Source organism: Xenopus tropicalis, chromosome 4, assembly GCF_000004195.4.
Source record: "Xenopus tropicalis strain Nigerian chromosome 4, UCB_Xtro_10.0, whole genome shotgun sequence".
Taxonomy (NCBI): Eukaryota; Metazoa; Chordata; class Amphibia; order Anura; family Pipidae; genus Xenopus; species Xenopus tropicalis.
The window spans coordinates 20,539,546-20,827,903 of record NC_030680.2 but is presented as its reverse complement, the minus strand read 5'-3'; the positions used below and the strand labels follow the sequence as shown (position 1 = coordinate 20,827,903).

The 288,358-nt window shown below is 40.9% G+C and overlaps 2 protein-coding genes across 5 annotated transcripts; one reads left to right on the top strand and one right to left on the bottom strand.

Moving 5' to 3' along the window:
* Positions 1–62,370: 62,370 nt before the first annotated feature.
* On the bottom strand, positions 62,371–130,823 carry kif18a (kinesin family member 18A). 4 transcript variants are annotated; one of them, XM_018093041.2, is made up of 19 exons: positions 130,802–130,823; positions 126,769–126,868; positions 118,466–118,827; positions 117,149–117,306; positions 114,972–115,076; positions 113,842–113,952; positions 113,253–113,450; positions 98,048–98,224; positions 96,460–96,534; positions 96,171–96,286; positions 85,892–86,054; positions 82,244–82,408; positions 79,571–79,692; positions 78,290–78,528; positions 77,684–77,779; positions 71,152–71,563; positions 70,256–70,363; positions 66,810–66,922; positions 62,371–64,714 (listed from the first exon to the last, which is right to left on the bottom strand). In XM_018093041.2, exons 3-19 carry the CDS (start codon positions 118,788–118,790, stop codon positions 64,554–64,556), a joined length of 2,844 nt encoding a protein of 947 aa, XP_017948530.2. In that variant the 5' UTR covers positions 118,791–118,827; positions 126,769–126,868; positions 130,802–130,823; the 3' UTR covers positions 62,371–64,553.
* On the top strand, positions 129,428–243,653 carry mettl15 (methyltransferase like 15). Its single transcript, NM_001126742.1, is given in 6 exon segments — positions 129,428–129,486; positions 138,802–138,997; positions 178,712–178,848; positions 223,802–223,993; positions 227,329–227,507; positions 243,127–243,653. Coding segments are annotated over 5 exon segments (1,128 nt in total). The 5' UTR covers positions 129,428–129,486; positions 138,802–138,808; the 3' UTR covers positions 243,558–243,653.
* The last annotated feature ends 44,705 nt before the right edge of the window (positions 243,654–288,358 follow it).

The window sequence follows — 288,358 nt, the reverse complement described above, 5'->3', positions numbered from 1 at the left end:
GCGCTACACATTAGAACTGCTTTCAGCTAACCTATTGTTTCTCCTACTCCCATGTAACTGGAGGAGTCCCAAGCCGGACTTGGATTTCTTACTATTGAGTGCTATTCTGATACCTACTGGGAGCTGCTACCTTGTTGCCTTCCCACAATTTGCAACTCATCAGTGTGACTGAAGTTTATCAGAGCACAGGTCACATGGCTGTGGCACCCTGGGAAATGAAGAATATGACTAAATTGTTCTAGTGGATTGTTCACATGTTCATAGTTTTCAAATAGGAATATTCTGTATCCGTAAGAGCCACGCCCACAGACACATACGCAACCATGCGCTAATGATAAGCGGGAGGAGATGAGAATTTAACAAGTAATTATTTTCCTGAATTAGTGAAGATCTAAAACCGCGAGCCCAAAATAACAGCCTGTTTCCTATTTGCACTGAAGTGGAACCAGACATGTAACACCTTTTAGTGCTATATTTTCTCTACCGCTGGTGAAACACAAAGCTCTTTAATATGAAAATGAGTTGTATAAATAGAATTCCGTAAACCATTTCAAAGTATCTAGAGTGTGAGAGTTTCCATGTTCAGTGTTTAGAATTTAAGAAGAGATTTGCAGGTATCAGGGCTCATACATCACACAGAGCAGATATTAATGTGTTTTGGCACAATACACAGGGGCAATAGCACACATGTACCTAGCTGTGAATAACATACATCTGAGAACAATATTCACCCACCATCAGGGTCTGAACATGGACACCTACATGTATGCCCCTTAGCTGCACGGTATTCAGTAGGAGCTAAGACTTATGGGTGGAGATGCTAAGATGCATCCTGCCCATGCAATTTACATCCTAGGGGGCTGATTTACTAATCCACAAATCCGAATCCCAAATGGAAAAAAATCGGATTGGAAACGCACATTTTGCAACTTTTTCGTATTTTTTGCGATTATTTCGTCACCGTCGCAACTTTTTCATAGCCGTTATGACTTTCGTGAATTGTCGCGACTTTTGCATAGCCATTATGACTTTCGTGAATTGTCGCGACTTTTTCGTAGCCGTTATGACTTTTGTGAATTGTCGCGACTTTTGCATAGCCATTACGACTTTCGCGACTTTTTCGTATTGAGCGCTCGAAAAATTAGCGACAATTCGCGAAAAAGTCGCAAAATACCAATCATTACGAAAAAAACGCATTCGGACACTTTTTGGCCTTCTGTGGATTAGTAAATGTGCCCCTAAATCTTTCTACATGGGGTGACTGGTATTAGGTCTGCTGCTTCCTAAGGCATCATCGTTCCTGCAAAAGGCTATTGCCCATATGTAATAAAAGGCGCAAAGTTTTCATGATCAGGCAACCACTTGCTTTTAAACAGTTGACCGGTTAAAGCTTTCTGCTGATTGGTTGCTACGGGTTACTGCTCCTGGGCAAACGAAGAGTCTTTTATTACACAACCCCTTATGTGGCAACTGTGATAAACTTTTGAGCAAAGTTTCTCTGAGGAGTAGTGGTTATACATCTTAACAGGAAATACAATTTATTTGTAGAACCTGTAGGTTCCCCTTTCACCTTTAATTATCAGGATTCCCACTACATTTTTCTGCTGGATAAAGTATACTGATGACCAGTCACACTCTATAGTAATTCCATCGTGTTGCACTTACTTTATAAGGTGATCTACCCATACAGTCAGCACATGATATATCCCCTTTAACCATCAAGACTACTGTAGTTTTCTGCTTGCTAAAGTATGTTTATGACCAGTTGCACTCTATAGTAAGTCCAACGCGTTTTGCTTACTTCACATGGTGATCTACACATACAGTCAGCACATAATATATCCCCTTTAACCATCAAGATTACCACTGTAGTTTTCCGCTGGATAAAGTATGTTTGTGACCTCTCACACTTACTAGTAAGTCCAACGCGTTTTGCTTACTTCACACGTGATCTATGCACTCAATTAGCACATGATTGAGTGAAGAATATAGTTATATAATCTAGATGTTAATATAGTTATTTTAGATATAGTTATAGTTATTATACAGTATTCTGTTTAGTATGTTTAGGATCTGTCACACTATATAGTAAGTTCAGCGCGTTTCACTTACTTCATATGGTGATCTGTGCACGTAATTAGCGCATGATATATCCCTTTTAACCATCAAGATTATATTTATATAATCTGGATGTTATTATAATTATTTCAGATATAGTTATACAGTTTTTTGCTGGATAAAGTATGTTTAGGATCTTTCACATTATATAGTAAGTCCAGCGCGTTTCGCTTACTTCATATGGTGATTCACCTCAACTAATTTACTGCATGTCCCGGGCTGAGTGCAGATTTCCGACTGCTTATTACATGTTTGAGTTGGCATCAATATATATATATTGTTTTCTGCTATTTTTGTATTAGGCATTAAAAGAAGAAACACAGCCGTGTATATTGGATAGGAATCCATCTTATATTATAACACCGAGTGTCTATCAAGGGCTGAGCCTTGTGCTCATTGCAGAATTACTGTAACCTTCATATCAGGGTTATTGCACCTGAAGGAGATTACCAATCATTATTGTTTCTGAATGATTCTATTTATATAATGTTTCAGAAGCAATTATTTATAAATTCATGTGTTGCTTCCCTTGAGAGAGTTAGAAATCAACTCCTTTTCTAATTATATCACTTCTTAGTGCGTCACACATATTGTATAAATTCCAAGGACATGTACAGTTTCTCACAGCCTAATAATTGCTATACTCATAAACAGGGGCTACGGGTGTTTTTTTTTTTTCTGCTCGGCAAAATCATTTTGCATTTTGCAAATCGAAAAGTATATTGGAAACTCTTGACCCAAAAAATAAGCATTTGTTACATTCATTGGCAGAAATGCTCAGATAATTAGTCTGAATCAGTTTTAGGCAATAATGGAGAACTTCCCCAAGAGCTGATTATAGGGTAGAAAGAGATCCCTGAAGTTCTACTGTAGAACAAGCCCAGTATATTCAAAAGTATATTGGAAACTCTTGACCCAAAAAATAAGCATATGTTACATTCATTGGCAGAAATGCTCAGGTAATTAGTCTGAATCTGTTTTAGGCAATAATGGAGAACTTCCCCAAGAGCTGATTATAGGATTAGAAAGAGATCCCTGAAGTTCTACTGTAGAACCAGCCCAGTATATTGAAAAGTATATTGGAAACTCATTCATTGACAGAAATTATCAGGTAATTAGTCTGAATCTGTTTTAGGCAATAATGGAGAACTTCCCCAAGAGCTGATTATAGGGTTAGAAAGAGATCCCTGAAGTTCTACTATAGAACGAGCCCAGTATATTCAAATGTATATTGGAAACTCTTGACCCAAAAAATAAGCATATGTTACAATCATTGGCAGAAATGCTCAGTTTTAGGCAATAAAGGAGAACTTCCCCAAGAGCTGATTATAGGGTTAGAAAGAGATCCCTGAAGTTCTACTGTAGAACGAGGCCAATATATTGAAAAGTATATTGGAAACTCATTCATTGGCAGAAATGCTCAGGTAATTAGTCTGTATCTGTCTTAGGCAATAATGGAGAACTTCCCCAAGAGCTGATTATAGGGTTAGAAAGAGATCACTGAAGTCCTACTATAGAACGAGCCCAGTATATTGAAAAGTATATTGGAAACTCTTGACCCAAAAAATAAGCATATGTTACATTCATTGACAGAAATGCTCAAGTAATTAGTCTGAATCTGTTATAGGCAATAATGGAGAACTTCCCCAAGATCTGATTATAGGGTTAAGAAGAGATCCCTGAAGTTTTACTGTAGAACAAGCCCAGTATATTGAAATTATATCAGAAACTCATTCATTGACAGAAATGATCAGGTAATTAGTCTGAACCTGTTTTAGGTAATAATGGAGAACTTCCCCAAGAGCTGATTATAGGGTTAGAAAGAGATCCCTGAAGTTCTATTGTAGAAAAAGCCCAGTATATTGAAATTATATCGGAAACTCATTCATTGGTAGAAATGCTCAGGTAATTAGTCTGAATTTGTTTTAGGCAATAATGGAGAACTTCCCTAAGAGCTGATTATAGGGTTAGAAAGAGATCCCTGAAGTTCTACTGTAGAACAAGCCCAGTATATTGAAAAGTATATTGGAAACTCTTGACCCAAAAAATAAGCATATGTTACATTCATTGACAGAAATGCTCAGGTAATTAGTCTGAATCTGTTTTAGCCAATAATGGAGAACTTCCCCAAGAGCTGATCATAGGGTTAGAAAGAGATCCCTGAAGTTCTACTGTAGAACAAGCCCAGTATATTGAAAAGTATATCGGAAATTCTTGACCCAAAAAATAAGCATTTGTTACATTCATTGACAGAAATGCTCAGGTAATTAGTCTGAATCTGTTTTAGCCAATAATGGAGAACTTCCCCAAGAGCTGATCATAGGGTTAGAAAGAGATCCCTGAAGTTCTACTGTAGAACAAGCCCAGTATATTGAAATTATATCGGAAACTCATTCATTGACAGAAATGATCAGGTAATTAGTCTGAATCTGTTTTAGGCAATAATGGAGAACTTCCCTAAGAGCTGATTATAGGGTTAGAAAGAGATCCCTGAAGTTCTACTGTAGAACAAGCCCAGTATATTGAAAAGTATATTGGAAACTCTTGACCCAAAAAATAAGCATATGTTACATTCATTGACAGAAATGCTCAGGTAATTAGTCTGAATCTGTTTTAGGCAATAATGGAGATCTTCCCCAAGAGCTGATTATAGGGTTAGAAAGAGATCCCTGAAGTTCTACTGTAGAACAAGCCCAGTATATTGAAAAGTATATCGGAAACTCTTGACCCAAAAAATAAGCATTTGTTACATTCATTGACAGAAATGCTCAGGTAATTAGTCTGAATCTGTTTTAGCCAATAATGGAGAACTTCCCCAAGAGCTGATCATAGGGTTAGAAAGAGATCCCTGAAGTTCTACTGTAGAACAAGCCCAGTATATTGAAATTATATCGGAAACTCATTCATTGGTAGAAATGCTCAGGTAATTAGTCTGAATTTGTTTTAGGCAATAATGGAGAACTTCCCCAAGAGCTGATTATAGGGTTAAAAAGAGATCCTGAAGTTCTACTGTAGAACAAGCCCAGTATATTGAAAAGTATATTGGAAACGCTTGACCCAAAAAATAAGCATATCTTACATTCATTGGCAGAAATGCTCAGGTAATTAGTCTGAATCTGTTTTAGGCAATAATGGAGATCTTCCCCAAGAGCTGATTATAGGGTTAGAAAGAGATCCCTGAAGTTCTACTGTAGAACGAGCCCAGTATATTGAAAAGTATATCGGAAACTCTTGACCCAAAAAATAAGCATTTGTTACATTCATTGACAGAAATGCTCAGGTAATTAGTCTGAATCTGTTTTAGCCAATAATGGAGAACTTCCCCAAGAGCTGATCATAGGGTTAGAAAGAGATCCCTGAAGTTCTACTGTAGAACAAGCCCAGTATATTGAAAAGTATATCGGAAATTCTTGACCCAAAAAATAAGCATTTGTTACATTCATTGACAGAAATGCTCAGGTAATTAGTCTGAATCTGTTTTAGCCAATAATGGAGAACTTCCCCAAGAGCTGATCATAGGGTTAGAAAGAGATCCCTGAAGTTCTACTGTAGAACAAGCCCAGTATATTGAAATTATATCGGAAACTCATTCATTGACAGAAATGATCAGGTAATTAGTCTGAATCTGTTTTAGGCAATAATGGAGAACTTCCCTAAGAGCTGATTATAGGGTTAGAAAGAGATCCCTGAAGTTCTACTGTAGAACAAGCCCAGTATATTGAAAAGTATATTGGAAACTCTTGACCCAAAAAATAAGCATATGTTACATTCATTGACAGAAATGCTCAGGTAATTAGTCTGAATCTGTTTTAGGCAATAATGGAGATCTTCCCCAAGAGCTGATCATAGGGTTAGAAAGAGATCCCTGAAGTTCTACTGTAGAACAAGCCCAGTATATTGAAATTATATCGGAAACTCATTCATTGGTAGAAATGCTCAGGTAATTAGTCTGAATTTGTTTTAGGCAATAATGGAGAACTTCCCCAAGAGCTGATTATAGGGTTAAAAAGAGATCCCTGAAGTTCTACTGTAGAACAAGCCCAGTATATTGAAAAGTATATTGGAAACGCTTGACCCAAAAAATAAGCATATCTTACATTCATTGGCAGAAATGCTCAGGTAATTAGTCTGAATCTGTTTAGGCAATAATGGAGATCTTCCCCAAGAGCTGATTATAGGGTTAGAAAGAGATCCCTGAAGTTCTACTGTAGAACGAGCCCAGTATATTGAAAAGTATATCGGAAACTCTTGACCCAAAAAATAAGCATTTGTTACATTCATTGACAGAAATGCTCAGGTAATTAGTCTGAATCTGTTTTAGCCAATAATGGAGAACTTCCCCAAGAGCTGATCATAGGGTTAGAAAGAGATCCCTGAAGTTCTACTGTAGAACAAGCCCAGTATATTGAAAAGTATATCGGAAATTCTTGACCCAAAAAATAAGCATTTGTTACATTCATTGACAGAAATGCTCAGGTAATTAGTCTGAATCTGTTTTAGCCAATAATGGAGAACTTCCCCAAGAGCTGATCATAGGGTTAGAAAGAGATCCCTGAAGTTCTACTGTAGAACAAGCCCAGTATATTGAAATTATATCAGAAACTCATTCATTGACAGAAATGATCAGGTAATTAGTCTGAATCTGTTTTAGGCAATAATGGAGAACTTCCCTAAGAGCTGATTATAGGGTTAGAAAGAGATCCCTGAAGTTCTACTGTAGAACAAGCCCAGTATATTGAAAAGTATATTGGAAACTCTTGACCCAAAAAATAAGCATATGTTACATTCATTGACAGAAATGCTCAGGTAATTAGTCTGAATCTGTTTTAGGCAATAATGGAGATCTTCCCCAAGAGCTGATCATAGGGTTAGAAAGAGATCCCTGAAGTTCTACTGTAGAACAAGCCCAGTATATTGAAATTATATCGGAAACTCATTCATTGGTTAGAAATGCTCAGGTAATTAGTCTGAATTTGTTTTAGGCAATAATGGAGAACTTCCCTAAGAGCTTATTATAGGGTTAGAAAGAGATCCCTGAAGATCTACTGTAGAACAAGCCCAGTATATTGAAAAGTATATTGGAAACTCTTGACCCAAAAAATAAGCATATGTTACATTCATTGACAGAAATGCTCAGGTAATTAGTCTGAATCTGTTATAGGCAATAATGGAAAACTACCCTAAGAGCTGATTATATGGTTAGAAAGAGATCCCTGAAGTTCTACTGTAGAACAAGCCCAGTATATTGAAATTATATCGGAAACTCATTCATTGACAGAAATGCTCAAGTAATTAGTCTGAATCAGTTTTAGGCAATAATGGAAAACTACCCTAAGAGCCGATTATAGGGTTAGAAAGAGATCCCTGAAGTTCTACTGCAGAACAAGCCCTTGGCTGGAACATACATCATACACTGCGTATATCCTCCACACAAGTGATTATGTATAACACAATGTACCTATTCTTCTATCTCCAAAGTAACATATGAGGAACACAAGGCAGAAAGCACAAAGACAAACTTATTTTTCCCAGTCCAACCTTGAATGTTCTCTTCCTCTTTAGCCCCGAATCATCACTATCTTCTTGCACTAATTTCATTTTTCATGTTCTTCGGGCATACGGTTTTTCTTATGATCATTGTTGAGAGTAATTGCGTTCTAGTCAGTCATTGTGGAACATAATACAGATAGTAACATCTTTTTTTTTCTTTGAAGATTCTATTTTTGAGAGCTTTTTTTATGTGAAGCTCATCTCTCCTTAGTGCTTACTCAGGTAGGTGATTGACTTGTTTGAAGTCCTCTTCTGTAACCTCCTATTTCTATAGAAAGATAAAAAATTTTTTGTACATGGCACGTCATGTCCCATGTCCACCATGGTGTGCTTTGTAGCCCTACCAGTTGCAGTCTATAGTAAGCCCAACGCGTTTTGCTTACTTCACATGGTGAACTACACATACAGTCAGCACATTTAGCTTTCTTTATCTAGACAGCCATGACTGACATTTGACCTCCATGTCTCTCCACTCTTACTGGACAGGGCACAATTCTAGTAATATTGGGAGCTTTCGAAATGGCTTATTACTTATTTGCTTCAAAGTTTGAGACTCTGGAGAAGCCATATGCGCCTCTGGCACTTGTGTGGATGCAATTGGTAGGTATCGCCACAGAGGCGGGGCAGGCAATATATGATTGACAGCCCAGATTTTTAATTACAATTACTTTGACTTTATATTCAGCACTTCCTAGATGGCAAATGCATTAGATTTTGGGGTAATACAAAGCTTGCCTTAATAACAGTGTACTCAAAATGGCTTCTTAGGTTGACAGGTCCCCTTCAAGCTTTTTGATAAGCAACTTTGCAATATACATCAATTAAAATTATGCAGCCTTTTCGTGACTTTTAAGCCTAAGCCCCGCCCCCTGTTCACCTGCTGATCTGGCTGACTCATTTGAGACTCAGATAAAATGCAACAGTAGTCGCCTGTCCCCAGCCTGCCTTCAGCCTGCATCCTCACAATCCCACAATTCCCTGCACACATGATGTCAATAAGGAAAGGAACATCACACTGCAATGCATTGTGGGTTATGTAGTTCCTGCATGCTGTCTGTAAGCTGTGGAGAAGTTGTTACAATTTGTAACATCAGTGTTTTGGTCCCTCCTCCCCTGCCAGAATTTCAAATAATGAAGAAAGAGAAGAACTGTTTTGCAGCTGGATTTCAGCATATAAAATGGTATTTTTTCATACCTTTTGAATGAACAGATTACATTTATAGGTATATTAGGGGTTTCTGTGTTACGTGGGGAACAAGTTTTGGTTTGAAAGCCAAAGTTCCCCATTAAGTGCAGAATGTTAAAGGTTGGGGCAATAAAATTTGAACTACAAAAAATGGAACCTGTATTTGTTGTGCCAGGATTAACCACAGATATCACAGTGGCAGGCAATATTTAAGTCCTTGAGAGGTCAGGACTGGTGACAGTCAATACCAAGTCTGTGGAGAAGGTCAGCGGTCAGAACAAAGAGATAAGCAGATGCCAAATCAGGATGGAACAGTAGCACATTCAGGAAGGAGCCCATACAAAGGAGGTGCAATAGCCAGTAATAGCATGGACACAATGGGGTGTGTGTATTGATGTTATTCATTATTGGTATTTGGGTCTGAACCTGACTATTGCACAAAGCTATCCCCACTCCGAGTGGAACCTGCCCCCATTCCAGGCACTATTGCTTTATTTCACTTGGTTTTTCATCATTTCATAATCATCATTTCCAACATCTTATGCTTATTGTCCTTGATGGTTATTGTACATTTTGCTTACTTGCTTAGATAAGTACCACATATTTTTTTTTGTGCTTTTCAAACAAAGAACCCAATAAAAAGTTATGAAAAAATACTAGTCAGAGATTTCCTCAGCTATGTTCGATGTCAGAACTTTGTGGGGCCTTCAGTGTGTAAGCTGGTGAATGGTGGACCTCTGGGATGTTTGTAAAATATAATACACAGAGCAGAGGGTCTAATTTATTTTAGGTACCCCCCTCCAGTGACCAAAATCCATAACTTTCTACCTTGGGTAATATCTCGCCTGTTTACTTTACTGCAGAGCAGTGTCCCTTATGGTGGCTTACTAGTAAAGAGGTCCAACCTCTAGACAGAGGCTGACAGTTTTGATCACTGGGGGGAACCTAAAAACTATCCTGTCTCCCCCCCCCCAGTATTTGTTTACTACCCTTATCTTTAAACATGGTGCATTTGCAACAACAAGTGATAAGGACATTTCAGTATCACTGCAAAGAATATTCATAATGTATTTGCACCAGATGATGACAATTTACTATATTATGTATTATAAATATTGTACATTTGTGTAATTAAATTGCAGATGTTAAGGTTTTTTTTTTGTAAAATCATCACAGTGGATGCTTCAATTATGGAAAGGAAAAAGAATAAGCCTTACGGGAAATAAACGCAGCCGAAATACGTTACACAACCAAAAATGTTACACTTTAAGTAAGGAGCCGTCCTAATGTGGAATGCACGTCATTAAAAATGAACTACCAAAGTTAAATATTAAAGTTTTATATGAAATATTAATAAGAATAAACAAAGTCGGTTTAAAAGGGGACAAAATTAGGGCTCTTGCGAAACCAACGCTCCCAGCCGCAAAAGACTATTTTCAAAGCCAAAAATTGCCCCCTGTTTCCCAGCAAGGAGAGCCGAAAATATCCGAGCAAAGAGCACGACTGCTATAGGTCAGATTCCCCCGTCCCGATGGTGTCGGATACATCTAAGAGCTGCCCACAAATGATGATGGATATTAAGTCTCAGAGAAATCTATAGAACAGACTTCACTCCGGCACGGGGAAAAAATCCTTCCGCTGACAGAGACTCATGCAAATTCATTAGGCATCTGACTCTAATTTATTAAGCTATTATTAGCGATGGCAGAATAATTAGAATTATTTATGTAATTTATAATAATAAAAATGTAAAAAAATCAGCCTTTTCTAGTTTTCTATAAAGAGGAACAGCTCTCGGCGGTACCGATTGCCTGACGTTCTTTCAGTCTCAGAGTGTCACGGTTGGCCCCTAAACCAGAACAGATGCCAAGTTCCCTGGTCTCAGCTCGGCTTCACCATTATTGTGACCGCCTTTGGCTTCGGGAGGAGCCCTCAGCTACTCAGATGCCACCTGGACTTAACGAGGGGAACAAGGCGAGGAGTTCTGGCAAGCAAAGGGGCACGACTGTAGATTAAGTCAGTTAGGCCGAAGATCACGGTACAAATAGGATTGGGCAAGTTCGTCGTCAGGCAGGCCGGGTCGAGGCAGGCAGAAATCAGGGATCGTCAGACAGGCAAGGGTCAACCAGATAATCAAATAGCGGAATAAGGCAAATTCGGAGTCAAACGTACAAGCCGAGGTCAGGATATGGATATCAGAATAGTCAGGGACAGTCCGGGTCAAAACACAGGAAAGCACCAACAGGATACAGGAATACAAGTACAAGGCTCAGAAAAGGCACCAGGAAACAATCCTATCACGGGCAATGAAAAAGTGGCAAAAGTCCCTTTAATACTTTTGAATTTCGCGCCATTGCGCGCTGACTTCATCACGCCAGCGCGCATGCGCCTTAACTTGCGGAAGTGCGCGCGCGCACTTAGGAGGAAGCCGGCACTGAGGAAGGACGGCGCGGCGGGCGTCCCCGCCGAGCCGGTAAGGCTCTATTTGTTACACAGAGTTTCTGGACTCAAAGGATTTTTAGGAGTTGACCACCTCTATGGAATGTTCATTATTATTATTAACATTTATTTATAAAGCGCCAATATATTCCGCAGCGCTGTACAATAAGTGGGTTACATACATTGGACATACAGAGTAACATATAAAGCAATCAATAACCGATACAAGAGGTGGAGAGAGCCCTGCCCAAAAGAGCTTACAATCTACAAGGAGTAACATATAAAGCAATCAATAACCGATACAAGAGGTGAAGAGAGCCCTGCCCAAAAGAGCTTACAATCTACAAATTGGATAATATCATTAAAAAATGTAGTTTGTAGGTGTCTAGTAACCCATAGCCATCAATAAGCTGTGTTCTTTTAAACAGGTAATGAGTAAATTACCAGTAAGTCCCTGAGTTACTTTCTGTCAAAAAACCTGTACCGATGTCAAAACCCAAATATGGATTCCTGCTAAAAGGACCAAGCTACATGCTATCTGACAATCAACCATACAAAATATATAATGAAGGAGCTTGCAGGCCTGGCTATAAGGGTGAAGACACACAGAGCTACTTAGTAGCAGCTACTTTTTCATGGCTACTAAATGCCAGAAAATCCCCTGCCATAGACAATACTGAGAATTGCTTCTGCTAAATAACACGTAGAGACAATTATCAGTAAATGATCAGCATTGTCTATTTTAGTAGCCGTGACAAGTAGCTGCTACTAGTAGCTCCGTGTGTCTTCACCCTTACATGCTAAAAGCTAATTTACTGGTGAACCTCTCCTTTAACGTCATCATTCTATTATGTTGTTACCAGGAGTCAGCAAAATTAACATATCAGCAAACCTCTGTACTGTACATGGTGCTGGTATGTGGGCATTAATCCTCAGGATCCCCATATCAAGTTCCTTTCTAAATGATCCAGCTCAGTGATCCCCAACCAGTGGCTCTGGGGCAACATGTTGCTCCCCAACCCCTTGGATGTTGCTCTCAGTGCCCCCAAACCAGTGCTTATTTTCGAATTCCTGACTTGGGGGCACATTTTTGTTGCATGAAAAACTGGTGTATTGACACGCAGAACCTCCTGTAGGCTGCCAGTCCATACAGTTAACCAAATAGCCAATCACAGCCCTTATTTGGCAGCCCAATGAACTTTTTCATGCTTGTCTTGCTCCTCATACATTTGAATGTGGCTCATGGGTAAAAAGGTTTGGGGATCTGAATTCTAACCCAAACCCCTATTGGTTCAGATTTTTATGGGATAGTGTAGTGTATTGAAATAGAAAGTTGGGGCAGATGGGGCATAAAAGGGTGTGGCTGAGTTGTCCTGAAATAAGGTATGTTAATGGAACCCTACCTTCCTGCCAGTGGTCTCCCATGTAATATTATTTTGTGCATCCAGGGTTCTGATGGTTTTACAACTGCCCATTCATGACACTACATTTCTTTGACAGGGCCGCAAAATTTTGCTCTTTCATGAAAAAATGCGATGATGATGATGAAATGCAGAATTTCGCTGCGAATCCATATCTGGTGAAAAAATGAACTCATCACTATCTATATGTGCAAAAGTTTAGGCACTGCCATGTTCAGCAGTATTAGCGCTACCATGTACAGCCATTTCAGGATTCTATTGACAAAACATTCTGGAATTGCATCTAAATAGGTTTTCGGATTTTATGTCAGGATTCTATTGACAAAACATTCTGGAATTGCATCTAAACAGGTTTTCAGATTTTTATGTTTCTGTATTTACGTCGGCAGTAGTTTAAGCACTACCATGTTTAGCAGTTTTAGAACTACCATGTACAGCCATTTCAGGATTTCATGTACAAAATTTTCTGAAATTGCAAGTACAGGTTCCAGCAGCATCAGATTCTGCAATTCTATGTACGATTGTTTCTGGATTTACATGTGCAGTAGTTTAAGCGCTACCATGTTTAGCAGTTTTAGTGCTACCATGTACAGCCATTTCAGGATTCTATTTACAAAACATTCTGGAATTGCATATAAATAGGTATTCAGATTTAATGTACAGTTCCATATACAACTGTTTCTGGATTTACGTGTGCAGAAGTTTAAGCACTACCTTGTTTGCAGTTTTAGCACTACCATGTACAGGTATCAGACCCCTTATCCGGAAGTTCCGAATTACGGAAAGGCCATCTCTCATAGACTCCATTTTAATGAAATAATTCTCATTTTTAAAAATGGTTTCCTTTTTCTCTGTAATGATAAAATAGTACCTTGTAACTGATCCCAACTAAGATACAATTAATCCTTACTGGAACCAAAACAATACTATTGGATTGAATTACTGTTTAAATAATTTTTTTTCGTAGACTTACGGTAGGAGATCCGAATTACGGAAAGACCCCTTATCCGGAAAACCCCAGGTCCCGAGCAATCTGGATAACGGGTCCCATACCTGTACAGCCATTTCAGGATTTCATGTACAAAATTTTCTGAAATTGCAAGGACAGGTTGCAGCAGCATCAGTTTCTGCAATTCTATGTACAACTGTTTCTGGATTTATATGTGCAGTAGTTTAAGCACTACCATGTTCAGCAGTTTTAGCACTACCATGTACAGCCATTTCAGGATTCTATTTACAAAACATTCTGGAATTGCATATAAATAGGTTTTCAGATTTTATGTACAATTCCATATACAACTGTTTCTGGATTTATATGTGCAGTAGTTTAAGCACTACCATGTTCAGCAGTTTTAGCACTACCATGTACAGACATTTCAGTATTCTATTTACAAAACATTCTGGAATTGCATATAAATAGGTTTTCAGATTTTATGTACAGTTCCATATACAACTGTTTCTGGATTTACGTGTGCAGTAGTTTAAGCACTACCCTGTTTGCAGTTTTAGCACTACCATGTACAGCCATTTCAGGATTTAATGTACAAAATCTTCTGAAATTGCAAGCACAGGTTCCAGCAGCATCAGTTTCTGCTATTCCATGTACAACTGTTTCTGAATTTACATGTGCAGTAGTTTAAGCACTACCATGTTTAGCACTACCATGTACAGCCATTTCAGGATTCTATTTACAAAACATTCTGGAATTGCATATACAGAGGTTTTTTAGATTTTATGTACAACAATTTCTGCAATTCCATTTACAACTGTTTCTGGCTTTACATGGGCAGTAGTTTAAGCACTACCATGTTTAGCAGTTTTAGCACTACCATGTACAGCCATTTCAGGATTTCATGTACACAATTTTCTGAAATTATAAGTGCAGATTCCAGCAGCATCAGTTTCTGCAATTCTGTGTAGGAAAATTGCTGGATTTACGTATGCAGCCGTTTCTGGAGTTTAAGAACTACCATGTACAGCCACTACAGGATTCTGTGTAGAAAAGTTTCTAGAGTTCCATGTACAACGGTTTCTGGATTCCATGTACAGTAGTTACTGGAATGCCATGTTAGGCAATCTCACAATCTACAGCTGTTTTCTGATAACAGAACTAAAAATAAAATGTCGGCTAGGTTTCAGTTTTGAAAGGACATCAAATTCCTCTCCTAAATTTGGTTACGCTGCTGTAACAGTTATACAATGAAATAATTGTCTCCATTTTATCCAATTAATGTGAATCTACACTCATTCTGGCCCTGAAATAAACCCATCTGAGGATTCTATTTACAAGAGCATGTTACAGGAAATTTTCTTAGGATGCTTTAAAGGAATTACTCTGAGCTCACTTTGGTTTACCACCATGTTCACGGCTTAGTTTATTATTCAACAAGGAAGTATGATAATGCTTTTCAGCCACTCATTCTACAGCTCTTGGGAATATTAGCCCCGTCAACAACCAATAAAAGCTTGTAGTGAGAAAGCGCTATTTACTGTAAACTGGTTGCCGGATGGTAATGGTGTTTCCCTTAGTCTGTGTTAGTATTCATACAAAAGGCTTCAACTGAGACAAAGGCAAATCCCACTCTGGCATCTTAAATGGGCTCACAAAGGAATTTATAGCTTAAATAAAGGCTGCTGTTTCTGTACTTAACTGTATTCTATTCAAATGATATAGATATTCCAAAATGTAAAACTTTTTGTCTATGCTCTTTGCGAAGCACCTTGTTCAGGTTATTTTCTGCAGGAAAGAAACTTGACCCTGTATAAATGTCTCTGTTGGACACTTTTGGGGGATCCAAAGGCAGGTTCCAACATGGTTGCCCAGAACCCATAGTTCCAAGAAAGACCAAGTGCTGGGTGCAGGGCTTGGATGAGGGAGAGGTGTAGGGTAGGTGTGCATCAGGTTGCATTCGGCGCATACATGTGTCTGTGTTCAAACAGCCCCATAAGAAAGAATGGGATGTGTTTCGTCCTGTGCTTCCCTGTGGTGGAATGTAGGAGAATTTCCTTGTAGGCCAGTGATCCCCAACCAGTGGCTCAGGGGCAACATGTTGCTCACCAACCCCTTGGGTGTTGCTCTCAGTGCCCCCAAACCAGGGAGTTATTTTTGAATTCCTGACTTGGGGGCAAGTTTTGGTTGAATAAAAACAAGATTTCCTACCAAATAAAGCTCCCTGTAAGCTGATAGTGTGCATAGAGGCTGCCTAATAGCCAATCGTAGCCCTTATTTGGCTCCTCCATGAACTTTTATGGTGCTTGTGTTGCTCTCCAAGACTTTTTACATTTGATTGTGGCTCACGAGTAAGAAAGGTTGGGAACCCCTGCCGTAAGGGAATACAAGACGAAATGCTCCTCTGTACGAACCCTACAACTGCAGTCTCAAAACTGTATCAATTTATTCTATAACAAAAATACAGAGAGACTGTAAGACCCTTGACTAGTCAAAATCTAATTGGAGCTAGATGTGCTCCATTCCCTCCCCGGGAAGTCTTACCTTCCGTCTTATTTATGTAATGCCAAGGCTAGGGATGAGGGATGTTTTTCCTGATACAAAAAAAAAACATGTTTTCTCATGGGAAAAATGTGAGAAAATTCCCATTGGCTCAAATGCTTTTGGAATGGTAAAAAACTCCCTTTTCCAGTGCATTTGCTGCTTGACTCCAATGCATTTGGCATGAGAAAACTGCAATGATAATATGCCTTTTGGCTCCAATGGCAGAATTTAGTCATTTTTTCTGAATAATTTGCAGTTTAGAAAAATTTTTGGTTGAAATGGGGGTCAGTTAGCCAGTGTCGGACTGGCCCATCAGGATACCAGGAAAACTCCCGGTGGGCCCAGGGGTCAGTGGGCCCTCCTGCTCCTGACCATTTGGCCTGCTTCATGGTCATTCCCTATTTCTGAATGGGAACAAAGGAGAAATAGATGGAAGGATAGATACTAACATATAAATAAAAGAGACTGGGAGAATAAAGAGGTTGGGTGAGGAAAGGAGGAAAAATAGTTTGGAGAGTGGGCCTATGGTCTAGCGTTTTTGTGGTGGGCCCCTGGGGTCTCAGTCCGACACTGCATTTAGCTCATCACTAGCCATGGCACGTAGGGGATATTGGCTCTGAGACTTGATACCCAATTTTTGTGGTTGAGGAACCCAAAAATACACTGGAGGTCATATTTTAACACTGGGCAAATTTGCCTGTGGGCAGTAACCCTTGGCAACCGATCACATTGTTGCATTGATTTTTTTTATCTGCAGCTTTCTGAAAAAAGCCAACTGCTGATTTATTGCTATGGGTTACTGCCCATGGGCAAATTTGCCCAGTGTTGATAAATGAGCCCCACTGAGTTTTAATGACACTATTGGCTGAAGGGATACAGAGGGAACCATTGCAGCCTTTAGTCTTAATGCAATGAGTTGTGGCACGGGTGCAACTGTCTCCATCTCGCTTGAACTGTGATGTCGTCTCCGTGGGAAATGTGGTCATTCACTTAGAAAATAAGGCCCAATATATGATAATCAGGCTTTTGATAAATCGCATATATTTTTCAAGTTGTTTTCCTTTCACCCTTGATAAATACCGGCCGCGTACAATTGCATTGCTCATCTCAGCTAATATTTGTTTCCCACACAGAAGTTGCTGCTTGAACTCCATTTCATTATTAATACTGATTTCCCCTGAGCAGATATTGCCGGAGTCGCTTTCAGACTGAACCAAGAACCGAAGATTAGATATTTTTTTTTCACTTTTTGTACAAATCTGATCTGATGAGAGAATGATGATTTGAGTCATTGGAGAAACAGGGTCAGATCTTACGCTAAGGGAAAGATTCGCTAAAGCGCAATTCTTTTTCCCTGTACAAATTCGAAAGAAATTGAAATGTTTTCTTTCAAAATTTTCTTTACCACCATTTTTCCAAATTTCCTCAGAAACGGTATTTTCCCACCTATTTTCTAAAGCACTTTGACTATCCCTCTGGGTTTCTCTCTAAAATTGTTTGCCGCCTCCATGTTCCCTAGAGACTAATATTCTACTACTATACAGTAGGTGACATTTACTTATAAAGTAGGTTGTACAGAAAAATAATACCCAGTATAAAACAGTTCCCAATTTATAGTAAAAATGGTGAACAAGAAAAGTAATTTTTTCTCCAGCAAAAAACGCTAAAGAGACACTGTTGTGACATAGCAGATAATTCACTCTACCATATAAAATGTTATTTTTGAACCAACAAATGTATTTGTAGCTGTAATATTGGTGTGTAGGCGCCATCTCAGTGCATTGTGCCTGAGTCTGAGCTTTCAGAAGGAGCCAGCGCTACACATTAGAACTGCTTTCAGCTAACCTATTGTTTCTCCTACTCCCATGTAACTGGAGGAGTCCCAAGCCGGACTTGGATTTCTTACTATTGAGTGCTATTCTGATACCTACTGGGAGCTGCTATCTTGCTCCCTTCCCATTGTTCTGCTGATCGGCTGCTGGGAGGGGGGGGGGGTATCACTCCAAGTTGCAGCTCAGCAGTAAAATGTGACTAAAGTTTATCAGAGCACAGGTCACATGACTGTGGCACCCTGGGAAATGAAGAATAAGGCTAGCCCCATGTGATTTTTGAAAAACAGATTACAATGCAGGATTCTGCTGGAGAAGCTCTATTAACTGATGGGTTTTGAAAAAAATGTTTTCACATGACAGTATTCTTTTAAAAAGATTTTTACACTCAACTCAAGTTTCCTAAATTTCTACCTTTTAATTAATTTGAAAAATCAGGGAATTTTTTCCCAAAAATATTTTCTTGTAAATATATATATTTTTTTGCAAAAAAGTTCCAAATTTATAGTAAAATTTCATGAAAGGGATATTTAAGCCTAGGAAATGGTAAATAAATAATGGTAAATGGGTAAATAAGGTTAGAAAGAATTTTTTGTAAGAAAAATGTGACCAAAAATTAATGATTATTTTCCCCAGTGTTAGCTAATCAGTCTTTATGTTTTTGAAACCACGAAAAAAACCTCACTGTTTTCTAAAACCACAAATGCCAAGTGAGTTATTAAAACAGCCTTCTAAAAAAAGCACAAACAAAAAAAAGTGAAAAAAAAACTTGAATTTTTCGTTTGGCTCACAAATAAAATAATTGAAAAACTCTGAAAACCTCTAAGACCACGAAGCAAAGAAGAACGTTCAGTTTTGCCTGGGAGAGCTCCCATTGACTACATGACAGCTTTTAGATGACGAATTTCAGATTTGTTGCAGTTTTTACACATAATAAATGGGGAAAATGCATTTTTTTTATTAAAAAAATTGTATTTTTGTGCAAAAAAATACAAATCGTGAAAAAAAATATGAGCATTGGTAAATACCCCACTTAGGTTCAAACTATCCCTCTCATAGTCACTTGGTGGGTTATTTGTTCCAGTGCCATTTCAGCAACTAAATATAACTATTGGCCGGTTGCTATGGGTTGCTACCCTGGAGTAGATTGGTACCTATACTAGTAAATAAGCCCCAACAGTGGCAGGAAAACTACCATATGCCATAGGTCTAATATTGCCCCAAACTGGTGCCAATTGTATGTAATGACTGTAAAAGAGCCAATAGGTCCCTCTTGCCTGTACAGCTCAGATATTCCTGTTTGTGGGGGGGCCTGTAAGAACATAAAGGCTCTTTTGAGTAAAATTCTGAAAATCTCCATCTTTGCCATAGGAACGCTCTGTAGCAAAACATGTTTATTGTGTCTGAAATAAATCAGCCTGTACAATTCATTTCTTTATGTTCCTCCGGCCTTTGGTCAGTACAGAAGGATGATGGAGGGATCATAGCGACACCCTATTGTCTGTGCCTGATCTCTCTCGTACTGTCAGCTTTCCCTTAAATTCCACTCCATTTACGTTACAAGGTCCCTCAGTCATTTTCACTAAGATGTGCCATTCACCTAACCACCCCCTCCCTGCACTTCTACACAATCTGTAGGCTCAGCAAAGCCTCTATACTGTCAACCCTGCTCTATAGCTCAGCAAACATTTGTATTATTGCTCAGTACCTCTGCACACATTAAGGTTCTGCTGTATTAATACATTCCCTTACCCATCCCTTCATACAAACCAGTTTTTGTAGGAAAGCCCACTACTGAATTATTAATCCACCCTTACAATTTCCACTGGGGATTAACAATTCAGCGAGGTGTTAGAGCTCCGTGCCATTTCTACATTCTAACAACCCCCCATAGATCAGAATGGTGTTCCGTTGCTCAAAACAGTCAAATACCTGAAGATCTGACACATTCATCTTCTTTGATAAATGTTCTTAATCTGTAAACAAACTAAAAAAATCTTAATAACTCAGAAGAGGTGAAAATGTTCGGACAATTATTTGGGTGTAACTGCGCTGTGGCCAGGGCTGTAACACGGTGTTAGAGAGGAGGCACATACCTAGTTTTGTAGTTCCTCACCACCCCAGCTGGTCACTGCTCTGTCCTGTTCCCCTCCAACCTGCTTCTACCCCCTCAACCCCTTGATCAACCCGGAACTTGTGTAATGTGGGTATCAGGGCAGCAGGGGAAATTGGGAACATTTATTGCGGAGGGGCAGGAATGGGAGGAAGTGTTGATGAGCAGCAGGTCCTGCCTAGGGCACAGAAGCCATTGGCCCAGAACTGTCTGTGACAAATGATGCTGTGGAAAGAGTGGAGCTCCCCCTTGGTTTGGGGGTGTTGGTAGATCCAATGTTCCCAAAGTGGCCTGCAGCAGTAGGCACAACTATGATAAATACTGAAAAATAGGTAGGAGGAAGGTAGCGAAGCCAAGCACAATTATACCCAACTGCAAGTACATTTAATGAATGAAACCATAAGAAATGATGCCTGATATTATTTACCCACAATGCACCATTTTCTCATAACGCCAGTATAATTACAGCTGTGAAGGGAGAGGCACTTCGTGCGCATCTGATACAACTAGACTGAAAGTGGGGGTGTCACTACTTTCTGCACTAGGCAGGAAAATTAAATTTGTGCCCAATTATTAGGAAATGGATGGAGCGGTGCTGAGCATTTTGCGGGAGCAGCTTTGGACACAAGTAGCTTTAATGACTGGTGCCAATTCGCACAACCACGTTGCGCTTCTTTATGTGGCCACAGTAATGGTTTGTAAATGAACCCTAATGAATCTGTATGGCAAGACACCATAGGAAAGCCGAGCTACTAGGGCAAACCCAGCATAGGAATACAGGTGTACAGGATCACACAAGAATGAAAAGCAAATCTGTAACGTGAGCACTGGGGCCATTGGTAGAGCCAATACAGCCGTATCCCAGTTACAATGCTAATGTTTTGCAGACTGAGCTTGACCACATTCCTTCACACCATCTCCATTAGCTGCCGGCTACTCTTATTACTGCAGGACCCCTATCTATTTAGGTCATTGCTTCTCCTTTGAACGTTCACACTTCAATTAAAAATGCCATCCTTAGAACCTTCTCTTGGGACGACGTTAAACTCACTTTCGCACCTAAAACCAATCCATGTTCATCTCTCCCCTTCCATTCCATAAAAATGCCTCAAACGGTCTCACTGCAATTTTACCTTTGATGACTGAGACAACTTAAACTCAACACATCAAAGCCTGAGATGGCCATTCATCATGTGGATATCATTCCCATAGTCTGTGACAGTCAACAACTTAATCATTTAGCTTGTCCAACATGTCCAGGGTTTGTCTCCCTTATTGGCCGCTGTAGATTACATTACATTGGCTGCCCTGCTACTCACATCTCCAAGCTGCACTTCACCTTGATTGTTGCTGCAGCTCCTTTGCCTGCATTCATCTTAATAAAGCCTTTCTTCCGAATTTATTTTAAATTCCACATATAAATATCTTGCTCTGTCATTCAAAGCCCTTCCATCATTTAAACTCAACAACACTAAACACTAAACCACCCCCTACCCTCCCACGCAGTCAGAGAACTCAGCAACTTGGCCTCCTCTTCCTTCAACACAGCAATATCAAGTAAGCAACACTTGCTTCATAGCTCACCCTGTCTCTGGAACCCCAATCCATCACTATATGTCAACACCCTGTCTCCACACTCTCAAATTAGTAATAAAACAGGGATGACTCAGAGAATCTTTTAATCCTTGGGAACATGCATCCTAATCAATGTCTAAATTGCTTCTCAACTAGTATTGATTTTAATTGATGCCACAATATATTCTCGCGCCTTTCTTGTATACCCAAATAAAATATAAGCTCTTTAATGTAGGGATATACTCACTAGGATTTATTATAAGTGTTCTTGTATTTTATTCAATTTATATGTAAGGGGGTAGGGATTTATCCTTCATTTACTGGTATGTATATCTGTCGCTGTGGGCTGGCTTTGTAAGGGGTTTGGGTGGCAGATCTCAGTATAGAGTTTGGCATGTTCTTTGGGACATTTTCCTATTGGCCCAGGGGTGTCAGGTGGGTTCCCCTAGAGCAGGGGTCCCCAACCTTTTTTTACTTGTGAGCAACTAAATATAAAAAAAAAAAGTTGGGGAGCAACGCAAGCATGAAAACATTTCTAGGGAGTGCCAATAAGGTCTAGGATAGCCCAGTTTGGACTGGCAGACTACAGGAGGTTCTGTTTGGTAGTACACCTTGTTTTTAAGCAACCACAATTTGCCTCCATACCAGGAATAAAAAAATAAGCACCTGCTTTGAGGCCCCTGGGAGCAACATCCACGGGGTTGGGGAGCAACATGTTGCCCCTGAGCCACTGGTTGGGAATCACTGGGCTATAAAGCTAGAAGTACACTTTAAAAAAAAACACTTGTTTGTTGAGGATGTTGTTGGCCCCTGGCAGGGGTCCAAATTGGGATCAGATTGTTTGTACCCCATGCCAATGATCTGATCATAACAGGTGCCTATTCAGATTCATCCTGAAGGGAATTCATTGTAACACCCCAATGTGGTCCTCTCCCAACAGGATTTTAAAATCTGCTTGATAGATATCTGGGCAGATAGTCTGCCAATTTGGTTTGGTGTCAGCAGTTAATGTCAGTCCTTGTACCACCACCTTAAACGGTAGTAGGGCAGCCATTTTAGGTCTCTTTGAACTCCACTTATGGAGGTGTAAAAAGAGGCAAAGAGGGAGCTTGGCGTAAGAGATACATCTCAATGAAAGTTGAGGATAAGGGACCCCATTAACAAGGACTTGCTAGTGTGAGGGCTAACTTCTATGTATGTGTTTCTTACTGTTGTAGCATGACATAGAATAGGGTAAGCATAGTAGAGCAGTCAAAGGTTTTTCCAAAGATAGCCTTTCCTCTTTCAGGGAACTTGGGTGACACATACTAAAAGTTTATACAATCAAGGTTGACAGTAGCCAAAGCCTGGGACCTTAGAAATCGATAGTGACAAGAACAACTTTCACAATTATTGTATATTAGCTCTATCCACACCTACCTCCATATCTCTATGCCTTCCTTTCCCACCCTGTGTGCCATTGTTCATGCCTTTGTGGAATAAATGAGTGGAACATTAGAAACCTTTCTGGCCCTACATAAGGCAAATCTACTCTGGAATCTACTGTAGATTGTACTGATGGCCAGGAGTCTTGAATGTCTTGAGTATCTGATAATTATATATTAAAGAAATTCAAGACCAACTGTCATTTGTAGATTGTAAGCTCTTTTGGGCAGGGCTCTCTTCACCTCTTGTATCGGTTATTGATTGCTTTATATGTTACTCCTTGTAGATTGTAAGCTCTTTTGGGCAGGGCTCTCTTCACCTCTTGTATCGGTTACTGATTGCTTTATATGTTACTCCTTGTAGATTGTAAGCTCTTTTGGGCAGGGCTCTCTTCACCTCTTGTATCGGTTATTGGTTGCTTTATATGTTACTCCTTGTAGATTGTAAGCTCTTTTGGGCAGGGCTCTCTTCCCCTCTTGTATCGGTTATTGGTTGCTTTATATGTTACTCCTTGTAGATTGTAAGCTCTTTTGGGCAGGGCTCTCTTCACCTCTTGTATCGGTTATTGGTTGCTTTATATGTTACTCCTTGTAGATTGTAAGCTCTTTTGGGCAGGGCCCTCTTCACCTCTTGTATCGGTTATTGATTGCTTTATATGTTACTCTGTATGTCCAATGTATGAAACCCACTTATTGTACAGCGCTGCGGGATATGTTGGCGCTTTATAAATAAATGTTAATAATAATAATGTGTGTTTTAAACGAGCCAGGTAGGGACTCAGACAGGGCCTTGGACCCTCCCACTCCTGAGCAGGCCAGTCAGTATTTTGGCCCCAGTGTTGCATTGGAAGGGAGAGGCAGCCATTTAATTGTATAGGCCCTGAGATTTCTATTGACAGATACGCAGCATTAAATGAACATTATCCTCCGACACAATTTAATGGCCACCAGTACAAGACCGTTCTCATATCTATGATTGGCACCATAAATAAACTGTATCTATATGAGCAAGATTTTGTAGCAACGGTGCATCTTTAAGACTGCAATTAGGCAAATCAGAATAATCCCATCCAAGCTGCTAAGGGCATCAGTATTCCTAGCTGTGTGCCTTAAATTGCTGAAGTCGTCATGCATGGTAAATAGCCGGTGCTATAGAGCTTTATGAATGGAGGTGTCAGCCAGTCAATTAGCTGCAGAAATAACATTCGCTCCCTCAGGGAGGATTCTCTCCTTCTCATTGATACCAGCTGAAATGTCAGACATGCTGTAAATGTCCTGAGAAAGGGGAGATTACAACTGGCAGCTCTTTGCTTTCTTTGCTTTTTAAAAAAAGGTGAAGGGAAAATAATGGAACTGTTTGGGGGTTTCCCGTACGCTACGGTTTCCTATACAGGTAACAAAAAATAGAGATGTGTTGAATATAAGATAACCTGGCACAAGTGTAGGCAGTGTTGGTGGAGCTGCTCCAGCAGGAAGTGTTGGGATTGGGATTCTCGGTGCCGGATCCTTTTGAATTGTTAGCAGTCTGCCAATGGCCTTGGAGAGCTGAAGGGAAAGGTCCATTGAACAGTGTTGCTTTAAGAAAACAACCCACGGTGCTCATTTTCAGCTTCAAGCATGTTTTTGCCCCTGATATAATGGTAATGTGTGCTGAGATATGTTGTCTGGCAATAACTGAGAAGATTGTGGTTTAGCAGCACAACTAAATCTGATGTCCCTACACATGGACCCAAATGCTATACACATAGCACAGGGTCAGTTTAATCAGAAGCCAACATATTAACATGGTTGTGCTCAGAGGGGTGGAAACCAGAGATCCTGGAGTATACAGTTCCCACCTACATACAGTATAATGCTGCAGAGCGCAGGTAGAGCTGTATAGATTGTAAGCTCTTTTGGGCAGGGCTCTCTCCACCTCTTGTATCGGTTATTGATTGCTTTATATGTTACTCTGTTTGTATGAAACCCACTTATTGTACAGCGCTGCGGAATATGTTTATAAATAAATGTTAATAATAATAATAAATGAGCAGATCTCTGTGGTAATTCCGGGAAGTACAGATCAGGATGCAAGTTGCTAAAAACATGGCGGCCTGACCAACTATTGGACAGGAAAGGGATGTATATAAAGTTCTGAATAATCTCATTAATGATTGAAATAGGCTGTATTAGTTGCTATTATAACAAGTATCAAACACTTTATAAAATATCAGTCCTATATATCCCTTTATAAAAATATTTTCTTTAACCGTTGTATGATTATTCCGGTGTATTTGAACCTTTAACACCCAATGTGTATCCCAAGCGACAAACAACTGTTAAAAATCGAAATTCTAAAAAGGATGTGCTGGGTTTGTACTTAAATCCCTTGCTGTCATTTAGCCTGATAAAGTCAATGTAAAGGTTACGTTATTGACCTGTTTTGTCAGTGTCACCATACAATATAATTCAGGGGCACTAAATGCCACCTATATAGGCTGTTCCCCCTGCTTAGCCGGCACTCAGGTTCTACATGCTTTAGTTTACTGATAAATATCCTGAATCCCTTGTATTCAGCTTGCACCTTTATACATGTCTTTATATTCATATATATATATATATATATATATATAAGTACTAATGCAGCGAGAGGCTGTATATATCAGATCTTTGCTTTTGTTTTGCTTTTATAGGTTACCGTTCAAATCTACTTGCTGATTGGTTGCTATGGGCAACATCCCCAGCGATGTTTGTCTCCAATGTTAATAAATACACAGTAGTTTTTTTTACACATCCAAAAAATGGCAACTTTGTTGTTAGATTTTTGCAGAGGCGTTTTGTTCACTGGAGAAAGAAACGCAGGCGCCTTCCTATTGCAATTTTGTGAATTTCCTCCACTGAAACAAGTAAAACAGAAATATTTTGGATTTTAAACAAGTTTTTCACAGTTGAGTTAACTTTTAGTTGGATGTAGAGAGTATTATTCTGAGACAGATTGCAGTTGGTCTTCATTTTTTATTATTTGGGTTTTTTGGTTTTTTTTTAATTTATTTTAATTTTTGTTCAGCAGCTCTCCAGGTTAGAGTTGCAGCAGGTATTTGGTTGCTAGGGTCCAAATTATCTTAGCAACCAGGGAGTAGTTTGAATGAGAGAGTGATATATGACTAGGAGAGGCCTAAGATAAATAATAAAAAGTAACAGTAACAATAAAATTGTAGCCTCACAGAGCAAAAGTTTTTGGTTGCCGGGGTCAGTGACCCCCATTTGAAAGCTGCAAAGAGAAGAAAAAGGCACATAATTTAAAAACTATAACAAATAAATAATGGAGACCAGTTGCTTAGAATTGGCCATTTATCCCCATGGCGAGTGTGACAAATTGAAGTGCCAGTTTGTCTGAATTTGTCACTGGGCTGTTAGTGCTCAGTGCAGCTCAGTATCATTTCTGAGCACTAACACCCGTCTGATTTGTTCATCCCCAGGGCAAAGAACATCAGGAGAATAACAATCTTGACAATAAACTGTTAAATGTAAAATTTTCTATTGTTACTGCTTGGAAAAAAATGGTTGATATTGATAAATTGGCCTTTGTGTTGTACAGGTATGGGACCCATTATCCAGAATGCTCAGAAACTGGGGTATTCTGCATAAGTCTTTCTGTAATTTGGATCTCCATACCTTAAGTCTGCTAAAAAATAACTTAAAGGCCCCAATAAGGGGTAATTATATCTTAGTTGGGATCAAGTACAGGTACTGTTTTATTATTACAGAGAAAAGGGAATCATTTAACCATTAAATAAACCCAATAGGGCTGTTCTGCCCCAATAAGGGGTAATTATATCTTAGTTGGGATCAAGTACAGGTACTGTTTTATTATTACAGAGAAAAGGGAATCATTTAACCATTAAATAAACCCCATAGGGCTGTTCTGCCCCCAATAAGGGGTAATTATATCTTAGTTGGGATCAAGTACAGGTACTGTTTTATTATTACAGAGAAAAGGGAATCATTTAACCATGAAATAAACCCAATAGGGCTGTTCTGCCCCAATAAGGGGTAATTATATCTTAGTTGGGATCAAGTACAGGTACTGTTTTATTATTACAGAGAAAAGGGAATCATTTAACCATGAAATAAACCCAATAGGGCTGTTCTGCCCCCAATAAGGGGTAATTATATCTTAGTTGGGATCAAGTACAGGTACTGTTTTATTATTACAGAGAAAAGGGAATCATTTAACCATTAAATAAACCCAATAGGGCTGTTCTGCCCCCAATAAGGGGTAATTATATCTTAGTTGGGATCAAGTACAGGTACTGTTTTATTATTACAGAGAAAAGGGAATCATTTAACCATGAAATAAACCCAATAGGGCTGTTCTGCCCCCAATAAGGGGTAATTATATCTTAGTTGGGATCAAGTACAGGTACTGTTTTATTATTACAGAGATAAAGTGAATGATTTTTTTAAAATCTGAATTATTTGATTAAAATGGAGTCTATGGGAGATGGTCTTTCCGTAATTCGGATGCTTTCTGGATAATGGTTTCCGGATAACGGATCCAATACCTGTATTGTTAAATTTTCCCGAAATACACTAACACAGTAGTACATAGAAAGTATGAGTACTTTTTGTACTGACAGCTCTGCCTATGAACCATTACTGCAGTGTCAGGTTGGGGCTAGCATGGGGGCTGGAATCTGTGGGGGGGGATTCACTTATATGAAATATTTACCTTTTTTTACTTTGAAAAATCAACAGCACTTTTGCCATTTCTTGTTTGTTTTTATGTAAAAGCATGTATAGTCCCCATGTAATCCCCCGCTGCACGGCTTAGTAACTCTGGCAAAGGATTGCTGATTCACCTGAAATTCGCAATTTCTGTCCAGACATGAAAAGAAAGGATGTGCTTGTTTTCTTTATGGGGAGGGGGCTGGAATTTGTCCTTTAGATACTGTACTTCGAGCTTTTATAGAGGTAAAGAAGAAGGAATATAACATGTTCCTCGTCTAATTCTCATCTTTCACACGATCAGTTGTTTCCTTTGTAATTCCTCTGCTGATTAACCCTGTTAAAGGAAAAGTAAACCTCAACAGTGGTTTTTACAATGCCGTTTTAAATAACCGCTCCACCTGCTGTTCATTTTGCTCGTCAGGACATAGTCTGTAGTCAGTAGAAAATTAAGTTTGTGAAGAAAGGAAAATCTTTTAATGTTGCTCTGCTTAGAAAATGAAGCTTGTGGGCAGAGAAGAGTCATCTAACATTTCTCTGGCAGTTCTAAAGGTGGCCATTCACAGGCTGATAAAAGCTTCTGACGGTCTGAGTCGGCAGCTTATCTGCCCCTGTATAGGGGTTTTAAGACAGGCCTGTCCGACTAATATCTGGTGGAAAATCGGACAGTTGTCAGTTAGTCAGACTTAAAATCCCATTGGGGTGAAGAGTGCATTGGCTCGTTGATGTATAACTCGCCCCAACAGCCTGCATCCCGTCCCCTCAAGGAGGGCATATTGGAGAAAGATCTACTCGTTTGGGGACCTTGCCAATGAGCGGATCTATCAGTGTATGGCTAGCTTAAGACTTTCCCTATTGCCACTAACTTAATTTTCTACCAACTGTGTCCAATCATACAAACACACCTCCCAACACAAGCACCAAAGTGACTATAACTTTTTCAAAATGTAAATAAATAATTTGTTTTGAAATCAAATTGATTCTTCTAAAAAAACAGGCCAATCACAACAAGCTATCATCACACAAGGGCTAAGGTAGTATGGCTGCCATTCTCATCGCTAATCCCCATTAACAAAATAACTCCTTGCTTGCTGCTGAGGCAGATAACACACTGGAACACACTTCATGACTCCTACAGAAGTGTCATATTAATAGCGCACCTCCTGTTTAGCCAAGAGGAACCCTGACCTTCCCAACTCTTCTGATTTAAGTTGGTGAGACACCAGACTTTCTGTCTTGCATTGATCATTTCCAGAGAGGGCCACATGAGGGACCTATTCTTCCCTCTACACTCTTGTGCACCCAACAGGTGGGTCTGCTTTACCTTTTGTTACACCCCTCCAGAAAATGGATGAGAGGCAATACATTTCTATAAGCCTAACAGTACCCAAAGAAGTAAAACGTGGCCTACACCTTACATCAAGAAGAGCCACTGGAGGTAGGTTGTCAAAAGCCACGAGATCTGGTGAGAAGAACATGAATTGAGGTTCCAGAATCTGCATTCGTTTCTAGATGTTTGATCAAGAAAAATAAGAGATATGGACCAGCATGTAAACTGAGCTGTCATTATTTTCACCATAAGTGGAAGTATGCCCATGGTGATACAAAGAATGCCATGCTTTGGGATAGACATCTCTTTTCCACACGTGGACATAGCCTTGCAGTAGGCAAGCATGGAGCATGATAGAACTGTGTTTGTTGCCCAGCGACAGTAAGCAAATAAACTCTTTTTATAGTTGTTTCCTTCTCAAGAGGAGACATGTTGAGACCCAAGCTAGACAATAGCAAGGGAATGCTATTGACCCTAATCTGAATGCAAGAAACAGGTCAGGGCAGGCATCAGGGAATATAAAATTGGGTCAGATCCAAAGGTTACACGTGCCGATTCTAGATGCTGATATCAGTCCCTTAGACCGAAATTGGCCAGATCTCTTAAAAATCTAGTCGGATCGGGGACCGCAACAGCTCGCTGATGCGCCCCCCAGACCGACTTTGCCTATACCCGCCGTAATAATTTGATCGTTTGGCCCCAGGGTGACATCGCCAAGCGAGCTGATTTTAAGGTGTATGGCCACCTTTAGGGAAAGATGCACAGATTTATAAATTGTGGCAGCAAAGACTGCACGGTGTCTAATTAAAGAATAGGCATCTTTCATGAAAAGCAGGATGTCTTGGCAGAACAGCTTTGCTAATGGTTTTGAAGATCTAATTCATGATAATGTGGCTATACATAGGCTGACTTATACAGTACTTTGACCGATCGAGCAATGGGCCATACACGTACATGGCCACCTTTGTACTGTTTTGTTCATTAGGGCTGACCTGCTGTAGCTCACTTCCTTTTGGCCAACCTCATAACATCCAGGGGTGGGCCAAGCTGACCGGGCGCCCTAGGCAACCCGGTCAGCCACCGCCCCCCCAACGGCGCATGCGTGCCAAAGCACAAGCGAGGGGGGGGGTGAGGCATGATCTGAACGGTCATTGTCTCCACCGCTAATGACAAGTGGTGGGGGCAATGACAGAGGAGGAGGACTAGGGGGCACATTTACTAACCCACGAATCCGAATCCGAATTGGAAAAATTCCGATTGGAAAACGAACATTTTGCGACTTTTTCGTATTTATTGCGATTTTTTTCGGCGCCTTTACGACTTTTCGGAAATTGTCGCGTCTTTTTCGTTACCAATACGATTTGCGCAAAAAACGCAAGTTTTTCGTAGCCATTCCGAAAGTTCGTAGCATTAAAACTTGCGCGAAAAGTCGCGCTTTTTTCGTAGCGTTAAAACTTGCGCGAAAAGTCGCGCCTTTTTCGTAGCGTTAAAAAATGCGATGTTTCACGCAAGTTTTAACGCTACGTAAAAACGCGACTTTTCGCGCAAGTTTTAACGCTACGAAAAAATCGGCAGATTTTGCGCAACTTTCGGAATGGCTACGAAAAACTCTGCGTTTTTTGGCGCAAATCGTATTGGTAACGAAAAAGTCGCAACAATTTTCCGAAAAAAAACACAAAATACCGATCATTACGAAAAAAACGCAATCATACGCATTCGGCCCATTCGTGGGTTAGTAAATGTGCCCCTAGGGGTAGGCAGGAGAGGCTCGTTGTGCCCTAGGCAGCTGCCTCTTCTGCCTCCCCCTAGTTCCGGACCTGATTACATCTGTCAGAGTGGCCCACCAATTGGCCATACATGTCCAGATGATCATGCAGTATAGTTGAAATTCACTAAACAGCCTGAGCAAATCTAGTTGTATGGCCAGATATAGTCTTAATGTGTCTGGTAGCTTTTAGTAGAAAACATTGGACACAGATATCTCTCTTACTACTCACTTTGATATGCCAAAGATAATGTGGTCATTTTTGATTACTGTGGATCTCCGTAAGAGGATTATGGCAATCGAAGTGCCTTATGAGCCTTTAGCGTAACCATAAAACCTTGTAAGGCTATAGTGATCACTGTGAAGTTCCGTCAACAAAATGGCACCACTGTAGTAACCCAAAGCCTAATATAATGGGGAGGGAACTTCATTTATTTGACTGGAAACCCCACTGCTGGAGGAAATACTACAAACAAACATGGCACCTTCTCTCCTTGTAAGGGAGAAGAAAGCAATCAGCCAGAGTGTTATGAGTTAAATTATAAAATACACAGTGTTATGTAGAACATATGGTTTCCTATTAGACTCATGTAAGCAAATGGTTATTCTAATAAAGTTAACTATTCCTTTAATATTAATCTACACATTTCCTCGTTAGTCTCAATTTAATTCTGTATTTGAGAAATTAGCCTTTGCTTCCATGTATCACTGTAAACTACCTGCTTAATATTTTATTCATGGCACGGTAATCACATTGCGCACTAATGCTATTGCATATCATAAGGTCAGTATTTCATTATATGAACCCGTAAATAATTGGCCTGGAATCACAGAGAACAGGAAAGGGAATTGTTAGAAGATACACATTTAGTCCCTGTACCTCCCGTCTCCATGCTAATGTGTTTCATTGTGTATTTATCATTAAATTATAAAGGCAAGACTTTTTTTTAAATAAAATTCAGTAAATTGTTGAACTTAATTGAAGACCTACAGGCCTGGACTGGCAATCTGTGGGTTCTGGCAAATGCCAGAGGGGCTGCTGTAAGATGCCATAGACACTATTTATTGGGCTGGTGGGGGCTGTTTGGGCCTCTGTGTACTTGAAATGCCAGGGCCTATTTAAAATCCCAGTACAGGCCTGGACTGAATGGGTCCTTACCTCCTGTGCAGATTTTTTTCCTACTTGGACCTGCAAACAAAACTTGACCCACCACCCAACTGGGTGGCTTCTTTTGGTGGAGAGGAAAGTAAGAAGGGAACAGTTGATTTTAGAGAAGCACAGCAAGCTCTTGTTCTACGTAACTCATGCCACACCAAATTACCACCTACCTGCCAAACACCCACACTGCCTTATGGGTACCCACGGATTTTCCCTAAGGCTAAAAAGAATCACATGTTCTTCTTGTGGTAGAACTGGCCACTCAAGTTCAGGCTGTCCTGTTACTGATGAGGTTATGACTCAGTAAGCCAAGTGCTAAATAAAGGGTCATTTGGCCAATAGTCTTACGACTTACGACGAGGTCTCAAGTAGGAAAGAGCTACTATAGGCTTTTGGGAAGTAAGAGGGACAACCCAATGGGGATGAAGTTATGTGTCAATAAAAGAGCTCTGAGAAAAATCCTTCCAGAGTGAATTTGGTCACCTGGCATCCAACAGATAAAAAAGATTAGACCTTGAAAATCACAGGACTCCAAGAAGACCTAGAAGTGAGTTGGCAGATAGTTGTAGAGACAGTCGTAGAGGAAGTAGAGATAATTGCTAAACTGGCCATAAATATTGAAGAGGGCGATAAGCAAGAATGTTACAAAATAAGATTGTGTAAGCTGGCAGTAGGTATTTACCTCCCCTCTCTGTGAAACAGGCCTTTGGCTGTTCTCTGAGCTGTCTACTCCCAGTCTATACTCTGCTAACATGGGATGTCATCGGTAAAATAAGCTGGAAACATAGTATTATAATTGGCCATTAGTAGGACAAAAGCTGGAGGCATGCAAAACACTTTTGGGAAGAGAACTGGATAACCCAAAGTGAAACTAGATAGTGTAGAGGGCCCCCAATGGCTCTCATGTAGAGAGGATATCCTAGGAGGCTGGTGGTCCTGCCGACCTCAGCCCTAAAGTGGCACCTAAAGCTCCAATGCCACATGGAGGGATGGATTGAGCCAAGCTGCAATATTGCCAGTAGGTGATCAATTCTACTGATAAGAATGCCAGTACATTGGAAGAGTCCCTTAGGTACTAATCTAGCAAGGACTGGCCACGTGGAAGAGGCTACTTTTCCTCAAGAAAAAGTACTTTGCAATATTTTTATTTCAAGACAAGTACAAGGTTTCCCTGACTTTTCCACGAATACTTCAGAAGGGTCCATGGTTTGCCTGACTGCCAGCAAGTAAGTGCCTGAGTAACTGCAGTATAATAGAGGCAGGAAAGAGTTACCTAGAATAATGAACGCAAACATCTGGCTTGTTGCTATGGGTTACTTTGGTACAGTATATATTATATCTGTGTTTTAAGCCACCGTACCATGTCAGACAACCCCAAAGGATGGTCCTTCCTTCTTGGTGGCATTTTTATGGGAAAGTGTCATCTGACCCAAATGAAAGCTGGAAAATACCAGCCTGTGAGACCAATGCTTTAGTCAAGAGACACTGTTGCCAAGAAATACAACCAAGCAGGGAGGTAAAGTATTGATACAGTATGTATTAAACAAATCTGCTTTTGTTTATCCATCTAAAGCTGTAGTATACCTAAACACAGTGCGTAGGGACACCTTGTATGTCTTCTAGTCTTGTTGGGCTATGTGAAAAACCCATACTCTTGTATAAGTATCAGCTTTCACTCAACTTTTCACTTTAAACATGGCCCCTTTATTGGAGCTCCCTATTGATCCACTATGGTACCTGTCTGCATTTAAAATGAGGGGTGGGCGTGTCCTAACTGTTCCTGCTAGAGGTACAGTAGGAAGAGAATAGCCAATCACAGCTCTGCATTCATTCAAGAAAAGACAGGCTACAGCTCCCTAACAGGTCCCTGACAGGTGTTGTGTGCTGTCTTCCCCCCTGCACAGCCTGGGAAAGTGCGCAACAGGAATATGTCCCATTTTTTCTATTTTTTACAAGTGGAAGTATGCCTTCTACCAACCCTAAGAGACACATTGTCTGGGTAGGCCATCTGTTCCCTCGGGTAGCCTATGACTTCTCAGTATTTAGTAATTACTGGATGTTCCCAGATTGCTGACATTTGGCTTTTGGCTTCTGGGCCCTTCTCAAATGTTTCCATTCCCCTGGAGTAGTTTTCAGTTGGTGTATACATTTAAATTGAATTAGCCTATCTTTAGTCCAGATTAGAATGTTATATAACCAATTGGTTGGATGGAATCCTGTCTGGCCATTTCTGTTGGGCCTTGTCACACAGGCCAGGTAAGGGCTGATTAGTGAGTTATAGAGCCAGAGAGGCCAGCTCTCCTCTCCCCAAGTCCCAGAGGGCCTCCTTAAGTCTCTCAGTGTCATATTGTATCTAATGAGGAGAATTGTGCTTTATATTTGAGATGCTCGAGAGCGAGGAATTTTCTTTCCTATGGGATGTCCTTCAGGAACCTTATTCCAAACTGAGGCCACTAAAAGAGATCTTGACAAACCCATAAGTGCGGGTAAGTGCACTTCTGTTATTTTTCACTAAAGTTATGTCTTGGAACAGTTCAACAACTCCCTTTGTAGTTTTGTTATCAGTTCTCTATAAAAGTGATTGATAAATTCGAATGTACCTTTTAGTAAATTAGCCATCAGAATATACATCCTACAGAATAACAACTCCTGTCATTTTATCCTTATCCTTATTATTATTTATGTGCTGAACAGAAAATTATGGCCCAAGAATAAATACTGGAATATATCAGTAAATATTGCCCTTGCACATCTTTTCCCTTAAGCCGCCATTTTGTGATTGGCTGTGTGCTCCCTCAGAGATCAGCTGACAGGAAGTGATGCAGTTCTAACTGTAACAGGAAGTAGCATGGAAGTAAAAGGCAGAACTCTGTCCATTAATTGGCTGATGGGGCCTAGCATGTATGTGTGCCTTGGATTGTTTGTGTGCACTGTGAGTCATATGATCCCAGGGGGCGGCCCTTAATTAAAATGGCAGTTTTCTATTTAGCATCACCCAATGGCACATATTACTTAAAAAGTATATTTTTATGAAAATGGTTTATTGAGATGAAACAGGGTTTTACATATGAGCTGTTTATACAATATATTTTTATAGAGACCTACATTGTTTGGGGGTATAGGTTTTCTATAAGAGGAGCAAAAAAAGTCAACTTTGTTCCATTCCAGCAGCTGGTAACCCATCAGTCACACTGCAATCAAAGGCTTCAAAGGCAGAAGAATTGGGAAAACCATTGATTATCAGAATTATTACATTTATAGCTTTTATTTAAATAGACCTTTATTTATCTTGTCTGGTGGCAAATATTACCTGACAAGCTCCTCTGAGAAAGTGAAATTGTTATTGCTTTGTGTTGTTGCACTAGACTGAAAATATTTTGCTACCACAAGATCAATTACATTGTCAACTGTCCACCCACACCTTTTCCTTCTTCAGTGAAGTTAGAAACTGCAAGAAATGGCTTTTTTTCCCCTAGTTTACTTCAGTGATAATACCAAAGATATCTCCCCTGCTCCTGCGGTGCCGGTGTATAAATGCCTACATGCACAGCCTGTGTTTATAGCAGCCAAACAGCGGAGGCTTGAATATTTGTTTGATAATCCTGTTTCATGTTTGCGTAGAATTTGTTTTTGTCAACAGAAGGAGATATTGTCAGGGGTAGGAATGTGATTATATGGGGGATACAGGCTTAATGGCAGGAGAATGGTTGAAGGTGAATCGGCAGATGAGATGTTTGAGAAGTGGAGTTGGAGTGAATCCGGCACAGTGAGTGAGGGTTCTATAGGTATAAAAGAGACAGCCTTTGTGTGGCAAGGTGTTATAATAATGGAATCCAATTCGTTGCTTGCTTGGTATCCAGGTATAGAGGCCTGCTGGTTTCAACTGATACACAGTTTCAGTGGAGGTTCTACTCATACTCACCCTGGAGGTAGGTAGAGGGAAAATAGTGTTAGAAGTCAGTGGTACAGACGTTGCTTCAGACTTGTCGGTTTATTACACATCAACAAACATGCAGCAATGAAAATCTTCATAGCTACTAATGCCAAGACTGTTGGGTTACTTTTGAACCAATGTATGGACTACACTACATTACCCCAACCCTTAACTCTCAACACCCTAGTCTGATAACTAGTGATGGGTGAAATGTTTCGGCAGGCATGGATTCGCAGCGAATTTCCGAATTTAGGCATTGGCGGATTGTTTGAAAAAATTTGCTGCACGTCCAAAAATTGTCGCAAAAATAGTCGCGGGCATCAAAAGAATAGTTGCACGTCCAAAAATTGTCTCAAGAATTAGTCGCGGGCGTCAAAAGAATAGTCAAGCGTCCAAAAATGGTTGCAAGAATAGTCACGGGTGAATAGTCGCGGACGACAATTTTTTTTTCCGCGCGACATTTTCACCGTCACAACTGATAACCATAAAGACTAAGGGGCTGATTTACTTACCCACGAACGGGTCGAATGGAGTCCGATTGCGTTTTTTTCGTAATGATCGGTACTTGCAGCTCCAACCGCCCAAGCGAAGTTCCCATAGGCTTCTGCAGCTCCAACCTGTTCCCATAGGCTCAATGCACTCTGCAGCTCCAACTGGCCAAGGAAAGATTTTTTCACTCGGATTCTTTAGCTCCCTAGGGCTAATGGCACTCTGCAGCTTCGATCCAATACGATTTTTGCGTAAAGTCTCCCATAGGGCTCTGGCGAGTTTTCCTATCCACTCTGCAGCTCCAACCGCAAGAAAGCTCCATAGGTCATGGACTCTGCAGCTCAACCGGCCAGAATCCCCATAGGGCGTAAAAAGTTGCGCACTCTGCAGCTCCAACCCGGCCAAGGAAAGTCTCCCGCTCAATGCACTCTGTTAAAACTTACGCGAACAAGTTGCGCATTTTCGTAGCGAAAGTTTTAACGCTACGAAATAATGCGAACTTTCGCAGTAAGTTTTAACGCTACGAAAATGAATCGCAACTTTTTACGACTTTCGTAATGATACGAAAAACTCGCGACGCCAAAATCGTATTTGGTAACGAAAAATTCGTACAGAATCCGAAAAATTCGCAAAACATACGAAAAAGTCGCAAAATGTTCGTTTTCAAGTCGGAACTTTTCCAATTCGGGTCGGATTCGTGGGTTAGTAAATCAGCCCCTAAGTGTCACCATAACTTTTTGTTGGGCCTTATGGCTGCCTAGATCCCTGTATCTTGCGTTACAATAACGCCTGCAATGAAACTCAACCCTGTATCTTACTTTTACTCATAGGTTTGTCTTCTCAGCTGATTTTCTAAATTCTAGACTGTATTTCCAAATCAGCCCTCCATGCCCTGGGAGAACCAGAGTTATCATCTACCTGCCTTTTGAGACCACATTACAGGATACAGGAACCAAACTAACCTCTCTATCTTATCCTACAATAGAACATGCAATGGAACTCCATCCTATATCTTACTTCCACTCATGGGGTTGCCTCCTTAGTTGATTTTCTACATGCCAGACTGTTTGGCCAAATAATCCCTCCATGCCCAGAAACAAACACAGTTATCTCCTTCCCACTCTTTGATACCACTGAGGCTCTCCTGATTTCAGGTAATGAGTTAACTTCACTTTTCCTACATGGCCAGTCCCAGATACCTGGTGACCCTATCTTAAGACCTCCTACCACATGATCCTAGCTAATATTTAAACCTCTCTGATAGAGTTGTTGTCTTCTTTCTCTGGTTTGGGTGGCCCAAAAAAGAAACTCTACGCAGGTCCCAGGAATTTCTAATTAAGAAATTATTTCTGTAACATGATTTTGATCCAAACTGTCATTTACTGGAACAGAATATGGGTTGGATTGAACTGCAAAGAATCAGCTGGGCACCTGCAAGTTCAGGGAATTAGGCAGACAGGACCCAGAGGGAGCATTTGACATAGACCCTCAAAACCACAAGAGCTATAGTTAAAAGTACCAAGAACGTATTATATTCTGTTATATTGTTAGCTATCACTTTAGGTATGTCCTACCTCTATCTCAAGCTCAGTTTACTGTAGGTATGTCCAACCTCTATCTCCAGCTCAGTTTACTGTAGGTATGTACAAACTCTATCTCCAGCTCAGTTTAGTGTAGGTATGTCCAAACTCTATCTCCAGCTCAGTTTTCTGTAGGTATGTCCAACCTCTATCTCCAGCTCAGTTTACTGTAGGTATGTCCAAACTCTATCTCCAGCACAGTTTATTGTAGGTATGTCCAACCTCTATCTCCAGCACAGTTTATTGTAGGTATGTCCAACCTCTATCTCCAGCTCAGTTTACTGTAGGTACGTCCAAACTCTATCTCCAGCTCAGTTTACTGTAGGTATGTCCAAACTCTATCTCCAGCACAGTTTATTGGAGGTATGTCCAACCTCTATCTCCAGCTCAGTTTACTGTAGGTATATCCAAACTCTGTCTCCAGCTCAGTTTACTGTAGGTATGTCCAACCTCTATCTCCAGCTCAGTTTACTGTAGGTATGTTCAAACTTTATATCCGGAAGCTCAGAAAAATTCACAGCTGAAAGACTTCTACATAATGTAGTGAAGCTCTAAAAATTCAAGTTTTAAAATTCTGTTATGCATTTAAGATTTAGGGGCAATTATAAGTCACAACGATAATACGATTCTGAAGGCCTTCATTTCTTAAAAGGCATGCAAGGAATTTCATTTGTTTTTTTTGCAGCTTGTGAATATGAAGAAAGTGCTGTTCATTAAATTATGAGTCATCTTCAAAATCTCATAGCTATGAATCAGATGACCTGTTTCTGGCAGAAAAACTATGTTTAGAAAAACTTCAAGAAACCAGCAACAACAATAGACCCCTATCTACCTTTATTAGCTGATGTTTTGTACTAACGGCTGACGTATGGACACAGCTGTGCCAATCAAACATTTTGGGGTCTAAAGCCAAATTAAAAAAATGGAAGATACGAGTACTTTTTCTAATCCTACAACACTAGAATGCCTTCACACAGCATCACGCTGTAGTACTGCTTTCATTAGCAGGATCTAGGCATCTTCTTGAAACAGAAGGAAGAACAGCACAATACAGAGGAAAATATGGCTTGAGAACCTGCTATCTTTGAGCAGGACAGTTATCCTAAGTGAATGGCCAATTAAAACTCAAGGGCTAAATGGTGTCCTACAGTGGTCCAGCCAAAGACCTGAGGGCTCATTTACCCAAGGTGCAAAGTAAAAAATGGGCTCAGTCTGTGTTTTCTGCACTTTGCACCTGGGCTTCCAGCCTAAATGAATTTCCGCAGGTCTCGGCACTCCATCTGGGAGACCTTCGGCCACAACTTGCCAGCATTCCCCCTTTTATTTATATGTCATTCAGAGGTGCAAGTTAGGGATTGGTGACAGATGCAGACAGCAACAGGATCTTGTAAAGCCTGCCCAGTAGTACTATGCGCTGAGGGTTGCCACCTTCTTAATAGTGATAAGCAAATTTTTTCGGCAGGCATGGACTCGCAGCGAATTTCCACATTTTGTGATTGGCGAATTGTTTCATGAAACGTCAGCAAAAATTTGCTGTGGAAAAATTTGTTGTGCATCAAAAAAAGTTGCAGTCTCATCAAATTGGGCATTTCACGGATTTTTTACTGTTTCACAAATTTTCCTGTTATTTCGCGAATTTTTCGGCAAAGCGAAATGGGACAGATTCGCTCATCACTACTTTCCAATACAATGGGTCTGGGCAGGGGGGCGGGACAGTGATGTTTCTGGGGTCATGGTGAGATCAGAGGGTGGTGGGGTGACATGTCAAAGGTGGGGTGGTGACGTCAGGGGGCAGGCTATAACAAAGCAATTGGTGATTAGCTGATTGCCACATCATTTACTGCTGGATTTCCTAATGGAAATCTGAACAGGCAGTTTTCACCCAAAAACCGGGCTGTGTAAAAACCACACAGGTGGTGCAAACAGATTCCAGATATATTCTACACTTCTGCCCAGGGTCTTAGTAAATGGACCCTCTGGTCTTAGTCAATTCTTCAGGATATGGAGGACAAATTAGAACATTAAAAAGCTAGAAAAAAGACAATCCACTGTGCTCCAGAAAGGTAAAGGGCCAACCCTGAGCAGGGCCCACTGGGGAATGTTCTGTTACCCCTGCGGCCCAATCAGACCCCAATTTCCTGAATGCATTGTGTATAACAGCCAAACTTTGGGTTAAGCCCGACTTATACTCTGTGATGGTAAATAGACATGAGGGAAATGTTTATCTTAGAATTGGCATAAACATAACAACCTCAATTAGCAGGTGTCTCTTACATTTTTTTTCGCTGAAAACCCTTCCCCCGACAGAAACTAATATTGAAAGAATGAATCAAATGCTGAAGCCAACCCCACAAAAGCCCTTGTTTACTACTTGAGATCAGTGGATCCCTCTCCTAAAATATATTGATTTTTTTCCAAGGAATATGTCGGTTTCCTGCACACAAGCCCCAGTGCGTGACCAGGCACTCCCCGGTTCCTTCTTTAAGTGCAGAGAGTTCAGTGGAACAAAGCTTTCCTCTGTAAATAAATGTGTATTTGTATCCACCTTTTTCAAATTAAAAACAAACAGACTATCAGAGAAAAAGCAGAAATGTTAGACTGCTTTAATATGGTTCAAATTAAATGTAATTTATCAAGACAAAAGTAAATACAAGTGTTACAAATGAAGCTTACATCCTATATTGCTTCTTTTTGAACTGTGTCCACCATGTTTGCTCAAAAACTTGAAAGTCTTGTTTCACATGTGTTTGACTCCAATTTCCAAAAGCAAGCTATGGACTCAAAAAAGAGTAAAACATGGAATCCTACTGTCATCTGTGGTTTTCATTAATAACCAGTTTAAAGGGGAACTAAAGCCTAAAATGCAATAATGCCTAGAAATGTTGTGTTTTATATATTGAGCTTACTTTACCAGCTTAGAGTTTCAGCAGCCCTCTAGCATCTTCCAGGCCTTTTTTTTTAATTCTTTCTAGATCATTACCATGTTCTATTGTGTTTTGCCTTTTGGTTGGTGCAGAGCTACCAATCCACAGATTCCTTGAAAGCCAAGTTTCACAAGAACCAGTGGTTAGATTTAACCATTATAAATATGGAATTTCAACCAATACTTTCTTACTCTCGGTCTTTATGAACGTGGGGTTCTACTGTAGAGTCATCATCAAGAGAAAGAATGTGAAGTCTGGAGACTCTCAATATTGGGCAGTAATACTAATAATGAACCCTAGTGCTATTTAGTATGTTACAGGGAAATCCCAATGATGTTCTTGCAAAAACTGCTCAGATTAAGCCAGTAAACCTGGCTCAGCAGCCCACCACCAGTGGTGTGTGATATGTTTCTCCCTACAGCACAGGTTTACTCATAAACCTTTCCCATCCACTTTCCAAAGTGTTAAAAAGAAGTAGTTGGTTTACCTAAGGATAGCTTGAGACCAGTTAGTTGACCTAAGGAAGGTTTGAGATCAGTTGGATGAACTAACATAGGCTTGAGACCAGTTGGTTGACCTAAGGAAAGTTTGAGAAAAGTTGGTTGACCAAAGGAAAGTACAAGACAAGTTGGTTGACCAAAGGAAGGCTTGAGACCAGTTGGTTGACCTAAGGAAAGCTTTAGACTAGTTGGTTGACCTAAAGAAAGCTTGAGACCTGTTGGTTGACCTAAGGAAGGCTTGAGACCAGGTGGTTGACCTAAGGAAAGTTTGAGACAAGTTGGTTGACCTAAGGAAAGTTTGAGACAAGTTGGTTGACCAAAGGAAGGCTTGAGACCAGTTCCTTGAGACTAGTTGGTTGACCTAAGGAAGGCTTGAGATCAGTAAGTCAACCTAAGGAATGCTTGAGACCAGTTGGTTGACCTAAGGAAAGTTTGAGACAAGTTGGCTGACCAAAGGAAGGCTTGAGACTATCTGCCAGCTGATAACACTATTAAAGTGATGCTCTAGGGACCTGCATTAAGTTTAACCAGGGTGCTAAGGCTATAGTTTCATCTACAGGTGAATAACATATTGGTAATGTTGGCCCCCTAAGAAACAAACCCTTATGCATGTGTGGCTGTGTGAAAATAATTCGATTGTAAGCTCCTCTTGACCAGCAGATCATGCATATAACGGAACCTACTCTGAAAAGCACTGTGGAAACGTCAGCACTCTATAAATAGTAGATTACAATAGATGGTCTTTCACACACACACACACACACACACACACACACACACACACACACACACACACACACACACACACGTGTTTTCTGCTGGTAGTAGAAGAAACATAAAACAAAATTTTCCCTGGTGATTTAATGTTTTAGTTCACTTGACTTTGAATTACTCCTTTCCCTTTAAAAAATGAAACTATTTAAAGGTTGTGCTCACAGACTGCAGGCATTAAAACAAGAGCATTTTGACATTTTGCAGTGTAACCTACTTTATGAAAATTACACATTTTAGTCAAAGATCTGTATGTGGTTTTTAGAGCTTCTCAGAACATTATTGGAGATAAGAAGCTTTATTCAGCCAGCTGTAGTTAAGAATGTAAGAGACAAAATCTGATTGGTTGCCACCATGGATTACTGCCCTAGTGCAAATCTGCCCAGAACCTAGAACACTGATCTTAAGCTCTTCTACTCTAAAGGTCTGCTTGGTTGGTGAAGTTGACAAAAGAATGGACCTTTGCCCCATTTGGTCAACCAGGAGGCAGGCAATACTGTGTTCATCTGCCAGTTTGGTCCCTGTGCCATCTGTTGGATCATAAGGGGACTGCATCAACACTCAAATGTGGTCCTCACCCAAATGGGCAGATATCAGTTGGTCAGATCAATCAACAGGCACCCTACATGGGCCAATAAGGAAGCTTTTTTATCAGCCAGTATATGGCCGGTTTCAGGCTAATGGCTGAGACACCATTGAGAGCCCAGTGATGCCCCTACATCCTGGCAGTTTGCTTCGACAGTCAGTTTTTCAATTTTACAAAATTTATTTTAGGCTTTAATTTAATTTGGGCCACAGATGGCTCTGTTTGACTGGAGTCTTTGGCTGAGGTGTATTATTTAACGCAACTATGGCCGCCCCCGTTCATGTCAACGTGCAAAACTATCCAATGAACCTTTATGCAATGTAGATCCTACGATCAAATAGACTATTATTTTCTTTTTAAAATGTTTGCCATGTGGTACACATAATCTGAAGAATTCCATTCATAGCTTTCCAAATAGAGGAATGTTAAATAAAGCCCGAAGTTATGTGTTTTTTTTTTTTTTTAGGAGAGAGCAAATATTTACAGCTAATATGTATTAATATCAAAGATGCAATGCTTTTAAATGGCTTAAGGGAAAGAAAAAAACTCCTTACGGTGATTAAAAAATGTTCTCAAGTTCCTACAAGCCATCTCCGCTTAGCAGTACAAACATTTAGAAGATATATAACTGGTTATTCTTGGACAATGGAACATGGGCATATACTGTGCCAATGGAGAAGCCCCTTAGCCTTACTGTGCACCCTGTCATTTACTTAAATGGAATCTGTCACTGCTAGAATCAGGAACATTCTGTTCAAGTATACGACCTGTTGCACGGCCCCATTTGGGTGCTGCTCCCCCAGTGGAGAATACACTCCATGGGGCCGATTCACTAAAGGTCGATAACGCTTATCGCATGCTTTTTTGCGTTAAAAAGCATGCGATAATTAAGTCCTGATTCAGGGGTTAAGATGCATATCGTATGCACAAAAAAATGCACAATGCGTTATTTACCTCGAATTGTGTTAAGTCTCGCATAGAAATAATACTAACGCATGATTCACAAACACATATGAAGCGTTAAATGCGCTAAATATCACATTAGTCTGTGCGAATATTAACACCTACTTGGGGCAGGCGGTACTTAAAGAAAATTGTGGTTCGTGAGCTTTTGGCAACACAATATGGACTTTGCAGTGGGATTTTTTCAAGTCTGTGTTGGCCCTAGAGCAGGGGTGTCGAACTCAATCACAGAAGGGGCCAAAATCTAAAATCCAGCCTAAATCGCGGGCCAAATGGTTTACTGAACCCCCATACAAAGTACCCCCAATTGCCCCCATAAACAGTGCCCCCAAAAATAAGTACCCCCAATTGCCTCATCATACACAGTACCCCCCATAGACAGTAGCCAGCCCGCACACACAGAGCCCCCACAGAAAGTACCCCCAACAGACCAGTGATGTCGGCGGCTCCTTCTCTCTTATGCCGCGGCAACAGGCACTACTATAAGGTTGCGCCTCGTTGCTGACGTGTGACGTCATACGCACGGGTGCAACCTTATAAAAGGGCCTGTTGCCGCGGTATAAGAGAGAAGGAGCCGCTGGCGCTGACGAAGTATGTTGGTATGCTTTTGCGCAGAGTGCGTGCAGTTATGACAGCGCGGTGCGGGCCACATTGCAAGGCCTGGTGGGCTGGATTTGGCCCGTGGGCCTTGTGTTTGACATGTATGCCCTAGAGTGATGCAGCCGCCAGTTTTCAGGGAAATGGTCATTTTCAGAACAGTAGTTTTCAGAAAGTAATGGTTACGTGCATAATAGTGAGTGCTAATATCATCGCGAGTTAAATAACGCAAAGAACATCGTGTCTAAATAATGATGCCTGTCCTTTTAGTGAATTGAGCGTTAAGTCGCAAAAAATAAGAATCGATAACATTTTTCACGCATGCTATAAATAGCGCTTGTTTTATCGACCTTTAGTGAATCAACCCCCATGTGCCATAGGTTCATGATAACTAAAATATATTTAGATGCTTCCATGTTGTTTGTTGTTCCCACAGTGGGGGGCTGCCCATCTACTAAAAGGAATGTATGGGACAAGCCATTTTGTGCAAGATTCAAGGTGAACATTTATTTTTGGCCACTGGTCTTGAGAAGTGTGACTCTTAGCTCCACCCTTGATAATATGATGTAGCATGTGAGCATCTGGGCCTAGTTTAGGCAGGGCTCAGGTGGAATATTGACTAGACTTACTGCAGTCGGAGGGAGGGATCACTTACTTCATAATTCTTGGCTTCTCGCTCATCACTGCTGCTAATATTAGGCACGGGCAATTTTGAGAGTCCTTACACTCAACTGATGCTCTTATAGAAGCAGTTTTAGGTCTCCTGGTTTATTTTTGGAACTATTAGTTTACGCTAGTGCTTACAGGGCACCCTAGAGTTTAATTAAATGATTCAAATTAAAGACAGAATATGGCCCGTTCAACTTGGTCACCACTTGCACCATTGCACTGAAGATACAGTATACCTCAACTCTGGTGTTGGAAGTGGAACAGTAGTACTGGTTGGACGTTGAGGCAAAAACTCCATTCCCCAAAAGCACTTTGGGTGAGGCAAGCACTTTGTCTTGGTGAGACTTATCTGCAATTGTGTCAAAATAAGTTCCAAATACAAATTGTCTCCGTTTGGCTCAGTTTGAGATGACTTTTGCTCAGAACATGAACATACATCATCAAGACAATTTAAACTTCACCGTCTAAGACAATCTGAAGGGTGAATATATCCATCTTCAACGTTCTACTTTCAGACGTGAAACTGTAAATAATAATTCAAATACAAGAAAATCAGTGGTTCCCCTCATCAGATGCATTTTGCTTAATGGTGGATTTCATTCCCAATGCCTGGTGTTGTTTATATGTTTAAAATATAACAGACCTCTCACGCTGCTACCTGTCCACCCACACAAATGCTGCAAGGGAAATTTATTGACTAACAAATACAGAGGGAGAGTAATCCGTTCTTCAAATTACATGAGTTGCCACTTAAATGCTAACGCAAGCTGAGTGTTAATTTACAGTCGCCTTTACACGGTTCCCTTGGAATTAGATTTAAAAAAATAGGGGAATGTCAAATTGAGCCAAAAAGGAGCATTTTGAATTTTGAATGTACACAAAGGGCTGGAAGACCAGGAAGGTTTGGCTGGGGAGAGGAAGACCTGTCTAGTGGGAGAGGAGACTTGCCTGCAGGGGGGAGAGAGTTGTATAAATTAGACATGTCAAAGTTGCTGCCCCCAAGTGGTTAAAATAAAAAACCCAGCATCCTATTAAACACCTTTAGACCCCATTATTATTTCATTTAAGATAGAACCACTTATATTACCATTACCCTAACAAGCTTTCCAAACATGCATACAGATATCCTGCTTCCTTGTGAAAGCACACTGGAGTCCTTAGGGGTCAATAACCATCATGCCTACATCCCATACCCCAGCTTTCTAACCCACTTCCATGCCTTAAAGATCATAGGTTATATTCAGATACACCAGATAAACCCATTTACAGGTTAGTGTTTGTTAACTTGGAAAGGCTGAACATGCATGAACAAGGCCCTGTGACCAACCAATTGCAGTAAGCCTAGTGGCTCATGTGACTGTTATATAAATTTATAAATTATATAAAATTATGTATTACATATATAAATTTGGCAGCAAGGTAATACTGGGGCACAACCAAAATTGTACTGATTGATTTGTACTGAAGTTATAAGGTGATTTCTGATAGAACAGTTGGGCATCTTTCCTTCTATTATAGTATGTTGTAATTAGATATGTTGGTACAAGTGGAAACATGAGTGCCCAATGAGTACAGGGACTGGCCTGCCAAGGTACCATAAATCTACCCAGTAGTGATGAGCGAATCTGTCCCGTTTTGCCAAAAAATTTGCGTATCTCTCAAAAGATTCGCGAAATGGTGAAAATGTTGCGCACAAAAATCTTTTTTGACGCGTGACTATCGTTTTGACGCCGCAATTAATTATTTTGACACCGTGACTATTCTTTGACGCCCACAACAATTTATTTTGACGCGCGACTATTTATCTTGACGCCGCGACTATTCTTTAACGCCCACGGCTATTCTTTTGACGTGCGACTATTTCTTTTGATGCTGACAATTTTTGGACGCGCAGCAAATTTTTTCATCCATTTCGCGAAACATTTTGCCCATCACTACTACCCAGTAGGTCAGGGTCGTACTGGGGGCTCTAGAGCAGTGACATTTCCATAAACCCTTCCTTATTCTCACCATAGGCCTACATAACACCTATATAATCCAGCACTTACTACACTGAGTATTTGTAAGAGTTGTCCCTTGATATCCAATTCTTTGGTGGACCCTAGGGTGCCAAGCCCTGCACTCTGTGAGCCTTTCCTTTCTTTATTATAAACTACAGGTGCCAGGAGTCACACCCCCAATGCAACACTAAAGGTGGAGAATGGCACTTTTCCTTATAAATATGGCAGATCATTGAACATGGGACAAAGAAAGACACAGCACTTTCACGGCAAAGCGTCTCTAGAAATTACAGGTTAAAATGTATATACTAAACACTGTTCCTAAAGCACAGTAACAAGGAGGGAAACTAGATAGCCTCACTGTGTCTAAAATAGGTCCTATCGAATGTTAAGGTGTAGTACCTGATAACTAACACTGTAACTTGATGACTGTGTAATGGAATCCATGGGCCTAAATCTGATAAAAAAAAAGCTCTTTAATAACAAGACTGAGAGAGAAAGTACTTTTTTTATGAGAAACAGTCTTCTGTTTAGAAATGTACCAATCAAAAGAAGAATGAAATGGACATGCTGCAACTGGACAGATGGAATAATGCAGTCATGGTCATTCCTCTGGTCCCAGTGGGTTCAACATTCAGAATGGTTATCAGTTTATTATTGGGGACTTCAGAGATGTCAACTAACCCCCTGCCAATAGGTCCATAATCATCCAATGTTAAGACATTATGTCATGTTTCCATTTAATGACTTTTTAAATCCAGAACTGGATAATTATCGCAGACCCGGTTTATTTAGCATCTGTATGAGGAGCTCCTCATATGCCTTCACTGACCCTGCTATATCACATGGCATTAAAACATCATCGGGGTAATTCTATGAAAGCTCCTGCAAGTGTGGGAGCTCCAAAATGGATGCAATGGAGAACGTATATTGACCCAATTCTTAAATGTATGTGTCCAAATATGCTGTAGGACTTCCATTTTTGGCAGTACATTGATTCTATCTCTATTGATATATGGTGCCCAACTGTGACTACTGATACTGGGGAACCCTGGAGCTACCTAGACCCTGGACCTGGCAGTTGCTCTAGGGTTCCTATGTTGGGTTGCTCCAGAAATACATAGCTTGCATCCAATTTGTGTTAAAACTCAAAAGCAATGCCATCAGTTTTGAAGCTTTGGGACTCCATTGCGATGGGCTCAATTCAGGGTGTGGCCCAAATTACATAATAATGAAAGAAAAAACTGTATTATTGGCATAGGAACGTGGCTGATTTGTGTACTAAATTTCACTTTGCATACTGCAAATATGTTTGTGCATGACCCCCTCATGAAGTAGGTTGGCCTGTTACTAAGAATCTTCATGAGAAATTATTCTGCAGTCGGTGGAGTAAAATGGTGCATAATCTCATTTTATTTTATCTAGAAGGATGAAGTAAGAACTTTGAGAGGGCTAGATTTGACGTCTGTAACATTTGCAACAATGTAGTTCAGCAAGGAATGTAGTAGAACATTTTCCCTACTGTTAGTTTTCCAGCTGATGCTCCACCCAGAGGCAGAATCTGTCAATGAATATTTCATAGGTTGTTTTAAAGGAGAAGGAAAGTCATTTTGGCATTTTACTGCCAATAGATTTCCTACATTAGCACAATACTAGAACAATATATTTATTCTGCAGAAACCATTACCATACCTGAGTAAACAGCCTTAGAAGCTCTCTCCCTTTGCTTAAGATAGCAGCTGCCATTTTAAGCAGCTTCCTTCCTGCAGTCTCTGGCTGTTATAGCTGAGATCACACATTCCTAAGGGAGGGAGTTCTTAACATTCTGGTGGGGGGGGGGGGGGGAGCAGGAGAGAGGAGAGAACTGGGCAGACTCTGGCCCCGGGAATTAAGGTTGTTTCTGAGAGAGGAAGGCAGACACTGGAACATCATGTTTACAAAAAAAGAGACAAGATAGAGGACTCAGCATTACTGTGAGTGCTTATGGCTGTATTTACATTTATATGGCTGTATTTACTTAGTTTTTACCTTTCCTTCTCCTTTAAAAATATATAAATGTATCAAATAAGCTTCAGTAACTTTTGTCTCAAGGTTGCCAGGGCCTGCTTGGTTCCTGTCAGGGTTGTAGTCAGGGCCAAGGAGGAAGCTTGAGTACCAACAAATACTTCCAAAACACGGTATCAGAAGGGTTAAGTCGATTTCCAGGCACAGGTGGGTTCAGGCAGCAAACAGAGAAGTTAGAATCAGGCAAAAAGTCAAAACCCAGTACAGGTATGGGACCTGTTATCCAGAATGATCGGGACCTGGGGTTTTCCGGATAAGTGTATTTCTGTAATTTGGATCTCCATAACTTAAGTCTGCTAAACATCATTTAAATATTGAATAAACCCAACAGGATTGTTTTCCCTCCAATAAGGATTAATTATATCTTAGTTGGGATCAAGTACAGGTACTGTTTTATTATTACAGAGAAAAGGAAATCATTTAACCATTAAATAAACCCAATAGGGCTGTTCTGCCCCAATAAGGGGTAATTATATCTTAGTTGGGATCAAGTACAGGTACTGTTTTATTATTACAGAGAAAAGGGAATCATTTAACCATTAAATAAACCCAATAGGGCTGTTCTGCCCCAATAAGGGGTAATTATATCTTAGTTGGGATCAAGTACAGGTACTGTTTTATTATTACAGAGAAAAAGGAAATCATTTTTAAAAATTAGAATTATTTGCTTATAATGGAGGCTATGGGAGATGGACTTTCCATAATTCAGAACTTTCTGGATAATGGGTTTCCGGATAAGGGATCCCATACCTGTATAACAGTCCAGGAAAGTCATTTAGAGTGCACCCAGGATGTTGCAAGCAAAGTCCTATAGTTGGGCATTGAACCCAGGTCCCCGGCATCTATTTATTCTGATGTTTCATGGCAGATGTGATGATGTCACTGAGCCGGACCAATGGCACCCATGGACATGCATGTCTCTTGAGGTTGGAGTTTGGCCGTGGAAACCAGCCGGTCTTGCCATTTTCATATCTCTACTTGATTTTATTAGACTCCCGAGCTTTCCAGCGAGGCTGATATACAATGTTATTTGAATTTCATTTGACTTAATGACAGTCTGTGTTTTGGCTGCCACCTGAATTCTTACACCAGGACACATGTAGCTCATCACTCGGCTTGTGCGAATGTTACAGTTGTTGTGGGAAAGGCTTCAGAATGGGATATTATGCGTGTGTATCACATATGCAAACAATTATATTTTGGAATAATTGAAAATTTTTAAGTAAACATTAGAATACATGAAATCTGCCTTTGCTTAAAGAATAAAACCTTATGTTGTTGATAAGGAGTTTGATGGAATCCATAAAAAGGAAAGTTATATTCCTCGGAAAATGTAGGCTTCATCTCAATAAACCATTTTCATAAAAATATAGTTTTTAGCAGTATGTGCCATTGGGTAATCCTAAATAGGAAACTGCCATTTTAAGTACTAAGGGCCGCCCCCTGGGATCATAGGATTCACAGTGCACACAAACAAGCCAAGGCACACATACATGCTAGGGCCCCATCAGCCAATTAATAGACAGAGTTCTGTCTTTTACTCCCACACTACTTCCTGTTACAGTTAGAGCTGCATTACTTCCTGTCAGCTGATCTCTGAGGGAGCACACAGCCCATCACTAAATGGCGGCTCAAGGGAAATATGCAAAAGGTCAATATTTACAGATATATATTCCAGTTTGATAAGATTCTATAATAGGCCACTTAATATGATATAAACTGTTGGTTAAGTATTCATTCTGGGGGTATAGTTTTCCTTTTAGTAGGAATTCTGTTAAATAAAATCCCCAGTATACCTGTGGGTCGGGCAGGTTTGGGCTGCAGCTTTTACCTCCAGATCGGGTTCAGAATGGTCATTACCAGCTGCAGTGCACAACTGGTTTCACATCCCCCATGCCAGTTTGATGGAGATACAGTGAATGCTGAGCCTGCCCTTCCATCTGATATCACCATAGGGGGCAGTTAGGTGCAGGTATAACAGGTCCCTCTCAAGCTTTGGGGCTGGTTAGAATCTTTTTTTTTTTTTTAATTTTTAAAATATTTATTGGGTTTTATGTACGAACCAATCTTGCAGTAGGAATAATCAAACATTAGTTCAATAGTAGTAGGGAGCGGCATATTGAATACAATACAAGAGAGATTGATAATGCTTTCTATTATAAACAACGCTTAAAACATAGAAATGTAAAAGAGAAAGGCTGTCCGTTGTCGTGATTGCTTAAGGTGGACACACACGTGGCGATCTGAGATCTTTCGTGCAACCATCGGTCGCACAAAAGATCGTCAGACCCGCCACTAACGTTCAGGGCTGAAACGGCAGATAAGGAGGTAGAAACAATAGGATTTCTACCTCCTTCTGCCTCCGCCTTCTATGGCGCCCGAATAATATCTTTTGACCTGGCTGATCGGCGAGTCGACCTATATCAGCAGCTTCCTGCGATACCGGTCGACTCGCCGACTTGCCATACATGCACCAAATATCGCACGAAACGAGGTTTCTTACGATATTATCGGTGCGTGTATGGCCAGCTTTATAGCTGTTGGATTGAGTTAAGATAACCGGGAAAGGGAGGGGGGAGAAGGGTACCAGACAGGAGAGACGTCAGATGTTAAGTAGGGGAGTATTAGTCATGGGTCCACATCTTATACCGGCTTCCATTGCAAGGGCCTATAGCATGAATGATAGCATGGTAGTTGATGGAAGCCCAGTCTTTATAGTTAGCTGTCAGGGAGATGCCTAAGTAGGTCATTTTGTTTGCAGTCCATGGGAAAAGGAACTTGTCCTTTAAGGCGGCTACCATTGGATAGGGAAGGCTAATGTTGAGTGCGCTAGATTTTTTATAATTTATTTTAAAGTTGCTTAGTAAGCTATAACCGTCAATTTCTTGTATAAGATTAGGTAAAGTAGTAGTGGGTTGAGTGAGGGTGAATAACAGATCATCAGCGTAAGCGCAGATTTTGTGATGGGAAGTTCCTACCTTAACGCCCTGGATGTTAGGGTTATTTCGGATAGTGGAAAGTAGGGGTTCTAATGTAAGCACAAATAAGAGAGGGGAAAGAGGGCATCCCTGTCTCGTCCCATTCTGTAAGGTAATGGGTTCTGAAAGAGTGCCGTTTATTTTAAGTTTAGCGGTGGGATTTGGAAAAAGTGATTGGATCCACTTTAAAGTATTCTGGCCTATTCCTATATGTCTTAGGCAATGGAACATAAAGTTCCAGCTCACTCGTATCAAAAGCCTTCTCCGCATTGGTGGAGAGGAGGAAAAGGGGGGTATTGTTGCGTTCTCCTGATAGTAGAATATTGATTATCTTGTTAAGATTATCCCTAGTTTCCCTGCGAGGGAGAAAGGGCTGGTTAGAATCTTGGCTGTTTTTGGTTGGGAATGTTCTGACCTATGCATCACTAGACCCTTGCATTTAATGCCTGATTAAGGTAGGCACTAAGTACTGGGTTCCTCTCGTGAGCTATAGTCTATGCCCTGGGTTGGATGGGTACAGAAAAAAGTGCTCAGTGTATGGACCCTAAGGCAGGGCTCCCCAACCTTTCTTACTCGTGAGCCACAGTCAAATGTAAAAAGACTTGGAGAGCAACACAAGCACCATAAAAGTTCATGGAGGAGCCAAATAAGGGCTGTGATTGGCTATTAGGCAGCCTCTATGCACACTGTCAGCTTACAGGGGGCTTTATTTGGTAGGAAATCTTGTTTTTATGCAACCAAAACTTGCCCCCAAGTCAGGAATTCAAAAATAACTCCCTGGTTTGGGGGCACTGAGAGCAACATCCAAGGGGTTGGGGAGCAACATGTTGCCCTGAGTCACTGGTTGGGGATCCCTGGGGGGGTGCAGTTTTGGCACATGAGCCCACTGTCATTTAACAACAGGAACCTGTATTCTTAATCATTATGTGGACAAGCAAATGTTCACATTCAAAAGGGACCAAAGGTACAATAGACACTATTAGGTTTTGCCAGAAGAAATTAGTGGAATATTCCATTCCATGTCTAAATTAATAAAAAACACAGCAACTGACTCTGGCACCAGGATTCCGACACCTAAATAATGAATATATTTAAATGACCTGGTAAAACCAAACTACAGAACAAATAGCTTTGTACTAAAGAGCCTCTAGTAATATTATGAAACAAATAAACAGTTAGTGTCTTCCTTAGTCTTACTCTGGGAAGCTCATAAGTCAGGCAGGGGATTTATATAAATGGGCTCCAGATGGGCAAAACATAGACAGGAAGTAGTAGGGGCATTTACGCAAGATCTAAAGAGCCCTCCCTATAGCACAACATGCTTATTCCTACTTCTACGTGAGAGTGAAGAGCCTCGGGGCCCTACGTTATTCCGAGACTTGGTCAGTGCTACCTGGGCTCCCCATCATGAAATAATAAGAAGACACAGATGAGTAGGAGAGCACAGAAGCAGTGAAACTGTAGAGAATAGTAAAATAGCAGTAGGCGCAGAGACACAAGAAATTGAAGGATATTTCAGATTCCCACCTAGTTACAGTTAGCAAAGCTGCCTGACATTAAGAATGCTGGGAACTCCTTACAAACCATTTCTACCCATCCCCAGAACACTTGAGAACTTGTGGTGTAAACTCTGCTAAGATGACACATTAAGATGTCAGGATAACGGCTGTGATTGGCTATTTGGTAGCCCCTATGTGGCCTACAGGAGGCTCTTTTTGGCAGCTGGTTTTTATGCAACCAAAACTTGCCTCCAAGCCAGGAAAATAAAAAATAAGCAACTGCTTTGAGGCCATTGGGAGCAACATTCAAGGGGTTGGTGAGCTTTGGTTTTTTTAGATTTTGCTTGAGAATATCTGGGCTGACAGATATTGCTGCCGATATTGCTCCCTTAGACTGATTCGGCAGCTAATCGGCCCGTGTATGGGCACCAACGACGGGCTTGCCCGACGTAAAAAATCTAGTCGGATCGGGGGCCGCATCGGCTCGTTGATGCGGTCCCCGGACCGACTTTGCCTATGCCCGTCGTTGTAATTCAATCATTTGGCCCCAGGGCCAAAAGACCAAATTAGCCTGAATTTACCCAATATCGCCCACCCGTAGGTGGGGATATCAGGAGAAGATCCGCTCACTTGGCGACATCACCAAGCGAGCGGATCTGGAGGTGTATGGCCACCTTTAGGCCGATTTAGTATAAAGATTCCTACTTGCAGCCCTTTTGACTTTCCTAATGCTTATGCACACTTACACTCCTTGGCCCCTTAATCACTGAATGTGGGTGGGCTTTAGTACACGAGGGACAAATTGTAGGGCTGTGCAAAGTATTTGGATACATGGCACTGCAAAAAAAAGCCTTTGAGCAGCACAACAATGCTTCTGTGCATCTTCCCTATCCTTTCAGCCATAACTATACCAGTATATGTCTTGATACCTGAATTACTGATTTTACTTCTCAATCCAAAGCCTTATGGCCATGGCAGCATCTGGGCATGACCAACCTTCAAAACCTTCCTTATAATGCTCACAGTAACACAGTATTCTGTTCTCTGTGTATTGGTGGCAGCAAAGTAGCAAAGGAAACATCGGTCGATTTAGATTAAAAAACATAGGAGTGAAAGTTGTTTAGCCTTCCTATGCCATTATTCAATGTCCAATGCAGATTCAAACTTTTTTTGTCCAATCTGCCACATAAGCCACAATAGGCTATGCTTCTTGCCATCAAATACAGCCTCCATATTTCTTGCCCAAACAAATACACCAACCGTTGCGTCTCTCCCCCCACTGAATACATTTGCCTCTGCACTCCCAGAATAAATCGGAATATTTTCAGTCCTTCTTCTGATTCCAATTTCTTCTCTGATCAGCAAGAGTAATCATTGCCTTCACTCTCTCTCAAAATGCAATCATTGAGGTTGGCTTTTCATATGCTGACTGGTAAGCCCATTCATTCAAACCAGTGTATGGTTGTTCAGGCCATTTGAAACTTAGCAACCAGATAACAACATCAATTCCAGACTGTAGAAGAAGAAGAAGACAACTCAAAAACCAAATAATAAAATAACAGCTAACTGGAAAAAGGAAATCCCTCAGTTATTTGACAAATGAAGAAGAAGGTCTACTTAGTCTACACATTTGTTTCTAAAACTGGTCAACTGATCAGCAAATATCTAATGTAGAAAAACATTTGTGGTGGCCAATTCTTCTTGATTTAGATTTTCCAGGCTTGGTGCGTGCTCTTATGGATGAACATGTGACTGACACGTCTACAGAACGAGCACCAACTATTGAAGCTCATTCAAAATCTGTTACAGCTCTCACACATTTGTGTTGATGTCTTTTATAGTAGAAACACATTGCCAATAAATAGTGAAATAAATATAAAACAGGTGTAGAAAACAAGGTTTCTAAGTTGGTCATACATGGGATAATACACCAAACTTGAGGAGCTTTGTCTCAACTGGTCATGTGGTTGATCAGATCTGGCTGATCTGATGGCTTGGAGCACTGGCCAATGATCGGAGTACACAAGAGATGCATTGTGAGAGGGCTGATGTGGTCCTTGCCCAATGCAATTTCACAACCTTCACAATTGATAGCTGACTGAACCACAGGAATGACCGATGTTTGGTCCTCAAGTTGACGGTTCCAAAAAGGAGTCGAAAGGCTCTTCTCAATGCAAGCAATGGTCTTCTTACAAAAGTTATTCATATTCAAATGATTCGATATCGTGCACAGATGAGATCTACTGTAAAAAGACTGAAACCCACTGTCTGCAAGTTTGGATTTACGGCTCCGAATTAAACGAATGGTCCTGGATGGATAGTTGGCCACAAACATATAAAGGCTCCAAGTCATTGCATGGATAGCTTCTTCCCATTCAGTGGTATGGCTCTGAACCCAATGGTATTAATGACAATGGCTCACAGCATGCCTTAACTTTGATAATATGTTACTGTATTCTGGGATTTGTAGTCCAACAACAACTGAGAAAAGTGTGTTTGAGGGTTTAGTGTCCCTTTAACCTCTATCTATTGTTATTCCTGCTAGACCTAGTATCTTTGGTGTTAGGAGAAGTCGGCTTGCAATAGAACCTGAGCCGCAGTTTCTCTCATCAAAACCATGTGGCCCAACCAAAGTGACTGAGAAAGATGAAATGTAATTATGTGCCCCCATACACTTCTTATACATACCAAACCCTAACCGACCAAGCCTTGGTATTTGCAGACCCACACCCACCCCTCTCTGATATCACAAAAGGGGTGGGGAACACAGGAGTGAATCTATAAATAGCTATGTCTGGAAGTGGGGCATAGTAGCGGTGCATGGTAAAGTTCAGAATGAAGCAACCCTTGGCCCATTATAGTTGTGTTAAAGGAGAAGGAAAGGTAAAGACTAAGTAAGCTTTATCAGAAAGGTCTATGTAAATACAGCCATCAGCACTCACAGAAACGCTGCACTGAGTTCTCTGTCAAAAGATTTGTTGTGTCTGTTGTCCTCTGCCAGAGACACGCAGCTCTCTCCTCTCTCCCCCCCCCTTAGGAATGTGGATCTGAGCCAATCAGCAGCAAGCTGACTCATTGCCTTACAAACTGAGCATGTACACCGGTCTTGGTGCAGGAGCGAGGCATTATGGGAACTTTCTTTACAGAGCTCAGCGTTTTTTAAAAAAAAATTTCCTATGAGGCTTCTGATCATCTGAACGGGAGAAATATGGGGAGACTTATTGCGAGAACTGAAGGTATGCCTGCAGCTTGAGATTAACTCTTTATTAGCCTTTCCTTCTCCTTTAACGTTGGCCTGAACAAGTTTCGGCCCAGCTAAAAAATACCAAAGACATATTTATGCACATAATAGTTTTGATGCAGGAAAAAAGTGGAGAAAGGATGGAAAATGGAAACAATTTAATTTTCATTTTACAAACAAAAGTCTGCAAGTTTATTGCTAAACCTGAGAAAAGAGAGAAAGCCCCCACCCTGAGTGTCAGCGGAGTAAGAAGTAAGTCCCAAGGATACTGAGCCGGCATGACTCAAGCCGCAATATCTTTTTCAGTTGTAATTAAGTTAACTCTTGTTGACTCTGAAAAGGTCACTTTTCTCCCTGAACTTATGTGGCTGGGAACAACTTGTTAGCTTGGCCATCCGTTCATACATAAGTGCCTTTGTATTAACCTTTTCCCTCTCAGGCTACAGGTTATCTGTTCGGATTACGTTCGGCAAATATAGACCTTTTCCAAGCTGCGATTGTGCATTTGTGTCTATTGTATATTGAAGCTGATGCCTCTGTTTTTGGAATTATATTAGAGGATTCTCTTTTGCACTTTGTTACCTAAAAGAACATTCTCTGTTGTGTTTAATAAACCCCAGGAACGAGATTGAATTGAAAAAGCGTGGGGCAAGGAACTAGATAGATGTGATAGAAGTAGACAACAAGGGTTTATATCTAACGTTGCTATGCTTGTGCCATGTCTCATAACCCAATGCCCATAGCCTGATGAACTGTTTGCATTCAAACCAGCAAATGCTACCTGCTAATTGGCTGGAAAAATGCAACTTTACTATATTGCCCCAATAGTAAGTAGCTATTGCTTAGTCTGTAGTGGGATACGTATCACCAAGTGGTGGCCAGACACTGCTCGTACAATCAACAATAGAACATGGTGAGAAGGATGAGGGAGTGTTCCTTGTACCATAGAGGGGATCTAACAACATGTGCCTCTGGGGGGAGGAGAAATACTTTATTCTAATTAGGAATAGCCAACCTGCTGGCCTCCATCTGTCACTGAATTGCACACCGCCCATATCCCATTGAAAGCTGAAGGCAAGGACATGTCTTATTTAGGAGGCCCTGCCTTCTCGAACTTATCCAGTGAGGTGGGTTGTATACGACTATATTGATTGAGAAGGTCCTGTAATATCACCTCTGCCTCCCCATCTTATAGATTTTTTAACTTACTCCATAGTCTCTGGAACAGGCAGTAAAAAAATCAACATTGGACCCAATCCAACTAAGGTGCCAAAAGGAAATGTGAACCCAGGGAAGTTGCTGGTCCTTGGTTTCATTACCATGTAATGAAAATTAAATATTATTAGCATAAAATATAGGAACTTGGGCCTGGAAATAACCTAAATCTCACATAATGGAGTACAGATACCGATTGTTGTATTATGTTTTGTGATTTGGACTAGCAAGGCACCTCAAAAGATCATTTTGGGCAGGGGGGAAGCAAGTTTCATAGACCGTTGCAACTTTTTTTCAGAACCCAGACGGAAAATTCAGTCTAACACCGGCCCCCCAGGGGAGCTTACCTGGCCCTCCACTGCGTCCCCATGCCTGGCAGCGGAGAGAGAGGACTCAGTGGGGAGCGGGATGGGGGAGTTGAGATGGAGAACGGACGGCAGGTAGGACTTAGTGAAGGGAGCACCAGGGGGGAGGGATTGGGAGGAAATGCGACCAGTTTGGGCCACATTTTGCCGCTGCCGCCGATGGGGGGGGGGCTTGGGTGCTGTTGATGGCGGTCCAGCCCCCCAACAGTCTGAGGGGCCCTTGATGCAACCCCTTGGGTCAGAAGTTTGAGGACCCCTGCTCTAGACTAAGATCCAGGTCTCCAAAAATGTTCATATAAAGATGCTCCTCACAAGGCTGTCTGGTTAGTAAAAAAAAATGCCTTACTCTGGCACTTAGCTCCTCTGATCTTAGCTTGCTGCTGTTATTTATTGTGTGTAGAGATACACTAAATCCATAATTGTTGGCCACATACCAAACCCAAACTGAAGCCAAACCCTAATTAGCACATTCAAATTTGTGAAAAATAAAACATTCCTATCAAGCATTGTCTTTGGTTTGGGATGTTTGTTCTACATCCTCCCATTTACTGATACACGTTAGCAGGAGCCTACAGAGGCCTAATAGCTAGCTAGCTGGGATTCATGCACAGCCCATATATCATAGGGAAAGCAAAAATATTAGAGCAAACAAAGAATCTGCACAATCCTGTTATGTCTGGGAAATAATCTCACCTTTCCAAAGGCGCCCTTGTATGTAATGTAAGGGTTCACACATGTGCTGATTTCATTCGTTGGGCTGTTCCCATGTACATAAAATGCCCATTAAGCTGGCCTGATCTCAGTTATGCATTGTATTGTATGGAGACAATCCCCAAGTTGAGCAGATCCAAGGATTTGTTGGAGTCTTTTCCAGGGCTCCCATCTGACACTGCATAGTCTGGGAAATAGTTTCTTTGGACAGGCTGACCAACCACAAGACCACAAGATGGACTTCACCTTTAAAAACGTCATAAACTGTGCAGGTACTGGCATTGCCCACAGCGCATCATACATGAGAAAACAGCTTTGCACGCTTTTTAGGACTGAGCATTTGCACAGAACCCTCTTGATGCCCTTAATCGTGAACGTAGAAACCGTCTTCCCAGGACATTTCTTACGCACTATGTAGTATTTTATGGTCTGTTTCAGGGAACCCAAGTGGAAGCTACATTCCTGGAAGCCCGGCGCCTTATGAATTGTGCTGAGGACTTTTGTGGTTCTCCCTGAATCACATTCTTAGGAGGGAAAGGAAGACTAACCAATACTGCTGTTGGCCGAGTCTGCTCTGTGACTGCAACATCCCAGACAGCCTTGAGGAAGAACGCGTTTGAAACCCGTCCTCATGTTAGCTGGAAAATAAAGCTTTAGGTCCCCCAACCTTTCTTCCACCCTCTTCCCCTTCCTGCCATAGCTTTATGTCTACATTTGCCAGGCACAGAGTATTTTAATATCAGTATATTTTATTTCAGGTCATTGTTGTATGCCTCATAGAAATGCTGGTAACTTCCTATATAAGCGCTCAATGGAACGTTTTTGCACGACAGAGCTCAAATATCTTGTAAACAATCCCAATTCCCAAACTCCTTAAAAGTGGGGGAAACAGGCAAATGAAACTAAAAGTAACAATTCTCACTCTATTGTGGTTTATTGTATTTTTTTTTTTTATGACAGTGTTTTTGTGAGGTCTGGATTGTGTAGTAAATATTTTACCACGCACTGGTTTGGAATTCCGTAATATGTCTCTTTCTTCCTCTGAAGCATTTCTTTTGATGTGAGACCTCTCCTCGGCTTTACATTCCTCTTATAGAAAGTGTGTGTTAGCAATCCCAGCATACAGTGCGTAGATGGCTTCCGTATGTGCCATGCAATGGATAGACACCACAAACAAAACCTCTTACTGCAGCTGGGAAGCAGGTGAAGTGCAGACTAGTAAAGGTCATAAGAGGAGACAGAACAGGAAAAGTCAGAGGGACTATTATGGGGTCTTGGTGTTACTTAAACATGACGCTGACTGTTATAGGCATTAAAATGAAATTATTATTCCCTAATGCAATGTGTAAAAGCAGTCTTCTCTTGGGAATCTGTAGACTCCATTTATTATACTTAAACAGTACTCTGTTTGGGACTTTATGTAAAGGTTATTGTACCTGGTCTCCATTTCCATTTCGAAGTGAAATGTATACACGTGCAGCACTGACCCGAGCACACTGGTTTTTAAGTCCTGTAGCCAAAAGTGCACATCAGACCTTGGCAAAACCTGCTGTCGCTATCCCTGAGCATGCTGCCCCATGAAAATACCAGGAGTGTATGATTATCTTCCTGTTGCAGAACCTTCTCTTGCTTCTATAAAAGTTGCCTCTCAAAAGTCTTCTGCTGCCACTCTCAGAACACAAAAGTTTAAGGAACCCATTAAAGCACTCTGACTGTACAACAACCATGTATCCTACACAGATCATCCATTCAGCTAGTATCTACAACTTGTTTAGATGGCTAAATGTGTCATAACACAGGTTGAGGCCAATATCTAGCCAACATAACCGCCCCCCTTCATTTCTTGGCTTTTGCCATCTCATACCCACAGCCACCAGGCCCTCCCTCCATATCAGTAGATAACATACCAGCTAACACACTGTCAGTTCTATGCATTTTAAAAGACTTATTTGATGGCTAGGAGGGTGGGTAGATGCCAACCAAAATGCAGCATTATCATAGGCAAAAGCAAAATGTTCAGAAAATGAATTGTAAACTCGCCCTAAAGTGCCTGCACACACAATGCTGCCCTGCAGGTTTATTCTTTGGTAAAAAGCAGAATCTAAATACACAGGTGGCATTTTGCCAACACCTTTGACTTTGGGAATGCTGATGATCATTATGGATAAATATATAAGGAAACCATATTTTGAAGGCTTCTTACTTATCCACCAGCAGAACTTTTCGGAGGACCTGGGGGATGTTAGAGATTAGAAGAAAGTAGATTTCATCTTAAGGTGCAAACAGAATTGTTCAGTTTTGCAGTTCTCCTTGTGAAGTTGGGTGCCTTTTAACCAAGAAAATATCAGGTTACCACCAAGGACATTTGTACTCCTTCTAAGGGAAAACTGGAGATGGCTTCCTTTCTTCTGGACCAACTAGAGCAGTGATCCCCAACCAGTTGCTCATGAGCAACTTCCATTGATGTTTTTCCCAGTGTACTGGTTTGGAGACAAAATTATGGAAGCATAGAGAAGCAGTTCTACTCCAAGCAGAGCCTCCAGTCCACATTGAGCTACCTAATAGCCAATCACAGCCCTAATTTAGCATCCTGAAGGAACATTTTGTCATGCTTGTGTGGCTCGCCAACACTTTTTATATCTGCTTGTGGCCCATGAGTAAAAAAAAAAAAAAGGCTGGGAATCCCTGAACTAGAGAAATAGGCAAGTTTCACATGATGTATGAGTATTAGACTATGAAGAACCATAAAGGGCAGATATCCAAGCTAGGTCTACAGTCAACTCTGGGCAACAACCAGATTATAAATGACCATAGTGGAATGCTTGGTGCAGCCAATTGCCAAAAGTCTTTCCACCACAATGGACCAGTGCTTAAACCCAACAAATCAATCATATCAGATCCACAGGTGAATTAGTTGCTCATGGGACCAAGTCGATAAGACGGCCATATTTCCAGTAAGAGGACTCCAACCCCATCACAGCAGGGACACACTGACTGGCCAGCTGACTGCTAACAAATCAGATGACAGGGATGACCAGTGAGCTCACCTTTAATAAACTTGTGCAATACACAGTCATTAAAGTCAGGACACATTTCAGAAAACCTGAAACGACCTTCTTTTATCCCTGTGTATAAATAGCACAAGTTTTAAGTGGTAAACAAAAGAAGGGAGAGGATATATTTTAATCACAGCTAAAAAAATAATGTATTTTTGAAACACAATTTGAAATCAGCAAACAATCTATTTACAAGATGTGACGCATTTATAGTCCAAATGGAAAATATATTAACACAGGAAAACAATATTTACAATGTAAAAATAAAAGATCATTCATAACGATCATTCACAGAAACCATTAGCACAAACCAAAGCTTACGGGAAACTCAAAGACGTAGATTTTCTTTTTTAGGTCGGTGCTGGGGTTGCCGGCTGTAAATTCATTCTTTTCTCTTTACCACAACGTGTGGGGAACTCCTGCTTGCCAATAAGAGAGTGCGGCCATGCCTCCAACAGAACCAAATGCATTTGCAGTAAAAGGAAAATCACACTGCTGTCGGATAAAATAAATTAAAAAGCGGAAAAAAAGGCTACATATTAAGACTTATTATTGAGAATGAAGGGGATTTGATGCTGGTGCAATATGCCCTTAAGCCAACTGCTGACTGGCTAAGCAGTCAACCAATCAGCACTTATTTAAAAATGGCATAAAAAAAATGCAAGGTGCCAGTTTAAATAGAAATTGGCCAATTGTGCCACTGAGGCATAATAAATATATATTTCAATATATACTTCATGGTGCTGAAATGTTTTATGGACTCCATATCCAGAAGGATCTCCTTGGGGCTGTGTAGCATAAGGTATATTTTGGTATGTTTGTGTTTTTAAGACAACTGTAAGTAGGTGTTGCAGATCAACTGGGGTAGGATTCCATGGTAGGGGATGGGGGTAATCAACTTCCAGTTAAACGCTTTGCAGCTCTCATGAATGGTGCCCACATTTGGCACAAGATGGTTGGTGGTTATTGGAAAAATGGGTCTTGCTCAATGGGTATAGGCCTAGGCTCAGCTCAGTTGAAAACTATATACACTTGATCAAAAGTGATAACTCCACTGGTGGAATATCTCCCCCCCAATCATGTGCGGGTTGTAACTAGTCAACAGGAAAGTAGTATATGTCCCATCTGCCACAAAAAGGCCAAAGTGTAGAAACAGTACAAATCGGTCACCTATGTGTTATTAAACTGCAGATGACAGTACTGTGTGACCCACTATGGAACATCACTCTACCTGCATGGAGTCAGCTTCATAAACTATCCACAGAGCATACTTGAATACAATTAAGTCTACAACATAGATGTTAGAGTGTGGGGTAGCTTGTACAGAATACACCCCCCCCCCCCGAATAAGGTATCAAGATCTTCTGACCCCTGTTAACATTACCTATAACCTATTAAATATTTACTATATATGTTTTCCTTACTTTTTCTAGCACACAGCTGTCTATTTGAAAGCTTGCAGATAGTTTTGCTTCTCCAAGTGATTATGGGCCCCAGTCTGAACAAAAGCTCCATTGTACATATTTGCGTGACATCATTAGTCTTTTAAAGATAGATTGTTTAATAAGTTCACTGCTGAAGTAGGAGAGCTCTGTTCCAGGATAGAAGAAAGGTGGCCCAGGCTGTAGGACTACTCTGCATCTTTGTGGGACTAATCAGTACCTTTGTGTTTTTAAGACAACTGTAAGTAAGGTAAGGTATTACAGAATCACTGGGGATAGGATTCCATGGTGAAGGTGGGTAATCAGCTTTTAGTTAAACTCTTTGCAATTCTCCTAAATGGTGCCCAATTGACACAAGATGGTTGGTGGTTTTTGGAAGAATTGACTAAGTCTTGCTTAATGGGTATACGCCTAAGCTCAGAGTCACTCAGTAGAAGAAATAACAGATCCACTCTCTTTTTCTATAATTACACTTGAGTTGCCACTGCCAATGTAGAAGGCTGCATTATGTTTCTGCTGTGTGTTCAAGATGGTTTCTTGTGCACCCACTGTTGCTCACACCTTCATGTTTCTAGAGCAAGAAGCTCCTTCAGGAGACCATGGAGAAAAACCATGGAACCCTAGTCAAAATGTTTTTGATTCCAAGCAATGGTTCTGTTTCTGTATGCTTTACTGCCAAACTGTCCTTAGGAATATTTTTCTGCATCCTTCTACACATGAACCTAATGTTTAAATAAAAGTATAAAGCAGAAGACAAAGGGCAGAGCACTGGGGGAGTTCACTGAGATGGCAAGAATTTGTCTTTTTCTTGTTTAACAAAAACCCCAGTTTTACACTAATGTGGAAAGTCAGCTCTGCTCTCAGGAATCTTTAGGGGCTGTTCTTTTCTTCCCGCCTTGGAACAGAAGCTGGGCGGACGCTTGAAATGAGAAGGGTTTCCCTTTCACGCCCAAGGCGCTTTCTGAAACACTCTTAGGCAGACGTCTCCGAGCGCAATTATCTTTGTTTCTTGTAGTCCCTGCTGGAGAAGATGGAAATACTTGCTGTAAATAAGCCATTATGAAAATGAAAAATGAATAGTTTATTTGGCCTTGTCTGTAGCCAAAACCAAAGATACCCGGCATTTTTGTCAAGTTTAAAAAGAACTGCAACTTAGAGGTGGCTTTTTGTGTAATGCGGTCATTACAACGAAGGCAATGACACTTTCTATTTTCTGTGGTTTGAATCACTACCTGTTATTAGCATAGATACCACATTATTATTATTATGATACCACCATATTCTGCAGAGCTGTACAATGGAAGTCTATAACTGTTTGACAAATACTAATTGATACAGAACATAAACTAACACATATATAGTATGATATAGCATTTTATAAAACAAAAAATAGACATGGGGTTTGATTATACAAACATTAAAGGAGCCCTGAAATCCAGACTTCCAAAAAAAGTGCCCCTGTTCCCTGCCAGGACAGCAGGCTTAGCAGCTGGCACATAAGACCACCACATCCTATCAGAGGCTCCAAGGAGGTGACTGCTGAGCTACACCCACAAGCACTGAATGATAATGTGTAACAGGTATGGGACCTGTTATCCAGAATGCTCGGGACCTCTGGTTACCCGGATAAGGGATCTTTCCATAATTTGGATCTCCATAACTTAAGTCTGCTAAAAATCATTCAAATATTGCATAAACCCCATAGGCTTGTATTGCCTCCATTAAGAATTAATTATATCTTAGTTGGGATCAAGTACAGGTACTGTTTTATTATTACAGAGAAAAGGGAATCATTTAACCATGAAATAAACCCAATAGGATTGTTCTGCCCCCAATAAGGGGTAATTATATCTTAGTTGGGATCAAGTACAGGTACTGTTTTATTATTACAGAGAAAAGGGAATCATTTAACCATTAAATAAACCCAATAGGGCTGTTCTGCCCCAATAAGGGGTAATTATATCTTAGTTGGGATCAAGTACAGGTACTGTTTTATTATTACAGAGAAAAGGGAATCATTTAACCATTAAATAAACCCAATAGGGCTGTTCTGCCCCCAATAAGGGGTAATTATATCTTAGTTGGGATCAAGTACAGGTACTGTTTTATTATTACAGAGAAAAGGGAATCATTTAACCATTAAATAAACCCAATAGGGCTGTTCTGCCCCCAATAAAGATTAATTATATCTTAGTTGGGATCAAGTACAGGTACGGTTTTATTATTACAGAGAAAAAGGAAATCCTTTTAAAAAATTAGAATTATTTGCTTATAATGGAGTCTATGGGAGATCGCCTTTCCGTAATTCTAAACTTTCTGGATAATGGGTTTCCGGATAAGGGATGCCATACCTGTACTAGCTTTCAGTGCATATGCCCCAGCCTGGTGCTCATCTCCATGGAGCCGCTAACAGGATGGATATGATGCTGCCAACCCTTCTAAACAACTATGGCTGCAGAGGTGTGGGTCCCTTTTGGGAGCCTGAGTAGGTGTTTGGAGGAGGGGCAGCCTGTGCAGTGGCCGTACTGTGTAAAACTGTAGTTAGTTTTATGGGCAGTAAAATTGTAAATGTGCAGCTCACATAGAAATATGGTGCCCACAAGAGCTGTGAGCTTGTGCTTATTGTTAAAGGGGTGGTTCACCCTTAGGTTCATTTATAATTTTAGTTTTTGTTATAGAATGGTCTATTTTAACAACTTTTCAGCAGATCTTCATTTTTTTTTTTTTTTTATAGTTTTTGAATTAATTTTCCTACTCTTTCCAGCTTCTACGTAGGGGTCTCTGACAGCCAAAAACAACTGCTCTTTGAGGCTACAATTTTATTGTTACTGTTTATTACTTATTATTTTCTTTAATCATATTCCCGTCTTTTTTTCAAATCACTGCCTAGTTACTAGGTTAAATTGGACCCTAGCAACCAAATAGCTGCCAAAATGACAAACTGGAGAACTGCTAAATAAAAAAATCACAGATAATAAAAAATTGAAGACCAGCAAATTGTCTCAGAATAGCCATTGCTACATCATACTGTACTAAAATTTAAAGATGAACAAACACTTTAATAAAAAGGCAAATCTGGAAATGATAACCCATTTATAAATACGGACTACTCTTACCTGCCACTCTCTGAACCCTTAGCGCCTTGCAGTCGAGGGAGATATCCTGCCGCACGCGTTTCGCAGTGGGAAGTGCTACGCTATCTTCTTTCACTGCACTGTTTCCTGCAAGACTGAGAACATACAAAACACATTTAGTTAGGTTCCAGTATGATCAGCTGAAACATGGCAGTGCAATGGATACATGGCAAACAGCAGTATATCTATATCTATATCTATATATATATATAATCGATCAAGAATGGGCCACTCCAGACAGGACTCCAAACTAGTTCTTCACTATCTTCCAATAAACGATTGAATTTTGTGATAAGTCCTGTGTGGAGCGGCCCATTTCTTGATCGATTATCTACGTGTTGAGGACTGCACCCAGGCGTTCAGTATTGAATTATCTTGAGTGCCGACCTGTTCTACATTTATATATATATATATATATATATATATATATCTCCTTACAATGCTTTTAACAATTTAATGTGACTATTATTGGGCATATTATGACCATAAAACTGTACAGGAATAGGATCTATTATCCTAAACGCGTTCCTGATGACAAATCCCATAATTATACTGTTACTGTGCATATTTATGGTTTTGCTGATGTCTGCCAATGCCCCTACATTATCTGGCATGCTGTATATTTACCCCTATGAAAGCCATACGTAACAATACAGAAGGCTTATCCAGGGACTTATGATTGTCACATTGCAATCAGAAAGGAAATGTTCCTCCGGCAGAGACATATTATGCTGCCCACTCTCATTCTATTAAGTCAGATTGTGACTGAACTGTATGATCATCGGTGAAGCTGGGAGCCCCCAATGGAACCAGCCTCTGGAGCGATGGCGTCAAACTCATTCAGCTAAAATGAAACCCCTGATTGTGTAATGTTTCAGTGTGGGACATATGGTGTCATCAGCTTGCACACAACTGTCAGTCAGATCTGCTATCCGCCTGTGTAGCCCAATATCTGCCCTATTGTCAGCTCTAACAAATACCCCAAAGCTCGGTCAGTGAGAACATTATAGAACTTGTGCTAAAAGTTAAAGATCAGGTGCTCAAGGCTTCCTAAGTAAGTGACATATAAGACCAACCAAAATGTATTAAAAAACCCCACACAACAGAGAATCCCCTCATATCACTGTTATCTGTTTCTTTAAAAAGCATGAATAAATACCATTTTAATATGCCAAAATCCAGCTGCAAATCTATTCTCTTTCTGCGTCATTTGAAATCCTGGCAGGGGAGGAGGGACTAAAACACTGATGTTACAAATTGTAAAAACTTCTCCACAGCTTACAGACAGCATGCAGGAACTACATAACCCACAATGCATTGCACTGTGATGTTCCTTTCCTTATTGACATCACGTGTGCAGGGAATTGTGGGATTGGGAGGATGCAGGCTGAAGGCAGACTGGGGACAGGCGACTACTGTTACATTTTATCTGAGTCCCAAAGTAGTCAGCCAGATTAGCAGGGGAACAGGGGGCGGGGCTTAGGGAACTGTTCCAAACCACATTATTACATTGAAGCACACCTATAACAATTACATTGCTTCCCCCACCAGAGGAGCAGGCTAATAGAGCCCTATTGTTTTCCCCCAATTGGAGTGTGGGATTTCTGGTGGGGGAAGTAACTTAAGAGTAATAGGGGCCCTTTGAAAATGAAAAGGCTGTATATATTTTTTTATTTGATGTATATTGCAAATTTGTTTGAAATTATGTTTACATACCAAAAAGCTTAAGTTGCGCTTGGATAGAGTTCCCCTTTAAGGAAAGACTGTACTGGCAACACCCTACCCCGCGCCTATGCATAACCCAAGCTTTCTCCTCTTCTTGGCTCCATGTTTCTATGGTAATGGCCCATTTACAGGCTGCTCATTACATATGTAACTGAAAAATTGATTATTAATGTTCAGCCTTATGTCAAGTCCAGGGAATCCCTGTCTGAAAATGAGGTTTCCTTGTCCTTCTGAGTGGTGTATTTCTATGGTTACCAGCCCACACAGGCTGCTCATTAGCTGGATAATGATGAAACAGATTATTAATACTCTGACGTCATGTGAGGGGAGCCCTTAATCCATCCCAGGCTTTCCTGAATTCCCTTGATGCAACGGCTTCAGTCTCATCATAGTTTCTTAAAAAGTAATTCAATATTTAATTGCTGTTACTAAGGAAGGACAAGAATAGTGATTCGTCGGTTACTGGGACCAAAGCACTATGGATGCTTTATCGCCACATTCATTGCAAAGAGCCAGCGTTGTTACTGCTTATGCATAAAAGTAATAATACAAGGAAAAACAAGAGCTCATTACCTTATGTCTATATATTATTCTAGGAAAACCTACATACACAAATGTAATATTCTAGCTTTTCTAATTAAACATTCATGTTCTAGATGTCTCTGACTTTCCTGACGTAAACAAAATTACACACACTGGAACAGTATGCAGGCCAGAACAGAAAAATCTGCAGGGTGATACTGCTAAGTGAGCACTGCCCTATGTATCAGGCTGACAGCCTCCTCCAACCTATATATCAGGCCTGATTTCTATTGGGTTGGCTTGATTATTAGGCATGGATCTAACTGAGTCACGCATACAATCCTCTCCTAGCGATCTGTATAAATGCCTTACATGACCTAAATATGGTGCCAAACGATCTCTCATTGCTGTATCTTTGTGATCTGATTATCAACTAGATTGTTAGTTAAACTGTGATGGGCAGCACAATGATTGGCAGGATTTACTAGAACACCAGAATGAAATATCAGCTCTAAATAGTGTTAGATGTTAAAGTTCGAGTAGAAATTGTCCCAATAATGCTCCTCTGTGTGGCCAGGTTTAAAAAGGACATCATTTGATCAAAAGTCAACCCCATCAAAGCCAATGTCTAGACCAGTGATCCGCAACCAGTGGCTCATGAGTAACAAGTTGCTCCCTAACCCATTGTAAGTTGCTCCCAGTGGCCTCAAAGCAGGCCACTGGCTTGGAGGCAAATTTTAGTTGCATAAAAACCAGGTGTACTGCCAAACAGACCCTCTTGTAGTCTGCCAGTCCACATAGAGGCTACCATTAGCTAATCACAACCCATATTTGGAACCCCCAGGAACATTTGAATGTTTTTGTTGCTCTCTTTTTACATTTGAATGTAGCTCACAAGTAAATAAGGTTGGGGACCCCTGGTCTAGAGGAAGGGGACAAAACCACCTTAGCAACCTTGTCAAAAGAAAAACAATTGCATTGCTTCATGATCCCAACATGACCTGCCACCAATACTGTTTATTAATGACATGCCGCTCTTCCAACCCTCTTCAATTTATCACTCATTTCTATTCCCCTCAACAGGAAATAATCTCAGAGCCTCACAGTAAGGAAACCCTTCTATTGATGGTGATACCTCCTTCACTCCACTATGGCACTTCATATTCTTTTTATAGTCTTACCTTAACAACTTTCTTTTTCTTTCAGCAGCTGACGTCATTGCCATATAGGACGGTTTCTCACTCAGTGGTTTAGAAGAAGGTTTACTCAGCAAAGATGAAAGGCCAAGTCTACAAAGAGAAATGAAAATAACATGGAACCTTAGACCTTGGATGATAGGTTACTGTCTAAAGCACCAGATCTGCGTTATGGTGCAAAATGCAATGTAAATAAAGGGTCTTTTATGAACTGAGGTCTCCAAGTACATATGTATTGGTGAGAGAATGTAATGTGCCTTACATACTGGGTTACCAACCACCACCATCAATAATAGATGTTAGCGAGTGCAAATCTATGCGGATCTAGCTTAGAGAGTATATTGCATAACTGAAGAGTGCCTTCTGGCAGCACTATCTACATATGACATTTAAATATGGTGTGGCAGCAACAAGAATGTCTTCTTGTAAAGAGACAAGCCTTAACTCTTGACTAAGGAAGCTGACAAAGTCTAAATTTTACAACGGGCTACAAACAAAAACGGCCAGCACAGTAATGTTGGCAAGAAAGTTATATAGATGGGCTATTTGCTCAAGGTGTCTCAATCATGGCAAGATCACAATGCCAAATTGCCTACTGGAGTGCACCACACAGATGTGGGTTATGTTACTGGATATCTGCCCCGACACATATTTAAATCGGTAGATTTATGGAACATTAGACAAAGCTGGCCATACAAGGGTAGGATTAGTTATTTGGTGAGGTCATCAATGGGATGGATCTTTTGTGCAATGTGTACATCCAAATTTTGGGTCAAAATAGCCAGACCCAATTATTCCAACCTCTGAGTGCCAAGCTCTCAGCTAAGGAACTTATAACTTGGACGATGGCCATAATTTGAGCCAATAAGTAGGAAAAATACCTTTGTAACATACTGGTCGTGCCAGACTTCGCATCAGCAGTGTTCTCAGAACTTTTATCCCCATCCCCATGTGAGAGAATGACAGTTGAGTTCATGTCCGTATCTTTAGATTCGCTTGTCATAGGAAAGCTGAACCCAGCATGGCCGGCATAGTCAGGAAGTCCAGGGTTATTCTCCCTTTTTCCTACGACACATGGGATTTTGGCAACTTGCTTAAGAAGGGTCACTGTGTTATTACTGGTCTCTGGAGTGTATACGATTGGGGACAGTTCATCGCTGATTGAATCATTTTGCTGATGACTTTCCGTAGACATGGGAGAATCCATTAACTTTCGCCTGGTCCTCTTCCGAGGTGGCACGACATTTATGGCTTTCTGCGGAACATTTTCTTTAAATTCCTCTGTCTGTGAATCTAAAACAAAAACGATTTAAAAGAGAAATAGTCATTTATTTTGCAAAAAGGAAATATGAAATATGTACAGACGTTTGCTGTAAACATAAATCCCAAGCAAGCACAGAAATAGAAAACACATGGAAAACATGTGGAGAAATTAACTGGCCAAGAAATAAGCTAGTAGGGTTAAACGATAGAATGATTCAATAGCAAAAAGTACCAAAAGTATAGCATTACGTTCCGTTAACAGGCCGTATTTCATGGACTAAATCAAGATGATCAAAACCAGACTTCATGGCTTTCAATGTAGCAGTTTTCAAGTGATCCCTAAAGTATAGGTTTTTTGCTACAAACACAGAGCGGTGCACAAAACAACAAGGATATTATTTAAGGACTAGGAAAATATCAAATGGCGGTTACAGGCATGGGAAGGCTTGAGCTATGTCTGGAATAAGAAAGCTGCACAGCTAGGAGGTCACTGATGTAATAAAAGGTTAAATCGAAGGACGGTAACAGCGCAGCTCCATTGGCCAAGATTGGTTTGTATGCATCTGGTTTCATGGATTTAAGATGGCCACGCAGGCACCGATATTATCATACGATATTCGGTGCACGTATGGTGGGTCGACGAGATGACTGATATTGCAAAAGCCTTGGATATCAGTTGTATTGTCGATTGGGCGGGACAAAATACTTTGATCAGGAGCTGCTGAAGGCCTGAATCGTCAGATAGGGGTAGAATTCCTACTGTTTCTACCTCCATATCGAACGATTCCGCCCTGAACGTCAGTGGAGAGTATGAACGATCATGGTCACAGGAAAGATCATAATTGTAACATGTATGGCCACCTTTAGGGTCTGTTTTATAAAACAAATTTCAGAATCCTGTCCAAACCTGAAAAATCATGTGACTTTTTGTCACACGAACACAGAAGTTCGGTCGAATCTTTTGTTCAAGGTTCGGCTGAATCCCAAAAATAGTGGATTCGGTGCATCCCTAGAAAGAGATTACCAGTCTTCCAGGATAGTTAGGTGGAGATATAATTTATTGCTGATAATTAATTGCCATTAATTTATGTCCAAATCCATGAAAATACTCAGTAGCACACAATCAATTTCTCCACCCCCTAAAAAATGAAACTATTTGGGTCACTGAGAAAAAAAAAAGCTCTTAGCAAGGCAGTAAAATATTATATATATATATATATATATATATATATATATATATATATATATATATATATTATACACACACACACAATGTTTAAATGATACTATCCCTTTAAATCCCTTTCTTCAAAACAGCTGCACTCCTCCACTTCCCAGTAACTTATGGTAAGAAGCATAATATGAATATGGTAGAAGCACATTATAAAATATATATATATACACACATAGATATGAGCACTAATGTAATAGCAAAGGCCATTAATCACCAGCAGTCATGTGCCAAGTATTACTCATATATGCAGTGAAATCTTTGCAACACCACAACATAAGGTACTAGCCCTGCACTGAGTAACTATGGCTACCCATCGCTAATGTCAGTGGGAGCAGTGTGGGTGATTAGCAAACTCACAGTCTCTGTGGTAACCTACATTTGTGCAACTAAATAAATATTAGGCCCGTAAATATATTTGCTCACATTCTGAATGAGCATACTGTACTAAAAACCATGAAAGACGAGCAAAACATTTAATGGGCAGAGGGAAAAAGAGAAAAATACTGTATCCAACCGTTAAAAATAGCTTTCAGAACATGAATTATGCTTGTTGTACCTGGCGCCTTTCAAAAAGATGGGCTTATACTTTAAAATGTAAGATGAAGCCTCAAATTGTGTGGTGGAACCCTATGCAAAGTACATGTATAGACCAAGGTAATGGTCACATACGGGACTTACAAAGCACAGGAGAAACAATCCTCACAATTAGCAGAATGAATATGCTCTGGAAATGCCATTATTCATGGTAGTTTCCTTTATTTTTCCCCTGGCGCAACCAACTGCCTTATCCTTCCACTGGCGTAACCAACTAGTTTATGCTTTCTTCATTTCACCACTGGCGTATAACCAACTAGTTTATGCTTCCTTCATCTTGTCACTGGCGTAACCAACTAGTTTATCCTTCCTTCATTTCGCCACTGGCGCAAATAAGTAGTTTATGCTTTCTTTATTTTGCCACTGGCGTAACCAACTAGTTTATGCTTTCTTTATTTTGCCACTGGCGTAACCAACTAGTTTATGCTTTCTTTATTTTGCCACTGGCGTAACCAACTAGTTTATGCTTTCTTTATTTTGCCACTGGTGTAACCAACTAGTTTATGCTTTCTTAATTTCACCACTGGCGTAACCAATTAGTTTATGCTTTCTTCATTTCACCACTGGCGTAACCAACTAGTTTATTCTTCCTTCATCTTGTCACTGGCGTAACCAACTAGTTTATCCTTCCTTCATTTCGCCACTGGTGTAACTAACTAGTTTATGCTTTCTTTATTTTGCCACTGGCGTAACCAACTAGTCTATGCTTTCTTTATTTTGCCACTGGTGTAACCAACTAGTTTATGCTTTCTTTATTTTTCCACTGGCGTAATCAACTAGTTTATCCTTCCTTCATTTCGCCACTGGTGTAACTAACTAGTTTATGCTTTCTTTATTTTGCCACTGGCGTAACCAACTAGTCTATGCTTTCTTTATTTTGCCACTGGTGTAACCAACTAGTTTATGCTTTCTTTATTTTTCCACTGGCGTAATCAACTAGTTTATCCTTCCTTAATTTCGCCACTGGTGTAACCAACTAGTTTATACTTTCTTTATTTTGCCACTGGCATAACCAACTAGTTTATGCTTTCTTTATTTTGCCACTGGTGTAACCAACTAGTTTATGCTTTCTTTATTTTGCCACTGGTGTAACCAACTAGTTTATCCGTCCTTCATTTCGCCACTGGTGTAACCAACTAGTTTATACTTTCTTCATTTTGCCACTGGTATAACCAACTAGTTTATGTTTTCTTTATTTTTCCACTGGCATAACCAACTAGTTTATCCTTCCTTCATTTCACCACTGACATAACCAACTAGTTTATTCTTTCTTTATTTTGCCACTGGCGTAAGCAACTAGTTTATCCTTCCTTCCTTCATTTCGCCACTGGTATAACCAACTAGTTTATGCTTTCTTCATTTCACCACTGGTGTAACCAACTAGTTTATGCTTTATTTTTCCACTGGGATAACCAACTAGCTAATGCTTCTTTTTTTTTTAGGAAGGGTTAGTAGTAAGTATCATGAATCAGAGGGTTATAACACAAAGAATTAGTTATGTTAGACAGCTCAAACCTATGCAAAAGACTGTTTATTTATGCAATAAATAAAGCACACACTACAGGTTGTTAGATTGTTATTAACATAAGAATTTTAATTGAGTTGCATTTTGCCCACGTTTGGCAGAACTATGCTTCACTGTTTTTAAAGAAAATCTCTATTCCCCTGGTGATTCCCACATCATGCAACGTCGCAGGACCTAGCTAAAAAGCAGAATGAGAGGCAAATTACTGACGTCATTATTCAGTTGTTCACAGCAACACACAATGTGCAGCTTAGCAGATATTTACTGAAGAAGTGGATAAGGACATTAGGGATGTTAAACATCACTAATGACCATTCAGCTTTGTTTTATACGGGAGATCTGTTGCTTGGGTTTAGCAATAATAAAAAATTGACTTTCCCAGAGAGATTTATAGGAAGTATTTTCTTGCATGAGTCTTGGAGATTTTAATTTGTTTATATCAATATTAGGAAAAGGAAAGAGAAAACCCAAGTCAACTCATGGAAGAGTGTTTGCTATGGGTGAGCATTTGATGTTCTATACAACAAGATTACATGCCATGCTGATTGGTTAGTGGGCATATGCTGTATTATATGCTCAGCTCCTCCCTGAGACGCTGGATGTAATAAGGTAAGAAAAGTAAAAAATTCCTGTAGAGGAGGAGGAATACATGTATAGCAATGGCGGGTAGGTTTAGTCAGCATGGGACAAGGCTGTCGATGGTCTGGAAGCTGCTTGGAAGCCAAGCTCTGTTGCATCATTACAAAAGTCTATGCACTATGATGAATTTAGTATATAGGGGGTTATGTAATAAAATACAATATGTTGGTTCAGGTGCAGTAACTCATAGCAACAAACTAAGAGGTAGCTTATACTGGTAATCTGTTTAAAACACCTTATTGGTTACTAGGAGGTATTGAACATGGGCAAAATGAATTATACATTTATTATAAGTGGGGGTTTGTGCCCATTTAGCCTTTACAGCTTTGGAAAATGGGTCTATTCTCAGCACTTATCTGCCCGTACATTTTCGGCAGGTGGAAAGCGCTAGAATCTGGGTCCAGCCAGACAATTATCTCTTGGAAACATGGCGGTGAGCTGCTTGCTTGCCAAAGCTGAAATGAGCATTGGCAATAAGACAATGGAAACAGCATGGTTTGCCATAGCCCTTGAGGTGCCCAACCCTCCCCATCCTCCCAAAAAACACACTAGCCTTGGCATTCTGTAAGATGCAATGTATATTAATCAAACAAAGCACAAACAACTTATTTTACTATTGAAAGATAATAAAAGCAAATTATTACCATAAAAACCATTAAAACAATATAAACTATGCCGAAAGAGAAAGACGTCCCCTTAATGTGAATGCTGAAGAAATGAGCCATGGTGTTATTTGATGACAAGGGGAAATCCTTGCAAATACACTGCATCTGAAATATGGACGTTTAAATATGAAATAATGACCACTGGGTAACAGGTGGCCACAGTTTTTGCAATTTCCGCTGAAAGCTCAGCTTTGCTATTCAGCATCTTGAATTGATTATGAAATGGCTCCTAAATAAATGCAACTGTATAAATAAAATGTCTTACCAATTAAAAAAACAAAAACAGTACACTTCCCAAAGTGCCCAATACAGTAGGAGGTTTTCTTTCTGGAAAATATTCATGTTTTGAGAGCTATTTATTTAGTCATTTTCTTCTAAATCAGAATATGCTTCCTCTTTTAGGAGAAATGTTATATTTGTGTCAGCGCTTTACCATACTCTACTATCATTAAGGGTTTTATAGACATCTTAAATCCGGTGCAGTCTGCCAAGTAAATATTATGAGGATCAGTTTCAGTAAGTCGTATTCCACAAGGTCCGATCTGTAATTTTTGCACCATCTGCTCCTCAACTACAGCTCCTTGTAAAACCAATGGGAGCTCCTTGGCTATAAACAGTGCCCCCCCAAGTAGGGTAACTGTGTATGTGTGTGTGTGTGCTTCAAAAGCAACTCATGGACATGAATACTCTCAAAAAAAAAAAAACCCCAAACTGCTAAAAAGCTTTATCACTGGTAAATGCATGAATAACAGTCATCAGCAGTCATGCAAGTGGGCCATATAGCAATTCTCAACCTCCATAACCAGGAGGAACCCGAGGCAGCGACTCACATATTCCTACAATTTCAAATAGAAATGCACCGAATCCAGGATGTGGCCTAATCACTGCACTTTTTGCAGGATCCAGATTTGTCAACCAAACTCAGCCCAAAGTTGAAACTTTAAAGGAACAGTAACACAAAAAAATGAAAGTGTATAAATAAAAGTAACTAAAATATAATGTGCTACTGCCCTGCACTGGTAAAAGTTGTGTGTTTACTTCAGAAAGTCTACTATAATTTATATAAATAAGCTGCTATGTAGCCATGGATGCAGCCATTCAAAGACGAAAAAATGGCACAGGCACATAGCAGATACACTTGTATTCTACAGAACTTGTCTGTTATCTGCAATGTAACCTGTGCCTTTTCTCCTTTTTTCCAGCTTGAATGGCTGCCCCCGTGGCTACACAGCAGAAAAGCTTATTATATAAATTATAGTAGTGTTACTGTAGCAAACACACTAGTTTTACCAGTGCAGGGCAACAGTACATTATATTTTTATTACTTTAAAGCGCTTTCATTTTTTGGTGTTACTGTTCCTTTAAAGCTATACACAATTGTTTCACAATCTTTGCAATTTTCTTTATTTTTTATTTAAAGTTTGGATTCAGCTCTGTATTTGGTGGAAGGTTCTAAGGGTTAGTTGGAGAGGAACATAAAAAGAAAATCTTACTCTGTGCTCCAGTGAAATGTCTGACTATTGCTAGTGGGTTTTCCTTTTGTGCCATTTTTTCTGCCGACTGAATAAGCTGCGCACATTTTTCTTCTTCTACAAAGAAAAACATCATCAGAAAATGAAAGTTTAAATTACATTTGAAAAAAATAAAACATGACATTGTAAATTGGGTTTATATGGACTTCATTAGCTGAATAAAAAATATTTTGCTTCTAAGTTATTTCCCTCTTGTGCTCAAATACCAAGACAGAATAGGGCAAGATTCTTCTTTTATTGTCCAAAAAATTCCAAAGCTGCCCATACACTAGCCAATACTCTAATTTATTAGCCGCCCCATACACAGTATAGCTGCCTTTCTATTGCTTCATTTGTCACTGCTCCTCTACCAGTGCACCATACAATGGCATTTCTGGCATGTCCACCTGTCAAACATGTCAATATCCATGGACACCATAGGCATGGCCAGCTTATTTACATTCTGTCTTGACAGTCAGAACACATGTTGGAGATAACTAGTTTAATGTATTTAAATGAATACTTATTATATACACAAGCTCCATCTTGACGATGGCATGAGTGAAGTTAAGTCAGAAGGCATCTTACTGCATGGCGTTGTCTGACTGTATTTCAGATGAGGAAATGTGACAACAGCAGCAATCTCCGAATCATCACATTTGTTTGCTTCATCGGACTCAGCCTGATCCGCCCACACCACAGCCTTCTCTCTCTGGACTAACTGCTCGATTTTCTTAAAGTCAGCTTCTACACACGTATCTGCCAGCCCTACCTGGCTTAACAATAGATACTGTCTGCGTAAAGATGGCAGTAATGCATTAACAAGTCTGGAAAAAAAAAATAGGAACAAGTAAGTTTACTTCTGTCGCACACAAGGGTAAAATTCTGTAAACAGTGAAGACTTTATGATAAAAAAAAAAACTGTAGATATCTTCAGCTAGCGAGTATCTCGGGATATTTAAAGCAAAATAAAACATTATTAACTAGGAAAAAAAACTAAATAAAGGTTGATAATCATTATGTTTTTTCAGGCCCTTGGTTCACTATATATCTACCTTTCAATCCAATTTACTATTATCACAACATATTATTTTTCAATAGCCACATAAGTTACAAAGACCAAGTGTAGACATTTGGTGCGAGTTCATTTTGACTTTAATGGCACCATTTTAGGATACACCAAACACAAGTAATGTGCGGCTCATTATAGCCCCTACTACAGAGCGTGGAACTCCATTAGAAGCACAAAATCTTTGTTGATAAGTTCTTACCTTCTAATAATCTTACAACCCCATCTGAGCAGAAGAACAAGATGGTTCTCCAGCTAAAATGCATGCTTTGCCCACGACCTGCCTCTTGCTTCCCAATTGTGAATCCCATAGATACACAATAATGTTTAAATTGGCCAATCTGGTAGCTTTTACCCATATTGGCAAAATATTATTCAGTGATTGGGGAACCTCATTCCTGTTCCTTGATTAAACCCTGTTGTTTGTCCTTTTGCTCTGGCATGGCTGACCACCAGTTTTGGTGTACAGATTAGAAATTTGCCCCTTCTTTCCACTAAATCCATCATCCTTTTGCCCATTTATGTTCTATAGAACATCTGGAAATTTATCACAAATATTCTGTATGCCCTGCTGCAGCACAATGCCTAAATACAGAGTGTCACACTAAAACCACAGAAGGATTTAATATATAGTACTGTTGGGAATAGCAGCCATATACCTAAACAAGGCAGTTAAGCACCTTTGACATAGTTAAGTGTATTATGAAACAAACCAACATACAAATTGGTACAATATGCAAAACAAAAACATCTGGCAACGACCACTCCATGAACAAAATAAGGGAAATGTTTGCACCTACTTTTCATTGTATCGGTTTTCCCTTTCCTGAAGAGCCACAAGTCGGGTCATGTGTTTAATTTGTGTTTTCAAATCTGTTACCTCTAACGTTAAGTGGTGACACTGCAAGTCTTTGCCAAGCTCCTGGAAAAAGAAAAGGGGGAAAGGGCAATTATAATTTATTAAAATATTAGAATATATACAATTATAATATTATACAGACAGTATATAATTTCACGCAGCACTTTGTTAGGCTAATTTCTCACGGGGAGATTTAGTCGCCGTGATTTTTGAAAAGCGAGTTCCAGCGACAAGTTGATTGTTTTGTCTCTACATAAAAAAATATAAAATCGCCAGTACCTAAACCGATGATACTACTTCAAAACGCTTATCGAGACCCTTTGAGTGATTTTACAAAGAAAGCATTGTAGTTCAAAACTATTGGAATTGCTGAAAGTAAAACCCACTGAGTGGGAAGTCGCTGCGATTTCCCCATTGCACTGAATGTCATTTCTAATTGTGGGCGGGGAATATGACACCTGGATTTGTGGGAAATAGAATTGCTCCGTTGTGGAAATCGAAGTCGCTGGAACTCGCTTTTTATAAATCGCAGTGACAATATATCCCTGTGGGACATTAGCCTTAACCGCATCCCTTAAACTATTAGAAAACGTGTTATGGAGAATGCCATGTACACTCTAATTCATCTGGCCATGCCCCCATCTCCCAAGCCATGGACTCTAAAGGTGGCCATACACGGGCCGATTGTAGCTGCCAATATCGGTCCCTCAGACCTATTCGGCAGCTTATTGGCCTGTGTAGGGGCAGGAGCGGCGGGCATGCCCGACCGATATCTGGCCAATTTCAGGCAGGTTAAAAGATTTAGTTCAATCGGGGACTGCATTGGCTTGTTGATGCAGTCCCCGAACCGACTGCGCCCATTGCCGCCATTATAATTCAATCATTTGGCCCCAGAGCCAAACAATCGAATTAGCCTACATTTGCCCGATATCGCCCACCCGTAGGTGGGGATATCGGTAGAAGATCTACTCGCTTGGCGACCTCGCCAAGCGAGTGGATCTTAACGTGCATGGCCACCTTAAGGCCACACACCCCTATTTTCTCCTTGCCATTAGCTTACACTGTGGGTGTTGATTAGGTAACTTGTAGACAGCCTTCCAGTAAGGCAAAGGCAGCTTAATTAAGTCTAAAGATGCCCATATCCCAAATGGGAGTAGGCAATATTAGATTAATTTAATCATTTGGCTGGAGGGCCAAACAACTGGATCACATTGAGTGGATACAGGGCGTCAGGAGGAGGGCTGCATCAACACACCAATGCACTTATTGCCCCAACGGGATTTTTAAACATACCCGATCAACATCTAGCTAATTTTTGGCCATATATTAGTTGGGTAAGCCTGTCTGAGGCCCCCATACACAAGCAAATAAGCTGCCGGCTCGGACCGTCTGCTGCATTTATTGGCCCGTGTATGGTCTTTAAACTACAAGCTGAGTCAGTAATACATTCAAAGATGTTTGGGAAAATAAAGCAAAAGGAAACACACATTGAAAAAAATCCCCACGGAAAATAAAAAGTTAAGTGACCCTTTAATATTGATAGCAATCCTCAATGTGTGGTTCTCCAGATGTCGATCAGGTACAACTCTGAGAATCCCACCAGCAGTTACAGATACTGCCTATATAGAGCCCTATGGCATAAAGCACTTAGTATGTTCTGCAGACATTGATCCATTAGAGATTATGAAATGCCCAACTACTTTCAGGCCTTTAAAATTAACTACTGGTAGGGGTAAATTATTAATGAAAATGTCACAGGAGCTATTTATAGAAAAGGATCATGGCTACTTTGCAGGAGAAGCTTATGAAATATTAACAACTGAAATCTGTGAACATTTCGCATTTGAAATTAAAATGGAAAAAAAAAGGGAAAAGAAAGAAATATTAGCAAAGCAGCATTATCGTAACCAAGCCGTACCTACTGCGTGTACAGAAAATAAAAACTCAAAAGCAAAACTGGACACAAATGTTCTTCCATGGAGTAAAGAAAACAGCAAAATAGGCAGATAAGGGAAATACTCTGCCGTACCACCAGTGCCTTTTAACTTATGGCAGCCAGAATATTCCATCCCTAAGTGGGAATTCCCAGATTTGAGCCCAATATTTGCCCACAGCCCACCCAGAGTCTTAGGACAATGGGTGCTTTGCCCACCATGTTTTAGAAGTCCAAAGACACAAGCCAAAACCCATCAAAATGCCTTCTATTTGAGTCACCTGAAGAAAGGAGGGCAGTTTTGCATGTATTATCTTCAATGGGTTACTATAGGTACCTTTTATATAAATGGTTTCCCGTTGTTGCAGAACTCTTTCAATTGGTTAAAAAAAAGTTTGCTGCTGATAGGTCCAGAAGGTTTTAGCTTAATAACCCCTTTAAGAGCAATAAGCACCAGTATTGCCTTCCCTGACAGCCAGCTAGATACAGGGGCATTAAATATTGTTAAATATTTAATTATAGTAAATGAAATAGAGATATCTTTAACTCTAAACCATCCCCTGGTGGAAAAGTGGTCTCTAAGGTGTAATGTGGGCCCCATTCGATAAAGAATAGGAAACACTTCCCTGGGAGAAAGTTGCCAGTAACACCACAGGGCATGAATGATTCCGTTCTACTCACCTCTGGCATTTTGCCATCATTGTTCAATAGTTTCATTTCACTTTCCAGGCGATGTAGCCAGGTCGTGTTTTCCTCCAGACGCTTCAATTCATCCTCCTTTTTCTTCTGGAGGAGCACATTTTGATTTTTCAACACCTCTACCCTGTGATCCCTTTTACAGGAGGCCTTTCAGAACAAATTTGATTAAAAATAAAGACAAATGACTCCCTTACAAGGTAACATACATAAACAGCAACAAAGTTCTAGTGCTTTCTGGGGGGTTTGAGCAGATAGTATACAACCAAATCAGGAGCTCTTGGTTACTTAGTGGGATATTTCCAAAAGGCAGTATAGAGATGAGTGACCCTTGGCATTGGTGCCACATTTACCTCTTGACTAGTATTCCATGAATGGATTAATAGACCAAAGGGATTCTGGGAACAAATTCCTTAAGGCTCCTAAAAAAAATCCCATTTACATGGGTTTATCCTATAGGCTAAAGCTTAAAGGTAAGCTTTAGCCTATAGGATAAACCCATGTAAATGGGATTTTTTAGGAGCCTTAAAGGAACAGTAACACCAAAAAATTAAAGAGTTTTAAAGTAAATGAAATATAATGTACTGTTGCCCTGCACTGGTAAAAGTTGTGTGTTTGCTACAGTAACTCTACTATAGTTTATATATAGTAAGCTGCTGTGTAGCCCCGGGGGCAGCCATTCAAGCTGGAAAAAAGGCACAGGTTACATAGCAGATAACTGATAAGCTCTGTAGAATACAATAGTGTTTTATCTGTTATCTGCTATGTGCCTGTGCCTTTTCTCCTTTGAATGGCTGCCCCTATGGCTACATAGCTGCATTCTTTATATAAACCATAGTAGTGTTTCTGAGGCAAAACACCAGTTGTAACAGTGCAGGGCAGCAGTACATTATATTGGAATTTCTTTCATACACTTGAATTTTTTGGCGTTACTGTTCCTTTAAGGAATTTGTTCCCAGAATCCCTTTGGTCTATTTTGCATACGTATGAGGCGGTCTCCTCAACCCTTTTGACTTGTTCATGAATGGATTAATAAATAGTTTTAAGTTGTTTTCCTGACTGGTATACACAGGAAGAAATCACAAAGGCTTACTGAATTTGAACTTTTCATATGGTAACATGATTTCTAGAAGCTCAACTGGACAGTGACATGAAATAATCATATTTCTAAATAACGCATCACTTCCATGCCAGGACCCAGTTACCCTGGGGATGGACCATGTCTTCCCCCAAGGCAATGTAATTTTCTGAGCTACAGCAGCAGGAAAATAAAGACCAGGCTACTTACAAAGCACTGAACGTCTGGGTGATGTATGTTAGTCCCCAAGGAAGTGACCAGGAACCTACCTAAACTGCTTCTTAGGCAGTTGGGCCTGTAGTTTCAGACTGCCGTAGCCCCAAAAAGACAAAGTGAAACACTTTAAGATGACAAAGGCCTCTGACATCAGTATATAGTGATCTATTTTTTTAAATTACATATTAGGTTCAACCATACTTCCCACTGGAGAATCATCCCCCCCACTGCTGTTCTTTCTATGGTGTGTCCCTAAGCTGCCATCATTTTAATTAGTCTGGCAAGCTTGTAGATATTGTGGTAGATTACAAAGTGGACTAACTGCAAACAGCTGGCAAGCCCCACTCAAGTAAAAACCCAGACTATTGTTATCAGATGGTCAATTGTTACCATCCTGTAAACACAAGTTTACATTTAATCTGTACTTCACAGAGCGAAACTTGCGCATAAAAAAAAAGATCAAAGCCAACTATGCCACCATATGGCCCTTTTGCTAATTTTGAGCTCTGCAGTTAAAGTTTTAAGCATTGGTCTGGTTTATTGACACCAGCCATATGTCCGTTACGCTCAAGGAACACAACAGGATTTGCCGTGATTTATTTAACCCATGCGCTGTTAACGAATGCTGCTATAAAGCACTTTCTGCTCCTGTGCAGGGAGCTGCCTCTGTCTGTACCATTGGTTTCCAGACACTTTGGGTTTGACCCTTTGTAGATTAATTGTTCAGGCCCGCCTTTAGTTCCAAAGAAGGTTACCAGTGTATGAAAACAGTTAGTGTACTACAGTTTCAGCATATAAAGGGTTTAATTTAGTCTAATATTTGGCTAGCAACATTGCTACAGAATGGAACCAGTGGCTCTAAGGGCAAAGACACACAGCGGTCTCATTTATAAACAATGAGCAAAATTGCATGTAGGCAACAACCCTTGGCATCCTATCAAATGTTTGCTTTCATTGTTCCACCTGCATCTGGCTGGAAAAAGTCAGTCAGTGATTGGCTGCTATTGGTTTCCTCCCAGGTGCAAATTTATCCAGTCTTTATAGTTAAATGGAATTTTATTTAGCTATTTTCTTTCCCGCCGGCAGTCACCAGTGAGTGCCCACAGATTTGCAGTGGGTGACAAAACATCCCATGTGCCGTTGCTTTAAGGTTGTCGCTAGAGACACTGGGCCATGCTATCTGCTGAATCTAAAACTTTCCATATAGGAGCTACACCATGAGTATTTTTTCTATCTATACATTGCCCATTGCTCCACCCAAAGAACCCTGGAAGGGTATTGGAACAAAGGGATGAAGCCAATTTCTCTTCAATAATTAAGGGAGGCCCAGACACCAACATTCCTGTCATTAATGTACTTTGGACTCTTGAGGAACCATCAGCCCTACTGGACTATCAAGCCAATCTGTGGCTTGGCTACACATGGAGTATCTGTGGGACATTTTATTGGAACAAAGGGATGAAGCCCAATTAAGGAAAGGCAATTATTCTTCAATAATTAAGGGAGGCCCAGAGACCAACATTCCTGCCATTAATGTACTTTGGACTCTTTGTCTTTGTAGAACCATCAGCCCTACTGGACTATCAAGCCAATCTGTGGCTTGGCTACAAATGGAGTATCTGTGGGACACTCCAGGTCAGTGTTCCCAAACCAGTGGCTCGTGAGCAATATGTTGCTCCCCAGCCCCTTGGATGTTGCTCCCAGTGGCCTCAAAGCAGAGAGACAAGTTTTGGCTGCATAAAAACCAAGTATAATGCCAAACAGAGCCTTCTGTAGGCTGCCAGAACACATTCCTCCCCAACACTTTTTACATTTGAGTGTGGCTCATGGGTATAAAAGGTTGGGGCTCTAGGTAAATCCTGACAATGGTGGCACTATTATGAATGTACACTTAAAATGGCACCAACATTTTGATAACTAGCAAATCCTATCCCTGTCCTTGAAGTTGCTTGAAAAACATATGGTGTAATGGCTTATGAGTCAAGGAGGCCTGTTACAGCCGATTTCACAACCTACTGCTTTGGGCTTCTCAAGGGGAACACGCCCTAGTTTTAGAAACAACAGTCCTACATGACCTCTGATCATTAACATTCATAGTTGGGCAGCAAAGGGTTCACAAAGAATTCTAAGCAAACACATCACAATTAATTCTACAGACATGGTTTTTAAATTATATATAACCGAGTAACTGAGCAGAGCATCTCAGATTCCAGAATTTAGGACCATATGGCCTGTAATCTAGATAAGCCATTTGACATTTTTCATTTTGCAGAAGCCGCCCAAGTGGGCATGTTAAGGAGTCAAAACTCAACCATGACATTTCTCTCTAAACAACTCACCTTCACGGCTTTCTCCTGGGAGCAGAGCATCTGAATTTGCTCAAAGCATTGCTTTTGGTAGTACGTTTTCAGTTCGTTTTCTTTGAAACGCATTTCCAGGTTGAGGTACTCTGCTCGTATTTCTTCTCGGTTGGTAAACAAACATCGGAGAATTTCCTGAAATCTGGAAATGGAAACACAAATTTTGAGACAACAATTTAAAAAAAAAAAAAAAAATTGAAGCCAAGTGCTCACTATAAGATTAACTTCTAGTACACTGCTGTGATGCTAACACGACCTGCCAATGGCCTTCATTTTTAATATTGAGGATTTTGAATGAATAATTCACTCGACTTTCCACTTAAGCACACTATAGACACTAGAATTTTTAGCAATCTTTTTAATTTTTCTGTGATATTCTCCATATAAAAAGAATTCCCACAAACTGCGAATGTTTAATAAATCTGCTTCCAAGTCAGTCTATCTTCTATGTTACAGTTTTTGATCTCTTTAATGTTTCCTTAATCATCTCTCAGCAAACCCTACTGAAAACTGCCCACTCATGCTATGGGTGATGGCACGGAGGATGCTTTGTCACCGTCAGCAAATCTCACTCTGAAGAGGTGACAAAGGACCAGAAAAAAACCCTTTCCATTTCTGCAGATAAAACACTTAAATCGAGTAATCCTGCGCATACAAAGGCAGCTACACACAATTACACTACTGTAGTTCAACATTCAGGACCCCGGTGCTACAAGGCAGTAGTGCTTCTTACCAAGTTTATTTTTGGCTGGGCCCTATCTTCAAGGAATTTGTATGTTCTCCCTATGGGGCATATTCAAGAAAGAGTAAATTTCCTCCTTGTTTAACACCACAAAAATTTGTCTGATTTATTTTTTAGAACACATCTCACATGAAGTCCATGGTGGGAGTAGGGCAGGGATCCCCGAGCAGTGGCTCAGGGGCAACATGTTGCTCCTTGGATTTTGCTCTCAGTGCCCCCAAACCAGGTACCGTATATACTCGAGTATAGGCAGAGTTTTTCAGCACCAAAAATGGCTGAAAAAGGAACCCTTGGCTTATACTCGAGTCAGGTAATATCCACAGCGCAATCCGGCATTCGTCTCGCAACCCGCAGCGGTGAGCTGACTGAGCATCGGAGTGAAGCTGTACAAGTTACAGAAAGTGCATATCACTACAGGTGACCCATTTGGAGGGTCCAAGCCTATGGGTGATAATCCAGTTAATAAGGTACAAGTGCATCCCTCAGGGCTTAGCCACTTTTATGCTTTCAATCAAATTATGATGAGTTACTATTGGGTATGTTTGCGCTACACCTTTATCAGTGCCAATTGTTTGAGAATTGCAATATTGCCCTTAATGCCTAGCTGAAAGGTACACATAAAGGGGGCCATTTACGTATTGTCTGATCAAGGCAGGGCCACCCTTTGCCAAAGCATGTTGCACCCTGCACCCTTATACACCAGCAACAAACTGGTGTTTATTGCTGGTGTATAAGTGTATATATACGGTACCCTTCAGTTTATTCTCAACATTTCTATTCTCTAGCTTATTGTTTTATCAGTTCTTAAGCAATATCTTGTTACCAATGACTTTCGAGTATATGGTAACAACTGGGTCATCTCCATTTAAGTGTGGACTTTGTTAAAACTCGGTGATATAGGCAGCAGCAATAGGTTAATGTCAATATGCTTTCTGCTGAGAATGGGGGGATCTATGTCAGTTCTATTATCAGTTCTCAAGGAATATCGTGTAACAAAATTATTCTGCTGTACTTCTTGTGCTTCGTGTGCTGGCTTGCTCGCACCAGCCCTACTGGTGACACCCTAGGGTTATACTCCAGTCAATAAGTTTTTCCAGTTTTCTTAGGTAAAATTAGGTACCTCGGCTTATATTCGGATCGGCTTATACTCGAGTATATACGGTAGTTATTTTTGAATTCCTGACTTGGTGCCAAGTTTTGGTTGAATAAAAACAAAATTAACTACCGAATAAAGCCCCCTGTAAGCTGATAGGGTACATAGAGGCTGCCTAACAGCCAATCTTAGCCCTTATTTGGCTCCTCCAGGAACTTTTATGGTGCTTGTGTTGCTCTCCAAGTCTTTTTACACTAAGAAAGGTTGGGGTCCCCTGGAGTAGTGACTGGGACACACAGTGTCCTATTACATTGATATAAGGAATGCTACTGGCCAGAGGGTTATTTATTTATTTATATGTGCAGGTTAACAAATAGTCAACCTTCAACTGACCCTAACCCACAAAATTCCATCTTGTGCCTATTTATATGCATGCCCCATCTCTGACATCACAGGGGGGGAGCAGGCACGTGCCCTTGGTCAAGGGCGAGGAGGGGGGCAGGAAGACCTGCCCACAACCTAAATATCTCGCGAGTGTGTTGGCCCAAACCAGCTGGCTGTCCCACACATCACTATTATATACAGTGGCTTGCAAAAGTATTTGGCCCCCTTGAACTTTTCCACATTTTGTCACATTACAGCCACAAACATGAATCAATTTTATTGGAATTCCACGTGAAAGACCAATACAAAGTGGTGTACACGTGAGAAGTGGAACGAAAATCATACATGATTCCAAACATTTTTTTACAAATAAATAACTGCAAAGTGGGGTGTGCGTAATTATTCAGCCCCCTTTAGTCTCAGTGCAGTCAGTTGCCCATAGACATTGCCTGATGAGTGCTAATGACTAAATAGAGTGCACCTGTGTGTAATCTAATGTCAGTACAAATACAGCTGCTCTGTGACGGCCTCAGAGGTTGTCTAAGAGAATATTGGGAGCAACAACACCATGAAGTCCAAAGAACACACCAGACAGGTCAGGGATAAAGTTATTGAGAAATTTAAAGCAGGCTTAGACTACAAAAAGATTTCCAAAGCCTTGAACATCCCACGGAGCACTGTTCAAGTGATCATTCAGAAATGGAAGGAGTATGGCACAACTGTAAACCTACCAAGACAAGGCCGTCCACCTAAACTCACAGGCCGAACAAGGAGGCTGATCAGAAATGCAGCCAAGAGGCCCATGGTGACTCTGGACGAGCTGCAGAGATCTACAGCTCAGGTGGGGGAATCTGTCCATAGGACAACTATTAGTCGTGCACTGCACAAAGTTGGCCTTTATTGAAGAGTGGCAAGAAGAAAGCCATTGTTAAAAGAAAACCATAAGAAGTCCCGTTTGCAGTTTGCCACAAGCCATGTGGGGGACACAGCAAACATGTGGAAGAAGGTGCTCTGGTCAGATGAGACCAAAATGGAACTTTCTGGCCAAAATGCAAAACGCTATGTGTGGCGGAAAACTAACACTGCACATCACTCTGAACACACCATCTCCACTGTCACATATGGGGGGGGGGGGGGGGGGCAGCATCATGCTCTGGGGGTGCTTCTCTTCAGCAGGGACAGGGAAGCTGGTCAGAGTTGATGGGAAGATGGATGGAGCCAAATACAGGGCAATCTTGGAAGAAAACCTCTTGGAGTCTGCAAAAGACTTGAGACTGGGGCGGAGGTTCACCTTCCAGCAGGACAACGACCCTAAACATAAAGCCAGGGCAACAATGGAATGGTTTAAACCATTTATCCATGTGTTAGAATGGCCCAGTCAAAGTCCAGATCTAAATCCAATCGAGAATCTGTGGCAAGACCTGAAAACTGCTGTTCACAAACGCTGTCCATCTAATCTGACTGAGCTGGAGCTGTTTTGCAAAGAAGAATGGGCAAGGATTTCAGTCTCTAGATGTGCAAAGCTGGTAGAGACATACCCTAAAAGACTGGCAGCTGGAATTGCAGCAAAAGGTGGTTCTACAAAGTATTGACTCAGGGGGCTGAATAATTACGCACACCCCACTTTGCAGTTATTTATTTGTAAAAAATGTTTGGAATCATGTATGATTTTCCTTCTACTTCTCACGTGTACACCACTTTGTATTGGTCTTTCACGAGGAATTCCAATAAAATGGATTCATGTTTGTGGCTGTAATGTGACAAAATGTGGAAAAGTTCAAGGGGGCCGAATACTTTTGCAAGCCACTGTATGTAAACTATTAGAACCCCATTGCTTGACTACACCTGTCATTTGTAATTTGCTATTGATCAGTGACACTATTATCTTTTATTATGACACACACAGACATGCCGCAGATTTTCCCAGGGCACAAATTTTCTGAAATTTTGTCAGCATATTTTCCCCACACAATTGTAGTGGAGAAAGTCCTCTAGTATAGATCATGTATGCCATAAAGAACTGATGAGAGAAATTGGCATAAAGGAGATGATATAGATAAGTGGCTGCTTTCACCAATCTTGTGGGTTTCCTCTATGTACTCTGCTTAGCTCCCACGTTCCAAAAACATACAGGAAGGGAGATTGGCTTCTCATTAATACTGACCCATATGAATGAATGTAACAGGGAGCTTAGACTGTTAGCTCCACACTGGAGCGGGTGTGAATGATGTATGATAATGAGTGTTTTACCATTGGAAAGGTCTTTTCAGTTGCTTTTCTCTCCTATGGGGAACACAGTTCACCCTGTGCCATTGCCCTAAGTCTACCAGACTGACAGCAGAAGTTATTATTATGTGGAGAAAGTAATAAAAGTCACTGAGTTTGCCCAGGAGCAGTTACCCACAGCAACCAAAAAAATGTTTGCTTTAAAACAGGTGACCAGTAAATGCTACCTGCTGATTGGTTGCTATGGGTTACTGCTCCTGGGCAAACTCATAGGGCTTTATGTAATAAAAAGTACAGAGTCCCTTGGGGCAAGAATGTTAAAAGGTGCTGCTCACCCAAACCCTATTTTGCACAATGAAAGGAAAGTCATTAAAAGTGACTTTTTCAAAACGCAGTAAACATTTTTAGCAAAAGTAACAGCAGTGTAAAGCTTTGTGTTCTGTTCCGACTTGAAACAGAAGGGACAACGATGCGGCTTTCAATGGCAATTACAATTACTAGGAAACCAGAGAGAACTTTATTTAAGGCATATTGTATTGTAAGCATTGTATTTTCGTTCATTATGCAAAAAAGTGCTTCTAGGTGAAGGACACCTCTAAAGAATAATGATTATGGAAACTATAAAAAATATTACTATGCCTAGACACATTATACATTTAGGAATTATGAGGATTTTACTAAATATGATCCACTCTAAAGCCCTTTTAAACATATACAAAGTTGACTTTTGCCACCCCAACTGCAACATGGGCGCTGCCCTTTCTGCTCTACTGCAGCATCGGATTCCCTGGCAAATCAGAGAGTACCGTGACCCTGGTGATGTTATGGGAAAGCAGGGCTCTACTGCTGTACCAATCTATAGGGCAGATCAATACAACAAGCAGGGCATGAATCTCCCACAAAAGTGCAAAGGTCTCCGTGCTCTTGTTCTTTCTACTTAGCGAAAAGTCCTGCCGCGGCAATGGGAGAAGCCTAACCCGAGGTTGCTGGCCTTGAAAAAGGCCTTAGATTTACCATTGGATTATATTTAGAATAAGCTCTTAAAATCCCCCTTTTATTAGTGGGGGTACAAACGCATTAGAAAAAACTATTTGCAAAATAAGTGTACTAAGAGTCAAGTAGTTCTATTACAGATATGGGATCTGTTATCTTGCTGTAATTTGGATCTCTCTGCTAAAAATCATTCATATATTGAATAAACCCAATAGGATTGTTTTGCCTCCAACAAGGATTCATTATATCTTAGTTGGGATCAAGTACAGGTACTGTTTTATTATTACAGAGAAAAGGGAATCATTTAACCATTAAATAAACCCAATAGGGCTGTTCTGCCCCAATAAGGGGTAATTATATCTTAGTTGGGATCAAGTACAGGTACTGTTTTATTATTACAGAGAAAAGGGAATCATTTAACCATTAAATAAACCCAATAGGGCTGTTCTGCCCCCAATAAGGGGTAATTATATCTTAGTTGGGATCAAGTACAGGTACTGTTTTATTATTACAGAGAAAAGGAAATCATTTTTTAAAATTAGAATTATTTGCTTATAATGGAGTCTATGGGAGATGGCCTTTCCGTAATTCAGAAATTCTCGATAACGGGTTTCCAGATAAGGGACCCCATACCTGTACCTTGTACTTGATCCCAACTAAGATATAATTAATCTTTATTGGAGGCAAAACAATCCTATTGGGTTTATCTAACTTTTAAATATTTTTTTTTAGTAGGCTTAAGGTATGGAGATCCAAATTATGGAAAGACTTCATATCTGAAAAACCTCAGGTCCCAAGAATTCTGGATAACAGGTCTCGTACCTGTATAATAATGCTGGATGATAAAGGTCAGGTAAGTGGAACAGAAGGATGGATATGTATCAGAAAAATCCTATATACTGATGGACACATTGGAGTGTTAATGTGGTCCTAGCCAAACACTCCTCCTCAGATTTGCTGTTGGCCTCCAGTCAGATCATCCTTATTTTGCCCATCGTGTGTAGAGCAGCTTATTTGGGAAACTCATGAAATGAGTGAAACTCAGTCTGTATGGCCAGATTAAGATGAAGCTTAGAAATGAGATATCACTGATAGCCTACGGCTAGCTATACACATAGGACTTTGGCATTATCAGGCCCATAGAAGCGCCTTAGTAACGGACTGTAAACACAAAGTGTAGCGTGCATAGCCCTTTTTCTTTGAGTTCAAAGGGGTAACATTTACTGGTTATTCCTGATACAAGTAAAAGAAATTTAAAAAAAATGCATCTTATCCGATTTTCATAAGGATCTACTTCTCCTGAAGAAGCTAACACCTTAATCTGGTTCATCTGTCAGAAGTGGGGGATTCTCAGCCTATGTAGAGCCTCTTATTCCCGCCAGCAGCTTTCCATTTGGGCAACATTAAAAGATTAACTCTCCACTGATGGTTCCTGCACATCTTTCTCATCAGATTCCTCTTGCCCTAAGGCAACAGCATTATTCTACCAGAAATACTTCTTCAAACAACTTCATTTTCAAATGAATGTCATCTGGAATGTTTTGGAGGCTTTTAGTGACCCAAAAAGACTGAATTTATCTTAAATACTTCCAAACTATTTTTAGTTAGTTCGTAGGTTATTGGAATTTGACTTAAATCTGCAATTTGATTTGTAAGATGTTTTCCCAGGGTTTCTGCTTAATCTTTAACAGTTAACATATACCTTCAATTTCTCCACTCCACCAATCCCTTGCAAATACTATCAAACAGAAGAAAATGTGAATTTTTAAATACCTTATTGGCCAGTTTTCTCTGTTCTAAGATTTAACGTCCTTCAGTCACACTAGGGTCCTTCACTCGGTGCAGCACTCGTCCTGCCCTGCATTTATTTCTACAAGTGTGTCCTGCCTAGGTCTACCTGCTGTTTGGAATGGAATGTCTGTACAGGTGGCCATACACTATAACAGTGCTGTCCAACTGGCGGCCCGCGACCCCCCTCTGTGTGGCCCCCCACCTGTCTGGCTGCTTTGATGGCTTACCTTTGTGTAAACTTCAAATGGCATCAGTACTGAGATTAACTGCCCCCCTGCATTGCTCACACCTCATATTCAGGCTGTAATCCCCCTGTATTGTTTAAACTTTTAATCCCCTGTACTGCTCACACCTTTTAGTTTCTGCATTGTTCACCCCCAGCAGTGTTCACACCTCAGGCTCAGGCTGTAATCACCCACATTGTTTACCTGTTCACACCTCAGACAATAGGAGCAGTTCCAGCATTGTGTCACTGTATGTAATACCTGCCCTATGCTGCCTGTGTGTATGACACACAGGCAGGGTAGGGCAGGCAGAGTATGGCACATAGGAAGCATAGGGCAGGCAGAGTATGGCACACACAGGCAGCATAGGGCAGGCAGAGTATGGCACACACAGGCAACATAGGGCAGGCAGAGTATTGCCTGTGTGTGCCATACTCTTCCTGCCCTATGCTGCCTGTGTGTGCCATACTCTGGCTGCCCTATGCTGTCTATGTGTGCCATACTCTGCGTACCCTATACTACCTGTGTGTGTCATACTCTGCCTGCCCTATGCTGCCTGTGTGAGGTGAACCTGGCAGGGGTTTATTCTGGGAGTTTATTAGCAGTTGGATATAGCCATTAAATGGTCCCTAAGGTGTGTAATTATGTACTGGGGGTTGCTGTGATACCCACATGGGAGGAAGAGGCATATAGATTTAAGGGTATGTCTTAATATGACATAATATAATTCTTACACATTTGAATGAAGTCTGATATCCCTGCAGTGAGCACCAACCATTTGGGTTTTTGCTGCACTACCACTATTTATGTGGGCATGGTCTTAAAAGCTCTTGTGATAACATGGGTGTGCTTTGAAGTGGGTGTGGTTTAAAAGGGGGAGTGGTCAAAACCGGCTTTCATTAGTAGCCCTCCACTATGTATGCTAGAGAAATTCCGGCCCTTGGCGTGGTCACCAAACAAGCGGATCTTTCCAAAGATATGCCCACCTAAGGTGGCCTTGGGCCAAATGATCAAATTACAGTGGCGGGAATCATACCCGTCGGAGTGAGGACTGGATTAATTAGCCAAAGCGGTGCCCAATTCGATGGGAAAATCAAGGCAACCAGATATGGGTTCGAGGGTGCCCAGATAAGCAAATCGTTATAAAGGACCCAAATCAGCAGCTTAAATCTGCCCATGTATGGCCACCTTTAGCAAGTCTATGCTAATTTTAATAGTAGTACTGTAGGCAGTAACAGACAACAAATGTCTGGGTATAAGGGACATGATCATTTTTTAGTATAATGTATGATTTCAATACAGTTCAACATGGTTTTAGATTTTTTTTTTCTGTAACAACTCTCGGCATCCTATGATATGATAAAAGTGATTCAGCACATCAGTATCAAGTTCTCCAATACCTAAATAACAGCTGTGATGCAGTTTTTATCTGAATCTCCCTACATCCCTTATATGAAAATGTAAAAAAGTTAAGAAAAAGTTAGAATATCTGATCAATAAGCTGATCATACATGTAAAGAGCCGCTCATTTGGCGAGGTTGCATAATGAGTGGATCTTTTACCGATATGCCCACTTTATGGAAGCAATGTCAGGGTTATCCCACTGTATGACTCAAGGCCCCACCACTGCAGTAAGTGATGCATTCCTCACCCTAACAGAATTTTAAAACCTGTCAGAGTGGTATTTGGCTGATTTTTGGCCAGATATAAGATAGCGAGGTCCCACCGTACATGGGCCAGTAATCTGCAGACAGACTATCACCCCATGTATGCCCAACTGAAGTATTAGGTGGATTAGAACCCTAGATCCATTTACACAAGAAGGGGCAGTGAAGCAGAATTACAATATAATGTTGACGTTTCACAAGTCAAATACAAATTTTTACGGCTTATTTTTCATCCTAGCGCACTCTATGCACATTTTCTCCCAAAACAAGCCAAAAAGACCACCAGCTGCGTTTATTGGAGGATTAGAGATGCTTCTGTAGCTGATAAGGTCCCAATGGCCCAGCTCAGCTGTTGCACAATAATACATTTTATTGAAATTTGAAGGCCGTTCTGTTGGTTCTCTGAGCAATCCTCTCTATATGGATAGTGCAGCAGTTCTGCTAAATTTTTAATAGAGAAAATTCTACAATTGTGGAGGCCATGGGTTACGCAGCGGCTTGCATGCCAGAGAACAAAATCCTGTCTTTTCCCAGCCATTGCAGCCTCATGCAAATACGATTAACACTGTGGGTTTTTAATTGCAGGTATTTGCATATCATCTCAAGAGGGTTTAAACCTTGTTTACAGCTGACGCAGTGATTCCCCCTTCATTCAACAAAGATTACGTTAACTGGCGAACATGGCAGTGTGACTTGCTCCTATTATACTAATCTGCTTGCTGTGTATAAATACAGGGAACGTGGCTATACCTGATTACATTGTCGGATTAACCCCACACTCAGCCGGCTATTTAAAAGAGATATAATGCATTGTAAGACTCCGCTCCAGTCCCAGCAGTAATATAGTCTGATTCCATATGAAAGGAAAGGCTTATAGTGAGTAGCACTATACTGTATTTTAGCTAATTGCACTCATTACTCATAAACTGCCAATTAAATATGAGGATGAGAGGCAGATTATATTTAACATTATGGAATTTCTTTTCCTGCTACATGTAGGGTAAGGAAAAGACCTGCTGTTGGATGTATGGTTGTGTCTTTGGGAATTCTACAGAAAAAGAATAAAGAGGCCAATATTTAAGGGGAACTCCACCCAAATACAACTTAAGCTTTTTGAATAGTAAACAAAAGAGGTCACCTCTTAATTTCAGCCTGATTTTGACATGGAGGAAGCAAAACATTCTGCTTCGGTTTCCCAGGAGCAATTGCTTTCTGATCTTCATATGCCTTTAACTTCTCCTTTAATGCCGCAATCTAAAAAAAAAAAAAAAGTGAAAGATACTACATAAAAGAGCCAAGTCATGCAGTACCCAATCAGACAGAATGTATTTTATCCCCCACCTTTTAACTGTAAAATGGATAGTACAAAATAATTCAAATTAAAGATGGCCAAGGGCACTGGGTTGGACACAAGCACCAGGACATACCTCTTTCTTTTGTTGCTCGCAGATCTTCACATATTGACTAATGTGACTGTCCAGGCTGACTACGTTGCTCTTCACCTGTTAAAGAAATAGCAATTTAGGCCGTTGTGTATGGAATTCTGAGCGTCAAAAGGATTTACTAGGGTGAATGGGACTATTGGTGAGTTTGGGTAGGGAATAGGCAGATTGTAAGGATTTATTTAATTAGGGGTGTTGGCAGGTATCAACAGACCTTACTAAACACACCCAGACGACAGGGAACCATATTCCCACCGACTGGAATAAAGGTGTGACCATGTGTCCAAGATGCAATAAAGCCTTCATTACATAGCTGTGTATAAACCTGTGCATTCACAGAAACACCAGGGCTGATGAATAATCTGCCCCATAGCATCGGCTTCAATCACAGGTGTCAATTTTCGTTCAACTAATGTGTTGATAATTTATGGCAACCCCTGAAGTTTTGCTTCTCAACAGAAGCCCAGGGCACACTGAGCATGTGCATGGTCACTGACACACAAAAGATGGTCTAACAAGATCCAAGGTGTGGATAACCTTTAAAGGCTGCTGAACCTCATGGCCTGTCCAGTATTTCTGGCCATATTTTTTGGCCATACATGGAAAGATCCGCTTGTTTGGCAAGACCACCAAATAAGTGGATCTTTCCCCGATATGCCCACTTTGAGGTGGGATTTATCCGATCATTTGGGCCAAGGGCTAAATGACTGAATTGCATTGTTGTGATGTAGGCTTTTGGGGCGAGAACCACATTGAGCCGGTAAGCTCCTTGCCCCAGTGGAATTTCTAATTCCACCCAATCGACATCTGCCCGAATGTTGTGATGATTTACAGCAAGCCCTGAAGTTTTGCTTAACTGAAGCCCAGGGCAAACTGAACATGTTCTTGGTCACTGACACACAAAAAATGGCCTAACAAGATCCAAGGTGGGGAGCTCCGTTGGACAACCTTGAAAGGCTGCTGAACCTCTTGGCCTGCACAGTATTTCTGCCCATAATCATTGTTGGTCATTGGCCATACAGTGAAAGACCCGCTTGTTTGGCGAGGCCGTCAAATAAATAGATCTTTCGCCAATATGCCACTTTGAGGTGGGTGATGTCGAATTGATCCGATCATTTGGCCCAAGGGATAAAGGACTGAATCGCATTGTTGTGATGTAAGCTGTTGGAGCAAGTACCACATTGAGCCAATAAACTCCTCACCTTAGCTGAATTTTTAATCCCACCCAATCGACGTCTGCCCAATTTTCAGATGGATATCAGTCGGGTAGGCCTGTCTGAGGGCCCCATACAGAGGCCAATAAGTGCACGCCTGAGTCAGTCTACAGCTTTTACCGCCCCGTTTGGCTATCTTTAGGCTCTTCTAAATGTATTTCTTTGAAAGAAAGTTGGGATCAAGTACTGGGACTGTTACTTTGTTACAGAGGGAAATTATTTTTAAAAATGTGAATTATTAAACTAAAATGGAACCTATAGGCGAAGGCCTTCCTGTAATCCGGAGCTTTCTGGATAACAGATCCTATACCTGTACTTAGTAACCACCCTACAATAAAATATACATTTTTGCCACTTACTGCTGATTTTATGTCCTTGGCTCGGTTCGCGTACTTGAGCGTATTGTAAGTGTCGTCGTAGGACAGCGAAGAAGGACTAACAGCGGCAATCATAATAGTGCGGCAGTTCCCTCCAAGAGAATCTTTCAGAAGACGTGTAAGTTTACTGTTCCGGTAAGGAATATGTTGTTTCTTGCTCTAAGAAGCATGCAACACAAATGTGACGTTAATTAATCTTCAGAAGAAACAAGAAAAAAAAAAAAAACATTTAAAGCAATCTGGATATTATTATAGTTAAGTTCAGACCATCCATTAAGTATTTCCAAATTAAAGACAGACAAATTGCCTCAATACAAAGAGTACCCAGAGTTTGTTTTGACTTACTGGCTATTAACTCAAAGCCCATATTCAGACTTCCATTAAATGCATCTAATTGCAGACAATCCCTTACAGAAACAAAGCTGTAGTTTGGTCGGGGAGTGGTGGGAAAAAGGTAAGTACAGGTATTTAATGTATAAAAATATTTCCAGCTTCTAATATGTGGCAAATAAAACATGTCTTGGCGGCAAAATTCTAAGGCTAAACATGCACACACAGATTAGGTTGGTGGGCAGGGCTTTGGCTGATTTTGACCATATTGGCTGATCTTCTGGACATGTACATCAGCTCGGGGATCAACGTAAAAGTCAAAAGTTTTAATGCACCTGGGCAAGGGCACAGTGCACTGGCAGATGGACCCACACACAGGGCAGAAGATGCAATAGTATCTCCTCTGTCAGTTGGGGCTTTTAGCAAGAGAAATATAGGGCCCAGTGTTTGGCAAGCTTGTCAATCCTGCAAGTGCATGCAGGGAGAGAGGCAAAGTCCCAACTAGCTTTGTCTAGGGCTCCCTTCCACTATGGCCTGGCACTGCCTGCACTGTTGGGAGCAATGAACAGAACAAGAGAGTTTGGTCATCTGCGGGCATGTAGAGTTGCTTGGGATCCATTCAGCCAATATTCTTGATAAGCTACAAGAGTGCAGAGTGTCACTAATGGCATTTTGTTTCTCAGTGCTTTTAGTGTATAGCCCTTTGTAGCACAAAAGCCCTAGTCAATGGTGGCTAAAGCTAGCCATACATGGCAACTCTCATTCGGCAAGCAAGTTTATCTAAGCCCAATGTAAAAACCCATGTTGCGGGTCCTGTCAGGATAAACAAACAGTTGGCCTCAAAATCTGTCAGCAGAGGACTGACTTAATGGTCAAATGATGTCCTTATCCAATCAACTGTTATTCAAAAAAGATGCAATAAGCTATCTAGTCAGCAGATACAATTGGACTGTGTATGGCCAACTTAAATTATTTAAGCTTCACATGCGAATACACAATTTTTACAAGTGTAGGAGCATCAGTACATAAGGGTTGCCCAGTTGTTAGGTACACGCCAATAATTCTAGTTACTCACCTCCTAATCCTACACTGGGCCTTTGGTACAGCAATGGGACTAGTTATCCAGAATTCTCGGGACCTGGGGTTTTCCAGATAAGGGGTCTTTTCGGAATTTGGATCACCCTACCTTTGAGTTTGATTTTCTTTTCACAATTAGAGATTTTTGTGCTAAAACTTGCACAATGCGAGTTATGGTTCAAAACCATCTGGTATTTATTAACTGCAAAAAAATTGACAACTTCAATGTAAAACTTCCATCTAAAAGCTTGCGAGTTTCTATAGAAGTCAATGGGAGCTGTCCTAAGCAAAGTCAAGCCATATTTTCAAACTTGAATTTTTCGAGTTTGTAAACTCTAAAAATTAGGTATTCTAGTTTATTTATTCAAACTTGTTTCCTTATTAACAAATAAGTGAGCATTCAATATGCAACTTTATACGATTTAGAAAAACAAACTCAAAAATAGATAAATAAGCCCATAAGTCTACTCCATAATTATTTATACATTAAATAATCCCAATAGGATTGTTTTGTTTTGATGAATTACACCTTAGGATCAAGTAGAAGGTCCTGTTTTATTATTATAATGAAATAGAAAATCAATTTTAAAAATGGAGATGGCCTTCCTGTAAATACATGGAATGGCAAACAAAAAAAAAATTGGTGAAAAAAACCTTAAAAAAAAAAACAAATTGGAAAAAAGACAGTTTTTATAAATTAAGAGAAAGAAAAGGCAACATCCTTTTATTTATTTTCCTTTTTTTCTGTATTGGAAATGCTGATAAAAATGCATAATTCCAGTCCCATTGCAAGCTTGGCCCCTTGCTTCTATATTAGCCATTGCTTTTGTTTCTATAATCCTGCATAACAATCTCTTGGGGGCATGACCTGATGTTATGGGAATGTGGCCACAAACAAAATATCAATCAAGGCAGAAAATGTCCTACTCCTGCTCATAACTCCATTTACTTTAGCAATTTAATCTCAACAGAAACTCGAGGCCCCGCAAGCATGTATAAGACTTGAACGGACATTGGAGAATTTTGTTTTGTTGGTGTTACAACATTCACATCATCAAGCGGATTCTTTGTATTTGTGGAAGCAGGAATGTTTGGGATTGTTGTGATTGTGCATGGGCATCCCAAGCTAATAAAAGACAAACATGAAGTCTGTTTAGCATGAGGGGCTGATTAAAAACACATTGGCAAGAGAACATGTTTCTAGTTGTATGCCCGCCGAAAAGAATCCCTTGTAACGGATTAGAAAGGGAGCACACTGTGGATGTTTGATGAAACAATAATAGGAAACGTGGGGTCTGCCAAATACACAATCCTTCACTAACAATGGGGGTGATTCTCAACTCACACGTCAGATTTGGACCGTATTTGTACCTTGAGAAAGTAAGAGGCAATACTATGAATTCTTGGCCAGATTATACAACATTTGGCAGTTTGGTCCAGAGGACAATTGGTTGGGTCCCCAGTTTTTTTGTTTTTTTTTTTACTCATGAGCCACACGCAGTGTTGGTGAGCCAGACAAGCATTAAAAAAAGGTCTTAAATAAGCACAGTGATTGGCTATTTGGTAGCCTCATATGGACTGCTAGTCTGCAGGAAGCTCTGATTGGAGTAAAACGGTGAATCTGAGCTTCCAAAACTTGCCTCCAAGCCAGGAATTTAAAAATGGGCACCTACTTTGAGACAACATCAAAGGGGGGTGGTGACCAACATATTGCTCAGGAGACACTGGCTGGGGATCACTAAAGAGGACAAATGGTATTTTAAAGTTCCTCTTATCTGGAACAAAGCCTTCATATAGTGACAGCTCAAGCAAGTTCAAATTCCAACCACTTTCTATTTACATGTATCAAAAAAAGACCAGCAACCTCACAGAATGTCTAGAGTCCAACCTCAGTAAAGTTCATTAAATTGCTAACCAACCAATCTCTGCCCCCCTGATCCTGATTGGTAATGCACTAGTATTAGTCACAACACTCATGGTTAGTGCCCTAGTATGGCCACAGTAGAAGTGGTAGCAAATGGGTCAAACTGAAACAGACATGGGGACCCTCTCTTTACTTAAACAGCAGGTTATGATTTTTTAACAGGATCTAAATCCCCAAAAATAACTTAATGTGAACTAACAGTATTCAGTGTGGTTCTTTAAGAATTTTCCAGTTTACATTCATTTTCTATTTTTAACCTTTTTTTTTTTTAAAGATATTAGCAGTTTTATACTGCTATGAAAACTTCAGCTCAACAGCTCACGTTCCAGAGTTTCAGGGACCCTCTCTATGCACTTCCTGGATCTCAGAAAAGCACTCTGGGTTAAAGGAGATCTAATGCCCCTACAAACAAAAAACCCCCATCAACTGCCCTCCATCAGTCCCCTACCCAGAGTCTATTACATGGAAAAGCATCCTGACATATAGATGCAGAGTAGTGCAGCTGAATTCACTGGTGCCATCTTTGTTGGGGGCTTAGTTCCACTTTAAGGTGGTAATACATTTAAAGATCCAGTTGTTTGGCATATATTTCCCCAATATGCCCACCCTGCGGTGGATGATTTTTTTTTCCGGATATCAGTCGAGCAGGCCAGTCAAAGGGCCCCAGACAGGTGCCAATAACTTCCCAAACCAGTTGGAAAGTTTATAAGTCTTCATTTTTTAGGAATTAGATAGGTGTATTGCAACTTCTTATGGACCTTAACGATCATAACGGCCTTGAGTTACTGAGCAGAATTCTTCGTTACAGGAACATAAAGTATATCCTTCAAACAACTCAACTTCCTATATTTAAATATTTATAGAAAATGCTTCTTGGGGACACTTGTTACTTGTTTTTAATGGCTGAGAGAGACATAACCCAGTATATATAGCAGAACTGCCTTCATTCTACAGAGGGGTTACAACAAACGAAAAAAGTAAAAAAAAAAAAGGAAAAGAAAATAATTACAAAAACCCGACCATATGTTATTCTTTTCAAGCCAGAAAAACTCTGGCACAACAACTGACACTCTGAAGTTATGCAAACTTAAAATGAGACTTGGAAGGGCTGCCAATAAAAGCATGCCACAAAATCCTTATAGCACTATAGCAGAGCGTGTATGGAGGCAGACTTTAATGGCAAGGAAAGCAAGGCACATTTTACAGAAGTCGAGAAAAGGCACAGATGACTGGAATACTTTCGCAGAGCCGCGGTGGGGTTCCACCACCGTGACCATTTCCAGAGTGATCCAAAAGCTCCAAGTAACTGAAACACTCCTCCTTGTGTTCTTGGTTACAAATTCACTTTCTGGTAAAAAGCAAAAGCTGCTTTGGCAAGAAGAGGTTAAACCCTGAACTGCTGCCGACACTGGACCTCCATTTAAAGAACAGGACCTGACACCCAAGCTAATTTGGTGCGACGATGGCAAGTAAAGGTGCACCCACATTTGCTGCAGATGTCGGACTGTGGCTCCTTCAGATACCGATAGGGCTGGGTCAAAGGCAAAGATCTGCTTATTTGGAGCCCCAGCCAATCAATGGACTGGTTTCCGATTTTAATTTAAGGTCACATTCAAATTAAGCTTTAATATGTTGGATACATTGATAATTTTAAATTTTAATCATTTTAGAATTCAATTGTTTTGCCTTTTTGATCGGCTTTCTACCCAGCTCAGAGTGGAAACTGCTTTGTGGTCATTGATCCTAGAAAACCAGAAACTGGATAAATGGGCAAGTACCACAAATGTACATTTAAAAAGGGTAGTTACATTATGATATGGAATAGTCTATTCTTAGGTTAAAGATTTCTAAATTTGCCTTCTTCTTTTGACTCTTTTCAGCTCTTAAATGGGGTCACTGACCCCGGTGGCCATAAAACTATTGCTCTGTGAAGCTACAGTCTTATTGCTACTTTTTATTACTTCTCTTTTTACTATTTATATTTCAGTCTCCTAAATAAGCCACTGCCTGGTTGCTAGGACCCTAGCAACCAGATAGCCGCTGAAGTTCCAAACTCATTTTTAATTGCATATTTCCTAAGAATATAACTGTCTGAAAAGAATGAATGACATTTAAAACCCATCACTGTATGCTGGCTTGTATATGGGCACTACTGGGACATGAAGAGCCTTAGGGGGCTGCTATTTAATAGCCTATCCATATATAGTATAATGCAGCTCCTGTATATAAGTATTAGCGTAGGCCCTTTAAAGGGGAACTATACTCATCCAACAACAATGGGAAATTGCACAGTGCTCTTTTGGGCACCTGATTTTGTTTCCTTTTATTTTTAATTTTAATGTTTTGTTTTACACTGCTACTACCATGAATTTGGAGCACCCCCTGCTGTTTTGTGTTGCCAGAAAGAAAACCAAAAGTTGACAGTTACTAAAGTAGGAAATGACTCCTGAAGCTTCTCTGCTCAGCTTTCTCACTTATTATGATATGAGGGATAGGAATGAGCAGAGAAGCATCAGGAGACACCTCTGGCATCGGTAGCTTAGTTTCTGGCATTCTGTCCAGCCTAAGTGCTGATTCCATTACAAGTTCACAATATCACGAGATGGCCAGGAAGTTTGTGCAAAGGATTACTGTCCCCTGGGACACAGATCTTAAGCTGGCTGTTCATTTGACGACCTTGCCAAAAGAGCAGATCTTTATGAGCAGCTTAAAATCTTTTCCTGGTATGACGACCTTGAGGGGGGGGGGGGGGGTGATATCGGACTGATCAGATTGTTTTGCCCTTGGGCCATACAATCAGATAACAGTGACTATAAATGCAATTTATCAGGACGAGGACTGCAGCAATAAGCCAATGTGGTCCTTGCCCCATTTTTAAACTCGCCAGATCAATATATGGCCTGTTTTGGCCAAGATATTGGGCCAGTAGTCTGCTGTTCTTTCAGAATAACATTCTTCACTGGATAAAATACAATACCTCAGAATTCCACTTATTTTGGCATCCTCGATACTTCCCCAGTATGCAACCTTAAAGGACATGTCAACCCCAAAAATAACTTTTTGTCCAATAAAAGAAAACCTGGTTGGTACTTTTTAAACAATGTTGCAAAGGTCGGTCTCCTCCAACAAATCAGGTCTTGTGTTACATTGTTTCAACAGTCTGAGCCCCCAGGGCAGGGAATAGAAAAGGACAGACAAACACTACTTTGAATATCAATATCAATATATATATATATATATATATATATATATATATATATATATATAAAAAAAAACAGATATGGGATCCCTTATCCGCAAACCTGTTACCCAGAAAGTTTCAAATTACAAAATGGCCATCTCCCTATAGACTCCATTATAAGCAAATAATTCTAATTTTTAAAAATGGATTTCCTTTTCCTCTGTAATAATAAAACAGTACCAGTATTTGATCCCAACTAAGATATAACTACCCCTTATTGGGGCAGAACAGTCCTATTGGGTTTATTTCATGGTTAAATGATTCCCTTTTCTCTGTAATAATAAAACAGTACCTGTACTTGATCCCAACTAAGATATAATTACCCCTTATTGGGGGCAGAACAGCCCTATTGGGTTTATTTAATGGTTAAATGATTCCCTTTTCTCTGTAATAATAAAACAGTACCTGTACTTGATCCCAACTAAGATATAATTACCCCTTATTGGGGGCAGAACAGCCCTATTGGGTTTATTTAATGGTTAAATGATTCCCTTTTCTCTGTAATAATAAAACAGTACCTGTACTTGATCCCAACTAAGATATAATTACCCCTTATTGGGGCAGAACAGCCCTATTGGGTTTATTTAATGGTTAAATGATTCCCTTTTCTCTGTAATAATAAAACAGTACCTGTACTTGATCCCAACTAAGATATAATTAATCCTTATTGGGGGCAGAACAATCCTATTGGGTTTATTTCATGTTTAAATTATTTTTAGCAGACTTAAGTTATAGAGATCCAAAATCGGGAAGATCCCGAGAAGGTCCTGAGCATTCTGGATAACAGGTCCCATACCAGTACATATAACTCATAAACACTACAAATCTGTAATGACTGTATTGCAAAGTAATATTTTGAGTTGACTTGTCCTTTAACGAGGGCAAAATCGGGCTGATCCAATTGTTTATCTCTTGGGAGGACAAAGAGACAACAAACCGTTGCAAAGGGACCTAATCGGCAGCTTTTATCAGCCCGTGCACTGTTACCTTTAGGACAGAGGCACGCACGGCAGGTTGTGCCCCTGCCCTTAGGACCGAAGGAGTTGATGGGAAAATGAAGAAAACGATAGGCTTCTGATAGACAAGGTTCTACCTAGGCCAACATTGGGTTTGTTGCTAGGTAAACTTTAAATCATTTCTAACATTACCCAATAAGGCAAGCAGAATACAGTATCATTTTTAAACAGAGTTGATGAACATATCAGCTTGAGTTTCCATGGTAATATACAGTATATACACATTGTAGAATAATAAAAATTAAGAAAATTAAAAAAAAAAAAAAAAAAATACTCCCTGCACTGTGAAATAAATATTATGCAAAGCTTGATGAAGATGATAGACATGCTGGCCACCGTCAAAAGGTGAATGGTTTTGTATTTCATGTAAAGTACTAAAGAATAAACACATCTTTAAAGAAACATTTAAAAAAGGTTTACTTTAATATCTGCAGAGCAAAAATAAAAGTTGTGAGTCATGAGAATGGCAGGGGAAGCCAGGATTCTGGATAGGAAAATGCCAACATTTGTCCTTTCATCTAAAGAGGCAGAACAGTATTCTCTGCAAATTATAGTACACTCTACAGAGTTCCCAGCAGTTTTAGTTAGTTTCTCTGTTTACTGCCACTGTTCTATTTATATTAGTTCTACTATTTTCATGAGCTGTATTAAGAAATTATATTTAATAGTACTGTAAGCATCACAGTGTTGGGAGGCAGCACAGTAGCAAGAATAGTTGACTATGGCAGGTATGGTTATGGGATAGCAGGTATAGTAGGGAGAGATGGTGCCTATAGTAGCAGTGGGGGGATAATAGCCTCTGGGAAGGGACTGTGGCTGTGGGATAGCAGGTATAGTAGGGAGAGATGGTGCCTATAGTAGCAGTGGGGGGATAATAGCCTCTGGGAAGGGACTGTGGGATAGCAGGTATAGTAGGGAGAGATGGTACCTATAGTAGCAGTGGGGGGATAATAGACTCTGGGAAGGGACTGGGGCTGTGGGATAGCAGGTATAGTAGGGAGAGATTGTGCCTATAGTAGCAGTGGGATAATAGTCTCTGGGAAGGGACTGTGGCTGTGGATAGCAGGTATAGTAGGGAGGGATGGTGCTTATAGTAGCAGTGGGGGGGATAATAGCATCTGGGGAGGGACTGTGGCTGTGGGATAGCAGGTATAGTAGGGAGAGATGGTGGCTATAGTATCAGTGGGGGGATAATAACCTCTGGGAAGGGACTGTGGCTGTGGGATAGCAGGTATAGTAGGGAGAGATGGTGCCTATAGTAGCAGTGGGGGGATAATAGCCTCTGGGAAGGGACTGTGGGATAGCAGGTATAGTAGGGAGAGATTGTGCCTATAGTAGCAGTGGGGGGATAATAGCCTCTGGGAAGGGACTGGGGCTGTGGGATAGCAGGTATAGTAGGGAGAGATGGTGCCTATAGTAGCAGTGGGGGGATAATAGCCTCTGGGAAGTGACTGTGGGATAGCAGGTATAGTAGGGAGAGATGGTGCCTATAGTAGCAGTGGGGGATAATAGCCTCTGGGAAGGGACTGTGGGATAGCAGGTATAGATGATGCCTATAGTAGCAGTGGGGGGGATAATAGCCTCTGGAAGGGACTGGGGCTGTGGGATAGCAGGTATAGTAGGGAGAGATGGTGCCTATAGTAGCAGTGGGGGATAATAGCCTCTGGGAAGTGACTGTGGGATAGCAGGTATAGTAGGGAGAGATGGTGCCTATAGTAGCAGTGGGGATAATAGCCTCTGGAAGGGACTGTGGGATAGCAGGTATAGATGATGCCTATAGTAGCAGTGGGGGGGATAATAGCCTCTGGAAAGGGACTGGGGCTGTGGGATAGCAGGTATAGTAGGGAGAGATGGTGCCTATAGTAGCAGTGGGGGGATAATAGCCTCTGGGAAGGGACTGGGGCTGTGGGATAGCAGGTATTAGGGAGAGATGGTGCCTCTAGTAGCAGTGAGGATAATAATGACTTATAGTAAAATTAAAAATCTCCTTTATTAGTACATGGCAAATGGCGTTTTGTGCCTGTTTGGCACTATAGGATAGGCCTATCAGTATGTGCCTACAAGGCACAAAATGCATTAGGCCATTTGCCATGTACTAATAAAGGAGATTTTTAATTTTACTATAAGTCATTATTATCCTCACTGCTACTAGAGGCACCATCTCTCCCTAATACCTGCTATCCCACAGCCCCAGTCCCTTCCCAGAGGCTATTATCCCCCCACTGCTACTATAGGCACCATCTATACCTGCTATCCCACAGTCCCTTCCCAGAGGCTATTATCCCCCACTGCTACTATAGGCACCATCTCTCCCTAATACCTGCTATCCCACAGCCACAGTCCCTTCCCAGAGGCTATTATCCCCCCCACTGCTACTATAGGCACCATCTCTCCCTACTATACCTGCTATCCCACAGCCACAGTCCCTTCCCAGAGGCTATTATCCCCCCACTGCTACTATAGGCACCATCTCTCCCTACTATACCTGCTATCCCACAGCCCCAGTCCCTTCCCAGAGGCTATTATCCCCCCACTGCTACTATAGGCACCATCTCTCCCTACTATCCCACAGCCACAGTCCCTTCCCAGAGGCTATTATCCCCCCACTGCTACTATAGGCACCATCTCTCCCTAATACCTGCTATCCCACAGCCACAGTCCCTTCCCAGAGGCACACACAACTTTTTGCGGCTTAAAAAATGGTACCAATGCAGTTATCCTGGTGCCAATGGAGTTATCCTGCATTGCTGCCATTCTTCTTTCTCAACAACTTTGATGCTTGATTTTTTTTTTTTTTTAACAGGGAAAGAGTTAATAAATTGCTTCCTAAGTGTGCAACACACACATATATAGATATATATTATCACACGCCCTGTGCTGAGAAATATTGACACCAAACAATTAAATGGCTTGAAGCCCAATAAATAAAATGAAAGAACATTAACCATCTACATGATGCCAAGTAACAATCAATACGAGTCTGAACTGGTAGAACTAGTGGGTAACAGGCAGCTTATATTGGATTTGTTAGTCAAAGCTATCAAAATACAATCTTCCTAAACCTGAGCCTTTGTAATCATAGGGTAAATGGCTGCTCGAGTACTCCATGCTACTAAGAGATAAAGAATATTAACCTAAAGCACAGGGCTGCCCTGGCTTAATAAATCCTATTAGACGGGGACAGTCCTATGCCCAGAGCCGGCGCGTGCTCAGGGCAAGCCATCAATAAGCTTAAGGAACTGTGAGATAAAATTAAAAAAAAGGTTTTAAAGGACAAGTATCCATTGGGAACAGAGCCAGGCATTTCAAAGTGGAACTATCATTAAATATCTTTTTGGTGTGTATTAGTGGGTCAGGAATCTGACCCCTTGGGCCGTGTGAGGTTCCATCCATGAAATAAGTGGCAGAAACTCTTTCACATCTACCAAATCCCCAGAAGTTACAGTGAGAAAGCACACTAATCAATTGCTTAAAGGGGAACCATTCCTTCCATGAAAGAAGCAAATACATCTGTTGATGTTCAATAAATCTTGTTTCACAAATGGTCTTGACTTTTTCGTGTTCTTGCAGTTATTTGTGAAAGATAATTATCTAATTTAAAATGTTTATATGAATGGTTGTTCCTCGTGCTGTCACTTCAAAATATATAAACCTCTCTTTGGTCCATAAACTTGTCTACAGGTGGCTGCCAGAACAAAGGGACGATTAATAAAGGGGAACTCCACCCAAACATAAGCTTTTTGAAAAGTAAACATAATATTAAGAATCTATGCAATATATGGTACATCAATTAAAAATATGCAGCCTTTTTATGATGGTTTCGTACAGTTCCCTGAGCCCTGCCCCCTGTTGATCTGGCTGACTACTTTGTGACTCAAATAGAATGCAACAGTAGTTGCCTATTCTCAGCCTGCATCCTCCCAATCCCACTATTCCCTGTGCACACTATGCCAAGTAGGAAAGGAACATCACAGTGCATTGTGGGTTATGTAGTTCCTGCATGCTGTCTGTAAGCTGTGGAGAAGTTTACAGTTTGTAACATTGGTGTTTTAGTCCCTCCTCCCCTGCCAGGATTTCAAATGATGCAGAAAGAGAAGAACTGTTTTACAGCTGGATTTCAGCATATAAAAATGGTATTTATTCATACTTTTTGAAGAAACAGATTGCAGTGATAGGTATATTAGGGGCTCTTTAACAAATTTTGATGTAATGGAATATTTATGAGCCTGTTGGTTACTGAGCTTAGGGACCAACGCACAATATACTGTATATATACACAATATAAATGTCAAAATATAAGGCTGAGTAGCAATTAATACAGATAATTACTGCATGGCAGCTCAGAAACCAGAGCAATTAGCTTCAGAATTTAATAATCAACCCTATAGCATCATCTTACATGACAATTAAACCTCATTTTCTGCTTCAAAATTTGAGATGACCCCTTTGCTTCTGAACAGTTGCTCAGAGCATGCCGAGCAGGTGCAGGGCAGAGGGTAGCAGTATGGCAGCAGTATGGCAGTCCCCACTATCAAGTACAAGTATGAAAAAGACACTGCAGTGGAACCAAATAATGGAATGATTCTCAGACACGTGTAATGGGGTGCGAGACAAACATAATAGCATAGGACAATTAGCTCTAATAGCTCACACTGTACCATGACTTTGCCTTTATTAGGAGGAAACAACATGTTCTAGGCAATCTCTAAAGAGCATTTTCTTTCACTTCAGGTGTTCATACATTCAGCGATCGGAACTTAATGTGTTCACACATCCAAACACAAAACGACTTATTTACTCCGATTATGTGTCATTTGGGCTTTCAGCGCTCAAAGCAGTTTTTTTTTTTTGTTTAAACATAAAGTCGGTTTTAAAGAACAAAGTCATAAAAAAAGTTATTTCTTCATAAAAGTGGGGAAGCAGTAGTCGGTGAGAAAGAAATACGACACGGTTTCACTAGGGCATTGTGTAAGAGTGAGTTGGTGAGTTATTGTCTGAACCAAATGGCTCTCCTTAGGGAATAATTCGAGTTCTTTCCAAGTCATAAAAGCTTTTTATAATGACAATAAAATAAAGTCTATGCACATGTAAACAGCTTCATTCACAAACAGACAGCTTAGTTACAGAACATTCTAAGCCACAGTGAAAGCGCTATTTCAGCCGCCGTTACTTTGCTCACACCGAGCACATAAACATACACAGACGGCTGGAATAATGCTCCGCTATGGGCAGGCAATAACAACACATGATTAATAACACTGGGCATCTCCACAAGCTAAAAAACCCACCATATTACATTTTCCCAACGTAACAGCCATTAATAACTCTATTGAAAGGAATTCCATTCATGTACTGATCCTTTAAAAAAGCCCTCCCATTTGTGGTACTTAAAGGGATAGTGGCAAAGTCCAGGTTTAATACCTACATAAACCCTGCCATTCTTTCCTACTGAAAATGACCCCCAGCCCACCCCCTATTAACCTGTGACGAGCTCCAGCATGGCTTGAGGTTTACCAGCCTTATGAGTGATGGCGTGCTTGGGGGAGGGACAATGTTTTCATAGGCTGGAGGGGAACTCCACCAAAACACAACTTGAGCTTTTTGTAACGTAAACATGATTTCAAGCCACTTTGTAATATCCATCAATTAACAAATATGTAGCCTTTTCATTACTTTAATGTAATAATATGGTTTGGAACAGTTCCCTAAGCCCCGCCCCCCCAGTTCTGCTGATCTAGCTGACTACATTGAGACTCAAATAAAATGTAACAGCAGTCGACTGTCTTTAGCCTGCCTTCAGCCTGCATCCTCCAAATTCCACTCTTCCCTGCACATGTGATGTCAATAAGTAAAGGAACATCACAGTGCAATGCATTGTGGGTTATGTAGTTCTGGCAGGCTGTCTGTAAGCTGTGGAGAAGTTGTTTCAATTTGTAACAATGTTTTAGTCCCTCCTCCCCTGCCAGGATTTCAAAAGATGCAGAAAGGAAAGAACGGTTTTGCACCTGAATTTTGGCACATAAAAATGGTATTTATTCATACTTTTTTATGGAACAGATGATCGGCCACTTCAAGCCGTGCCTGAGCTGGGGGGCACATCCATTAGAAAACAATAGCAGAGCTATGTTTATGTAGGCATAGTAATACGTTCTTGTTTAAACTTGAACGTGTCACTATCTCTTTAAAGGACAAGGGAACTAATATACACTTTGTACCCCTGTACAGTCTCCATGCCCCACACTCTTATATGGTCTGGCTTCCTAATACAGTAGTGCAGATAGGGATAACAGCTGACTAGTGGTGATGGATAACCAGGGACATGTGCAGCTCAAGTCAATCTGGTATTGTTCAAGTCTAGTTGCCCGTCTTTGAACTCTTTCTAGATGTATTACTTTTTCAGGACCAGAGCTAAAGAATTAGCCCTATATTCAAGCCCAAGCCCTATATTCAAAGGAGAACCCAGAAAAGCCAGCCAGTAACCCTTCCCCATCCAGAGGTGTCTTGGCCACTCCATGCCTGAGAAAGGGCGCTTGGGCCGAAACACTAATAAATAGCATGAAATAAGCTGCAGTGATTGTTACTTCCTGAAAATTTATTGGTTCAGTACTGGTTCTTGCCAAATGGTGGAGGCAACAAAAGGGATGTTAAGCATTGGTCTTTAAAAAAATGTTGACCCAAAAGCATAAAGTAAATTGCAACTTTAGATTCAACTCAGCCATAAATCTTAATTCCCAGTCCATGCCCCCCATATCACTCCATGTTCCAACTGTTTCAGAGGATTTGGGTGACACTTCTATGCATTTTATTGGCAGGGATAAGTGAAATTCAGATACAAATTACTTTGACTGGGTGAGGGGTTAAAATCAGGGAGACTCCTGAAAGATGCCGGTGAGCTAATGTCTACTAACCATTGATTAATAAGTGGCAGGATTACCTCTCTTGCATCTACACCCCCGGATTACACAAGGCAAGACTGTACAGGAATAGGATCTTTTATCCAAAATGCTTTGGATCTGGGGCTTTCTGGACAAAAGGCTTTTGCATAATCTGGATCACCAGACCTAAAGTCTGCTAAAAATCATTTAAAAATGTTAAATAAACCCAACAGGACTGTTTTGCCACCAGTAGGGATTTGCACAGTTTCATTCATTCACGCAGTTACCCCTAAAATTACTCTAAAGGACCCTCAGAATAACATAACTTTCTCCCTGCACGTAGATCATTTACTGACTTTGTCTAACTAGAATCTCCGCCCCCTTTTTACTTTCTGAACACTCCTTCTCTCTCCTCCGACTATGATGACCTCAAAGGGATGCCTACTGGGCATGCTCGCTGCCTCTGCTCCAATTAAAATCAGGCATGTGTAGTAGGTATCTCTTTGAGGTCATCATAGCCTGAGAGAGAAGTGCACAGAAAGCAAAAAAGGGCGGAGCTTCTCGCTAGACATGGAAGTCAGTAAAAGAGATGTAGTTGATATGGCTGTAATAGAGAAACAAAGTAAACCTGGATGCAGGGAGACAGGTATGTTATTCTGGGGGATGTACCGAGTAATTCTGTAGATTTAAGTAAAAAAAAAATTCTACTGAATACAATCAATACCTTTGGATCTGCTAGAGCATTGATGACGTTCCCCAGAGCCAACAGTGAGCGATTGATGTTTGTTCCCTCTCGTAAACGTTCACCCTTGGCGTTCGTTGCACTGGCCCGTTCAGAACCAGCCAGATCAATGAGGCACATTTTGGCAATTCGAACATTCTGATTGATACTTGCCGTCTTGTCCTGCTGTCTTAAGTAAATCTGGTAAAAGGGGAAAGGGTGTTTGAGAAATGTATTAAAGGCAACATACACAGCACCTCCATCTATAAACTGCAGCTACTGATCTAAAAAGATTTTTTTAATGGAGTTCGACTCTTTTCATTCATTTAGTGAATAATAGGGGGATAAATCTAGCCTAATAGCACATGGATTGTTCCTCTGCTGTTGAAGATTTGATCCACTACCTTCTGCACCTTGGACATGTATGCACTGACAGGTACAGGATCAGCCAATCAGTGCACAAAGAGTGGATTTTAATGCAAAATGCTTAAATATGTATTTTTGCAGGAAAAAATAAATCATCGCATTTGCTTCCATTACCCTTACTGTAACAATTTACTCCCAGGTAACCCATAGTGGCCATTTAACTTACCTGAAACACAGCATGTGACCGTGATGACGATGCATTCATGTCAGTAGGGTGCTGGGTTCTATTTTTGTTTCCATAGTCGAGCATCTGAAGGATCTCCTCGGCTGACTTGGGCTAATGTTCGAGAGAATGAAGACATTCTTTAGATACAAGTGTTTGAGTTTCATTGTATTATCCATTGCTATAGCAAAGACAAACATGATGCATATTTCACAAAGGGGAATTATTTTTAAAGCATAAGTAATCTTTTATTTTGAAATCCCCTAAAATTACTCTGTACAGTCTCCAGAATAACACAACGATCCTGCATGCAAATTTGATTTACAAGCAGCTGAACTGCAGCTCTTTTACCGACTTCCTTGTCTAGCGGCAAGCTCTGTCCCTTTTGCTTTCTGTGCACTCCCTCTTTCTCCAACTATGATGACCTCAAAGTGGTGCCTACTGGGCATGCTTACTGCCTCTGATCCAATTAAAATCAATCAGGCATGCTCAGTAGGCACATCATTGCCAGAGAGAAGGTGTGCTCAGAAAGCAAAAGGGGTGGAGCTTCATGCTAGACAAGGAAGTCCGTAAAAGAGATGCAGTTTAGCGGCTTGTAATAGAGAAACAAAATAAATCTGCATGCAGGGAGAAATGTATGTCATTCTGGGGGCTGTACAGAGAAGTTTTAGAGATTAAGAAAATTTATAATTTATACTCTATAGAAATTGTGTGCAACGGTGACACTAGGAACACAGCCAAGCAGTTTTTCCACTTAGTCCCCTCTGCAATGTATCTGGAGCCCAAAAAGGCAACTCTTTAGGCTTGCAAAATGGGGCTCATTAGTTCCACCCTTATTATGCAGCCATGCCAATGTTCTATAATGTATAGGCAGCACCTGGGCATCCCCTTAACTTGTGTCACACACAGGACACACAAGGTAAGGGCGTCATAGAAAGCTAAAAGCAAAGTATCCCTGATTTGGACATCTGATTTGACCCAAACAAGCACTTGGTCTTTTATTTACAAGCAGCTGACCAATCAAATATAGGAGCTGAATGGCTGCTGTTGGTTTGAAATCTTAAATTAACAGTGTATTAAATTAAGGTAAGTTAGAGTAGGGCGCACTGGGCTTTTAGAAATCTTAATCCTACCTGATGTAATGTTAAGCCTTGCACAACAACTCCTTTCTGAGCATCCTCTCTCACAGCCAATGCACCAGAATTTGAAAGGAGGTCTCGGATCTGCTCATTGTAAACCTAAAGATAAATACAACACAAGCCATACTTTATTGTGAAGTAAAACCAATTGCATTGAACAAATGATGTTTCCCTGCATTACTGTATTTAAAAATGTAAAGCCGGCCATTCAAGCACTGATAATATCGTACAAAACCTCCTTTCGTACGATATTCGGTGAGTGTATGGCGGCTCGACGAGGCGCCATTAAAGGCGCCCAAGCAAAATCTATGTTCAGGGCTGAATTGGCAGAAGGAGGTAGAATTTCAATTGTTTCTACCTCCATATCTGACGATTCAGCCCTGAACGTCAGTGGAGGGTGGGAACAATCTTTGAAAAGATCCCTTTAGAGAGATCAGCTGTGCTATTTACCTCCACACGGGAATGCTCAGGATTGGTTTTCCAGTGATGACAATAAGAAGCATAACACGTAGATTAGGGCCTGTAGCCATTACCAGGGCACTTTTTTTAATGACTGACATGGCTTCTCTTTGTGGCATCCACAGCTACTAATTAGCAGTAGTCTCACTGTGTGAAATATACCAAAGACACTGTTTTACTAAGGCCTATGAAGAACACCTTACCCGAGGCAAGTAATAAACACAAATTTGTAGCCTCATAGAGCAATAGTTTCTGACTGTCGGGGTTATTGACCCCCTCATTTGAAAGGAGGCAGAAGAAGGCAAATCATTAAAAAAATAAATAAATAATGGAAACCAGTTGCAAAGTTGATAAGAATAGCAACATATATAACATACTAAGAGTTTACAGAAAGGTGAAACAACCCTTTAAAATTAGCTTATGGGAAATGGGTAAAATGCATGTTAAACCTGGACCTGGTGTACTATCAGGCAACAGACATTAACTATGATGAGAGATTTGGGAATGGAAGTGGCCAAGATGGTTGATGCAAGGACTTAAAGGAACAGTAACACCAAAAAATGAAAGTGTATAAAAGTAACTAAAATATAATGTGCTGCTGCCCTGCACTGGTAAAAGTTGTGCGTTTACTTCAGAAAGTCTACTATAATTTATATAAATAAGCTGCTATGTAGCCATGGAGGCAGCCATTCAAAGGAGAAAAGGCACAGGCACATAGCAGATAACAGATAAAACACCATTGTATTCTACAGAACATATCTGTTATCTGCTATGTAACATGTGCCTTTTCTCCTTTTTCCCAGCTTGAACGGCTGCCCCCGTGGCTACACAGCAGCTTATTATATAAATTATAGTAGTGTTAAGCTGGCCATACACGTGGCGATCCGACGATGTTTCGTACGACCATCGGTCGCACGAAACATCGTCAGATCCGCCACACACCATTCAGGGCTGAATCGGCAGGTAAGGAGGTAGAAACAATAGGATTTCTACCTCCTTCTGCCGATTCAGCTCTGAAGGGAGAATTTTGGTCAGGCGCCTTCTATGGCGCCCGATCAAAATTTTCTAACCTGGGCGATCGACGAGCCGACCGATTTCAGCAGCTTCCTGCGACATCGGTCGGCTCGCTGACATACCATACACGCACCGATTATCGTACGAAACGAGGTTTCGTACGATAATATCGGTGCGTGTATGGCCACCTTTACTGTAGCAAACACACCAGTTTTGCCAGTGCAGGGCAACAGTGCATTATATTTTTATTACTTTAAAGCTCTTTCATTTTTTGGTGTTACTGTTCCTTTAAGTGAGGCCAGGCCAAATCGTGGATGTTTGCCCCTTTCTGTATGTAATGTTTACATGGCTGCTTTCTCAAGCGACTTGTGCCCCTCTTTCTCCTGCCTCCAGATATACAGTTTAGCTATTTAGTCATCTGTTTTTTTCCCGGTTTTTATTGATTAATAATAAAAAGCTGCAACTTAAAATGTCACATTATTCAAAACACACTAATCACTAAAAAATAAACCAAGACTATCTGAAAATTAAGCTGACTTTTTGTATTTAGTTGACAGTGATGACCCGTTTAACATTTCGGTCTATACACATGGGCAAAGTAGAGATTTATGGTGCTGTAACAATAAAAAATAAAATTGCATGCAGTTAAATAGTTTGACTTAAGAAAAAAAAAAAAAAAATTTTAGCACAATACAAACCTCAAGGTAAGAAATGGCAACATTACAAACTTTCTCATCTTTTACACTCTCAATCCGGTTGTATAATTCCATCATTGTTAGATACATGACTCCAGGCTCCCCCGGTGACCCCAGCATAGTGTGAGTCTTGCCAGCACCCGTTGCTCCATAAGCCAGAACTAAAAAACGGGGGGGGGGGGAAAAAGTGTAAATCAATTTCTAAATAAACTAGCTAAAGAACATTAAGAGTGGGTAGTGCGATTTGTACATTTTACTCACGGATAAAACTTTTGTATTTTTTTTAAATAAAGTGCGTGTATTGGGTTATCTGTGCCCAAATGCCCAGCTTCCTTTGCTCTCCATAGATTCTGTGACTTCAGGTCCCAGAATCCATCACTTTACAATAGAACAAGGTAAGGAAGGGATTGAATCACACCGTGAGCCTAAGATGGGGGTAGGGGAGACTTGTCTCAAGTGGCAGATATAGACTATTATGGTTCCCTTTCAATTTGCAGAATCAGGTATGCGTGTATAAGAAAAAAAGTGAGGGAGGGAATATTTTCTCTTTAAGCTGATAATACATATAGATGTGTTTGTTGCCCATGCAAGAGGATATTTGCCCAATAAGGACACCCACCCTGTGGTCATCCAAATATGATTGAATGATCTTTTCACTCCTGTGCCAATGATCAAAATAAGACAATGGGATACAGTCAAGTGCAGAGATGTTGCCCACCATGTTTTAATAAGCCCAAATATGTGGACCCAAAGTGTTTGGTTGCTTCTTGTTCCCTTTAAGAACTGCCCCTACCAGCACTTTTAGGTAATTCCCACTAGTGGAGGACAATTTAGGAATTTTGGCCCTATGGGTTCTGGCTACTGGGGTAGATGCACAGGCAGGGCAAAATGAAACATTTACTGTAATATTCTTCTCCATTACAAGCTGATCTTTATTTGAACTGGCCACTTTCCAAATCGGCCTGATCCATCGTTTAGCCCCCAGGCATTAAGCACATCATAATATGATGCAAATGTTTTGGCTAAGGACTGCCTCAATCAGCCAATGTGTTGTTGATTTTTATTTAAATCTGGTGATAAGCTTTCAGTCAGTCAGTTTGTCCCTTACCAAGTTCCAAAGCAATATAAACCCATATATGGCTAGCATAAAATGATATTTAACCATGAGCTGCAAAAATATTTATATCCCAAGAAAAAAATTCTCTTATAACAGCTATGATTTCACTTCACTACCTAATGGGGGGGTGAAGAATTTCTTCTTCGTGAGTGGCTGATTGTAGCAGATACATGGCTGAGGAAAACATGAGTTTATATGAGTACCTGTGCAGTTGTATCCATTGAGAACTCCTTCCAAAACAATCTTTGTTGTTTGTTCAAAAACTTCCAGTTGAGTAGAACTGTCATCGAAGACACAATCAAACACAAATTTAAGGTCCTTGTTCTTTCTTTTGGTTATGTCTCGATTGGCTGCGCTCCTCCCATGGAAAAAGCCAACCTCTTCTACTTTTGGATCGAACACCAAGATATGATTGTCCACCACTTGAACAACTCTGCTAAAGTTCCCTTGCTTTTCCTTTTCGTTCTCGGGTCGAACTCGGACCACCACCCTTACATGACTGCAGACATCCTCTTGGGAGGCTGCCATCTTCAAAGAACAGATTTATCCAGTGCTAGTCTAGGAACTGTATAGAAAACACAATTACAGTATTTTGTACAGAAAGGCTTGACAAACCAACCTGCATGCAACCATTTGTACAGAACATGCTCTTGAAAAGAAACATCAAGTTCCCTAAATTGATAACTGTACTTGGCCACTTTAAAGGGGAATGCCACGCAAAACAATTTAAAGGAACAGTAACACCAAAAAATGAAAGAGCTTTAAAGTAATAAAAATATAATGCACTGTTGCCCTGCACTGGTAAACCTGGTGTGTTTGCTACAGTAACACTACTATAATTCATATAATAAGCTGCTGTGTAGCCCCGGGGGCAGCCATTCAAGCTGGAAAAAAGGAGAAAAGGCACAGGTTACATAGCAGATAACAGATAAGCTCTGTAGAATACAATAGTGTTTTATCTGTTATCTGCTAAGTGCCTGTGCCTTTTCTCCTTTGAATGGCTGCCTCCATGGCTACATAGCAGCTTATTTATATAAATTATAGTAGACTTTCTGAAGTAAACACACAACTTTTACCAGAGCAGGGCAACAGCACATTATAGCTTAGCTACTTTTATACACTTTAATTTTTTGGTGCTACTGTTCCTTTAAGCTTTTTGAAAAGTAAACATAATTTCATGCAACTTTGTTATATACATCAATTAAAAATGCAGCCTTTTCATGATTTTTAATGTAATAATACAGTATGGTTTGGAACAGTTCCCTAAGCCCCGCCCCCTGTTCCCCTGCTAATCTGGCTGACTACTTTGAGACTCAAAAAAAAATGTAACAGTAGTCGCCTGTCCTCAGCCTGCCTTCTCCCAATCCCACAATTCCCTGCACACGTGATGTCAATAAGGAAAGGAACATCACAGTGCAATGCATTGTGGGTTATGTAGTTCCTGCATGCTGTCTGTAAGCTGTGAAGAAGTTGTTACAATTTGTAAGATTAATGTTTTAGTCCCTCCTCCCCTGCCAGGATTTCTAATGATGAAGAAAGAGAAGAACTGTTTTGCAGCTGGATTTCATCATATAAAATGGCATTTAGTCATTCTTTTTAAAGACACAGAGATAGGGGCTTCTGTGTTGTGTAGGGCTCTTTAACAAATTTTGCTTTCGAAACTGGAGTTCCCCCCTTATTCTAATATAAATATCAAATAAATGTGCATCAAACACATGAAAATATATCCGAGCTAAAGGACATTCATGAAATCAACGAGAGGTTGCTGCTACATTAGAAAAATGAAAGTCTCCCACAGTATCACATAGGGTGAAGACACATGGAGCTACTAGTAGCAGCTATTTTTTCAGGGCTACTATTTTTTTCCACTTAAGTGGTGGTCACGATGCACCAAATTCCATAGGGTCTACGTGAGCAGGCTATAGCATAATATTTAATATAAACACATACACACTATGCAGTCAAAAGGTATCCACACAGCTGCAAGGCTAACTTCTCATTTCAAAACCAAGGGTGGTAAAATTAAGTTAGACCTCCCTTTGCTGTTTTAAAGGAAATGTAAACCCCACACACACAAATTTCATCAGTGAACAGCCTCTTTGAAATCTTTCAATACGTGCCACACTGCTTGTCCAGAGGTTAATAGTAAGGCTGCAACATCTCCTTAATCACTTAGATTTCCATTTCCTCCTGTAACCCACTCAGCCCCCTCCCTCAGGAATTCTCAGATTACTAAACACGCCCTCCAGTCTATCAGCCTGTAAAGAAATGGTATTGCTGGTTCCCACAGAAACTCAGCTCTAGCTGTCTGCTTCAATTTTTTTCTCCTAACCTCCTCTCCTGAGCTCAGCTCAAACAAAGCAGAACTTTTATCAGAGACAGTTCTGCCTGTGTGAGCCTGCATTCTTGATGAAATGTATGCTGAATAAGGGTCTGTGTGTGTGTATGCTGTTTACAGAATTAAATGTATCTGATTATGTATCAGAGGAAAAATGGCCACCATGTGAAACCTGCTATTTGCTTTAGGAAAATGTGATGGTGCTGGCAAATGCAGTACAAATGATGCCATTTGGGTGGGGGAGACGTGCCCAACTGATATACACTGTAGACAAATGTAGGCTTTACATGCCTTTTAACAGTTTCAGCTCATCCTGGAAGTCTGTCTGGTAGACTAAACAATCATTGGCTGGATTTGCTTCCATTTAGCCACAAAAGCATTAGTGAGGTTGGGCACTGATTTAGGAATCAGACCTGGGTCACAGTGTTTCAATCCATTGCACAGATATTTGGTTGGGTTGAGGTCCAGTATCAATAAACCCATTGTGTATGGACCTCACATTGTACATGCATGTAGCATTTTTCTGGCATCTGCCATCCTGAAGGTAAAATGTCATTTATTACTCCACAGGATACATCCATACTGCTCCAGAGTCCAATGGCAATGACTTTGACACCACTCTTGCAAATATTTGGCATTGCATGTGGTGAATAGGTTTGTAAAACCGTTGTATTGTCGTTGTATTGACATTGCTTCTGAGGACTGCTTGGAACTCAGCAGCGAGTGTTACAGCCAAGGACATGTAATGTTAGACAGAATGCTTGGATACTTTTGGCTAAATGTATACAGTAGAACTCCTATATGCTTCAGAAAGGACCACATCAAAATGATGTAAATTTGGGGAAGCCGCTAATTCTGGGAAAGAATGAAGCAAGCTTGTCTGAGTGGGATCTTGACAAAATGGTGCCTATTCTGGGAACTTAAAATCAGGGTTCTACTGTATTAGAACAGAAAGCTAGCCATATGTTGTAAGATCCGCTTTTTTGGCAACCTTTCTCTAAAACAGTATGCCCACCTAAGGTGGGTGATATCAGGCTGATTTGATCGCATAGGGTCAAATAATCGGATCATAATGACAGGGATACAGGTTGTCAGGGGGTAATATCTAGTCAGTATTAATGTTTGTATATACAGTATAGTTTATGTATGTGAGTGTATAGATTGGTAAGTATAGGTTTGTGTGTGCTGGGTTTACTTGGAAGGGTTGAACTTGATGGACTCTGGTCTTTTTTCAACCCTATGTAACTATGTCATGGCTGTAGGAAAGCTACATTTCTGCTACCTTGTTTCAAGAGTCAGAACCAGGAGTGCAGTTAAACTCACATATAACTAAAAACATACACTATTTTAAAAATAGATGTATACTGGAAAGTTACATTAGACAAACTTCTATTTTTGTTTTTACAAGCCCATGAAGAAACGTTTTGCAATAATATTTGGGGAATACAGTTATACATCAGCAGCACTTTAAACGCTAGAGCTGATTTGGAAAGAGTTTTGTCCATAAAATACCCCTCGTTCAGGCATGAGTATAGGAAGAAGTATTTCCTAATGAGCACATCAATAATGCATGACAGAGACATGCAGCTCTAAATAGATCTCTGCCTGACATCCCTGAGCCTACTGATATGACTGCTGCTTGACAGCTATGATAGGGAAGCCCATATTTTTTTTCTGTAGGCTGCGACTTGTTTGTAGCTGAGGTTATGGGAGAGGGAGGCGGTGGGAGCGAGTATGCCAGGGATATCCCTAAGCCTAACAAATCACAGATGCAGTGAAGCTGCTCGAGTGGTTGCTGTGTGGGATGCAGATGGCAGCTGCTGCTGCTGCTGTTGCTGATGAGATTCTTTGCAGCAGGGATGTCTGTACACAGACACTTACCACCCTCACATCTCAGGGGAGCCAAACATCTTTCGAATGCAAATTTCTCCTCCTGAAGGGATTCATCAGGGATATCCTCATCATGATTAATGGATGTATACGTAGAGGCAGACATTGTTCTGCAGCCCCGTTTAACCTCTGCACTGCCAGAGGGGCTGGTAGGCATTTAGAGTTTACCGGTTTGTGCTGCAGCATGGCACTTAATAAAGGGGATGTAAACCCCCGAAAATAAAATGTTACCTGATGAAAACAGAATTTCCCTTCCAGGGAGGGTTATTTAAACAGAGAAGAAACTAGGGTGGGAAGCTGAATCGGCAATGACACTATAGGGACTCAAGTGCAGGTATGAGTTTCTGTTCTGTAAATGAGTTATAAGCAAGGTCCCATGTGTAATAGTGTGTGGGTTTGTGGGAATTTTGCCAAGACCTAGAACAAGCTGTTTCATGAAAGTAGTCTTCGGTTTGTGTTGCAATTTTATCTTAAATATAGATAGGGATACCCAACAAAAACTGGGTTAATAATGCCAAAGGGATGGGCATGGAGTTGCCGACAAGGGTAGCTCGCCTTTAAAGGGGAACTCAAGCTTCCAAACCAAAATTTGTTAAAGAGCCCCACACCACAAAGAAACTCCTAATATACCTATCACTGTAATCTGTTCAGTATGAATAAATACCATTTTTATTACAAATTGTAACGACTTCTCCAAAGCTTACAGACAGCATGTGGGAACTACATAACCCACAATGCATTGCTCTGTGATGTTCCTTTCCTTATTGACATCTTGTGTGCAAGGAATTGTGGGATTGGGAGGATGCAGGCTGAAGGCAGGCTGAGGACAGGTGACTACTGTTACATTTTATTTGAGTCACAAAGTAGTCAGCCAGATCAGCAGGGGGACAAGTTGCTTAGGGAACTGTTCCAAACCATATTATTAAACATCATGAAAAGGCTGCATATTTTTTAATTGATGTATATTGCAAAGTTGCATGAAATTATGTTTTCTTTTATAAAAAAAAAAGTTGTGTTTGGGTGGAGTTCCCCTTTAAAGTTAAGTTATAGAATGTCCTATTTGTAGCAACGTATTAGTTGGTCATTATGATTTCTCTATGCGCTTACAATTGTTGCTCCTTTTTATTTCTTATCTTTCATTTCAGCCCCACTCATATTCCTCTACCAGTCTTTCATTCAAACCACTTCCTGGTAGGAAAAGTTGGACCTTAGATAAATGACGACATACCTAACTAGAGAGCGGCTGGGCAAAAAGCAGAGCGACTCAACAGCCCTAGCAAAAAGTTCAAGCATTCAAAATTCACAAAACATTAAAACATGAAGACAAACTGCAAATTGTTTCAGGATTTCCACATCATACTAAAAGTTAATTTAAAAGGTTAACCTCCCTTTTAAAGGGGTGGTTTGCTTTTAAGTTAACTTTTAATATTTTATAGAATTGCCAATCTCTAGCAACTCGTCTTCATTGTTTATAATTTTTGTCTTTAGCCTTCTTTTTCAGACTCTCTTAAGCTTTCAAATGGGGGTCACTGACCCCAGCAGCTAAAAAAAACTATTCCTCTGTGAGCTTATAATTTCATTATTATTGTCACTTGTTTTTATTCAGGCCCCATCCTATTGATATTCTAGTCGCTCATTTAAACCACTGCCTTGTTGCTAAGGTAAACAAGACCCTAGCAACCAGATAGGCTGAAATACCAAACTGCAGAGCTACTAAACTAAAAGCTAAATAACTGAAAAATTGCGTCAAAATATCACTGTCTGCACCATCATAATTTAAAGATGAATAATACCTTTAACTGCCACACTCTAGGCTACTTGTAATATCACCCTTACATATAAGTATGTATATAAGTGCACTAGGGTTACTTTGGAGGGGTTCAACTTGATAGACTTTGTGCCAATGTCACACAGGCAGTGGAGTAGCTGCTGTTTGTAGCATTGCTTTCTGACAATGATTCCTATTCTACAACGAAGGAACTTATTTCTAGAAATTTGCACAAACCAGCAACTAACCTTGGGGTAGGAACACTTAGCCCCGAGTTTGCCGCAGGAATCTGAAAGTGGCCTACCCTGGCAGATTTGGCTCATAGGCCAGTTTCTGAATACTCAATACAAGTTGACAGGCAACAGTGTTTCCAATATGGACAATTAAAAAAATGAAGTAATTATCTTGGGTCCAAGTGGCAGCTCCACCTTTTCTTCAACTATTACAAGCTTAGGATCTCTGGGATCATAAGCTTAGGTCTGAAACCCTGATTCGAAAATGTATGCACTTGCAAAGAATGTGTTACTAGTAAAATATTAGGCCAGCCAAGAATGGGCATCAACCAGTTCTCCTTTGTGCCTCTAAAGCACTGACTGCTATTTACAGTTTGAAATAAATAACCATGGAAGGAGGGGGTAACCAAAAAGCAATCCTGTATTTGAAGAATTGGGCATGGATAATGGCTCAGACCTGATTGCAGTGCTAGAGCGTTATTCCAGTATTTAGGGCAATGATGGGATCTGCAAAAGATGCCACTTGCATTGCTGCCCATAGATAAGTGAAAGGTTGGTTATCAGTGGAGCCAGTTATATGTATCCAAATTCCCACACTACCAGACCAAGCCCCAGATGTTAAAAAAGACACTAAGCATTAAACCATCACAAACAATAACATATATACTTTTAAGAAGGCTAAAATAAATTATATCAGTCGACTGGTTGCTATAGGTCACCGAATTGCTGCAAACTTTGCACCATTGATTACTTAAACTCTGTATGGACTGCTATATTTGACAGGACCATAACAGAAAACTAATGTGACAAATAAAAATGGCCTGATCCATGACTAACTTAGGCAAGACAGACCAAATATTTCTATAGGCAGGACACTTATTGAAAGAGCTTAAAGCTTTCATGTGGCTTCCCATAGCATACATACAAGCTTACAAATACTTAGTTAAAGGGTGCCCATGGCCTACAAATTGTTTCTTCCACCCAGCCCAAACTCTGGATGCATGCCTGACTATTTTCCTCCCTGCAAAGAAGGAACTATGCTTCCCTTGGCCCTAATTTCAGGTCTACTGTGTGTAACAGACTTCTAGATAAACATTTATACTATGGACCAGACAACTGATAATTAAAAACTGCAGTATATTCAAAATAAAAATCCAATCGTCCAATGTGCAGTACGGGGGAAGATTCATTAAAAAAAGTCTGAAATAGGAATTAAACAATGTATGTTTAGAGAAAATGATATAGATCACAAAGGAGAACTAAAGCCTAAACAAAAAAAATTATGGCTAGAAAAATGTAACATTTAGCTTACTTACTCTAAGCCCTAAATTAGTAATGAACCAAGGTGTCCTCCTTTGATCTTGTTGGCAATTTTCTGCAAGTCACTGGCTCAGCACACACTCAGTTTTGTTAGCTGCTGCTGAGAAGCTAAGTTACAGGTCATCAAACATAAACCATTAGGAGTAAGTGAGGTAACATCAGTCACAGAAACTGAACTTCATGGTTATGAAAACATTCTGATACAGTATGCACTGGTTTCTATGCTTCCATGCAAGGTGAATTTAGATTCATCAGCCATGTATATTGAATTATCAATATATATATATATATATATATTGTATATTGTAAGCTGGTCCCTCAGCAGCGATCTGCAATGCTTAATCACCGTTATGGACTTGTACAGAAGCCTAAGACTCATGTATAGACATATTGCCAAGCTTTAGTTTTCCTTTAAGTCTGGTTTCAGATCTTTTCCGCCAATGTACAGATAGAATAAAGGAGGAACCTGTGCCACTTCTCTCTGTCCAGTACACATATCCTGTTTATGTCCCAATACAAACTATTTTAATATTGCATCTCACAATCCCTGTGACAGCAACAACAGTCGAGGAGGCAATTTTGGGTACCTAGAGTCGGAGTCAGCAAAAAATGAACCGACTCCTACTAAATTTAAATGGGAATAAAAAAAAAAAAGCAAGTTTAAATGTTCCAATTCCCAAACAGTCATAATTAATTACTTCTCTGCTATAAGGATAAAGCCCAATGCACGCAGTGCATAAACGAACACGTTGAGTGACCATGAAGCATGCTTTTCATTGACTGTATGAACGTATAAAATACATTAGCATAAAAACAGAGGAGTCGGAGTCGTGGAGTTGGAAGTATCAGAAACTGAGGAGTCGGAGTCGGAAAATTTATCTACCGACTCCACAGCCCTGGTTGTATCCCAAGGCATAACTACAAGAAACAGCTAAAAGCCGCCTGGCTTTAACTTACTTGCTTAAACAGTGTGTCTGAAATCAGAAATGGGAATGTTGCTTGAAGTCCCTGGATAACCCAGATTCTGTGCCACTCTCCTCTTCAGGGTTTCTCACATCTGCATAACAAAAAACAAAAGCACAAATCAGCTGTTAGTTTTGAGAGAGGTTAAAAATCTCACACACAATTATCAGACTGTAATATCAGAAGTTTGGAAAATGTAAGCCCAGCTGTCAATGCAGGGACATTTTGGGCATACACCTCTCTAAGATACCCCCAGATTCTCTATGAACTTGCCATTTATTTTTTTTGTGTGTGGGATCCTGGTACTGCAACCAATCACCCCACCCTTCAAGTGGGCCCATGCAGTGTATACCCTGATCATCCCCACCACACAACTCAGCTTCTCTTCACTGTGCTCCATGTCTGCTGCATTCTTCAGCTTCTCCTGTAGTGTTCCCTTTTAGTGCCTCCCCATATTTTCCTTCTCTGTGCTCTGTCTACAGCATTTCTCAGCTTCTCCTCCAGCTTGCACTTTTGGTGCAACCCTTCAAGTTATTCTCCAGTAAACTCACTGTGGTCCTTTACTAAGCTCCTTTTCTAGCATTCCTCAGTTCTTCGTCAAGGGTGAACCAATCAGGTGCATTCCTCAGCTCCTTGGTCATGGTGGACCATCCAGCGCATCCCTCAACTGTTTGTCCAGGGTGGCACATCCCACAGCTCCTTGTCCAGGGTGGCACATCCCACAGCTCCTTGTCCAGGGTGGCACATCCCACAGCTCCTTGTCCAGGGTGGCACATCCCACAGCTCCTTGTCCAGGGTGGCACACCCCTCCGCTCCTTGTCCAGGGTGGCACACCCCTCCGCTCCTTGTCCAGGGTGGCACATCCCACAGCTCCTTGTCCAGGGTGGCACATCCCACAGCTCCTTGTCCAGGGTGGCACATCCCACAGCTCCTTGTCCAGGGTGGCACATCCCACAGCTCCTTGTCCAGGGTGGCACATCCCACAGCTCCTTGTCCAGGGTGGCACATCCCACAGCTCCTTGTCCAGGGTGGCACATCCCACAGCTCCTTGTCCAGGGTGGCACATCCCACAGCTCCTTGTCCAGGGTGGCACATCCCACAGCTCCTTGTCCAGGGTGGCACATCCCACAGCTCCTTGTCCAGGGTGGCACATCCCACAGCTCCTTGTCCAGGGTGGCACATCCCACAGCTCCTTGTCCAGGGTGACACATCCCACAGCTCCTTGTCCAGGGTGACACATCCCTCCGCTCCTTGTCCAGGGTGGCACATACCCAGCTGCTCATACTCCAGCTTCTTCTCCAGTGTGCCCAATCGGGTTCATACCACAGCTTCTTCTTCAGTATGCCTGTAGCGCACCCGAGCTTCTCTGGGTCAACCCCGCTGTGGATTATTTAGTGTTTCCCCTAGTGTCCCCCTCAGTGGATTATTTAGTGTTTCCCCTAGTGTCCCCCTCAGTGGATTATTTAGTGTTTCCCCTAGTGTCCCCCTCAGTGGATTATTTAGTGTTTCCCCTAGTGTCCCCCTCAGTGGATTATTTAGTGTTTCCCCTAGTGTCCCCCTCAGTGGATTATTTAGTGTTTCCCCTAGTGTCCCCCTCAGTGGATTATTTAGTGTTTCCCCTAGTGTCCCCCTCAGTGGATTATTTAGTGTTTCCCCTAGTGTCCCCCTCAGTGGATTATTTAGTTTTTGCCCTAGTGTCCCCCTCAGTGATTATTTAGTGTTTCGCCAGTTGTCCCCCCTAGTGGATTATTTAGTGTTTTCCCCTAAGTGTCCCCCTCAGATGAGATATTTAGTGTTTCCACCTAGTGTCCCCCTCAGATGGAATATTTAGTGTTCCCCTAGCTGTCCCCCTCAGTGGATTATATTAGTGTTTCCCCTAGTGTCCCCCTCAGTGGATTATTTAGTGTTTCCCCTAGTGTCCCCCTCAGTGGATTATTTAGTGTTTCCCTAGGTCCCTTAGTGTTCCCTAGGTCCCCCTCAGTGGATTATTTAGTTTTGCCCCTAGTGTCCCCCTCAGTGGATTATTTAGTGTTTCCCCTAGTGTCCCCCTCAGTGGATTATTTAGTGTTTCCCCTAGTTCCCCCACTTGCACTATGCCAATTAGCTGCCTGCCCTGCTGGTTATCCCTTTAGTTGCCCTCCAGTGAGGCCCAGTGGTGCATTTAGTGGGGTCTTAGTGCCCCCCTGCAGTACAACCTATTGCGCATCTGTGACACATCCCCCCCCCCCCCCAGTCCAGCTGTTTCCCCCTACATTACTACCCTCCTATAGACACGGGTCTCTGTATGCCTCTCATTGAGTGAGCCTATGTTATAACACCCTACGCCTTTCAAACCTCCCTTCTCCAGTGTCTTGTGTATTTATTATCCTCTCCGATTTATTATCAGCCCGTATCTCCCCAACTGCGCCAACACGTAAAGTAACGCAACTCCGCAGCTGCACCACAGCTTAATGTCTCCCCTCCCCGAGTTCAGCCCGCAGAGGCTGCCTATCTCACACTGTGTGCCAAGCACTGACCCTGCCTGTCCGCACATTGATTGCAGTGTCTGTCATTCGCAGCGGACTCCATTCAAATCTCCCGCTCGCCTAGTTCCTCCACTTCCGGGCTCAATGAGTCAACTTCCGCCCTCTGCTTGGAACCGTCACGTGGTGTACTGACGCAAGCAGGTGTCAGGCAGAGATATAAGCGGCGGCGCGCTGTTCCCCGGCACCAGTAAGTGGATTCATTCGGAGCAGTGGGAAGTGTGGGGCTGGCTGGGGGGGAACGTACCTGTGTACATAGCCATTGGACATGTTTGCATGGCGGCTTGCTGTCCGAGCCCCTATTCAGCTATTGCTGAACTACAACATTCCAAGAGGCTTTTTTGGGGAGCTGTAATTTTGCAGCAACAAGATTTACCTATTCCAATTAAATGTGCTATATAACCAAAATACAAGTTTGCCTAATAAAATGTCATTTTTAGCTGCCTTTTAATATAGATTTATTACAAATGAATGACTTAAAATGATTTGTTGTATTCTCTGTCCACCTGGTTCTGACCTTGAGAGAAATTAGCCGAAGCCAGTTGATTCACAGACCTGTGCAGAAGCATGTCCGGCATTGAGTCTTGCCTGGCTGAGTAATGGCTTCTGGTACAATGTTTCATGAGCCAGAACCAGCAGTGCAGAGAGGGGCAGATAAAAAACTGCTTTAATTGGTAGTATGAAATAGCTCTAATGTTTTAATGCATGTATATTGAAAAGCTGCATTCGAATTTGTTCCTTGGTCTGTTATTTTTTGGCTTACATCCCCTTGAAACAAGGAGAATTCTATAAGGGGGGCCAATATGTGAGCCTTTTATTAATGTGTATAATTTTGTAAAGAGTAGACATTAACGGGTTTCTGCCAATATTGGCTTAACCTTATGGGTTCTGGGCTCTCTATGCATAATGCACTGAGGTGGGCACAAACCAGAGCCCACTGAGCATGTGCAGTGCCACTGACACACAAAAGATGGCCTAACAAGACCCAAGACAGGGAGCCTGGATCATTATGGGGTTGCTGAACCTCTAGGTTGGTACAGTAAGTTTAGTGTATAGAATACAGCATTCCGAGCCGTATTTGTATTTAGGCTTTAGTTCTTGTTTAAGAATGAAATTCCACAGGTAAGGTGCAGTGAGGGAGAAGGGAGAAACAATTATGTACATCATGTGTCTTGTACCCATGTCCCTTTCAAATTGTAAGCTCTAATGAGCAGTGCCCTCCTGGTTAGTGATGTTCGGGACAGGAGAAACCTCAACCCACACCCTACCCTATCCCACATAACCTCAACCCCACCCAATTTTAATCTGCAAAATGTTGCCATTGTAGGACTTGAACCCAACTGTTCACCTTAGGTTCCAAGACAGGAAAACTTCGGGAGAAAAGGAAGAGTGCACTTTCCAGTTTGACCCACACCCAACCCGAACCTGCAATGGTCTTCCAAATTTCAACCCTAACCTGTCTGACCTAAGGGTAAACCAGGCTGCTCTGGGAACCCTGGAGGTACCTTCTAGTTTGGAGATGGTCGTAGCTTCAGGGTTCCCCTGCGTCAATAGGTGCAACTCCGCTTGATTCAAACGGGTCAGGAAGGGCCAATCAGCACTTAGAGCAACTAAAATGAAGTGCACGAAGCACCTTTTGGCGCAAGTATTGTTCCCAAATTAGGAAAATTGGGCAGGACTCATTAATATTGAAGCATCATAGCCCCGCCCCAGTGACAGCATGGACCCGCCTCTTCCCTGTGACATCACGGCCCCGCCCCCCTAGCCCTCGCCTAGCAGTCCTAAATAACTCCAGGCGTGAACTGGTAATCAAAATAGACCCTGGCATTTCAAATATCCAAACAGCCCCCACCATCCTACTAAATAGTGACTGTCTATCTTACAGCAGCCCCTCTGGCATTTGCCAGAATCCATAGATTGCCATTCCGGGCCTGATGACCCCTATACACAGGTTAAAGTCTATTAAACTTAGTACATTCTTTTTAGGGTCCCCAAAATCCCAGCGAAGATATTCATTTCTTCACACATACGTGAAAGGGAAAAAGAGTGATGGCATCTTGAGTTCTTGTATAGCAGTGCAGCACAGCAGCCCTTTGGACTATAGAAACCATATGTAAAAAAAAAAAAAAAGAATTGTAAATGAGGGCAGAACGTAAATCCCAAAGCTGAATTCTCTCGGCTTTATAATTATTACAATTTTTATTTTTTAAAGAATAAAAAGCGGTTTCCTAGCTGGAACAGCATTTACTGTAAGCATTATAGAGCCAAATCCCCAAGGTTTTCTTTCTCTGTATTTTCTCATTTTGTTCCCCCTTACCATAATTATCACTGGCGTGCCCTTGTGTGGGCTGCGCAAGTGTCTGCACATAGGTGTGTGTGTATTTTTCTGATTGATACGCCGGTGATTCATGTCCCTTCTTTGTTTGTTATGCTTCGCTATTTGCGTCACACAAATAAACTTCTGCACATCCATTCTAGGTAGGATTTGAGCTTTGGATAAACTTGCCATGTTTTATTCATTCCTTAAAAGGGAAACGAATAAAAGAAGTGACCCGAGTATCGGCGAAACACTGCGGCAATCTGAAATAATTTATTAACCAATAAATGAATCGCGTTCGCCCAGACAACTGTTACCAAGCGCCCTAGGAGAGTTGAGTGTCGACTTGGCCTTTAGATGAATCTAATAGTCAAAGCATTTTAGATGCAGGATTATTGTAATATGAAACTCACTGCCTTTCAATTATTTTATGTATTTTTATATATTATATTTGTAAAGCTTTTGATTATTTCTTTATTCCCTCTTGTGTTGGTCTACAGAAGAGCTGCATCCAGCTTTTCTTGATGTTCTTATGGCTGTTGTGATAAAGGAGAAGTATTCAAGTAGATACAATAACAAATAAGTAATGAGATCAAATGAACAGAAATAGCAGCTCTCAGGTTTGGTATTTCAACAGCTCTGTTGTTGCTAGGGTCCAGTTTACCTTAGTAACCAGGCAGTGGTTTAATTGAGAGACTTAAATATAAATAGGAGAGGGCCTGATTAGAAAGATAAGTAATAAAAAGTAACAATAACAAAAAAATTGTACCCTCACAGAGCAATAGATATTTGAATGCTGGGGTCAGTGACCCCCATTTGAAAGCAGGAAAAAGCTAGAAAACAAATCAATAAAAAAAAATTAAGATTAATTGAAAAGTTGGTAAGAATAAGACATTCTAGAACATACTAAAAGTTAACCTAAAGGAGACCAATGCCTTTAAATTAACTTGTAGTATGATGTAGAAAGTGATATTCAAATTGCAATCTGATCTCAATTTTAATTTTTTGGAGCAGCTATCTAGTTGCTAGGGTCCTGCTCCCCAGCAACCATGCCGTGATTTCAGTGCTTAACTGAAAGATAAAGAGAAATAAGCATAAACAGTAAGATAAGTAATAATAAGGGGCAACAATAACAAAACTGTAGCCATAAAGTAGTCACAAAGTGACAGGTTTTTGGTTGCTGGGGGTCAGCGACCCCCATCTGAAAGCTGGAGAATGGAAGAAGATTTAATACAAAGATAGATATTAAAAAAAGAAGACTAATTGAAGAGTTGGTAAGAATTGCACATTCTATAAGACTAAGGGGCACAAAAAATTGTATTTTTTCTAATTATAGAACTTTTCATTATGCGATGATAATTTCGTTAAAAGTCCACAACTTTTTCGTGGCTTTCGTTAACTTCCATGAAAAAGACATATTTTTCACAGCGACTACGAACATTTCGAAATTCATTCAAGCTTTGGTATCGTGACTATCTTTTGGCCAGGTTGGAGCTGCAGAGTGACTATCTTTTGGCCAGGTTGGAGCTGCAGAGTGACTATCTTTTAGCCAGGTTGGAGCTGCAGAGTGAATATCTTTTAGCCAGGTTGGAGCTGCAGAGTCCTATGGGAGGCTTCCAAAATCATGCATTGAAGGGTTCAAAGCCAGAAAGGTTTTCGCGCTGTTTACAAACGTTCGGATACAAAAATCTCGCAACTTTCGGATCGCAACCACAATATTTGATGATAATTGACGCATCAGAAATTATCATGGTTACTATGAAATTTTTACAATCTTGCTTTTAACAATCCGAAATTCATGCTTTAATGAATGGGCCCCAAACAGTTAACCGCCTCGTTCTTCCACCAATGTGCTGCCCGCAACATTTGAAAATCAAATCTATTTATCCCGCTGCCTATGAATATAGAATTGCAGAGGCCTACGGCTACCCCCTGAATGTCACAGTGATGCACAGCGACCCCTTAGAGCTCTTGTACTTTTTTTTCCTTGCAATAATAAATTACTTCTACTATCTAAAAATTGCCCATATATTATACCCTATGGGAAGCATGTAAAAACAGCGGGTGATTTTCATGGGAAAATGCCCATGAATTGTCACTGCCTACCTGCATTTTAGCCAGTGTGTCACACTATTTATACACCATTTTATACCTGTATGCCAAGCTGTGTTGGCTATAAGTGGGCAGAAATTGGGGCTGCACTAATGGCACTGTAGAGACGTTAAAGTGTTACTAGGTGTGGATTCTAATGAAGAGCCGGCAAAGCAGAATGGATAAATCCTACCAGCAGACGACAAGCACAGACACCAAAACACACAGTAATGAAACTGAATAATTGGGTTGCTGCTGTAGGTGGGAGTGAGAGGTGAGGAAATACAAATGCTGGTTGCTAGCCCTATTAATGAGAGGAAGCTCTGTGTTTGAGCTATAAATTGAGATCTGGGGGTGGTATATGCAGCAGTATAGTGCTGAGGATCCCATCTCCGTCATAGCTGATGCTTGCCTGCCAACTTAGAAAACATTCCCATTACCTCTTTTTATTTATTTTGCACCATCTCTCAAACCCTTATTGCTGCTTTCTGCACCATCTCCGCAGCCACTGTTTTATAACTAAAAGGGAAAATATCCTCCACTTGACTTGTGGGGTCCTCTACTTTTCATTTGCTTTGTACTGTCTCTGCTTGTTTAAATGAGAAGAAAAGTTATAATTAACAGGGGATGCTTAATTTTATGCACACCCCAGTGATTAAAATCGCTCACCTGAGACCCCAGACTGGTGCTCCTGTTCACTGAAAACTGGACTGGCCCGGGGTAGTTCTGTAGGAGCACCACCTGCTTCTTTGTTCTTCTCTGTGGTTGAGTCCTGCACTGAACCATTTTTTTAGACCCATGGGCCCACAACCCACACTCTTAATTGCTTTGACCCGCAACCTGACCTGAAACTGCCTTATCCGCAACCTGATCTGTCACCTGCTGACCACCAGAAGTGACATAATCAGAAGTGGGCGTTTAAATTTTTTTTTTAAAGGGGTAAAATATAGATAATATACCGGTAGGTAATATAATATAAGAAATATGGATAAGATCGTGGGCCCCCAACATTTTATACACGTGAGTCACATTTAAATGGAAAAATTGTTGGGGAGCAACACAGGCATGAAAAAAATTTCTGGGGGTGCCCCATACGAGCTATAATTGGCTATTTGGTAGTCTCTATGTGAAATGGCAGCCTACATGGGACTCTGTTTGGCATTACAATGGATTTTTATGCAAACAAAACTTGCCACCAAGTCAGGAATTCAAAAATAACTACCTGGTTTGAGGAACATCCAAGAGGTTGGTGAGCAACATGTTGCTCCCGAGCCACTGGTTGTGGATCACTGGAAAAGATCCACAACCTGCCAACCCATATCTGTAAACCTTACCGCAACAGGGTACCTGCTTCTTTGTGGGTAACCCACAGGTACCCAACCCGCTGCAGGACTCTACTCCAAGGCCCCTGGGTGGGTGGACATGCGCGGTAGAGTGAAAACTGAATTTTTGCTTCTAAGATCTCCTTTTTACTGTACTGTGACTGAGCACCTAGACTGGAACATGAAGAAGTTGGCAATGCGGCCCTCTTAGCCTAGTACCCCGAGCTGTTGAACAAGAGCACCAGACTGGGGTCTCAAGTAAGCAATTATAATCACTGGGGGTGCCTAACATTTTGGTGATGATACCATTCCTTCTGCCTTAAGAAAAATCCTGCAGTAGAAACCATCACCACTAAGTGTGACCATATTTGCTGTGATGCTTCAGTAAGAGAAGGCTGAGTTACCTTTGTAATAGACAATAGATCAATTTATGGAGTTATATAGTTGATGATAGATAGATAGATAGATAGATAGCAATCAGATATAGGTGAGTGGGTGGATGAACAGATATATAGGATCAAATGCTATGAGTTAAGTCTCTTATTAAATGAAAGATGGTAGGAGCCATTTATGACTTCTGAAGCAGTGTGCGAAGTGCAAAAAAACAGGGACAATGTACCAATTTTTGCACTTTGCACACTGTATTTGAACCCCCACTGGTCTCTATGCTCCTTTTCAGATCCCACCAGGAGATCCTCTGGTACAGGTATGGGATCCCTTATCCAGAAACCCGTTATCCAGAAAGTTACAAATTACGGAAAGGCCATCTCCCATCTCTCCATTATAAGAATTATAACTCTAACTTTTTCTCTGTAATAATAAAACAGTACCTTGTACTGTACTTGATCCCAACTAAGATATAATTAATCCTTATTGGAGGTAAAACAGTCCTATTGTGTTTACTTAATGGTTAAATGATTCCCTTTTCTCTTTAATAATAAAACAGTACCTGTACTTGATCCCAACTAAGATATAATTACCCCTTATTGGGGGCAGAACAGCCCTATTGGGTTTATTTAATGGTTAAATGATTCCCTTTTCTCTGTAATAATAAAACAGTACCTGTACTTGATCCCAACTAAGATATAATTACCCCTTATTGGGGGCAGAACAGTCCTATTGGGTTTATTTAATGGTTAAATGATTCCCTTTTCTCTGTAATAATAAAACAGTACCTGTACTTGATCCCAACTAAGATATACCAGTAATTACCCCTTATTGGGGGCAGAACAGCCCTATTGGGTTTATTTAATGGTTAAATGATTCCCTTTTCTCTGTAATAATAAAACAGTACCTGTACTTGATCCCAACTAAGATATAATTACCCCTTATTGGGGGCAGAACAGCCCTATTGGGTTTATTTAATGGTTAAATGATTCCCTTTTCTCTGTAATAATAAAACAGTACCTGTACTTGATCCCAACTAAGATATAATTACCCCTTATTGGGGGCAGAACAGTCCTATTGGGTTTATTTAATGGTTAAATGATTCCCTTTTCTCTGTAATAATAAAACAGTACTGTACTTGATCCCAACTAAGATATAATTACCCCTTATTGGGGGCAGAACAGCCCTATTGGGTTTATTTAATGGTTAAATTATTCCCTTTTCTCTGTAATAATAAAACAGTACCTGTACTTGATCCCAACTAAGATATAATTACCCCTTATTGGGGGCAGAACAGCCATATTGGGTTAATTTAATGGTTAAATGATTCCCTTTTCCCTGTAATAATAAAATAGTACCTGTACTTGATTCCAACCAATGAATCCTTATTAGTGCCAAAACAATTTTATTGGGTTTATTTTTTGTTTAAATTATGTTTTATTGGGCTTAAAGTATGGTGGTCTAAATTACAGACAGATCCCTTATCTGGAAAACCCTAGGTCCCGAGCATTCTAGATAATAGGTCCCATACCTGTACCATCTCCAATGTCCATTTCTGCCATAGCGCCTTTATCTCTTTTCTTCTAACCTTATATATTTATAATTGCTTCTGTATTTTATTTCCAAAGTCCATACATGTCACAAGGCTCAGCCGTAATTATCATCGTTGTTGGCTTCTTCTCGTTGCCTTAAAATAAAAATATGCATATATTCCCCGTCACCACAGATCCTCAAATTAAAGAGAGAGATGACTCACTGTCTACTGTTAAATCCTAATAGAAAATGTATAATTGAATTTCGCCTGTTAACTTTTCTTTGGTAGTTTAATTCATTCGCTTCTGGCTTTTTTTTTTTTCTTCTCTACTGATGATTTTTAACCTTTTCTAGTTAAGTTGTTTGTCCAGAACTGATGTCCTTAACAGGCGTCAGGAATGGTTCTCTTGCATTATTACTATATATATATATATATATATATATATACAATGACTGATAATAATACAATGCATGATATTAACCGTTTTTTTTTCCTGATCAGTCCATTTCTGGATAAGCTAATTATAAAGCAATTTTATAAAATTATTGCTTTTATTCCAATTTCTAATTAAAGCTGCCTTGGCAGATATCTGCTGCTGTTATCCCTGGTATAGGGAAGCAATATGAGAAAATATAACTCATTTATCTCTAGGATTCATTTTCTAATAAAATAACAAGAATCTATTACTGGGCACAGGGCATTCCCTCACTACATATTAACAGCAAATGATTGGAAGCTGCCATACTGTAAACTTTCTACAACATACTAAAAGTTAATTTAAGGGTAAACAACCCCTTTAACATTTTCCATAGAACTGAATATGTCTATTGTACAGGTATAGGACCCATTATCCAGAATGCTCAGGACCAAGGGTATTCCGGATAAGGGATCTTTCAATAATTTTGATCTCCATACCTTAAGTCTACTAAAAAATCAATAAAACATTAATTTAATAAACCCAATAGGATTATTTTGCATCCAATAAGGGGTAATTATATCTTAGTTGGGATCACGTACAGGTACTGTTTTATTATTACAGAGAAAAGGGAATCATTTAACCATGAAATAAACCCAATAGGGCTGTTCTGCCCCCAATAAGGGGTAATTATATCTTAGTTGGGATCAAGTACAGGTACTGTTTTATTATTACAGAGAAAAGGGAATCATTTAACCATTAAATAAACCCAATAGGGCTGTTCTGCCCCCAATAAGGGGTAATTATATCTTAGTTGGGATCAAGTACAGGTACTGTTTTATTATTACAGAGAAAAGGGAATCATTTAACCATTAAATAAACCCAATAGGGCTGTTCTGCCCCCAATAAGGGGTAATTATATCTTAGTTGGGATCAAGTACAGGTACTGTTTTATTATTACAGAGAAAAGGGAATCATTTAACCATTAAATAAACCCAATAGGACTGTTCTGCCCCAATAAGGGGTAATTATATCTTAGTTGGGATCAAGTACAGGTACTGTTTTATTATTACAGAGAGAAAGGAATTAGGTTTTAAAATTCTATATTATTTGATTGAAATGGAGTCAGGCTTTCCGTTTTTCGGAGCTTTCTGGAAATTAGGTTTCCGGATAAGGGATACCATGCCTGTTCTTATTCTCTTGGACTCATGGCAAACAAGATATTTGAACCATGTAGGATAAAAAAAGAGACAGATCTTTTAATTGTCATCGTGATGGCCACTTTGATGAACGCCCAGCATGCATTATACCTTAGGACAAAACATTATAAACAAAATAAAAATTGTGTTTTATATTCAATTTAAGGGCCTAAGATATGTAATCATCTAGACTAATTAGCTCTGGAACAGTAGGATACACTCATTTGTTTTTGCTTCCAGGAGAATCATGCTGACTTCGCTGAGGCACGCGTGTAGAAGTTACAGCAGGTTTCGGAGAGGAGCATCTCCATCGCTTCTTCAGGCCAAGGAGGTCCAGCTCAAAGCAGAGCCTCCAGGGGAAGCCGATCACACAGTGTTGCATGTTCCTGTAATGGTGAATGAAGTTATTGAGTGTTTGGCCCCCCAAGAAGGACAAGTAAGTTCATACTTTGTGGTTTTGGGGGTGGAAGCAGGTTCACATCCTGGAAAGCAATAACGTTCTGTGGATAGAGAAGCTGTGATGGTTTATTTACAGCTGCCATTGGGATACCTTTGCTTACGGCCTTTACAGCTGCTGCTTAAGAATTACTGTGGTTCAGTATCAGATACAGACCTGCAGAATGGACGAGCCTGAAATAGAAAAAAAATGCCATTTCACGGCAGATTAGGGGAAAGGGGATGGATACCTTATATCCTTATACTAATTACATTTATGTAACGTAGTAAGTTAAGTGGAAAAAAGACACGTCCATTAAGTTTGACCTTTTATGTCTGTATATAACCTGCCTAACTGCTAGCTGATCCAGAGGAAGGCAAAAAAAACCCTTCTGAAGCAGAAGGGGAAAAATTTCTTTCTGACTCCAAATTGGCAACTGAACCAGTCGCTGGATCTACTTGTACTAAGAGCTATCTCCCATAACCCTGTATTCCCTCACTTGTACTGAGAGCTATCTCCCCTACCCCTGTATTCCCTCACTTGTACTGAGAGCTATCTCCCATACCCCTGTATTCCCTCACTTGTACTGAGAGCTATCTCCCATACCCCTTTATTCTCTCACTTGTACTGAGAGCTATTTCCCATACCCCTGTATTCCCTCACTTGTACTGAGAGCTATCTCCCATATCCCTGTATTCCCTCACTTGTACTGAGAGCTATCCCCCCTACCCCTGTATTCCCTCACTTGTACTGAGAGCTATCTCCCCTACCCCTGTATTCCCTCACTTGTACTGAGAGCTATCTCCCCTACCCCTGTATTCCCTCACTTGTACTGAGAGCTATCTCCCATAACCCTGTATTCCCTCACTTGTACTGAGAGCTATCTCCCCATAACCCTGTATTCCCTCACTTGTACTGAGAGCTATCTCCCATAACCCTGTATTCCCTCACTTGTACTGAGAGCTATCTCCCCTACCCCTGTATTCCCTCACTTGTACTGAGAGCTATCTCCCATAACCCTGTATTCCCTCACTTGTACTGAGAGCTATCTCCCCTACCCCTGTATTCCCTCACTTGTACTGAGAGCTATCTCCCATACCCCTGTATCCCCTCACTTGTACTGAGACCTATCTCCCATACCCCTGTATTCCCTCACTTGTACTGAGAGCTATCTCCCCTACCCCTGTATTCCCTCACTTGTACTGAGAGCTATCTCCCATATCCCTGTATTCCCTCACTTGTACTGAGAGCTATCCCCCCTACCCCTGTATTCCCTCACTTGTACTGAGAGCTATCTCCCCTACCCCTGTATTCCCTCACTTGTACTGAGAGCTATCTCCCATAACCCTGTATTCCCTCACTTGTACTGAGAGCTATCTCCCATACCCCTGTATTCCCTCACTTGTACTGAGAGCTATCTCCCATACCCCTGTATTCCCTCACTTGTACTGAGAGCTATGCCCCATACCCCTGTATTCCCTCACTTGTACTGAGAGCTATCTCTCCTACCCCTGTATTCCCTCACTTGTACTGAGAGCTATCTCCCTTACCCTTGTATTCCCTCACTTGTACTAAGAGCTATCTCCCATAACCCTGTATTCCCTCACTTGTACTGAGAGCTATCTCCCCTACCCCTGTATTCCCTCACTTGTACTGAGAGCTATCTCCCTTACCCCTGTATTCCCTCACTTGTACTAAGAGCTATCTCCAATAACCTTGTATTCCCTCACTTGTACTGAGAGCTATCTCCCATAACTCTGTATTCCCTCACTTGTACTGAGAGCTATCTCCCATAACCCCTGTATTCCCTCACTTGTACTGAGTGCTATCCCCCCATAACCCTGTATTCCCTCACTTGTACTGAGAGCTATCTCCCATAACCCTGTATTCCCTCACTTGTACTGAGAGCTATCTCCCATAACCCTGTATTCCCTCACTTGCTAAGAATCCATCCAGCCCCTTCTTGAATCTATCTAATGTATCAGCCAATAGGACTGATTCAGGGAGAGAATTCCACAACTTCACAGCTCTCACTGTAACAAAACCTTTCTGAATATTTAGAATATAGCCAGAACACTGCTTCCTCTCTAAGTCGTTCGCACTTAGTAACCAATCAGTGACTTGAGGGGGGCCATATGGGACATGACGGTTCAGTTAGTTTGCTTTGGAATCTGACCTGCATGCTCACAAACTAACTGAACAGTTATGTCCCATGTGCCCCCCCTAAAGTCATTGACTAACTAAGAGGTTAGTGAGCTGAAAGCAGGAAGTAGTGCCCTGGCTATTATGTTATATATCTGCCCACTCCAGCCTTTATAGATTACTTTTTGGCCTAACGATTTTACCCAGTTTCATTTTTACACTGTTCCTTTGAAGAGTATTTTTTGTGTCAGTATCACTTTAAAGCTTGAAAGGGAAGGAAAGTAAGACATGAGGTGAGGACTTGGAGTTCAGCAGCAGCTGGAAGGGTGCAATTGGCTATCTCTGCTATATGCACTGAAAATACGGACTGATGGCCAAGGGCCCCTGTGATGTTGGCGGCTCAGGGCAACCCCCTCCGCCTTACCCTAAAATAATCTGTGCAGCTACAGTTGTGCATATCCCCCCCGTCTCCCACTGCACACAACAAGGCAGAGTGCTCTGTAGCGTGAGAGTGTGAAGCCCGGCTCAACAGAGCCTTTTGTGTCTGTTTTTATCTGCTGTCAAGTTGCGCAGCTTCGTCTTGGCTGACAGCCGGAGCTAGAAGTCTGCTCACCTCTCTGTGTCTGGTGCAGCATGTACGTCAGACCTGACTGGAGAGATGGGACAGACTTTTAAGTTCAGCAATGAGTGGGCTGCCAGCTCAGTAGTAAATTAGCATACCCTTCCTGGGGTGGCTTTCCTCAGTATATAAATTGACATTTTATATATATATATATATATATATATATATATATTTATTTATTTTATTATTATTTTTGAGCAGTGTGTGGGCGTGCATGTATTTCTGGAGATGCCTGGAGTTGGTTCCCCAGCTTTGCTATGGATCTTTATTTGGAAGCACACGTCGTGCTAGACTAACAATAAACACGCAAACTGAATACAGTCTTGCCGAAAGGACACACTAGTATTTTTCTTTTCTTTTTTTAAAGTTTTCTTAAATGCCTTTTTTGATGGAAAATGATTTTAAAAGACATGGTACCATAGGGTTCTTATTAGGGTTGTCACCTGGCCGGTAAAAATGATGCTTGATCCCAATGTTATTAATAGGGAAAAAAGATACAAATATAGAAAGGCAACCCTAGAAAAGGTGGCAACCCTAGATCTTATTAATGTAGCTTTGTATAGTAGTGCAACCCCCTGTTAATAAAAAGGATTCATTTTGGATATGTCTGTTGGAAATACATGTTTAGGGTCTCTTTTCCAAAATGCTCGGGACCCGCGATTTTCCAGATAGTAAACTGGATAACCAGATTTATCATAATGTGAGTTTAGAGCTTAATACATAAAAACTCACCCATACTTATCCATTCCTATGCGATTTTTAGAAATGTATTTATCAATGGGTGAAATTTACAACTCACCAATTGACAAATACGCTTCTAAAAAATAAATACAACATGGGTGAGGTTTTTACTGATAAAGCTCTAAACTCACATTTTGATAAAATTGCCCCTACGTCTTTGTAGGGGGCAAGTGTAAGGTCAAGTTCTATTATTATAGTGAAAAAAAAAATAATTTTTTACAAATTAGAATTATTTGCTGTAAATCAAAGCTATAACGTGTTTGCGGATAATGGATCTTATACCTGTTTAAGAGCTGAATATGCTTGCTATTTTTTAAAAATGAGTTTGCTTAATTTTCCGCTCTTTCCCCAGTAACAGCTCAGTAAACCATATTTGGGGTTCCTAAATTGTGCAGCTAAGTTCACCCACCTTTCAGTGGGGCCCAGAGCAGTGGCGGAGGGCAGTCTTAGGAGCTTGAGAGTCTGGGTGGGGGGAAGTAAATGATGTTGGAGGGCAGAGCTGATGGCATTTAGGCGAAGGGCCATGACGTAGCAGTCCATGATTGGCTGATTGAGACGTCAATAATTGTAGAGTTCTGTCCATTTAAACTGGACAGTTATAATTAGACATGTGGCAAGCGTAGGCAGTCTAAAGACCCCTCAAGGTGAGATTTTAGGAGGAGGCTCGCTGGCTCTCCTACATGCACCTAGAAATTAAACCTAGTTTCACCTATTGGGTGAAGTTTGGTGTAAAAACTTTTTGCCATCCTGCATATTCTTGGACCTATAGCATAACCTGATTAATTCATGTTTTTTCTGTATATTCATGGCCTTGTTATGAGCTAAGGATGATATAATGCAAATATAAGCTCTCAAATGGGGAATTTTATTGGAAAGAGTCTTAGATCCCTCTTCTGAACTTTGACGCTTTAGTTAGTACATTTCACAGTAGCTTCGACCCATACTGGGCAAATAACTGTCCAACCTTACATTGATTATCAGAGCAATTGTTTGTTTCCTAATAAGTCCGTACAATTGTGCCAATTTGCTTTATTTTGATATCACCATTGGGTAGCGCTACTGCTGACTTACTTAGATTTATGAGATCCTTTAGACAAACAGTGATAGAAATGGCATTTGCCATGTAGAGATGCTTTTTTTGGTTGGGGATACTTGAGCCTCCAATATCACAGGGTCGCTTGATATTTTGATGAACTACATCAGGTGTGACCAACCAGCAAACCTCTGTAAGTTATTGAAACCCTTACCATCAACATTCTTTTTGGTAAACATTTGCTCACTTAACATAGAACATTCTCCTTACCGGTACCACCATGAAACATAGAGATTAGTTAAGAGCCAACAGTTTCATTTTTAAACTACCATCATCCATTCCTACACTACGGAAGCTCAGAGGGAACTGAGGGGAGCTAAATCTGTAAATCTGTAGCAAGCCAAATAAGCTCTCTGTTGTTGGATATTTAATAGGAGCTTAATAGAACAGGAGGGCAGAAGAAGAGCAAGAGGAGAAGGGAATAGGAAATCAGGAAATGTGTTTAGTTCTCCTGTAATATGGTTTAATTAGATATAAACTCCATTCTGACAGGAATAAATTATGAGTCTGCTATTATAAACTGCAGTGATTAATTTAATTCTGATAGTTTTAATAATACTCCGTATCAGTCACAGATCTGTGATGATTATTGAATTAGACGCTATTACTGCTCTGTTACCTAATTATTTATATGTAATTTCCATTTGAAATGGAAGGGAGCTGGGCAAGTCATTTTGCACAGGCTGTGTTGAAACAAAAATGATTGGGCTTGGCACGCTGCTTTAACAAATGTGATAAAGGGCCACTTGCCTTGTGTCCACCAGGGTAAAAGTAGCGCCATTAGCCCTTTCATCTGCATTATCTTTTGAATGGAATGCTCCCAGGAGTGGAAGATGTGTCATGTTTAAGAGTAACGCCACCCAAACACAGCTTTTTGAAAAGTAAACACAATTTCAAGCAACTTTGCAATATATATCAGTTAGTTTAATGCAATAATATGGTTTGGAACCGTTCCCTAAGCCCCGCCCCCTATTCTGCTGATCTGGCTGACTACTTTGCGACTCGAATTAAAACCAAAAAGACAACTTCTGCCCTCAATGTGGGCAATCCAATACAAACTCCTTTCATGTGATCTGGTTCTGCCCACCAATAGTCAACTTCTGGCATAACATCATCAATATCCTGGTAAACGACCTAGAGTTCCCCCACATATGGTCACCTAAAACCTGCCTCTTGGGCATCTTGGGCAACATTATTCCCACTAACTATGCCAATAACTGGATGGGTGCAGCCCTACCTAGTGTCTCTTCATGGCAACAATTGGTCAACAAAGCAACACCCCTTATTAAGCTTACATTGGAAACCAGGGGTACCCAGACAACATATGAACGTATCTGGACATTCTGACTACATTTTTATTTAATAGCAGGTCGACAAAAAGTCAGCCTGCCCCTTATCGTAACTTGCCCTCTACTATACTGAAATCAACCGACTCACTGCAGTCTCATTACTTACATACCAAAGCCTGTCCTTCTATGATATCACAGGGGGGAGTAAGAAATAAAAAGCCACAGCCATCAGAAGGTAACAAAGGTTTAGTCCTGGACACAGATATCCACAATTAAATGCATTTAATGCAGTCAATGTATTCTGAATTCTAGAACTGTACACAAAACCTAAAGTCAAGTTTTTAAGGAAAAAGTGAAAATGTCCAATTAAATTCAGTAATTGGACTTGTTAAAGAGACTGTGGGTGACTTTTTTAAGCCATTACTGTTAAAGAGAATAATTTTGAACAGAATAACACAAGAATGCTTGCCATTTTTTTTAATTAATTTGCCCTGTTTCCTAAAAAATAAGTTTCAGAGGTGACCAGGTGCCTTTGTTGGAAACATATTATTACTTTTTGAAAAGAAAGATGTTTTAGTTGCTCCTGGACTCTTAGCTGACTGTGGAGCTAATTTCCTAGGCAGTCAATAATCTTGACAGAAATGAATCAAAAATCGCAAGTAGGGGCCATGTAGATGCTGAGAAAATCCTGTAATAAAGGCCACTGAAATAATCCACCTTTGAAGAGTAGCAGGTTTTTATTTCTTAAGATTCATTAGATTATATTTAGTGGGAAGTAAGGGACTGAAAGTAACAAGGCAGAAATCGTTCTGAGAGAGAATTAATTTGCAGAAAGTGATGTTGACAGCCTGGTTGGCATTTGCATTAATAATATATATTTTTTTGGATGGGGGAGAAGAAAAGTGAAATTTTCATCGAGATAAAAATTATCTAAACAATATGAACTTTGTAAGACTGGGAACCTTTGTAAGTGCCTTTTCTTTCCAGTTCTACTGCCCGTTTTCAGCATTCCATACTGATGTCTCTTTGCAGTTCTTGGCTTTTGAGACCACAGGAAAGCCTGACCAAAACCCACATTTGGTGAAAGAAGCAGAAACCCATTCAAAGATAATATTAGATCTGTCTCTGCAGTGCCCATAAAAACTATTCATACCTTTGAAAGTTTTCTTGGTATATTGTTCTCGAAAATTGTCAATTGACTTTTTGATGTCAATATTGAGTGTCATCAGAGTTTTGGTAGATTATAGCACAGACACACTTGTATCTGGAAGATGCAAACTGGTGAGTCCATATCTTGGCATAAACTTGCATGCAGACAAAAGATCACACTAAACAAAAGATCACTCTAAACTGCTTTGTGTAAAGGCGATTGAAAGGCCAGGGAATGGACAGAACAACATTTCAATCACTGAATATCTCGAGTACGGTTAAATCAGTCATCTAGGAATTGGAAGAGTATGGCATGGCTGTAAATCTGCCAAGAACAGACCACCAAAAAGACGGAGACTAATAAGGGAGACCTCCATGAAACCTGTGGAAAATCTGAAGGAGTTACATAGCTCTGTGGCTGAGATTGGAGAGAATTTGCATACAACTACCACTCACAGCTTTATGGAAGAGCGGACACCTACAGTTTGCCAGTGTCAGGAGCACTTTGTTGCAGAGCACTCCGCTTTGGAGTCAAGATGGCGGCACCCATGGGCGTGTAATGCTGTCATTGCACTGCGCCGTGACCCTTCTTCCAAGTTGGGCCCTACCTAAAGTTTTTTCCTATTCTAGAAATCATCAACCCTTTGGCTGTCCTACTCCAACTTCCTCCTAAGAGGCACATCCCCAATGTGTTTCATATATCTCTTATTAAACCTGCAATTTCTAACCATTTTTCCTCTGGACAATGTAGGAGGTTGAAAAAATTCTGGATTCAAAATTCTCTAGTGGCTTTGTACAGTATTTCATCCAGCCAGTGGAAAGAATTTGTACCAGAAGAATGTTCCTGGGTGAAGCATTCTTATGTTCACGCTCCCCATTTGATACAACAATTTTACAGATATTTTCCACTGCCACCTGGTTCTGGTGGTCCTGGGGTACTGTTACTAGTGCTCCGTTGTGAAGCGTTCCTCATTAGAGTCAAGATGGCGGCACCCATGGCCATGTAGGGACATCATTGTGATGCAATGGTATGACTTTATCATGCTGCATTTTGGTGCGTAAATTTAAATAAAAGGACGCCTGGGACTTGGGTTCCTAGGTGCATTACAATTCCTAATTGACTGATTTCTGACTCCTAACCTTCCTGATTTGACTCCTGATGCTTCTTTTCAGCACGTTCTGGAAATCTTCTGAGGGTAGAATTAATACAGCGAAATAATGGAGGATTTTTGTATCAAATTTGTCTTTCAGCAAAACAATAAACCTAAGTATAAAGCTGAAACTAAACAAGAATGGCTTAAATCACCAATGTCCATGTCCAAGAATGCCCAGGTTAGAGTCCAGATCTCAGTCCATTTGTGGCTGGACTTGAAAAAGTCTGTTCCCAGACGATCTCCATGCAACCTGACTGAGCATGACCTGAATTTGGCAAAGAGGAATTAAAATTACAGTGTCCAGATGTGCAACTAAATGAAATCCACGGTGGTTCCATGTTCTATCATAGTAAAACATGAAAACCTTCTAGGAGTGAATTGTTTTTATAGGTGCTGTATAAAGGATGGAGTTTATCCCACCAGTCCAAAGTATATATATTTTCAACATATCTATATATGTATAACATATACCTTTCATCTATATTTCAACATATTTGTTATACATATTGTATATGTATATACAATTTTCATCAATAGGATATATTTTTAAGAAGGATATGAATTTTGAATTACAGTTATTGTATGAATACACATCAGATTATAAACATGCAGATTAAAGTAGGGCAAGATGTTCTTCATAAATAAAATCTGATATATAGGGCAACTCAAGGGCAACAGTCTGAAATTGAAGCTCAGGTCTAGAACATTTTGTTTAATTTGCTAAAATAATAATACATTTTGTTCTACACCAAAACAGTTTGATCTCCTAATGCAGAAATTCACCATAGAGTGTTCATTTAAAAGACACAGAACAAGTTCAAAATTAGAAAGAACATGCAAAAAGAAAAAATGAAAAAGAAAACATATTTTCAAGCAACTTTGCAATATACACCAGTTAAAAAAATATGCAGCCTTTTCATGATTTGTAATGTAATAATATGGTTTAGAACAGTTCCCTAAGCCCCGGCCCCTGTTCTCTTGCTGATCTGGCTGACTACTTTGTGACAACAGTAGTCGACTGTTCTCAGCCTGCCTTCAGTCTGCATCCTCCCAATCCCACAATCCCCTGTACACATGATGTCAATAAAGAAAGGAACATCACAGTGCAATGCATTGTGGGTTATGTAGTTCCTGCATGCTGTCTGTAAGCTGTGGAGAAGTTTTTACAATTTGTAACATCCGTGTTTTAGTCTCTTCTTTCCCACCAAGTTTTCAAATGATGTAGAAAGAGCTGGATTTCAGCATATAAAATGGTATTTATTCATACTTATTAAAGGAACAGATTACAGGGATGGATATATTAGGGGTTCCTGTGTTGTGTTGGGCTCTTTAACAAATGTTTGTTCGGAAGCTAGTGTTCCCGTTAATAATTAAGTTAAATCTCCTTTTGATGACCAGTGACAACCCTTTTGTCTTACTTAAGCAAAACAATGTAGCATCTGGATTCTCCATAATACTTTATTTTATTGTAATCTGAAATTGTCTTTGTTGATAAAAACCTGGCCTTCCTAAATCTGTATAGGTTTAGGTAAGTGACAGCAGCCCAGAGTATGTGCTGAGAATCAGCAGTAAAGAAGACTGGAAGCAACTGGGGGCATAATTGGAGGCGCAGATCTTCCCTACTAAAGGGGTGTGGTTGCCTTGGGCTGGTACAAAAGCCTAAAACATAACGTACAGCATTTCTAGCCTACTTCTTCAGTTAGGCTTTAGTTCTCCTTTAGGAAGAGACTGATGTATCTGACATCAGTAGTAGGAAAAATTTTGGAAGGGGTAATAAGGGATAGGGTACTTGAATACATTGCAGTTCACAATACTATTAGTTTGTGCCAGCATGGTTTTATGCGTAACAGATCTTGCCAGACTAATTTAGTCGCCTTTTATGAGGAGGTGAGTAGGAACCTCGATGCTGGAATGGCAGTTGATGTCATCTACTTGGACTTTGCTAAAGCGTTTGATACAGTACCTCACAGAAGGTTGAACTGGCTGAAGGATAGAGTACAAAGAGTGGTGGTAAATGGAACATTTTCTAATTGGACCAGTGTGGTTAGTAGAGTACCGCAGGGGTCAGTCCTTGGTCCTTTGCTTTTTAACTTGTTTATTAATGACCTGGAGGTGGGCATAGACAGTTCTGTTTCTATTTTTGCTGATGACACAAAATTGTGCAAAACTATAAGTTCCATGCAGGATGCTGCCGCTTTGCAGAGCGATTTGACAAAATTGGAAAACTGGGCAGCAAACTGGAAAATGAGGTTCAATGTTGATAAGTGCAAAGTTATGCACTTTGGTAGAAATAATATAAACGCGAACTATCTACTGAATGGTAGTGTGTTGGGGGCATCCTTAATGGAGAAGGATCTAGGGGTTTTTGTTGATAACAAATTGTCTAATTCCAGGCAGTGTCATTCTGTACCTACTAAAGCAACGCACCAGAGGTCACCCCTTTAGATTAGAGGAACGGAGCTTCCATTTGAAGCAGCGTAGGGGGTTTTTCATGGTGAGGGCAGTGAGGTTGGGGAATGCCCTTCCTAGTGATGGGGTAATGGCAGATTCTGTTAATGCCTATAAGAGGGGCCTGGATGAGTTCTTTAACAATCAGAATATCCAAGGCTATTGTGATACTAATATCTACAGTTAGTATTACTGGTTGTATATATAGTTTATGTATGTGAGTGTATAGATTGGTAGGTGTGGGTTAGGTGTGCTGGGTTTACTTGGATGGGTTGAACTTGATGGACACTGGTCTTTTTTCAACCCTATGTAACTATGTAACTGTAATGTTGACTGTCTATTTAATTGAATGTATTCTGTATTTTAGGTAAGTGTAAATATATTCGGTACTGTAACAGTATTCTAACAAGGCACATTGGTAGTACATCATCATGGGATCAATTCACAGAATGTAGAACCCCTAGTGGTTATCTTTGGCACCAATGCTGTAGTGAATATAATACAGTCATGGTACTGGGCTATTTTGGTCAAAAGGTGGCATTCCCCACAAGTGCAAAGGTTTTTCAGCGGTGCTACCTCTCAACACAGACCCATATCATATATTAAAATTAAACAGAAATGAGACAAAATCATTAAGCTGGTACTGCTTATTCAGCCATTTTTCCACAATGGACATAATGTTTCAGAGGGGTCAGCACCTCCTTTCGTCAAGCCCTGACCCAACAAAGTTGTCTTCTTCTAGAAAGGAGAATAAATATATTTCAAATGAAGCCAACTTTATCAAGCTATTTGGCTCAGGTATCTCACCATGTTCCAACATGTCCATCAATTAAAGTAATTGATAATCACACCTTTTTTTCATTGACGTCTATTCTGTGTTGTTGTGGACTGTGTAAGCTTATTGATGTCAGAAGAAGTCTCAGCTGTACTGTGCAAATTGTTATCCATGCAGATGGCTGGAGGTGGTGGGATTAAGCAAATCTTGTTGACTGGAAGCAAAAAGTGGCCTTGGATCCAATGTTGCATGGTGTCTTTTTACCACTCCAGCTACATACCTGCTATTGGAAGCAAACCATTATAGCCACCTTTTATTTCCCTTCATTTATATGTATCTTTTCATAACTTTTGAATTTGGCCAATAAAGTAATCCTGTTATTTACCTAATTATTGCTGCCCTTTAACGAATCCAAAGGAATCTCGTTGCAAACTGCACAAATGCCCACTAAACTTTACAGCTCTGTTATTTCTCCTGCCCAACTAAAAATAACGGCGAGCTTTTGCCGAGAAGGTCGTTGAACCTGCTTTCTGTTTGATCCTGCATCCTTGCTAGTTCTTGGGTATTTCTTCCCCTGTTAGAAAAGTTTTTCTGCGGAATGAGTCAGCTCACTGAGTCATAGGCAGCATGAAGCCTGCAGTGCTCCAGACTAACTAATTGGAAACAGTCTCAAATTTAATTAAAGCACAGTTGTCAGTTCCCTGGTCCTGACTGACATCCTACTGAAGTATTTTGTCTTTAGCAAGTTGTTTAATTGTTGTTTGGTATTTAATTTTTATGTTTAGATCATTGTCTGCAGCATTAATAATAATCCGTAAACATGACGTTTCTGATTGTTCTTATGTTTTCAGGAGCATTTAGAAATATAATGTCGTGCCGACGGTAGAAGCCTACGGGCGTCTCTTTATTCATATAAAATAGTTTGGTTTTGCCTAAGCAACGGAGGTGTACGATCATACTGAGACAACTGTTTGTCTCACTTCTTTAATTTGTCTAACTTTATAGAGGTCAGTTGGGTAGAACAGATGAGAAATAAATGCGTATTGCTGTATGTAGCTCTGCGAAGCTGAACTTGCAGTCAATTACTGTAGACAAGAATTCGAGAATCTTCTCCACCTTCTCCAAAGTCGCATTTGACAAACTAAGGAGGAACCTCTTGAAAGATTTTTTTGTTGTAATTAGTTGCTAGTGGCTTCCAACATTTAAGTTACAAAATATTAACCTTATTACAGGCTGTGTTGGAGTGCTGAATTATTCTGCACTATATGTATGTCATTTTTATCTAAGCTAGGTTCATACCTAATTCAATTTTCAAAGATCTCACAGTCTACAATTTTTTCTAGGCTATTTGTGGTTAGATTTTATACAGGTATGGGACCTGTTATCCAGAATGCTCGGGACCTGGGGTTTTTCGGATAAGGGATCTTTCTGTAATTTGGATCTCCATTACTTAAATTTGCTAAAAATCATTCAGATATTAAATAAACCCAATAGGCTTGTTTTGCCTACAATAAGGATTAATTATATCATAGCTAGGATCAAGTAGAAGGTTCTGTTTTATAATTACAGAGAAAAAGGATCTCCTTTTTAAAAATTAGAATTATTTGCTTATAATGGAGTCTATGGGAGATGGCCTTTCCGTAATTCAGAACTTTCTGGATAACGGGTTTTCAGATAAGGGATCACATACCTGTACTGCCTTACCAGGAAAAGGTTAGTGGCTCTTTGTAGTATGGCAAGAAAGAAAGTAAGGGGCCTATTTATTATGCTCTGTAAAACAAAATTCGGGGGGGAAAAAAATGTGTAAAAAGCTGTGTAAAATAAATGGTGAATTTTGCCATCGGAACACCAGATTTTATGGGTAAGTTGCGGCAGAAGAAAAAACACATAAAAAATTACGCCATTTTTTACGCGCTGGGCCCTGCCTATGTGTGCCGAATTTTGTCGCCGTTTTTTTTTTTGCCCAGCACAGGCCCCTAAATGTAGTAAGGCAAGATGAAGATAGTAGTATTGTGTGATAGTATGTTGCCTAACTTTGAAGGGATCCCTTGAGCTCTTCCTGCAGTGGAACTTTAGTAGATCCAACAGTTCTGTTGATGTAGCTGAAGGACAATATGTGATACCGTCTTACTTTATATTCAGTATCTGGACAACTTCTGTACATCTTATTCTGTAATCTGTATTCTGTTATTAGGAAGATGTTCTTCCACTTGCTGCTATAACAAGTCGTCTGTTGAGGTTTCCCACTGGTTGTTGGAGCATTGTTGGTGGGATTAGCTTCCATCCAGCCACAACAACTGTAGTGATGCTGAAGGATCAGTCCCGGTACTCAGTCGGCATTACAATTCATCCCACAGGTACTCCTTTGGGTTGAGGTTACAGCTTAGTGCTGACCAGTCAGGATTTTTCTGCTGCTGTTTTAGCCAAGAATATACTTTGTAGCATATGTTTGTGGCTTCTTTACCAGGCTAAAGCTACCAATTTAGCATCAACGATGATAACTACTCTCCATTGTGTCTATGAAAGAATTTTTTAATAATTTCCAAATAACCACTAAGCTTAACATCTTACACAGGCAGTATGCCACCTTATTCAACTTGAGCTGACGCTTCTCCATGTTTGGTCCTTGCAAAGCAGATAATAGATAACCAGTGAACAGATAATCTCCCTGTATAATGGACTCCTAATAACAAACCAGTCACAACAAAGGTTAAAGTACACTGGTAATCTAATTATCTACTTCACGAGGTCAAAACAGTATCTCCTATTTGCCTATTTGACCTATTTATCTCAAGAACTAACAAAAAACATAATTTTCTGTAATTAAAACAATATGAAAAAAGTATGCCTTATTAATTGAATTTAGGTTGATTAAGCATTATGCTGCCCTCTTAACTAGAGTGCAGGGCACAGTGAGTATACACAGTGTTACTGGAATATAATGATTGCCTAACTAGATTAGAACAGGGGAACAAATTTGATGGCATCAATCATTACTATTGATTTTAACTTTCTAAAACCCAGACTAAACTGCAGTATAGTAGCTCTGAAATCTCCATAATCCCTACCTACCACATCATTGTCTTACCCTCTTAAATCATCACCCTGCCCAGAAACATCATCAGCCCACCTCCTAATGTTACCTGCCCCACCACCATGGCATTACTGTCAGAATTCACAGGAGTCAGAAGGTGACAACACTTAAAGGAGAAGGAAAGGCAAAGTCACTTGGGGGTGCTTACCTTCTACCCTGCGCATGCGAGTGAATAGGAAGGAGGAAGCGCTCCATGTACCCCGGGCTGGTGCCCCTGTTGGGAGAGAACAGCACCAGCCCGGGGTACATGGAGCGCTTCCTCCTTCCTATTCACTCGCATGCGCAGTAGAGTGAATAGTGGAACTTTAACAGAGAAGTCGGCTTTTCACTCTACTGCGCATGCGTTTGTGGTTTAGTCCTTGGAAAATGAAGCCGGAAGAAGGAAGCGTTTGCAGGTACCCCGCGTTCTCTCCTAACAGGGGCACCAGCCCGGGGTACAAGGTAAGCGATTAAAGTCACTTGGGGATGCCTAACATTTTGCCACCCCCAAGTGACTTAGCCTTTCCTTCTCCTTTAATACCATCCACTGACTCTTGTGAAACAATGACCCTTAGTGGCTCCTTCTCAAGATAATGTAGATATTTTCTTTATTTGCTGATCAATACGTTGGGCATGTTTTAGATGTTGGAGCAAAAGAAAAGCTTATGGAGATCTTTTGGTGTCGTCTGAATCCACAACTGGTCTAAGTAATGGCCCTTTAGAAGGGAACTCTGGCTTCCAAACCAAAATATGTTAAAGAGCCCCACACAAAACAGAAACCCCTAATATACCTATCACTGTACCTTCAAAAAGTATGAAAAAATACAATTTTATATGCTGAAATCCAGCTGCAAAACAGTTCTTCTCTTTCTGCATCATTTGAAATCCTGGCAGGGGAGGAGGTACTAGAACATTGATGTTACAAATTGTAAAAATTTATTTCCCTCTTAACGGGGAAATCTAGCTCCATTTATTAAAGAGCCCCACACAACAAAGAAACCCCTAACATACCTATCCCTGTAATCTGTTTCTTCAAAAAGTATGAATGAATACCATTTGTAAATGCTGAAATCCAGCTGCAAAACAGCTCTTCAGAAAAGCTGCAAAAAATCCTGGCAGAGGAGAAGGGACTAAAACACTGAGGTTACAAATTGTAACAACTACTCCACAGCTTACAGACAGCATGTAGGAACTACATAACCCACAATGCATTGCACTGTGACGTTCCTTTCCTTATTGACATCACGTGTGCAGAGAATTGTGGGATTGGGAGGATGACGGCAATTGACTACTTATATATATATATATTTTTTTTAATCTCAAAGTAGTCAGTCAGATCAGCAGGGGAACAGGGGGCGGGGCTTAGGGAACTGTTCCAAATCATATTATTACATTAAAAATCATAAAAGGGCTGCATAAGTTGTTTTTGGGTGGAGTTCCCCTTTAAGGCTCTCATGAGTGTCTGTAACACATTAGAGGGTTCAGGAACAGCACTGTATTTGTATCAGCATAACTGGCATTTACTCAGCAGTTTCTTATCGACGGGTTGGATGCAAGCAAGCTTGATCTCCCATTGTTTGGGTCAAGTCCTTTTATTTGTTACGTGCGAGATTAAAAAGAAAATTACACTAAGCTACCAGCTGCACGCATGTGAATAAAAATGTTCATACAGCGTAAAGCAAACAAAGGTTACCGAACGACTCGGAAGATTGACAGTAATTGCGCAGCGAGTGCAAGATAAGTGTGGCAGAAGTAAATTACCATTCATTTACAAATTAGGTGATAGCAGTGCAATTGAGAAATATTTCAGATAAACACTCTTTGTTATGACTAATGAAATTGGGGCATAATTATACGGCATGAACGGGAATTGTCAATGGTACTTGACAAGCTGAAATGTCGCGTTCGAGAGACGGGAGCTTAGAAGGGAAAAGTATGGCAGCAGCGTAGTTCCATGTACCGATAGAAATGTAGCGCTGTAATTCTTGGGTTCAAACCTATAATTATATTTTCCTTTGTATTCATCTGCTGCATGTAATTAAGCCAATTGACCAATGTTGGATTCAACTATTTTTTTTTTTTTACTGATGAAAAGAAAAAATGACTCCAATGTTTATTTGTTTCATGCAGACCAATTACTTGTAATCCAAACAAATCTTCAGTAATTTCATGTTGCTCCTCTATTCCCTATAAGTGCCAACTGCGCACCTCCATGAATGTTTCTGCACTAGAAGAACTGAATTTCTGGTTCACAAACCATCATTTTGTTTCCAATGCCCCCATTTCACCCAAGCCAGGCCTGTGCCACCCACATACATGCCCCAATCCAAGCCATGCCCCTGACCACACCCCTCCTCTGCTTTTTAGAGAGGATTTGGGGTGCGTTTCAATACTTTTCAGTGGTGGTGAGTATGTAAAAGTAGGGTGACTGGGCTTTTATGTGGGTGATGGGGACAAATCAGGGTTATTGCCTAAAAACTAGCAGGAGTTGACATGTATAAATATGTACAAGTACACATTGCTGTTAATGTCTAAACCACTTAAACCACTACTTTTAACATCAACAATTCTTTATCCCAGATCAAAAAAGGTCATACCTGTTACAATTATGATCTTTCCCAGAACAATTGACTGCGGGAAAGATCCTTTGTCCACTCCACATATATTAAGACCTGATCTGCAGGTAGAAACAAAATAATTAAAATCCCGGTCACAAATTTCTGTCCTGCCTGATCGACGAGGCAACTGATGTCCAAGGCTTTTGCTGATATCCTGTACCATAGGCAATTTGGTTTGTAAGAAACTATGCAGATATGGGTGGCAAGGTTGTGATTTAAGGAGTGCTGCATCCCCAGGCATGGCCATGTAAAGGTTCTTGGAAACAGAGGTGGGCCAAGCAGTTTGGGCGCCCTAGGCGACCCGGCCAGCCACCTCACCCCCACTGCTTCCCCCTCTCCGTAGAGGGGGGAGTGCAGTGCGCAAGGCACGCAGGGTGGGAACGATGGGAAATCAGCTATGGGGGTAAGAGACTAGGGGGCTGATTTACTTACCCACGAACGGGTCGAATGGAGTCCGATTGCGTTTTTTTCGTAATGATCGGTACTTTGCGATTTTTTCGTATGTTTTGCGATTTTTTCGGATTCTTTACGAATTTTTCGGATCCAATACGATTTTTGCGTAAAAACGCGAGTTTTCCTATCCATTACGAAAGTTGCGTAAAAAGTTGCGCATTTTGCGTAGCGTTAAAACTTACGCGAAAAGTTGCGCATTTTTCGTAGCGTTCAGTTTTAACGCTACGAAAAATGCGCAACTTTTCGCGTACGTTTTAACGCTACGCAAAATGCGCAACTTTTTACGCAACTTTCGTAATGGATACGAAAAACTCGCGTTTTTACGCAAAAATCGTATTGGATCCGAAAAATTCGTACAGAATCCGAAAAAATCGCAAAACATACGAAAAAGTCGCAAAATATTCGTTTTCAAGTCGGAACTTTTCCAATTCGGGTCGGATTCGTGGGTTAGTAAATCAGCCCCTAGGGGTTGGCAACAGAGGTATCTGCCTAGCCTCTGGCCATATTGTTTATGGTTTCTGTTATGGTATCTATCTCTTCAGCCTGCAGCCCAATCGGCTGGATACCATACAGCAGTGATCCCCGACCAGTGTCTTGTTAGCAACATGTTGCTCACCACCCCCTTTGATGTCCCAGTGGCCTCAAAGTAGGTGCTCATTTTTACATTTCTTGCTTGGAGGCAAGTTTGGAGGCATGAAGACCATGTATAATTCCAAACAAAGCCTCCTGTAGGCTGCCAGTCCATATTGGGCTACCAGATAACTAATCACAGCCCTTATTTGGCATCCCCAAAGAACTTTTTTCATGCTTGTGTGGCTCTCCAACACTTTTTACATCCCTGCCATACAGGATTTTCCACCTTAAGTTTTGGTCATGTTTTGCATTAAATGAATATATTGTGAAGTCACAATGCATCAGTAGCTACTTACTTCATAGTCTAGAATTGTACCTGCCAGAATTCCCAAAACTGTCCTATATTTTCCACTTTGCCGCCCCATGATTTGTTCTTTATAAATTGCTGCTTTCGAAAAGTTTTCCTTTTGAAAGATTTTCATCCATTTTGGAGCAAATATAACACAGTTATATGTACAAAAGTAATTGCCGCCACCATAAGTCATCTTACTTTGTTTTTTTATTAGACATTCTAAGGAATTGAGCTAATCTCATCATTATGTAATTAGATAGCACAGATAATGCCTGGAGAACAAAAGGTGCTGTCAGAGAGGGAAAAAGTCATGTGTTATAGCCTTGTGCCGGCTGTAGCCGCTGGGATTATCATGTTAACATGATCGAACGCCCCGGTTAAATGTTTAATATTGTTTGTGATGTGTTATGTTTTAAAGGGTTTCAGAACAAAATAAAGATGAAAGAGAAGTAGGTCAGCAGTGCGCTAGCTGCATGAAAGTGCTACGATCATGTTACATTCAAAGAGCCCTATTATTATAGACTGGCTTTAGTGTCACACTTAGGGGCACATTTACTAATCCACGAATCCGAATCGCGAATGGGAAAAAATCGTATTGGAAACGAAAATTTCGTAAGATCGCAAATATCACGAAAATGCTTACAAAAAAATTGTATTAGTCACGATAATATCGTATTGGCGATCCGAAAGTCACTAAATTTTCGTACCGAACAATTGTAAACAGCGGTAAAACCTTTCCGATTTTTTCGTGCAAACGTCCGAAAAAGTTGTGCGGCGTACGAAAAAGTCGTGCGGACGCCCGAAAAAATCACCGAAAATATGCTCGGAGCGTTCGCATGAACGCTCGTGCATTCGTGCTTTTGTAAATGTGCCCCTTTGTCACTGTGGTATTTAACATGAAATGGCTTAGTTGCAAAAGGCATCACACTGTTGTTAATTGCACTTATAATGAAAGGGCACCTTTCACCCTAAAATTGAGAGGTGGGGGCTAAGAGAGCCCACTTTAACTTTGGGGAAAACAATAGTCTTTAAAATAAATAAATAAATAAAAATGCCCCTTGTGAGCTCTAGGCTGCCCATGCTGTTAGTGAGTTCCAGGTTTAGGCGGCCATGTTCAGTGATGGACATTCGTACAATGAGCACTTCTCGCGGAGCGCTTGTTATGAGCATGTGTGTGATCTGCATATGCATGACGAGCTAAAGTTGTGGGGTAACCTCTGTGTCACAACATGGCCGACCTACATGGTACGGGTGGTCTACCGCTAGGGGGTGCAGTACTTCCAACACAACACCAGATTTTCGATATACTTAATAAAAACTTTTCAGTGGTTTTAAAGTTATTTGTCACTGTTATTGCAATAGAAAACATTATGGGACCCATTCATTAAACCACAAATTTATTTTTTTTTGAGAAAAAAAATCGTATTTTTTCTAATTTATAGAACTTTTCGTTATGTCCACGATATTTTCGTTAAAATTCCATGACTTTTTTGTTAACTTCCATGAAAAAGTCGTATTTTTTGCAACGACTACGAACATTTCGGAATTCATTCAAGCTTTGGTATCATGATTATCTTTTGGGCAGGTTGGATGTGTAGAGTGCCATTGAGTCCTATGGGAGGCTTCCAAAATCATGCATTGAAGGTTTCAAAGCCAGAAAGGTTTTCGACTTTCTGATCACACCCACGATATTTTCATACAACCGAGAAAAGAATTTTTGCACAATTTTCTCACATCAGAAATTATCGCGGGTACTCCGAATTTTTTTCAATCGTGCTTTTTAGTAGCGAAAATTTGTGCTTTAATGAGTGGGGCCCTATATGTTTCTGCTTTCCTTCACTGCTGGTTCTGACTATAGAAGCAGTGTTGCAGAAACCAGCTGATCTTTTGCTAATTCTACACTGGAGTGCAAGGAGTGTGACCACATTGGAGCCCATAGACACCACAAGGGAATAAAATTACTTTGTGAAGGACACAACCAGGACAACCCAGGAACTGGTGTTGATCAGGGCATCGATTCGAAGTAGGGAGTCACAGCTCAAAGAAAATGAGTGAGAATCAAAATGAAATGGAGGAAAGCAAACAAGAAAGAAAGAGAATGAGAAATGGTAAATGAGAAAGAAACATGAGGAAATAGGAATGAATAGAATTGTAGGAGAAAGCTAAGAGGAGAAAATAAAAAAGAAGAGCTAAAAAGTTGATAGTATGAATGGTGTTGAATTCAAATGTGAATCACAAATATTCCAACTAACTGGGTATAGTTGGTATGCAGTTGTACCCTAACCCTACCATGGAACACTCTACTGAGCGGAGGACTGATTTAGAGAATACTTTTTACTGCTCGGGCTTTGGAGAAATGAGCAAATGTCATGTACGCTGGACCTTATGCACAGATGTCCTAAAATGTGAATTCAGCTTTTGTGATTTATGTTAAATAAACATCCCAGTTCAAGAGTAAGTTGCTCATAAAAAGCTGCTTAAAAATGAGTCCAAGGAAGTCATTATAAATATGTATTTATAAGGCACCTATACATTTGCTTTCATTTGTGTAACCTAGTGAACTATTTGCTTCTGTACCTGGTGATAGGCTATATAGGTGTATATATTTGTTTTTAATCATGCTGCCAGCGGAGAAAAATGAATCTTGCAGCTGTTATTCTTTATATTGCTGACCCCACATCAACATAAATCAGTATAACTGCTTGGTCTTTCATTATTTATTAGGTTATTGTACCTGCATAACAGATGAGAATGAGAGCAGCTGTTGGTAAGGTGTATTTGAGGTCATTAAAGTCTCCTTGCTTCCCCACATTTAACAGAACTATTCACTCACATGAAAGCCAAATATGTGCTTTTTACTTCCAGAGATGGAAAAAAGGGGTTATCCTGGCTTTTTAATGTACAGGTATGGGACCTGTTATCCAGAATGCTCGGGACCTGGGGTTATTCAGATAAGGGGTCTTTCTGTAATTTGGATCTCCATGCCTTAAGTCTACTAAAAATCATTTAAACATTAAATAAACCCAATGGGATTGTTTTGCCTCCAATAAGGGGTAATTATATCTTAGTTGGGATCAAGTACAGGTACTGTTTTATTATTACAGAGAAAAGGGAATCATTTAACCATTAAATAAACCCAATAGGGCTGTTCTGCCCCAATAAGGGGTAATTATATCTTAGTTGGGATCAAGTACAGGTACTGTTTTATTATTACAGAGAAAAGGGAATCATTTAACCATGAAATAAACCCAATAGGACTGTTCTGCCCCCAATAAGGGGTAATTATATCTTAGTTGGGATCAAGTACAGGTACTGTTTTATTATTACAGAGAAAAGGGAATCATTTAACCATGAAATAAACCCAATAGGGCTGTTCTGCCCCTAATAAGGGGTAATTATATCTTAGTTGGGATCAAGTACAGGTACTGTTTTATTATTACAGAGAAAAGGGAATCATTTAACCATTAAATAAACCCAATAGGGCTGTTCTGCCCCAATAAGGGGTAATTATATCTTAGTTGGGATCAAGTACAGGTACTGTTTTATTATTACAGAGAAAAGGGAATCATTTAACCATTAAATAAATCCAATAGGGCTGTTCTGCCCCAATAAGGGGTAATTATATCTTAGTTGGGATCAAGTACAGGTACTGTTTTATTATTACAGAGAAAAGGGAATCATTTAACCATGAAATAAACCCAATAGGGCTGTTCTGCCCCAATAAGGGGTAATTATATCTTAGTTGGGATCAAGTACAGGTACTGTTTTATTATTACAGAGAAAAGGGAATCATTTAACCATTAAATAAACCCAATAGGGCTGTTCTGCCCCAATAAGGGGTAATTATATCTTAGTTGGGATCAAGTACAGGTACTGTTTTATTATTAAAGAGAAAAAGCAATTCTTAAAAATCTGAATTATTTGCTTATAATGAAGTCTATGGAAGATGACCTTCCCGTAATTTGGAACTTTCTGGATAACAGGTTTCCGGATAAGGGATCCCATACCTGTACTATTAGTAGGTCTTCTATGGGTAGAACAATTCCTTTGAAACTGACATAATGTATTTTCTGTACATTTCATTTTGAAGCAGAAGTCCTGCAATCTTCTTTTATTTATTTATTTTTTGGTGTTTTCTAGCAGCTCTGGTGTCTTTGGACATCATTGATCTACTGCCTTAAAGAACCCCAACTCATTAACCTCACCAGTTGTGCTACGTGGCACCATAAATCAGGGCTTTGTACCATTTTTGATGCAAAACAACAAGAAATCCTTTGTACTCACCCATTATCAATATATATAGGAAATTAAGATATTCTGTCCATTAAGTTACCAAGCAATGCCCTCCCCTTAAGCAAAACAAGGATTGTTTGTCCATATATTGCAATATACTGTACTTCAAGCTGGCCAACTATGTCAAAGTCATCCCTTCTGGCCAGTCCTATACTTACTTATGCAATTCATTAAGAATTCTACTGCTTCAATATGCATTTAACAAAGGGACTCAGTTTACTTGCTTTCAAGGTTTAAACCCCCAAATGGTTGCCCCTTTTATTGGCTCCACTGGGATCACCTGACTGTAGCTGGGAAGGGTGGGAGATACAACATGGAGCTGGCCCCTGCTCCTGTATAAACTATAGCAAAAAAGGGAAAGTTGTGCTCAACCACTACATTTTAAACCATTAGGTGGGGGGGCAATGAGGTTGTGACCACAAAATGCATATAGACAACAACAAGAACCCCTCTGCACTCACCCATTATCAATATATAAAGAACATTAAGACATTCTGTGCATTAAGCTACCAAGATATGCCTTCCCCTTTAAGCAAAACAGGGATTGTTTGTCCATATATTGCAATATACTTCAAGCTGGCCAACTACGTCACAGTCATCCCTACTGGATATTTAAAGGCCGCCTATATTACAGCAATTCCGACAGCTCAGTATTACATTTGTAACTAATGCAGAAGTCCTATCCCCAGACACCAATATGACATCGTTCTCCAAATCACTTTATTTTCTGAGCAACAGCAGCGTAAAAATACAGTAGGGCTTTTTGTTTATTACTCTCTGTGGGTGCGTGCAGCAACCCGACTGCCTGTGGAGCACTTACGTCTGTATTTTTGGGTTCCTTTGTAGAGGATTTCAGGCAAATCTGAATTCTGCTGAAAAATGCCAAATCTTTAACGAATCCAGAACCGAATCCTGGATTCGGTGCATCCCTAGCTACTATAGCTCAAAAGGTTCAGCAAGGGGTCCTTTACTGCAGGGCTAAGTGTAGTGTGTAAAAATCCTTCATGTTTTTTGCACTTTGAAAAAATTGATGCAGGTCTCTGAACTCCAGTGCAGTGCAGAGACCTCTGCACCCTCCATGAATAAAGTGCTGCCTGCATTTAGTAGAGCTGTATTCATAAGTGGCAGGCAGGGGAAAGTATGTAGGCATCTCCCTTACTGCCCTCTAATTTGCATGCAGTTTGGGATTTGTCAGACTACTCAGTCTGATTAGAATATGCAGTTCTGAGCATAAACGTTCAACTGGCGGCTTCTAATTCTAAACTGGCAGCTGAGCTGGAAAGCCTCATGACATCAGGTGATTAAATTCTAAATGTTTTTGAAAAATCAAATGTCGCAGGGAAAAAAATCTTGTGGTTTGGCTTTACCCTAGATGGAATGCTGGATTCAGCACATCTCTACTAAATAGGTGTTCAGTGAACATAGGTTAAATTATACATTAAATTATATTTTTTCACAGCTTTTAACATTTCCATTTGGACCCTACATTGTTAGATGGCTGATCTTGGTCATTGTCAGTACAGGGTCTGTGTTTTGTTGCAGACAAATGGTTAACGGCAAGTACTTTTTATACTCAGACAACACCCATTGCCTTCTAAATTTATCCAAGAAAGGCATTCACTCGCTTGCTCTTATGCATCAGCATATACAGGTATGGGATTGGTTATCTGGAAACCTGTTTTCCATAACGTTTTGGATTATGAAAAAGTCCCATAGATCATAATCAAATAATTCAAAATTTCAAAAATTATTCCCTTTGTCTCGGTAATAATAAAACAGTACCTTGTACTTGATCCCAACTAAGATATAATTACCCCTTATTGGGGCAGAACAGCCCTATTGGGTTTATTTAATGGTTAAATGATTCCCTTTTCTCTGTAATAATAAAACAGTACCTTGTACTTGATCCCAACTAAGATATAATTACCCCTTATTGGGGGCAGAACAGCCCTATTGGGTTTATTTAATGGTTAAATGATTCCCTTTTCTCTGTAATAATAAAACAGTACCTGTACTTGATCCCAACTAAGATATAATTACCCCTTATTGGGGGCAGAACAGCCCTATTGGGTTTATTTAATGGTTAAATGATTCCCTTTTCTCTGTAATAATAAAACAATACCTTGTACTTGATGCTGAGATATAATTAAAACTTACTGGAGAAATATAATCCTATTGGGTTTAATTAAGTTAAATTATTGTTAAATATAATTGAAGTATGGTGATCTATATGACAGAAAGATCCTTTATCTGGAAAATCCCAGGTCCCAAGCATTCTGGATAACGTCCCATACCTGTAGTATCTTGTCGCGAAGTATACTGCCCCTTTTATACAGCCCTGTCCTGTTCAGTCTGATCTTGATGAGATCCTGTGCTTACTTACATTTTATCTTTATATTTACTGATGTCCTGGAAATTGACATGAACGTTGTAGTCTTGTTCAGGTGTTGACCTGGCCTATCTGATTTTGAGTTTGTCTGTTTTTCCTGGTATAGCGCTATCCACAATAATTTAGTTCTCTACTCCATCTATACACAAAGTTCCTTCATGTACCATTCCTGTGCCATTTCTTCTCTTCCTTTCTCCTTTTACTTCCTCACCCTGTCTTGGTGTTGAAGTTGCGTAGGGAATCCCAGGCCTGGTATCTCCCTGGTATCAGTGGGCTCCTTCCAAAAACGAAGAGTTGATGTCTATAGTATAATGACTTGCCAAGACTACCAAGTCTGGCTTCTTTTAGTGCCCACTGAATTCTGTAAATCTACTTTAATTTCCAATGGACCTGAAAAAATATGGGATATTTTTCATAGCTACTTATGACATCAGCCAGACAGTTCATATTTACCTTTACCATCCCATTTAAAGAAAAATCCAAACAATTAACATTAACATTATTGTGACCCAATGTGCGTGAGAGAGATTGAGATGATACTCCCATATCTCCAGTATACAGCTCTTAAATGTTCTACCCTAAAATTCAGGATTTAGCCGATTTCTTTCTGTACTCAAGCCTGATTTTGCTCTTACCTTTGAAGGAAGGGCTAGCATTAAGAGCACTTGTTTCTAGGACAGATACAAGCAGTTAACATAGAAACTCTGCAGTATCTTCAAACATGGGACCCAAGAAAACATAAAGCAATCACATTTTCAGACAGCAACCAAGAACAACACATCTCCAGTGGATGTCAAAAAGCATCAAGAGTTCTGCCACACATCCCGGAACCAGAGAGACGAGCAGTCAGTAGATACTAGCCTCTATAGATTTAAGAGAAAGTTTTCTTTTTAAAGCTGCGGGATGAATAAAGCGTGTGGTTTGACATTTGATTCCCTTGTGATATCTAAGATATGTTCCCGAAGCTTAACTACAGTATTTGCAGTTGAATTTATCGCAGACAACTCACTAGCAATATTGGTGAAGATGTTCAATTGGGTTGATGAGAGGCAATACTGTCTGTAAGCTGCTGGGTAGGAACTCGAAAACCTATGTTGTCTTAACACTAACTCAGAAGTGCAGAAAATACCTTGTTAAAAGACCTTGTTAATGCTTGGTTATCTCACTAGAATCATTTAAAGAATAAACCTGTGGCCTTATGACTTCTTTACATAGAAAACATGGAGTGAACATTACACAGCATATTATTGTAGAATTGTTTTGCTTTTTCTTGGCATTATTGAAGATTATGATAAGGAGCTCTGTTTATCTCATAGAACAAAATATAATTCTCTCTGAAGCTTGAAAAAGTAGGTAAACACATTTCAGCGCAAATCTAATTGCCGAAACATTACACGTTGTAGCTATGGCATTCAGCTTTACACTGGGCTTGAACCCAAAGCCTTGTGCTCTGAGTTACCTGGCCATACTTCAGTGCTGCGTGCTTCTGGCTTTCTCTTGCTATAGACCTGCCAATGCAGTCTGCATTCCAAGCTTTGCTAATTGGGATCAACTGAGCTGCATTATCCAGCAGGTACAGCTCTTTGTCAAAAACCTCCCACTATCCTGCCTTTAAAAACAAAACTAAAACCAGCCCTGCTTCCTGCCCTTGCAAATAGGCATCGTTTTTTGAGTTCTTAGATGTTCTTTTCCTAGTGTGTAATTTCTAGCTTCTGGATCTTTAGCTGTTCGTTGGATCTTCTTACTCCTGACTACTGTGTTTTCCTGGCTTCTTGGCTTCATTTACTCCAGTTTCCTGGCTCCTTCTCTTGGTCTGTGCCTACCAACCCACCACCCCTCTTGTGCTGCTTTGAATTAGCCTTTGCCTGTCTTCCAACTATTACCTTTGTCTTTATTGTAGTCTGCAAATTCCAGCTACATTCTAATTCTTGTGTGTACTTTCCAGCACCCTTGTCTGCCCTTGTGGGAACCTCATGCAATAAGACCAAACTGTTATAGGATGAAGAGCACACCAAGCCTGCATTCTCAAAGCATCCAATTGCTTCTTTTGTGCTCACAGTTTTCAGGTGTAAATAAAATTATTTCTTATTTCCAATCAATTGTAACTGTGCTTAACAACATAATAGATATGGATTTCTATTTGGGATCAGGGGAAACAAAATTTCTAGTCAGCACTGATGCTGGGAGTGTATGCTGTTAGATAATTATTATCAGCCCCCTGCTCCAATAAGACCATGGGCTGAAGGTTAGTGACCAGAAGTTAAAGAACTTTCGATACAAAAAGCAGCGGCACAAGTGGTGTTTTGTTAAGGTTTAAGTGCCCAAATACTGGCACAAAACCTGTCATTACTTCAAATGACAGAAGTTACAGGCAGGTTTTGTCTTGAAAATGCTCAATTGGGTGTTTTCAGTTTATCATTTTAACTAATAATAGGCTGTTTCGCCATTGGTTCCTATTTCTAAAGTGGAGGTAATTTCAGCCAATATCTTATTGCTGTTGAGAAAAACAAAATGATTTGTGTGCAACTAATCTTATACCTTCACCTTGTTGGCACTGAAATACAGATGCCTTTTTATCACCTACTTAGTTAAGCTACTTGGAAACATGCAGGTTATACAGACAGCCTTGGCCCCACAGGCACTGTCTTACAGGTTTACATTCTTGCATAGTACAGGTATGGGATCCCTTATCAGGAAACCCATTATCCAGAAATCTCTGAATTACGGAAAGCCTGTTTCCCATAGACTCCATATTAATCAAATAATTCAGATTTTTAAGATTGATTTGCTTTTACTCTGCAGTAATAAAACAGTACCTTGTACTTGATCCCAACTAAGATATAATTACCCCTTATTGGGGCAGAACAGCCCTATTGGGTTTATTTAATGGTTAAATGATTCCCTTTTCTCTGTAATAATAAAACAGTACCTGTACTTGATCCCAACTAAGATATAATTACCCCTTATTGGGGGCAGAACAGCCCTATTGGGTTTATTTAATGGTTAAATGATTCCCTTTTCTCTGTAATAATAAAACAGTACCTGTACTTGATCCCAACTAAGATATAATTACCCCTTATTGGGGGCAGAACAGCCCTATTGGGTTTATTTAATGGTTAAATGATTCCCTTTTCTCTGTAATAATAAAACAGTACCTGTACTTGATCCCAACTAAGATATAATTACCCCTTATTTGGGGCAGAACAGTCCTATTGGGTTTATTTAATGGTTAAATGATTCCCTTTTCTCTGTAATTCTATTGGGTTTAATGAATATTTAAATGATTTTTGTAAACTTAAGATATGGAGATCCAAATTACAGAAAGATCTCTTATCTGGAATACCCCCAGGTCCCAAGGATTCTGGATAACAGATTCTATACCTGTATTATGCTATAAGGCATGGTGTTACACTATAAGGCATGGTAAGAAAAGAACCTCTGGGCCAGTGGCAAAGTGCTTAAGGTCCACTGCTGCACCAGAACCAGAGAAAACTCTGAATTACAGGAATACCATTTCCATTATAAGCAAATAATTCAATTTTTTAAAAATGATTTCTCTTTTCTCTTTAATATTAAAACAGTATCTTTTACAGGAAGGAATCCATTATCCGGAAACCCATTATCCAGAAGGTTCCAAATTATGGGATGGTCATCTCCCATAGACTCCATTTTTATCAAATAAATCAGAAATTTAAAACATATTTCCTTTTTCTCTGTGATAACAAAACTGTAGCTTTTACTTGATCCCAACTAAGATAAAATAAATCCTTATTAGAGGCAAAACAATTCTGTTTGTATAATGTTTACATGATTTTTTGGGGAGACCCAAAGTATGGAAGAACCCTTTATCCGCAAAACACCAGGTTCCAAGCATTCCGGATAACAGGTCCCATACATGTACTTGATCCTAACTAAGATATAATTAATTCGTATTGGAGGCAAATCAGTCCTTTACATGATTCTTTCGGGAGACCCAAAGTACGGAAGGAACCTTTATCCAGAAAACGCCAGGTTCCGAGCATTCTTGATAACAGGTCTCATACCTGTACTTGATCCTAAATAAGATATACTTAATCTGTATTGGAGGCAAATCTACCCTTTTAAATTTGTTTAATGTTTAAATGATTTTTTAGTAAACTTGAATTCTGGAAAGATCCCTTTTTAGAAAGACCTAGGTCCCAAGTATTCTGGATAATAGGTGTACCTGTAATACTTGTAATAGTAAAAAAATAAATAAAAGGAGAGCAGTAAATTTAATATGTGATTAGCGAATTTCCCCTTTGATGTATGAAGCACTATTAGAATGATTAGATCTTAGTAAAAAAAATATTGGTACCATTATTATTAATGACGAATAGCAATTGACCTTTATCAGCCAATACGCCAAATATTACATGTCACTTTTATGTGTGACTGCCACGCACCTCAATAGATATAATTACATTTTCTGCCATATTTTACGATCAGTGTCAGGCAATGAACCCCCCTTCCCTTTCCTTTTCATAATTTTCTGCCCCTTTTTATCGTTTTGCGCGGTCTGGAGTAGATGTTCGCATTAATTCGCTTTTATGAAGCCATTTAGCATTGAGCAAAGAGACCATTGTGCGTAGTGAGGCCAGCGTATAATATGTGCAATCATGACTTTAGTGGGTGTTTGATAGCCGTCTGCTTTTTTGAGGGCTGATTAGAGAAGAACAGCTGTGAGATTTATATGTGGCGGGATCAGTAAACAAGTTGTAAGCTGAAGCCAGTCGTGAACTTCGGATGACAGGAAAAAAGACCCCCTACTGTATGTTTAACCGAATGAAAGTGATCCTCCTGCCATCAATCTCATTTTCATAGGTTGTTTGTTACCATAATAAGCTTCTCTGGAGAGAACGAGGACTGGTATTTTAGATTGTTCTCTGTAACTGAGATGGTGTAAACCGACTTTGTCTGAGACTGTGGAACAGTAACTTAAGTGGGAGTATTTTGCCCGGAATGCTGGGTGCTCAACTTCTAGAGTTCCATAAAGCAGAATAAGTAATAAGTAAATTGTACTCATTAGCGTAATGCTCTCCTGTTGAAATGAGCTGTGCATTGCCTTTTGTGCGAAGGGTACATTGTACATAATGCTGTAAAGCTTGCTTTTTTAAATGCATAAATGTAATGGCAGGCTCTTAAAATAGGGTTATGGTCATATATTATATCGGGGGTCACCAAACTTTTTAATCTGTCAGCCTAATTCAAATGTAAGTGTTGGGGAGCAGCACAAGCATGAAAAAAGTAGATGCCAAATAAGGGCTGTGATTGGCTATTGAGTCGGACTGGCCCACCAGGAAAATTCCCGGTGGGCCCCAGGTGTCAGTGGGCATTCCTGCTCACCTAACCATTTGCCTTGTATGCCTATAGCATGGCCATTACTCAATTCTATATGAGAAGAAACAGAAGAAATGGAGGAAAGGATAGATAATAGTATGTAAAAATAAGTAATAAAGAGAGTAAAGAAATAAGTGAACAGAGAAGGGGTGAGTGGGCCTAAGGTCTAAGGCAGTGATCCACCAAGCAGTGGCTCAGGGGCAGCATATTGCTCCCCAACCCCTTGGATGTTGCTCTCAGTGCCCCCAAACCAGGGAGTTATTTTTGAATTCCTGACTTGGGGCAAGTTTTGGTTGAATAAAAACAAGATTTACTACCAAATAAAGCCCCCTGTAAGCTGATAGTGTGCATAGAGGCTGCCTAATAGCCAATCACAGCCCTTATTTGGCACCTCCATAAACTTTTATGATGCTTGTGTTGCTCTTCAAGCCTTTTTACATTTGACTGTGGCTCATGAGTAAGAATGGTTTAGTTATCCCTGCTTTATGGTTTTCTGGTGGGCCCTTGGCACCCCAGTCTGACACTGCCTATTGGGTAGACCTTCTTTTGACTGGCAGCCTACAGGAGGCTCTGGTTTTCATGCAACCAGAACTTCAAGGTAGAAATTCAAAGCAATGAGCAGCTGCTTTGAGGCCACTGGGAGCAACATCCAAGGAATTGGTGAGCAATGTGTTGCCCCTGAGCCACTGGTTGGAGAACATGTCCTAAGATATAATTAATCCTTATTGGAGGCAAAAAAAGCCTATTGGGTTTAATTTAATTTTTAAATGATTTCTTAGTAGATTTAACATAGGGTGATCCAAATTACAGAAAGATCCCTTATCTTGAAAGCCTGAATGTTCTGGATAACAGGTCTCATACCTGTATTAACCTTACCTTGTCCTTTAAAGTTTGAATCTATGGCACTGGGAGAGAGATAGCAAGGATCTTGCTCCAGGAAAGCAATTTGCCTTTTCATAGTTCCCACACATATAAATGCAAACGTGCAGAAATGAAATATGCTGTTCACTTAATGTACATGTAAATATGCAATATTTTCAATTTAAGAAATAGATTCAGAACACCCCTACCACCAACTCTGAAGGGCTTCTCTGAAATTGGCTATTCTCACAAATGCTATATACTTAAGCAGGAGGAACAGCCATGACTTCAACACCTTTTATCGTGACTAATATCCATCACTCACTGCAGTGACTCATTATTCATAAAAAAAATATTTTTAAGCATTTATTTTCATTTTATTTAAGCAGTTTCCATCTTCTGCTGTGTATTTCCAGCCCTACAATATATTATTGTGTGAGTTGTAATCACATGTCTCGTAAGATAATTTGTTTTCTGGGATCTTCTGCCTTTACTTACCTTCCATGACCAGCAACCCTATCCTTCACTCATCTTCTTCCAGGGTAGTGCTTCTCTTCCAGGGTTGGACTGGGGGTTGCCCCCCCAGCGGCTGCGGCCCCCGCCGAGCCCCACTAACCCCCCGCATGGGCCGCCACCCAACGTCCTCTCCTGAGAGCGCGTAAGTGAAACATGTCAGGGGAGGACACCGGTGGCTGGGGGAGCGGCAACAGGTACAAACATTACTGGAGCCCCCCATCGATCCTTTCTGGTTCATGTGTGTGTGCTTTGCTGTTTTTTTTAATCGTTGGGTCTAGGACCCACAATGATTGAATACTGTGGCATCTTCTTAGTCTGGATCAATGATGCTGCTTCCATAAATATTCTTAATTCAATGATCTATATATAGTGGCTTTCTGCATAGACTACACACTGCCAGGAATTAATGTTCTTCTTATAGCAATATAGTCCTTCATCATATACAAAGCTTGGGGTATCAAATGTGTATGGAAAACACATGTTCGAAAATTTTTCTGAACACGTTATGAAAAAAATGCACATACAATGAAGGGATTTCGTTAAACTCCTTTGTTTCTGATTTATAAATGCTTTTAACCATGGAAAGTGCCAGTGCCTAACACCGAAAAAAGAGGGTTAAGTAATTAGGGTTCTTCATCAATGGAATCTTCTCAGGAAAGCCATGCACTACACCAGATAGGGCCAACCTAGATGACATAGTCGTCCCACTTATACTTTAACCAAGCATGTAGCTTTGCTGATCATGATAGCGTAAAAGAAGAGAGTTAAGGTAGGCATTAAGGGAGTAGCGTAGTATTTATTGGTTGGATTTTTAGAAGTAAATGTCTCAAATAGAGCTGGAAACAGTTCATGGAACCCAGTCATATTAATGTGTAATTATCAGAATCTATCTGGATTCAATCCCTGAGGTGCATTACCAAGCTGATCCACTGGAGGCTCTTAGTGATGGTCATGTTTGGTTTTCTTAATGTCAGCTTTCTTCCGCCCACCTCATTAGCCTCATGTGTAGCTCATTAATCTATTTAGACCCCTTATAAGCTAGCCTCTGGCCATTGCTCAGTGCTTGGTCATTAAGCTGTTGCTCTGATCTTGTCCTCTTGCGTTCTAGTGATTTCTTATTCCTGAGACCCTATGCGATTCCTTGTTCCTGAGCCCCTATCCGATCCTTTGTTCCTGAGACCCTATCCGATTCCTTGTTCCTGAGACCCTATTCGATCCCTTATTTCTGAGACCCTATCCGATCCCTTGTTCCTGAGACCCTATCCGATTCCTTATTCCTGAGACCCTATCCGATTCCTTGTTCCTGAAACCCTATCCGATTCCTTGTTCCTGAGCCCCTATCCGATCCTTTGTTCCTGAGACCCTATCCGATTCCTTGTTCCTGAGCCCCTATCCGATTCCTTATTCCTGAGACCCTATCCGATTCCTTGTTCCTGAGCCCCTATCCGATTCCTTATTCCTGAGACCCTATCTGATTCCTTGTTCCTGAGGCCCTATCCGATTCCTTATTCCTGAGACCCTATCCGATTCCTTATTCCTGAGACCCTATCTGATTCCTTATTCCTGAGACCCTATCTGATTCCTTGTTCCTGAGACCCAATCTAAGTCCTTGTTCCTGAGGCCCTGCCTGGTTTTGTTTCCCCCTACCTTGTTGCTGAGATCCAGTGCCCATCTTAAACCTGTTCCTGCGGTTCCCCTGGTTTTGACTCCATTTGCCAGCTGCCTGTCCCCACTACCGACCCGATTACTGAATCTGCTTGTCTGCTCTCTGTCTCCACTACTAGCCCGATTACCCTGTCTCAGCCGACTGTTTATCACTGTCACTGACCTGTATGTTCCTTTTATTCCTTTAGTGCAACGTAAACTATTGTGTGATCACGTTGAATTCCACAGTAACTTTATCATGGCTTCTGGTCTTAGTTCTGCCATCTATGGCTACTCCCCAGGTTATCCAACATTTAGGCTCTCATCTACAAGCCTCTCCACAGTGTCTTTGTGACGGTAAAACCCGATGATACTGCAATGAAGAATATAACTTAAAGAGGTTGTAATTATTTTAGGCATTATTCATGTACGTTACGTTGAGGATGACAGCAAAGACCACCAGCTTGCGCACTGTACATGTGATATTCTCTCTCCTGCAGAACCACTTGGACTTACATCAGTATGATCATGATTGCTTGCCAGGTTGACACCAGTGGCCTTAGATCAAAGAACACTCTAATCCTTTGATTAAATCCTGTAGCACATCCTATCGCAGGGGGGTGGCTCATCGACAGGTCAAAACTCAAGGCCAGAAAGTAAACACACACTGACATTTTTTTTCCTATATAAATATATATCTCCTGCTGAAGATTAAAAAGAACGCTGCCCCAAAACGCTAGCCTACAGTTCTTAAATCAAACTGACATCACATTGTGCTGACATTCACCTGATTCCACAGCATGACATCCTTAACTCCTTCAGTACAGCTCGATCCTTTTTCTCGAGGCATTGTAGGAATAATACAACTCTGCACGTTGGAATGGAAGCCTATCATTCTTTCTTCTTAAGGGGTCTATGAATGGACTTTATGTTAGCTAATTTCAAGAAGTTATATTGTGATTCAAATCTGATTTTTTTTTTATCTGAAGAAAGGGTTTCGTTTTTTGGGCAAAAAATTATATTTTATCATCATTCATCATATTTTAGTTTAAACCAAATATAGCCATAGCTAGGGTTTTTTATCCTGTGGTCTGGTCTTGAGATGGTTGTCCAAGAGTCTTCCTTCACCCCGTTCTTTAAATAATTCATAAAAATGCATTATTGAAATAAGTAAGTACAGGTATGGGACCTATTATCCAGAATGGTCAGGACCTGGGGTTTTCCCGATAAGGGGTCTTTCCGTAATTTGGATCTCCATAGCTTAAGTCTGCTAAAAAAATCTTTTAAATAATGAATAAACCTGGTAGGATCGTTTTTGCCTCCAATAAGGATTTCTGGATAAGGGATCCAATGCCCTTACAATGTTCTGTTTTATTATTACAGAGAAAAATGAAAATCATTTTCAAAAATTAAAATTATTTGCTTATAATGAAGTCTATGGGAGATGGCCATTCCGTAATTCGGAACTTTCTGGATAACAGGTTTCTGGATAACAGAGCCCATACCTGTACTGTACATATCATGCAGCATAAATGTTTAAGATGTCTAGATACCATCAAGTTCAAGGTATTGTTTTATTACTACTGAGGATAAGGAACCCAGTTTGCCTTCCCGTAATTCAGTACTTTCCAAGTTTCTGGATAATGGATCCCATACCTGTACTTGTAGTTGTAGCACATTTCATTATCAGGGCATGAGTCTTTTCTAGCTTGCTAGTGTGGCTCCCTGGGTTTGACAGGCATTTTCTACTTTGCTTAAAGCAATGTACCATTATATCAATCACAACTTGGCCCAAGTCTTGGCACAGGTCATGTAAACAAGCACCAGAGGCCATAGAAGAATTATTGTCTGTCTTGGTATCTACAACTGCAGCTTTGTATGAAGCAGTGCTGATGCCCAAAGAGATGTTTGATTCACTGGTTCCAAATCAGTTTTTTAACACAGACTCTCCCATATTTGACTTGTCAGCCTTCCGAAAATACTGCTCCTCCGGCAAAGAGGTGCCTTTAATAAATAATACTAATACTAACGCATCATAGAAGCAGCATTGTGGGATATTGGTTAGCATTGCTGCCTTCTGACTCCATACACGAGTATTTTATGTCTGAATACAATGCATTTACTTAACAATTATCCAAACATTTTCTTTTATAGGAGTGTGTTTTCTCATGTGCATCTTCAGCTTTTTTTAATGATATGCACACAGTCCTTTCATTGTAAATTACATTGAAATTATTAGTACAGGTATGGGATCCCTTATCCGGAAACCCATTATCCAGAAAGCTCCGAATTACGGAAAGCCTGTCTCCCATAGACTCCATTTTAATCAAATAATTCAGATTTTTAAAACTGATTTCCTTTTTCTCTGTAGAAATAAAACAGTTCCTTGTAATTGATCCGAACTAAGATATAAATAATCCTTATTGGATGCAAAACAATCCTAATGGGTTTAATTAATGTTTTATTGATTTTTAGTAGACTTAAGGTATGGACATCCAAATTACGGAAAGACCCCTTATCCGGAATACCCTTGGTCCCAAGCATTCTGGATAATGGGTCCTATACATGTAGTTGCTAAATTGCAGTTGCCAGTAGCAACCAATCAGAAATTAGTTTTGAATAGGGTATGACCAGTTAGCCAATGAAAGCAAATGAATCCAGAAACTGGCAACTGGACTTTTGCCGTCATCTCAGTATATAATGTTAACATCTTACTAAAAGTGCACTTACCCCTTTCAATAAACGATATGGACACAAGACCTCTGTTTCTGAGTTGCCAACTTGATAGCTGCAAATAAAAAAAACAAGGACCAAATTCAGCGTGGTTGGTTAAAACCTGCAGAAGCCCTTCTGATTTCTTACCAGACAGGAGGATCTACTGCTGTGATCCCCAACCAGTCACTCGGGGGCAACCATTGATGCTTGTGAGCTCTCCAAGTTTTTTTTTACAATTGACTGTGAGTGATGAGTAAGAAAGGTTGGGGACCCCTGATCTACTGTAACATATATGCCATCTCATGTCTATAGCCCAGGGGTTGCCACCAAGTCAGGAATTCAAAAATAACTAACTGGTTTGGGGGCACTGAGAGCAACATCCAAGGTTGTTCTACCAGTTCCATGTTTTATTGCCCATAATTTTCATTCATGGAATTGTCACCAGTTAGTTCAGGGGTGGGAAAACTACGGCTCGCGGGCCACATCTGGCCCGCTGACTCAGGCTCCCTTAAAAGAATTACAGACCCTTATTGGTTGCGCCCCGTGCGTGATGTCAGCACGCACGGGGCGCAACCATATAAAAGGATGCAGCGGGGACAGAAGCAGCTGGAGGATGGAGGAAGCCGCAGGTCTCTGAGGGGGAGATTGAGGATGCTTGGAAGAACGCTGAGGGGGAGCTGGAGGATGCTGGGGGTGGAGCTGGAGGATGCTGGGGGGAGCTGCAGGATGCTGGGGAGTGGAGCTGGAGGATGCTGGGTGGGAGCTGGAGGATGTTGGGGAGGATGCTGGGGTAGGGAGCTGCAGGATGCTGGGGGGGAGCAACCAATCCAAATTCTAATTAGTATATGCTAATTAGGTTTTGGAAGGGTTAAATCTGGTAAAAATTTTAAACTTCCATTTTTACGTGACAAAAAGTCACTTGATTTTTCGGATTTGGTACGGCCAGAAGCAAGGATTCCGCCGAATTTGAATCCTGACAAAAAAGGCCAAATCTTGACTGAATCCCGAACCGAATCCTAGAATCCCTAAAAACAATACTTGAAAGATAAAATAACCTGAAATTTGAAAATACACCTCCCTTTGACTTCTGTAGATGCTTACCAGCTTTAAGCTGCCCATTTTTTTTCATTTGAATTTTTCAAGATATTTTTTCAAATCATAAATCTTGAAAATGTAAGTTTGGAAAATTCAAAAAATATTTGAGATTTTGGGCTTTTTTTGCAGAGATTTTCTCAAATTAAATTTTAAAAAATTGCCCCCATAGAGTCTTGGTTTGGGATAAAGTTTTTAAAAAAAATGTTGAACCTGATAAGGTTATTCTGCTTTAATCAGGTTTTTTTTTCTTTGACTGTTAAATAAAATTCTTGATTATTCTTTTTCTTTTTACATATTAGTAAATGAACTGGCACTTACACACGTAGGATGAGTCATATAGTGTTAATTTTAAGCTGCAAGGTGTAAAAAAAAACAGCTCTGGATAAAAAAACATTGAAAGAAATCTAATTTTTACATAAACAGGGTTCGTGAATCATTCAGTAACATTTGCAGACCAAACGTGGGTTTCCCAATCCACACAAATAAGATTTGAACAGATGCCGTTAGCTCACCATTCCCTTTTACAAAAATGATTTGATTTAGCACCCAAAATGGTTGCCTCCACGAGACATACAGACTCTGTTGCCAGTGACTGTATTTTGAAAAAAATAAAATTCAAGAACACTGTGCAGGGAAACAAGACATTGATTTTTTTTGCCTTTCTCTTTGAACAACCCCTCTGTGTATATTAGCTGAAGCATAGTAAAGTTTGGGAGTTTTCTCTTTGCAAAATCAATGGGATTTCATAAATGGAATTTCATAGGCTGATTTTTCTGAATATTGTGAACGTGGCCATTTATACAAATGGCCCAGTAGCATTGTTCAGTTTGTTTGTTGAGATGGCCACATAAGGGGGCCCTTGCTATATGCCTGACTGATTGACATCTTGCTGAAAACATGCCACATATCAGTTAGACATGTCCCATTGTACAAGGAGCATAGTGGCACGTTCATTGGGCCTTGGTGAATGATCCGATCACCATCCCCAAGGCAAACAATCAAATCAGCCTAATTTTGGCCCTGCACATGGGTAACCAAATCAGGCCCATATCTGGCAGTGTTGGCCCACCTTAAATGTTAGCTGTAGCTCCTTTACATCTTTTGATGCCCCATGTTCCTACTGAAAGGGGCAATTCAACTGATATTTTCACTACCTACATATACTGTGTGCAAGCTGACCATAGAGTAGTCCACTAAACCTCCACCGGAGATATCTCTCCAAATATGCACTACACTGATGAGCCTCAAGAAAGGCGAAACCGGTCTGTAGTTGGGAATCTGATCAGCTATTATCCTGGCTTCAGCTTTAAACCCAGTGGGTGAGCTGTAGCCTATAGGATAAACCCATGTAAATGGGATTTTTTTCAAGAGTGGAATTCATTCCCAGAATTCCTTTTGTTTGCTTTTATCTGTATGAGGCAGTCTCCTCAACCTTATTTATTTGTTTGTGGACCCAAATATGGTGGTAATCAGCCGAATACCTGACCATCTCCCCTTTACTGTATGCCCTGCTTCTGCACTTTGTCCACACTTTCTCTTGAACAGTCTCTACTTTGCTCTTTCATACCTGGTGGTGGGTAGTGTGGTGCTATAACCAAAGTTGGTAATTTGTAGATTGTAAGCTCTTTTGGGCAGGGCTCTCTTCACCTCTTGTATCGGTTATAGATTGCTTTATATGTTACTCTGTATGTCCAATGTATGAAACCCACTTATTGTACAGCGCTGCGGAATATGTTGGCGCTTTATAAATAAATATTAATAATAATAATAATGTCACCCATAGCGACCTATCAGCAGGTAGCAATTATTGGTTAGCTGTTTGAAAAGTAATATCGTGTTAGAAAATCAGCTAGTGGTCAGGACAGCAAGTAATACTCTGATAAGTTTGCTGCTGATTGCAATAATAGAGAAACACAGAAAAATCCAAGGCAACTATACCTGCAAGCTTTCTCTCCATGCAAGCTCAATGGGGTTCATTGGCCAATTCTGGACACATTGGAAACAATCACCATTTAGGGTTTAACTGAGTACTGCAGTAACATTTCTGAATGATTATGATGGGCAAATGTATCTTCTTTTTAATGAACCCCAGTGAGGTCCATGCAGTGGATAAGAGGGTTGAATGCTGCTTATTTGCACCGGCTTCTGGAAAGTGGTGTTTTTTGTGTAATTTTAGCATTCAGAATGGTCACGGGTTTTGATGAGTTTTTTTTCCACAACAAAACTGAATTTCCACCCAACCCCAAAAAATAGTTTTTTGTAAATGGCCCCTTTAGTGTAAAGAGGTTGTATTTTCTTGTAATATGCAGACCCAATAGCTTGCAATACAATTACTAAATGTTGTATTTGTCACTTTTTTAGACTATATTGGATTTGACTTTCGGAGCTGGTGGTCATACAACATCTATTCTGAAGCGGGCATCTAATATTAAAGTACTGGCCCTTGACAGAGACCCAGCTGCTTTTGCTATAGCACAACAACTAGCGCACAGTTGTGGGTAAGTATTGCTCAATACATTAATAATTTTTGATTTCTTTCTAAAAATGTTATGAGAAAACTTAGATAGTAGTTCCTGATACTGGGGTCCATTTATGGTTCTGTTAAACTGCCGATGAACATACCAATAAAATTAAACAAAATGATGGTTTTGTGTATGGTGACCCCCCAATCCCTAGTGATATCCATGTATTATAGCCACGTACTTTCATTCACAAATTAGTCCCACCAAATATTTAAAAAACAGTGTAAAAGTTCTAGACTTTAGTGATTAGGTCCATCACTTCTATGTAATGATTCAAATGCAACAACCAAATTCACCAGGAGAACTTCAAGTATTCCAATATAGTGAATTTATTTCTAGAGATGTGGTGCACATTATGTTTCAAACCTCCATGGGTCCATTCTCAAGTGCTCAGGGATGCAAAATGAGGAATATTCCATATATCAGGAACTCAACAAGACAAATCCAGAGCTCACCAGCTCCATCTAATAGCCAGGTGGACTGTGCCTAATTAGATACTATCAATAGGACTACCTATTTGAAAGCTCATCATCACTATATACTCTATGCACAGATATACTATTTCAAGTATTTTCCATAAAACATAGTTCAACAACATAATGCTTCTTAGGTTAACTGTTGACTGATGGGTGCCATTGGTCCTTTAAACAAATAAATGATTTATTAACAAGTAGCAGCAAATATTTCTAAGTATGGTCAGTATATCATGTACAGTGGCACTCACAGAGTTCTCTTGATGTATTACTCACATACTGCAGGTATTGTCTCCCAGTGCTTCAGGATACCTCAAGGGTGATCCAAGGGATTACACAGAACTCCTTACGCTCTTGAGACCCAATACTGGTGATTAATGCATGGGGTACCGCCACACACTAAATCTCCTCGGTGGAGCACAAGCTATCCTGTTTATCGCACCACTCCTAATAGGTGTTATAAGAAGTTCTGCTGTCCACTGTGTATATTTTGTTCATGAGCACTTTCCCCAACTTCACTAAAGGTTCTTCTTCCCTTAGGGCACTAAGGTTCTTTTTACTGGTTCCTTATGCTAAAGCGTCCATAGCAAATCAACCCCTGGCACCAGGTGGAGTCTACAGAGAACAAGCTATGCGCTCTCTCCCCATTGTATAAGCTCCTATATAACCTTTCTACAGGAACAACTCACTCTACCCCTGGACCTATGGAAACAGAACCAATAGGGCCATAAACACATTGAGTCCCCTACGCCTGGGAAGGGTGTTAACAACGGTGGATTTGTTATCGGGGCGCCCCGAGGCCACCCCCATCCATGGCCTCGCGCATTCGCGCGTCCATCTAAGTTCACATACGGAGCAGTGGGGAGAGGTCCCCATTGCTCCGTATGTGAGCAAAATTTCAGCGTGGCTTGGGCGGCATACGGCCCCTAAATTTGTGCCACCCTAGGCTCGGACCTTCGTGACCTCACCACAAAACCTCGGTGTTAAACTTTTTAAAGTGTTGACTGTCTTTTTATTCCAACTCCAATAGTCATTACATACAGTAGTTAATCAGTTTCTAGGTTGTAATAGGTTGCTGGGTAGATACCAGTATATCACTAGCTGGGTCACACTTTGGACCTTACACTTGGCTTGTGATGAAGTTTTGTACCAAAGGTATTTGTATACCATTCTTAGCCTTTTTGTAAGGACGCATTTGGCTGAAGGTCTCAGTCATTAACGACCAGGCATCTCAATTTTACCTACGTTTTAACTCAAACTTATACATTTTCATTTTGCTTCCTACTTTCTGACCTGGTGCCCTTAAGGCAGGGATTTCCAGTTTTTTTTAACTTGAGAAAAAAAATTGTTGGTAGTCACTCAAGCATGAAAAAAGTTCTTTGGGGATGTCAAATAAGGATTGTGATTGGCTATTGTGATTGGCTATTTGGTAGCCCCATGTGGACTGCTGGAGGCTCTGCTTGGAGTAAATATGTGTCTCTGTGCTTCCAAAACTTGTCTCCAAGCCAAAAATCTAACATTTGGCACCTACTTTGAGGCCACTGGGAGCAACATTAAAGGGGAGCCACTGGTTGGGGATCACTGCCTTAAGGCATTAGGGGCTGGTTGCCTAATCTGAGGCAGACCCAAATATACTGCACCCTGCCAGCACTGTCTATTTTGCCTGTGTGTGTTCCTCTGGAGCAGAAAAATTGAATTCCATATTTAATTATTTCATAATTCAATAGTGTATGTATTTAAATATGTATTTTTATTTGCAGGATTTAATTCTGTTTATGGAAAAAAAAAACACAAATTGTTTTACTACTGGAACTTTTTGTTTGTTGGATCACATACAACTTGGCTACTCCTGTGGCTGAACAGATTGCACTGATCAGATGGTCTAGCCTGTGAGACGTACAGTTGGCTCTCTAGATGGATATATCTGTCAAGTGTCATGCTATTTGCATGTCAGTCATGTTTGCTAGACCTTCCCCCCTCCTCTCATGCTGGGGAAGCAGAAAATCGTGCAGTTTTTAGGCCCTTGATTGTTAGCAGTTGGCCAAGAAACCAACTCTTTGAAGTAACTTGACCAATCAGATTTTTGTAAGTGGAACCTGGAAACTTCAATTACTTGCCAGACCCCAGACACAAGTGCTAAAGCACTAAGGGGTGCAAAAACACACCCCTTAGTGCTCATTTTAAAAGGTAGCACACAACACAGTGGGCGCCAGGCAGCTTTGTCTTACTGCTTATCACACTCCCTAACTTGTTTATCTGGAAAGGTTAAGGCAGGTGGAACAGACAAAATGTCTTCTTCTGCCCTTTGTGAATACATCACTGCTGAACTTAGGCAACACTGTATTCATAAGGGTAACTCAAATCTCTGTTGTTTTTTTTTTTTTAGCACAAAGAGCTGTGGAAATTCACAGAAGTGCAGGATAGGGACCAAAGGGCAAAAAAATAGTAGATTGAGCCCACTTTGCATACTGCCCTGCACTTAGTAAATGAGGCCCATGACTAAAGAGCAGAGAATATGTTGCTTTGGGCTCTCAGGCACTAAGGTGAGGAGAAAAATGGGGTGCAGTAGCAGTCAATAATGGATGGCTGGTTGGCACAGGTCAAGCATTGCCCAGATTATTATTGGGTTGGAGCCACACATTTGCAGCAATCATCTTAATAACTCTAGTTCCATTCTAGATTTATGTTTATCCATCTATATAAATGCCAAATGCAGAGCATCAACCAAACAGATTTTCCATTTTCATACCTCACAGTGGTCTCAATTATTGTGGGACAGTCCAGAATCATGGATCTCAAAAGGAGAAGTGCATGGCCAGGGCACAACTTTGGCATGGCTAAAACTGTCAATGTATTGGAAGCAATTCAAGAAGGTCCCATCTTGAGGGATCGCATTAGAATTTGACGGATGACCTGGTTGGTGGTGGACCTGGTGATCATGCTTTTGTGATACTTTTCTTTACAATGCATTATTTATTTTCTTTCAGTTTGTAAAACTGACCTGACGGGGCTTTAAATAGTCTGTAGTACGTCTGTTTATTAAAGTCATGGCATGACCAGATGGCCGCTATTCTTTGCCTAATGACTCTTCTTTACAACATAGCTCATATCTCCTAAATTCTAATTCGTCTAAGTTTCTTATTTTTATTTATGAAACACAAATTTAAAAAAAGCCTGCTTTTTTTTTTTTAAGTAATCACCATATGGCTGAAGAAACAGATTTCAGTGCTCCACACTTTGCTCACAAATTCCAAGTTTAGTTAAAAACAAGTATGTAATAAAAACAACATGGTTTAGTCACATTTATTTAGTCAGATAATTTATGCTTTAATTATTTTATATAGTCCCAGCTCTGTGGCATTAATTTTGCATGGTCGCCGCACGACTTATCAATTCTTTTTTTTTTTTTTTACCATTCCGCTAGGAAAAAAAAAATCATTTTACGGATTTATTTGGTGCTTTCTAAAATGAAAACAAAGAAAAACACAACAGCTTTTATCCACACCTGTAGCTGTAAAGGGTTGACGGTAAAAGCTTCTGCTTCATCATTTGGAGACAACCTAATGTTCCTTACTTGTAGCTGCAATAGATCTGGAATCTGTAACCAACACGGAGCAAAGTAATGCCCCAAGTATCCCATTCTGCCTTTATTAAGTGTGTCAGGACATTATTGAGTTAGAGAGGGTCCAGAGAAGGGCAATTAAGCTGGTAAAGGGTATGGAAAGTCTCAGTTATGGGGAAAGACTGGCCAAGTTGGGTCTGTTTATGCTGGAGAAGAGGCGCTGAAGAGGTGACATGATAACTATGTATAAATATGTAAGGGGATCATATAATAACCTTTCTAATGTTTTATTTACCAGTAGGTCCTTCCAACGGACACGAGGGCACCCACTCCGTTTAGAAGAAGGGAGGTTCCGTTTAAATATTTGGAAAGGATTTTTTACTGTGAGAGCTGTGAAGTTGTGGAATACCCTCCCTGAATCAGTCGTACTGGCTGATACATTATATAACTTTAAGAAGGGGCTGGATGGATTCTTAGCAAGTGAGGGAATACAGGGTTATGGGAGATAGCTCTTAGTACAAGTGAGGGAAAACAGGGGTAGGGGAGATAGCTCTCAGTACAAGTGAGGGAATACAGGGTTATGGGAGATAGCTCTCAGTACAAGTGAGGGAATACAGGGGTTGGGGAGATAGCTCTCAGTACAAGTGAGGGAATACAGGGGTATGGGAGATAGCTCTCAGTACAAGTGAGGGAATACAGGGGTAGGGGAGATAGCTCTCAGTACAAGTGAGGGAATACAGGGTTATGGGAGATAGCTCTTAGTTCAAGTTGATCCAGGGACTGGTCCGGTTGTCATCTTGGAGTCAGGAAGGAATTTTTTCCCCACTGAAGCAAATTAGAGAGGCTTCAGATGGGGTTTTTTGCCTTCCTCTGGATCAGCTAGCAGTTAGGCAGGTTATATATAGGCATTATGGTTGAACATGATGGATGTACGTCTTTTTTCAACCTAACTTATGTTACTATGTGTCAACAGCTTGTCACTGGTTGGCCAAAAAAACACATTTTCCATCTCATTTCTATATCCCTCATCTGGGTGCTGTTGTCTTATATCCCAAACCCAAATTTACTAGGGGTAACAATATGTTACAGAGAATTTGGTCACTAGGTTTGTTCTTGGACCTAGTGCTCCTTTTAGAAAGAAACACACACACACTAGCCTAGGCACCACCATCAGTCCATCTAGGCCAGTGAGTGGACCCAGTACATAGCCAGAGAGTTGCCAACTTGGTCTGAAGGAGTTTATCCAAGAGACATCCAGGCCACACACCACCTTTTAGGAAAGAATGCACTGACCTGGGCAAGTTCCTGTAACCGTAATGCCAACTTACCTTGCTTTTGCAGACATGTATTGGTTAGAACTAGACGTGCATATGCATAGAATTAGCAGCCTTTGTGCTACTGTGCATGTCCAAGGCTAAGTCTAACCAAGGAAAGCAAGGATGGAAGTGCACCCCTGAGAGAACTTTCCTGGTTGGTGAGATTTCTCCCTAAATTAAGAACCTGCCAGGGAAACCGTCCTAGTGAATTAATTCTCTTGGGGTGAGCCAAACATAATAGCACCCCCTCACTGAATCTGGGTTTTCTTGTGCTTTAAATTTAGGCTTTGCATCCCCAGGTGCTCCTGCCTTAAAGATTGTGAAAAATGCAGTTAAGAAGTGCAAGTTTGGGTCGGCAAGATTGCCAACCTTGAGCATTTTGTCTCTTTGTATTGGTTGCCACCATCAGTAAATAAGCCCTTTTTTTCAGCCCTTATTCCCTGGCATTGATCAGTGACCATATTGGGGACATATTGGTTGGGACGGGGTATGACCAACTAGGTTGGGGGTGTGGGAATGCAGCAACATTACAGGACTCCATTCGCAGAGGAATCATCCTACCACCTCATCTACAGCTTCTTCATCAAGGTTCCTCCTGTAGCCTGAGCCTGTATCATAGCAGATGGCTTTTTTTTACTGAAGGAGCAACTGGTGTACAGGGGAAAATAAAATGTAAGTCTATATTTTTTCTTTACCATTTAGGAAGTTTTCATTTTATCAATGCCTGCTATTGTGGTTACCAGGTGCATGCTGACATAGCTATAGTGAGTCCATGGAGAAGACATAGTCATGCCATAAACCAAGCAATTTAAATGAGGAGCAGATACTTTACTTCTGTTCACAATCTGGTGTTGGTTTTTTCTTCTTTCTTCTTGTGTTGGATTCCTTAATCTTTTTTTCTGCACGTATCATATTCTGCCATTTCATACATATTTGGGCACATTTACTAAGATCCAATTTGTTTTCTGGGCTGAAAACACGATATGGTATAAATTCGGAGTAACCACTATAATTTCAGAAGTTCTAAAATGTCTCGAAAATGCTTTTATCATTGTACGAATATATCACAATTGCGTTCTGGAAGTCATGATATTTTCGTGCCGAAAAGCTCCTTTCTGGCTTTGATGCCTTCCATAGGACTCAATGGTACTCGACAGATTAAACCTGGCGAAAAGTCCCGAGGAAAGTGTAAACCAAAGCGTTAACGAATTCCGAAATGTTCGTATTCTTTGCACAAAGTACGTTTTTTTGTAGAAATTTAACGAAAACCATGAAAAACGTGTGGAATTTTAACAATTTTTTTTGCATACATCTTACATACTAGAAAACAGTTAGAAAAAATATGAAATTATCTCAAAATTGTTTAGTAAATGGGCCCCTTAGTCTTTAGGGAAAGGAAGGGGGGGGGGGGGGAAGGGTCAAGTAAGGTGAGTCACTAGGGGTAATTTATAAAGTTTGTGCAGCGCAGAATTATTTACACAGTCAACATATTTGCCCTGCCCATGTTTGTATTTATAAAGTTGGACAGGACTGGGGCATTTAATGTGCATTGAAAATATATTTATGCACACACTGTGTCCAGGTTACGTCGCTTTGGTGGCGGCAAAAATATTCGCTAAACTGATTTGGCAAGTTGTGAATTTGTATTCACAAAGTTAAAATCAGAGCAATATTCGTGCACAATAATGCGGATTTTTGTGCATAATTCACAAGAAGAGGAATGATGGGCAGAGTAGTGCAAAATGTAAGTATTTTGTGAAAACAAACATGAAGTTTGTGATGTTTATTATTTCGCCCCTGTTTATATCTATGGCTTTAATAATACAAATTCAATTTTAGTTTTATTTTTGCCAGTATCTGTGACAGAGGCTTATTCAGGCTTTGGCAGTGAAACAGATATGTAGTTAATAGAACTCAGTCTGGACGGTGTTGGCCATTCTGTACTAAACTAACTTGATGGAAAAATTGTAAAGGGTATAGTGTCTCTTTAAATTCAGGGTTGTTGCTAAATTATGCTGCTAATTCAAAATTCTTGGAATAACTATCAAGGCTGTCAAAAATAAGGGCAGGTATTTTCAGGCTCACTAAAATTGGCTTACGCAATTAAGAATGACCTGGAAGTTTACCTAAATAATCGGCCTTCCCTGCCTGATATATTTAGATGCTTAATTATTGCTGAAGTAACAAAGGATTTCTTTAGCTCCAGATTTTAGCTGAAATGGCACCAGTTGGTAAAACATAAGGTGTCCTTTACATTTTGATTTTCTGCCATGCCATGACATTAATCTAGATAACATTTTAATAACATGCATTATAGTAATGTGTGTGTGGGGGGTTTAATTCATTATGCAGTATAGGGTAATGGTTTTTCACACCTTTACCTTTGGCAGTCCCCATAAGAGTTAAACCAGCCAAGTGCTGGGGCTGTTTCTAGGAATGCACCAAATCCGGGATTCGTTTCGGCCTTTTTTAGTGGGATTCGGCCAAATCCATGCCTCTGGTGGAACCGAATCTAAATCCTTACAATCATGTGACTTTCACAAAGGATTCGGGGTTCGGCTGAACCCCAAAATAGTGGATTGGGAACATCCCTAGCTGTTTCACAGTTTTGGAGTGGGAGTTCTTTCCCTTTTTAAGTCAGAGTTTACCTATGGCCGTTCTATAATTGCCTGGGGGTGCCATGTGCTTGGTCTCATTGGAGGGGGTTACTGGTGCTGGAGAACCTGAGGTGGAGATAGGCCTCAGTAGGAGAATATAGAGTCACAATAGCATATTCAAATATTTTTGAATACTATACTTTTCCAAGAATTATCTAAGCCCCTCTGGAAGGCATTAATAGAATCTGCCATCACAATATGGTGGCAGGGAATTTTACAACCTCACTGCCCTCACAGTGAAGAACCACCTTCCCTGCTTTACGGTTCCTCAAATCTAAAGGGGAGTCCTCTGGTTCCTTTCTATGCAGTGTCGGACCAGGACCCCAGGGGCCCACCAGAAAACCTTAGACCCTAGGCCCACTCTGCAAACTATTTTTCCTCCTTTCCTCCCCCAACCTCTTTATTCTCCTAGTCTGTTTTATTTCCATGCTAGTATCTATTCTTCCATCTATTTCTCCACTTTCTTCCCATTCAGAAATAGCAAATGACCATGAAGCAGGCCAAATGGTCAGGATCAGGAGGGCCCACTGACACCTGGGCCCACTGACACCTGGGCCCACTGGGAGTTTTCCTGGTATCCTGGTGGGCCAGTCCAACACTGTTTCTATGTGAAAAAAGAAGATTATATATGTCGACTCTATAATCTCCTCTCATGTCCCCTCGCAGGCGCCTTTTCTGCAGAGAAAACAACCCCAACTTTAACATTCTTTCCTCATAATTGAATTCCTCCATCCCCCAGTTTAGTCACACACACTGCACTCTCCAGCTCATTAAATATCCTTCTTAAGGACTGGGGACAGTTACTGCACTCACGAGGCAGAAGCTGGCTGAATTGGTGTGTCCTCCATCGTTGGAGAAATCCCACGTATGACAGTGGCCTAACAGGTGAGTGGGCACACAACTTTTTTGGGCCCATCATCCATCAGTATTTGTTAAAGATCATCTATATGGAATGGCCTTGGACTGCCTCTAGGGCATCTGTTCTCCCTCACATGATGAGTGGGGACCTAAACATTGTAGCTTTTGACTGCAATTTTTTTTTTTTTTTTTTTATTGAGCATACATAATAATGACAGTTTAAATACTTCCTTTTAAAGAAAAAAAGCATATGATATTGCTGTGTTTAACATATATATTGTTAATCACAAAGGATATCTAAAAATAGACAGATGAAAGGGAGAGATTAGTAACTGAGGGAAATTAGGGTAAAGGGGGAACACCAGGTAAGTCCGTTGTCTATAAGCCTTGATGCCTTGTTGGGTTTTTTGTTTCTTTTTCCTTTTTGGTTAAATATTGTTGTTAGCCATCTTGCGGAGTGGATGCTGTAGTTTCATGGTATGTATTCCATTGTGCCCATATTTTGTTGTATTGCTCCTTTTTATTATTATCATTCCAGGTTGCCATTTGCTCCATAGCGGCTCTTGTGTCCATGTTTTGTATTATTTGTTTAATATCATAGGGGCCTCCTGTTTTCCATCCTTTCGCTATAAGTGTAGTAGTCGCGTTTAGAATGTGAAATAGAAATTTTCTCTGAGAGTTAGAAATGGTTTCAGGAAAATGCATTATTAGTGCTGTTTCTGGTGATTTTGGCAAATTAATTTGTAGATCTTCTGTTATTATTTTAAAAACTTGTTGCCATATGTTGTTTACTCTTGGGCAGTGCCACCACATATGTATTAGAGTTCCTTGGTGGTCACATCCTCTCCAGCACGTGGTAGGGTATGTTTCTGAGATATGGTGTAGTCTATCTGGTGTTAAGTGCCTCCTATATAATAGTTTTTTGGTGGACTCTAGATGGTTAGTGCATCTGGATGCTCCAGTTGTTACAGAAAAGATCTTGTCCCATTGTTCTGAGGTTATTTCCATTTGTAAGTCCAGTTCCCATTTTTGCAGTTTGTAGTCCAGTGGAAGTTCTAATAGGAATCGATAGCAGTCTGAAAGGATGCCTCTTATCCCTTTTCCAATCTTACTGCAGAGATGTTCTATTCTCGTTGGTTGTCTTTTAATTTTATAATTTGGTGTGTTTTTCTTTAAAAAGTGGGTAATTCTCAGGTATGTATATAGCTCCTTGTTATGGAGTTGAAATTTTTCTTGGAGTTGGTGGAAAGTGCGGTAGTTTGTGATGAAGTATAGATCTGAGATGGTGTTGATGCCGTTATCCAACCAGCTCTGTAGCGAAAGGTCTGTGATGAAATATTGCAAATTGGTAATTGGGGTTAACGGTGATGGGAATTTGCCCAAGTCCCCTTTTCTGTTTAATTTATCCCATGTTGTGAGAATCAGTTTAGTTGTGGGCAACAATGGTAAATCCTTAGGTCTATTTTTGGGTGGTAGCCAAAGAAGTTGAGGTAGTGTCATTGTTTGTATAAGGATTTTTTCTATTAGGAGCCATTTTTTGTATGTTATAGGGTGATGCATCCTGATGGCTATTTCTAGTAAAGAGGCTCTGTAGTAAAGCTGTATATTAGGAATGCCCAGGCCTCCTTTTAGTTTAGGTTGCTGTAACACTTTGAAGGCTATTCTGGGTTTCATGCCTTTCTATATGAAGTTATTCAGTTGTGTTTGTAATAATTTGATGTATCGTGGCGGGAGCTGTATCTGTACTGTTCGGAATAGGTATAATATTCTCGGTAGTGCGTTCATTTTGGCTGCTACTATTCTGCCTAACCAAGATATATTTTGTGTTTTCCATTTTTGGTAATCCGATTGGAGTGTTTTTTGTAGAGGGAGGTAATTCAATTTGTAGAGGTTTTCTGGGTTTTTTGTTAGTTTAACTCCTAGATAGGTGATGTAGGTCTCTCTCCAGTCATATATGTAATCTTATTGTAATGATTGTAAGTCCCCTTGTGGTATATTTATTGGTAGAGCTTGGGTTTTGCTAGAGTTAATTTTATACCATGAAACTTGATAGAAGTCCTTTAATTCTTTAGTTAGATTAGGTAATGAGATCTGGGGATTTGTGAGGGTAAGTACTATGTCATCAGCAAATAATCCTATTGTTTGTGGTCCGTTCGTTGTTGGTATTCCTTTTATGTTTGCATTCTGTCTGATTTTTGTGGCTAATGGTTCTACCATCAATGCGAATATGAGTGGGGAGAGTGGGCAGCCCTGTCTTGTTCCATTTGTGATGTTGAAGGCATTCGACAGGATCCCTGAAGCATTTACCTTGGCTGTGGGAAATGAGTATAATGCTTGTATCGCTTTAATATAGGTCTTTCCTTGGAATTTCTTTAGTGTTTGTTCCATATATTCCCAGTGGACCCTGTCGAATGCCTTCTCTGCATCTAGTGAAAGAAGAAGAGATGGGTATTTTTGATTTTTAATTATATGTAGAAGATTGTGAAGTTTTCTTGTGTTCTCTGGTGCTTGGCGTTGTCTGACGAAGCCGACTTGATCGTTATTGATTAGTGAGGGCAAGACCCTATTTAACCTTTGTGCTAATATTTTGGAGTATAGTTTGAGGTCCGTGTTAAGTAGGGCTATTGGTCTGAAATTTTGACAGCTATCTGTCGTTTTGCCTGGTTTGGGTATGGTTGTGATGTGGGCTTGGAGAAATTCTGGGTTAATTTTCCCTGTGTCCATTATGTTTTGGAATATTTTTTGGAGATGTGGTATAAGTAGTGTTTTATATGTTTTATAATAAATATTTGTAAAGCCATCTGGGCCTGGAGCTTTTCCTAATTTAAGTAGTTTTGTTGCTTGTTCTACTTCTTCCTGAGTTATTGGAGCATTAAGGAATTATTTTTGTGCAGTACTAGGATGAGGTAAGCATAGGGAATTAAGATATTGTTCTATTTGTGCTTTAGTGGGTTTGGGTTCTTTGTCTTGGTTCTTCAAGTTATAGAGTGAGGTATAGTATGTTGCAAATTAGTTTGCTATTTGAACTGGGTCTGTAATTTTGGTATTGTTTTGTTTTAGGTATGGTATTCTAGCTTGGGCTTGTCTAGCCCTCAATTTAGATGCTAAGTTCCTAATTGCTTTATCACTTTGAGTATAATAGAATTGTTTTAATAATTTTAATCTATATTCCATTTTGGCTAACGTTATTTGTGTTAGTTCTTTTCTATCTTTTTGTATCTGCTGTTCAAGTTGTTTTGTAGGCTTATTCTGATATTCATGTTCTGCTTGCTTTATGTTTCGTTCTAGGCTGTTTTGCCTCTTTTCTCTTTGGTTTCGTATTCCTTTTGCTATGGCTATTATGTGTCCTCGTAAGGTTGCTTTATGTGCTAGCCATACCATTTGGGGATCTGGTATTGTGTTTGTATTTTGTTGAAAGTAGTCTGTTATAGCTGTTTTAAGTTGTAGTTGAGTATCTGATCTTGATAATATGGAATCATTGAGTCTCCAAGGTGTTAAATGTTGTGTGGGTTTTGTTGTAATTAATTCTATGCCTGTCGGTGCGTGGTCTGACCAGTTCTGTACACCGATCCATGCTTTTTGTATTAGTGTCATAGTTTGGTGGTCTGCAAATATGTAATCTATTCTTGAAGACATATAGTGTCTGGGTGAATAAAAAGTATATTCTCTTTCTTGGGGGTGTCTAGCTCTCCATGTATCTACTAGGGCTAGATTGTGAAACAGATCTCTTATTCGTTTAGCAGTTTTCATTTGTTGTTTGGTTGTGTTTATTTTAATTGTTCTGTATATATCTAGCTGTGGATCCATTATACTGTTGAAATCTCCCGCCACGATACATCTCCCTTTTCTGTGCTCCATCAGATTCGTTAACGTTTTAGTTAAAAATTGTGGTTGGTTATCGTTTGGAGCATATACATTTATTAGTGTGTAGTACTGAATTTCTATTGAACATATTAGCATTAAGTATCTACCCAAGGGGTCTGCAAACAACTGGTGCTTTTGAAATAGTGTTTTAGCATTGATTAATATTGAGACACCTTTAGATTTAGTTTTGGAGTAGGCATGAAAGTTATGTGGGTATCTTTTATTCATGAAGTTGGGATGGTTAGATCTTTTAAAATGTGTCTCTTGGTAAAATAAAATATCTGCTTTGGCTTTAAAGGCCTCATGTAATGCTAAATTTCTTTTTTGTGGGGTGCTTAAGCCCCTAACGTTTAGGAAATAGAAAGATACCATGATAGCATTTAGTTGTTTGCTTCCCCTTGAGTAGTGGCATATACATTACTTTTAGTTTGTTATAGACATTGACCTGGTGTGTAGAAATAAACCATATATATATAGCATATAAACTATAAACTTTGTTTAGTAACTTGGTAACAAAATCAACCATAGTAACAATAGCTCAAATATAAATCAGCAAGACAGTAGTTAACGACTGTAAGCAGGGGATATATAGCTACCGTCTTGTGGCGCAGGATCATATTTGGTTTTTCTGCGCCTATGAGGGTGTCCAGGTGCTGGATTGCAGTAGGACTTGGGGGGGGGGGATGGGATTTTCTTTACCTTATCAGTAGAAGAAAGAAAGGAAATGTCAAATTGGTTGTGCTTTGAGCCAGTTTTCGGTATTTTCGGCTGTTTGTTTTCTTTTTGAGTGGATTTTGAGAAGGAATTAACGTGAATGATTTGTAATTTATATCCCTTGCCATTCTCTGCCAATTTTCCGTGGAGATGGAGCGTTGGGGAAGGTACGTCTTGGTGACGTTCTATTTGGTTCTAAGCCCCATTTATGTAGGGATTTTTCGGCCTCCTCTGGTGTGTTGAATATCTGTGGAGCTCCGTTTATTTTCACGATTAACTTGATCGGAAATCCCCATCTATATGGGATTTTCTTCTTTCTTAGTTTGGCTGTTACTTCCGCGAATGCTCTCCTTTTGGCAAGTGTGGCCTGGGAGAGATCTGTGTAGATTTGTAAATCCGCGTATTTTGATGGCCAGTTTTCCTTCTTACGGGCTGTTTGTAGCAGCTTCTCCTTGATTTTGAAAAAGTGGATTTTTGCTAACACATCTCTTGGAGCTGTTTCGGGTGCTGCCCTGGGTTTTGGGACCCGGTGGATTCTGTCTATAGTGAGTTCAGTTTCAGTTGCTTCTGGTAATGTTGCTTGCATTAGGCCTTTTAGGTAGGCCTCCAGTTCTTGGGGTTGAACCGACTCTGGAACCCCTCTTAGTTTTAAGTTGTTCCTCCGGGATCGGTCTTCCAGATCTGCAACTTTGTTGCTTAAGCGTTCTAATTCAGCTTCCATATGAGCCTGAGTGTCTGCTAGCTCATTATGTGCTTGAGCATATTCACCCATTTTCGTTTCCATGTGAGCGGTGCGTTCTCCCAATTCTTGTACTTCTCTCCTTATATCCCGAGAAAGTTGTTTAATGTCCGCTTGTAGTGTGTGTTTTAGGTCTAAGATCATCTGTTTGATGTCCTCTGTTGGTGACAGCTCATGAGAGGATGCTATAGTTTTTTCTTGTCTTTCTCCTTGCGGTTCTGAAATAGCGTCCGCTTGTGGTGGTGGGTCAGTTTTTGTTTGTGGAGTGAAGTATGCCGTCACTTGTTGGGGAGATTTTTTGTTTTGTTGCTTTGGTCCCATTTTGGCTTGGAGGTGGTTAGAAAATTATATTAGTTGTATGCTGCTTTGTCTTGGTAGCACAGGAGTGGGCCCGATATTTACCAGCAACCGTGGCGAAAACTGGTAAAAATAGACAGGAGAAGGAGAGGACCCTAGCGAAACCATCCAGCCGCGCAGTATACCGCACCTCTCTTTACCCGTAGAAGAGCAGACCGTGCGCTATCGAAGATGGCGCCGGCGGTGGGCGTTAGGGGAGAGGACTCTGAAATGACGTGCGACTCCTCTGAGGCTGAGAGCGAGGCATATGAAGAACAGGAGCGGGACCTCAACAGTTACCTTGTGAATCTCCCATCTCGCTCTGCAGGAGATGAAAGAGGAGCTTTTTTGGTAGATGCGGATCAAGCAGGATTTGTACCTGATATAAAATAAAGTGGTGCAATACTGGACAGCTGGCTCAGCTCTCACTAATCTTTGCGCTGCTCTCTCCCGCCTTTTTTTAAAAAATGGCTGCCATAATCTCGCGAGAGTTTGCCCGACTGCAATTTATTTTGACTACGATCTTTCCTTTGTGACACGTTATACTTCCTTTACATCGTTTAACACAGCATTATGGTTTTTTTTAAATCCATTTCTATATATCTGAGACATTCACCTTGACTTATCATCAACCTTGATTTATAATCCACGTCACCTTGACTTATCATCAACGTCAGCTTGGGTTTTGCAGGTGGTGGTAGACTGGTGATGGACATGTGATTAGCTGTGCTTCCAATGTACTTTTAAAGCAGACTCTATTTCTTCCCTGTTACGCAGTATATGAATTAAAAGATTCTGACCTTTTTTGTGCCATGATCTGGCAGGTTTGACATTTAGGATGATTATAGGTGTGAGCGCTTTATTTCCTGTCATGGAAACATTTTAAGGTGGTCTGCAATTAGAAATGCAACGTGTAGACATAGAGCCGATTTGAGCCTTTTGATTTCCCCATGGCAGCTCTGAAGATGGTATCTTGATGTTAGAGTGCCAATTATTCTAATTTATTCTATTAGTCACAGTATTCACATGCCCAAAGGGCTTGGAGTCAATTAGTCTGATGGGGAAAGCTTACAAATGTAAACCTCATCCTTGAATGAAGAGATGAAGAGAACATTTTCATAAAGGACAATGTAATAAATGGTACAGATTCTGCCCAGTTCTAGTAACCCATAGCAACCAATTAGAGCAACCAATCAGTTTATTGTGGGGCCTAAACTGTTGAAGTTTGATTTCTTTAGACCATTATCAAATTATATTCTTCATAGAAATCCATGTTGGGACATGTACTGTGGTGCCCCAGTAGTTGAGTGTCCTCAGCCTTCCTTCAGCCTGCATCCTCCAATTCCCACAATTCCCTGCACACATGATGTCAATAAAGAAAGGAAAATCTCAGTGCAATGCATTGTGGGTTACGTAGTTTTGCTGTCTGTAAGCTGTGGAGTAGCTGTTACAATTTGTAACATCAGTGTTTTAGTCCCTTCTCCCCTGCCAGGATTTTTTGCAGCTTTTTTGAAGAGCTGTTTTTCAGCTGGATTTCAGCACATACAAATGGTATCTATGCATACTTTTTGAAGAAACAGATTACAGGGATAGGTATATTAGGGGTTTCTGTGTTGTGTGGGGCTCTTAAACAAATGGAGTCAGAGTTCCCCTTTAAGGGGGAAACAAAAATATACCTGTTTTTCATGTGAAATGGTTTGTGTGACTTCAGTTCTGGAGTTTTGCTTTATAGGACATCAATTCTGGTATAAACCACGCTTACTATGGGGGGTAAGTGGGTATAGGTTGGGCACAGGTCTAAAAACCAGACTCTACCCTAGGGGCTCAGGCAGTGTCGGACTGGGACTCCAGGGGCCCACCAGAAAACCTTAGGACTATAGGCCCACTCTCAAAACTATTTTTCCTCTTTTTCTCACCCAACCTCTTTATTCTCCTTGTCTCTTTTATTTACATGCTAGCATCTATTCTTCTATCTATTTCTCCTCTTTGTTCCCATTCAGAAATAGTGAATGACCATGAAGTAGGCCAAATGGTTAGAAGCAGGAGGGCCCACTGACCCCTGGGCCCACCGGGAGTTTTCCTGGTATCCTGGTTGGCCAGTCCGACACTGGGCTCAGGGTATAACGCTATTATATAACTTTCTGCTTCTAGCAGTTATTTAAATACAACTTACTCTTGGCATTCCTCTAGTTCTGCCTAGGAATACAGTGAATTCCTGGTAGGGGACTGGTTTTCATACAATTTGGGCTAACTGCAAAGCTGACAAGAGTTTTCCTGGGGTTAAAACACATGCAAGATCCCAGAAAACAGCCTTTTTGCTTCATAATTTTTTTTTGTATTTCTGTACTGCTACTTTATTAAGGAAAAAAAAATGGGTCAGGTCTTGTTATCTATTCATTGCGTGGGTAGGGATCCTTTGACGAGCTTTCTGGGGAAGCCACTGACTAGGGAATTGCTAGTGAAATTCTAGGAGAACACGGATAAAATTCTGTCAGCAGCAATATATATCATACAAATAAACCCTTACACGCCCACTGGAGAAAAAAAAAGGCAAGAAAGGGGCACGGTATCTTCCAATTAACCACTATCATCGCAAACTTTAAAATCTAAGAATCCTACGCATAGCCTACACACAGGAGACAATGTGTTCTTTATAAATACACCGCGCAGTATTGGAAATCGTGGCCCAGAAAGAGGAATTAATGAATCCTGCAAAAAAGGGGAAAATCTCTGCTCTCTCTTATTTTACAAATAAAGAAGATTCCGCTGTTCCATGGGTTTAACCTATTCATTGTTCCATTAGGTGATAATGAGGCCCCTGCTGAGAGCTAAAAGCAGTTTCATGTGTTTACGTGACCCCCAAAATAATGCCACCGTAACAAAGAAAGCCCAAAAGATATTTTCAGGCATATAAATAGAGTGTAGCGGAGCAGCACAATGGAATAGGGGGGTTTTCATCACAGCTTGCACACTTGGCCCATTATTTTTATTATTATTATTAACATTTATTTATAAAGTGCCAACATATTCCGAAGGGCTGTACAATAAGTGGTTTCATACATTGCACATACAGAGTAACATATAAAGCAATCAATAACCGATACAAGAGGTGAAGAGAGCCCTGCCCAAAAGAGCTTACAAGGCATATAAATAGAGTGTAGCGGAGCAGCACAATGGAATAGGGGGGCTCCCATCAAAGCTTGCACACTTGGCCCATTATTATTATTATTATTATTAACATTTATTTATAAAGCACCAACATATTCCGCAGCGCTGTACAATAAGTGGGTTTCATACATTGGACATACAGAGTAACATATAAAGCAATCGATAACCGATACAAGAGGTGAAGAGAGCCCCGCCCAAAAGAGCTTACAAGGCATATAAATAGAGTGTAGCGGAGCAGCACAATGGAATAGGGGGGCTCCCATCAAAGCTTGCACACTTGGCCCATTATTATTATTATTAACATTTATTTATAAAGCACCAACATATTCCGCAGCGCTGTACAATAGGTGGGTTTCATACATTGGACATACAGAGTAACATATAAAGCAAACGATAACCGATACAAGAGGTGAAGAGAGCCCTGGCCCAAAGAGCTTACAAGGCATATAAATAGAGTGTAGCGAGCAGCACAATGCAATCAAAGCTTGCACACTTGGCCCATTATTATTATTATTATTAACACCTATTTATAAAGCGCCAACGTATTCCGCAGCGCTGTACAATAAGTGGGTTTCATACATTGGACATACAGAGTAACATATAAAGCAATCAATAACAGGTACAAGAGGTGAAGAGAGCCGGCCCATAAATCAAGCCCTGCAATTTAGGATTTTGGCAAGACTGTTTCTCCCATTACCTTCATTATAAAGCCAGTTAGTTCTGTAGTTTTTCAATTACCCCCCCAGCATTCCGCCAGAGAGATCCCTAGAACATTACTGTGAATCACACTAATATTGATTGCCTCCTGTATAGCTGCTCATAGCTTCCCTCTGTTCATTAGCTGTTTAGTTGTGCCAGTATATTCATTTATTCTCCTTGCGTCGTTATTAAGGTTATACATATATCCTTCAGGTTCTATCCTTCGCAGATCCCATTGAGGACTAAATAAATATAGTAAAATTTAAAAAGACTGGTAACTCTTGGCAATTTTGCTCAAGGGGAAATTCCCTTTCTCATTACTTAAAGGCAGTAGGAAATTCTGAATCAATACATTAGTACTGTGTAAATTATTGAATATAACCTTGGTATTGCTGCTTATACTTTCAAAGTGGGTAAGGCCATTGCTCAAGTGAACTGCACTTAATGTTCCACATTTTCACCTACCAGTAAAACGTGATAATACGTTTTGCTGTAATAAACCAGTTGATCTACAGAATCCAGCATAACCCACAGATTTGGCGGAGTTCAGATAAATGCGTAACAAATATGAGCATTTTGTAGAGGTTTCAATTTTTGTTCAGCAGCTCCCCACTTAGGAGATTCAGCAGTTTTCTGGTTGCTAGGGTCCAAATGATCTTAGCAACTAGGGAGTGGTTTGAATGAGAAATTGGTGTATGAATAGGAGAGGACCTGAATAGAAAAATAAGTTATACAAAGTAGCAATAACAATAAAACTGTAGCCTCAATGAGCAATAGTTTGTTTAGCTGCCGGGGTCAGTGACCCCCATTTGAAAGCTATAAAGAGTTAGAAGAAGGCAATAATTCAAAAACTATAAACAACGATTGACCAATTGAAAGATGGTTAAGGTGGCGACTTTGCCAAGCAAGCGGATCTTCTCCCAATTGCCCCATCTACGGGTGGGCAGTATCGGCCGAATTTAGGCTAATTTGGTCGTTTGGCCTTGGGGCCAAACAATCGAATTATAACGACGGTAATGGGCGCAGTCGGTTCGGGGACCGCATCAACGAGCTGATGCAGTCCCCGATCCAACTAAATTTTTTAACCTGCCCGATTTCAGGCCAGATGTCAGTCGGGCAGGCCCGTTGTTGCTGCTCCTACACGGGCCGATAAGCTGCCGAATCGGTCTAAGGGACAAATATTGGCAGCTACAATTGGCCCCTGGATGGCCACCTTAAGAGTTAGAAGTTAGGGGACATTAAAAATAAAAATGGTGAAGGGAGGTGAGAAGGTAGTAAGGGGGTGGGAATGTAGAAGGGCAAAGACTACGTGAAACTGGTGTAACAAGTAAAATAATTGAATAGGAGAAGAGGTAAAAAGTAATGGAGTTGAACAGAAAGAATTAGTGGGCATGAAAAGGCAAATGAGAGAAAAGGAAAAGACCAATTATAGTAACGTTAATAATAAGGAGAGGAGAGATAGTCCATTCAAATGACAGATCTAGAAGGGAGTTTATACATCTGTAGCTAATCCTCTATGTCAGACATGGCCAACTGGATGTTGCTTTTCAAGGAAGAATTCATATATATTGATGTGTCCTTGCCCTAGCTTTTTTGAACATAGTGTAGAATGCTATGCCTTTGTTGCCTTTTAACGAATCTCTAGAATAGGCCCATTCTTCACCATAGACCTTACAGACCAGACCTCATTGTTAGCTAAGAAGGAACCCACATATTTGATTCATCAGCTGTAAAGGACAGGACAGTAGTTCCCCCTTTACTTAATGATGTCTCTTTAAGTAGCAAATATTATAAAGATTCAACCATGGGGAAGTCCTACATTACCTTCTAGGACTGGGCGAGTTGAGATGAAGTTGAGTTGAGATGAAGTAATAAAGTTCTTTTGCAGCCAACAGCACAACTGGAGATTTAAGCATTTTGGCAGCAGCATCTTTTTATAGTTCAGAAGGCAGGATCAAAACCCCCAGAATAGCCTGTCCCCCCTTTGGCCTACACAAAGGTTGCTAGAAGGTTCTTGTGGGGCACTTGCTTGTTGGCCAAATGTGACCTTTGAAGGTGGCAATCTATTAAATTTCAGATTAGTTTCTTTTCTAAGTTGATGAATTCTGTTAAAAGAAAGTTTGTGTCCTAACTACGGTTTGTCATTGAGCTACAAGCACAATACTATGAATAAATGCAGGCCAATGGACAACTGACGTTCTCTGCAAGAAGATGTTGTATCGCACATAATTTAAAAAAAACAAAACAAAATATATTCTGTTCTGCTCTTTCTGTGATTGCTTTGTGATCACGACTTTATATGTCTTTCAGAAGTGGGAGAAAATAAGATTTTCCAGCTTGGTTTTGATGATCCACAGTCAGAAGGTGCCGTGCTTCTTATTTTCACTTCAATACCAGAAATGCATTGGAGATTTTTTTTTTTCCATTGCAATGTTCCAACCTATAACTAGTTCTAAAATAAACAACATCTATATCTGAAGAGTTTTTCCCGGGGTACAAAGGGTCAGACAGCGCCAAATAATTAATTGTTGGCTGAAGCAAAAGACTTGTTTTCAAGCATCCGTAGTAGACTACTTGATTTTATATTGTCCAGTGCCTTTGTAGCTTCCATCAGCTCTGTGCTTTATTCAGTCATTGTCTTGTATCTTTCCTTTATTTTATCAGTTTTTCCTGTTAAGTTTGTTCTTTCAATGGATTTGATGAGTCAACCCTTGTTTTCTTATGGCGTCTTATTGTGAGCCGGGCAGTCAATGTAAAACCGAACAGGTGATCTTTTATATGCACACCGCAAATAGATATGTTTCCCCCCTACGTGTGTTATTGCTACAGCGAGAAACAACAAGGAATCTCATAATTATAAAGTGCCTGTGTATTCTTTTATGCTCTACTGCGGCTTCTGCCAGTGGAAGATGAAAATTTCTCTGAACTAAGAGTAATCCAGCTGTGTAGATTGTATGATTCCGAGGAATTGATTGGCTTCCTTGAAATTGTAGGTGCATTTCTGGAATGGATATATTGAGGAATTCCATATAGTCTTTAAGAAGGCAATAAATGAGCCGGAGAGAGTGCATAGACATGCAGCTAAACTGATTATAGGGATGGAAGATGTAAACTAAGAGGGTAGACTGTCAATGCTAGGGTTGTTTTAGAGGACATTATAGACAGATAGCTGGAGATCCTTTCAAACTTTCAGTTGAAGCAGCGTAGATGGTTCTTCACAGTGAGGGCACGGTGAATGACTTTTTTAACAAGCATACTATCCAAGGCTATTGGGATTCTGTTGTGGGAAAAATATGTTTTTTACAAAAGGCATCAGTAAATAGAGCTTCTCCAACAGAATCCTGCATTGAAATCCATTTTTTAATATTGAAATTTTACATGGGGCTAGACATATTCTTAGAGAAAGAAAGATTGCCAGCGCTTAGTCTTAGACATAGTCCTAGTTTTACAGGTGCTCTCAGTCATGTAACTTTGGCTCTGATAAACGTCAGTCACACTTTACTGCTGCACTGCAAGTTGGAGTGATATCACCCCCTTCCCTCCCCCAGCAGACAATCAGCAAAACAATGGGAAGGTAGCTAGATAACAGCTCCCTGACAGCTGCATTGCTTAAAAAAAAATGCTCCCATGTTCCACCTAGTGATAGATATGAGAATAGCAGTCAACAGTAAAAATCCAAGTCCGGCTCAGCCAAGTCATGACTCCTTCAGTTACATGGGAGTAGGAGAAACAATAGGTTATCTGTTGTGTAGTGCCGGCTCCTTCTGAAAGCTCAGACTCAGGCTGCAATGAAGTATTGCTTTATTGGTTCAAGAATAAAATGGTAGAATCAATTGTTTGCAATTTGAATAGTGTTTCATAGTAATAAAAACTATATCATAAAAATCACAACAGTATCTGTTGAATCCCAGGAAGTTTGACAGCTCTGGTTTTGTCGCAATCTTCATGAGGTATAGCCAGATTTGTTGTGATCTGGAAGGATGTCCATGTCTGAATTATTGATATTTAGTGAATTTGCTAATTTTCCTTCATAAATTACCACCTTGTGAACAAAATGGCTTTACTTGGAGAAATAGCACCACTCTGGCTTTAGTATCACTCTTACTGACGATAGGCTTTCACCTTCTTAATGATAATATTAAAGTGTTTAGCAAATATATAGGTACTGTAATTTCGGTTCTATTATGTATCTACTTCGTTGAATTGATTAATACATAGAGAAACCTCTTGGTAAGCATAAATATGCTTGGAACCACCCAGGCCAAAAACAAGCCACCCAATGAGACTATGAAGATTTTCATTCATCCAGATCATGGTATATCTAGTATAAGTAAATCTAAAGCAACTGGACTTGCTAAGCAATCATTGAAGACGTTTTACTACTCATCCAAACAGCTTCTTCAGTTTAACTTGAACTCGGATGAGCTTCCTAATGTTAACATTATTGGGTTTCAGTGCCAACTTCAACCAGCAGATGGGGCTTAATAACTGTCATGTTTTGTTAATTAGCAGGTCAGTTCTTTGGACACCACTCTTGGGCAGGTCACAATATTATGGATGTTGTGTAGTAATGTGGGCAGCATTTGCACTGTACTGTAGTCATAACAATCAGTCAGCTGTTAGCTAGTTTGGTATGCCTCATGTGATTTGTTGCTTTGGGTTTATGGGCTGGTGGAGACCTTGTAACTAACCCCTGCATTTTAATAATTGATATATTTATGTGCTGTGCAAGTAGTGTATTACATTTATTTCTATGCAGAATATAACATATAAGGTGGATTATGACATGTAGACACCACTTAGAAAATCCAGCTTCTGGGAAATGTTTGATTTAGACTAAAGAGTAGAAAGGCTGCGGGAAACAGAACTGATCAGCTGGCCAATGCCCAGATGAATGAAATATCCTTTGTACACATCGCTGTGATGTTTGGAATTGCTGGAAGCTGCTACTGACCTGCTGTAAACAGGGCACCACTCTGATAGATAATAAAGTCACCTTTGCCAAAGAAAACCCTCTCCATTTAGCCAGTTAAACATTTCTTCCTTGCATAAAGATATTTCTCCCTGGCTTCTGCAGTGGGATAGAAATATGACCATGCATTCAAATCTGTTCATTTTTCATGGTCACCCGTGGGCCAAACGATCGAATTGCAACAATGGAAATTGGACCCGATAGGAATTAGATCTGTTGGCGGGAGGACTGCATAAATGAACTGTTGCAGGTCCCAATCAACATCTGGCCAAGTTTAGGCCTTGTATCGGTCGCGTAGGTCCATCGGGGGCTCCCATACAGATAAGCTGCTGAATCGGTCAGAGCGACCCGAATTGGCAGCTTAGATTTGCCCATGTATGGTGAACTTTAGTTGAAAGTCCTTTATAGACCAATCAAGACTTACTGTTCAGGCAAAGCTGCATATAATAAGATAGTATAAATGCCATGGGTATAAAAAAATTAATAATATATATATATATATAATAATAATATAGATATATAGATAATAATTATACAATAGTATACTGCCTGGGCTGAGCCTTCATCCAGTTGGAAACCACAAGGAATGTGACCAGTAAATGAAGCAGTGAGGTCACAGAAAGCCTGGACAGACTGTTGAAGAGACATAATGGCACTTAAATAGCTAGGGGAACAAATGAATGTTTTATTATTTAAAACAGTGATCCCCAACCAGTGGCTCATGAGCAACATGTTGCTCACCAACCCATTGGATGTTGCTCCCAGTGGCCTCTTGAATTCTTTGCTTGAAGTCAAGTTTTGGCATAAAAACCACTGCCAAAGAGAGCCTCCTGTAGGCTGCCAGTCCACATAGGGGCTACCAAATATCCTATAACAGCCCTTATTTGGCACCTTGGGAACATTTTTATGCTCGTGTTGCATGCCAACTTTTTTGTTTCATTTGAATATGGCCCACATGTATAAAAGGTTGGGGCCCACTGTCTTAAAAATTGATGAGATGTGGTGTCAAAGTAGGGTGATTAATGGTAAAGTAAGGTAATTAATGGTAATAGTATCCTATTAGGTGCATTGTTGATACTTTGGTTGTTATCCATGCTACCAATGGCAATGGAGAAAGATGTGTTTTTGTTCAGCCTTCTTACAGAGAAAAATGAGAGTTATGGCTTCCATCATTTTTATCACTTAAACCTTTAGTTTCTGATTAATCATCAAAGTAAGTTGTTATAAAGGGAAGGAGTCAGAGGAGGATGCTGGGGACTGGAAGAAAATAGTGAATAAAGAACAAATACTGGAACAATGAATCAGGAACTAAGATTGAAACCAGCAATGGGCACAAGAGTAAGGTAAGATTGCTGGGGCGTTCTGTATAATATTCAGATGCAAGGGCACATAGTGACTAGGACCATGCCTTAATGCTCGCCGTAAGAGTGGAAAAGGCAAGGGTTTAAGTGGCCAGAGGCTTGATTAGAATGGCCTGAACCTGTGTAGGCAATGGGAAAGCTGAGATTCGTTGGGCATTGCTGCCTTCCAAAGCTGCTACTTAAAGAAGAAGGAAGGTCTGAATCACTAGGGGTGATCAGGAGTAGCAGGTAAGTGTGCCTAAAATTTTGGCACACTCAACGTATCAAGGCTTTCCTTCTCTTATGTAAAAACAGTTGGACTATGAAGGAATACTTCCCAGCACATTCTTATACTTATAGCCACAGTAGCACCTTTTTATAATGATTATGTATCATTTAGATATCTGAGTAAGATAATATATGCTGCGGGCATCATTTTCACAGGCAACTGACCGCATTAGTATGCTGGTGATCAGTGCTGTGCTATTGGAATTTCTGAGTCACCCAAGTTTTCTAATTAATCAACTCAAAGCACAAAGCAACTCATTCATCAAATGTAACTATATATATATGTGTGTGTATGTGTGTGTGTATATGCAATTAAAATCATTGCCTAAACCTGGGTTTCTTATCCAAAACTAAGAAGAAATGTATTAATATTATTGTGAAATGAGCTGAACTCTGAAATTTCATAATAATTATACACTTCGTGTACCATTAACAAATTGCAAGAATAGATTTGGAAGACTCCTTTCTATTTTTGGTGTAAGCCAAAAGAATCATTACTATCCACTGGCAAAATATTTTACAGTGTTGGACAGTAATTACCAGACCAAAGAATAAAGGTGACCATACTTGTTATGGCCAAGCAAGCGGATCTTCTCCCGATATCCCCACCTATGGGAGGGCGATATAGAGAAAATGTAGGCTAATTCGATCGTTTGGCCCCATTATAGCGGGAGTAGAGGGCACAGTTGGTTCGGGGACTGCATCATAGAGCCGCTGAGGTCCCCCATCCGACTAAAACTTTTAACCTGCCCGATCGATTCAGGCCAGATATCGGTTGGGCAGGCCCCTCGTTCCGCCCCTACACGGGCCGATAAGCTGCCGCATCGGTCAAAGGGACCGATATCAGCAGCTACAATCAGCCCGTGTATGGCCACCTTAAGGTGAGTATAATGATTGGCACTTACAGCCCAAAAGGCAGCAAAAAACAAAAGGAACACAAAGGATCAGATTCAATTCAAGGGAATTGTGGGCAGGTCTAATGTCCAGTGAGGTGATTAGAAGAATACTTCAAGGAGAAGATTAAAAAGGGAATATTGGTATAGCATTGCACAGCCATTTAATGACTTTTAAATTCTAGCTTAAACGGGTGGGCGATATCGGTGAATTCAGGCTAATCGAATTAGAACACTGATAATAGGAGCAGTCCGATCCAGCTACATTTTTTAACCTGCCCGATTGATATCGGGGCGATTTCAGGCCAGATATCGGTCAGTCAGGCCTGTCGTTTGTGCCCCTACACGGGCCGATAAGCTGCCGAATCAATCCAAGGGACCCATATCGGCAGCTACAATCGGCCCGTGTATGGGGACCTTAAGTTAAATGATTTGTCCATGACTAGATAGCCTTTGGCATTAGATATCTGATAAGATTTTAATCATGGAACTGTCAACAGTAAAAGTTAAATGAAGATTATGGATGTTAAAGTATGGTAACAAGACATATTTAGTGAAAATTGTTTGATAAGTTTGGGTTTAGGAAACTCAGAGACGTTTATAAGCCTGGGAGTGAAGAGAGTGGCTGAGAGTATCATCAAATTCGATTGAAAGTTGTAGAGGTTGAACAGCTGGGCAGTAGAAGACGCACAAGTAGATAATAACAAAGGACACAAGACTGAGCTATAATATACACTACCCCCCACTGAAACAGCTTGAGGAATTAGCAAGGTTTAGGAATAAAATCAAGAAACCAGTGGCACAGAAGCCAGTGGAGACAAGAATTAGGTAACACAGGTTTGCAACAAAGGAGGTAAAGCAAGTGAAAAGGTTGTTGGGATTCTCTACATGCTATAGATTCCCTTAAATGTAAAGCATTCCCCCCGGTTTAATATGATCTTATTCAATTGGGTTTATTTAGAAAAGGAGCAGAATCACAATGTGAACTTCCAGAAAATTCCACAAAAAGGACTGTGCTCGCTGGAACCAGTTCCCCACCCCCCTTAGTTTAATTCAACCTTTTCCCCGCCTTGTTTCATTGTGAAGTAACTTCTCTATATCCTTATTATATACAGTTTAGCAGCAGAGCATTAAACAGTAATTATATTTTCATGTTTTTAACATTTGAGAACTTGGACTTGTGGTTCATAGGGCCCTTTTATTGACATACTCACTGGAGTAGTTTAGCTTTTGGGGCGGGTAGAAGAATTCATGGGCAACAAATGGTATCACCTTCAATGCACACTGTTATTAAAGGCATTAATGCCCCAATAGCACCTTTTGACCCAACCCTATTGTGGAATCCATGGACAACTGGCAACATTTGGTGGTCATCTTCTGCAAGTTTGCATGTCCAGAAGAAGTTTTTACTGTGCTCCACCAAATGGGATTGGTCCCTGGACCAGTGCGTTTTTCAAAGGAGCACCTAACAAACTAGCACCTTGTCCTTTAAAGCACCACCAGTGGCTCGCGAGCAACATGTTGCTCACCAACATGGCCTCAGAGTTGATGTTTCTCCCAGTGGTCTCAGAGTTGGTGCCCATTTTTGAATTTCGGACTTGGAGGCAAGTTTTGGAGACATAAAGACCATGTGTACTGCTAAACAGAGCCTCTAGTAGTCTGCCACTCCACATTAGGCTACTAATTAACCAATCTTTTGGTCCTTTTTGGTCACCTACTAGGAACGTTTTTGTGCTTGTGTTGCTCCCCAGCTTTTTTTTTCATTGAAATGTTGCTCATGGGTAAAAAAGGTTGGGGATCCCTGATGTAAGTGTTGAAGCCAGCTGTTACTTGTCTGCTAATGAAAAACTGTAAATTCCTGGCCACATTCTCTGTACCTCTGTAGAATACCTTGAGTAGAATAAAAACATGGAGAACAACTTCAACTAGAGAAGAGAAGAAAAGCTCATGAGGTCTTGCTAACAACACCTACACCTAATGTAGACAAATCAGTAAATTGCACGGGGAGGTTGCAGGTTACATTCCTATATACTTTTTCCTTCTTGTTTGCTGGGAAAAGACTTTGACAATTATTATTCTATGACGAATCTAATATCCTTGTTGCAAGCAGCGAGTTGCCTTGGCTTAACCTTGCGTGAGCAGTAGAAATGGCAATCCTGTTTCACCTTCCAACTGCTAAACATGACATGATTCATGCATCACAGCCAGGCAAAATCCATCTGCCTTTTTTTTAATCACAAAAATGTTACCGATTTTTTTTTTTTCTTTGTGCTATTCTATATTTAGGTTTAGGAACACGATAATAGAAGCTTGGCATGCATAGGAAGCACCGTGTCTTTATTAGAAGTCCTGGTTCCAATCCAAAATACATTTTTGCAAGCATAAAAAAATCTCTGTTTGGAGTGTGCATTGATACACTGCTTTAGCTTTGTTCACAGTTGCATCGCACGTACGACAGTGATTTTGCAACTTTCAAATGGGGCAATTGCCAGGCAGCTTGGCACAACTTCAGAGCTGGTGAATGGTGGTTTCTTTGAACAGCCTACGCCCTACTGAAATGTGTAATTGACTTATCAATATAATTACCTTTTGGGGGAGACTTGCCTGAGTCCAGTGCACCCCAAGATAATTTACACTACTACTGCTTCCACTTATGGGGCTGAAAAAGTCTGACCGAGAAAAGTCGCAAAGATCCTGAATTTTTCGACATGTCCCGTGAAAACCGCAACTCCAGCGTCAAAAATTCTAAAATTTCAAAGCAAAATAAGGATCTTTCAGGAAAGGAAAGGGACATTGACAATTGACTTCTACGCCATCTCAGCATGCTTAGCCGTTCGGGTGCATAGTAAATCCAATCGTTAGTAAATGGATGCCTTAGTGTGTTGCCATTGCTCATACATCTACACCAGGCTCATATTTCTACACCAAATATCTACACCAGGATTTCTCAGCATCTTAAATCTCTATGATCATGCTTGCGATTTCATAAACCTTTCAGGGCACAAGGTGGCCCAGACATTGCTGCTTATAACCACTGGGGTCCTGTGATTGATTCCTTTAATTCCAACCAAGGGCACTTGATTGCCTTCAGCAGTCCACAATCATTAAGGCAAGTTAATGCCTATTATGAAGTTAACCATCTTGTGTGTTTTCGCACATGGTTGGGAACCTGACTTGTAAGTCGATAAACAAAAAAAGTGTGCTTTGGAGTAATCCAAGGTAAAATATAAGTGCAACAAAAGTTCGACTGATCAGGCCAAATTAACTACAAGCAGGGCCAGACTGGTCCGGCAGGGGCACCGGGAGAAAATCCTCACTGATACAGGACCACTGCCTGTCTGGTATCTGAGGCTCCCAGTAATTACATTGCTATAACCACAAGAGGGCTGAAGGGAGGAGGAACTGGGTGGGATGATAGGAACATGGTTGGTCGTAGAGGGGTGGAGTTTGCGACAGGGGTGTGCCCTTGAGGTGTTGACCCGTTGGCCAGTGTAGGACTCTCCAGTCCTACACTGACTACAAGCCTACAAAGATTGGGGGGGGGTTGAACAATTGACATGCCCATGGTTAGCCCTCCCTTTGTATGCTCTTAGTTATACATAGCCTTGAAACGCTACAAATATACAATTAATGTATAGCAATAATGATGATTTACTGAATTTGCTGGTTTTGATTCAGATTTTTTGGCAACATAAATGCTTTAGAAAATAATGTGGACATGTAATAAAAAGTGCAATGTCTCCCCAGTCTTTGTAACTCATAGCAACCAATAAGATATTTGCTTTCAAAACAAGGAATTCCACCTCCTGATTGTATTGCTATGGATTTATGGCACCTCACATAGCACTATGCAACATGAATTGCAATGGCTGGTCTTTTGAAACTCAGGTGTACGGGTTTATGAGCTCTGTGCAAAAAGCTATGGGTGGTGCATACATAAACATATAGCACACATGGCGTGAATATTTAATGCACAGCCCCCAGTTCTCATAGAGACACATATCCTGGCGTCCATTGAACCTCTCTCTATAGGAGTGTGTAATAAGGTCTCCTGTAGATCATGTCTACCCCTTTGTTGTAGTTCAAAAAAGAACCATCCGTCTATCCTATGATATTTTTTTATCTCTCTATTAATACTAGCTATTGAACCTCTTTGTTGTAAAGTTATGATTTTTTTATGTGTATATAATACACAAGAGCCATGAATATCCTGTAAATTATATCTTCATAAACGGTGCTTAGTGATGTCATCAGCTATAATCAGTACTTAGTGATGTCATTTCAACCACATGACTCACTGAAACTAGTGTATTGTAATAAATAATGAACCCCATGTGTAAAATAGGGAGAAATTAGATTCCATGACTGGCATAGGTTTATTCAAGGTTTATATGGTAACAGACTTATAATAGACATATATTATAATAGGGGGTACATTATTGACTATATAATACCTTAAAGTTACAGTACACTCCATGCAGTTAATTATGATGCACCTTGTGCTACCATGAATGGAAGCATGAATAACCAGAAATCAATGGAACGCTCAAGGGACAGTATATTTTCATCATATTACGGTGAAAAACAATTTAACGATCAGTTATTCCATTACCTCAAGGTTTTAGTTTTATATTTTTTTCAATGTATTTATTTCCTACCCAGGTTTGGGTTTTGGTTTACTGTTTGAAAACCAAAACTTGTAGATTTATCAAAGATCGAATGGGAATGGGAATTTGATCAAATCGATCAACTAAGGGGCACATTTACTTACTCACGAACGGGCCGAATGCGTCCGATTGCGTTTTTTTCGTAATGATCGGTATTTGGCGATTTTTCGGAAAATTGTCGCGACTTTTTCGTTGCCATTCTGAATGTTGCGCAAAATCTTGCGATTTTTTCGGAGTGTTACTACTTGTGCGAAAAGTCGCGACTTTTTCGTAGCCTTCGCACCGAGTACGAAAGATTCGGATTCATTCAAGCTTCAGTATGGTGACTTTTCTTGGGCCAGGTTGGAGCTGCAGGGTGCCATTGAGTCCTATGGGAGGATTCCAAAATCATGCTAAGTCTGAAAGTTTCGCCCGCCGCTTACGAGCGCTCAATACGAAAAAGTCGTGACAAGACACGAGCGCATTGTAATGGATACGAAAAACTTGCGTTTTTTCGCGTAAATCGTATTGGTAACGAAAAAGTCGCGACAATTTCCGAAAAGTCGTAAAGGCGCCGAAAAAATCACAAAAAATACGAAAAAATACGAAAAAATGTTCGTTTTCCAATCGGAATTTTTCCAATTCGGATTCATGGGTTAGTAAATGTGCCCCTTAGCCTATTGGTTTGATTGCTATTGTCTGAGCCCGAAAGAGTGTAACAATTTTGATAGAATCCTGTTCCCACCAACATTTGTCATTGATTGAAAGGTATTAATTTTAAAAGAATATTTAGAAACTGAATTTTTTGGTCAATATCTTGTCAGTTTGAATTGTTTCAGATTTCTGTAGAGACAAAATTCATTTGAATGGTAAATTGTGTTGCTTTGTTAACAGCTAACCCTGGAAAGTCGCTGAATTAATATAGTTCGCTGAGCGTTACTGTAGCTACTGCTAGAAAGATATTTCAAATATTGAAAATATTTTCCAACAACGTCAAAGCCACCTATTGAAACAGTTCAAGGCCAAACTGTACAACACATGCTGGAGAGATTTTTAAAAACCATGTCATTTTCATCCAGCGCAAGAGCAGGCACCAGATCTGAAGAGCATTATATCAAGCATACTGCATTCCCAAATAGAACAGCATCCGAGGTTTAGAATGTGACCTTCGCAGAAGACTAGTCTATTCTGAAGAATGTATTCGACGCGTGTAAAGGTTTTACGTGGACCAAACAATAGAGAAATATCTCTGGAAAAAAATGATAATTTGATGTTTATACAGTAGTTGTAGTCGGGAAGTCAAACATGATGGCATGGAGATGTTCCTTGACTTGCATAAGAGCAACTCCACATTGACCAAAAATAAGTACAATGTAGAGCGTATTATAGTGGGTACTACAGTCAGGGGACCTGTAGGTGAGCGTGACCCCAAGAGTACAATTAAGGGTGACAAAGGGTATTGGCATAATGGGGGCGTGCGTGGGATGGATGCAGATGATGATGACTTGTTGACCATGGTCAGCTTCCAGGGGGCCCAGGTGACTGGTAGGCTAATAAATGGGGTTCCAGGGGGGGAAACCATGCCAACTTAGTAGTATGGAGCCCTATGATTACTGTTGAGAGCCCTGTTGATTACTGATGAGAGCTCTGTCAAACGGCATCAGGGGAAGAACTCTAATGTACAAGTTCTGGTAGACCTACATCAAGACATAATCAGATGACACGTACATAAGAGCCATTAGCCCACATAACATTAGCCACGCATGTGCTGCATCATGTACCCATGGAACACTGACAAAGCAGTTGGATTTTCTATGGAATGTCCCTGATTCCCTGACCATGTTGCTGGTCTGCAGGTACCCTGTCTGTGTACCCAGATAGATGGCAGGCTCTTATCCGCCCACCTCTCAGAGGAAAAACATACATTTTCCCCCTTGACCTGGTTGATGAGCGTTTTTGGTCCAAAGTGACATCACTCCTGGTTTCACAAGTCAGTTAACAAGTTAACACCTTTCAGGTAGGGTTACACAGTGAGGCTGGGGAAGGGCAGGTCTGGTTCAGGCATGGGTCTGCAAGACTGGATGTGTGCGACAATCTAGTATGAACCCTTTTAGAAATGACGCAGGGGACTCCGAGGAGGACAAAAGAAAATGATGGTGCAGTGCTCAGCAAGCAGGATACCCTGCTGGTGCTCTTTTGATAAAAAGGAACACTAACCTAGGGTCGCAATTAAGCAACCAGATTGCCAGTTTTTAGGTACCCCCTAAACATTTTAATCAGTGGTGAGCCCAGCTTGCTATTGAAAGAACATGCCCACACTGCTAGGATGGAACATCCTAAAAGGAAACCTATACCCTCAAACAATGTAGGTCTCTATAAAAATATATTGTATAAAACAGCCCATAAGTAAAACCTTGCTTCATCTAAATACACCATTTTCATAAAAAATGGGGCACATTTACTTTACTTTACTTAGGGGCACATTTACTTACTCACGAACGGGCCGAATGCGTCCGATTGCGTTTTTTTCGTAATGATCGGTATTTGGCGATTTTTTTGGAAAATTGTCGCGACTTTTTCGTTGCCATTCCGAATGTTGCGCAAAATCTGGCGATTTTTTCGTAGCGTTACTACTTGCGCGAAAAGTCGCAACTTTTTCGTAGCCTTCGCGCCGAGTACGAAAGATTTGGATTCATTCAAGCTTCAGTATGGTGACTTTTCTTGGGCCGGGTTGGAGCTGCAGGGTGCCATTGAGTCCTATGGGAGGCTTCCAAAATCATGTTTCTGAAAGTCTGAAAGTTTCGCCCGCCGCTTAGGAGTGCTCAATAAGAAAAAGTCGCGACAAGATACAAGCGCATCGTAATGGCTACAAAAAACTCGTGTTTTTTCCCGCAAATCGTATCGGTAACGAAAAAGTCGCTACAATTTCCGAAAAGTCGTAAAGGCGCCGGAAAAATCGCAAAAAATCCGAAAAAGTCGCAAAATGTTCGTTTTCCAATCGGAATTTTTCGGATTCGTGGGTTAGTAAATGTGCCCCTTAGTATTAGTATGTGCCATTGGGTAATCCTAAATAGAAAATTGCCATTTTAAGTACAGGGCCGCCCCCTGGTATCATATGATTCACAGTGCACACAAACAAGCCAAGGCACACATACATGCTAGGCCCCATCAGCCAATTAATGGGCAGAGTTCTGCCTTTTGCTCCCACACTACTTCCTGTTACAGTTAGAGCTGCATTATTTCCTGTCAGCTGATCTCTGAGGGAGCACACAGCCCATCACTAAATGGCGGCTCAAGGGAAAGGATGTAAAAGGGCAATATTAACTGATATATATATTTCAATTTAGTAAAATTCTTTAATAGGCCACTTCATATGATATAATCTGTCGATTAAGTATTTATTCTGGAGGTATAGTTTTCATTAAACAATAAATAACCCCCCCATACTAGAAACCCTTGTTCCTCCCAATAATGGCAGTGTAATTAGCAATTCAGTGCTGTTTGCAAGCAGCCAAGCTATTAGTGCTGAAATATCCTGTTTGCAAGACTTATGCCTTTTCCATCCCTAAGGAAATCTCGGTGATAGATATTCTAACTGTGTATTAATAATACTTTTTCGGCGGCTGTGTTTGTATTTATGTATTAGTTTTGCATGTTGATCAAATACTTTCATTCATATTGTCCTGATTCCAGCCATCAGTCAGATGATAATTTCCTACAGCTTTGACGCACATCACACAAGAAAGGTCAGGCCGAGGAATATTTTAAGTCTCGATGGCAATTTGAAGAGAACTCAGTGGAAGGAAATACTCGCTGATGCATTTCCAGGGCTAAGCAAACACTCCCTGATTATTGATTTCCTGATGTTGTTTGGTTCTATAATCAAGTTTTAGATGTGCACCAGTGTGCCCGAGATAGTGAGTTAACGATTGATCCCACCTTACGTCGCCTTTGCGTCACTTTTTTTTTTTCTAATCTTCGAATCATTTTCTAACTGGACTCTGCTGTGAAAAGTATTGACTGATCATGGAGCTAAATAGGTTCAGGTAAGGCAATTGATGCTTAGGGAAAACATCTGTGCTTTGCCCCTTCTTCCCACCCTGCTTTGCATTTACTTACAGGAATTTCCAAATCTGCACCCACTCCACAAGCTGTTGCTGAACTACAAAGTGTCCTTATCTGGCATACTAAGTACAGGTATAGGACCTGCTATCCAGAATGCTTGGGACCTGGGGTTTTCCGAGTAAAGTAATTTGGATCTCCTACCTTTTAGTCTGCTGAAAAAATTATTTAAACAGTAATTAAACCCAATAGGATTGTTTTGGCTCCAATAAGGATTAATTATATCTTAGTTGGGATCAAGTACAGGTACTGTTTTATTATTACAGAGAAAAGGGAATCATTTAACCATTAAATAAACCCAATAGGGCTGTTCTGCCCCCAATAAGGGGTAATTATATCTTAGTTGGGATCAAGTACAGGTACTGTTTTATTATTACAGCGAAAAGGGAATCATTTAACCATTAAATAAACCCAATAGGGCTGTTTTGCCCCCAATAAGGGGTAATTATATCTTAGTTGGGATCAAGTACAGGTACTGTTTTATTATTACAGAGAAAAGGGAATCATTTAACCATGAAATAAACCCAATAGGGCTGTTCTGCCCCCAATAAGGGGTAATTATATCTTAGTTGGGATCAAGTACAGGTACTGTTTTATTATTACAGAGAAAAGGGAATCATTTAACCATGAAATAAACCCAATAGGGCTGTTCTGCCCCCAATAAGGGGTAATTATATCTTAGTTGGGATCAAGTACAGGTACTGTTTTATTATTACAGAGAAAAGGGAATCATTTAACCATTAAATAAACCCAATAGGGCTGTTCTGCCCCCAATAAGGGGTAATTATATCTTAGTTGGGATCAAGTACAGGTACTGTTTTATTATTACAGAGAAAAGGGAATCATTTAACTATTAAATAAATAGGGGATGTTCTTTTTTCCCATAAAAACAATCAACGCACCAGAGGCCCCCCCTTTAGATTAGAGGAAAGGAGCTTCCATTTGAAGCAGCGTAGGTGGTTTTTCACGGTGAGGGCAGTGAGGTTGGGGAATGCCATTCCTAGTGATGTTGTAATGGCAGATTCTGTTAATGCCTTTAAGAGGGGCCTGGATGAGTTCTTGAACAAGCATAATATCCAAGGTTATTGTGATACTAATATCTACAGTTAGTATTAGTGGTTGTATATATAGTTTATGTATGTGAGTGTATAGATTGGTAGGTGTGGGTTAGGTGTGCTGGGTTTACTTGGAAGGGTTGAAGTTGATGGACTCTGGTCTGGTTGTTTCAACCCTATGTAACTATTTAACAATTAAAAAACATTGAAAGCTTTTGGAGCTCTAAGGCCCCTTTTTCATTTCTACAATACTCTTGTATTTGTGTTTTTTTTTATTATTTTTGACACTGGCTAACACGGTACTACAGTTTTTGTTTTGTGAGATACAGATGACACATGGGTATTTCAGGCACCAGTTCCATGCCCCATTTGTTGGAATGCTCAGTGCTGGTTACCCCATGAGAGGCAGCCTAGAGGATGACATGGGTCTGTAGAGTTGAAACCCTGGTAACCCAATAATAACAGTTTTGGGGTTCAGAATCTGTACATGCAGGGATGCAATATCACATAAGCTATCTGTAATGTATATAAAGTAGCTCCAATATGTTTGCCAAAATTTGTGGCACCTAAAGGCAAACTTGGGCTAGTCCATAGCTCCTAAATCCATGATATGCACAGTCTTCCATTTGAGGGTCCTCCATTCATGGGGCCTTCCTAGAGGAGTAAACACTGATGGTAGACGTGTCTACTATATACTCCTGTGCAGGTCCTACAACACAGCTCAGATCTCCACATTGAGTTCTGTCAGATTTAATGAACTACAGTGATTGCCTTGGATGGCAAACAGCTAGTGGGCACAGCGGCAGATGGAGGGTCACTGTCTATATGTGCTACTACATAATTCCATGTTTGTTCATGTGAGCGGGTGGCCTCTTAGCTGGGATAGAACAGAACAGAGATCGCCAAGTGAGCGGATCTTCTCCCAATATCCCCACCTACGGGTGGGCAATATTGGGCTAATTTGGAATTTGAACGACGGGTATAGGCATCCGTCAGTTCGGGGACCACATTAACGAGCCGATGCGGTCCCTGATCTGACTAAAAATCAAACCTGCCCGATTGAGACCTGGCCGATTTCAGGCCAGATGTTGGTCGGGCAGGCCCTTCGTTAGTGCCCATACACGGGCCGATAAGCTGCCGAATCGGTCTAATGGACCAATATTGGCAGCTAGAATCGGCCCGTGTATGGCCACCTTAAGAAAGAAGGTGAAGGGGCAGTGATGGAGAAGATTTTTTTTTTATATATTTATATGTTTAATCGTACTAGGCTAAGTGAAAAATCATGGTATATAGTATGTCCCCTTAAAGAAAATATAAAACCTCAAAAGTAAATTTTTATAGTTTTCAAGATATTAGGAAGTTTTACCCTGCTAATATAAAGAATTTGAAACAACTGCGCCACCTGCTGTTAGTTTTGAATGACTACAGTGTCAGTTTAGAGCTGCTTAGAACTGACCAGGGAAACATCAGCTGACTCTTCCCTGCTCACCAACTTTATTTTCTTAACAGAGCAACATCACAAAACCTTTCTTTTTTTCACTAACTTAAAAGGGGAACTCCGGCTTCCAAACCAAAATTAGTTAAAAAGTCCCATATAACAGTGAAACCCCTAATATACGTATCATTGTAATCTGTTTCTTCAAACAGTATGAATAAATACCATTTTTATATGCTGAAATCCAGCTGCGAAACAGTCCTTCTCTTTCTGCATCATTTGAAATCCTGGCAGGGGAGGAGGGACTAAAACATTAATGTTACAAATTGCAACAACTTCTCCACAGCTTACAGACAGCATGCAGGAACTACATTACCCACAATGCATTGCACTGTGATGTTCCTTTCCTTATTGACATCACGTGTGCAGGGGATTGTGGGATTGGGAGGATGCAGGCTGAGGACAGGCGACTACTGTTACATCTCATGTGAGTCACAAAGTAGTCAGCCAGATCAGCAGGGGAACAGGGGGCGGGGCTTAGGGAACTGTTCCAAACCATATTATTACATTAGAAATCATGAAAAGGCTGCATAATTTTTAATTGATGTATAGTGCAAATTTGCTTGACATTTTGTTTACTATTCAAAAAGCTCAAGTCGTGGCTGTGCTATGTATGGTACGGTATATGTTCATTCTGCTGTGTTACTTTACAGTAATTATGGTATTCAAAGCTGAACCTCAGGGTTGGACTGGGGTGTCTGGGGCCCACCAGGGCTGCCACCTTGGGGCCCCCAACCCCAGTCGCAATGTGAAACACTCCCTCACACCGCTTACTGCCCTTTGTCCTTCGGTGGGTGTGATGGGGGGGACGTGCTGATGCTGCAGTTGGTGATGGGATGTGACTGGGCCAGTGGAGGCCACAAGGGCCGGAGCCAACCAGGTTTATCCCGTTGCCCCCCCCACCCCAGTCGCAATGTCAAACACTCCCTCACACCACTTACTGCCCTTTGTCCTTCGGTGGGTGTGATGGGGGGATGTGCTGATGCTGCAGTTGGTGATGGGAGTGGACTGGGCCAGCGGAGGCCACAAGGGCTGGGACCCACCAAGTTTATCGCGTTGCCCCATCTTTCCAGTCGGACCCTGCTGAACCTCACCTGTCCGCAACGTCCCTATAAAAGACACTCTGTTCAACACAGAAAAGGCAGTTCTAAACAAGTTTTATTCATTAAATAACATCCCAATCCTGAGTAATTTTATGTTAGAAAAGTTACTTTTTTTTTACCGTAACAATTCCAAGTAAAACAGAATCTCACACATTCCCTTTCATCTGCTGTTTTCTAAATCTTCCTTTTATTTACCCTTTGTTTTCAGCTTGTATTTTTTTTTTGCTCATAACGAATATAGCTCCCCCCCCCGCCCCGGGATTCAGTCATTAGGGCAAGGCTGTTAGAGCAGATACTATTTTTGAACCATCTATCACCTTAGTTAACGTTTTGCTGGGCATAAATCATAGAAATGTGAGGTTGCATAGCGACAATTCGGTTCTCGGTGCCTTTCTATTTCTGTAACTTTATTTAAAAACCCGAAGCATCACTCGCTGTACCTGAAACCCCTAGCGAGGCAGTTGTTGGAGTGCAAGGAGCTTCTGACGTCAGCGCAGCTATTTATTCCACCGGAGACCATTAGCGGTGCCTTACCCTTTGGCGCTTCTGTTTTCAGTCGCATAGTTAAAATTTTATGAATGGGTTTTGACCAATTATTCTTTATTTTTAGCTCCAGAAGAGAGAAGTGGCTTGTGTGTGTGTGTATATATGGCACATTAGTGATGAGCATTAAAAAATGGATGTTAAGCAATAAAGGGATTACATTACCTTCCCCTCCTCTGTTTGGATTGCCTGGAATTAAAGCCACGGTAATGAGATTCTGCGCTCAGAGATTAGCACAATTCCACTATTCATAAATGCACCATCATTTTCCTGACTTCTTTTTTTTCCTGTATTTTTTTGCTCATTTTCCCCGAGACTCCCATGGGCTGTGCTAATACTCGCACTTCACCCGTGCCTGACTCTAAAGCTGCCGGGCTGTCATTGCTCACAATACCTCGTTTAACCCCCGCTGCAGAGCAATGTTATTTACTGGCAATTAATGTGTATGTAATAGTTCTCAGGCTCATTAGGAAGAGAGAGATAAGTGCTCTGCAAATGCCAGGAAATCGGGCCTTTTTTTTTTTTTTACCCAGCATGCCGAGTGGCAGAGGGTCACTAACAGTGGGCAATCGATCAACAGCTTACCTTGCTTTTTGTGCATCACCTGGTAGGGCTGCTGGATGCCTCTAGGGGGCAGTGTGCTGGCATTTGCTGGGGAGTCCAATTTCCATATCTCTTATAGCAGTTATAGTTATATCTGCTATCCCACAGCCCCAGTCCCTTCCCAGAGGCTATTATCCCCCCACTGCTACTATAGGCACCATCTCTCCCTACTTTACCTGCTATCCCACAGCCCCAGTCCCTTCCCAGAGGCTATTATCCCCCCACTGCTCCTATAGGCACCATCTCACCCTACTATACCTGCTATCCCACAGCCACAGTCCCTTCCCAGAGGCTATTATCCCACTGCTACTATAGGCACCATTTCTCCCTACTATACCTGCTATCCCACAGCCACAGTCCCTTCCCAGAGGCTATTATCCCACTGCTACTATAGGCACCATCTCTCCCTACTATACCTGCTATCCCACAGCCCCAGTCCCTTCCCAGAGACTATTATCCCACTGCTACTATAGGCACCATCTCACCCTACTATACCTGCTATCCCACAGCCCCAGTCCCTTCCCAGAGGCTATTATCCCCCCACTGCTACTATAGGCACCATCTCTCCCTACTATACCTGCTATCCCACAGCCACAGTCCCTTCCCAGAGGCTATTATCCCACTGCTACTATAGGTACCATCTCTCCCTATTATACCTGCTATCCCACAGCCACAATCCCTTCCCAGAGGCTATTTCCCCCCCACTGCTACTATAGGCACCATCTCTCCCTACTATACCTGCTATCCCACAGCCACAATCCCTTCCCAGAGGCTATTCCCCCCCCCCCCCCCCCCCCCCCACTGTTACTATAGGCACCATCTCTCCCTACTCTACCTGCTATCCCACAGCCCCAGTCCCTTCCCAGAGGCTATTATCCCCCCACTGCTACTATAGGCACCATCTCTCCCTACTCTACCTGCTATCCCACAGCCCCAGTCCCTTCCCAGAGGCTATTATTCCACTGTTGTTGTTTTGCCTTGGTCAGTTTGTACTTGGCATCGGCTTTCTCTGGCCTACCGCATTGAATGTTTGGGGAGGGAAACTTGTCAAGCAAATTTCGAAATCTTGAGAAAATAGAGCAGTTTCCCGACTGACTTTGCAAAGCTGTGGAAAATAAACCATTCCCAGTTGTGTTACAAATTGTGTTTTCTTCCTGCTTTTGTTTAGATAGATGCAAGTGGGACTTGTTCGTGAAACATACTCAAATAGAGGTTTACGGAATGTCCTAAATTTGCTTCCTGGAGTAGAAGGACTATATCACAGGACATTAATGATGACATGTGTAACCGCTGTTGGGTTGAAAGTGACTCTCAAAAGGGGTTAATGAACGTCCACAAGTGCAATGAGCAAAGAGCAAAGTGCTATTTCAGACAATATCACCATGTTTTTTCATGCATCGTTGTGCTGCGCCTGTTGACACTGGGTGTGAAGGGAACCCTGGAGCTACTGCCTGGTTAGGAGGTGGCAGAGTCAGTAGGCAGAGCAGTGCTCAAGGACTGAGCAGCACAGAAGTGCAAGGAGCACAATTTGAGTATTGTTGAAAGTGGTTTTATGCCCAACTGACTGCGGGGTAATTGATGGCACTGCAACTGTGTTTGTGGATGTAAAAGAGCCCTAAAGTCTTGAAGTTATGTCTGGGTTGACCCCCAACTCATAAACCTGTGGGTTAACACTTTGGTGAGATGGGTTAGAGTTGAAATTTGGGCGACCATTGCAGGTTCAGATTGGGTGCGGGTCAGACTGGGGAAATACACTCTTCCTGTGCTCCCAAAGTTTCCCTATCTTGGAACCCAAGGTGTGCGCAGAAGTTGTATATAGAGTGAAAGACGCAGGTATGGGTTGGGTGCAGGTCCTACAATGGCTACTTATTTTGAGTTAAGGTCAAGATCAGTGCGGGTTGAGTTTTTCCTGACCCATTTTGACATAACTAACGACATCACTTGTCTCTCGCACTCTTAGCAGCTGCAACCAATGCACAGTGACGTTCACGGATGTTTCAGTGAAGTCACCTTGGGGTTCCATGACCTGTATGACAGCACGTGGCTTTCTTGGAACTCCTCATGTGAGCTCAGAGACTGCTAATATATAGTCTATAGAAAGAAGAAAGTTAGTAGGTTTGTTTGTGTCGTTTATGCATTGGGACAGGGTATGACTGAATTTGACGAAACTACTCAGGGTCCTTCCCCTCATCCATGGGAAACGTCAACAAGTGCTTTGGGTTCATAAGACACTGGGCCCCTCTGTGTAATTACTTTTCATATCCCTGACACCTGTGTGATATATCTTTTTTTATATTACCACATATCAGTTATTTGAACACAAAATGTAACTATCCGGTAGGAGGTCAATGGCGACTTTTTGTCCACAAAAGAACAGCCTGCCATTCTGTCTTAACCAATCACATTTCAGCATTCCATAGGCAATCAAACACAACATGGCACCTGGCTTAGGGTTTTCAAGGGTGCTAAGCTTGAGTCTGTCTTTTGTTTACCCTTACATTGTACACCTGCCTATCTGACCAATAAGATGTTCTATTAAGTAGTATTGAAGAACACTCAGTAGTCCATTTTGGTAAAGAACAAAACATTTACCCAGGGGGTTTCAAAAGAGCTGAGCTTTAATATACTATCCATTACTCCAAAACCACACACCCCTATCCGACCAATAAGATTGTACTATTCCACAGTATTTGGAACTACCCAGCACTGCATGTAAAGGAGAAACTATATCAGTAGGAGTTTTCAAGGGTGCCAAGCTTGGTTATACCTGCAAACTTGATACCTCTTTATTTTTTTCAGCAGAGGGTACTGTATTACCTATATAAACCTACACAGATAGAGTAAATGGTAATAACAATGGGCATCCACAGTAAAACACCATGCAGCGAACCTTGTCACCCATTGAAACACTGGATTGTGCACACAAGTGCGACTGTGCGTGCCAGAATCGTACTCCATTCTTGGGGTCTCTGTCAGTGCTGGAGACAGTTGTCCATTTGTCTTTTCACTTCTGAAGCTCTGCTGGGCACAACACAGTGTAGTATTCCCGTTCCCTTCCAGCACCAAACATCACTGAACCTCATTCATTGCGGAGAGGTTGCACAGCCAAAGGCTATGTGTATTGCTTGTCTGATTTGTTGGATTACTTCCACTTGTTTTGGCCTAAGGAGCTAAACTCATCCGTTTTAGATTTCATTTGTGGCATTTCTCTGTTTAGTCACTTGCCCTGAAACTTTTTACGATGTGATAATTGAAACTGTTGGGAGGCAGTTAGAAACACGTACATGATATTGTGCCTGAGCCAGAATGTGATATCTTGTAACAGTGGCGTCTTCGGGACAACTGACAAATCATATTTTCACTGTATCAGTAATGGAGAGTTTTTCACCTTTCACACCTAGAACACTAGTACTACAAATGAAATAGCCTTTAAAGGAGAAATAACCCCTAAAAATGCAAATGGATAGAAATCCCATATTTTATTGTTAACTTACTGCACCAGCCTAAAGGTTCTTGGACCCACTTGAGCATCTTGGCGTAGAGGTCACCTGTCCTTGTGTACTGTGCTTTTCATTCATCTTTTATTCATTGCCCAGCCAGTTAGGTATACCCTCACAATAATGCTGATCACCAAAAGCAACACCAATGATAACAACCCCATTGCTATATTTGTTGATAAGTGAACCTTATATAATTTTTATCTGCAAAGAATCATTTAAACTTAAATTAACCAAATTGGATGGTTTTGCACCCAATATGGATTCATGGGCTTAGATCATATCAAGTATATGGTACTTACATATAGTTACATAGTTGGATCAAAAACTGACCAAGGTCCATCAACCCCTCCAAATGAACCCCTGTACACACACACTTACCTATCTATGCTCACACATATCTAAATTATATATACAGATACCTATACTGTATCACAATAGCCTTGGATATTCTGCTTGTTCAAGAAATCATCCAATCCAATCTTATAGGCATTAACAGAATCTGCCATTACCACATCACTAGGAAGGGCATTGCCCAACCTCACTGCCCTCACCGTGAGGAACCCCCTAAACTGCTTCAAATGGAAGCTCCATTCCTCTAATCTAAAGGGGGGGCCTCTGATGCGCTGATCTTCACTACCTGTCAGTATTGTCTTAGTAATAAGTAATAACATTCCCTCACAAGTGCTTTTTCTCCAGAGAAAACAACCCCAACCTTGACGGTGTAATTTTATAGTAAATCCTTCGTCCCTTTCACCAGTTTATTTGCAATCTCTGCACTTGGAAGATCATATATATATCCTTCTTAAGAACTGGAGCCCAAAACTGCACTGCATACTCAAGGTGAGGCCTTACCAGGGACTTATAGAGGAAAAATTATGTTTCCGGTTCCATCCATTGAGTCCTTTTGTAAAGTACTGCAAGACAGCCACTGAATAACACTGCTTAGAATCACACAGCTTGTTATCCACAAAATCCCCCAATCTTTCTCCGTTAAGGATACCCCCCAACACACTACCAGTTAGTGTATAACTTGCATTTATGTTATTTTTACTAGAATACATAACCTTGCACTTATCAACATTGAAATGTATTTGCCAGTTTACTCCCCAGTTTAGTCAAAGAGAAATTTTTTATCTTAACACCATGTTTATAATTCAGGATATCAAAAACTGTGCCTCTACCCCTGTAAATACTTTTGCCTTTTTTTCTAGCTTCTTCCTTCTATGTGCTTTGGAGATCACATACCTTTATATTCTGCTATGAGCCTGTTTTCTGGTTAGTTTTAAGCCACTGAGTAGACTGGCTTGTGTTCCAATCATAATTAATGTAAAGGGCCCTTACCATAAGAAACAATCAGCGCACCAGAGGCCCCTCCCTTTAGAAGAGCAGACATTTCAATTAAAGCAGCGTAGGGGGTTCTTTATCATGAGGGCAGTGAGTTTGTGCAATGCCCTTCCTAGAGATGTGGTAATGGCAGATTCTGTTAATGCCTATAAGAAGGGCCTGGATGAGTTCTTGAACAAGCATAGTATACATGTATGTTTATGTATGTGAGTGTATAGATAGGTCAGTATAGGTTTATGTGTGTGCTGTGTTCATTTTGAAGGGTTGAACTTGATGGACCCTGGTCTTTTTTCAACCCAATGTGACTATGTAACTATATGTAACATTCTATTTACAATCTGATGTCTAACCTTCACATTAGCATTGGTAGAAGTTCATTCTGATCTATATTTCTGCCAAGGAAGGATTTTGTTGGCATGAAAGAGTGTTAGCTAGAAGACGTGACATTACCATGTTACATTTCAAAGGCATAGAGTGCTGCCAGCAACAAGTCCCTCGTGCCGCTACATATAAAAAGTACAAATATCCCGCCCTGGAGGTGCCCAGATGGCACACATTCAAGTGCTTAGAAACTTTATCCTGTTGCTTTGCTTGGTTCAGCTGAAAGCTATTAACACTTTCTCTTTCAATTTCTTCCAGGCACAACATTCAGCCGTTGTTAGGGAGATTCAGTGAATCTAAAGACTTATTGACATCTGCAGGAGTAGAACCTGGATCCATAGATGGGGTCCTGCTGGATGCCGGATGTTCTTCAATGCAGTTTGATACACCTGATAGGGGATTTTCACTCTCTAGAGATGGTCCCTTGGACATGAGGATGGATGGTGACAGGTATGTTTCTTGTAAGGTTAGCAGATAGCTAGGTATGGGATCTGTTTCACCATTACCCCCTTCTCTTTGTCTGCACTTCTATTTGTTCCTTCTATTCACTCACATTAGTTTATACTTCTCTTCATCTGACTTCCTCCACTGCCTGCAGTGAAAGAGAAGCTGCAACTATAAGACTATTAGACTATAACCTACTTAGACTATAACCTGATAAAACCCACTAACTTTGTCCCAAAGAGACATGTTTTTCCCGGCCAAGTTCATAATTCCTCAGTCACTTGTTATGTCTTTGTTTGGCCCAGTAGGGATTCCTATAGTTCCTAGTAGTCTGTGCCTTCTGGTGTATTCCACCAGCAACTCAAGGAGCATTTGCTGGGTTCTAGACCAAAGTTACCCAGACCGTGTTCTGTGGAGAGGCTATCCAAATGCAAATTCCCTGTCTTTTCTATTTACCTTTCTCATCATCCATTATGTAGCATGGGCAAGTGAGGCAGTGCTTTCCAGTATTATTGTTGTACTACAACAAACAACAAGGTAACAAAGCAGGAAGATTAGAGTATTTTGTGTGTTTTGAGGAACCTCAGGGTTGCTAGAGTTGATATGCTTTATATCATTTTGACATATCATAATCCAGCATGTTGCATAGTCATTGTTAAATGGATGGCTCTTCAGGGAATCATTGAAGGAAAGGCACAGTCTGATAGGACATGAGAACGACAGGAACAAGCTCAAGGGAAGTCTTGCAGTCAAGAGATGGATAAGTAAGGCTAGACACAGAGTGTAGGCTCTGTACATGGGACCCTCTCCCCTTCTGTTTCTCTCTATATTCCATAATTATACAGTTTCTCCCTCTTCAAGAGGTCAGACTAACAAGACCACAGATGGCACTCTCCATTGAAGGGACAAATCCCTAGTTTTTCATAGCTTGCCCAAAGAGATAATGTTCATATATATCAGCATTGGCTAAGCACAATTCAGCAGGAACAGCCCCTCCCAGTTTGCTCATACTATTTACAGAGACTTATAATAAATCTAGGCCCTGAACTTAAGCACAATTCTGCAGGAGGTCATTTGTGTCACTAAAGTGTATGTTAAATTCTCCAAAACCAGCGAAACCCATCTTTATAAATGCGCTGAAAATCTCTTCATCAAACAAATGTGTTTAGTTCTCGGCAAAATAAGTCTCCCCACGAGCAAAGCGAGCGATGCACACAAAGGAAACAGCATGCATTTTCTGATTATTAGATAATTGCTTGGCCGGGTTTAAAAACAAATCTCTCACAAATAAATGAAGACGACGGTCGCTGAAAGCGCAAATTGAGAGAAGCAGCAGAAGTCAAAGTCCAATTATGAAGTTTGGGTTAAAGAAAACCTCCTCCCACTTTTCCTTCATATTCTGAGAACAGAGAACGTGTAATAAATGTTATCTTAAATTCCTCCTCCAGTGTGTAGGCTGCAAACATAACAAAAATAGTCCGTAAACCAAGTTTTGTTCCTATAAGCAAGTGCCTCAAACAGATTTCCCCGAGCGCCTAATAATGAAATTACATATTTCGCCACTCAACAGCAGGGACATCGAAATGATATATTTTTATACTTTATATTATATTTTATTATTATTGTGCCGGTGGTTTACACAGAATTATATAGAGTTTTTCAGAGTCCTGCCCTAGAGAGATCACTTTAATGTTAGATGACTGAAGTATGGGGGGCTTAAGTAACTTTCCCATAGTTACGACGATAACCAGATATCTTGCTACAGACCTGAATCCTTGTGGCAACCTTTGACCGACATGCTGGCCAATAATTCCAATTTACACTATAAAACCATAATTCCACCCCAAGTCCACTGGCCAAGAGTCCTATGAAGATTCTATGCTTTTGCCGAGGAGGGTAAAGGCACGTGGAGTGTTTTGAAGCAACTCAAAATGTGGCTTGAAGGTGGGTGGCAGAATTCTGAAAAATATCTTTGCACCGTCAATAAGGGTAATTGTTATGGTTTATTTTAGCTTCCCATTCGGCAGCTTATATTCCTGTGTATGGGCACCACTGACGGGCCTCCCTGACCGACATCTGGCCTGAAATCATCCAGATCTCGAACAGGCAGGGTTGATTTTTCTGTCGGATTGGGGACAGCATCGGCTCATTGCTGTGGTCCCCAAACTGACGGCACCTATACCCACCATTTTAATTTGATCCTAGGTCCTAGGGCCAAATGACTGAATTAGCCTGATATTGCCCACCCGTAGGTGGGGGATATCAGGAGAAGATCCGCTTGCTTGGCAACCTCACCAAGCATGCATGGATACATACATCTTACCATGTATGGCCAGCTTTAGGGATGGAAGATGTGATGTAAGGGGCGAGGCTATGATGTTATGGGTGGGGTAATAGTCTTTAGGGGTGTGGCTGTGAAGTCATGGGTGGTCATTAGGGGCAGAATTTTTATGGGTTTCAATCATCTAAACAGGCAAAGCTGAACCAAACAGTCCAAAGAAAAATCAAAGGTCCAGGTGCAAAACCGGAATGTGGGAACCCTAGTAACTGTGCCGACCCTGCCGGTATCTATAGGCGTTTCTAAGCCCCTGATACGCAGGTTCACCGACAACTCAGTTGTCAAAGCAGAGGTATTTTACTGCGTTTTGCCGCTGGCCCTGTTAGCTATGTGTCTTTTTTTTTTTTATTTAAGATTTTTTTTTCATCCCCCTAAGAATCTGCTGAATCACAGAGGAAGAAAAGGGAGTAATTAAATTCCACCCACGGCAACATTTCATTATGCTGTTTAACACCGAATTATATACATCCCAGCAATAGGTTGTTGCTTATTCCAAGTAGGGACTGCAGAGTATCCTTGTGTATAGGCTGGGGGCACTGCTGAGGCACAGCAATGGGGGACTGTAGGCATCTGTATAATATTGTATGCCTGCCAGACTGGAGGGGAATTTAATGTAACATTCACCTTCTAAGGTATGTGTCTCTGTTCATTGACTGGTTGCTTCCAAATGTCAGACTGATACTTTTTTAGCGAAGCAGAAAGCATACATTTGTGTAGCTAAAATAAGATTAAAATAGATATTCTATGACTGTGAAACCGCTCGGGAAGTTTTTTTCAGCGCAGACACAAAACTTGACGTATCGGGCGGTGATTTAAAAGCAGAAAGCTCTCTCTCCGATTTTTTTTATTTTTTTTTCCAGACTGCTTTGAGTTATCTTAAAATTTCCGAGGCGCGCACCTATGCAGAGGGGTGCGCTTGGCTTCTTGTCTCGGTGCTGCGAAACTTCACCTCTCGTCAATGAAGTCTGACGTCAGTGAACTAATTGGCTGTCCTTGTGCGTAGGTACCCTGACATGCCCACTGCTGCTGATGTTGTGAATGCCTTAGATCAACAGGCGCTTGCGTCCATCCTGAAAACATACGGGGAGGAGAGACACGCCAAGAAAATAGCTTCAGCTATCGTTCAAGCACGTAGCATATACCCTATCACCAGAACTCAGCAGCTAGCCAGCATTGTTACAGGTATCCTCATTAATTCTCAACTGTGTCTGAAAAAGCAAAAAAAAAAAAAAGAAAAATATTAATCCGAGCGGTCCCAGAGGGATCTATTTGTCCTGAAAATCATGCAGGATTTAAGCCTTTCTCTCTTTCTGATGGAGGCATCAGTTTCTTTGTTTCACTATCTTTGCCGATTAGTTTAATAATAGATTGTGCATGAATTGATTTCTCCCTGCCAAGGCGGAATATGGAGTTACAGGGGCAGAGGGGATGTTTGATCGTGCCGCTCTCATAGCATTGCTGTTGCACGTATGGTTCATACTTGGCATGGCATTCAACTGCCGTGTTTAATTATTTAGATTAGAACTGAACATGCGTTCTTCTCCAGCTGATATCTGGCTCATTATTTTTTTTAGACCAACCAGACGGGTTCTTGGGATGATGCTAAAACGTACTTAGCTGACGCCATGGTCATGGTTTAAGGGGTTCCTGATCTACAGTATAGGGGGTGGTTCATAAATCAGTTTCTCCCATATGTTTAATATTATTTCTCATAGGTTTTGATGTAGGAAATGTTTCATTAGAGCACCCAACGATCTCACTTTTGTCTTACTGCCAGTTGGGCATTCTAGTCTTTGACCCCTACTGGAACTAGGGTAGAACAACGATGTATAGCCTCTCAGCCGTACCATTTTAAAATTGTTTAAGCTTAATTACTGGTCATACGTGTAACAATCTGATGGCAAACAAGGGGATCCCGATTTGCCCACTCATGCGTAGGGCCAAATGGGGCTGATCCAAACATTGGCCCCTAGGCCTACAGGGAACGGTCAGGCCAAGACAGCATCAACGTGCTGATGAATTTTCAAAGCTGCCCAAGATATCTGCCTGATTTTCAGCTAGATATCCGTTGGGTGTCCCAAGCATGGCATACATAGGCCCATAAGCTACCTTAAAAAACATGGGTTTGACACCCCCCAGTAATTTTAGTTGTCTTCTTGAAGAAGCGGAGCAGCAGCCTGTGGTAGTGTTCACTAAGCAGGCACAGCTCAGGGTACTTTTCAAGGCACAGTCACTGTACAGAAATTTTGCCTGCACTCATCTAAGCCCAGCGGGGGAAACCTGTAAGACTGAAAAAAGATGGAGGTGCAGCGCTTAGTAAACAGTACCCTAGGCTGGTGGGTTTTTTGACGAAGCAGAACCCCGGGCTGGGGTAACAGGTACACAACTAGAAACCCAAATGATTTTATCTCTCCTTCCACTTTAATCAATGAAATGACCAGTATTCATGGCATGAAGCTGTCTCTTCCAATCATCTCTTTGTTTTACTTTTTTCTGCTTATAATGTATATGTTGTTCGCTTTTCTTTCTTTTGTCTTGCCAACGTCACCCTTCATTTTTGCATATAGTCCCTGGGGATTTGTATAAATGGCACCTATATTCTCAGGTCTTCTCAAGCCTGTGTCACCTATGATTGGGTTTAAGTACACATGCTCTGAAGAGGCTGTGTCCTTATCTAGCATGAAGCTCCGCCCCTTTTGCTTTCTGAGCCCGCCTTCTCTCTCCGACTATGAAGACCTCAAAGAGTTGCCTACTGGGCATGCTCCAATTAGAATCAAATCAGTCAGACATGCACAGTAGGCACCTCTTTACGGTCGCTAGAGTTGGAGAGAAGGAGGGCTCAGAAAGCAAAAGGGGCGGAGCTTCATGCTTAACAAGGACATAACAACAAGAGCTGTAGTTTAAGTGGCTGTAATAGAGACAGTTACTTATTCTTTAAATATTGCCTTGAAAATGGTTAATACATTATAGGAGAGCATGATAGAAGTGGGCTACAGTTGTCCCACCAATAAATAACAGTGACTCCTGATGGACCAAGTGGTTGAACCTATAGGTCACCTTTGATGGACTATAAATGACCATTCTCATCTGTTATTGGTGAAAGGCCCTACCTCAGTATGAATGGCCTCCTAATCTAAGTGCTTGCAATCAAATTCCATTGTGACTGTGTTATTTTGGTTTCTAAAATGCAAGCTTAGGTTCTAAACCTGCCCCTAACAGGTTAAAGTCTGAGGGCCTACAGTGGGTGCCAGTAGGGGAATATATCTGTCCATATCTGTCAGGAGGTGGTGATCAGGTGTTGACTGCAATTGCGATTGGCTGTTGCTGCGTCATAACCTTAATTGCTATTTCTTGTTCCAATTTGCTTCCACGTTTGTAACTGGGAAACAGCCGAGGTGACCTTGTTGGGCACGGCGTGCGTGCTGACCCGTCTAGCAGGGGATTCTCCATTCCCACGCTGCAAACTTTGGTCGACGTTCTTGAACCACATTGATGCTTGTGTCGGTCTCTGTGGGAGTTCCAAACCCAGGGTTTTCCTAGTAGGAAGGCTGAATCTGCTCTTGGATTGCACGTTCGATAATTGCTGCCGGTCCCTTTTGCCTTTGCGGTCATGATCTCTGCGCTGCCGTTCCAGCTTTGCTTTCACATTAGTGAAAATGGGAAAACAATTTCCGGCGTCAAAGTTGATCGGATGGAAAAGAGCGCTAATTAATCTCAGAGCAGTAGCCGGTGTCTTAGCAATCATTGATTCCTAACGGAAACCGCCTGCATTATACTCAGCAGCTGGAGTTGCAACAAACTCTGTTTTTGTTGCTTATAAATAAGGGCCACCCTCCCCCCCACCCTCCCCCCCACAAGCTTTCCGGTTAACAGATCCCATATATATGGGTATAGGATCTGTCATTCAGTATGGTCAGGGTGTTCCAGACCATATTAATTGAATGACCAGTCCTTTGTGCTATAAATCATTATTATTCCAGAGAAAAAGGAAATCATTTTTAAAAAGGAAAATTATCTGCTTAAAATGGAGTCTATAGGAGATGGTTTTCCTGTAACTCGGAGCCTTCTGGATAACGGGTTTCCAAATAACAGATCCTCTGCCTATATAGACTGAGATCCTTTATTTGTATTTTCCATCAGAGCTGTTGCCACTGGTCTTTCCTTCTCTTTTTTAGATATTTCTTCTCTGTTTATGACACAGTACTAGCTTTTTGGAATATGGATATGGCTCGAGGATTTACACGCACACACCACTTTGTCACAATAAATTCCTAGTGGAGGTTCTGCTAAATATCAAGCAAAGTCTGAGTGCAGGAAAAAGGTGTGAACTTTAAAATTGATCCATTGTGCTTTGTGCACTAGCAATGTAACACCCACCCCCTCCCCCAGTGACAGGCCAAATGGCAAGGGTGCCCAAGCCCTGCCCTCAATTGCCCCTCCCCCAGTGAGGTGACAATTACCATAGAGCCTCCTGTCCAGTTTTGACCCTGACAGCCGGTTTTTGGAAGGGCTGTCCGGGTCAAAACTACCTGCCTGATTTGGAAAAGGAAGTAGGACCCTCAGATTGACGTGACAATCGTGATTGCCATCCCCCCGGCAATGTCATAATCCTGCCCACATGACGTCAATGTCTCGGCCAGTGACCTCATACACCGCCAACCTGCCCGTAGTTAGCCCCCCACTATTGCACCATAGGTACAGTATGTGCCTCTTCTCTCTAACCCTAGTTTGGGTCCTGCCAACCCCCTTGCCCAAGTTCATGAGCAGATGTAAGCTCTGCTGCCTCAGGTGGCAGATAGAAGGTCTGAGGTCTTTATGTAAAATGTTGGACTTTTTGTCTCTTTTTTTTAAAATTTTTTTATTTATTTTTTATTTATAACAACTAAGCACAACCACATCTTCACTTAGCAGACAAAGTTTTGACACTTGCTATACAAGGTGTGCCATGATTATGCTTATTTTTACTAATAGGTGTTTCCTGGGGCTGAAAGTAGGGGTTAGCAGAAGAGGCACTAGGGCTCAATAGAGGTGGTTGGGGGCACCCTCTTACTGGCTGATGGCATGAGGTATGGGGCGGGACTGAAAAATGGCATTGAGGAGGCGGAGCTTAGACACAGAGGGGGAGCAGAGCTTCAGATTATTGTATTTAACCAGAGGAAGCTGCATGGTGGAAGAGGTAATGGGCCAGATGGAGGCGGATTTGGGGCAGGCCAGAGGCAGTACATTAGGAATTACAAATTTACCAGCCAAATACCGGCCCCAGCCGTAGCTTGTATTTTACCGGCCAGACAGGTAAAATACCAGCCATATGGCAACACTATCTGTAGTACAGGCCCTTCTGGAAATAACAGTGGGCAGTGGGGGATTTGTAGTACTCAATGGTGATGAGCGGGGGGGGTCACAAACCCCCCCACTTATACTATTCCCCCTATCATGTCACCTTGCAGGGATGGGGGGCCATCAAGCTTGTGTTAAGTTCTTTACCCATTTGGCCCAGCAGTGATGTTTCAATGGGACGAGGCTGCAAGGAGGGAAGGGTGTTTTGACTGATATTGTTCTCTGGTCAAAGAACCAAGTGTTCCTCAGGCCTTATAAATAGTCAGCAGTGCTTACGGCAAGGAGTTCAAGGGGGCACAGTCTCCCATCACTGGGAACATGGCTTAAAATGGAACGATAGAGGCATAGTTGTAGCAGCGATGAACCCATACGACCCTATAACCCGCGCAGAGAGAGAGCATAAATACAGGTCGGCAGAGGTTCTCCTTGCATTCCGCAGAAAGAAAAATGTAATGTAACAAGCACGGCAATGTTTCCGAAGTTGATAAATGCAGCGGAACAATTTGCACTGTTTGCCTGTCACTCGCAGAGACGCTTATGTAGAACAAGGCTGAAGTGATTACTTTAACATGTTGTTTTTATCCCTCTGTCCTTATCAGCTGTCATGTACGAGCATCTCCAGTGAATTGCTGCGAATGAGCAGCTTGATAAGAGCCCTATCTACATTGCAGCACATTAACCTACACAAAGGCACAATGAACTTCCTGCGAGATTCCCTTTCAGCTCCCGATCCTCCGTATTTCTTTCTCGAATTTCAAAAAAAAAAAAAAAAAAGAGTTTTAGCACCCTTGGGTTTCCATGCAGAATCAGATGGTGAAGAGTCGTGGCTTTGTTAGCTCGGCGCTGATTAGTGTCGCCTGTGGCCCTCAGCAACAATAAGCTGGGATGGATCTCACATTGTGCAGCACAAGCTGTCATAATATTTGCCTAACCATTGTCATTTGTGGGCTGATTGAGTTGCTAATTTGTAGGAGCCTTTTCTTTGGAGGACAGGCTTGATAAATGTGATTTAGGCTGTTTTGCTTCATATTGCTGTGTTTATATAGCGCCAACATAGTCCATAGCATAAAAACCTCGCCTAGACAATCATTTATCTTGTGTTTTTTCAACATTTGTTTTATTTTTTTCATTTCAAGAAATAAACTAACTGATAATATAGATTAACAAGCATTATGTGGTCTAGGCTTTAGCATTCCCCCATTTGATCACTAGGGACACTGTCCTTCCACAGGGTATAGAGAATACCTTAATATAGGGGTCCCACAACCTTTTTTTTACCCATAAGCCACATTCAAATGTAAAAAAGTTGGAGAGCAGCACAAAAACATTCCTGGGGTGCCAAATAAGGGCTATGATTGCCTATTTGGTAGCCCCTATGTTAGGCAGTCAGGTGATTTTATGCAACCAAAACTTCTAAGCCTCCAAGCCAGGACTTCAAAAATAAGCACCTGCTTTCAGGTTACTTGGAGTAACATCCAAGGGCAGTGATCCCCAACCAGTGGCTCATGTTGCAACATGTTGCTCCCCAACCCCTTGGATGTTGCTCTCAGTGCCCCCAAACCAAGTAGTTATTTTTGAATTCCTGACTTGGGGGCAAGTTTTGGTTGAATAAAAACAAGATTTCCTACCAAATAAAGCCCCTGTAAGCTGATAGGGTGCATAGAGGCCCCTAATAGCCAATCTTAGCCCTTATTTGGCACCTCCATGAACTTTTATGATGTTTGTGTTGCTCTGTGAAAGGTTGGGGAACCCTGTCCCAAGGGGTTGGTGAGTAACACATTGCTCATGAACCACTGGTTGGAGATCACAGCCTTAATAGATCCAACTATTATGGCATCAAATGTGTCTAGAAGGCGGTAGATGTGGTGCTTTAAAGGACAAGGAAAGTATGAATCATTGGGGGGGGTGCTAGTTTGTTAGGTGCTCTTTTGAAAAATGCACTGGTCCAGGGACCAGTCACACATGGAGCACAGTAAAAACTTCTGCTAGGGACATGCAAACTTACAGAACAAGACCACCAAATGGTGCCAGTTGTCCATGGATTCCACAATAGGGTTGGGTCAATTGGGGCAAGCACATTGTGCCTTAATGCCGTTAATAACGCAGTGTGCATTGAAGGAGATACCAGTGGGATGTAAATTGGTATGTTTTTAACCACAATGCATTGTTTTTCTTTAGAATTTAGCATTTGATTTGCATCAAAACAAATGCAATTGTGTGTGAGGTTTTCCACAAATCTTATTAAAGTTGTGGGTACCATTTTTGAAGTAGGGATTACAACATTTCTGGTTCACTGCGGTAAAATGCCATTAGCATGGGATTCTTTTGGCACAAGTCTTATGCACCTATTGACACAGCCTGATGTAGGAATCCTGGGACTTCCACCATGTTCAGGGTTTTCTAGCATCAATAGTTTCACATGTGCATCATTAAGCAAAAGGATGGACCTAATGGTGACCAGCACAGCTGTATCTTGCTTGGATGCAAATATAATGAACGTCATCAATACACATAACATTTGCGTCCGTTGAAACATAACTTTTGTTGCAGTCGTAACTGAATCTTTCTAATGTTCTAAAAATGGTCAGCATCTTTTAGTTTGCATTATCTCCCCACACATGGGCCACCTCCATGCCTAAATGTTAACAACCATGAGATGGCAACTGTATTACAACCATATTAACAACCATGAGTTGGCAACTGTATGACAACCATATTAACAACCATAAGATGGCAACTGTATGACATCCATATTAACAACCATGGGATGGCAACTGTATGACAACCATATTAACAACCATGAGATGGCAACCCCATGACACCCATATTAACAACAATGGGATGTCAAATGTATGACAACCATATTAACAACCATAAGATGGCAACTGTATTACAACCATATTAACAACCATTGGATGTCAAATGTATGTATGACAACCGTATTAACAACCATGAGATGGCAACTGTATGACAACCATATTAACAACAATGGGATGTCAACTTTATGACAACCATGTTAAGAACCATGAGATGGCAACTGTATGACAACCATGTTAACATCCATGAGATGGCAACTCTATGACAACCATATTAACAACCATTGGATGTCAAATGTATGACAACTGTATTAACAATCATGAGATGGCAACTCCATGACAACCATATTGACAACCATTGGATGTCAAATGTGGGACAACCATATTAACAATCCTGAGATGGCAACTCCATGACAACCATATTAACAACCATGGGATGTCAACTGTATGACAACCATATTAACATCCATGAGATGTCAACTGTATGACAACCATATTAACAACCATGAGATGGCAACTCCATGATAACTATATTAACAACCATGAGATGGCAACCCCATGACAACCATATTAACAACAATGGGATGTCAAATGTATGACAACCATGTTAGGAAACATGAGATGGCAACTCCATGACAACCATATTAACAACCATGGAACCATGAGATGTTGCCAACTGCAACATGGCTAAAGTATGCAAGTATGAAGGAGACATTTTCTAACAATCTTGTTGCATGGAAAACCAGCAAGCATTGTGCAAGACAGTGCCAGGTAAGCCAAAATGCCCTGATTGGCCAGATTCATTGTTTCATTTCCTGCTTCTCGTAAGACTCAGCCTAGTGCCAGCCACCCTTTCTTGAGACCCGTCTGAAGATTTATGGGTTGTGAAACGTTATATATGTCAGTCACCTTTTGTTCTGCAAAGTTATAACTACATTTAAGCAAATATTTATGTATGTTATAAGAAAAACTCTTTCCTACAAGACAAATTCCAGCCATAGCTTTTTCTCAAACAGGATTTATGGCATATTTACTAGATCACCAGTCTCTCCATTAATAGCACAGTACGCAACAGCATCTGTATTGGTATTAACGGTGAGGTGCCCAATCCTATGTGTCAGCTCCTCTTCTTTTTGTACCTCTATTATTCTAAGTCCATATTGTAAGAAAATGCAGTTGCCGGGGATCCTGTAGGTTACTATAGCAATATCTAAAAAAGAAAACCTAGCGGTAAACAAATATGCAAAAATCAGTTTTTAGCCTAACGTGGGTCATCCAAGCTGTCGGTTCAGCTTCGCATCTGGGTAAGTAGAATGTGTGGGTGAAAGCCGGTGTTATATAACTTCTGTATTACTCACCGCTAAATAATGTTTGTAAACTTGTCTTACATCAGCTATTTTCTTATCACAGAGAGACGCTTCCAACCCGTTGGCGCCGAATATTTTGCAGCTATTTTTCCCACCTATATTTGTAGTAAAAAGTGTACCCACATAAAAACTGTTCTGGTGTTAAAAACTGCAAATTTGACTTCTTTAAAAAGCTTCAATATGTTTCTGAGAACAGCAATATTGAAAATAGACATAAATAGCCTGGAAATATATCCTTATAGTGTACAAGAGCCGCAGATAAACTGTAAATGTTATCCTTATAAATGGTGCATAGTGATGTCATCTGTTAGAATCAGTGCTTAGTGATGTCATTTGTGTCACATGTAGTCTAAAAAATCTTCCCAGTGTTGTTAAACATGAACATATTAGAAATGCCCTTGGCGTTCCATGACCTGGAAAGCCAATTAGGAAGAGATTTGTAGTCAGCACATTTTCTCCTAGAAGTTTTATTGCACCCATAGCAAGGTGACCGATAAAAGTTTTTAGATATCTGTAACATTGCTATGAGATAAAGAGAGCTCCAACCAACTTTTACAGCCAGGGTCTTGAACCAAAGGAGTTTAAAACCTACTGTAAGACCACAGGGAAAATAGAGTTAGAGTGATAAATTTTTTGTATTTATCTCCAAATAGTGTCTACATGAAGCATATTGTGTGTAGATAGTATCCAGTACAACAGGATCCTATTAGTTAAACACTAGATTCAATAGATTTTGCTTGGAGTTCCTTTTGAGCCGTCTTTCCCATGAAATATCATTAAGTCATACAGTATATCCATAAATTCATAAACTGAAGTTAATAGGAAGAAAGAAAAGCAATTACCCCACAAAGAAGACCTTAAATGTTTGCATGTATTGTAAGCAGTATTCAAAAATGCGGTAATAGAAAACAAGGATTTGATTGCTTCATTTGCAAAGACCAATCCCAAACATATATAAACAGTAAAAAGATGCAGAATGTGTAGAACCATTAGAAAATGGAAATACTCTGGTTACAAGGGGACATGAGCCAGTGTTACAGACCAGTGTAGCAGTACAGATAGTTTATCTCATACACATTGGCAGTGGCTAACACAGGTCATAGTCCTTACACACAGAATGCTTATGTTTAGCCAGGTTGCTTTCATTGACTTAGTTTAACTCTCTCTCCTTTATTATTTTACCAACTAACTGCAGAAAGCGAACATAACTCCAATATTTAAAAGAGTTTATGGTCTTAACCGGACAATTATAGGCCTCTAGATGTAACATCTGTTGTAGGGAAGCTGATTTATTGCAGAATAAAAAGAAGATTATTACATTTAAGATTGTGAGCTAAAGAAACGGCACTGTGTGCAACAATCAGCAAGATTCATGAAGCATTGATAATGTTAAAATATGTAGGTAGAACGTTATACAGTGTTTAACAGTAATGGGGTCTATCTAGAGGCATTTAATAGAGTGCCACATAAGTATTTGCCTTCTAAACTAGTCATTTAGTCTTGGTGTGGCAGTTTGTCCCTGGATAGAGAGCTGACTGAAACTTAGGTACAGGATGTAGCTTTATAAATGTAGACTTTATTCTACTAGATACTTTATAAATGGATGTTTAAAGTGTGTGCAACAGGGTTCTATATTGGGTTCCCTTTTATGTAAGTATTATATGTGTGTTTTTGGTGACTCTTGATGAAATTATGCAGTATAACTGAATCCATCAGGATGTGTCACCATTGCAAATGACATTCATTGCTGATAAAGGTTTGCACTTAAGATAGATGAATCCTTGATGGAAAAGGACCTAGAAGGTTCAGCAAGATATTTTCCACTTTTAAATGGGACAGTCAGTGGAGGGAAAAATGCAGTTTTGGTTCAGGGTGTTCAGAGAAGAATGTCCAAGCTGATAAAAGACACAAGATCTGGACAGGTTTGCATTGTTTTCATTTGGGGAAGAGTCTCTGAAGGCCATCACTTAAGGTCCCCATACACGGGCCGATTCTAGCTACCGATATGGGTCCCTTAGACCGATTCGGCAGCTAATCGGCCCTTGTATGGGCACTACCGACGGGCCTGCCTGACCGATATCTGGCCTGAAATTGATCAGGTTTAAAAATGTAGTCGGATTGGGGACCGCATCGGCTCGTTGATGCGGTCCCCAAACCGACTTTGCCTATATATAATTCGATCTTTGGCCCCAGGGCCCCATAGGTGGGGGATATTGGGAGGAGATCCGCTCGCTTGGCTACAGTTAATACGAGCGGATCTTAAGATGTATGCGGACCTTAAGTTGGTTGGTGCAGTGATTAATCCACCTCTAATACCTTGTGGCTATCTACAAACAATGCACTGTTGGTGGCACGTACTCACAGCGGTGAAAGCCCTGGGTCTCAGCCACTGCTGCAAATAATCCATTGCTATTACCCATTTTCTTTGTGGTCATTCTTCAACAGTCTCATTTCAGCTCGAAATGAGACCATTTCTTCATAGTCATTCTTCAACAATCTCATTTCTTCTGAAATGAGATTGCTGAAGAATGACCACAAAGAGAAGAGGTAGTAATGAGTCTGTTCAGTGGTTGAGACCCAAGGCTGTCCCCGCTGTTAGCATGACCCATCAACTGTGCATGGCTTGGAGATATCCACTCAGTAGCTCAGGTGGATTAACTGCAGCAACCTTCGTATTCACAAAGCGTGGCTCATTGGACTGATTTTAGCAACTGGTTGTATCTGAAACTGAAAATAAATATTCCTCTCTATCTTGTAGCCTAATTGGTCTTGGCTTGGGCCTCTAATTCAGCTTCACAGATTGGTATCAACTCCATTCCTAAACCATCCCTTGCTGATTGCAGCGAATGTTGTAGGGATATCAATGCATCATCGCAGGTAGATAGGGATTGCACCTATGCTACTGTGTGGATATCATCCAACCATGCCCAGTTGGTGGGCCTTACTAACAGGTGCGAGAGCCTAGAGCCTGAGCTACTAAATAGAATAGAATTATCATTACTCCCTTCCTTCGCAGTCATCGTTCAGCAGTCTCATATCAAGTTTGCCTCTATTACTCATACACTAATTGCTCAGTTCAGGCACAAAACTAAGGCTAGAAGCTTAATTGTACCTTTCGGCATCTTGATGATTGGTTTATCAAATTAAAAACCCCATTGAGAAAGGATTATTATAGGGGAGGGCGGCTGTTAGATTTAAAGCCAAAGCAACAGCTTTCATATTAAAACTTTATGACGATGTTCATAGGTTTTTTTTTTTTCTTTTTTTCTCCTCCCCCCCCAACGTGTCCTTTTGCGACAACCTAAATATGTAAAGCCAGTTATATCTAGGTTCATGGACTTTAATTAACAGTTAGAAAATTGTAATATCACTTGAATTTTAGATTGGTGAGAATTCAACACTGTATTAAGCAGCCTAGACAAAAGGACATGAAATGCGTCAGAGAGACTTATTAAATGCAATGCAAATTCAATAGCCAGATTCCTGCAAACAGGTGCGAGAGATGAATTAATTTTTAAACTCCAGCACTCTCACTCTGGGGATTTTCATGCATCGCATTGACAGCCGCGGCACGTTGACAATTTCATCCGCGAGCTTAAAAAATTTCCAGCGCAGTTTATCTGGGAAATCTTGCCCGTCGCTTAACCATCGCTCTGCCTGGCCGGCTGGTAAATCTGCCTGCCTTCCTAAGGCTTGGTGCTGGTCCTTAAATGGTTAAAAGAAGAGGGGGTGAAAAAAAAAAAAATAGAAGCAGGGCTGTACGACGGGAAATGTTAATTTCTCTCTCTGGGATTTCAAATCATTCATCTAGCCAGAAGCACACCGAGTTTTTATGAATGAAATCCATCTTGCCAGCTGAATACAAATGCTCCTCTATTATCATATTGTTCTATTACCCTGCGAGATTCTGTTTAACTTGTAATATGATTTTCTTTGGCGAATTAGCATCAGGGCTATTTGCTGTGCGCATTTGATCTGTAGTATGAAATATCCATGTCATTCCGGGGCTTTAACCCTTTCGAGGGCATGGCTCCTTATAATAATAATAGTCCCTTTTCTCTTCCGCAACTGGCTTGTAGATTTGTCACAGTATTAATATATATTAACCCATCATATTGTCTACAGTGATTTTAAAGGAGAAGGAAAGTTGAAAGTACTGAGGGTTGCCAAAATGTTAGATTAAGATCGATTACCTGATACCCTGGGCTAAAAACTGCACCGGCCCAAGGTATTTCTGCAAAAGATCCATGTCACCATCTTCTTTGGAGTCTTCCATCTTCTTTTCATGATGTCTCTTTTACTCTAGTGCGTATGAAAGTGAGAGAAGAGGAAGACAAATGGGGCTGAAGAGCCCAGGCCGGTGCAGTTTTGTGCTCACAGGAGCACTGGCCCGGGGTATCGGGTAAATACTTACAATCACTGGGCATTTTGACCCCCGACAGTGATTTAGACTTTCCTTCTCCTTCAAAAGATTTCTTTTTTTAATCTTTTGCCATCTTCAGCATTGAAAAACCCACCCTGATCATGACCAGTTATACTTGGACATGTCCTATAATCTGCCTGAGCCCCTGCCCATGTCTCATTGAGAAACACCCTGTGATTCAGAACTGTCCTCCCTACATTAGGAAAGTTGGGTAGGTTTGCCACAGGACTGCCTTTGTTGAAGAAGAATGAACTGTTTAGCACCCAAACATATGATACAAAAAAGTGCACTTGCAATTGAAAATGTTCTATGAAGTAAGAGTGCTCTCTGTCTCTTGATGACTTAACTAGATGTTAGTGGGCCCCAAAGCAAGTTCAATTTAGGGTGCCAAAACATTGGTAAGTTGACCTATTCTACCACAATATATTAAAATCACTTGTTATTTAGGGCCCCCTGCAACCCCAGGGTCTGCTTCCTCTGCAGTTACGCCCCTGCTGTCTCTCTCACTGTTTCTTATATGACTCCCTGTTAAAGCTTAGGGAAGTCATGTGATCACTTGCTCTCCTCTCTTCCCCTTCTTTCTCTACTCAATTTGATCTTCAAATTTATTTTCTTTTTCGTTTTTTTACCACTGAACTTTGATTCTGCCAACCTTTATATATGCAGGATATTTCTCGTGCCCCTATATTTCCTTCTTCTCATGTTGCTGCTCCTAATCTCCCACCCAACACTCAGCTTGCACCTCTTGACCTTCTCCTCCTGCTCTGCCCCCATAGCTGGCTGCTTTCCTTCCGCCCTTAGCGCAATCCACCAGCCTCTTCCAACCCGACCCCCTGGTATTTGAAAACTTTTTAGCGCATCAGAGCACAGGGTTTTCCCCGGTGTCCCGGTGGGCCAGTCCGACCCCGTATTTGGCCAAATACCAGAAGCTCCACAAATAAAAAGACCAATTATAAACCTCATTCAGAATTCAAAGTCCACAAAATTATTGCATCATATGATTATATAAATGTTGCTTTCAGGTGCCCAGTTCTTTGAAGCTCGATATCCTTACGTTCATATTTAGTTCAGCTTCAGTGCCGAAGAGGTTCTGCAGATGAGCTGATGCTTCCAACACTGGTCTTTTTATTGTTAAGCAACTTTCCAATATATAAATATGTATTAGTAAGAATGTAGGACTCACAGCCCTTTTAAAAGCAATGTTATCAAATGTTAAACTACTCTTTGCCTCTAGTATAAAATTTGTAGAATTGCCTAGAATTGGGCTGATGTTCTTCATTGCAGGAAGGGAAACTGCAGGTCAGAAATGACATTTTTTTGATGAGACAAAGAAAACAAACATGCCAATGGAAGGATATGAGTGCCCCCAAAACAATGGACTATATAACATATCATATCATTATATTCAACTTCATTGTAATGTTTTAGATTCTCTTTGGTTCATCGATGCAGTCCTCCTTATCTGTTCCAGGTAATGATGTCCTTCTTCAGGTCAGCTCTGAAGCTCCTGAATCCTCCCATAGGAGGCAACAGGGATAGTGTTTTTGCCATTAACTGTTGAGCATCTATGGCTCCAGATTTAGTAGGAAACATGACCTATAATGATGTTGAGGCAGTGGCATTGTTCTTTATTTAGTAGAGTTTGAAACTTCCCAATTATAAGGCTTTCTGGCACTAAAGCTTTGATACATATTAAAGGGGAACTCCACCCAAACACAACTTAAGCTTTTTGGAAAGTAGACATAATTTCAGGCAACTTTGCAATATACAGATATGTAGCCTTTTCATGATATTTGATGTAATAATATGGTTTGGAACAGTTCCCTAAGCCCCGCCCCCTGTTCCCCTGCTGATCTGGCTGACTACTTTCAGACTCAAAATGTAACAGTAGTCGCCTGCCCTCAGCCTGCATCCTCCCAATCCCACAATCCCCTGCACATGTGATGTCAATAAGAAAAGGAACATCACAGTGCAATGCATTGTGGGTTATGTAGTTCCTGCATGCTGTCTGTAAGCTGTTGCAATTTGTAACATTAATGTTTTAGTCCCTCCTCCCCTGCCAGGATTTCAAATGATGCAGAAGGAGAAGAACTGTTTTGCAGCTGGATTTCAGCATATAAAAATGGTATTTATTCATACTTTCTGGAGGAACAGATTACAGGGATAGGTATATTAGGGGTTCCTGTGTTGTGTGGGGCTCTTTAGCAAATTTTGGTTGGAAAGCTACCCCTTTAAGATTTGCTTATTTGGCAAGGTTGATTTGACCACCTATGTGCAGGGACAAATTGGGCTGATCCAGTTATTCAGACCTGGTTTGATGTTTCGATCATAATATGGGTGTAGGCAGGATTTTGTAACCTGTCCAATATATATATATATGTGGATAATTTTTAGCCAGATATCTGCTAGGAGGTAGGGAGGGCCTCATACATGGGCCTATAAACTGCTGAGATGTTCTGGAGGGCCTGAGTCTAAAGCTTATATTGGCCCAAGTATGACCCATAGGAACTGCAGGCTCATCATTGTGACCATTACAAACGACCCCTCCTTGTTGATACAAATGAAAGTAGCATTTTGCCATTTTATAACAAAGTTATAAAACTTAATCAAAGCAAATTTCCCTCTAAGCGGTATCTGTCTGTTCTTCCTTCTTCCCTGACTCCATTTACCTCTGAAATGATGTTACAGGAGTCATCTTCCCTCCAGCCAAGAATTTTCCACAATCCCTTGCATATCCTGGGCTTAACTGACCTGTAAAGACAGAGAATCACAGAAGTGAGGAAGTCATTAGGGGTTTTGGCTGAGGGGACAATGACTAGATGTTCTACATATAATATTTTTAAACTTTTTCTTCACAGGAGCCTCGATTCAGGCTCGGACAGATCTTCTTCAACGTCCGGCGCACGTGGCGACCAAAACTTTCCAGGCTCTCCGCATCTTTGTAAACAATGAACTGAACGAGCTGCATGCAGGGCTCAGCACAGCAGAGACATTCCTAAGGCCCGGCGGAAGGCTTGTCGTCATCTCTTTCCATTCGCTCGAAGACCGGATCGTGAAGAGATTCCTCCATGGAATAGACATGGCCGATAAGCCAAATTTGGCCGCCAGGCATAAAATAAGGCAAGGACAGAGAAACAGCAAAGAGATGGAGGATGAAGAATTTCTAATGTCACATTCTAATCCAGCTTGGACTGTGATCCAGAAAAAAGTGCTCACACCCCAGTACCAGGATGTATTAGAAAACCCACGCGGGAGGTCAGCTAAACTGAGAGCAGCTATTAAACGATGAGCCCAAGACTTTATATTTCATAGGGCCCTTGCACTGACTTGTTTTCGATTCCATAAAAAATGTTTTTTAAATGAGTTTTCATAGTAAAATAAACTTGGATACCTCATGTCTGAATACTGGAGGTTTTTTTTGGCATCTGGTAACCTTAATGCCAGGTCAGTCGAGCCTCGAACCTCAGATTATTGGGTATTCCTTGGCTTGTGCACTGGATACATTTCCATGTGATCTGTTAACCCGGTAGCAGTATCAGTTTTTTGCAGAGCAGGACCACAACACAACCTGCTGCCCACCAGTTGAAGGTTTTAGTGACTGGGGCGACCTTACTCCATCTAATGTAACACCCTATAAAGCCATTCATTAAGTGCATATGGTTTCTTGCACCTTCTGCCAGTGCACCCAGTGTGTATCAATATGAACGAGGTGAGGGCTAAGGACTCCAAGAAACAGGTATACAGTAAAATGGTCCCATTTAACTCATGTTCTCAGGTTTTGTACAAATTACTTAAATCCTGGAACAAAAACACTGCATTGTGGGAAAACAAGGCAAAGTTCTCTGATTTGTTGGACCTTATTTTCTAAATGAGACCTCACATCTCTTTTTTTCCCCAAAAAGAAGACTACAGATAGTTATCTACTAAGCATCACATATATCAGTGGTACTGTTGCCCCCCTTGGGATTTCCATTCATTAGTGTGCCTTGACTAATGCATTTTTTTCAATAACTTGATATTCTACCTTTTCCTAAAGATATTGTAATTCATTCCCAGTAACCCCTCCCGTTGTGCAGTTGAGTGCTCAGATTGCTGTCCCACATTTTGCCACCACATCTCCATAGTAGACCTAATTCTTGTGTGACCATTATTTAGCAAATATATTCATATGAACAATCTGGTGGGGGAAAGGATCGGCATCTTCTCTATTACTTTCCATACATGACTCGAGCTATCAGATCATCAAAGTCAAAATGACAAGCCTCAAATGTATGCGCCCAAGACAGAGAGCAAGTTGCAACTAGAGGTGCTTCACTGATGGCAAGGTTTAAGCAAATATTCTCTGCAACAGAGGGCAAATTGAGACTTTGAATCTATACAATGAGATACTGCTCATCTCAAAACCTGACAAAGGCTGCAGCGGGGGCAAGGGAGTGGTTTGTTTAAACAGAGAGCATTTCAGTGGACTGGTCATTTATTTTAACCACCTTGTAAGAACCAAGAGGTTTTTTTTTCCCCGATAAAACCACTTTTATGATTCTATCTATTAAAAATGTTGTGGCGGAAGTGCACCTTGTTGTGCGTCGGGATATATTTATGATGCCAGGCACACAGTACACAGGTGCAGTCGGAGGTCTCTGCTTGCTGGCAGGAGTTTCCATCTGGCGGCCTTATTCCCACAGACCAAGACTTATTTGCTTACTAAGCCAGAGGGCAGGCAGGGAAAGAACAATTCTGCATCTTAATTTTGTTTACATCGGAAGGTCTGCAAAGAGCCTGAGACTCGCCCAAGATACATGGAACTTGGTACAGGTATGGGATCCCTTATCCGGAAACCCGTTATCCGCTCCGAATTACGGAAAGCCTGTCTCCCATAGACTCCATTTTAATCAAATAATTCAGAATTTTAAAACTGATTTCCCTTTTCTCTGTAATAATAAAACAGTACCTGTACTTGATCCCAACTAAGATATAATTACCCCTTATTGGGGGCAGAACAGCCCTATTGGGTTTATTTAATGGTTAAATGATTCCCTTTTCTCTGTAATAATAAAACAGTACCTGTACTTGATCCCATCTAAGATATAATTACCCCTTATTGGGGGCAGAACAGCCCTATTGGGTTTATTTAATGGTTAAATGATTCCTTTTTCTCTGTAATAATAAAACAGTACCTGTACTTGATCCCAACTAAGATATAATTACCCCTTATTGGGGGCAGAACAGCCCTATTGGGTTTATTTAATGGTTAAATGATTCCTTTTTCTCTGTAATAATAAAACAGTACCTGTACTTGATCCCAACTAAGATATAATTACCCCTTATTGGGGGCAGAACAGCCCTATTGGGTTTATTTAATGGTTAAATGATTCCCTTTTCTCTGTAATAATAAAACAGTACCTGTACTTGATCCCAACTAAGATATAATTACCCCTTATTGGGGGCAGAACAGCCCTATTGGGTTTATTTAATGGTTAAATGATTCCCTTTTCTCTGTAATAATAAAACAGTACCTTGTAATTGATTCCAACTAAGGATATAAATAATCCTTATTGGATACAAAACAATCCTGTTGGGTTAAATTAACGTTTTATTTATTTATTTATTTTTTTAGTAGACATAAGGTATGGAGATCCAAATTACAGAAAGACCCCTTTTCCAGAATACCCTTGGTCCTGAGCATTCTGGATAACGGATCCTATACCTGTACTTCTAACAGTTGCCCACAATAAGGAAGGCTGTTAACCTGGATTTTATTCTAGACCAACCTTTGCCTCCAGTCTGAGGGCATGTGGCCCAGGGTGACAGCTGACGGGAATACTTACATTTTTGTATACCAATACGCCTGCTTCTTATAACACACATTTAGGATAACTAAACGTTTGTGAGTGGAATAGAGAATTCGCCTGGGATTATGTCCAACGTTCTCTTATTTAAGTGTAACTGAGAGGGTTTGTTTCTTTGCGGTTGATATTTATTTCCCGCTATTCCTGTTGACATTTCTTGTTAAACCCGAACGTATTGCATTTTCTACCAAGCCAACGTCCTATGCCCAGTTAGAATGATGTTTTGCAGGAGTGTTCCAACGGGCACGTTACACAATCCATAGAGTGTTTATATGTGTGGTTCGGCGCTGGAGAGCGGAGATGGGTGTTGACAGCTTGTTGCAGACAGATTGGGCCGGCTGCTATTTGCTACTTGAATTGTACCATATCATCTGCGTGGTGATATCCAAACAAATATAATTCAATAAAAAGTCATGGAAGGCAAGCGCCTGGCTAATGCTGCAATATGGAAAGTTCTTGTCAGTAATTCTCTACTCGTCTTTTAAGTATCCAGAAGATCCAGGGGGTTGCTCATTAGCTCCCATGGGCATCTCTATAGTAATAAGTCAGATCAACTGGACTTGCCTTATTCTTTCTCTTGAAGATGTTTCTCTCAGAATGATTTGTGGAAAGATCTTTCTGATGTTAAATACCCTGGAATCTAGCTCCAATCAGCGTAATCTGTTTAGCATAACCTGCATGGGGTCAGGGATTGGTATGATTGGAGCTATGAGGTGTTAGTAAACCTTCCAGGGAGAGGTGCCAAAACAGCATTGTACATGGCAGACAATAGACATCGCACCCTCCAACTCTATTCAAATTTGTTTTTCTGTTTTCATATGTACGGCTTCTTGGACACTTCTTTTGAACCAGTTCTCCTCGCTGTCCAGAATGTGAACTTGGTAGTCTTCAAACATGTCCTTTCTCCTACAATCACCGTCCCTCTATGAGGTCTTTAACCCCATGTTGGTTATGCAGATTATGCTGATTGGAGCAATATTCCAGGGTTTTTAACTCCAGAAAAACCTTTGTACAAGTCATTCTGATCTGAGAAAGCCAGTCGGATGACTAGCGAAATGTCTTCAAAAGAACAAATACAGCAAGTCCAGTTGATTTGACTTCTTACTATAGATATAACAAGGGTGGGCAGACTTTTTTCGGTTGCGATCGACTGATGACCAGGGAATGCGTACATACGCGACGCAGTATATATACGCATTCCCACAGCACTTCCGCATCCCCGCCTTGATCACGGTCCACCAGGAATCCACGGGGGATCAACTGGTGGACCGCAATCGTTGTATTGGCCACCCCTGAGATATACCATGACCTGGATGAATGAGAGCCTTCACTCCCAAGGGCATCATTACCATCAAAGTCGCAAAACGTTTCATAGTGAACCACCCACTCTGCAGCCAATAGGATATCCACTAGTTTTCTGGAGGGACTTTTATGCCTTCTGTATAGTTCTATAAGCTCACTCACAGAGGATTCCACTCCACCATTGAAAGGGAAATTTACTTCCAGATTTGCTAGTATGTTATAGATGGACCTATTCCAAGCAACCCTTGGCATGGATTACCCAATTAAATCACTAGGGGGTGTCTTTACATTTCCTTGTTCTTTAAACCCTAGCAACCTGTTTAGCAATTGAAATTCCAAGCTTGAGAGCTGCAGAAAAAAATGTAAATATTTCAAAAATCACAAAGCAATAAAATCATATTAAAAGTTAATTTTAAACAGGGAGGAGGAACAAAGTGTTTTAACTGTGGCTTGTCTTGCTTTGTCTTATGTTTTCTAGTTTATTTTATGGTAACAAAACCTAAAAAGATAACTGTACTTCTAAAATGATCAGGCACAACCTTTCTGTCCCACTGGTGGCTTAGCCTGCAGAAGGCCAATTCCCTACAGTTCTTCTAAAAATTGTGGTGTGGTCAAATAACCCATTTGTACACATCAAAGCTACCAATCAAATTAGTGGGAAGCTTTCAGCCTATGGCAGACACTGTCCATTATCATTGCTTGTTCCTTTTTAACAGGAAACACATGGGGAAAGTAAAGTGCAATTGTGGTAAAATCCCTAAGCCCTAAGGCTATTTCTGACTTTTTCTGGTTTTCCTTCTTGAAATGTTGAATGCTCATTGGTCACATAGTCTATGGCTTATAATGAAAAGGCTAAATGGCAATTGCCAATTGTGTGTGTAGTTCCTATGACATGACATTTTCACTGGGGTTTTTCAAGTGTTGGAGAAAAGCCTCAATGTGACCATGCTGCCTGTCACTGACTATCTACCGGGCAACTCTTTTTCTGGCCAAAAGCCACCTGTACCGGCAATATTTCATATTTCCGTTCCAGTCAGACAGGTAGCACAAGTTTTTATTATCATTGTCTTCTGAACTACCTTGGATGTCTTCTGAACCATTATAGCCAATGGCAGATGTCACAAGAGTTCATAATGGATGTCGTTCAAGCCACCTGAAAGTGACAGCACCAGTGGGTAATTTCCTGGCTGAAATCCACCAGTAGCCACAATGTCAGTCAGATTTACATCATAGTCAGTGACAGGTAGCACAAGTGTTCACATTACCTATCTTTGGATATCTTCTAAACCATTATAGCCAATGACAGGTGGTAAAAGAATTCATAACAGATGGCTTCCGAACCTCTTAAAAGTTGCAGTACTGTGAGTCTTGGCCTAAAAATGCCCACTACTGCAGAAGGTTTGTATTACAGTCAGTGGGAATTAACTGGACTGGTTTCGGATTCTTCCCCATTAGCTGAACACACTCTACTATAATCTATTGAATTGTAAACTATTGACCTGTGTAAGTGATCCATTTTGAAATCTAAGGCAACTAACCCAAGGTTCCCCAAGCTGCTTCTGGTTGGGATAGCATATTCTGGCCAAAATCTACTTGTTCCTGCAATGCTATTCCTATGTTCATTTTAGCTAACGACATGTAGCACAAGACTTCACATGAACCATCTGAACCACCTTGACTGTCTTTGGAACCATAATAGTCGATGGAACCATCTGAAAAAGCTTTGTCTCTTGGGTCTTAAGGTGGCCATACACGGGGCGATTGTAGCTGCCGATATCAGTCCCTTGGACCGATTCGGCAGCTTATCAGCCCATGTAGGGGCAGGAACGAGTGACCTGCCTGACCGATATCTGGCCTGAAATTGGCCAGATATTGATCGGGCAGGTTAAAAGATTTAGTCGGATTGGGGACCGCATCGGCCCGTTGATGCAGTCCCCGAACCGACTGCGCCCATTGCTCCCGTTAGATTTTGATCGAATTAGCCGACATTTTCCCGATATTGCCCACCCGTAGGTGGGGATATCCGGAGAAGATCCGCTCGCTTGGCGACCTCGCCAAGCGAGCGGATTTTCACGTGTAAGACCTTTAGTCTTAAAATGTTCAACAGAGCAGGTTTGCTTTACCGGCAAGGGTAGACATCAGGAATGGTTCAGACCAGCGTCGGATTTGATGGTGGGGCATCTCAGGCTTTCACCTAGGAATGCCCACCATTAAATCAGACCCTACTCTGAACAAGCTTTCTCTACTATGAAGTATTCCATATATGACCCTGCTACTTTGGTCATACCACCCACTGAAGGGCACAACCCCTTCACAATTAGACCACATCCCCTGCAAGGATGTAGGTGGATTATAACACAGTAGGGGGCTAATGGAGCAGATAAGAAAGGCTGAGACCAGCCAGCCAAACAGAAAACTGAGATGACTCAGTAACACTATCTCTTTGTTGACAAACAAAGGGAAAAATAAAAAAGGAGGCCATTTAATCAAATCTTAAAGTATATGTACTCAGTATTACTATGATACTTGAGGTTTAATAAAAATAAATAAGGTTTCTTGTGAAAATAAACAACAAACAAAGACTAACGTTCCAATGAAAGCATTAAAAAAAAAAAAAAAATGAGAAGCGACGGCCTTATACTCGTCTACATTAGTCACATAATGAAACAGAAATGTAAAACCCTCGCAAATTAATTTTCATGATAATGATAATATAACAAGTATTGGAGTTAACAAGTGGAACAAATAGGATAATATACAGCCGCATAACCGAGGAAGGGAAAAAAAAACCCAGTTGCCTTAAGGGTTTTACTCCTCTTGTGTTGACGAGGCAGCAATTACCGTCAGTGTTGGAAAAGTTTATGAGCTGTGGAATACTGCGCAATATAAAAACCCTCAGAGTGGAAACCGGCGGTATTTAGAGATTCATTTATTTCAGGCAGTAGTTTGCACGCCGTTAAACAAGTTATTTCAAGCACACGCCATTAATTCCCAGCGTCGGGGAGTTTAAATGGAGAGAAAGAGTTTCGACCTAAATCTGCGGTGAGAAAAGTGTGGGGGATTCCGTGTTTACATTTGTTGTATAGATTAGAAAGGCTTTCACTGTTTCTGTCCTTCCAGGTCAGGCCTCAGTTGCTGGATGTGGCCCCAAAGGGATTTTTATGATATGGTAAGTTTACTATCATTTGACCCATAAATGTTACATATCTGTCCGTAGGTTTGTTATGGAGAAGAAGACTGCACTTATTTATCTCATTTATAAGGTAGATCTGAGGCCTCAATAGCTCTTCTAGGCTTTAGAATATACATACATCTGTCAAAAGCAGCCAACTAGAGAGAAGGGGGCAAAGCATTGGCTTCTTAATGCCTTCTGATGGCTGTTGGTTGGTTCTCTGCCATATTGATTTTTTCGTCATAGGAAGATACAATGGCTCACCTTTATACTTGTTTTCCATTGGCACTAGGGTTGTTGCCTTTTTTTTTTGTAACTTAAATTTTATTTGGTTTTCACAGCATTATTTAACACACATTGTTTGTTTCTTCTGAATGTAATACTGTGATTGTTATAGTCAGTCAAGCATAGATTCAGATCAAGTTTTATACATAGTGGTAAAATGGCAAAGAAATTAACAGATAAAATAAAGTCAAAACAATAACATTTCTTGTATGTTTCCCAGGAGAGTGCATTGGTTTCTATCTGTTATTTCTATTTTGGGGTGATAGCACTTATTGCATAGGTCTGTACCTTTGGGGTGTTTGGTTTTGAGAGATAATAATAATAGTAATCCCATTTTGACCATATTTTGTCATGTTGTGGGATTGTGGGGAGTTTAGCTGTCATCTCTTCCAGGTCTTTCATGACCCTTAAGCGGGAGATGACGGGTTGTTGCCTTTTTGAAGAAAACATTTTGGCTGCAACTATAGGGAAGGCCAATCAGGGCTATGATGTAAAAGGGGTGCGGCAATAATTTAAAGTTGAGGGATTAGGGCTAATCGTGCAGACATTTTGTGAGTTTGGTAAAGAGATAAATGGGTAGTTGTTTGGGGGTGTCAGATGACCCTAGGCTTAAACGAGGAGTCATCATGTGGTTCTGTGTCTTTGCACCCCACGTGCTGGATAGTTTTGTAGAACCCGAGGTAAGAGACCTTAGTAAGATAAGATTGGACTCCCCTAGAGTTCTCGTTAAGGTCCTACATTTGACCAGGCCCCATTTACATAATATAGCAGATATAACATTTATCAACCAATTAGCAATAGTTGCTTTATAGAACCTTGCACTAACTAAAGTACAACATTTCTTTAACAGAAAAATAGGTATTCTAGCCAATTATGTCCCTAACTGACCTTCAGAGCTTCACAAACTGTGTGGCTTCCCCCACCCCTGAGGAGGCTTCAGAGCATTGGCTAAAGGGGGGGGGACCCTTTAGCCAATGCTCTGAAGCCTCCTCAGGGGTGGGGGAAGCCACACAGTTAGTGAACCTCTATTACAGGTGGCAAAAGAAACACAAAATAATATTAAGAACACACAGAGGTAGTACAGCCATAGAGACACTTGGGTTGGCTATATTATCCTATAGAAACATCCACAATTTCTTGCTGTAGTTGCTGTATTTCTGTGAGGTTTGTGTCGCTGTTCCACGTCTCTCGGTTTGTACAACTGATTTAAATCATGTGACTCGGTACTACTCACAGTTTTTTTCCCCAAAGTTGTCTTTGGCCGTGTAGCATGCAAAGTTATATTTTAGAAGCAAAATGCCATATTTTTACCCATAATGCAGCATTTTTCTCATAATGCTAGTTTAACTGCATCACAACAGACAAAATTGTGATTGTCTTTGGGCAGAATGTAGGGTTTCCACATGGCCTGTATTTTACAGGCCTAGCCGGTAAATACCAGCCAAAGCTGAACTGCCCAATCCCCTATCTTTTATCTCTCTGTATACCCCTAAAACCTGCCTATTCACTGAATTCCAACCCAGTTTGTCTAGCCCTGAGCCCTGATGACTCTGTCCTTTCTCAGACCTGCCTCCACTCCATACATCATTAGCCGGTATGGACCAGAAGAAAAGGTGGGAACTCTAGTGGTCAGAGTAGTGGTTGCATCACTTCCGCGTTCTTTTAAAATTTATCCAATTCATTGGGTACAAATCTGTCGTTCCTGTAGATGCAGTTCACTGTAGGAGCCTTGAGTTACCTTGAGTCAAGGGTGGCAGTAGTTCCAGGATTCCCCAGGGTCAGTAGGTGCAACTGTGCAGCTTTCATTAGGTGAGGCAGGATGGACACATTGGCAACCATGGAGGGTTGTATGCAAAGACCTTAATGAATTGCGTCAATACGTGCTCTTTATTGTGTCCATTATAGAGCACCCACATTTATGGTCACCTTTGTAAATGGCCCCTAGTGACATTTAGCCAGTAAACATAGATCCATGAGTAAGCCCTGATGTGTAGAATCTGTGGCAGTATGGTATTGTGGCACTGTACTACACAGTACTATAGGGGAATTACATATTAGCAGTACAAGAAAAGCCCTTTTCTGAATCGTACTAACGATCCCGTCTGCTTTCTCTCTATCATATTCCTGTACATGAATTAAGCATGTTGTGTTGTTTACTGTCCTCCAACAAAACTGACACTTTACTTTCACCCTTGTCCTCGGGAGCAGTTGTGTATGTGATGCGTATGTTGAATCATTCCTGCTACTGATCTTTGTGACTTCATCAGTAACATGACGGTGTTGTAAGCTTGTTCCATTATTTAAAGACCTCTGCTTGGGTAACTATATGCAACTTGTTCTGGATCAGTTTCCAATTGTTTACATTAAAGTGCTGCCTTAGCCTTTTGGGTGCCTGGTTACAAATATGAGCAGATACAGTCAATGTCTACAAGCTGAGGCCTGTGTTTGGCAATTATTCTTTTGTTAATGACAACTTAGATCTTCTCCCTTGGTCTACAAAGCTTTCTACTCAAAGAACACTTGCAGATTCTCATGCAAGACAATAGAACAATTTTAATGGGTCCTCTGTGCAAGTTCATTCTCATTTATCCAAGTGACCTAAATGGTTATCTAACCCTACTGCCCAGGAAGTCCTAGTTTTGTCTTCTATAAGAATGAGGTTTCCCCAAATGACCCAAGGATATTGTGACGAGTTCCTCTTCATTGGTTATTTAATGCAAGGAAGCCCAACGAACGACCTTTCCTCTTTCTGGAATTCATTCTAGTAGGAGGTGGATGTGCAAGAAGGCTTGGGATGGAGGCAGGCATCAGTGCAGGAGTCTGAGACCAAGGACCAAGCTTATCGACTCTTATTAAAGCCAGGGTAACAGGGATCCTATGAATGAGGGTTAGCAAGTAACACACTAACTCTTGTGATTGTAGATAGGGGTGCACAATAGTCAGGGATAGTGAGCAAGAGCAGTCCTGTTCTCCACCAAGGAGAAGTAGAGGGGTTACTATTCCCCAAGGTAACACCTACCTAGTGTAAGGACCACCGTCTGGAAAGGGACACAGCTTGTAATTATCCCTGAGAGACTGCCAGAGGGTATCCATTACATCAAGTTCTCATCCTTTCGTCTCCAACCCGTCTGGGTGTGAGTACATATGTTGCCTTCCTGTCTGCGTACGGTCAAATTTATCTATCCAGCATGCAAAGGGAGTACCTTTTCTGTTAAATAAACTTTCAATTCATGTTTAAGAACCACTACCACCCATTCTTTGCAATGTCATAGCGACTATAGTTACAGTTCAGCAGCAACACTTTCCCCCAGACAGAAGTCTTTCTAATGTCTGCAGTCTCTCCTTGACAACATGATAATAGGGCAAATTATAATGTTGATATACTTCATTATTTATTGGTGCAGAAGTGACTAATAGGACTTATTTCCATAGATAAAAGACATGAGGGTTCTGATGAAGCTATCCAGGAACCTTGGGGTGGCAGGATACATACCATCAGTATGTATACAGTCTGTATATGGGTGCCTGCCAGATGGGTGCCAGAAGACTTGTTGTGGGATGTGACTGCATTTACATTAGGTTGGTGTATGTAGAACAGTATTTTCCAAACGTTGTGGTTGGAGCCTATCGTGGGATCAAAGCAGTGTCTATTGGGTCCCAGTTAAAAATGTCTGTTGGAAACCCAGCTTGAAGAATTAAAGGGAAATCTAGGGTAAACAGTTATTTGTTTTCTAGATAATCTTGTAAGAATGGCTGATAAACCAATATTCTCACTGAAACCCTGGTCTGAAACCCTGTTACCAACTAATGGGGCCCTGATAAACACTGGTCCTTCAAGAAAACTTCTACTTAAAACCAATTCACATTGTTTAATTATCTTGGTCAGTAAGATGAAGTACATAATGCTAGCACCTATTCTTCTATCTATTTCTCCTCTTTGTTCCCATTCAGAAATAGGGAATGACCATGAAACAGGCCAAATGATCAGGAGCAGGAGGGCCCACTGACACCTGGGCCCACCGGGAGTTTTCCTGGTATCCTGCTGGGCCAGACCGAGAGTGACAATGCAACTAAAGGGCAGTTGAATTTTCTGACTAATTGTGAGAGTACGGAATGGTATTTCCAGTTTCCAGTTTCTAGTGAAACCCCCCTGTATAACAAACTCTTCCATATCTGTAAACTTGAGACACAGGCAGCAGTCATACAAAGGAATGAACTCATTATACATTCTCCTTTACGGAAAAGAAATGCATAAAAGTGGCCAATGAGCAATACTTATCTTCTCAATGTTGTTTCTGGTGTTTACTCCCTTCTTTGGTTGATACCCACATAGGCAGACTGTTCATCAGTGGGCATTATACAGCTAGTGCAGTTTTGGCCTGGACAGTCTGGTTTTGGAAGGGCTGTCCAGGCCAAAACTGCCTTCCAGTTTTTCCCTAATATGGAAAACCAAATAGGACTTTCCTAGATTGACGTGGCGATCAGCCAATCGCCAATCATTGTGTCATAGCCCTGCCCCCATAAAGACACAACTCATGTCACTGTTCTGCCCCATGACATCACTACTCGTCCCCCTTCCTGGCTTTCGACTGGGGAAAGGTGGCAACCATAGATACAGCTATAGGGGCCCTTGCATTGCCAGGGACCCAGGAAACAATGCTTAGGACTATTAAGTTCCATGGAGGGATACGTAGGTTTCAGCCCTGCATAAAGATATGGCTAAATACCCTCGGAATACCCAGGACTGGTTACTGTACCTACATTCACCTTATAATGTAAGAACATTATTACATTAACAGCCAGATTGAGGGAATTAACGATTTAACGTAGACTCAGACAAAGCCATTTAAATTGTGCCATAGCCCTTAATGCCCGATCGACCGGAAAACAAGTGATTTATTGACACGGCTGTATTGCTACTCAGGAACACGCTGCACATTTCTGTCTAATTTCCAGACAACCTAATTATCGAGGGCCGGGTCAGTAGGAAAAAAAAAGAAGAAGGAGAAAAAAAGGTGTAATTTCAATTAACTCTAAATAAATGAACTGTCAGTGTTTTATGTGCCATGAAATCACCCAGCTATTTTATCTCACTTAGAGCGCTATTAGCCCACTGTTATAGGGCTCTTATCCAAGGGTGACACGGGCTGCACCGAGCTGGGAGCCGGCAACATAGTGACACGGTGGGGGATCTGCCTCGTCGGGACCTTGCACTCGTCTAATTATTACATGGTCCGGGTCTATAAATATAGACAATAAGAAACATGGAGGCATTTGCAAGAATAAAAAAAATTACGAGGTGTTTTTAATTACTGTATATACTCGAGCATACGCCGATCCAAGTATAAGCCGAGGTACCTAATTTTACCTAAGAATACTGGAAAAACGTATTGACTCGAGTATAAGCCTAGGGTGGGAAATGCAGCAGCTACTGCTAAGTTTTAATAATCAAAATAAATACCAATAAAATGACATTAATTGAGGCATCAGTGGGGTATATGTTTTTAAATATTTATTTCAAAGAAAAACTGTAAAGTAGCTCTGTTCCTGGGGCAGGAGAAGCATTTGCCGTTGGGGAACTGAGGGGCTGAAGAGCTCTAAGGTTGGGACAAGGCCTGGACTATGGGTTCAAAATAGGCCCTGGCATTTCAAATACACAGAGGCCAAACAGCCCCCCCACTATCCCAATAAATAAGGTCTATGGCAGTGATCCCCTACCAATAGTTTGTGAACAACATGTTGCTCACCACCCCCTGATACTCTGATACTGCTTCCGGTGGCCTCAAAGTAGGTGCCCATTTTTAAATCCTTGGCTTGGTGGAAGCCCAGAGACACAGTTTTACTCCAGGCAGAACCTCCTGCAGGCCAGCAGTCCATGTGGGGCTACTAAATAGCCAATCACAACCCTTGTGGTGGAGGGAGGGCCAGGTAGGAGCTGCTGTTTGTGTCAGACCCCTCAGAAGATTTTTTTGGGGGGGGGGCACGCGTCACTGTTGTTATGCCACTGGGTCACATTAGCCAGAAATAACGAAAAAAATTGAACTCCAAATGTTTCTTTTCTCTGTGCATTCTAATGGGGGCATGATCTGATATTGACTTCTATACTAACTCTAAAAGCCATTGAGATCCTAATCAGTTAATGACACACAGTGGACACATTCTAGGTCTTTCTAATGGACTGATTTTGAAACAAAGCTTTCAGGTTTACAAATAAAGAGAAAGTGGCTACCGATATTCATGCAGCTGATAATTAGTAGCTTTGATGTAGACTTCAGAAGGACAAAATGACAGTCAGATAGCAGATATTGAAAGTTCATGGTTATTCTCACAGCTGTCCAACCATTCTCTATAGTCTACATGTACTTAGAAAATGAGAATTTGGTTTGTTATTGAAATGCTTGTTTATTTGTTAGAAGAACCTTTGTGCTTTCCAATACAATACCTTCTAACATGACACTGGTGGAACACATCCAAAAAGGTACAAAATGCCCTCACTGAGTAATTGGAGAGTGTTTCTATACGGCACTCACAGGTGCAGACGGCAGAGATGAACTTCTAAGCTCCAGGAGCAAGGTCCATGCATGGAGAACAGAAATTTACTCAAAAATATCTCTACATCAGGGTCATTTGTGTAAATTCCTGTTCTATAGTCAGGGTCGGACTGGGCCACTGGGATACCAGGAAAAAACCTGGTGGGCCCTGGCCCTAGTGGGCCCCGGCGGCCCAGACCCGATCCCTGTTACTGCTCCCTTGTTCAGGGGAGGATGTTAGGCATTTAGTAGCCGTGACAAGTAGCTGTTGCTAGTAGCTTTGTGTGTCTTTACCCTCAGAAGATTTTTTGTGGGGGGGGGGCACATATCACTGTTGTTATGCCACTGGGTCACATTAGCCAGTAATAACTGAAAAAGTGGAACTCCAAATCTTGAGTTTCTATGAATCTTCTTTATTTTTCCCAAACAGGAGTTGCTCCAGCAGCCATTTTAGGAGCATTGGCGCTCATTCTTGGAAAACAATAATTTCACAAAACTCAAGAACGGAAAATTTCCGAAAACCTCAAATATTTTGAGAAACAATACTGAAAAAATCGAGTACTGGTGAAAACCCATCCAGAATGCTCGGGACCTGGGGTTTTCCGGATAAGGGGTCTTTCCTTAATTCGGATCTCCTACCTTAAATCTACTAAAAAAATTATTTAAGGCTGATGCCACACGAGGCGTAGGGCTGGTATTTCATTCATTCGGGTGCAGGCACAAGTAGCAGGCGTAGGGCTGAATTTTCGCCAAGCGTTTTTCCGCATGCTAAAATTATCAGCCCTACGCCGTGTGTGGCATCAGCCTAAACAGTAATTAAACCCAATAGGGCTGTTCTGCCCCCAATAAGGGGTAATTATATCTTAGTTGGGATCAAGTACAGGTACTGTTTTATTATTACAGAGAAAAGGGAATCATTTAACCATGAAATAAACCCAATAGGGCTGTTCTGCCCCCAATAAGGGGTAATTATATCTTAGTTGGGATCAAGTACAGGTACTGTTTTATTATTACAGAGAAAAGGGAATCATTTAACCATTAAATAAACCCAATAGGGCTGTTCTGCCCCAATAAGGGGTAATTATATCTTAGTTGGGATCAAGTACAGGTACTGTTTTATTATTACAGAGAAAAGGGAATCATTTAACCATGAAATAAACCCAATAGGGCTGTTCTGCCCCCAATAAGGGTAATTATATCTTAGTTGGGATCAAGTACAGGTACTGTTTTATTATTACAGAGAAAAGGGAATCATTTTTAAAAATGTGAATTATTTGATTAAAATGGAATCTATGGCAGATGGCTTTTCCGTAATTTGGAACTTTCTGGATAATGGGTTTCCGGATAAGGGGTCCGATGCCTGTAATATAGAAATGTGTATAAATATGTATATTTCCAACAGTGTTTGTCACAAACAGATATCATGGGATTTTTTTTCCAGATTTCCCATTGGGAATTTTGGATAATAAAGCAACGGCAGTAGGTAAGTTAGTCCCACACTCTCACCCATGGGATCGGTAACTCGTCTGTTTCCCCTGTGATTTTTCTTTTTTTTCCCCCCGCTGGCCTTTGTCACAGCACATCGAGATCTGTCATGTTCTTGGTGTTAAATGCAGTTGTATATATTACTGTAAGGCAACGGCAGGCGGATTTGCCGATACATCAGCGGCACAGTTAATGAGTTGTGCATTTAAGATGAGCCTTGAAGGATTGAGTTAAAGGTCTTCATATTGATATTTAAAGACCCTGCAGCACTGAGCCCTTGTTATTTATTCACTTTATCACAGGTGACTCACTGCCATCTCGCTGAATCCTCCATTCTCCTCAGATCTGCAGGTAGCGGTACCTTTGGCGTCTGTCAGTTTGCAGAACAGGAACCCTCAGGTGTCTGAACCGCACAAACACCACAATTGTTTTTACAGAAAAAAAAAATAAAAGTGATTAAACATTGTCAGCCAAACATTAAAGCCAAAATCTTCAATAAAAACCTTCACCAACTCTCCAAGCCCAAGAAGGATCCTGCTTGCTCTATGAATGCTGTCTTCCTGATCTCAGAGCTAGAGGCATGAATTATTGTGACCTGTGCTCTGATAAACTTCAGTCACACTTTACTGCTGCGCTGCAAGTTGGAGTGATATCCCCCCCCCCCCAGCAGCCGATCAGCGGAACAATGGGAAGGGAGCAAGATATCAGCTCCCAGTAGGTATCAGAATAGCACTCAATAGTAAGAAATCCAAGTCCGGCTTGGGACTCCTCCAGTTACATGGGAGTAGGAGAAACAATAGGTTAGCTGAAAGCAGTTCTAATGTGTAGCGCTGGCTGAAAGCTCAGACTCAGGCACAATGCACTGAGATGGCGCCTACACACCAATATTACAAATACATTTGTTGGTTCAAGTATAAAAGTTTAAATGGCACAGTGAATTATTTGCTATGTAAACAGTGTAATTTAGAAATAAAAAGTACCCCATAAAAATCATGACAGTATCTCTTTAAGGGTCATTCAGTTACCCAGGGGCACAAGTTCTAAAGTGCCCCCCTAAGTGCTCATCTAGGGGTGGGTAGGGAACACCTATGTGGAAATTGCAGCATTTATGCACACTGTTTCCTGCATAAAATGCCCCATTTTTAGGAATTAGGGCAAAGATCTCATTGGTGGGGCCTCTATGGCTGTCCCACTACATTTGTGATACTGTTACCCTGAAGCAGGTAAACTACTGTATAATAAGGTGGGGAGTAGTGATTAGTGATGAGCAAATCTGTCCCATTTCACTTCGCCTGAAAATTTTCAAAACGACCAGAAAATTTGCGAAATGGCAAAAAATCTGCAGAACGTGTTTGTCGCGTGAGTTTTTTGTCACCTGCGTCTTTTTTTTGATGCACCCTATCAATTTTGCCCTGACCGCGACTCTTTTTGATGTGCAATGAATTTTCCCAAGGCTAATTTTCGCGGTAGTTTCACGAACCAATTTGCCAATGGCGTAATGCGGAAATTCGCTGCGAATCCATGCCTGGCGAAAAAATTCACTCACCACTAGTAGTAATGAGCGAATCTGTCCTGTTTCACTTCGCTGAAAGATTCGCAAAATGGCATAAATGTCACATGTCAAAAAAAATTGCATGACGCGGGTGACAATTTTTTGACGTACAGCATTTTTTTCCGGGGCTAATTTTTCCACCCATTATGGAAAATAATCCGCCAATGGTAAAACAGGGAAATTCGTGAATCCATGCCTGGCAAATTATTTCACCCATCACGAGAGGGCAGGAAAGAGAAGCTTATATAGGTTGTTGTGCTCTCCCAGTGAATTAAAATGGAGGGGGGGGGGGGTCTGACATCTTAGGGGAATGCTTCAGTTATGCCCCTTTTGCCCATTTAGGAAAATGGCCCTATTGAATGTGTTTATCCAGCTGAAATCTGTTTGGTATCTGGCCGAGTCTTTGGTGAAGGATTTGGTATTCAGCCAAATTACCGTATTTTTCGCCGTATAAGACGTACTTTTTCTTCCCCAAAACTGGGGGGGAAAAGTTGGTGCGTCTTATACGGCGAACTGTCTTCCTCTCTGTGCCGTGGCTCTCTGCCGCATACTCGCTTTTATAAGGTTGCGCCCGTGCGTACTGACGTCACACGAACAGGGCGCAACCTTATAAAAGCACAGAAGCAGCTGGGAGCCGCGGCACAGAGAGGAAGACATCATGGGAGCCGGAGGCCGGTGGGGGTAGGTTAGTGGGGAAATGGAAGGTGCTTGGGGGCCCTGGGGGAAGCTGAAGAATGCTGGGGGTGACGTAGGGGAGCTGGAGGATGCTTGGAGGCCCTGGGGGATGCTGAAGGATACTTGGGGGGGCCCTGGGGGGCGCTGAAGGATACTTGGGGGGGGGGCTGGGGAAGCTGAAGGATACTTGGGGGGGGCTGGGGGAAGCTGAAGGATACTTGGGGGGGGCCTGGGGGAAGCTGAAGGATACTTGGGGGGGCCCTGGGGGAAGCTGAAGGATACTTGGGGGGGCCCTGGGGGAAGCTGAAGGATACTTGGGGGGGGGCCTGGGGGAAGCTGAAGGATACTTGGGGGGGGCCCGGGGAAGCTGAAGGATACTTGGGGGGGGGCCCGGGGGAAGCTGAAGGATACTTGGGGGGGCCTGGGGGAAGCTGAAGGATACTTGGGGGGGCCCGGGGAAGCTGAAGGATACTTGGGGGGGGGCCTGGGGAAGCTGAAGGATACTTGGGGGGGCCTTGGGGGAAGCTGAAGGATACTTGGGGGGGGCCTTGGGGGAAGCCTCATTATGTGCGAGCCCAGAGACAATTAACTTTATACAGTTGATATAAAATATTTTACTACAGTATTTGGTTCAGAATCTTTTTTCTCTAGATTTTTCTCCTTTAAAATTGGGTGCGTCTTATATTCCAGAGCGTCTTATAGGGCGAAAAATACGGTATATATTTGGTGCATCTGTGGTTTGTATAATTCTGTCCATATACATTGTGCATTTTCCTTCTTTCCCAGCCTTTCCTTTCAATAAAGGAAAAAAATCTCCGAATGAGATCTCTCCCCGGTGGTTCATTTTGGGAATCATCATCTCGCCCTGCCGTGGGATACGCTGACCCTGAACCCATAAGAGATTTCTCACGAGGGTATCAGCTTGTTACCTCGGTAAATGTTTTATAATTCAATTAAGCCATCATCAGAACCGTCGCGTTACCGTTCCTCGGCGAGAATATTACCACTTGTACGCCTTGGGAATTTCTCTATGCTTTGTGAATCCAGTTCCTTCACTATAATTGCCTTATAATTGGATTGTCATCGTTTTGCATCGCTAACAGTTTTCTCAGCAAAGAAGCGCATTCTCCAACTGCGGCTTAGATAAATATGGCGAGCTGCTGTTGGGAAAATAAAAAGAGACGACATTGCTGTCAGAAGAGAAAAAAACCTCGTTAAATACGCGGACAGTTATATTTAGAGCCAATACTTTTCAGATAGTTGACTGATGACTTGGCGGTGGAGGAGAATATTATCTAGCTGGTGCTTTATACAACACTCTTCATAGGCAGACGCGTCGCCCTTGATCTTTAAAGTTCTCAATAAAAGCTTTGTCTGGCTTGTTACTAGGCACATCATTTTATGCTGACGGAGGAAGGAGGGGGGGGTAGAAATTAAAAAAAAAAAAAAAAAGTCTAAGGTTAGAACTTTTTGAATGATAGTTTTTTTTTTTCTTGAATGACGCAAGGACGAGCTCAGGAGAGTAAGATCAAATCCACCTAAAGAGCCTAACATGTTGAAACAGAAAGTACATCCAGCTGGGAATCCTGCTATTTAGAGACTGGCTATAAAAAAAAAAAGAACTTTGATAAAAATAATGCGTTTGAAGTCTGCATCCTAGAGGGAAAGCAATGAATGCAATTTAAAAAAAGACAATGGATGAAAAAGACGTTTCGTACTATTTAAAGTTTACTGTTAGTGAGAGATTCTGTAATGGAGCATTGCACTTGTGCCTTTGTGGTTTGAGATATGCCTTAAGCAGGAGATAAACATTACATGAAGGGGGCAGCCATGCCCTAATCCATCTGTAGTATGTTACTGAGATCTGCCATGATCTGTCCTCCTACTGCCACTCCCTCTCTGTGAAGGTCTATTGACCCAGGCAGAATCTTTCATACTGCTAGTAAAATGTCTGGACTTGTGTCGATTATTGACCAGTGCTCTATGATGTGGGGCCATGATCTTCAACACCAAGACCCCCAACAGAAACTATCTATATATATATACCAGTAACATGGTTATCTGTGTAAGGTGGGAACTATGTTTTCTACCTAAAACATAATGTGTGACTGGGGTGATAACGATTCATTCTGGGAAATTTTGAGACCTTATTTCATGTTAATGTAGATCAGTGATCCCCAACCAGTGGCTCAGGGGCAACATGTTGCTCCCCAACCCCTTGGATGTTGCTCCCAGTGCCCCCAAACCAGGGAGTTATTTTTGAATTCCTGACTTGGGGGTAAGTTTTGGTTGAATAAAAACAAGATTTCCTACCAAATAAAGCCCCTGTAAGCTGATAGGGTGCCTAGAGGCTGCCTAATAGCCAATCACAGCCCTTATTTGGCACCTCCATGAACTTTTATGGTGCTTGTGTTGCTCTCCAAGTCTTTTTATATTTGACTGTGGCTCACAAGTAAGAAAGGTTGGGGACCCCTGATGTAGAGGAATTAGGCTTGGGTAAAAATATCCAGGAGTGGATTAATATCACCATGAAGTAGGGTCACCACCTATACAGTGGGATGTTACCGGCCTGTGGGATAAAGGGAAAGAGCTGTGATATAATGGAGACTAGGAAGTGACATCACGGGACATATAAGTGATATCACAAGAGCAAAACTGTATGGACTATGGGCGGAGAATTGCCATATCAGTGGTGGGTCACATGCTGAACATGGTGGAAAAGGTAAAAAGCAGGGGAAGGATAAAAAGCAGGGTCGGTCAACAACAGTTTGGGGGTGGAAAGAGAGAGTAATCTCAAATTTATAGCCAAGTACATTGCTAGCAAATGTGTAATGCCAGGGAGTTTACTGCTTAGGTCTAGGAAACACTGTAAAGGTGACTGAAGGGGAGGGTGCAGCAAGGGATGCAGTTTCCCCCCCTCCCCATCCTGTGATTATATGGTCTGCTTACTTGAAGTTACACCATTGTCTAAGACCTTTTACAGATTTTTTAGATCCATAATGGCTGCAAAATTTATTATTAACGCCATACTTTAAAAAATGCTTTTACAAAGTTTAAGTCAATCCTATCCACTGCCATTCCAATGTCTAGGTTTCTGCTCACCTCATTATAGAAATATATTTGCTCGACAAGATCGAAGAAAGTTTCTAAACTTCTTAACTTGCTGCTACACCATCATTTACTCAATTGTTTCTATGCTATGAATCCCTTAGCGTGCAATAAGTGCTTAATTTCTAATGGTTTACATTATGTTCTTTAAATATATCACACACAAAAAAAATACTTTTTGAATGACAGCAATACTCTTCCAGTGATGGGTTCCATTTTATGAATGGGCATGGAACGGTAGAATGCTCTCATTTCTCAGTATGAAGTTTGCCTTGATTAATTACGCTCGGAGACAGCGTACAGCTGTGACTGTCACATACAATGAGATATTTAATGAAAATGTACATTACGTTTTTTTTTAATCTGTTTTGAGAACAAATTGCAAGTTAAGTTATGAACGTGGCACATCTTATTTAACAGTAGGAATCCAGTTATTGGTAATAAAGGGACACGGGGCACTGCTCAACGTTGTTGCTGGACTACAAATCCCAACACACTTCATTATTAGGGTTAAGCCATGCATTCTTAAAGCAATATTGCTCAATAAAACATTCCCCAGGTCTCCAGGGTCAGTGGCTATTAAAATGAAAAAAAAATCCTCCAATGAGAATCCCACTTGATGTGTAAATCTGGCTCCATGTTTATTCCTGCTTTAAATACAGCTTTCCTAGTACAGGTATGGGATCCCTTATCTGGAAACCCGTTATCCAGAAAGCTACAAATTACGGAAAGCCCGTCTCCCATAGACTCCATTTTAATCAAATCAGAATTTTAAAACTGATTTCCTTTTTATCTGTAGTAATAAAACAGTACCTGTACTTGATCCCAACTAAGATATAATTACCCCTTATTGGGGGCAGAACAGCCCTATTGTGTTTATTTCATGGTTAAATGATTCCCTTTTCTCTGTAATAATAAAACAGTACCTGTACTTGATCCCAACTAAGATATAATTACCCCTTATTGGGGGCAGAACAGCCCTATTGGGTTTATTTAATGGTTAAATGATTCCCTTTTCTCTGTAATAATAAAACAGTACCTGTACTTGATCCCAACTAAGATATAATTACCCCTTATTGGGGCAGAACAGCCCTATTGGGTTTATTTAATGGTTAAATGATTCCCGTTTCTCTGTAATAATAAAACAGTACCTGTACTTGATCCCAACTAAGATATAATTACCCCTTATTGGGGGCAGAACAGCCCTATTGTGTTTATTTCATGGTTAAATGATTCCCTTTTCTCTGTAATAATAAAACAGTACCTGTACTTGATCCCAACTAAGATATAATTACCCCTTATTGGGGCAGAACAGCCCTATTGGGTTTATTTAATGGTTAAATGATTCCCTTTTCTCTGTAATAATAAAACAGTACCTGTACTTGATCCCAACTAAGATATAATTACCCCTTATTGGGGCAGAACAGCCCTATTGGGTTTATTTAATGGTTAAATGATTCCCGTTTCTCTGTAATAATAAAACAGTACCTGTAGTTGATCCCAACTAAGATATAATTACCCCTTATTGGGGGCAGAACAGCCCTATTGGGTTTATTTAATGGTTAAATGATTCCCTTTTCTCTGTAATAATAAAACAGTACCTAAAATATAAATAATCCTTATTGGATGCAAAACAATCCTATTGGATTTTATTACTGTTTTATTGATTCTTTAGTAGACTTAAGGTATGGAGATCCAAATTACGGAAAGACCCCTTATCCGGAATACCCTTGGTCCCTAGCATTCTGGATAACGGGTCCTATACCTGTACTACACAAGTCTGTCCTTTATCCCCATGTCTGATTCCAGCGTAATATAATGAAACCAAAATATTCTCTGTATGTAAGATAGTGGATATAATGGTGGTAATCAACATCCTCATTGGTGAATGTTCTTGTATCTCTAATGACATTTTTGATCAGCAGAATTCTTAATGGTTAATTGTTTTGCATATGTGAATACTGTACGTTTTGGCCAAACTCTGAAGAGGACTAGGAGACCAAGTCTACTACTAGTTGGAAAATGAAGACCAAGACCTGATTGGTGGCCACTAGGAACTCGATGTGGGGATCTATAGGAGATCTATAGGAGTGTGTAGCAATCTAAGCACCTAATGCAGACTTATACCTTCAAGCTTTGGTAGCCACAAACATATAGCTACCATATCCAGGATACACATTGTAGGACTAATCTCAGAAACAATTAAGTAAGTGGTGTAGCCCTAGTAGGCTTCATCCTCTGCCTTTGCTCATTGGAGAATCATCTTCTCCAGGTCTTCAATTAAACTGGGATGCCTACTTGGGCGAGTTAGGGGGGACAAAGAAGTCATTCGCTACACAGCTGTTGCATCTGAACCACAGTTCCCAGACTTCATCTGTAGCTATTTGTGTTCCCAAGGCTTTTGTGTCAGTCCTGCCAATGACTTACAGTATAATATATCTTGACTCACTAATTCCCAAAGAAGCAATAGGCTGTGACATCACTCGAATCCCATTGTCCACATAGCTGTGTGCAGAAATCGCATTATATATTAAGCACCCAACACAAAGGTTGTTGCACGTAACCAGCTAACACCTGCGCAATTCCATTTACGTCAGCGGCGCTCACTTGCACGTGTTTCATGGAGAAAACCTTGTCACTGAAGAGCTAAACCAATGGTGGTGGGGGGGGGGGGGACCAACCTTGCATTATATAGCTAGATAACAATAGAGTAAGAATTTCTCTGCAAGGTTGTTGGCTTTTAACATAATGTTTATATCTATACGCTATTCACATGTGATGAGAAGTCGTTTGCATTAGAGAAGATTTTTTTTTTTTTAATTGAAATAAAATCTGCTGTTAAAAGGCAACTCTCCTAGCAAAGCTATTCTTTTGTGAATAGGACTTTTTATTGCATTACTTCTTTTGTTAAGAATAACCATATTCGCTTTCCTGATGCATTATCATCGAGTATTTGTTTTACTTTTGCGCTACAGTGAGTCAACGTTCCTTAGACCTCCGCCATTTTGTCCTAGTCACTGCCTATTCACTATTAGGCATACATAGGAGCTGGCCAAGCGCAGTCCTGTCTGTCTGCTTCCTATGGAACTAGAACTGCTTCAGAACTGCTGTTTCTAACCAAGCACGGTCAATATGTCACCTTCTATTCAACTATTTCCAGTTGTTTCTAGAAACCACAGATATGGTTATGCCAGGACTTTTCCCTACCTCTGTGCCAATTGGCATTGGTGCAAAACACTGAGAATTTGTATCTGCAGGAAGATTACTGCCAGCTGATCTTGTCTTGGACACCAGTACGTGGGCGGCACCAAACCTGCCAATGAAAATCCTGTCTGTTCTTCACCCACGTTGTTTTATATCTAAACAGAACTTTAGCCATCCTTCTTAATCTGCCCCTTACTACCTACAAGGTTTTAATAGAGGGAGAAACAGTTCAAAGGGGCACCATTCTACCAGATCTCCACTAAAGGATCTGACAGATTTGTCTGATCAGTAAAAGAATTAACCCCCCCCTTGGGTCTCCAGAAGTTGCTGGGGTACACATTTCAGCCTTCTTTACTTATAATGAAGGATGGAGGTATGCTAGAATTTGTAGTTCTCACAACAAAGACCCAATATGATGAAACAAGAGGTATAATAGGAATTGTCAGGATAAGTGTAAGGCTCTGCTGGGATTTAAATCAGGAATGCTTTCTGGATTCTATCCTTATCAACTAGGCCAGGAGAGCAGTTGGCCAGTTCTACCATTACTTTTCACCTGAATTTTCAATCTCATCCTAGCAGCCTTATTGGTCAGTCAGTCAGAGCTATCTGTGCCCTATATAAAACCAGCTCCCACATGACTTACCTGGGCATTAGCTTCTGTAGCTTGAGCACTGTGGCTTGTCCCTAGCTTCTCATGCTCTTGTCCTTTGCTTCTCTCGCTCTTGCCCTTTGCTTCTCTTGCTCTTGCCCTTTGCTTCTCTTGCTCTTGCCCTTTGCTTCTCTTGCTCTTGCCCTTTGCTTCTCTCGCTCTTGTCCTTTGCTTCTCTTGCTCTTGCCCTTTGCTTCTCTTGCTCTTGTCCTTTGCTTCTCTCGCTCTTGCCCTTTGCTTCTCTTGCTCTTGCCCTTTGCTTCTCTCGCTCTTGTCCTTTGCTTCTCTTGCTCTTGCCCTTTGCTTCTCTCGCTCTTGCCCTTTGCTTCTCTCGCTCTTGCCCTTTGCTTCTCTTGCTCTTGTCCTTTGCTTCTCTCGCTCTTGCCCTTTGCTTCTCTTGCTCTTGCCCTTTGCTTCTCTTGCTCTTGCCCTTTGCTTCTCTTGCTCTTGCCCTTTGCTTCTCTCACTCTTGCCCTTTGCTTCTCTCGCTCTTGTCCTTTGCTTCTCTTGCTCTTGCCCTTTGCTTCTCTCGCTCTTGTCCTTTGCTTCTCTTGCACTTGTCATTAGCTTCTCTTGCTCTTGTCCTTTGCTTCTCTTGCTCTTGCCCTTTGCTTCTCTTGCTCTTGCCCTTTGCTTCTCTTGCTCTTGCCCTTTGCTTCTCTTGCTCTTGCCCTTTGCTTCTCTTGCTCTTGCCCTTTGCTTCTCTTGCTCTTGCCCTTTGCTGCTCTTGTCCTTTGCTTCTCTTGCTCTTGCCCTTTGCTTCTCTTGCTCTTGCCCTTTGCTGCTCTTGTCCTTTGCTTCTCTTGCTCTTGCCCTTTGCTTCTCTTGCTCTTGCCCTTTGCTTCTCTTGCTCTTGCCCTTTGCTGCTCTTGTCCTTTGCTTCTCTTGCTCTTGCCCTTTGCTTCTCTTGCTCTTGCCCTTTGCTTCTCTTGCTCTTGCCCTTTGCTTCTCTTGCTCTTGCTCTTTGCTTCTCTTGTTCTTGCCCTTTGCTTCTCTTGCTCTTGCCCTTTGCTTCTCTTGCTCTTGCCCTTTGCTTCTCTTGCTCTTGCCCTTTGCTTCTCTTGCTCTTGTTCTTTGCTTCTCTTGCTCTTGTCCCCTCATCCTGGTCAGTTCTGTCTGGTCCTATTCCTGTCCCCTCTGTCCTGAGACAGCCTGCTATGTCTCTATGGCCGCTCCTGCCAGTTCATGTCTCTATTTCTGTCCACTCCATCCCACTCCTGCCTACTCTGTTGCTGACTTTCAGCCACCCCTCGATCAGTACCTGTATGATAACTGCTCCTTGACTGGACCCATCACTTCCCCTATAGAATCCCTTACAATAAGAATCCTACTGTACAAAGCACAAATCTGAAGGAGACATTTGTAGTAGATTGGACCTTAACTGCTGAACTATTGATTCGGCAGGTCCCCTAGGCCTTGCCAAGGGTGTATTTGAAATGTGCAATACAGGGCTTCTATCTGAAAGCTGTAACATCGGTTTAGTGCCTGTTGCTTGAACTGATTGTATATTACAAAAGAGGAAAAACCTTCTTACAGTCAACTGCTGAGATAAAGCTCTGAACGACAGCTAAATTATAGGCCTACTCAACCCGCCACACATTATCTTATCACTACATAAAACTTGCTGCGCGAAAGGACCATTTTCTAAAATAACTGTCATTTGTTAAATCGGATTTGGCTCAATAAAACCAGCCTATATGCCAAACTTTCATTAGGTTATCTGCTCCCTTAACATAAAATAAAGCATTCCCACTTCAGCGATTTAGATGGCTTATCAGTCATCTGCAGATTGTATAGAGTCGTACAAAAGGATTACCAATAATCTAGTATCAGGTTTAGGCAAGCAAAAATCTTTCATACGACGTGGTTATAGCCATGAGCGTCTGTGTTTTGTTTCCCTGAAGCGATGTATTTGGCTGATCGTGTGTGATGTAATTGCGCCAAAGCTGATAGGCCGAAACAAGAAACAATCTGATTGATCCTTAAAGAGACACTGCCATGATTTCTATGGGGTACTTTTTATTTCTAAATTACACTGTTTACATAGCAAATCATTCATTTAAAATGTTATTCTTGAACCAACAAATGTATTTGTAGCTGTAATATTGGTGTGTAGGCGCCATCTCAGTGCATTGTGCTACACATTAGAACTGCTTTCAGCTAACCTATTGTTTCTCCTACTCCCATGTAACTGGAGGAGTCCCAAGCCGGACTTGGATTTCTTACTATTGAGTGCTAGTTTGATACCCAACAGGGCTTATACCAGTTTTACCCAACAGGGCTTATACCAGTTATACCCAACAGGGCTTATACCAGTTATACCCAACAGGGCTTATACCAGTTATACCCAACAGGGCTTATACCAGTTATACCCAACAGGGCTTATACCAGTTATACCCAACAGGGCTTATACCAGTTATACCCAACAGGGCTTATACCAGTTATTCCCAACAGGGCTTATACCAGTTATACCCAACAGGGCTTATACCAGTTATACCCAACAGGGCTTATACCAGTTATACCCAACAGGGCTTACACCAGTTATACCCATCAGAGCTTACACCAGTTATACCCAACAGGGCTTACACCAGTTATACCCAACAGGGCTTATACCAGTTACCCCCAACAGGGCTTATACCAGTTATACCCAAAAGGGCTTATACCAGTTATACCCAACAGGGGTTATACCAGTTATCCCCAAAAGGGCTTATACCAGTTATACCCAACAGGGCTTATACCAGTTATACCCAACAGGGCTTATACCAGTTACCCCCAACAGGGCTTATACCAGTTATACCCAACAGGGCTTATACCAGTTATTCCCAAGCCACTGCAAAAAACTAAAAAGTGACTTATTTCAATAAAGGCAAATGCCTTCCTTAGTCCCATCAGCTAAGGCCAAGCTCCCAAGCGAGCATACTATCTACAACTTATTGCCGCAAATATTAAAACCAAAACTAGAACAGATTGTTTAGATGAGGATAAAATTCTCTCCCACTTACACTAATACTTTACATTCAGACTTTAGAATGATTACGCATCCTTCAAGTAATAAAAAATACTCACTAAATGTCAAATCAGGCTTTCTCTGAAATGCATTTCTATTTTTGCTGATGACACTAAATTGTGCAAAACTGTAAGTTCCATGCAGGATGCTGCCGCTTTGCAGAGCGATTTGACAAAATTGGAAAACTGGGCAGCAAACTGGAAAATGAGGTTCAATGTTGACAAGTGCAAAGTTATGCACTTTGGTAGGAATAATATAAACGCAAACTATCTACTGAATGGTAGTGTGTTGGGGGCATCCTTAATGGAGAAGGATCTAGGGGTTTTTGTAGATCACAAGTTGTCTAATTCCAGGCAATGTCATTCTGTGGCTACTAAAGCAAATAAAGTGCTGTCTTGTATAAAAAGGGCATTGACTCAAGGGATGAGGACATATTTTTGCCGCTTTATAGGTCCCTGGTAAGGCCTCACCTTGAGTATGGGGGGCAGTTTTGGGCTCCAGTCCTTAAGAAGGATATTAATGAGCTGGAGAGAGTGCAGAGACGTGCAACTAAACTGGTAAAGGGGATGGAAGATTTAAACTATGAGGTGAGACTGTCGAGGTTGGGGTTGTTTTCTCTGGAAAAGAGGCGCTTGTGAGGGGACATGATTACTCTGTACAAGTACATTAGAGGGGATTATAGGCAGTTGGGGGATGTTCTTTTTTCCCATAAAAACAATCAGCGCACCAGAGGTCACCCCTATAGATTAGAGGAACAGAGCTTCCATTTGAAGCAGCGTAGGGGGTTCCTCACGGTGAGGGCAGTGAGGTTGGGGAATGCCCTTCCTAGTGATGTGGTAATGGCAGACTCTGTTAATGCCTTTAAGAGGGGCCTGGATGAGTTTTTGAACAAGCAGAATATCCAAGGCTATTGTGATACTAATATCTACAGTTAGTATTACTGGTTGTATATATATAGTTTATGTATGTGAGTGTATAGATTGGTTAGTATAGGTTGTGTGCTGGGTTTACTCGGATGGGTTGAACTTGATGGACAATGGTCTTTTTTCAACCCTATGTAACTATGTAACTATATGTAACTATGCATTGTTCTTACTTTTATCTAAATTGATTAAACCTGAATTGAGATGTCACCTCTGCATTCTCTGATTCATTTCTTGCTTCAGGGTGATCTCTGATTCAATAGGGGTCTGTTTATCTTTCAAAGAATCATTTCGTGACTACTGTAATGCTGTCGTTGAAATGGTTTTTGTTTCGCTCAAGATATAGATATTTACGCAGTATATTCGGGGGAATCCAAAAGAAAGTGACATTGTGATATTATGCTAAGAAATGATGGCTTGACATGTTCAAGGCACTTCTGGATTTCTCAAAGTCTATTTAGTTCAGAACATCAGACAGTTGACCATTTTTCCCAGAACCCACTAGGGCTTAAAGAGGTCCAAAGCTCTTGCCATAGATACACCCTCCCTTAAGAAATTTAGGTTGGTGTCTGCCCTTTATTTTGGTCATGTCCAATAATCATCAACACAACTTGGGGAAGGTTTTTACCCAAAAGAGAGGTATTTAACTGTCCCAATAGTTATGGACCCCAATTTCATGGTCCTTGGCCTGGGTGACCATTGTCTAGAAGATATTTACAAGAAAATTAGCTTCTACTCTTCTGTTTCTTACTAAACTAAATACTGTACATATTTAGTTTGCCAACCAATGGGTCCAGCTCCTCCTACAACCTCAGCATTGCTCAAATCGCATTGATACAATGCCCCCTAATTACACTCATGTACCTGCCCGGGGTGCCCTGGAAAATATCATAAACTTGGGATTCAGTGACTCGGAGCAAGCATAAGCTATTATAAATCTGTTGCAACTACTCTCGCCAGTCTGCAAGCTGTGGAGAGGTGGTGACATTTAGTAACATCATTGTTTTAGTCCCTCCTCCCCTGGCAGGATTTTATATGATGCAGAAAGAGATGAGCATTATTTCTCATCATTTTTATTGGAATTGATTTGCTCGACACTTGTAGGCAGAACATCTTGAAGCAATGAGTCGCTTCCAAAGCAGCTGAAATCTTCCGATTTACGTGTCCATGTAGACCAGGCAGTGATCACTGTATAGAACCGAGAGATCTTATCTTAAACCCATAGTCGTTATCTGACAGTACTACAAACTTACCGGCATAATATCTGCCAGTAAATGTGTAAGTGTTGCAACCCTACCTATAATCCCTCCCTTCCCTGACTCTTTCCACGGTAGATCACCCCCTTTTATATAGAGGCCAGCCTCTGTCCCGCCTATTTTCCTGACCCATTCCCCTGCCTAGCTCCCCATTTCCCCACCCACTGCCCCCAACCTAAAGGCCAGCAATAATAGCAAAAAAGGTGACAACCCTAAAAAAACCCATTGTTTAGATCCATGCAGTTTTCCATTTATATATTTATATAATATATAGTGTGGAGACTTTGGGGGCTTTGGACAGAGGACAGAATGGGTGAGAGTCTATATTTGTACCTGAGTGGCTTCTACTCAAGTGGATCCTAAAGCACCGTGGTGTCCATCTGGTGCCATTCATATTGCCTTTTCTGTTCAGTAAACCTTTAGTTATTGGTTAAGAACCACTGGCACCGTTTCTTTCAGTCCTTATACTGACGCATCACCCGAAGTTACAGTTCAGCAACTTTCCCTCCCGTTGCTTCCAGCATGGGCTCCGCTGAGCGGGGGTCGCAATGTAACACTGCTCTACAGTTTAGCAGCTGGGGTATGGCGAGGATTTCATTTCATCCCCCTTCCGCCCGTTCCACTTGCACAGTACAAAGTTGCATAAAATTCAATTTACGTTGGGTTTGCAAAATTTGTATTTGAATGGAAATCCCCTTAAAATGTAATAAAAGTGATATTCAGTGACGCTTGGCAGGCTGCGCGCTCCCTAGGCGGGCAGTGGGAATCGGGTTCCCTTCAGCATAAGAACAAAGTTCAGCTTGTAAATGCCCAGAATTCCCTTCTCTATCTCCCCCCCCCAGGGTTACTGACACTTACAGGGCAGTCGCACAAAGTTCCCCACTTTCCACACTGCACTTGTGGTCATTAATGATCCCAAACAAGTTCTTTACAGACCCTTTTTAAGGACAAGTATAGTGTGCAAATCCGAACACGATTGGCCAATTTATTAATCTGAAGGGAAAATTCCACCAAGGAACTACATTTAATGCATTGAATAGTGCACAAAGGCATGCCTGCACATTTGTGGTGTCCAGGACAAAACGGTCCAATTCTTTAGGTGCACGTCTACTCCAGGGTTTCCACCTGTCCAATAAGTGCATTTATGTTTCGATTCTGAACTGGAGGTTGAACGTGTGAGAGGGGTTAGGCACAAGTGTGTTTATTAGTTAATAAAGAAGACGTGGCCAGGTTAACCTAGGGGGAGTGTAAGGAGTATAAATGGTTTCTTTTATGTAAATAAGGGGATTTCAGTTACAGCCACTAGATGGCACTGTTAGGTAGGAGAGTCCCCTGAGAAGGTTCTAGATCAGGTTCTCCTTTGTGGCACTTAGAGGGGATTTCCCTAGGAGAGGTAATATAAGGCAGTGAACAAGGTACTATTTCCAGGTTTGAGGAGAACAAGTGAATGACACCAAGGAGCTTGAGGCCCAACAGCTCAGCAAGGTACCAACGAGGAGTAGTAGTTAGGTTAGAGAGTGGTAGGTTGGATTGGTGGAGCTTGCTGTACTTGGTGAGAGCTAGTGGTAGGTTACTGAGAAAAGCAGATAAGGTTTCAACGAGGGAAGATAAGAAGGGTGTCTCTGTGGTACCTCATCCTGATAGGGACCCAGTGGAAGGGGGACTAGGTTAAGTAAGGCTTAGTGTGCCTCCACCCCAAGGCTGATTCTTGCACTGAAGAGAAGAAAAGAGCAGGGAAGTAGGCATCAGGCTGGGGCCCAGTGGCCTGGGGTTGGCTTTGGACATAAGAACATCAGTTCACCCAGAGTCTGTAGTCATAGGTGGGGCCAAAAGACTGTCAGCCACTTCTGTGTCTTCTGTCCCAGGAAGGACTAAACCTCTGGGATGTTTCAGGAAATCACAGGCTTCTCTTCTGCAAGACATCGGCCTGAATGCTCTGGCAGGGAAGGGGTTAAGTTTATAAAGATGACACGGGTCAACTTTGTTTAACGTTAACATCACCTCGACCGCTTACCCTTAATTGTAAATGGAATTCTGAAATATTGCCTTACGCTCCCAGCTACGCTGAGGCATTGGCCGGCGTCCACCCTGCCAATTATTCCTGAAACCCAACACAACTTTTCCAAATTGGCCTCCCCCCGTCAGCATGCCAGGGGCCCGAATGGCCAAAAACGTCTCCGGATTATTTGTCACTAATCTCTGCAAATTATCGCCGGTTTAGGGCGGACGTTTGTTTTTTTTTTACAAGAACGCTATTAAGATAAATCATTAGGGGAATAAAGAACAGAGCGCGATAGTTCCAGGTTTATCTAATTCTGCGCGGCGAGATCAGAAACGTCCGTAATTGAATTTATAGGGAGACATAACAATATCCAAAGCCAGAGCCTATAAAGCTGCATAGGATATAGAATAATAGACCGCAGCTAAACCCAATAGGGCCAAAGTCAGTCGGGGGATATATCCATAACAAAGCTCTACTAACTGGCAGCAGAAAGGGAACAGTGGCTCCTGGTGTGGACTGGGCTGCCAACTGGGAAAAACACACTCCAGCCCTCAGAATCTGAAATATAAGTAATGTATCACTCTCTGTGTATTGCCATGTATGCTGGAACAGCACCCACACAAAGAAAACAAAACGATACCGGAGAAAAGATGTTATCTATACACAGCGCAAAAAAAGGGCTTTGAAAAATGGCAACTGCATTAAAAGAAATATAAACCCTCAAAACAAATGTAAAATTGCTGGGAGCGCTCATCTAAGCACTTTTGCAATTTGCATGAACTGTTTTTATTGTCTAGAGTTCAAAATATTAGCAATTTTCGCATTTTTATTATAAAAATTGGAAACAACAGCACCACCTACTGGTCAGATCTCTTTACCAGGCTAAAGTTGGGAGAAAACTTCAGAAGCCTTCTGATATTGCTCTGCTTAGGAAAGACTTGACATGAATTTGCCAGCTTTTAGATGCCACATTTATTAAATTCCGTTTTTTTTGCAATTAACAAATCTCCAAAATTTGAAGGTTGGAAACTAAAATTCGAATTAATGATTTTTGCTACAATAAAAATCTAATTCGAGTGTTCATGAAACTGCTTCTAAGTCCACTAAAAAAATTAAACGAACCCAATAGGATTGTTTTACCACAAATTTGGATTCATACAGCTCAAGTACAAGAGACTGTTTTATTATTACAGGTATTGGACCCATTATCCAGAATGCTCGGGACCAAGGGTATTCCGGATAAGGGGTCTTTCCTAATCCGGATCTCCATAGCTTAAGTTTACTAAAAAATCAATAATGCAATAATTAAACCCAATAGGACTGTTCTGCCGCCAATAAGGGGTAATTATATCTTAGTTGGGATCAAGTACAAGTAATGTTTTATTATTACAGAGAAAAGGGAATCATTTAACCATGAAATAAACCCAATAGGGCTGTTCTGCCCCCAATAAGGGGTAATTATATCTTAGTTGGGATCAAGTACAGGTACTGTTTTATTATTACAGAGAAAAGGGAATCATTTAACCATTAAATAAACCCAATAGGGCTGTTCTGCCCCCAATAAGGGGTAATTATATCTTAGTTGGGATCAAGTACAGGTACTGTTTTATTATTACAGAGAAAAGGGAATCATTTAACCATTAAATAAACCCAATAGGGCTGTTCTGCCCCCAATAAGGGGTAATTATATCTTAGTTGGGATCAAGTACAGGTACTGTTTTATTATTACAGAGAAAAGGGAATCATTTAACCATTAAATAAACCCAATAGGGCTGTTCTGCCCCCAATAAGGGGTAATTATATCTTAGTTGGGATCAAGTACAGGTACTGTTTTATTATTACAGAGAAAAGGGAATCATTTAACCATTAAATAAACCCAATAGGGCTGTTCTGCCCCCAATAAGGGGTAATTATATCTTAGTTGGGATCAAGTACAGGTACTGTTTTATTATTACAGAGAAAAGGGAATCATTTAACCATTAAATAAACCCAATAGGACTGTTCTGCCCCCAATAAGGGGTAATTATATCTTAGTTGGGATCAAGTACAGGTACTGTTTTATTATTACAGAGAAAAGGGAATCAGTAAATAAGTATATATAAATTTTAGTTTATTAATTGCCATAAATCCCTTGTTGTTGATGTATATCACTGGCCTGTTGGAATTTCTCAGACTCCCAAGCGTGGGCACTTTCCCACATCATAGCATACCGACTTCAAAGCCAGAGCATAAAAGTAGGGGATATGATATTTAACGAGACCCCTCGCACACCCACTCTTACACACCGACTCAACTACAAAGTGTTTCAAATGCAAATATCTGTTCTTTTTAAAGGAAAATAGTAAACACGTTCAGTGGGCAGCAGTAAAAGGAACTAAAACAATGAAACATTAGTCATTAGTCGCAAGCAACAAGCGGCCAAGCATTTGACTGCAGTCATAAAACTGTGGGATCATGTGATTATCACTGTTACTGATATAGCCAATATCTTACAAATCAGCATGGGAATGTAGGTTTATACATTTTCATGTATAGATGCAGCCAAGTTCCTTACCATGTTGTTGTGTTTTGTTTCTACCAGAAAAAAAATAGCAAAATTCGCCACCAGGAGGCGCATGTTCTATATGGGTTTTCTATTGTGATTTTCTGCCAAGTCATTGCACTCTAGCACCATCTAGAGGCCAGATTTAACACTAAAAAAATGGTGTCTGGACATTGTGAGACAAAATGTGAAAACTTGCTGGCTGCATCTGTATGTGTAAACTGAAAATGTAAGAAACTGAATTTTCCTAAGATTTTTATATTGCCCTTACAGGTTTTTCCCCTCAATCACCAGCATATCTAATAAAAACTTAGGTTAATAGCTATTCTGTTTAACCGGGCCACAAAAGCTGAGGGCAAATACAAATCTTATTGTGTAATTTTGAGTCCTGCAATGGCCAGCAAACCGACCCGTCACCCTGCAATGCTCTCTGCCCAGACCACCTACATGACCCTACCCGCAGTGGGTTAACTTACCTTCTGACATGGGGAACCACAAAACTGATACAAGATACTGGACACATACTAGAGTCTTGCAGTGGGTCAAGTAATGCAGGCATTTGAGAGGTATGTACAGTATTGCACATATGGGAATGTGTTTGGGTCACAGGTCTTTAAGTAGGTTTCTCTTCTTAGCTTCCTACTTCTGGGTCACTTAACGTATATGATTTGGGTTTTATGGTGGCAGAGGGGACGTAGGTTGGGTTGTGGATAAAACCATTAGGTAGTGGGTGTGAGCCCAGAAGAGGATGCCATTCCACTGTTCCATATTTCATGGCTTGCCCAAAACGTCCTTTGAAACTTGAAATTTAGCTGACATCTATCAGCCCTCTATTAGGGATCTTAACGCTGGACTTACCAGATCATATAACCTATGTTATAGAGCAGGGATCCCCAACCTTTCTTACTCATGAGCCACAGTCAATTATAAAAAGACTTGGAGAGCAACACAAGCACCATAAACATTCACGGAGGTGCCAAATAAGGGCTGTGATTGGCTATTAGGCAGCCTCTATGCACACTATCAGCTTACAGGGGCTTTATTTGGTAGGAAATCTTGTTTTTATTCAACCAAAACTTGCCCCCAAGTCAGGAATTCAAAAATAACTCCCTGGTTTGGGGCCACTGAGAGCAACATCCAAGGGGTTGGGGAGCAACATGTTGCCCCTGAGCCACTGGTTGGGGGATCAGTGTTATAGACCATAATGAGTAGGACATTGTAGAAGCAGACTATCAGGAGTGTCTTGATGTCCCAGACTGAGGATCTCTAGCATCCGCTAATCTTCAAATAACTAAATATTTGAAATAAATAATAGGACCTTTGGTTAGGATACCTTAAAAAAATACTTTCAACAAGTTGTTGTTGGACTTTTTCAATGAAGCCCCCTTTCTTTCTTTAAGGTAGTGAACAGCGCTAAGCTCTAAAAGTATCTTGGTTGGATTAGGTGGACAGCCTAGAATAGGGACCTAGTGTTGAGGTTAGGGATATCTCTGCTGGTATGTTTAGTGAGATAGCATATTTAGGCAGCTCAGATAACCTTATATATCCCTATATTTGTATTATGAGTAGGAGCTGCCTACTGCTCCCTCAGTGATCAAACCATCATGGACATCTCAAAATGCTAAATTATTTTCACATTAAGCATCTCTCAGGCTTGCCTTACTAAGCATTAACTGTCACGCACCACTAAAGAGCCCACAGGATGCCTTGTAGTAAATGAGGATCAATAACTGACCTCTAGGTGGTCCATCTTTATGGTCTTTGTTCTATTTTTGGGCAGGAAATGTATTTTTAGAGCCTGCTGATCCAGTTAATTAGTGACCAGGTTAAACCATAATATGATGGCTGCTCGGATCAGCTACAATGTCAGATGAAGCGTAAGTAGTTGGTGCATAACCTACATTCTGACACCAGTCATGACTTTCTCTTGGAAATGATAGACCCCCAGAGCTAGTGTACACTCGTGCACTGTAACTAGGCAACAAGCAGTGTGGTGCACAGCAGGACCCACTCCCGAGCCTTCAACATTATAGAACACGGAAGTTTGTAAATAACTCAAATTCCCTATGTGTAGTGATACCAATGACTATTTAATGTTACAAAATACCCCAAAATTACCACTGGTTCCCTTGGTAGTGGACATTAAGAATTGGCAGGTTAACTCCCTTGCCTTTCACACAATTTTATTCTGATAAATATAACCGGATCTATAGAGCTGTTATTAATGACCATAGAATTCATTAATATAGGGAAAACTGGAATGAACTCTGCAACTTCACACAGTAGAAACTACCAAAAAGCTTCCCTATCTCTTTAACTGTCGATAAGGCCACCACCCCCCTACTTCCTGCCGAGGTTATTTCCTTCTTCAAACAACTTTATTATCAACTTGAACAATTTGAATAAAAGACCTTTTGCCCCCTAACAAGCATCATTCCTGCCTCAGTCTCAGCTCGCTCCCTCCGCGGTCCCTACTCCAAACACTACAACCAGTGCCCTCTGGGTAAAAACTACCGAAAAGCTTCCCTATCTCTTTAACTGCTGATAAGGCCACCCCCCCCTACTTCCTGCCGAGGTTATTTCCTTCTTCAAACAACTTTATTATCAACTTGAACAATTTGAGTAAAATACCTTTTGCCCCCTAACAAGTATCATTCCTGCCTCAGTCTCAGCTCGCTCCCTCCGCGGTCCCTACTACAAACACTACAACCAGTGCCCTCTGGGTAGAATCTACTAAAAAGCTTCCCTATCTCTTTAACTGCTGATAAGGCCACCACCTCCCTACTTCCTGTCGAGGTTATTTCTTTCTTCAAACAACTTTATTATCAACTTGAGCAATTTGAATAAAAGACCCTTCGTCTCCTAACAAGCATCATTCCTGCCTCAGTCTCAGCTCACTCCCTCATTGGTCCCTGCTCCAAACACTACAACCAGTGCCCTCTGGGTAGAAGCTAACGAAAATATGACTATGAAGATTTTCATTCATCCAGGTCATGGTATATCTAGTATAAATAAATCTAAAGCAACTGGACTTAACAAGTCCAGTTGCTTTAGATTTAATTATACTAGATAAAGCTACCGAAAAGCAAAAGCTTCCCTATCTCTTTAATTGCTAATAAGGCCACCACCCTCCTACTTCCTGCCGAGGTTATTTCCTTCTTCAAACAACTTTATTATCAACTAGAACAATTTGAATAAAAGACCTATTGTCCCCTAAGAAGCATCATTCCTGCCTCAGTCTCAGCTCGCTCCCTCCACGGTCCCTACTCCAAACACTACAACCAGTGCCCTCTGGGTAAAAACTACCGAAAAGCTTCCCTATCTCTTTAACTGCTGATAAGGCCACCCCCCCCTACTTCCTGCCGAGGTTATTTCCTTCTTCAAACAACTTTATTATCAACTTGAACAATTTGAGTAAAATACCTTTTGCCCCCTAACAAGTATCATTCCTGCCTCAGTCTCAGCTCGCTCCCTCCGCGGTCCCTACTCCAAACACTACAACCAGTGCCCTCTGGGTAGAATCTACTAAAAAGCTTCCCTATCTCTTTAACTGCTGATAAGGCCACCCCCCCCTACTTCCTGCCGAGGTTATTTCCTTCTTCAAACAACTTTATTATCAACTTGAACAATTTGAATAAAAGACCCTTCGTCTCCTAACAAGCATCATTCCTGCCTCAGTCTCAGCTCACTCCCTCATTGGTCCCTGCTCCAAGCACTACAACCAGTGCCCTCTGGGTAGAAGCTAACGAAAATATGACTATGAAGATTTTCATTCATCCAGGTCATGGTATATCTAGTATAAATAAATCTAAAGCAACTGGACTTAACAAGTCCAGTTGCTTTAGATTTAATTATACTAGATAAAGCTACCGAAAAGCAAAAGCTTCCCTATCTCTTTAATTGCTAATAAGGCCACCACCCCCCTACTTCCTGCCGAGGTTATTTCCTTCTTCAAACAACTTTATTATCAACTTGAACAATTTGAATAAAAGACCTATTGTCCCCTAACAAGCATCATTCCTGCCTCAGTCTCAGCTCGCTCCCTCCACGGTCCCTACTCCAAACACTACAACCAGTGCCCTCTGGGTAAAAACTACCGAAAAGCTTCCCTATCTCTTTAACTGCTGATAAGGCCACCACCTCCCTACTTTCTGCCGAGGTTATTTCTTTCTTCAAACAACTTTATTATCAACTTGAGCAATTTGAATAAAAGACCCTTCGTCTCCTAACAAGCATCATTCCTGCCTCAGTCTCAGCTCGCTCCCTCCGCGGTCCCTACTACAAACACTACAACCAGTGCCCTCTGGGTAAAAGCTACCGAAAAGCTTCCCTATCTCTTTAACAGCTGATAAAGGCACCACCCTCCTACTTCCTGCCGAGGTTATTTCCTTCTTCAAACAACTTTATTATCAACTTGAACAATTTGAATAAAAGACCCTTCGTCTCCTAACAAGCATCATTCCTGCCTCAGTCTCAGCTCGCTCCCTCCTTGGCCCCTACTCCAAACACTACAACCAGTGCCCTCTGGTTGAGGTTGAGAGTCTCAGCTCACTCCCTCATTGGTCCCTGCTCCAAACACTACAACCAGTGCCCTCTGGGTAGAAGCTAACGAAAATATGACCATGAAGATTTTCATTCATCCAGGTCATGGTATATCTAGTATAAATAAATCTAAAGCAACTGGACTTAACAAGTCCAGTTGCTTTAGATTTATTTATACTAGATAAAGCTATCAACTTGAACAATTTGAATAAAAGACCTATTGTCCCCTAACAAGCATCATTCCTGCCTCAGTCTCAGCTCGCTCCCTCCTTGGCCCCTACTCCAAACACTACAACCAGTGCCCTCTGGGTAGAATCTACTAAAAAGCTTCCCTATCTCTTTAACTGCCGATAAGGCCACCACCCCTCTACTTCCTGCCGAGGTTATTTCCTTCTTAAAACAACTTTATTATCAACTTAAACAATTTGTGTAAAAGACCTTTTGCCCCCTAACAAGCATCATTCCTGCCTCAGTCTCAGCTCGCTCCCTCCGTGGTCCCTACTACAAACACTACAACCAGTGCCCTCTGGGCAAAAGCTACCGAAAAGCTACCCTATCTCTTTAACAGCTGATAAAGGCACCACCCTCCTACTTCCTGCCGAGGTTATTTCCTTCTTCAAACAACTTTATTATCAACTTGAACAATTTGAATAAAAGACCCTTCACCTCCTAACAAGCATCATTCCTGCCTCAGTCTCAGCTCGCTCCCTCCTTGGCCCCTACTCCAAACACTACAACCATTGTCCTCTGGGTAAAAGCTACCAAAAAGCTTCCCTATCTCTTTAACTGCTGATTAGACCACCACCCCCTACTTCCTGCCGAGGTTATTTCCTTCTTCAAACAACTTTATTATCAACTTGAACAATTTGAATAAAAGACCTTTTGCCCCCTAACAAGCATCATTCCTGCCTCAGTCTCAGCTCGCTCCCTCCTTGGCCCCTACTCCAAACACTACAACCAGTGCCCTCTGGGTAGAATCTCCTAAAAAGCTTCCCTATCTCTTTAACTGCCGATAAGGCCACCACCCCCCTACTTCCTGCCGAGGTTATTTCCTTCTTAAAACAACTTTATTATCAACTTGAACAATTTGTGTAAAAGACCTTTTGCCCCCTAACAAGCATCATTCCTGCCTCAGTCTCAGCTCGCTCCCTCCGCGGTCCCTACTACAAACACTACAACCAGTGCCCTCTGGGTAGAAGCTACAGAAAAGCTACCCTATCTCTTTAACTGCGGACAAGGCCACCACCCTCCTACTTCCTGCAAAGGTTATTTCCTTCTTCAAACAACTTTATCATCAACTTGAACAATTTGAATAAAAGACCCTTCACCTCCTAACAAGCATCATTCCTGCCTCAGTCTCAGCTCGCTCCCTCCTTGGCCCCTACTCCAAACACTACAACCAGTGTCCTCTGGGTAAAAGCTACCGAAAAGCTTCCCTATCTCTTTAACTGCTGATAAGGCCACCCCCCCCCCTACTTCCTGCCGAGGTTATTTCCTTCTTCAAACAACTTTATTATCAACTTGAACAATTTGAATAAAAGACCTTTTGCCCCCTAACAAGCATCATTCCTGCCTCAGTCTCAGGCCCCTACTCCAAACACTACAACCAGTGCCCTCTGAGACCCCACTGTGGCCCCTGTTGGTTACATAGTCAATGCAGTTGAATAAGGACACATCGAGACAAAAACCTTTCCTTTGATATCACGCAGCTCACACGACACAATGTTCATTCCACTTATTTCTGAGCGTATTTGTTAATTTGATATAATACCCAACTTTCAGGGTTGTGCATACAATATATCTGCAGCACTTCCTTTTCTTTTCAGTATTCTCTTAGTAACAATTCGACTGAGGCCATTCTCTGTGGCAGTCCTCATGCGTCAGCGTGTGCTCTCTAAAACTCTTTCACGCCGCGCTCCATGTTCTTATAAAAAAAATATTTTCTCTTTATGAATCATATAGAGAATCCACAGTCTGACTCACACATATACAAACTGTGCAAATAATACAACCGTGACCTTGTGAGTACGTGTGTGTGTGTGTGTATATATATATACTGTGTATGTGTATATACTTTAGAAACTCCCCTCTCCTGCCTCCACTTACTAAATGTCTCCACAAAACATTAATGGATTATGACAGGTTAATAGTTATCCTGTGTCATTATATGTTTCATTCTGGTTACTCACAAGTGACACAAGCTAATCAGCCTTTGAAAGGTGATGGTTTTGTCAATATATAGAAGAGAAAGGTTCCATGAAAGCATTTTATACCCTCGTGATCTATAGCGCCCCCCCCTTCTCCATCTTCCACTATGTCACGTGTAACTGCAAGGCACCCATGTAAGGCACCCATGTAAGGCACCCATGTAAGGCACCCATGTATGGAATGAGGACAAGGATATATTAATAGGAAAGTGAGCAAAAAGTAAAAAGAACACACAAAGAAACTCTCTTTAAAGGGGAACTTCGCCCAATACAACTTAAGCTCAACCATAATATGGTTTGGAACAGTTCCCTACATTGGATTCCATTGCCTTACAATAATCACATTTTGGGAAGCTGCCTCTGTAGCCAAAGGTGACTTTTCAGTGCCGACTTACACTTCCATGGGATCTGCATTGTCTTATGCTATTTTTATGAGATAAATAATATTCTAATAATACTTATTTTACTGATTCTAAACTGGGATTAAGTCCAAAAGCTTCCATGGTGTAATTAATCAGATTTAAGCTTCAAACAAAGGTTACCAGGAAACATGAACACCAGCTTATTAGTAGAAATGTCATTGTTTTGTCCAATTTATTGGAAGAAACGTTGTTGTATGTATCAAGCCATTATATCTATCTAGACTACTAATTTGCTAAGACTGACATGGTGCCTTCTAATCATGCAGCCCCCTTTCTAATAAAGAAGTCCTGTGCCTTGGCACATGAGTCAGTGGGGCTTGGACTGATGGGCAAGTTTTGGGTGTAATCAGGGTCGGACTGGGGGGTAGAGAGCCCTCTGGGGCTTCTGCCTCAAGGGCCCCCACACCCCCCAATGGCCCCCGATGCCTTAACCCCCCCCCTGTAGAGGCCCCCAACACCTCTGACCCCTCCCCTGAGCGCTCCTAAAAGAAACTTACCTTTGGCACATTGGGGGAGGGAGAAGGCGGATCGCTGGAGCGCGCTGGGGGGGATCGGATCTGGGCCTCTAGGGCCTGGGTCCACCGGGTTTTTTCCCAGTACCCCGGGGCCCAGTCCAATGCTGGGTTTAATTGGGTGTGGCCAAGGTGAATCCAGGTGAATGAGGGTTCCTATTCAGTTACTTGGAAAAGCTCACCTACAAATCACCCAGGTAAACAGTTGGCTAATAATCTGGTCCCCCGTGGGGGTAAGGGCCCTGCTAACTAAGTAATATAGGGCCCCATGATTTCTGTCAGCTGGTCTGAAGAAGTCATAGGCTATGGGCTTATTATTCCACTAATGTTGTATCAATAATTGGAAAATTCCAAATTTAATGTAGACATGCCACTTACATGTGACATATATACACAATCTCTGTCTGAGGGAACTACTGAATTGATCTTTGGCGGATGAAGGCCATCAAGCACCAGGAGAAGGTGCAAATTCAATGAAATGTAGAATTTGCTGAATTTGAGTTGCAAACTCACCACCCATGGGTGCTTGGTTGCCTGAAGTCTGATCAATTGCTTCATGGTTGAGATGATTTGTTCATACACATGAACTGTATTGATCCAACTATTCTTCCTGATAACCAAGCAATGTCATGAAGGGGCAAGTAGGAGGAGCCATATCTGTTGCTCACAGTTGTCCAGTGTCTTCTCAAACACATAGACATTATTTCATTGGATCTTCAGCCCAAAAACCATTAAACCCATTTACAGTTGCACTGGGAGAGCTGAGATAGGAAGATGTCTCTGTATAACTCCGTTACCACTTTGTGGAGGATCTTTTTACGCTAAGCAGTAGCTTTTTTATGACTTCAAATTAAATCTTTTGCCTGATTCTTATTTTTTTTTTCTCAAGTCTACAGTAAAAAAACCACAACATTCTAGACGCACTCTACAATCTGTTTTTCTCCAAGAGAAATAAAAGCAGAATTAAACTGGGCAAGGATTTTTCCATAAATATGTCAACTTAACGCTGTTTTTTTTTCAAGTACGCCATCACTCAAAATAACGATTTGCTGACTTTTCGAAACCACATGTCATAGAGAAGAAACTAGGGTGCTTGAAAGGCTAAAATAAATATTCTTGCTTATTGGTTAATTGTATATGGGCCAAGGGAGGTGGAAACTAAAGGGTTACTCCTGTCTATTTACTTCTACAGGGTAAATTTGTAACTGGACTGTTCAACCAGGTTCAAGAAGAGTAATGAACGTTAAAATTTGATCGGTTGCTAGTGATGGGCGAAATGTTTCGCCAGGCATGGATTCGCGGCGAATTTCTGCGTTTCGCCATTGGCAAATTGTTTAGCGAAACGGATGAAAAAATTAGCTGCGGAAAAATTTGCCGCACGTCCAACAATTGTCGGCGGCATCAAAAAAGAATAGTCGTAGGCGTCAAAAGAATAGCTGCGCGACAAAATAATAACCGCGAACGACAAAAGAATAGCCGTGCAACAAAATAATAGCTGCGCGAAAAAAACAATAGCCGTGCGGGCGACAATCTTTTTTGCCCCATGACATTTTCGCCATTTCGCAAATTTTTCGGCGAAGCGAAACAGAACAGATTCGCTCATCACTATTGGTTGCCATGGGGTACTGCGCTAGTAAAGGTGGCCAACCGTTAGCTTCTTCTAGGAATAGATTCTACCCAACCTTTCTTACTCGTGAGTCAAATGTAAAGACTTGGGGAGCAACACAAGCATCATAACAAATTATGGGGGTGCCAAATAAGGGCTGTGATTGGCTATTTAGTAGTCTCTAAGGCTTACAGGAACTTTGTTTGGTAGTACATCTTGCTTTAATGCATCCAAAAGCAGGAATGAAATATAAACACCTGCTTTGGGGACACTGGGGGCAACATCTAAGAGGTTGGTGAGCAACATGTTGCCCCAGAGCCACTGCTTGGGGATCACTGTTGTACATTATCCAGTTGACGTGCAATGACCCCAATAGTGCCATACAGACAACAACAAGAGGTCCTCTGCACTCACCCATTGCCAATATATATAGGACATTAAGACATTCTGCCCATTAAGCTACCAAGAAATGCCCTCCCCTTAAGCAAAACACACATTGTTTGTCCATATATTGTAATATATTCAAGCTGGCCAACTATGTCACAGTCACCTCCCGGTCTGGCCAGTCCTACACTCACTTTTATCTGATTCATTAAGAATTCTACTGCTTCAATATACATTTAACAAAGGGACTGGTTTTACCTGCAACTTGCTTGCTTTCAAGGTTAAAACCCCCAAATGGTTGCCCTTTTATTGGCCCATTGAGATCACCTGACTGTAGCTGGGAAGGGTGGGAGCTACAACATGGAGCTGGCCGCTGCAGAGAAGTGTGGAAGATCTCTTATTGCTTTTGTCTATATGTTTTTTGTCGTCACAACCTCATTGTACCCCTTGTCTACTGGTTTCAAATGAAGTGGTTGAGCGCAACTGGGCAGTGGTTTGAATGAGATACTGCCATATGAGGGACCAAATAGAAGATAAGGATTACAAATAACCCCAGTGGTAAAGTTGTAGCCAAACAGAGCAATAGTTTTTTTGCTGCCAGGGTCAGCGACCCCCACTTGAAAGCTGGAAAGACGTCAAAAAGTAAGGCAAATGGTTCAAAAACTATAACAAATACATAATGAAGACCAACTGCAAGTTGCTAGGAATAGGACCTTCTCTTACATACTAAGGTAAGCAATTGAAGTTCTCAGCATAGTAAAGTAGATGTAATGGGCTGCTCTGAACCAGCATCAAATCACTGCACCTGATTTGATAGCAGAATCTGTGTAACTCAAAGGGCAGAGATCCAATAGGGCAGTAGGGGGTGCACAAGGGGGC

Bases quoted from the DNA above. Each gene is read 5' to 3' on its own strand.
- kif18a (XM_018093041.2), bottom strand. From the start codon at position 118,790: ATGGCAGCCTCCCAAGAGGATGTCTGCAGTCATGTAAGGGTGGTGGTC. The intron at 86,055-96,170 runs GTGACCTCTTTT...TTCCATTTCCAG, and splicing joins AATCAGGCTGAAATTAAGAG to ATTTCAGGAAATTCTCCGAT. The intron at 78,529-79,570 runs GTAGGTGCAAAC...TTTTTTTTCCAG, and splicing joins GAAAACCGATACAATGAAAA to ACTTGTTAATGCATTACTGC.